Here is a 257,562-nt window from a genome sequence, read left to right as displayed (position 1 = left end):
TTGGGCTTTGAAAGTTGGAGGACAACCTTAGATTGAGATGAGCTACATAACTGTCTACCAGCCCTGCCCCTCAGCTCTTGCATCTTAAGGCCTCAATCCACTAGACAAAACCATGGGATGTATACAGCTCTAATAACTCATTGCCTATTCAGGAACCAAAACAGCCCAAATAAGGCCTCCTGGGGATCAGGGATTGACATGAGACCAACAATGGGCAAAAATGAGAGCACTCCAGAGTTCATCTTTAGGTCCATTCACCTTGGTAAGCCCAGTATCTCTGCAGCATGCCCCAAGTCTTGTTCCATCTGAGCTTACTCTTAATTCACCGTCATTGCTGCTCCACCCAGGGATATTTCTGCCTTTATAAAGAATATTTAAAAGCCTTACCCACACTCAAAGGGGTAGGTCTCTAAGAGTGGGATTTCCGGTGCCCACTATAGACAGGAGAATGGAGGGTATTTTGAGAATGCAGCCTAACCAGTGTGTCTCCTGTCAAACCCTGTAGCATATAAGTCCATACTCCATGTTTCTCTGAAAGTTCTAGAGCCAAGGCCTGTACTGTCCTCTACTCAACACCACAGGCACCCCTGTCAGGAATTGGGAATCAGCTAAAGGAGACTCCGAGGTAGAAAGAAAATTATCCAGGTGCTACCATGAGCTGGTTACCCTCTGCTTCCAGCTTTTCTGGAAGATTCTTTCCCCTAGCTTCCCCCAGACCTCAGATAATGTTCTCCGATAGATTTTGTCCTCTTCTTGCCCTTTTTTTTTTTTTTTTTTTAGCAGCCCTACAGCCTCATAAGTATGGATTAAGAGAGTTCCAGGAATGGCTGTAAGATCATACACTGCTTCAACTGGAGCTCTTTTCCTCTCCTTTTGACACACTTGGTCTCCCCTGGAATTAGTTCTGGAGGCACCAGTGGGGTTCCCATGCATCTTTTTAACCCTTAACTGAGTTCTCTCCAGTGGCAGCCCCAAAGGCTTTAGCTCCCTTTCCCTCATGTTCTTTACTAGCTTCCCTCGACACACGTGCTATCCACCAGCCACTCAAACAACAAAAACAAAAATATCCAGTGTAAGTAAAAATGGTTCTTGCTATGCAAACAGCTTCCTCTGATCATTCCCAAGCTCCTCTGAGACAGAAATTCTGGGAGCTGGTGCTAACCTGGGTGGCTGCACTTTAGGGTATGGCAGCCAAAAGCCTGAGCTGTGACACAAAGCAGCCTCCATCATGGCTGATACTCAACATGTGTCTCTGAAGATATTTTGTAGGTCACACGTTTATGAGTTGTGGTGGGAAAAGTGGTATAGGTGTATGTTAGGTCAGAAGGCAGTGTGGCAACATGAAAAAAGGTTAGAGACAAAGGTCAGCAGGTCTAGGTGTTAGACCCAGCTCTGCCCTTAACAAGCTGTGTGTGTTTGGGCAAGTCATTTCCCTTGCTGGGCTCTTGTTTCCTTAAATGTAATGCAAGAGATGTGAAGTAGAGAAGGGGTTTTTCTGCCTTTTTTTTTTTAGCAGTTAGACGCCTTCCCCCAAGTTTGTTTAAACCTTTCCCGAGTGTCTTTATTTAAAAATCCATAGCCAGAATAATAAATTTACAAGATTGTTCTTCTCCATCAAAACCAGAAGAGTTTAAAATGAGGTTATACTTGAAAACGTTATCCTAAGGTAAAGGAAACCAGTTACAAAAGATCACATGTTGTATGATTCCATTTGTAGTTAATGTCCAAAATAAGCAAATTCAAAGAAAGAGAAACTAGATTAGGGTTTGCCTAGGGCTGTGGGGCTTGAGGGAAATGGTGAGTGACTGCTAATGGGTATGAGGTTTCTTTTTGGGGGGATGAAAATCTTCCAAATTTGTTTGTAGGGATGGTTGTAAAGTTTTGTGAATATACTTAAAACCACTGAATTGTACAGTTTAAATTGGTGACTTATATGTTTGCAAATTATATCTTAATAAAGGTGTTAAAAATAAGGTTATAATTCCAAATCTTCTTTATATAGTCTCCTTTAATTTGCTTTTTAAAAAGCTTCGTGTGTGTGTGTGTGTGTGTGTGTAAATGTGCAAACATTTTAAAAGGTAGAAAGAATAATACAATGAGCCCCTATGTGCCTGTCATCCAGCTTCAACAGTCATCAACACGATCTTGCTTCATCTGTATCCCAGCCCACTTCTCTCCACTACACCTCCTGTACTGGATGATTTTAAAACAAATTTTAGATGTCATATCATTTAATCCATAGACATTTCAGCACTCATCTTTAAAAGAAAAAGACTCTTTGTTAACATAATCACAATACCATTATCACAACTAAAAATAAATAACTCAATATCACCGAGAATCCAGTCATTGTTAAAATTTCCCCAATTGTGTCATACATTGGTTTATTCAAGTCAGAATCTAAACAAGTTTCACACATTGAATTTGGTTGATATGGCTCGTGTCTTTTATTTCATAGGTTCCACCTTCCTCTCTTTTTTCTTACAATTTATTTGTTAAAGAAACTAGGTTGTTTATTCTACAGTGTCTTCCATAGTCTGGATTTTGCTGATCGTATTTCCATAGTGTTGTTTATATGTAGTAAACTCTTTTACAAATTAAGTCTTATGCAGAATCTCTCAATACACACTAAGAAGATGCAAAACCAAACTGCTCTGGATGACTCAGAATGAGGGACTTGGAGTGGGGCTCATTCAAACCACCCCCTTAGGTACCTCCAAGAAAGAAACATTAGAGAATACAGTTTAAAAACCACTAGCCTGTGGAGAGTGAGGGAGAAGGAAGAGAGAGAGAGAGAAAGAGAGAGAGAGAGAGAGAGAGAGAGAGAGAGAGAGAGAGAGAGAGAGAGAGAGAGAGAGAATGAATCACATGTTCAAAGCTCAGGGCTGCCCTATCTTTTTTTGGCTCTGATTACTCTGATAAATTCCTAATCTGGGACAATGACATAATACACAAAGGTGTTCAGGGTGATAGCAAATTCAAATTCTCTCTGACTCCTACTGGAGGATATACAAGCACAGTACTTTCTGTGCCCTAGTGCTCCTTACAAAGAGCTCCCAGGCACCCCGCCACCTGCATCCCCCAAGAGTCTGGGAGGGCCAAGGCCATTCTCCCTGTCCCTTAATGTGACTCAGGTGCTCCACTCCTCAGTCCTAAGCCATAACTTCTCATGATCTCAGAGATCTGTGGCCCTTAGAATTTTGGAACACCTGATCTTTTGAGGGCATTTTTAGCTGGAGCAGCCACTAGAATGCTAACCAAGTTTTTAAAGACCTAGTCTCTGCCTTCAAGGAGTTTACAGCTATGAGGGGAGATAAAGTTAGAGCCTTGTAGGTAATTAAAACTAAGTGTGGTAGCTTCAGGATATTTAGCCAAAGAAAACCAAAACACTAATTCAACAAAATATATGCACCTCTATGTTCACTGTAGCGCTATTTACAATAGCCAAGATATGGAAGTAACCTAGGTGCCCATCAATAGACAATTGGATAAAGAAGTTACAGTACATATATACAATGGAATATTACTCAGCCATAAAGAAAAAAAATCTTATCATTTGTAATGACATGGCTGGACGTAGAGGGTATTATGCTAAGTGAAATAAATCGGACAGAGAAAGACAAATACCATATGATTTCACTTATGTGTGAAGTCTAAAAAAATATAAACAAAAATGAAAACAGACCCATAGATACGGAGAACAAACTGGTGATTGCTAGAAGGGAGGGTATTGAGGGGATAGATGAAAAAGGTGAAGGGACGAAGAAGCACAAATTGGTACTTACGAAATAGTCACAAGGATATGAAGTACAACATAGTGAATATAGTCAGTAATTTTGTAATGGCTATGTATAGTGCCAGACGTGTACCAGACTAATTGGGGGGATAGCTACATAAATTATGTAAATGTTTAACCACTCTTGTGCACCTAAAATTAATATACAATAAAATTAAATAAAAAAACAAACAAAAACAACAGCCCAAGTGCAGTAGCAGTGCTAAGGAGAGAGGGGTCAGATCTGGTTAGTTAATCATGGAAGGCTTATGGAAGATGGTAGTTTCACCTTGGCCTCATTTCTGATACAAAATTGGTTAAGAAAGAGTATGGATGGAGGAGATGCTAAGCATGCCCAGTCGACAGAAACAGAAGATTCGGGGTAGGGGACTGGGGCAGTTTGCTTGAGAACATAATTAGGAAAGGAAATCGAATGCTAAAATATCATAAAATGTACATAAACCTAAAATATAGGCATTTATAGTTTATTAAAGAGAAAACCACAGGCCCAAAATGGCATCACTCATGCCAAAAGCCCATGATACCAAACCTGATCTAATTGCAGTTTCAACCTTTCCCAAAAATGTAATCTTGATCAGTCTGGAATTTTATGGTCAACATCAATGAGGTGATCTGTCCAGCAGGCCTTTTCCATCTCCTCTAGCATAGAAAGAAGAGGCAATTTGCATGATACAAACCCTTTCCGTTCTTCCTCCTTCAAAAAAAAGCTGTCCTGGCCTAAAAATATTCCTTACTTTTCTTTTGTTAATAGCTCTCTTCTCTCACCTTTCTTCCTATAAAACCTTCCATTTTGTACAACCCCTTAAAGAGTCCTAGTTGCTAGAGTGGGTGCTGCCTGATTTATGCATCACTTAATAAAGCCAATTAGATCTCCAAAATTATTAGGCTGATTCTGTTTTTTAACAAGTTTTTAAAAACACATACAAGTACAGCTATATGCTGTTCTTGATTGTCAATGCCCTCCGACCAAAGACCACAAGCAGACCCTGTAGTTAAACAAAATTGGATTTATGGACTCATTTCACCAAGGTGAATACACGCCATGGAAAAACTGCGGGACATCCAGGAGAAGGGTGTTAGAAAGGATTTAGGATTTGGACTTACACTTGCTGATTTGAGGAGAGGTTCAAGGAAGAGAGATTTTGCTCTGGGTTGGATGCTATTAGAAAGCTGGGGAATTCTACAATTGGGTATCTTAATAAATTTGATCTAAAAGGTGGGAGTAACAAAGCAGAATGAAAACTGTAACCGGTAAAGAAGAAGCAGCCACTCATATTAGCTAAGATAGGAGGATGTTTTGTTTTGTTTTGTTTTTTTGAGGCTTGAACAATTTTTTGTTTTTGTATGAGCTTGGGTGTAACTACAGAGGTCTTGTTCTTAATCTACCATGGTCACAAGCAGCCTCGTTTGATGATAGTACTCTGTGAAATTGTTTATGTTCCACGGGATAAAACCGAAGCCTAGCTATGAGTGCCATTTTAGTTTATGGGGCTTTTCTCTTTCTTGTGCTTTTCTTCTACTCCTTTCCTGGGAGCTGGGTGTTGTTACATGAGTTTGCTGAGAAATTAGAAGTAGAAACAAAAGGAAAGAGGAGAATTTTCCAAGAAAACTTCCTGGAGGAAATAGTACTGATCTATGATGCATTACAATGGGATGCTGAAAAGTGGGCCAGAGTGTGGGGAACGTCCTAGGAGAATAGGATAGTGTGGAAGCAAGAGATGGAGGAGATGGAGGCCTGGGAAGAAGTCCCGTAAGAGTGTGTGTGTGTGTGTGTGTGTGTGTGTGTGTGTGTGTGTGTAAGAGAGAGAATTAAGGTATATACAGGAGGAAAAAAGACCCCAAAAAAGCTACTGTAGTTAGACTAAGAATTTGGAAGAAAGTATAGAGATGGCTGAAGGTAGAGCAGGAGGGATAACAGATGGAAGTGATAGTAAAGACAGTGTTCCTGAAAAAGCCTGTGTTCTGATGGCTCCAGCTGAGTTGGGGGTGGGAGTGGGGGGGACAGAGGAGCAGTACATAGCCAAAGGGAGCTCAGTAGCAGCCACACGTGGAGTAGGGGCTTGGAGTACAGGAGATTGGTGAGACCACAGCATGTAGGCCTTCCTGCCTTCTTTTGCCATCACCCAGGGCTTGGTCAAGGTGTCCACTCGCTGGGTGAGTTGTAGGGAGTCCTCGTGCTAGGGGGAATTCTAAGGGAGGAAAGCACCTCAGGCACATGGGAGTGAGCTGGAAAATGGTGTGGGCCACGAGCCAGACCCATTCCCTCTCCAGCTTCCCAAGTCTAGACACTTCCTCATCCTTCCATGCAGCAACTCCCACACCCTCTTCTCCCTTCTTTGTCTTCCTGCTCACCCTTCATTACAGCCTCCCTGGGGAACTTTGTGATTCCACTCTCCTGGGCTCCTCCAGGAAGCCCTTCTTGATCTGGCAAAGATGGACATGAATATAACTCTCCTGTGCCTGCCCCCAAATTTCTTGCCTTCAAAAGTGAGGCAAACCTGTTATGGTAGGAAAACGATTATGAGGAGATTTAGTTTCTCTATTTCTAAATCGCTAAATTAAAAAACAAAGGTAAGAAATGACATACATCATGTCCATCCTCTGCTTAATTCTTCCTACAAGGTCAGGTCCACTTTGAATAAAATCCGACTGCTTATGGTGGCTCACAGAGCCATACATGACTTGCCCTTGATCCCAGGCTGACCTCATCTCCTATGTTCTTCCTTTCCCCCACTGTGCTCCAGTCATATTGAACTTGTTCTGATTCTTCCAATAATGGCTTTCAAACTTTTCAGTCCATAAGTTACAGTCAGAAATACATATTATGTCATAACCCAAAACATATATACACTCACGCTTTATATGCATATACATATACACATGTAAAGTATACTCACACACATATGTTTATACTGAAATTAAAGTTTCCTGAAACATTTGCTTTTACTAAGTACAATGTTCTCTGGTTATACTTAGGGCCTCTTTACTGCTTTCCCTCTCCCAGGAATGCTCTTCTCCCTGATTGTCCCAGGGGGCACTTTTTCATCCCTTAGGTCTCTGGTTATTAAGTGTGATCTGCCCAGAGAGGTCACCTCAGACTAAAGTAGACACCTGATCATTCTCTTTTCTCTGCCACTGGTAACTATGATATTTTTCTGGTTTATGTTTTTTGGTTACCTATTTCTTTGTTGATTGTTCTCCTCCACTCTGATAAGGTGGACAGACTCTGTAGGGGCAGGGCCCTGTCAGTATTGTGCAATGCTTTATCTCAGTGACCTAGAAAGGTGCCTGGAGCACAGCAGGTGCTCAGAAAATGTCAGTAGGCTGAAGGAATGACCCTAAACAAGACGGTCTCTCTTTGGGCCCTAGCATTCTCATCTACAAAATGCAAGGTCAGACTTGCTCTCTGAGAGTCCTTCCAATTCTACCTACAGTCCAGTATCTACCTGCAGTCCAGATACTCCAAACAACCAGAGTCCAGCAGTGAGCATGACAGAGAGGGTCAGATAGTCACCTGTTTACCCACAATTCTGTGTACAGACTGAGGACAGATACTAAAAAAGGACTTGCTTCCAGGCTGGCGAAGGTCAAAGGCATAAACTCAGGCACAGAGCAAATAATGGAAAGGCAGAACTGGAGCCAGCTAGACATAATTAAAACAGCCTTGGTGGTGTGCTTTCTGTGTGCCATGTTCTACTTGCATTGTCTCACTCACTCAGTACTCTGAGGGTAGAAGAGGGGGTACAGAACACATTCTCATTCTGGCTCAGGAGTCAACCGCACCAGGTTCAAAATCTGACTCCGACAGTTCCAGAGGCAGCACAGGTGGAGAACTCAGGCTTGAGCCACACCGCCCAGCCTGATCCTGGCCCTATTGGTTATTAGTTGCATAACCTTGAGCAAATGATTCAACCTCTCACTGAGCTTTCTTATGTCTCAAATTAGGATGGCACTAATTGCATTACCTCATGTTCTTTCTAGCACTTCCTGGGGATTGGGAATCATACGCAAACTGGGAGTCTCCACTGGGGCTCCCATCCCCCCTGACCTCAAGGGGCTCCTGGCCTCCAGTACAACACACAGTCAAAAGCCTTAGCTCTGCATTCATCAGGTCGGGGTCTGAGTCCAGGGCCCATCGCTTTCTAACTTGAGACCTTAGACAAGCCATAATCTTTGTGAACCTCAGTTTCCTCAGCAAGGACTTTGGATTTGCTGAGTCAGGGTTTCCTCTACAGCTGGGACAGTCTTCTGATGGCCAGCCTCAGTCTATCCAGCCCCAGAACTTCCTCTTCCCTGAGGGAGAGAAAATAGAATTGCCACAGAGAGCCCTGAATGCTGGTATTATTAAGAGTCTTTCCTTCCCTCTTCTGGTTTTCTCCAGATTGAATAACCCAAGTCCCTTGTTTGCCATCACAAATCTAATTCTTAACCCTTCCCACATCTCTCCTTTGCCGCCTCCCTTTATCACTGTGTCTTTTGACACTGGTAGCACCAAGTCCAGCTCCTTGAGGTGCAAACGGAGTTGGGAGAAAGAAGGCTGAGAAATCACCCTGCGTCCTGTAGAATTCTCAGGTCCAGAGAATAACAACTCCATTTCTGAGGCCTTCACTACCTGCAGGGCACTGCACTCAGTGCTCTCCTTGCAGTATTTCACTGTTAGTCAAATACTATTTTATTGATGATGCAGCATAAATGTACTCAGTGGGGTTCATCTGGTCCCCCAGCTCTGCCTTGGAATCGGGTGCTATCACAGTGGAACAAGCCAAGAACTGCAAATAGATAGAATTGTCTCTTCCGAAAGGAGGAAAAAATGCCACAATGGGGGAAGTTTCCAGGAGGGAAACAAGAACAATATAAAAAAGATAAAAGACCCAGAGACACATACAGTTCAGAATTGTAATACCATCTACATTCGCCAATGCCGAGGGGATGGGAGAGGTAGAGTGATGAGAGGTGGGTGGGTGGAGTAAGTCTGGGAATTCTTAACAAAAGTAAGGATGTGGGGGGGCGGAGGTTCAGGGGAAAGAAATGCCCCACCCCCATGTCTGTGAAGAACTGAAAGATCAAGAAGGTGATAGTGTGTGAACTGTGTTTATTTTTTTCCAAAGTCTAAAAATACAGCGAAAAGGAAGCGCACGCACACAAACCAACCTAACCAGAAATGAGGAAAAGTGGTCATAGCAATAGCCTGAAGAATCTGGAGGCAGGAATTTCAGGAACTGGGATAACTCCGTGACCGGAGCTTGGAAATTCCACCCTATGACGAGGCCCTTGAAAGTTGCCAGCTTCCGATCATCGGAGCACTTTCCAGCAACCTGGGGTGGGGCAGAGAGGGAAATGGGAGGGTGGGGGTGAATGCCCTCCTACTGAGAGGGCAGACCTGTTGCCGTGAGAGGGTGTAGGTGAGGAATGGATAGGTCCTCCATTTGGCCCTCTCTCATTATAATAATAACTGGAACAACAACCGCTTACTGAGTGCTTGCCAGATACCAGCAATCTTGTGAAATATTATCATCCCCTCTTCACAGATGAGGACTCAGAGGCACAGAAAGGCTAAATAATTTGCCTAAGTTCTCATGGCTGGTAAATAGCAGACCTAGGGACCTTATCGAGATTATAGATTTCTTTTTGTGGATCTGATAAAAGCTATGTACCCAGTACCCAGGGGAAAAGCTCATAATGGATTTATATACAACATTTTCATTCGATTTCAAAGATTTCAGAGTCCCTAACCCTATTCCATGATAAAGCAATTACATAGTAGGGCCAGTGTTGAATTATCTCCCACTCCATCTCTATCCCACAGTCTAGTAAACAAAGCAACCATGTGGCTTACAGCAATTGCCCACCTCCCCTTGAAACTCCTGCTATCCTGGGCCCCAGGATTTGCCTTAGCTGATGTGAGAGGTCTTCCCATTCTGCCCTGGTGTGAGGTGGGGATAGGGGCGGCAGGTGGGAGGGGGCTGGGCTGAGCAAGCTACAATGGGCTCTGCAGAGAAGTAAGAATTGTGCGGTCAGAGGACAATGCTTTTCCCTCAGCCCCTCAGGGTATCCTTTTCGGCTGAGATTTGGAACTGCCCGGACTAGAAGAGATGAAGGCCTCCTCCCTTAATTAAATGCCCAGGGGTTGCTATGGAAACCAGAGCTTCCAAATCCTGGCCAGACAATGGGGAGAGGAGCTGCCTTCAGCCTAGACAAGTGAAGCTTCAGGGGCCTCATTGGGGAAAGGAATGGGAGCCAGAGGGCGAGAAAAAGGGGGTGCCAACTGAAAAGCTTAGCCTTCTCTCTCCCTGGAACTGTGGGAAAGGACCTCTCAGAATAAGGGGTGTGTCTGCGACAGGGGGAGTGATGCTCCTAGAAAGGGAAAGGGAGTGGGGGTGGGGTAGCTGGAGCCAGGCACTGCCCAGAACTGAACACCTCCTTTGTTCCCAGAGGAGAAAGCCAGCTAAGTTGGTAAACAAAGGGAAGAGGCCAGAGGGCAGACAGCTAGGCGATAAGGCCTGCGACCACTAAGAGCTGAGCAGTGGAGCCTGAGCTAGGGAGGGCAATCTCCTGAGTCCACTGACAGGCAGAACTTTTACATGTATTGTCACAGGGACGCACATTCAACAGAGCCACACATGACCCAAATAGACACACACCTCTACAGAAACAATGTGTTCTGAAGTACCTGTCTTTGGGGACACTTGGACCCCCCACTCCTTTGTCTCCTAATTCCCCCCTGGAGCCCCCTTTTTATCTCTATCTTCTGGAATGCCCCTTTGGGAAGGCAGAGAGCAGTTCTCTCTGTAATCAGGTGGGTCACATGTGGGAGAGCTGCATATAGGGTTCAGGGACTTCAGAAGGTCATGGATCCTGTTATTTCATGTCAAAGGAAAAGACTGCATTTTGAAAACGTGACAATACTTAGCGCTCATCAGCACTTATGTGCTAGGCATTGTGCTGAAGGATTATAGTCTCTCTTTAATGCCCCCTCCAACTCTGCAGTAAAAATGATTGTCTTAGTTTCCTAGAGAGAGGAATCAGAGAGAAAGTTAGGTAAAGCCAGCAGGTCTCATCAGCTGATAAATGGCAGAGCTGGGAATTGAACCCAGGTTTGTCCGATTCTAACGCCTGTGTGCCTTACCACTTTGCCTATCTTTGCTACAAAAACTCCTTGGAAACTTTTCTTAGCAAGCCCACTCTGTTCTCATCCCTTCACTCTCCCACTCGGTGTTACCTAAATACTTCTGTAGAAGCAGTTCCCAATTTGTAAGCTGGTTATCTAAAGGGTTTATATATAACTTGGTTGTTTGGAACCCAAATGCATTTTTCTCAGAGAAAAGGTATTAAATGGGTCCAGAAAGGCCACTTGACCCAGAATGCAGCTGACAATGGTACATCTGGTTCAGAACTAGCCTGGGGCCCCAACCATCATTAATAAATAATATTATTTCCTGGAGAAATACATTCCCCAGTTACACTGGTGAAAAAGAAACAGGTTCGTTTTCTTGCTCTCTCCTCCCTTTCCTCCCTCATCCTGCTGGAACTCACTCCAGTTGCCAGAGGAGATTGGGGGGATGATAACAATTCAAAAATCAGACAACATTCTGGGTGCTGACCAAAGGGCATGTTTCTAGAGAAAGAGGACCAGAGTGGAGAAGGCTTAAGGAACTCAGCTTTCCAAAACTGAAAGAACTGTTCAGGTGGCACAGAGAGACTTGAGAGTGGAGGGGGTTAGCATGGTGGCTGACTGCAATTTCTTAAAGAAATATCTCGATTCTCCCCAGAGGGCCAAATGAGGACCAAGAAGTAACAAGGTGTCAGAGTTTTCTTCATTAGAAATAACTTTCTAACTATGAAATCTCTTCAAAAGTGGAATGGGCCTCTTGGTGAATACTCTCTGCCATTGAGAGTATTTAAGAACATAGATGACTGCCTATTGGGCTTAAGGGAGAGGAAAAGAAACACTGGACAAGCAGAAGAATCAGAAATTAAATAAATAAATAAATACAACTGAATATATAATTTTAAGTGATGATAGGTTATAAAGGAAAATAATAGGGGACTATGGTGAACAAATAATGGAAGGATCTAATTCGGAGAGGCCAAGATTCGAAGGATGAGTAGGGGTCAGCCTGGGAAAGGGTAAGGTGTATGTGCAAGCACAGGGGTGCTCAGGGCAGAGGCAACAGCAAATTAAAAAGCCCCAGGGCAGGAAAGAACAATATGACAGAAAATTGTGAATGAGGGGAGTAAGAGATGACACTGACCAGAGAGGAAGTGGCTAGGTCTCATAGACCAGGGTAGGAGTTTCCATTTTACACAGTCCCCTGACCTTATGTCTTAATTAGTTGAGCCTCTCTGGTCCTGGATCCCTAGGCCTTGGTCTCTGGCAGCTCTCCCAGTTGCAAGTCCTCACCATTCCCTGTGGCTCTTCCCACTGCCCTGGGACCTCCCTGCATAGAAGGGCTCCTTTTACTTTATCAGTGTCCCAAGAGGCAGAATGGTAAAATTTGCATCTGTCTTGTGTGAGAGGCCCAGGTTCAAGTCTTAACCCTTGCCTTGCCTCTCAAGAGGTAGCATAGTTTAGTGGTAAAGAGCCCAGACTCTGGAGCCAGCCTGCCTGGGTTCGGATAGTGGCTCCGCCACTTGTTGTTTGATCTTGCCAAGTTACTTGACTGCTCTGTGCCTCATTTGCCCCATGTGAAAAGGAGGAGGATGACCACACCTTGTTCCTAGTAGTATTACAAATTAATATTTGTTAAATGTTTAGGACAGTGCTTGGCATGTAGTAAGTGCTATACGTTTGTTAAATAAAATGAATCACTGGCAAGAAATCATTGTAACATCTACTTCCTTGTCTCATCCCATGCTATCCCAATTCCACCCCTAGGCCCACAGCAGAGATCCGGGGGCCAAGGCCACTGCACTCTTTCCTCCTCTGTTCTTCTAGCTAAAGGCTGCCTCTGGCCACAACTCTGGTACTTAAAAAAGTAGACAGAGCTGAGTTCACTGCAGCCCAGCCTTCCTCACCCCCAACTTTTCCAGTGTAAAAGTTGTTCCTAATGGGAGGCTGCAGTCAAATCAAGGTGCACTGGTGATTTCCCCCACCCACTCCCCCTTCCAGCTGGTTTCAGAGGCTCAGGGTATTCTGGATATCCTGAATGTATCACTGAGCTCCATTTCCTGGGCCCTGGGCCTGATTCCCAAAGACAGTTTAAAGCTCCTCCCACATGCTCCCTCCCATACCATCCTATAATCATCTCCAACGTCAAACTTAGACTTCTACATCATAACCACGGGCTTTCTTGCCTGTGTCCTTGAGGGAAGTAGCTGTCTCCCTGTTCTCTGTTTCCTCCCAAGGTCTACACATGGCACTTACCACTCCCATGTCATTTCTCACCAATCCTCCTCCTGGTATCTCTCAGCCAGCCACACTAGCCTGCCGTCAGCTTCTCAGGCTTGCTGTTCTCTCCCCTCGGGGTCTTTACACGTGCTTTTCTCACTGTCTAAGGTGTTCAAAGTCTTTGCCTGGCCAGCTCTTACTTCTTCTTCAGGTCTCAGTTTACCCATCAATTCCTTCCCTCCATAAGGCCCCTGGTCTTGATAGGTGGGTCTTCCGGCACCTGGACTTCTCCTACTGTATTTATAGCATCTCTTTACTGATCTGTGTATGTCCCACTAGCCTGTCAAGTTCAGGCAGGGCAGGGGTCATGTTTACCTAATTTACTATCATATCCTCAGTGCCCAACATGGGGATGATAATGGACAAGGAGTTTATACCCTGGAACCCATGGACGAGTTATACCTAGGGGTTCATGAGGTTCCTAAAATCATACAAGAATATTCGTAGATTCATAATGTGTTCTTTTTGGAAGATAGTCTGTATTTTTTATCAAAATCTCAAAGGATAGATAACCTTCCTCCCCCACAAAAAGTTAAGAACCACTAACGTTAAAAACCATTAAGAAATGTATTGACGAAAAACCAGGTAAATACTATTTTTGATTGGATGCATCCACTCGTGAATACAATCATTGATATTCAATAAACAGTTATTGAATGGATGACTAAGCCTCCTCCTCAGGGTTAGGGTGTTTTTAATGTTTTCAGCGGATGGAGGAAAACCTCAGAAGAAAGCTTGGCCAGTAAAAGTTAAAGCGCCCCTTGCTTCTGCCCCTGACTCTGTGGCCCTAAATACCCCTCTTCCTCAGTGAGGCCCACAGCTTAAGACCAAAACTTCATAGGCTCTCAGCTTCTGCCAGAACCCATCTCTTGTCCTGAAATCCACCTACTGCGCCTTTGCAGCCTGTCAGCTGAAAATAATCTTAGTGATAGCAAGGGTGGTGGGAGCTGAGGAAGAATGAATCCTGCGGAAGCTTTGAATGAGGGAGACTCTGCCCCCTGCTGGCTGCCCTGATCCGCTTCAGCTCCCCAGCCGAGAGCCAAGTGGCTCAAAGAATGAGGTCAGACCAGGGAAGAGGAGAGCGAGCAAGGCAGTGAGGCCAGGGGAGGGGGCGGCTCCCCAGTGGGCAGTCTTTCCCTTCAAGATTAGACTGTCTCCAAGTAAACCAGGGGCGGTAGCTTCTGCCTTGGAGCCCCCACCGCTTCCCTTCCTAGAGCTCCTACTCCCAAATTAGGAGTTTGGGGAGGGCAGGGGGCGTGGTGGGGGTTGAGGTTCTTCTGGAGTTCGCAGGGGCGGGGGGGGGGGGGGAGGTCCAGTCACTTTGACTTGGCTTTCTCATCGATCTCTTTTCCCGAAGCCTGGTTACTGCCGACACCTTTGGCTCCTTAGCCAATTCTTTGCATCGCCTACACTTGGCATGTGGTGTACCAGTCTTCCCACATCACCATGGAAACAGGAGCCTCTGCATCCATCCCAGAGCTGATTTGTGAAGCTAAGAGAAGAATCTGGATTTCAGGGTGGAGTGCATAGGAAGGGCAAAAGAGAAAACCCTCACAGAAATGAAAGAGAGAGAGAGAGAGAGGTGCGCGCACGTCAGGGTGGGGGAGGGATTGCTTTATAAGGGTAAGTGGAATAACTTGTACCCTGTGAAGACCGGCAGCCTCCTTAACAGGTCAAAAATGTGGTGCTCTCATGAGCCACTGGTCAGTCCAAACTGACAACCCGTTCCCACCACTGTCCCTCAGTAGCTGTATAACCCTGAGTGAGTTACTTAACCCCCTAAGCATCACTTTTTTAAAAAATCTAAAATAAAAATATAGCAGCACTAACTTCACAGTATTATTATAAGAGTCCAATGAGGTAATGCATATAGCACTTAATATCATGCTTAGCACACAGGGAATGCTCAAAAATGTAGTTACTGTTGTACATGCTTATATATCTGTATTATTTGTCTCCTTAAGCTAAATCTCCAGCCCTTCAATAACAGTACCTTATTAATACTTTATAATTTTCAAAGTGCTTTTACACACATTCACTTATTTGTCCCACCATAGAATTGAAAAATAGAGAACTGAAAAATAGAGAAGAAATTACTCTCCCCGCTTGGCAGACAAACATACAGATTCAGAATTTAAACGTGTTCAAAGGCTCATCTCTGACCTGGTGCCAAAACTCCGGGTTTATTAGAGTCTGGGTTCATTGGCCAATTCACTCATCTCTTTTTGGTGCTCCTGTGCCCAGCACAGTGCCACAGACAGCCAACACCCTGTTGTTTGCTGACATTGATCCTGGAGAAGGAGTCTCAGTGAAGAACTAATCCTGAAGTGTGAGCATTGGGTTTGACCATGAAGAAAGCAGAAAACGCTTAATTGAACCTATAATTAAAATCTTTCTACAAAAGGGGCATGATTGCTAATGGTTTAGGGTTTCTTTTGGGGGTGGTGAAAATGTTCTAAAATTGATTATGGTAATGGTTACACAACTCTGTGAATGTGCTAAAAACCATTGAATCATACATTTTAAGTGTGAATTGTATATGGTATGTGAATAATATCTCAATAAAACTCTTTAATATTCTCACAAATCAAATACCAGACCCTGATGTGGCACCATTGAAATCTACCAAACATTTAAGGAAGAAATAATGCCAACTGAACACAAGTTCTTCCAAATAACAGAAAGAAAGGCTATTTTCTCCAACTCATTTTATTAGGCAAGCAAAACCTTTATACCAAACCTGATAAACACATTATAAAAAAAGGAAAATTATGCTCATGATCACAGATGCAAAGTCCTATAAGCAAAGTGCTACATTTGCTTATACTGTAAGCAAATAGTGTCTAGCCATACATAAAAAGATAATATATCATGATTACATTCACCTTAGTCCAAAAATGAAAAGTTATTTTAACATTTGAAAATCAATGTAGGGGGGAGGTAGATAGGGGAAAAATTAATTAAAATCATTTCTTAAATAAAAAATTTTAAGAAGTAAAGTTAATCATTGTAATTCACTATACAAGGCCAAACAAACATGCAAGAAAAATCAAATAATTTTGTCCTCACATGTGGACACTTGATTTGTGGCAAAGGGTGCAGCACAGAGCAATAAATGCAAAAAATATTTGGTAACATTCAATATTTATTCATGATTTAAAACAATCAAATCTAATAAACTAAGAACTAAGCAAAAATTTCTTTAATTTGAAAAAGAATAACTTCAAAATTACTAGAAGCAAACATCACACTTAGTGGTGAAATGTTGAAAGCTTTTTCTCTGAGAACAACAAAATTCCCCTATCATTCTTCTATTCAATATTGTTTAATATTGTCCTAAAGGTCCTAACCAGTGAAGGAAAGCAAAACAAAACAAAACAAAACAAAAGAGGAGGAGGAGGAGGAGGAGGAGGAGGAGGAGGAGGAGGAGGAGGAGAAGGAGAAGAAGAAGAAGAAGAAGAAGAAGAAGAAGAAGAAGAAGAAGAAGAAGAAGAAGAAGAAGAAGAAGAAGAAGAAGAAGAAGAATTGAGGAAAAGAAGAAATAAATTTGCTGTTATTCACAGATGATATAATTGTGATATAGAAAATCTAGAGAAATCTACAAATAAATTATAAGAATTAAGAACTGAATTTATTAATACTATTGCTGGATACAAGATCAATTTTCGAAAATCAATATTTCATATAAATCAGTCAGCAACAAAAAAATGTTTTAAAAGACACCATTTACATTTGAATAAAGAATATCAAATATCTAAGAATAATTCTAACAAAATATGTTTAAGACTTGTAATAGGAAAACCATATAACAGTATCAAGAGAAATGAAAGAAGACCTAAATAAATAGGAGGATATATGTTGTCCATGAATTGGAAAACTCAATTTTATAAAGATGGCAATTCCCCCCAAATGTATCTAGAGAGCCACTGCAATCCCCCATAGATAGGGTTTTTTAATAGAAACTGACAAGCTGATTTACAAATTTATATGAAAATTCAAAAGACCAAGAATAATCAAAATACCCTTCAAGAAAAAGAATAAGATGTGGGTTCTTGGTCTAGCATTAATCAAGACTTATAATAAAGCTGTAATGATTAAGATAGCATGGTATTGTGATAAGGATAAAGAAATGAGCCAATAGACTAAAGTAAAAACCAAAACACAAATCCACCTGTATATGGACACTTGATTTATGGCAATGGGAATAGTGCAGAGCAGTGAGGAAATATCCCCAAGGATAAAATCACAGTATACAAAAATCAACTCCAGGTTGATATAAATGTAAAAGGCAGAACAATGAAGACTAGAAAATAAGGTAGGAACCTATCTTCTTGACCTTAGGGTAGAGAAAGACTCCTTAAACAGTATACAAAAAAGAAACAGTAAGCCTAAAGGACAAGACTGATATATTTGTTAGGTTGGCAGAAGGGATTAAGCAAGATTTATTGTGGCAGAGTGACACCAGTGCTGAGCCGAGGATGGCATCAGCCCAGATTGCAAGGGGACCTGAAACTTATATGGGGCTTGAGGCAGGCTTTTTCCCGTGGGAATATTTTGGGCCAGGAAATTGGTAGGAAAGGAAGGAAGGCCCAGTAAAACAGGAGGTGAGCATGTAGTATTGCCAATCCAGACATTGCAAAGTCCGTTACCACACAAAGGTAAGGGACTCATACTACAGGGTTAGGAATAGGGGGCTCTTTGGACCTAACAACATCTGACTACATTAAATTTCTAAATATTTTTTTGGTTAAAAACAAGCAAAACATCATTTAAAAAGGCGAAAAGGAAAAGGATAAATATAATGGTATATGAATCAATTTTTTTAAGTGCAAATGTAAGCCACAAACTAGGAGAAAAAATTGGGAACGCATATACTGATAAAGGACTTATATCTAGAATATAAAATAAACTACTACAATAAGAGAAAGGCATATAATCTACTATTTTTTAAATGGTCAAGGAATTTGAATTAGTTGCAAAAGAAGATGTTCAAATGACAAACATTGAAAAGGGTATTTGACTTTATTAGTCATCAAGAAAATACTCACCACAAACACTAAAATTAAAAAGTCCAAAAATATCAAGTGTTGGGGAGGATATGAAACAAGAATTCTCATACACTGCTGGTGGGAGTGCAAATTTACACAACCACTTCAGAAAACAGCTCAATCTATATGATAAAGTTTAATACCTGCATAATCTGTGCACCAGAACATGTACACGCCCATAGAAATTGCATGCACTGTACTCCCAAAGAGCATGTGCAAGAATATTCACTGTCTCACTATTCTTAATAGCTCTAAAGTAGAAGCAACCAATATGTTTACTGACAGTAGAACAGAATATACAAATAACATATGCTTGTAATTTCATTTCTATATAGTGGTTAAAAAACAAAATTCAGCTAAGTAAATTTGGAGATCTAATTGGCTTTATTAAGCAATTCAATAATTGGAAAGCATTCCATCTAGCAACTAGAAGGACACTCTGAGGAGCTATTCAAAATGGAAGATTTTTATAGGCAGGAGGAGGGTGGGACCAAGAAGTTAAGAGTGAATTAGTTCGGGCAAAGTCATCTCTTAAGGGAAGGCAGAGGGTCTTATCAGGCAAATTAGCTCACTAGTGTGGATCAGGACATTCCAAACTGATTGGTTTAAAATTACTTTTCTGGAAGAGCCCAAAACTGCAATTAGGTTATATATCTATATATATTCTGTTTCTTTGGAGAACCCTGAGTAATACAAATATTGGTTGGTCCTGGGAGGGGTTCTAAATGAACAGAATTTTAAATATGAATTTTTGGAATTGGTTTTTAGGTTTCTGCAATTGGCCCTGTTCTGCAGATTTGAGGTATGGAAACTTGGGGTACATGGTTCTGGCAGCTGGAAGAATATGCAAGGAGCTGTGACGACATAGCTTTATTCAGGCATAGCAGGACACAGCAAGACACAGGCACAGCACCAGCTCCCCAGCCTGCACAGGTGGGACTGTTCTTCTAAAAAGGTGCACAATAGTGGCTTAAGGTCAGGTACTATAATCAATCACAATCAATCGCAGTGCACATGGCATGCGTTCCACAGGTTGTATAGGACTGTAACTAAGGTCACCTGGGATGCTGTAGCTAAGGGTGCCTGGGAGGAAGCCTGCCTGCTTTCATTGTGTTTGCCAGTTCCCTCACCCAACAGCTCTCTAATCTGAGTAGATTTAAAGATGCTAACAACTCTATTTCTAGTAGAAAATAAAGACTGATAGTCCATGGCATGATTTGGCAATATATATGCAAACTATCACCGTTGGATACTCCTAATCAACTACTTATGAGAAGCAAGGATCTGGTGAATATGTATGTATAGATACTTCCTAACATTTTTGGTAAACTAAAAAAATAAGGAGATGTGCTGTTGCTACTATTGTTACTAGACAAAGCAAGGAAAGAAACGAGCTTAAAAATTCAAATTCTCAGTTCAAGTGCCATATGAATGACTTGAGAGCTTCAATGTGTGCCCTCAGGAAGACTCTTACCACCTGTAGCTGCAGGGTTGAGATTGCTAAAAATCAAACTACAGAATCTCATCCTAATGACTGGTTGAATTACAACCTAAGTTGAACTCCCAGACTCATAGGGAGAGTGTCTACTGTTAAAGTGAGGGCATTGACTGGGAAGGAATGGGATCTTGAAAGTCGGAATGGGGATATGTGGGAAGAGCCTGATGATCCTGGGAACACTGAGTCCATTGTTAAGAAGAAATAACAGACCCAAAATGGACTCAGTTTTGCTAAGCCCCACCAAGACTCAATACCTAACCTATGTGAAGTTTCAGCCTCTCCCAGGAGTAAAATTTTACTTTATGTTATTTTTTAAATTTTTTCATAATTAAAGTTTTTCTTTTATAAACAAAGAGTTAGCATTGTTTCTGCAGTAGATGTCTGGAATGACCCATTCATGGAAGTTCACTTAGCCCAGCTTAATGAAGCCTATATCCTTTGGGTACTGACAGAAACACTGGTGGCACATACTGAGGCCACATTTCCAGATCAGACCGTACCGGTTTGAGCAGACGCAGGGAGAACGAGACCCCTGGCCGAATTTTCTCAGATGGCTTCAGTACAGTTGCTGATGACCCATCTTGCTCTCTTGGAGGCAACGAGGCAAAAGCAGAAGTAAAATTTTTAACCAAGCGGTCTGGAATATCCTGGTCAGCACTAGAGAGGTAATCTGGCTGATAAGACCTCCCGCCATCCCCTAAGGGAAGTTGACCTTGCCTGAAAATCTACTTTTAACTTCCTTGTCCCACCTTCTTTCTTTTCTTTTGTTAATTTTAATTTTAATTTTTTAAATTTATTTGCTTGCTTGTTTGTTTTTACGGTGATGTTGGGTAACAAAATCCAGGAAGTGTCAGGCGTACAATTTAACAGTACCACCTTCTTTCTGATTTAAAAAACTTTCCATTTTGAATAGCTCCTCAAAGTGCCCTTTCCGGTTGCTAGATGGGATGCTGCCTGATTCATGATCGCATAATAAAGCCAATTAGGTCTTCAAACTTACTGGGGTTAATTTCATTCTTTAACACCCTAAATTCTGATGAGTCTTTTTTGCCAGCAAAAAAAGCCCCCCAACCCACATCTGAGGGTATTAACCCTGCATTGTCTGAGGAAACAGTAATGGCCTCCTCTGAGGCAGATGCCATGCAAAACAATGCTGAGTATCCTCTGGAACCACACCTACCACATCTGTTTCTAGACCTATAACTAGACTCAAGTCCCAGCAGGCCCCTAAAGGTGGGGTACAAAGTGTGATCCACGGGGATATACACTATACTCCAAAACACTGTGGACAAAAAAGTTCAATGGAGAATAGCATTGCAGGGTGATCTGCCCTGTCCATTGTTTCTGTGCATTTAGGTTAACATGTTTGAAATGCTTCTTTTCAGACTCCTCCTTCTACAGCATGACCACCCTCAAGAGAGCACATAATCTTATTAATTATAAGATTAATCCAATCCCTGCCTTGCTTTTTCCCACCTTCATGTGATCTTTCTTAAGCTCCCTCCTTAATTCCAAATGCATAAAAGAAGTTGTAAACTGTAATTTTGTAAGCATTTTTCTTAGTCTGTTGAGACCTTGCTTCCAGGTGCATCCTCTATTTGGCTCAAATACATTTTTATAAAAATTCCCTAAGGATTTGGATGTTCTTACATCAACATTACCTACTTGAGTTTTCTAACTGATACAGAAATCCAGAGAATAAGTGTGGGAATAAGAACAGATATTAAGAATATGGGATAATGGTGGAAGGAACATAAAGTTGGATCAGGCCAAATGTATTGATATGGGCCCATTAAGCAGAGATTCTGCATTTAATGTTGCAGCTCAGGATGTTAGAAAAGGTTGTTTGGCTGGTTGGCTGAAACATGGACCAAAAGATGACTTATGGTGAGCAAATGCCAGACTTGCGCTGGTTTAATATGGAAGAAGGGATTCAAAGGCTTAGGGAGATTGAAATGTTCAAGTGGATTTTTCATTTAAGACCTACTCATTCACCCTGGGAGAGTTCAGAAAACATACCTTCCACAATGACTATGAGAAATAAATTTATGAGGAGAGCTCAGCATCTTTGAAGAGCTCTGTGATCACTCTTCTCCGTAGGTCAGACTTTACAGTGAAGACTGCAGTTGCTGAATTGGGAAATCTAAATGAGATGGGAGTAATTATATCCCAGAGTGGCAGGGGCCAAGTGGTGGCACTTGACCACTAAAGGTAAAGTAGACATGGTTACCATAACGGATAGCTGAGTCAAAGCAGAAAGTCTAATTACAAAGCCCCTACAGCATTGGCTAGTTGATCTTGGTGTTTCCAGAAGTTAAATAGATGGAAAGCCTACTAAATTCTTACTTGATATGAATAAGCAGAAAAGTTCTAGGTCAAGTGAACAAAAGTCTGACCTGAATCATAAAAAAATAAAAAAGAGAATCATAACCCCTCAATCAATTCCCAGACTTGAGACAGTTTATAGACCTAGAACATTTTGAATGAAGGAGAGGTTGGTTGGGTTCTCTTGAGGAAGAACTCCAGTACACTTCCCAAATCACATATTGTTGATTTTTCTCCTAGCCTTCCCCAAAAGAATCTATGGCCTTTAACCGGGGAAACTGTGCATTGGGGAAAAGGAAATAAACTTTTCTGGGATTACTGGAAACTAATTGAACTGACACTAATTTCGAGAGACTCAAAATGTCTCCGTGGACCACAGCCACTGTAGGGGCTTATGGAGACCAGATGATCAATGAAGTTTTAGGTCTGTCTCAAAGTAGGCCAGTGGGTCCCTGAACCTATCCTGTGGTTATTTCCCAAGTTCTAGAATACATAAATGAAATAGACATGCACATCGATGTTCATAGCAGCATTATTCACAGTGGCCAGGACATGGAAGCAACTGAAGTGTCCATGATAGATGATTGACTAAAGAAGCTGTGGCACATATATACAATGGAATATTACTCAGCCAGAAGAAGAGATTAAATACTGCCAGTTGCAACAACACGGATAGACCTTGAAATAATCATACTAAGCAAAATAAGCCAGACAGAAAAGGTTGAAAATCACATGATATCACTTATTTGTGGGATATAAACCTAAAAGCAACAAAAGAACAGAAAAAACAACAAAGACTCATGGACATGGACAATGGATTAGAGGTTAGCACAGTGAGGAGGAAGAGGGAAGAGGGAAAATTTTTAAAATGTTAAATAAATAAATAAATAAATAAATAAATAAATAAATAAATAAATGAAATGTTTTTGAAGACTAAAAAATACATTAAAAAAAGAAATAGACATATTCAGCAGCTGGCAAAATCCCCACATTGATTCCCTGACCTGTGAAGTGAGGGCTATTATGGTAGGAAAGGCGAAGAACTATGGTAGGAAGCCACTAGAACTCCTCTACCTGAGAAAAGGGTAAACTAAAAGCAATATCACATTCCCAGAGGGATTGCAGAAATTAGTCCCAGTACCAAGGACTTGAAATATGCAGGTGTTGTGATTCCCGCCACATCCTCATTCAACTCACCTATTTGGCCTGTGCAGAAAACAGGTGGACCTTGGAGAATGACAGCAGATTATTGTAAGCTTATCAAGGTAGTGACTCCAATTGTAGCTGCTGTACTGGATGTGGTTTCATTACTTGAACAAATTAACATGTTCTCTAGTACCTGGTATGCAGCTATTGATCTGTCAAATGCATTTTTCTCTATCCCTGTCCATAAGGACTACCAGAAGCAGTTTTCTTTCCCTTGGCAAGACTAGCAATATACCTTTACCGTCCTACTTCAGGGGGATTTCAACTATGCAGCTTTATGGCATAGTTTAGTTCACAGGGATCTTGATCACCTTTTGTTGGAAAAGGCAGTCTCATACTATTAGTCTTTCCACCCCTGCTCGGCCATGTAAGAATGGACCTTGGGCCTGGAACACTTCCTTAGCAAAAGATAGAGTCCACATAGCCAGTGCTGGGCTTATCACCTTCTGTGGGAATATCTTTCACTATTTCATACTCCTTGTTTTGCTTTAATGTGGACATCAGTAGCCCTCAGGCATGCCCCCAACTATTTCACACTCCATAAGGGAGGCAGAGGGGTCCTTCTATCGCGGCACCAGAGCGGTACGTTAGACGAATTGCCCTGCATCAGATTCCAGGAGGGACCCGCTGGTCATGGGAAACAACACCCACTATTGAATCTGATTCAGCCATATGGTTCAGAGGCTTTCTAGCTCAGTGAAATTTCAAGAGACTAGTGATGTGGGGCATGTCAAGATATCTCTTCTAAAATGAAGTATAAATTGTTGCATCTGGCCTCTCCTACAACCAAAAGAGAGGCACAACACCTTAGGGGGCCTCTTTGGATTTTGGAGACAACATATTCTTCATTTGGATGTGTTATTCTGGCCCATTCAACAAGTGACCTGAAAAGCTACTAATTTTGGGTAGGGCCCAGCACAAGAAAAGGCTCTGTAACAGGTCAGGCTGTTGTGCAAGTTACTCTGCCACCTGGGCCACATGATCCAGCAGATTCGATGGTGCTGGCAGTAGCAGACAGGAATGCTGTTTGGAGCCTCTGGCAGGCCCCTATAGGTGAATCGCGGGGTAGGCTTAGGATTTTGGAGAAAAGCCCTGCCACCCTCCACAGATAACTATAGTATTCTTCTTTTGAGAAACAGCTCTTGGCCTGCTGCTGGGTCTTAACAGAAATTAAGTGCTTAACCAGGGGCCACCAAGTCACTATGTGAGCTGAAATACCCACCAGGAACTGGGTGTTATCTGACTCACCAAGTCACAAAGTTGGGTATGCATGGCAGCACTCCATCATCAAATGGAAGTGATATATACAAGAGGGGGCTGAGTAGGCCCTAAAGACACAGTAAGTTACATGAAGAAGTGGCCCATATGCTCATACCCTTTCTCTCCCAGCCTGAACCTATGGCCTCAGAGGGAGTGTCCTACGACCAGTTGACAGAGGAAGAGAAGCAGGTTTACAAATGGTTCTGCATGATATGCAGGCACCACTCAAAAGTGAACAGTTGCAGTACTACAGCCCTTTTCTGGGACATCTCTGAAGGACGTTGGTAAAAGAAAATTATTCCAAGGCCAACCTGTCTATGGCAAGTGCTGAGTGCTCAAACTGCCAGCAGCAGAGACCAACACTGGGCCCCCACACATGGTACCATTCCCCTGGGTGAACAAAGTGATTACATTGGATCACTTCTATCATGGAAGGGGCAGTGTTTTGTTCTTACTGGAATAAACATTTACTCTGGCTACACATTAACCTTATCTGTACACAATGTTTATACATTTTCTGGATATTTCATATAAATGGAACCTTACAATATGTGGTTTCTCGTGTCTGGCTTTTTTCACTGAGCATGTTTTTGAAGTTCCTACACGTTGTACCATGCATCATAGTTAGATATCTTAGACATATCTATGAGTAAAATGGCTGGATTGCATGGTAAATTTATGTTTAACACTTTAAGAAACTTTTGGAGCAACTCTCTATTTACTAGATGGGAAGCTGCTCAATTCATAAATCATTCAATAAAGCCAATTAGGCGGAACAAAAGGAAGGAAGGAAGGAAGGAAGGAAGGAAGGAAGGAAGGAAGGAAGGAAGGAAGGGGAAGGAAAAGGAAAGAAAAAGAAAGAGAGAGAGAGAAAGAAAAAGAGGAAGGAAGGAAGGAAGGAAGGAAGGAAGGAAGGAAGGAAGGAAGGAAGGAAGGAAGGAAGGAAGGAAGGAAGACACTGCCAAACCGTCTTCCAAATCAGCTGCACCATTTACATTCCTACCAGCAATTTATGAGAGTTCCTGTTTCTTCGTATTCTCTCCAAAATTTGTTATTACCTGCATTTTGTCATATGGCCATTCTATGAAAACCAAACAAAACAGGGTTTTAAAAGGTTCAGTTAGGAGGCTAGGGATTTTAAGAGGTAAAACGACCCTCTCAAAAAAAAACAAACAAAAAATACTGACTGCAGTCCTCCAGTAGGCAGAGGACGCTCCAAGCCAGGGCCTCTCCCCTGAGCCTCTCACAGCGCCATCTTAGCGAGATCCCCGTTGCTAGGAGACGAAAATGCGTCTTTCGGCTTGAGAGCCCTGCCTTCCCGCTATCGCAGGCTCTGTCTTGCCTCAAGACTGATATCTAAGGTCCCACTACCGTCCAAGGGCAGTTCCAGAAGGCCTCTTTCTGGGGCGTTTTCCTCCTACCCCCTCTAGCGCTGGCTGTAGCAGACCGAGGATCCTTGCCCAGATCCAGTCAGTACTCTACCCAGCTATGCCTAAGAAAGGAAAAAAGGCCAAGGCGCCCCTGTCCGATGAGGAGCAGCTGCTTCTATTTCAGCAGAAGATGCTGGCAGAGGAGGAGATGGCCAAGAAGAAGGAGAGGCTCCTAAGCCAGTTCTTGAAGGTGATGGCTTTCTGCATTACTCCTTGCCCAACCCCAACCACCCTATGTGCTGACCCTGTCGCCTTGAACCTGTCATTGAGGCAGCCTCATTTCATGCTGATCTCCTCTCCTCCATAAATCTTGAGACCAAAAGATACTTAGATTTTGGGCAGCATTGTTTGGGAAGAAGGGAAGTTCTCTGTGAAGCATGGAGGGGGATCAGTGGTATAGAGCTTGGCAGTAACAACTGAGCCCCAGAATTGGACAGTAGGTGCTATCAGCTAGCTGTTCCAGCTGTTTGAAATTCTGACATTCTCCCTGAAGATGAGTCATTACAAACAGCATCCTGCTCTGATGCCTCCTTTGAAGGAAATTCACTCTTGCCCTCCTTAAAATGCCATTGGGCTGTTTCTGTATTACTTGAGATGCTCCCAAAACAAGAATAGGAACTCCCTGACTGTTGGCCATGGAGTGCTTTGGTTTCTTAGAAAAGACAAAGGGTAAGGTGTCAGTTGACTAACTGTGATCTTGTTGTACTGTATTAGGCTTTTGGCCCTTACCTCATGGGGGTGTATTTATTCCTTCACACAGGACAAGCTGGCCAAGGAGGAACACAATAGTGCTCTGAACCTTAATAAGATTAACACACAGTGGAGAACTGTACTTCGAGAAATCAAGACCAGAGAGCTTCATAAAGACATTGAGATCCTCAGCCAAACATTTGAACGAGTGGTGGACTGTAAAAACAGTGTCATCAAGGTAGGTGTTCTTCCCAAGGAAACACTTGAATATGGCTCCCTTGATCTCTTCTTTTCATAGAATGAGCTAGAAAATTAATTACTTCATCTTAAATCACTCATGACAAAGACAGGCTATTGGTAATACCAGTTTTCACTGAAGTGAAAAATAGAATATTGGGCTGTCATCCTTCTCTCTCACTTAGAGGAGTCATTCTCCTTAGCTGTCTACTGCCCCGAACTAGTACTATACAATATTAGAGTTATAAGGCTCAGTAGACAGCACCCAAAGACTTGAACTTAGTGCAATATCTTCATTTCAATGTGAGAAGATTCATTCCAGAGGGAGAAACCAGTTTTCCTAAGGTCACACAGCTAGTCAGTGAGAGAGCTGGAACTAGAGTATGGGTTTCTTGATTCCTACCCCAATGTTTTATTCAAATTTTATTTTGCCTCTGATTCAACTTCAGGGGCCCTGAATAAGACAGAGAAGACTTCCATGGGTAAGAGCAGTTCTGGATCTCTGAGCAATTCAATCAGCCATTCTTATGCTCTTGGGAAGTTCTTGAATCCATACTATCTTTTTTTCTAAGGAATTTTGTTGTATCCCTTCTTTCATTCCATTTTTAACCTCTGTTTACTTACTCCTCCTTAGCCGTCTCTTTCTTAATGCAAAAAAAAAAAAAAAAACCCCACAATACCAGCAAAATATACATTGTCAACTGGCATTCCACCTCTAAAAAACACACATCTCTTCTTTACAGCCTAACCCCAGGGGAAAATTTTTCAACAGACCTTGGGCAGCTTCAAGTGATACATAGTACGAGCCCCAAATTTGCAAAACCATTATACCTAGAATTCCTCACTCCACTAGTTATACCATATGGCTTTTTAAATGATATCTTCAGACACTTATTTAGAATTATTAAGTACTTGCTAAGAAAGAGAACCAGCAGTGTTCATTTAAGGATGCTTAGCAGTGACCAGGCTCACCTGTGTAGCTTCTTCCTACATAATAGCTTTGCAGCTAATGATTATATTCCCTGCCTTAAGTAAATCATACATTGCTACTAAGCCCCTTCAGGGTCATTCCTGAACAACCCAAATTACACATGTTAAATGTGCAAATGTTAGTGATCCTCATTTGCTATCTCCACTTCGCTTTCCATTTATCCACATCTGATTTCTACCCTTCTCTAGGAAACTGCTCTTGTAAAGGTCACCAGGCCCGAATCATGGATACTTTTCATCATTTAGTCATCACCTAACCTGATTTCTCTGATACTCACACTCTTGGTCAAGCTTTCCTTTTTGAAACTCCTTTGGTTTCCATGGCAGCATTCTTTCCTGGCTTTTCTCCTGCCTCTGGGATATATACATCTAGTCCCCATTGTGAGTTCATCTTCCTCTCTCCATCCCCTGAACTTTAGCACTTCCCAGTCTAAGTCTGACCATCTCATCATTTAACCTGGTGTCAAGGACTCTAGACCATCTTACTCATTGCCCTGGCTCTAAATACCACATATATTGGTGATTCCTGGGTGTGTAACACTAGCCTGGATTTTTCTCTTGATTTCAAAATCCATATATTCAAGCTTCCTAGATATCGGTTCCTGTTGTACTTTCCTCACAACTGAACTCATGGGCTTCCCCTTCCTTAGCCAACCCCAGTCCCCCACTCCTCATCTGGTCTTCCTTGTGCTATTTGGGTGGCTGGTGCCATTTCATTCACTAAATCACCTAACCCAGAAATCTGGGGATCATCCTAGGTTTTGCCTCCATCCATGACTTCTATTACTAAGTCTTGTGTAAATCTTTTGCTTAAGTATTTTTTCAAAGCCACATCTTGCTCTCTTTTTCCAATGTCCTGCTGTAGTTGAGTCCTGGGCATTATCTTTCATATGGATTATTGCAATAATCTCCTATATTCCAGCCTTCGTGCCCAACCACCTCCAGATGATTGTCTAAAACAAAAATCTGATCCCGTTACTCCACTGCCTATAGCTCCTTAGTGGCTTCCCTCTTCTACAGGAAAAATCCAAACTCCATGGAAAGAACACCAAAGCCCTTCAATCTAGCCTCTACCTGTACTTTTCATAAAGCCAGCCTTGTTTCTTACCTGTGCCTTTGCATACTCTGTTCCCTCTATCTGGAATTTTAATTTCCTCATCTTCCCAGTCTTCCTGGCAAATTCTTGTATCCTTAAGAGTGATACAAATAACATCTCTTATGTGACGCCTTCCCCAGTGCTCTTAGTTATATGAGGCACTCAGTCCTTTATATCCCATTGTCTCTGGTAAATCATTAACCTCATAACAAGTTCCATGTTATAGTGTGATGGTCTATTTATATAACTCTTTTCCTGCTTCAAGACTGCAAGCTCCTTTGAGGGCAGTGAGCATGCCTTTCAATCTCTGGATCCTCAGCATCGAGCACAGTGCTGGTACATAACAGGTTTAGTAAACGGTTGTTGCGTGAGTGAATAGCCTTCCATTATCAGAACGTGTTTCCCAAGATCCTTTTTCATGGGAAACATATTAGGTAAAAGCTAACTCTGCAGAGGCTGTCATAGTTTACAGTGAGTGGACTCAAAGTGTCTGGGTCATATGGAAACTCAGTAAATGCTTTTTGTTTTATTTACTTTAATTTAACTTTTTTGGATAGGTAATATATTCATATAATTTAACATTCAAAAGATAAATTATATAGAGAAAAGTCCCCTCCCACTGGTGTCTTCCAGCCACCCAGTGCCTCACCTCTCCGGATAATTTTAGTTTCATAAGTAAAACTTTTTTTACACAAATGGTAGTATTACATATTGTTCTGCCCCTTGCCTTTTTCTCTTAACAATATGCCTGGAGATTATTCTATATTAGCCCATAAAGAGCTTTTTATTTTGTCTTTTTACAACTGCATAGTATTCGGTATTGTAGTTTAACATGTTACTTTGTCCTCTGGATCTAAAACTTGGGGGTATTGTGTTCTTCCATGATCTCTTTTTGTACTGTTAGCAGCTATTGATTATCCATTAATTCATTGGGGATTACAAAATGCTGATTTTCTAATGTTCTCATTCTTTTTTTATTTATTAGCTTGAATACTTCTTTAAAGTGATATTCCCCATCATTTATCATTCAATTACCCAAAGGTACAGATTATATAAGAAAGGTACAGTCTATATGTCCTTATATATCTATAAAGATAAATGCTTGATTCCTTCTCTTGCCTGACAGGATACCCTAGGTTTAACTTGTTTATTTTTGTCTCAGACCTTAAAGCAGCCATTTCTCCAAGAAACCGTGGCTCCTTTTTGGTAGCCCAGTCACTATAAATGTTTGTTGTCCCTAGGACACTGGCTGGCTACCTGAGGTTCCCTGATGTCACTCTTACTTTACATTCAACAGTGAGAGAACTAGCACTCTTAAAGCCAAAGAACTGGCATTAGGAACTATGGAAAATGTCATTCATATCATCCAGCTAGCCAACTGAATACATTTTTATTTTCTCACACAGAAGCCATCCAGCCAAAATGGTAACTCTCTGTTTCCTACCCAGTCTTTAGCTAAGGACCTGTCAGAAGCTGAGGAGCAGTATGCTCATGCCCTGCGCAGCCACTTGCACAACATTGACCAGCTGTTGGCCCTGCAGAGATGCCGACTCAGCCTCCTAGAGGAAAGTTACAACAGGGAGCTGGAGGCCCTAACCAAAGAGTTTGAGACAGAAAGGTATGGGGGTTTGATTCCAGGGCAGTATCCAGAGTGTCTGTAAGCGAGCGCCCAGCACCCTGGAGCATCCCACCATGATTATGACATTGCCTCCAGTAGGAAATATCCTGAGTTTCTTTAAACTAACTCAAGTTTAAGCTTGTGTCCTTAGCCTCCCTTTGCCCAAGCCAGGTCCCTATCTATAACACCCTCATCACCCACTTTCAATTGTCAAAATCCTATCTATATAACGGGACAGGAATGGGAAGGAGACTTCTCACTGTAATCCTTTGTATTTTGTGATATTTATATCATATGAATATATTACCTATTTAAAAGTTGAAATAAAATAATCTTATTCATTCTTTTTGGCTCTAAAAAGAACAGAGCCTGCCCTCCCTCTGTTCTCCTTCAGTACCTAAGAGTTTGTACCATTTATATAGTTTTATTACATACTGCTTTGAATTGTCATTATTGGTCCATATGCTTTATCCCTCAGAGCAGAGACAATGCCTTATCTTCTATAGGAAGACAATTATTGACCAACATGAAAAAGAGATTCACTACCTACAAGATGTTTTCATGGCCATGGAGCAGAACTATATAGATTCTGAGTATGAAAGCAAGCTGGAGTTTCAGAGCATGTGGGACGATCTCAAAAACAAGGTACAGAGGGAGAGTAGATAAGCAAGAACTGGGAGAGAAGTGAGAGAAAAATGCTCAAGGCCAGTAGAGCTAGAAGAGATCCCCTTAACCAACGTAACCAATAAAATGTCTGTTGCCGTTGTAGGTACCCCTACTGCCTTATGTACTTTTGTGAAATTGGTCAGGAGGGAGGCCCATTCTGAAATGTCAAGGAAATGCATTTTAGAGGTAAAAGCAGCAACAAGGAGATCATCTGACTTCACCTATGATTTGTAAATTAAGAATCTGAGGCCCCAAAAAGTAAAATGAGCCATCAAAGTCATGCCCATGCTGGTTGTGGAACAGTCAGGAGAATCCAGTCTCCTGCTCCTTGGCCCAACGTGCTTTCCAACATCCTAGAGGCTGCAAACTTAGCCAGCCTGCAAACCTAGGTTTGAATAGAAGGTTCCTTGTTTTATTTTGCCCCATAGTTTTGTAAAAATCCAAATTTTCAGCTTCCCTTGAAAATTTTAAAGATCTGGTAATACGGGGCTGTATGTCCAAATGATGGCATTCATGTGGAATTGAGCAGCTGTTTCTTTCCCCCTTGCCCCCTTCCATAGAGCATTTTTTTCTCTGGTTCACCACAGGCCCCATCTAGCCCACAGCACTTATTTATACCATTTGCCTGGTCTATGTAGGGATTTTCATTGGTGACCGTGCATATAAACAGTACAAGAGGGTGAGGTTGCTGGTAATAGTGAAAGGGCACTAATAGGGTAATTCTAAGTGCTAGTTTTTTTGGAGCCACTTCCTAGAATTTAGAAGAGAAGCACTTTCTAAGGCTGCAACTGGAGAATGTAGTAGAAGATCTGTGGAGAAGGTTCCAGGATGCACTCAAGAATTACACTGACGCCACAGAGGATCGAAAGGTTGCCTTTGAGACCCTGAAGGTGAAGGATGAGAAGAGTTCCAAAGAGATTGAAGCACAGATGAAAAAAATACAGAGACTACAGGTTAGTGCAGCCAACCAGAAATATTCATTGCTTTAACTGCTCAGTTATCCCCTGTTCATCTTCCTCCAATTTCCACTGGGCCTCATGACTGGTTGGGAAAAGATGAAATGCTTTGATATCAGTATCCAGACAATCCTTTTACCTCTCACTGAAGACTCTCAGTTTGTCAACTGTTTTCTCTAATCTACTCTGTTACTCCAGGATTCTATAATTATTTTAAAAGGCAAGATCATGGTGCACAGCCGTGAGAGTGAAGAACAGAACCAGTACATTCGTGATGACAAGGAGTTGGTCCATGTACAACTGCGAAAACTTAAGGCCCAAAGAACTCAGGCCCGGGAAATATCACAGGAGAACTTAGTCAAACTCACCCTGGAAAGCAATGCCACCATCAAAGCCTTGAGAAAGATTGTCGATAAGGTAACAAAGGGGAGAGGGTGGTCCAAACAAAACCAAGGAACTTGGCTCCTTGTGAAGTGAAAGGGCTTTGAGATCAATAAAAGAGGCTTCCTCCTGCTTCCTGCCTGGGTGGACACTTGGAATACCTTTTTAATTCCATGTTCCCTGCCCTCTCACGTTTTAAATGAGTTAATATTGAATGAATTGTATAAGACTATAAAGTATTTGGAATAGTGCTTGGTACACAGTAAGCACTCTGTATTAGGTATATATTACTTCTGTCTCCCACCAGTAGTTTCCCTGGTTTAAGCAGGGAAGCCAACTCTGCTATTCCTCTTCCCTATCTCCTTTTCTAATGAAAGGTCTCTTCCTATTTCCAATAGGGTGAAAAGATCCTTAAACTTGCTGAAATATGTAGGAAATTTGAAACAGAAGAAGAAAAAGTGCTACCTTTTTATTCGTCAACATTGACTCCTGAGGAGCAGGAGGAAATAGAGGATATTACCTCAGAGGAGTTTACTGAGGAGCTGGCAAAGGTAAAGTTCCTGGGGATGATGGGGCACTGGGCTATATTCGCTAATGGGCCCCACCACACACTTTGTCCCTTTACTCAATTCCCAGGTGATAGCAGACTACACAGGGTTAGAGAATTTCTGGAAAAGGTACAACAAAGTGAAACTGGAGCAACTGAGCCTTCAACACAGACGTGCTCAGTTGTTAGAAATCAACAGGAAGCTGCGGGAGATGCTCAAGCAGTACTTGGATGGCATCTCAGTGAGTGATGAAGTGCTGAGCCAGCTCAACCCACTTTTCGTCGTCAACCATCGAAGCAACTTACCCCAATCCTTGTCCCTACCCACAACCCAGCCAGGTGACAAAAAACCTCCAACTACTTACAACATCATTGAAGCAGCCCACGTGATCCCCCACATCCTGTGATACAAGCCAAAAAATCTCTTCAACCCCCAGAGAATTTTTCGAGAGACCTGAGTACTTCGCTATTAAAAATTCCCACAGAGGTCATGAGCTCCTTGTATCTTTGCCATATGGGACAGAACAGTCTACTTTGATGACATTAGGAATATAGTGGCCCCAGGGAGTGGAAAGAATAGCTGGGCAACTAGCTGGAGGCTTATTTTTCAATGAAGCATTGTTCCTGAGGTCAAGGCACCATGGGAGCCAAAACCCATACGTTTAGGACCTAGAGATCCAGGGAAAGATTCAAGACCAGGTCCTTGGGGTAATTTAGGACAGGAAGAGGAGGCCAAAGGAAGAGATATCTAAGCCTCCAACCACCCCCATGCCAGGCAACATCCAATTCAGAATGTCTTTTCTCTAGCCCTTTACTTCATTCCCACTTGCAACAGTAGCTTCAGAAAGTATCAGGTGAAGAATGCAAAGAGGTTTTTAAAAATTATTATTTATTATTTCTTTTTGCTCTTGTTTCGTTTCTCCTCCTTGAGCTTCTTTTTGGAGACTTTAGGTCTGTTGGCCTTTTTGTATAGGTGATACCCAATGAGGATCAGGAGGGCTGGCACCATGGCCATGCCTACCAGTGGCAAAATGCCCTTAACCAGCTTTTGCCAGTAGTTGGCTCGGATCAGTGCAATCAGCTCCACATCAAATTGCAGCACTGCATCCGCTGGAGGCAAAGAGGAGGTGAGGGTTAGAATCTCTGTGCAGTTTACCCAGGACTGAATCTGGGTAAACAGGGAAGGCTGTCCACGCCAGAGCAACAACGATGAAACTGGCAAGATTTAAATGTGGGGTTGAGTTCCCTTAGATAAAGGTAGAGATGGGTTATGAGCAGAGTCTAGTGATCGTCACTTTTACCCCAAATATACAAGTGTGGCTTGTGTTCCATGACAGGTCTTTGATAGCACAGGCAAACTTTCTGTGGATCTGAAATATACATACTGTTCTCCATTTATAAGTGAGAGAAATCTTGATACTAACTGTACCCCAAATTGCCACATGGATACAATCTTTGCAGGGCTGAAACTAATAGAATTTAAACTAGACACCAACCAATGAGCACACTCGATGCGATTATTAAAAAAGATAGGTGTTTCATTATTAATAGCTGGAAAAGAAGGATATGCCTTATGAAATAAGGGGTGGCGAAATGAGTGGAGGTGTGGGAAGAGATGTAGAAAGCAGCAGCATTAGAAAGCAGGAGGTAATGGAGCTTTGGGTAAGAGTTTGTTTCTTATTAATCCCCCTATCCTCTTTCCATGTCTCCTTCTAAGCTGGAACTGGGACGAAAACTTTTACCCCAATCTCTGAAATACAACACATTTTAGTTATGAGAACTTCTGTTATAATCAAAAGATACATATCTTGGGGAATCTGTCCAGTCTCAGGCCCTCAAGTGTAGAATATCAGCAGTGCCCTGTGAGAGCTTTTAAAGTTATGGGGTGGGCTTGGCTTTTAAAAGCTGTTTTCCTGTTTCATTTTGTTTTGAATTACTTGACTGTGATCATTTTTACTATTCCTGGTGAAGGAATAGAAAGGAAAAGTGAAAGGAAAGGTGGAAGTACGGTGAGAAGCCATGCCAACTGCACAAATGACATAGTTTGGAATTAATTATATGGAAAAGGCGGGGAAGAAGTCAAAGTTCTGGGAAGGGTGGCAAAGGTGGCAGATCCATGTGGCAGAGGCAGCTGTCTTCTCCCTAAAAAGCTGCTGGCTAACAGAGCAAACCAGGTGGCCTTAACAGGTTCTCTAGACCCTGTGGTAATCTAAAGAGGAAAAAAGTGGCCCTGCAGAAGGAGGAAGCCCCATCCTCTCCTGTTCTTTCCAGCAAACTTAAGTGTAGAACTTCTCAAGCACCAAATTGTGTAGCTCCCTGTAGCCCTTATAGACTAGGTATTCTGATGGTCTGAGAGAGAGGTCTAGTCAGATTACCTGGGATAGATGGTGGAAATCCCCGTTTTCCATAGGCCAAATGAGATGGAATGACTGCCCTTCGCTTCTCTCTGAGGAAAAGAATATAAGTCACAGCCAGAGGTGGGATCAGGTAGGCCAGTAGCTTCAGGCCATCTGAAGCCCCACCAGCAAAATCCTCTGGATATTCACACCCAAACAAGACTTTCCCATCTGAGGCCTAACAGGTTGATCAGCAAAGGTATCCATCCCCCCATGTGCCTCAACTTCTCCAACAAAACCCAGAGCAAGAGAGGTGTAGAGGCTTTGGATACCCTCTCAGGGTCCTAATGACCTGGACTCACCTAGAGCAAAGCCAGAGCCCTTTATCCATGTTCTCCTGTCTCCTCTAGGAGCAGGGATAGCAGAGAAAGCCTCTCTACCCATGCAAAGGGGGTACCCAAGCCCACCCCAACCCAGATACTCACCCCACACACATGTCTAGAAGGCTCTGCTCCAGACCTTGAGGAAGAAGACACAACTGAACAGGAAGCTACCTACATTCTCCAAATCCCAGGAGAGGAAAGCAAAGGCTCCCTCTTGACCCTTAGCTGAGCTCCCCACCTCTCAAAACTCTGGCTTTCAGTAGGGTATAGAGCAAGGGGAGTATAAAAAGTGGGGTATGAAGCTCAGGAGGGCTGGTAGAGACCTGGGGTCTTACTAATTCCCAAGGGCATTTCCAAGGTAGCTTAGGGTTTGAAGAGGTTAAGAAAGCATTTATATTGGAAAGCAAAGGAAAGGGAGGCATATGTCACATACCTGGGATCACCTGCTTTTGGCCAAGTTCTATAACCAGAGGGTCTCTGGTCAAGGAAGTGTCAATAACGCGTCCATCTACCAAGCTGCCCTAGGGGGAGAGAGCATCCAGAGTGTCCACCTAGTACCTTTCCCTCCCAGCTGGAGCAACACGCACCTGGGCCGCTGGGCGGGGCAACCCCCTAGCAGCTGGTGCCTAGCACGCCCCTCAGGGCAGAAAGGAACAGGAAGCCCCAAAGGGCTGGCACTTCTCAGAGATCGCTCCACCTTTCATTTCTCATTGCCCAAAAGGAACTGGAGGAAAAGCGGGGAGGGAAAATAGACAAAGAGGAGCATCTGTCCCTCCTCCCGCACCCCCTGCCACGTGCTCGAAGACCCCAGAGCTCGGAGTTACTTGCGAACCGCTTGCCACGTGTCCGAGCCAAGCCAAAGCTGACGTGTTTCCTCAGAGCACCGCCCCCTCCCAGGTCCCGCCCGATCCCCAGACCCCTCACCGTGTAGTGTACGTGAAGTGTGTCTCCAAAAGCAGAGGGCTCCGCACACGGTTCAGGGGGCTCCACCTATGATGGGACTACAGGAGTCATGGAGAATCCTCCAAAGATTCTGTTCTTGCCCCTAGACCCAGCGCCTCCTAACTCAGTTCCCGCATTTCCTCTCCGCTCTGCTCGCAGGTTCGTTTAGACCCATATTCCCGTACAAGGCCCGGCTCCCACGGACCGGGACAATCTCCTCACCAGGGTCTCCACTTGGAGAGTCCGGACAGGACTTTCAGTTTCGAACCCAGTCTCATCCCGGCACACCATTCCACTGAACAGCAGCAGCACCAGCAGACAGAGTGGGAGTGGTGACGGGTGCAGCGTCATGACTGGACAGGGGACTGGACACAGGGTACCAGGTCAGGCTGCTCGGTGGCAGTGGCTAGGGCAGGCAGCGTTTCCCTCAGCATGCACAGGCCAGACGGGACTGGACGATATGGGGCGTGGTCGTGACACACCAGCTCCTCCTCCTGCAGCCCCTCCTCCACCTTGTCCCCACCTCCTGGAGGGAGGAGGCCGCAAGCAGCCCTTCCTACCCTTTAAAACTGGGAAGCAGCAGATTCTGATTCGCCTGTTGTCCGTTAGCCGTTCTGTCCCACAGCGAGAGGTTGGGTCACATAATAGCACCCATTTATGATTACCTATTAGGTGACAGGTACTTTGTAATCCTCAAAATCACCCTGAAAGGTATGTTTCCATTTTACAGATGAGGAACTGGGTACTCGGGTTAAATAACTTGCCTGAGATCATCTAGCTAGGCGGTGAGAGACAGGATTCAAACCCAGCACTGCCAGAGTCCAGCGTTTTTGCTCTCTGCTCTTGCCTCAAAGATATATGTCTCCTCACATCTATCCTGGCAGTGTCTGGCTGGCCTATCTCACCACAGCAGTTGCCAAAGGCAGCATTCCTCTCCCACCGCTACCTCTTCAGCTTGAATATCTGGAGGTCATATATCCAAAAGGAGGTAGAGAGCTATCCCATCCCCGTCCTTTAAAAGCTAATTGGAAAGCACAAAGGGCTATTTCCCTGTAAGGACAGGGTTATTAATCCCTGATCTTTTCCTGACACTACCATTTTCTTTCTCCTTTCATCGAAAAACCTCTACGAAGGGCAGCTACATATAACCCTTTAATGTTTGTATAAGGACATCAATTTTTAAAAAATGTTTCAAAATCATTTCACATTACCAGTTCCCTTTCTGCATGATTTAAACCCTCAGTGCCCATTCAGGTGTTGGCATCTGGACTTTGCTCCTTTAAAAGTTAACAGTGAGCTCATAGTCACCAAATTCCTGGCCACTTCTTGGTCCCTTGTCCTCCTTAGCATCACTCTGATATTTGATGCCACTGAGCTCTGACTCCTCTCACAGGCTTTAGACAGAACTGCCTACTGGGTATCTTCACCTGGATGTTTAGCCAGCACCTCAAATCAACATACCCAATACTGTACTCATTCCTCTTTCTCCTTCCATCCATCTGCAATAATCTAGACTTCACTCCCAACTTCTTGTTTCTGTTAGTGGCTCTGCTGTCAGCATTCAAACCCAACTCATCTTCCACATCCAATCAATCTCCTTTGGATTCCCCCTCTACAGCCTCTCCAGTTCTTTCTTTCCATTCCCATGGCTACCACTCTAATTAAGCCCTAATTAACTCTCTTTTAGGTTATAAAAAATAAAAAATGCGCAGGAGAGAATTTCTGGGGGGTGACCGAATGCTCAGTATCTTCAAAGGGATGTGGGTTACATAGGTATAAGCATTTGTCAGAACTTTGATCAAACTATGCTTAAGATCTTTACGTTGCATGCATGTATCTCAATTTTTTAAAAAAGGGAAAAACTTTTAAAAATAAACAAAATCTACTTCTAAGTCTCTCTTAAAGTGGAATAAGGCCATTGACTAAGTTTTGGCCAATAAGAGATAAACAGAAGTATTGGAAATATTGTCTCCGACTTCCAGGAAGGCTCCTTAAAGGGAGTTAATTTAGCTAAGAAGTATGTCATTATATGTTCCTCCCACTTTCCCTAATCTTTTTTCTGCTGCCTGGAATGTAGATGAGTGGATTTATCCTCTAGCAGACATATCAGACCATCAGGTGACCATGAGGATGGATGTGAAGTGCCAGGATGGTGAAGTGAAAAGATCAAAGTGAAAGTCCTGATAACTTAATGGTTTCTTAGTATTGCATGGTATATTTGATAAGACAAATTTATATATTTTAAGAGCAACAACAAAAAAAGCAAGAATAGATGTGATGAGCCCCATTATATTTTAACCTCTCTCCAAATATGTATAGTGTGTTTAGAAAAGGAATTAGAAGGATGCAGGGTTGATTACCTTTGGGGATGGGAGAATAGAGGGGAACAGGTTCCACAAGTTGCTTTGTAAATTTGTCTTGTTTGGATCTTTTACAATAAAAATTACTTTGGTTACAAAAATAACTTTAAAATTAAATCATCAACGAATGAACATGATATATAGTCCTGTGCCACATGATATTTCAGTCAAGAACAGACCACATATAAAATGGTGGTTCCATAAGATTAAAATAGAGCTGAAAAATTCCTGTTGCCGAGTGATGTCATAGATGTCATAACTATCCCAACATCATAGCCCAATGTATTACTCATGTTTGTGGTGATGCTGGTATAAATGAACTGACTGCACTGCCAGCCACATAAAAGCATAACACATACAATTATGTACAGTACATAATACTTGATAATAATAAATGACTGTTACTGGTTTGTCTACACTATATTTTTATCATTTTAGAGTGTGCTCTACTTATGAGAGTTTGCTGTTACGCCAGCAGCAGCCTCATACATCTCCTGTTTATTCTCTTGATTTTTCTCTTGATTTAATCTTGTGATGTTTTGTACAGTAACATGCTGTATAGGCTTGTAGCCTAGAAGCAAGAGGCTGTACCATAGAGCCTATGTACCATAAGCAGCATATGGCTGTATAGCAATACAATGGAACGTGCGGGAGCTGCTGAATGAGTTAACAGAGCTAAAGGGGCCAGACGGGAGAAAAAGTCATTGTGATTAGAAATGTCACAGGCAGTTCTGCAGAAGTTAAAAGTGGTTATTATTATTATTTTTTTAAGTGAGAAAAGGGATAAAGGCAGAGGGCCAGATATTTGGGAGAAATTAATGGACTAGTTTGGAATTTAACCAGGAGAGTAGAGAGTAGTTGGGAAGGGAAGAAAGAGTTGGTTGGGGAGATCCTTGAATGTCAGACTGAGACAGTGGGAACCCACTGAAAGTTTCTGAGCAAGGGGCTAACAGTGAGTACTGTACTGATGCATCAGCTGATTGGAATGCTGTAATGAAGGTGTGGAAGACTACTGTCCAGGTCTGAGGCTTTGTTTGGAAATGTCATGGGGAGGGAGAAGTGGGGGTGAAGTGAAGAGGGTGAAAGGGCAATATTACCTACAGGGGGCAGCACGAGCCCACCTGGACCCAGGAAGGACCAGGGAGAAAGGTGCTTGGTTAGTTAGGAGGAAACTGAAGGGCGGAGAAAGGTGAGATGGTTCTGGGAAAGACAGAGAAGCTGGCACACCCCTGAATGGAAGCACGAGTTAATCAGAGGACCACCTTAAAGGTATCTCTGTTGGCAAGTAGAAGAAATTCTATTACAGCCCCTGGCTTCCAAAACTCATGGCACACCCACCATGCCCAGCTTGGTAAAGGACAACGATGTTTATTCATTTAAGGATAAGTGCTTATTATGTGCCACATAGTAAGTAACTGTTCTTTAAATGTTTTAAATGTTTAACAGATTGTTAAAAGCCTATGAGTTAGCATATATAAATCTGGGATCAAAAGCTAATGCCATTATTTTCATACCCTGGCTGACTAGTTTTCTCTTTTAGGTATGGTTATGCATTCATCCAAGAATGAAGTGTTACCTCCCTCCCCGGCTCTTCTAGCCAGGGAGGTATAATCCCATCAATGCAAGATCTGGCATAGGCAAAAACAGAGATTCCCCATTATCTTATACCTAAAGCCAAGAGAGCACTCTTCTTTCCTGATATTCAGAACACCAAAGGAAGCTAGCATACAGATCCCTGTGGTTCAGAGCCTCGAGCTAAGCACTTCCCACCCTTGTACTCAATTCTGTCCTAGGATGACTCTCAACAATGTGTGGGATGGAAGGGTGGAGGTAGAAGGTGGGTGGGAAGTGGGAAGTGGGCAGGATGGGGTGTCAGGTGAACAAGTTCATTCTCGAGTCTCCTGCCTGGTCTGGACTGGACAGACCTTCTCAGAGAGAGCTCTCTTAACACCTGGTTTGGAGGAAGGGTGGTAGGAGGAAGGGTACATGGATAGAACTGTTCAGCTCTGGAAACAGCCAGAGTTCTGGCTTATGTGTCTTCTCTACTTCACCACATTCAGTTCAGAAGCCAGATTTGCTTTAAACTAGAGCTCAGATACTCTCTTTTGCAGCCCATAGCCAAAGTGACACATAAGCACTCACCTTCAAGCCTTGATAGTGAATGGTCCCGATCCAAGTTCTTCACTTCTAGACCTCCAACCACTGCCTTAGGCTTTATTTTTCTATTTATAGTAGAAGTATTAATGGGCATTGTCCTAGCCAACTCCTCACTGGACATTGTACTCCATGACACCTATTATGAAGTAGCGCATTTTCACTATGCTTTTTTCAGTAGTGATATTCAAGGCTTGGATTTCCTCAGACCTAACTCTTCGCTCAGGAACTCCAGGTCACCCACTCTTACCCAACACAGCAATCAAGGCCAGGATACCCAATTAGTATGAAAGACCTGCAGAAGAAGGCAGGCATTTGGATCTTTTCACTCCCTAGTGACCAGTATGATACACCATCCCTCCAGTTACCAAGTTAGAGAGTAGAGAATTGGACTTTGACTCTCCTACATCCACACTCTTCAGAACTGGAAAAGATGCTGTTCTTAGTATTATAACTGCCTAACCAAAGACACCACTCTCTGCACCAAAGAGCAGCAAAAGAAAGGGAACCCCCTACACAATTTTTCCCCAACTGTCACTACCCCACATAGTACACTATGGATATCCCAAAGAATTCCACAGCATCCCAAAAATGGATTCCCAAGTCCCCCCTTCAGTACAGTTGTTTGACTCCATTCTTAGTACAGGTCTAGAAACATAGATACTAAATAATTATCTGCCACTTTTCTGCTCTGTCCAATCTAGGCACTCAAATTGGAATGATGCAGTGATGACTCCCCAGAGACTTCAGACCTTACACCTCTAAGAATTTCATACATATGCACACTCATTCTTCCCATCACTGCCTCCATACTCTGGAATGAAGGGAATGGTTTTGTCCTCCATCCCACCTGGACAAATCCAAGGCCTTCCACTGGTTTTCTCCAAGCTCATTTTGGAAGCTCCCTTGCCCAGATAACCCTGAAGTGGATTCTGGGCCCAGGCCCCCTGACAAGTCATGACTGAAGAGTTATTCATGTTCTGAGAATATGGGGTTGCTGTCTGTCCTAAGTTTTTACCTTCCAGGTTAAGTCTTCCCATTCATCCCACCATGTCCCACAAAAAGAAGATGGATGTTTCAAGCAACTGCCACAAGAGGGCTCCCTCCACCTCCTTCCCGCATCCTAAATGGAGTGCTTAGGGTCAGATGGGACTAGGTCAATCTCTTTCCCAAATTTGTTAAGGGGTCAAAAGATTCCCACTGACCTGCCATGAAGCTGAAGTCCTCTCCATTATCATTATCTTACGAGAGGCTGTAGCTCTAGAAGGCATCTATTTATTAGTATACAAATGAAGGACTTGGGAAAGGAGCTTTTAACTAATCAGTAACCTCAATCACCAAGAAGGACTTTTGAGGAGCCTAGAAGGAAGAAAGTGTCATCTGATTTTGAGGGGTAAGTGGGTAACATTCGAAGTTTATGGGGTTGATAAAGGGATGTCTCGTTGGAGCAGTTTAAGGGTTTCAAAAGAGCAGAAGCACTGGTCCTTGAGGGTAATGGCTTATTTTAATAACAAGAGAGGGGCAACATTCGAAGTTTATGGGGTTGATAAAGGGATGTCTGGTTGGAGCACTTTAAGGGTTTCAAAAGAGCAGAAGCACTGGTCCTTGAGGGTAATGGCTTATTTTAATAACAAGAGAGGGGCTGAGAAGGAAAATTAGAAGGGGAACAGGGAGGTAACTGAATATAAATGATATACTAGTACTTAGGGCTCTCAAACTTATAATATGCCTAATACCTACCCTTTCTCATAGTATCAGAGTGGGAAGACCTCTGTCACCAAAGCTTTAGAAAGAGTCAGGAAGGCCTACCTGGTTGGTTCACTCATCCCAAGGGCAGCACTATCCCCTCCTTTGCCTAGAGCCAGAAAATAGTAGCAGGAGAGGAAGAGAGTAGTGGTGGGCGTGAGATGGGAGGATAGAGGCTTTATGAAAAAGTTATTTTTCCCAGGATATTTGTGGGATCTCTAGATGAGCCAGCATCCTGACAATGGGGAACCACATGCTTGAAGTAGAGGGAATACAAGTCCATCAGTTGTAAGGAGGATCAAGATCATTACACTAACTAGACACGCTTACTCACTGCCAAAGTCTAGAATCAAATGGGTGAAGGGACTCCAATCTATGGATGAAGGGACCCTATTCCAACAAGAAGTACCTGACACACAGGGCTGGGGAGATCTGATAAAGCAGGCAGTAGGGGGCACTCAAAGTTCAGGACCCTCTAGCCACTGAAGACCCTAAAGTCTACCAATAGACGATAAATATAGCTTAGTTCAGGGTTAAACCCATTAGAACTAGAGGAGCAAAGTCATGACACTCTGGTGCACAACTCATTTAGGTGCCCCTCAAGGGTATGAAGGGAAGAAGCAAACAGTGTAGGGATGAGCCTAAGTTCCTCCATAACCTCAATCTCCCCCAGTCAAGTGCCCTTTACCCATCTGTTGAGAGAAGGAACAACTGGAGAAAGGAACCAGAGACAGAACTACCCTCACCATTAAACCACTATCCCATGGCTGCTGCACATCAAGGATGAAAGTCTGCTCCAAAGCTGCATAAAACAAGTTTAATTTCCAACCAGGGTCACAGTCATCGCGTATCCCACATTTTGAGCAAGGAGAGAGAAGGTGAGTTATTAAACATATACAATCTACATTCCAGAGGAGAAAAAAAAAGAGAAAAAAATCAGTTCAGAACTGTAGTTACCACTATTAACACCACAAACTTTGGGGGGGAAAGTGGGGGAATCTCCAGGGAGAAGAAAGGCTGGAACAAAGGAAAGCATAAAATTAGACCTACCAGAGGAGACTAAGGGAGGGAGTGGGCAGAAATGGAATTAAACATCCAATCTCAAAAGAACTTTTAGGTGAATGGGAATGTAGAAAGGGCCACCCCCACCAAGGGCCTAGTAGTCAGGGATACTACCAAGATCACTTACTGCCCCCTGCTGGACAGATCTCGAGCAGCACCAAGGCAACTCCAAGGCAGCTTCCTAACACCTTTAGTCCCAGTAGTCCCTGGAGGCCTCCAAAATGAGGTGGGGGTGGGCATGAAGGAAAACCTATTTGGGACCAATATCAAACTAGGGAGGGTCAGAGAGGGGGTGAGGAAGGAAAAGAGGCAAAGTCCTCACCGACCACAAGGATATATAGAGTGGGGAATCCTAAGTAGGAAAGAAACAAGAAAAGGGGAGACAAACAGGCAACGGCACTGACTGAATTAGAAGGCAAAGAGTTGAGGGAGTGAGGCAGCACGAGCAAAAAACAATCTGAGGAATAGAGACAGAGGCAAAAAAAAAAAAAAAAAGTGTGGCGGGACATATTTGACATATTTGTGGAATCAGAGGAGTGAATACATGTTAAAATGAAATAGAAGCTCCAGCAACTCCCCTCGCCCCACCATACACACACATACACACAAAGGCCTAGAGAGCAAAAAACCTGCACATACCCACTGAAACTTGGGTAAGTAAAACATCACTAAGGAACTGGCACTGAGGGAGACACCCCGAGAACCTCTCTTTCACAGTTCAATCTAGGGTGGGATAAGGGGTATTGATCTGCCTGTTGTAGACAAAAGTGGCAGGAAGCCTGGCCTCATGGGGTGGGGCTTGGGACAGCTCTTCTGCGAAGGGGTCCCTCAGCCATGCTGTGGGGGGCCCTGGGTCCTGACCTTAGCAGAAAGGTATGGGCGGCCATCTTGGAGCTCAGGGCGCAGCCAGCACACACAGGAGCCCACAGAATAGCCACAGCTTCACAGAAACAGCAGAAGTCAGGACCTCAGGGACAAGCGCCCCCTGTAATGAGGGACGCAGTAGCAGCAGCTTTTGAACAACCACATAACAGGAGGAGGGCCCTGAAGACCACTGCATCCCACCAGCACCACCACTTCAGAGTTCTATTTCCTCCACCTCAACCCCCAGATCCATTTATGAGTGGCTGAAGAGGGCAGGGGAAAGCTGTTGGGATGGAGGTGGGAGGGACGGCAGGATGGTCTGAGGGACTGGAAACAGAAAATTGCCATCCTTCAGCACAACCTGAACTTTCTAGAAAAAGAATACTGGAGAATAGAGGAATTGATATTGAGGTCTGCTTATCACCCCCACTGTTCCACTCCCCACTCAACCACCAAGCCTGCTTTGGACAAGCTAGCAGGACTACTAGGGTGAGGAAACTTCTGACGAAGGACAGATGAACCACCCAGCCCCCAAGATCAGAAGATTGGGGTACAGAGGGGATGGGAAGGCAAGAATAGGACTGATCCATGCCTCCCCTTCTGAAAACAAAAGAAGATGAAGATGGAAAACCTGAGGCCCTCCCCCCAGTACTCTGGGTCCCAAACATACACCACAGTCTTGCTATCTCCGCCACCCCCTTAAGCTCCTGAGGAACAGATCTAAAGATGAGTGGGGGGAGAATCATTTGAACACTCTGAGCTGATAAGACTGAATGGGTTCCTCTCTCCTTCCCACTAACAAGGCAGAGCAAAATAGCATCTCCTTGGGAACAGTCATCTAGAAATAAATGCCGCCTCCCTGCCCTAAGCAGGGTGAAGAGAAGGATACAAGGAAGATGGTAGTATAAAATCCATCATCTGTCCTATCATCTAGGAAAACCTACCTGCAGAGAGGAAAAGAACCAGTAGCAAGACTGGGGCAGCTTTCCTTCCACCTTCTTCCCTTTATCTCATCAACAGGGAGGGGCAGATGATAAGCTAGAGTGGGCAGTGTCCTGGCTCCAAGCCCTGAGCTGCATTCCACCCCCTCCACCCTTCTCCCTGGCCCTCACATATATATTTTTCTGTACATGTATATACACGCGCACACATGCACGCACACACAGAGGCCCGTGCAATTTCCATGTAGAACAGGGAGAGGGTGGCAAAGGAAAGGAAGACGATAGGAGAGGGGCCTATAGGGAGAAGGGACTCAGATGCCAAGACCACAGCAATCAGAGCCAAACGAAGCAAATAGAGAGACTACCCCACCCCACCTCCTGAACCTCGGAGTATAAGGGGGGCAACCCATGAAACCATAACAACCTTGTTTTTGTTTTAAATCTGATAAATTGGAATGATTCATCATCAAGACAGCAACTGGGGACTGGTCACAGACAGGAAAAAGGAGGGGAGGCAGGAGAGGCTAGGCTCTTGTTGGGCATGCGGACATGATACCCAGGGTCCTGGCCACACTGGCAACGGGAAGGAAGTGGTAGGGTTGGGACAGGGAGACAGTAGGTATGTCAGGGGTGGCTGGGGCGGCTGGACAGGGCTGCCTGGCTCTCACTTCTTGTTTTTGAGCTGATTGGCCAGCCAGTCCAGGCCTTCATATAGCCCATCCCCGCTGGTGGCACAGGTGGCCTGAATGTACCAGTTGCGATGACGCAGGGAATGCAGGCCCAACTTGTCTGTGATCTCAGCAGCATTCATAGCATTAGGCAAATCCTAGAGTGCAAGGGAAACACACAAAAAGGAGACTCAGGATCTTTCAAAGGCTTCTAGAGCACCCACCTACTAACAAGATGTATACCAGTACCCTCTCTTCTTCCTCCACTGTAAGGACCCAGAACAAAATCCTAAAGAGCCACTTTGGATTTAGTCATCCTAGTACCCCCAATTCAAGGCACTAGAGGTCAATCCATTGGGTTGGTGGAAACCAAATATGGAATTGGTAGAGAAGTGATTCAGATTGGGAAAACAATCTGGTCTGTCTGATGTTAGGAGTGAGGGCAGTTCCATTGAAGCAGACAATAGGGAAGATGAAAGAGGGATTTGAAGTGATGTATCTACCACACCAATCTCTGAGGATAGAATGTTGATAATTGAAGCTGGGAGAGAGGACAAGAAGAGGAGCATAACGATGCCAATAAATCTCCTATTTCCCACACTTCCAAAATTGAGGGCATAGAACTTCCCATTCAGTAAGCTCCATACAATGAGCTCCAAGGCCCCTGATTTCTACAGCCAGGTTGCTCTCTCTCAAATTCAAGGATGGGAGAAGTCTCACCTGTTTGTTTGCAAAGACAAGGAGCACAGCATCCCGGAGCTCATCCTCTGCCAGCATCCTCATCAGCTCCTCCCGGGCTTCATTTACTCGTTCCCGATCATTGCTGTCCACCACAAATATCAACCCTAGGGAGGCACAGCATGGGCTGCACAGAGGTGACAGATGAACTCCCCTCCCCCACCACCAAAAGACAACACCCTCCTTATACCCTATAAATATTTGCTGCCTTTGCTCTTCTTCTCCCACCTCTAAGAGCTGCAGCAGGGTTGGCTGACCATAATCAACAATGACAGACGTACTCTGTTCAGACCCAACTGACCATGCCAGTCTCTGGGCAATTCATATGCCATACCTTGGGTGTTCTGGAAGTAGTGTCTCCAGAGAGGCCGAATCTTGTCCTGGCCACCCACATCCCAAACTGTGAAACTGATGTTCTTATACTCCACTGTCTCCACGTTGAACCCTTTGGGAAAAAAAACAGACAATGGCCACTTGGCTTCAAATATCAGGCCTATAAACGATGCCCCACTGGGTTCATTTGTTTCTCCTACCCTTGGCCATGATCCCAGCAAAGGAAAGTAAGCTCAGGCTTCCTCAGATCTGGCATTCCTTGACTTCAATTACTAAAGGCCAAAAAGAAAAACTAAGAGAAGTGGAAGAGGATGAGGAGGGCGAATCAGGAGGTTCAAAATCGCCTGAGTAATGTGCGTCAACCTTCCCAAGTCATTTTCTCAATCTCTGGCTCTCCCTTCAACAATAAATGATTCAGTTCCACTCCTGTACCACAGACTGTGGCCACCGGAGTCCCAGCTAAGAACTAGGGCCTTCGAGGCAGAGTGAAAAAGGAAGCTATAGTCTGGAGCCCCAAATGCAGAACCACCAATGGGTGATGATCTGGAGTTCCATCTATAAAGCAAATGTTTTCTCTCCCACAGGCAGGTCTTAACCAGGATCAGGGCCACCGAGGATCTAAACTGAAGCAATTCAGGGCCTCTGGCAAGAACATCAAAGCCCTTCACCTGCTTTCCAAACACCACAGAGAACAAACCAGCTCAGTACCTGAGGGCAACTGTTGAGTGCCAGGCTGCAAAAGTTCCCGCATCAGAGAAGGCGAGGGTAGGTGGGCAAACGGCAGCCCCGACACCTGCTAGTAAGCTAAATAACCATCTTTCCCTGAATCCCGCAAATTGCATGGACTTGCCTGTGGCCAGGTGGAGGATCTAGGAATAGGCCCCCTGCCTGGCTCAGCTGTTGGCATGAAAGCCTACATCCAAGCTGTGTCCTTACCAATGGTGGGGATGGTGGTGACGATCTCCCCCAGTTTCAGCTTATATAGGATGGTAGTCTTTCCTGCAGCATCCAGACCCACCATCAGGATGCGCATCTCCTTCTTTCCAATCAGGCTCTTGAGAAGGTTTCCAAAGATATTACCCATGATCACAGCAGCTGTTTTCTGAGGACAGTTGGGCCCAAGCGGGGGCAGTGGCAATCTGGTTTTGGCCTGGTCCCTGGTATGGAGGACTTGGTCCTAGGCAAAGAAATGTAAACTCATTACTCCCATCTTCTTGTCAGGATTTGATGTAAACGGAATTTGTTAAAGCCATAGCTGGAGGACTATGAAGACTGAGGCCCACTCAGACACATCCTGAGCCTTTGGGAGCAGAGACAAAGCAGTAAGCACTCAGGATCCCTGCTCTGCCAGGGATCTACCTGTGTGACTTTGGAAAAGTTACTTCCCCTGTCCATATCTGCACCTGCAAATGGAGGGGTGTTGAACTAGATGATTTCTAAAGTCCTTTCCATTCCAACAATCTATACCTACCTCAAGGTGTTGCAAGATCATTAATACCCCTCCCTCCCCCCAACATTACCCTGGAAAGGGCTGGAAAGGAGGGAGTAGAATGAGGAGTGGCTCTTTGTGACTCCTGACAAGGTTCAGGCTTGCCAGGTTCCCAAGGTTTAAGCTCACTGCTCTAATCAAGAGACTGCTTCTTCCTTTCCCATATTTTTGCAATACCTTCCTTCTACATACCAAAATTAATGTGGAAAAAATAAGAAAGCAACATGCATAAAAGAGGCTGATCCTCTCCACTCTGTGAAATGGTTGCTGAAGTTGTGCCCTGTTCATACAACAGTGCACTGAGAGTTGGGAGGCTACCCCTCATTCCTCAGCCAGGCAAATACTAGGTTTGCCACGACCCATTCAAGGACAGCTGCTCCACATGGTCAACTGTAATGAGGCTTTCTTTCCCTGCTTCTTCCCTAACCCCTTCAGTCTATTTGCCACATAGCAGCCAGACTGATTTTAAAACCAAAATCAAGTCATGTTGCTCCCCTGTTCAAAACCCTCTCTTGGCTTCATGTCTCCCTTTCAATAAAACCCAAAGCTATATCATGGTCTACAAGGTCCTGCACAATTTGCATTTCCCTGCTTATTTCATCAGATCTCCCCTTTGCTTACTCCACTTCGATTCCCCAAATACTTGCCTGCCTCTTAGCATTTGTACTTGCTATTTGCTCTGCCTGGAATGCTTTCTCTTCCACAGACCCTTCCTAGAGTACTCCTGCACTTCCTGCACATGTCTGTTCGAATGTCACCTTATCAAAGAGGCTTTCCAGAACCACCTATACCACACACACACACCTCTCTCTACTCCATTTATCCTATTTTTCTTCATAGCATTTATTACCATGTGACACATTTGTTTCTTGCTGCATTGTTTTTCTCCTCCTACTGTGTCAGCGTCTTACCTATTTTGCTCACTGCTGTGCTGAGTAGTGCCTGGCACAATAGCAGTTGAATAAATGAACTAACTCCCAGGGTCTCTACTGACCTCACTAGCAGCTCACTCACATCAGCCGCTTATGCCTGGTACATAGTAGGCCCTTAATAAACACCTGCTGAAAAAAATGAAAGGAGCAGAAGAACCATTATAAGGTACAAAATGCCCTCCCCAACTAATGGCCCCAACAGACAGGATCATAGAGTCATTCATTCCTGCTCTTCTTCTCCCCCTTCCCTATGGCATAGTACAGCCATATAAATGCATTTTTAAAACAACAATGAAATGGGGGTTCAAAATCTATCATGCCAGCCAGTTCTCCATGCCTGTAGGAGACATGTGTCAGCGGGCAGCTTATTCAGCAATCACCATATGCCAGCTGCTGGCATTCTTTGTAGAGTCTGGGAACCAGAGATACATACACACACCCCAAACCCAGCAGGCAAAAGAACAGGTCAAGACAGAGTGCACCCAAACCCAAGAATGTGAAAAGTAGATGGGGAGGAATCTTATTTGCAAGCTAAAGCATGGGGGTTTGGTGGGAATTTAGTTGTTTTTTCAAAAACTATTTCAGGTTTGTTTGTTTGTTTTTTCCTAATCTCCTCAGTTTGCAGCAAATTCCAGACTAGTACCAAGAGGCCAGATCAACAGCCCCTGGAGACCAAAGTACTAGTTTCTCCAAAAAACAGAAACAATGAGTGCTTATGGAATGTTTCATCTTCAAAGGCCTCCCCCAGACATCCACTAATGAACCAGGCGTGGTGCTCCTGGTAGGTTCCCCAGATGAGCCCTGCCCTTGACCGAGGGCTCACACCTCAGGGGGGAGGACCTGGCTCAACCTTAGGGCCCAATTTCAGCCGAGTCACTCAATAGCCAGTCTCCCTGCCCATCCTGCCTCAACCCACCGAAGCAGAAAGATTCTTGCGGATCCCTGAAGCAGGTGGGGACACCTGGCCAGCCAACAAGGTCAGATCCCACCAACCCTGGCAATCTGCGGTAGTCAGACTGCTGGTTCTGCTACCATCACCTCCAGAAATTTAAACCCTCCCCATGTCTTCCTAGTTTTCATTCTGTCTCCTGTTCAGATAGCCTTTCCTTCAGCTCTAATAGACACTCTGCTATAAAAGTTAGGTAATAAGGCTTTGGCCCAGATTATGAATTACATTTATACCATACATTTATCTTGCTGTCCTTCATGATGGGAACTATTGCTGATTAAATTATTACCAACCATGAGTACAGCAGTGACTGAAAAATACCCCTCGTCCCAGAACATGCATACACTCTGTCCTTTGGTTTGTAAGCTATCATTCTAAAGTCTTGATTCAAAAGCTGATCAGTGTTACATTTATTTCTATTTCCTGGCATGCCACATCAAGGCCCCTGAATGAACCACTCATGTGGTATTTGTCACCTTGTGGAGCTTTTTCCCTTCTTTTATAAGTTTGTACATTGACTGTCTCCCCAATTAACTATGTATTCTCCATGGGAAGGGCTATGCCTTTTATTTATTTTGTACCTGTCCTTACTCCCAGTGCAAAGCCCACTGGAGTTCAATCAAGCACACCGGCAGATTTAAGCCCCATTTGAGGATGTCCTTGTATTTCTTCTGTCCTAGCAGTACCTGGTATCTATGTAATGCACAGATGGTTCCTTAGCTATCCTGTCAATTCTTGGCCATTTTCCACACATATCTGACTCTGGGACTAGTTTGGGAGAAGAACTAGAAATCGAAAATTGGTGGAATTTTTTCTTGCCATTTAATATACAATGAGGCTGATGGATAACTAACTACAATGTATCTCTTGGGACAGCCCAGGACTTTAAAATCAATGGACACTATGATTCCTCTTTAATATCATCAGCAGCTTGATTCAGATGAGCATTCCAAAAGGGGTAGTGGCTTTGTCTTGGCTTTCTCTGTCCCTACCTATTACCAGAGAGCATGCTGCCCCTACTACCAAGATGGTAGTAACTTTCAGCTTTGTGACATGAACACCTATCTTTGGCTATATAGCCGATTCTCACTTTGACCATAAAGCATTCCTATAAAAAGCTCTGGGAAGCAGAATGGCAAAACCAAACAGACCCGGATTGTTTCCTTATGTATTGTATAGCCTATAGTTACTCTTTTACCACAGATGGCACTCCTGTGTGGATAGGGCAAAATGCCAGGGTTCCATGGGTGGGTAGAAACCAGGAATCAGCAGTTTTAACTGAAGGCGAGTAGCTCAAGATGAAAAATGGAATACAGTAATATCTCTTAACTAAAAGAATACCTCAACTTTCTATTTTACAGTCATAAGCTTTATTATCAGTGGTAAAAACAATAATTGCTTTAAAAATGTGTTCCAGTACAATCTGTGTGGGACACTGCATGAGTTTAATCAAGTGCAGTGGCTGATTTAAGCCTCATCTGAGAATGTCCTCACTGAGGACCACTCACTGTCCCCAATCCCCTCACCCAGGAGAGGTAAGCTGTTGCTGTAACTGGCTGCTCAGCCATCTTGGCTTATGTGTGTTGCAGGAACATGCCTGCCTTGCTCTCTAGGTGATTTCGAGAGTAACAGCTCAACTTGCCATGCACATTCCCCCTGCTTGACTCCAGGGACTGGCTCAGGCATGTGTCTTGAGACACCTCTGAGACTCCTGATCTGGCATTGCCTCCTCTTCTCCAGGATGCATGGGTCCAGGGAAAGAAATACCAGTCTCCCAAACTCTCTGCTGCCAGGAAGGGTGCACCAAAAAGAAGCTTTGTTCCCAGATAATTTTCAAATTGAAATATCACTAATAGAGATGCTATTTTTAGCACAGCCAATAGAGCAGACCAATAAAATTTAAGTAAACAAAAGCAGGGCCTGCTTGTATTTAGTTCCCTTAATGCAGCTGGCTTGTGACCTCTATAAGTTTTCTCAGTTTTTAATTCAAGAACACTGTAATTAGCACACAAGAACTCTTAGATTAGTATCTCAATGATTTCAACTGGACTCAAAGATTTCCCAAAGCCAAAGAATAGCTTCTGATGTCAGCTTCTATCCATTCATTAAACATTTATTGAGTATGCTAAACTAGGGATATATAAAGGAAGACAATTTCTGCCTTCATGAAACTCAGTCAATGGGAAAAAAAAAGACTAGTAAACAGAGGACCACAAAACAGTGTGAGGGTAAAAGTGGGGTAAGCATATACTATTATGGGAACAGAAGCCTGGAGCAGTTTATCAAGACTGGGAGGTAAAAGACAATTTTCAGACATGATTCTCAAGTCACACCTGAGCTGACTCCTACAGGAAAAGTAGGAAGTAATCAGACAATAAAGAAGAGGGAATGGGGCAGAAGGAACAGTGTTTACAAAGACATAAAGACTTGAGTTAGAGATAACACGTATTAGCCAAAGCCAGGTGTGACTGGGAAGTAATTTGGATGCTTCGTGGTAAGTAAAAAAAGAAGTGATGAGCCTGGAGAGATAAGCAAGGGCTACATCATGAAGGGCCTTAAAGGCCATACTGAGAAACATGATCAGATATGTGCTTTAGAAACAACATTCTAGTAGCAGTTTAGGGAATAAATTAAAACCGGAAAGACTAGAGGCATAGAGAACACTAAGGAGGTACAGTAATACATATGTGAAATCAGAAATTCTTAACCAGAGGCGGCAAGAGCAGGACAGATTGGCAACATTAAAATAGTAGAAGCCACAGGATTTAACAACTGATTAAAAGTAGGAAGGAATAGAAGAGTCAAGATTCTCAGGTTTCAGGCCTGGATGATTCAGTGGCATTTCTTTAGACAGAAAATAAAAAAAGGAACAGATCTGAGAGTAAAGATGTTTGTTTTTAGATTAAATGTTGATTCTGAGGTGCTACATCATGAAGCACAGCAGGTAAGTCTGGGCTGCATATTTGGGAATCATCTGCACTGATAGTAAATGAAACCATAGAGGAACCAAGATAATCCAAGGTGGCTGTAGTTACTGACTGCCTACCCAACAGCCATTCTTTCCTTTCTGTCTTCTAACAGAACCCCTAATTTTTTCAGATGTTGGGACAGCAGGGTATGATATACCCTTCCCCAGCCCCAGGGTATGAAAACTGATTAGCCTAAAGGATGCGGGCATTCCATTTCCCCTGCCAGTGAAGGAGTCACCAGTGGTCATGTCCTAATTCTAGCCAATAAGATATAAAGAAAGTATGCTTGGAGCATCTGGGAAAGTTTTCCTCAGTCTTAAAAAAGGACATATGGCAATGTTCTCTTGTTCAGCCTTTAGATGTTGATGTAGGAAGATAAGATGCTGGAGTAATCTTAGGACCACGAAGAGACAGACTCTACGATGTCAGAGCAGAAAAATGAAGAAAACGTGGGTCATGAATAACAGTGTCAAGCTGGCAGATTAAAAACAAACAAAAAATCAACAAAAAAAGTGTTCTACCCCTAGATAAATTTGTGTGTGTGCATGGTAAAAATACACATGAAAAAATTTACCATTTTAACCATTTTTAAATGAAAAGTTTAGTGGCATTAAGTACATTCACATTGTTGTGCAACCATCATCGCCATCCATCTCCAGAATTTCTTCATCTTCTCAAACTCAAACTCTCATCCCCCCTCCCCCTGGCAACCTCCATTCTACTTTCTGTCTCTATAAAATTGACTATTCTAGGAACCTGATAAGTGGAACCACATAGTGTGTCCTTTTGTGTCCTCTCCGCCTAGACTTCTTGCTATATGCTATAATAAATCTCCTTATTTTTTGAGTAACAGATATTTTTAGTAACAGATATTTTTTTCTATCTTTTGCCAACTGATACATCCTGATATATATAGGGAGAGTGTGTACAGTGAGACAGGAGAAAAGTCCAAAAGCAGAAACCTGAGAAACATCAACATTTAAAGCAGTGGGCAAAAAATGAGGCCAGGAAAGAGAATAAGAAGCAACTTGAAGGGTAGAAAGGAAATATAGAGAGTAATACATCACAGACACCAATAAGGAAAGAACATTAAAAAAAAAAAAAAGGAAGCCCAAAGGCTATAGAAAGGCCAAATTAATATAAGGCCTGAAAGATACCTATTGATTTAGCTACTAGGCAATCAAGGATGACCTTGTTATAAATTAAAACATACCTAACTAAAATTAGGCTCCATTTAATTTGATTAGCAGTGTTTAGGCTCAAGTCAGAATCTTTATGCCAGTTTCTCCTCTAGTCCAATCTGACTCCAGTACAGGATAACCTGAAGAAGGCCACAAAACAAGCAAAGAAGAATCCTAAATCACCATGTCAACAGAGATCTAGACACTGGGAAGGGTCTGGCTTTTCCCATGGACAACCCTCAGCAAGTGAGTCAGAACACAGCATCAGATCTGTTTCAGAATACATAGCCTAGCCGGATAAAACAGATACCAGATAAAAACTAGACTCATTTGTTTCTCTGGAACATTCTGTGGCACTGCCCTCTAACCAAAGCTTTCAGTATGCTATATTCTTAGAATCTGATCAGTTTACAATTGCTTCATCTCCTATTATTCTATGGCTGCTCTAATGCCCACATCTATAGCCTTGAATACTGAGAACACTATAGTTTCCTAATTACAAAATCACTGAAATTCCATGAGTAGTCAGCCTAAAGCCCTAATAAACCTTTGCCCTCAATCTAACTGTGCAGATCAAGATGGAGCTGCCAGCAAACAGATAAAACAGGAAGCTAGGGTTTGGACAAGACCATTATAGAGCACCTTAACAGTACAGAAGACAGAACTGCCTACCTTGGAGAGTAAAAGTCATTTGTGATCCCTTATCACCTCAAACACACTTCTCTAGGAATTATGACAGTATGTTTTATTCATATTTGTCCCCACTCTCCAGAGCTGGAACTTCCCAAATAATATTCCGTTAATGCATTACAAGACAGCTGGAGATAATGATCCCATCAGCACTGTATGGCTACACAGGGTTTAAGATGGCTAGAGGCCTTGGGCCAGCCATCTTATATTACAAGCGGCTATGTCTGTCTCACTAATACCATTTTCTGTGTATGTCAAGATGGGAAAAAGTTTGGGAAGTACTTCACTAGACTATGAACCTCTTGCCAGCAGGGACTGTGCCTTACTCATGTTTCATGTCCCCAACTTCCAGCACTATAACCTGTAGCTAGATTTGACATGCTTATGGAGAAACACACTACTGATGGAGGCAAAACATTTGTGAGGTTGAGGAAGAGGTTATTCTTTAGGTAATCACCAATCCTTTTCTTGAATCTGACAAAGTAGAGAAGTGGTTTCTATATTCTCAGAGCCCTACGGTTCCTTGAACAGGATTCGGAGGCTGCTTTGGAGAAAGGATAAACCATGAAAGGTTCTAATTATGCTCACCAACTCTCCACCACAACTCTCTTAACACAGAGTGACTCCACTTTTACTCATTTTATATACTAGACTTCAAACAGGATTTTACATAAGGTAAGGTTCGATAACATTTATGCTGGACATTCTGTGTATATGCTCATAAAGGAAGGGTTATGCTAGGCTCTCACCAATAATGGGAGAGCTAAAAAGTATCATGAGATCTGCCACACCTAGTCATCTCACCTTTCTTCAGGAATATGGTGATAATGGTGGATCCTTGAAATCTCAGCCATTTCCTTTTTGGTCCATGTGGTGTAGCAGATCCTTTGCAAAAGTCCATGACAAAGATCTAACACATTTATGGAATCCCTACATCAGTTCTTTCCAAGACTACAATACAGAACCTTCACACGTTTGTGGAACTCTTTCCAAATGTTCCCCATGTCTTTTCAGAATCAAAAAAAGTTTATCAGCAATCCACCGATATTTGTGACAGATGTTAGAAAGGTAGACTTACACAGATATCACAACTCTGAACCTTAATATAGTACATTTTGCAATATACTCAGAGGTAAACTTTTAAAGGAGATATGACTAAATAAAGGAAAGAGAAGATACTGAAAAGTTCATTGGGACCTAAAATAATGGAACCCAGGAATCTAAATCCTGACCTAGGTCAATCAGGGTATGCCTTTATAGAAGAGTTAACCATTATCTCAGAGTCATGCTGACTTTTTAAAACATGAACAGTATTCTTGAGCCCCCACATTCTCACCCTACATTCAATCTGATGGTTCAGGGCCCCTGCCTTGCTTCAGCTTCACCTCCCACTCAGGCAGCAGGAGCTGCCTCTGTGAGGCTGATGCTGAAAAAAGATTGCACTGCTCACAAGCCTACGACCAGCACAGAAAGTCATGGTAACAATCGCCCCTCTAACACAGGCAACTCAGGCGGCAGGTTGTTTTTGGTTTTGTTTGTTTGTTTCTGTTTTGTAAATCTTTAAGGTAGCCCTGAGAGCTCATCTTATTATTACTATTGTAATGATGATTATTAATAGCAGCTAACATTTACTTGGGGGCTTACTATGTGCTTTATGCAATACTAAGTGCTTTGTGTGTATTATCTCATTTAACCCTCATGCCGTTACTATAAACTAGGTATTATCATTATTGTACTCTTTACAGATGAGGAAAATGAAACTAAGAGAATATAAATAATTTCACCAAAATCATACAACTAGTAATAGCAGAGGTGAGATCTGAACCCAGTTTTGTTCGATTCCAAGTCCACACTCTTAATTATTATACCATTTTGCTTCTAAATTCACCTGCAACAAAAATGACAATGAAAGCCAAACAGTTACATGCTTTGCATCTCAGGACCCTCGGCATCCATTTCTAAGGGTATATAGGAAAGCAGATTCCATAATTTCCCTCAGTTATTTACTCAGCTTGAACAAACCTGGTTTTAAAGAAGTTCCTCCTTCTAACCAACAAATCCTGCCCACTGTCCTCTGAGTCCATTTTCCCTTATTATGACTTCAGTGGAAGAGAGCACCAGAGATGAAAACACAATATGACCCTTTGTGCACTTAAGACTTCACTTCCACTCTCTCTAGCCTGCTGTCTGCCTTCTTTTATACTTGCATTCAGTTTAGTAATAGCAGCTACCATTCATTGGCATCAATCCTGTGCCAGGCACCACATACATACACTGGCTCCCTCCTCCATGATCTTTAGGATCCCAATTTGCACACAACACTTTGAAGGACTTGCAGCTCATGGAGAGACTACCCTCTGCCCACAATGGGAAATCAGGAGATCTTGAATTTCAAATAAATAATGACTATGTGTTCTAGTAATATTTTTATTTTGTGGCCTTAGTTTCCATTATCCATGCCTGTTTTGTGCCACTTAGGAAAGTGGAGAGACCCAAGACTTCTTAAATATAAAGGCTAAAGTACTATACACAACCTCACTCAGTTTTCTCCAGGCACTCTTCCTGACCAAGACATCTCTTTCTCTCTCTTTAAACTGTAGTAAGAAAGCTTTGAGTTCTATCCTTTCACATCCTGTATTCATTCATCATGGATGCCTACCATGTGCATATGCATTCTGGAATATGCAAGATGAGTTCAAATTCCTGCACTCAAGAAGTTTAGCCTCTTTAGGAAAGCAAGACATGTACATAAAAATTATGACTACACAAAGTAATAATTCTACACTGGGAGCAGGAGGCAAGTGAATGTGTAACACATGGGGTCCCTTCCCCTCTGAATCCAAGGTCAATGATTCATTCTGCGAAAAGGTGAATTCAATGGATCAGTTCCTTTCTGAGAATGAGCTTTTACAGACATGTTATTCAAACTCCAGTCTAATGTGCAATAACCACTGTTTCACTCCAGTCATAGCAAATGGAGACACCCCAATAGCAAGCTCAAGACAAAATGGCAGCAAATTGGGGACAGGGAAGGAAGTATGCAGAGACTAGATGCTGTCTTCTTGCACTGACCCAAGCAATCAGACTCCTGCAGCAGATCTCCTACCAATAAAACTTTCATGCCACATACCGGGGTGACCCAATCCAACAGCAGCAGAGACAGGTTTTAAGTTACACTTCTCCCTCACCCAGATGACCTCACTATTTCTTCTCACTCCTGACCACATACCACACTCCTCCTGGCCAGGCCAGAGGGAGACTGGCAGTAATTCAACCCAGAAAGAAGGGAACTCCCCCAAAACAGGAGCTACCACTTTGCTAATCAAATGGCCCGTTTAAACAGGGAACTCCACCTCCCCCTCCTTTCCTCAAATATTGGTGTAAGCAATGGCTTCATTTTCTGTTCCGGGAATCCTGGGACTTCCTAAAGAAAAAAAGCGGATTGGAAGGCACAAACTCAGAGGCAGCGACAAGATGCTCCCTCCTCCCGAGACCGCCCCCGCTTCGCCTGGGGGAGGAAGGCAGCACCTCTCTTCTCCAAGCAAGATCAGATCCCCCTCCCCCTTCTGCCTCCTCTCCTCCCTCTCCCCACCTGCTACCCTCTTCTCAACATGCGGTTCCCAAGACCCGAAAGCGCAACCTCCACCAGAATAGTGCCCCTTGGGTACCCCACTAGCCTGCCGTACCGGCTGCTCCCTGAACCCCCTACGTCCCCCTGCCCCACAACAGGGGGAGGGGGTCACCACAGTAAGGTTTCTCTGTGGTCTCCTATTAATAAGGTTGAGGGGAAGATGGGGTAGGAAAAAGCAGCATTCCTTACCCTGCCAACAGGAAAAGGATACAAAACAGTCATCACCGCCCCCGCATCACCTCTCCCTGGACGGCTTTCCTCCCCCTCAACCCTCTACCCCTCGAAAGCCCACCTAATGCAGGCGAGGGGAACCTGACTGCAGCCCAGGTCGCCCCCCTTGTGCGAGATGGGGCGCAAATCCATGTGTGCCCCTCACCCCCACCCCCACCCCAGCTCCGCGTCCTTCAAATGCGGGGGTAGGCTTGAGGCTGGCCCGGCGCCCCCTCTCCTAGCTCTCGGGTGGGAAGGACCACACCGCCCCATGCCTGGCACCAGGCATGGTGGGGGGGTTATCTCCTCAGCCCCCTCCCCAAGCCTCTCCTCTATCAGGACCCGCCTTCCCTCCCCAGCCCCTCACCTGTTCTTGCTCCCAAGCTCTGCCGCTGCGGCCGCCGCCTCCGCAGGTTCCGCTTGGCTCTCGCTCCACTCCCTCCGGCTCCCCCAGCCGATTTCGGCGCGGCTCTTCCCTTGGCCCCGCTCCCTGACTCCCTCCTTCCTTCCTTCTACCTAGCACCGGAAGCCGCGACGGCGACAAGAGCTGTGCCGCGAACCCCCACCCCCAGACTGGGATACTTCCCACCTCCCCGATCGCGCGAGAGCTGAGCGGTAGCGAGCGGCAGTTCTCGCGAGATCTATCACCATGGCAGCGGCTGCAGCAGAGGCCGCTGGGTGTTAGAGCTGAAGTCCCGGTGGGGGCCGAAATGGGGTGGGAGGCAGCGGGGTTCCGAGGTGGGAGTTAGGCAGTGAGGATGAAGCAGTGGAGGCTGAGGTGACAATACAAGCTCTAGGGCTATACCTGAAATTTAAGGACTGGGTCGCGTGCTAGCGACACTGGAGACTGCGGTTGGGCTGAGAGGCAGAGGGGTGAGGGTGTGCTCCTTGGGCAAAGCCAGGTCCTCCAGACCACATCTTTATTTCTTAACCAAGGTTAGCAACATCCCCGAGAGCCGTCTCTACAGCAGTGTTGCTGCTTACCACTCCTAACCTAAGACTAAGTTACTCAGGCGTCTGAATAAAGAGATCCTTTCTTCTAAAGAAGGAAACAGAGAGGGATGAATTTAAAAGAATGAAGGAAACTCAACTCTGGGCCAAGTAGGAAGTTGGAATGTGAAAGACTAAAACGGTTGAAGCCTAATATTCAAAGATGTGCTTTGAGGAAAAGTACCCAGATAATTACGAATTTCAGTATCCCAAGGAATGTGAGAGACTTTGCACCCATAATCCTGCCAACCCCCATTTCGCTCATACTCATTTCTTACTCATTTCTGCACCTGGTCTAGACATGCAAAGCTGCCTTGGAACAGTCATGGCTGTGATAGGAGGGCAGTAGTAATGCCAAGGACAGATGAAGATACTTTTAAGTGCCCTCTCTCTATATATCCACGGTAATATAAGGGAACAGATAGCTCTTCCCTAAGACCTGAACCAAAATTGTTGCTTTTCTGGATTTTTTACCTTGTTTCTTGACTCCTTCTAAGAAGGACTAGGCTGGTTTACATAGCCACATTATGTATGCCTCTTGTCCCCATTAATCTCTGGTATATAAATTCTCCATTCTCTCCCTCTAATCCCAGTCTGTTTTCTCTTGTATTTTAACCTGGAAAATAACATGGAATGTGAAGCCAAGAGGATCCAAATTTAAGATGGTGAGGCATGAAGCGGATAACAAGGAGTATGTTTATAACAGAGTTGTATCTCTCCTAGGCCGATGCCATTAAGGGTCTTTGCCCTGCTAAACTCTGTTTTATTTAAATGGCAGAAGACTCCTCCAGTGTTATTACAGATGTCTAGAGTGGGCCCTATGATACCTCCGCATGATTACTCTTTCCATTTCTTTTCCAAGAATTTTCTAGCAACACCCCACCAGGTTATGCACCCACACTGATCATGAAAATTATACTTTACAACCCCCCTTTCCTAGTACCAACCACACCAACATGCCTTGTGGATAGGAGGCAGGACCTGTAAGTGTTCCTGCCCAAGACATCATTCAGATCCTCTAGCAGTTGGGTTTAGGTGTGCCGAAAGGATGCAAATGGTGTCAGCCTAATATGGTTAGCAGCAAGTACTATGGTATTTGAGTCAGAAGTGATGAATGGGACTGCAGAATCCCAGTCCTCTGTCCTTCAGCCCTCTGGAGTCTTGAGAGAAAAGTGTCTTGCAGCATCACTGGGTGATTACCATGGAGCAAACAAGCAAAGACAGGAGGGGGTGCTGCCCAGCTGGCAATCAGCCAGTTATGACACTCCCCAGCTTCCCAACTACTTGAAAGGCTAAGAGAGAAGGGCTCATCCAGAGCTGAAGGAGGCAAAGAGGCCTAACTTACAGTTCATCAGTCTTTTTCCCTCCCTCTGGCTTCCACTGGAGCTAAGTAAAAGCTGAAATTGTAGCCACCCCACTCTTTGGGTTGCACATTCCCACTCCTGCCACTGACCCCAGGCCTGGGCCTGAGCCCAGCGCGTGTGTGTGCGTGTGCCGGCAGCAGGGGTGGGGAGGGGGGTGTTGGCCTTGCTGACAAAATCCATTTGGAATTTCTCAAGGTTGTGGTTTGGGGCTTAAGTTTGCCACGGAGTGTGTCTGACGAAAGATGAGAGCTAGAAAGAGAGAAGGAGCCAAAGGCAGTACAGAGGAAGGAAACAGGAAAAAGCTGAAATGTTCTTGCTTTGATTCCCTTGGAGAGTCTCCTCGCTCTTCCTGAGTGTGCAAAATTCCCATTCTGGTTATTTCTTATCATTATTCTCTCATATCTTATGTCCATTCTAGTTGTATCCCTCTCTCCCACGCCAGGCTCAGTCAGTGCCTGAAGTAAAGACAAGATGCCTCCCGCCTCCATCAAATTTCCAAAACCAGAATTCTCAAAGCTCAAGTGGAAATTTGGAACATGAAATTTTGCCATAAAGTACTGCCTTAACCCAACACTCCTCAAAATGTCCTTACTACCCTGGTGCTACCATCATTTCACTTGATTTTTAGAGTAATTTGTGTATCAGATGTATCTATTGCCTAGAGGAATCATTCCCTGACCAAGCAGATGACCCGTTAGAGTCAGTATCTTGCAATCCCAAGAAGAGTCACTTGTAAAGTTCTAATTGTGTTGTGCATATCCCTTTTCTAACTGAAAGGTAATGATTTGTTTTCAAATATGTTGGACTAGGAAAAGAAAGATTGGAATAAAAGAAACTCTTCTCTTGTTACAGTTATCTCCTAAAAGAAATAAAGGAATTATTTCACTAAGATTAAATGCAGAAAAGCTCTAAATAAGGAAGGACTAAATCCATATGCAAATAACTCAGTGGGAGAATGTACTACTTTTGCTGGTTTCCAGAGCAAAACAAACAAACAAACAAACAAACAAAAAATCAACTCCCCTTTTGAGCTTAGGAATCCCTTTTATATGTTTCCCATTAGTCTTGTATCTACCAGATACAAGCCAGAGAGAAAAGCACCTGTTCTTTGGGTCCAGATTCAATGTTGAGATAACTTCAGAACTTGAAAACCCAGAACAGAGATGACCTCATAGTGTAGGGCAGGGGTCAACAAACTATAGCCAGAGGACCAAATCTGGTTCTGCAGTTCATTTTTGTAAATTAAATTTTATTGGACATCCAGTTCTTTATGTGTGGTCTGTGGTTACTTTTGATCTACAACAGCAGAGTTGAGAAATTATTGCAGGGTTAAGTAGTTGTGACAAAGCCCCCAAGCCTAATATACTTACTATCAAGACCTTTACAGGGGAAAAGAAAAATTGCCAACCCTTATTCTAGGGCAGTGACCAAGGCAAAATTTGGAGTTGAGGCACATCGAGAATAAATACAGCCTATGTTTGGATCTCTAGCCCTGGTTTTTCACACTAAAAGTTGCCGACTAAATCACTGAGGACCATTACAGATCCTTTGTGGATCCAGGCATGATATACATAAATAAAGTCATTGACTGTAAGAGGGTAGTAGAATTCATCTGGAAAAGAAGCCATAGACTGAGATCCCAAGTGTGGGCAGAAATATCACCACCTGCATCCACCAGTCCAGTAATTTAATTTATTTTAGTTACAAACATGAACCAAGAACAAGTCTCAGTACAATAAATTATCCATTCCCACCCCTCCTCCTGAAGGAAGAAAAAGAGGCTCAGAGAGTCATAGGTAAAACTCTTCCTTTGGAGGATCCCCTTTAACATCTGAATGGAGGGAAGATAGGTTCTCTAAGGGCCTGAACAGATGACTCTAAGACTCAGGGGAGAGCACCCCCTAGCACTCTGTCCCTGCCCTAAGAAAAACCTTTCTACCACTATCTTCCATTACCCCCACAGGATGGGGCACAGGCTAGGTAGAGGAGTTTGGGAATAGCAAATGCAGTAAGTGGTCTCTTTCTGAATACAGGTCTCATGGCTCCACACAGTGCCTGGGGCTAGCCCTCAGAAGAGTGGTCAAACTATAGGGACTCCTCAGCCACAAGAAGTATGAGTCAGAGTTAAAGGGGCCCCAGGGTTGGGGAGAAGGGGGAAATACAGTGTGTTTCATCTTAGTCCATTCAGGTATTTAAGTAGCAGAAGAATGGTGACATCTTCCCTCAAAGGCCCTCCAATTGTAGGGGAGAAGGCCACACATCACAGACTCTACCTGACCCCCACCACCCCCAAAGCTCTTTCAAGGTAGATGCTTTGAGTTGCCAGGGGCCAAAATTGACCTTGGACGGAAATCAGAGCAAAAGGCTGAAAAAGTTCCCCTCCCTTTCCCCAGCCTGCATTGAGGCTGACCCTCACTTACACACATTGACCCACTCTGTGACTTTGCATTCATCACACAGCACATAGCAGCACCAGTGGAAGCGACAATGACAGCGTTCAACTCGTGTCTGCCGGAGCACATTGTGCCCACGGCCACAACACAGGCTGCCACAGCCATCCAGCAGGCGGCTAGTCTTGTTGCAGGCCCGGCCCCGCGTGCCTGGGGAGCCCACAGTGGGGTCTCGCTCACAGAAGTCAGGAGACTTCTCAAAGTAAACCAGCTCTCCTGAAAGGCGACGGGGACGAAGGCGAGGCTGAAAGGCTCCAGAGTTGCGGTTGTGGGTATCAATGAAGATGGCCCGGCCCAGGCGTTCCCTCAGCGCTGCTCCCACTGCCCGGAATTCTGGGGTAGCCCTCCAGCAGGTCTTGAACTGGCAGCTTCCTGATGTGCCATGGCACTTGCATTTCCGCTTCAGGTTTTCAGTTACCACCTAGAGCATCCGAGGGAGGAGAGGTAAAGGAAAGAGCAGCAAATGGGTAGAGCACAGAGGCTCAGGAGAGGGGAGGGAACAGAGAGCACAGGGAGGCGAGGACAACTAAATGACTATGGAATATCCGAAGAGAAAGGGCACCGCAAGGCTGGCTGGCAACCCAACTCCCTCATTTTATGATTGGATAACTGAAGCTAGAGCAGAGGGATTTGCGCATTTTCAATCACTAGCTGGTGATAGACTAACTGATAATTAACTTCTAACAGGACTCAACACCAATAGTCTTAACTCCCAATCCCAATGCTTGTTCCAGAGTGCGTACTGCTAAAATGGGGAGTCTAGCCCAAAGCACTCCTAAATTCTGTAGGAAGGGCAGCTATAATAATAACTGCTATGCAAAGAGCCACTGCCATGGACAGAGGCACTCTGTTCGGAGCTCTATTTTTGGCTCATTCTTAATGACATTGTAAGGTAGGTTTCCTTAGATCCTTTTACAGATGCAAAACTGAGGTTAAGTGACTTGCTAGAGACCACCCAGATGGTGACAATCGCCCACCACATCTCTTCTCACTCTGCTGTTTTCTTAAACTCTAGCCAGGCCTGGAAAGCTTGGGAGACCCAGGACAAGTTGCACACACGTACCTGGCGCCCCACCCTGTTGTTGTGGATTCGCATTCGTGCCTGGATGTCCCGGGGAGCTTCCCTGGAATCCAAGAAATCCCGAGAGAACTTCTCTCCAAAGTCCATGTCATGGTTACAGCCTCCCCATTCCCATGTGTCCTGGGGACTAGGGCTGGGGCCTGAGCCAGGGCCCGGGCTGGGCAGAGAGTGGGGGAAACTCTTGCCCCGGGACAGGGCCTGCAGCTGCAGCAATTTGGCCCTCAGCCGATCCTGCTCACCACTGCCCTTCCAGCCACAGCCGCAGCTCACCAGCTTGCCCAGGCTGCAGGCCGTGGCTACCGCGTGCATGACCCCAGCAGCCAGCATGGAGAAGGAAAAAGCACTCTCACGGAAACCTGGGGATGAAAAGAGTGTGATGGTGGGGGTAAGGTTGATAGGCAGCTGAAAGTAGGGAGGCAGAAGGAAATAAACAGTCACTCTCCAATTCCAGAAATTCCTAACTGAATCCTGACCTTATCATTACTAGCTGAGTAATTTGAGAGAAAGTCACAGGAGAAGGAAGAAACAGTACAGAGCTTCAGTTTCCTCATCTGCAAAGTGAAAAGGTGGGTTGAGACCATATCTGAGGCCTATTCTGGCTCTGGGAGTCTGGGATTTGCAGGTGTGGATGAAAGAGCTGGCCTAGAGGGAAAGACCTCTGGGTTTGGGAGATAACTAAGAGAGAGTCCCTGTAGTCTTTGAAGATCTGTTCACTGAGTTCTACATCTGAAAGCCTTAGAAATTCCCCAGCCCTGCAGGGAGCTTGGTGGGGTGGAAACAGGGCCCTTGGGGTTTTCTTTCTCTCTTTCCTTCTTTCTTTCTTTCTTTCTTTCTTTCTTTCTTTCTTTCTTTCTTTCTTTCTGTCTTTCTGTCTTTCTTTCTTTCTGTCTTTCCTCCCTCCCGCCCTCCTCCTCCTCCTCCTCCTCCTCCTCCTCTTCTTCTTCTTCTTCTTCTTCTTCTTCTTCTTCTTCTTCTTCTTCTTCTTCTTCTTCTTCTTTCTCTTCTTTTTCCTTTTCCACTTCTTCTTCTCCTTCAGGATTATTTTAATCATTCTTGTAACCAACCTACTCTACACCACCCCAAAATCCCCAGAGCACTGGAGCTGTCCTTCCCCTTTCCAGTTTCTAGTTTTATATTTGCCCTTAAGACTGCCCTTTATGTTTATCCTAACCTGCTATTATTCTATAAAACACTGAGAGAGGTGGGGGTGATTTTCCCTGAGGCCCTCTCATAATGTTGGCTCCTTTGTTTTGTATTAGGGGTCATAGAGGCTCAGGATGACAAGTGTTTTCCAGGCTTAGGTAGATGTGCGTCTCATCTGGGCATCAAAGCTTTCCCCTACATTATGAGAAAGATGGGGTTCCTCACTTCTTTTTAGGCAGGGGCTCTCTAGCACCCTGAGAGGATGAGAGACAACACTTCCTTAGGGGCCAGGCCTTTTCCACCCCAGGATGCAGGGCTCCTGGCTCAGCCTCCTGATCCCCCCCAACCTCAACCCTCCAGGAGTGAAGCTGTTTGCACAGGTCTTGGGAATTCCCCTGCAGATGGCAGCTGCCTATTAACCCCATAGTCCCCAGAGTACTGCCCCCACCCTTGAGCTCAGCCCAGCATGAATCTTTATTCCTCCAAAGAGTAAACTTGAGTATGGCCTGGCAAGAGGCAGTTATGCCTCCCGGACCATACGTCCTAGACCAGGCCAGCAGTGACCTGTTATCTATCTCTCCAGCCGTTCTTCACCTGCTCAGATGAGAGCCACCTGGGGCCCCCACAGTATAGAGGAGGGGGCTGCTCCCTTGCTTCAAAGCCATTAGGGTCTTTGTTCCCAGCCTTAGCTCCTGGGAACCCCAGCAATTAGGGGAGTAGGTTTAACCCTTAAACGGTTGGGGGCGGCACCCCACCTCCGCTGAAGCTCTGGGGACACCAGCCTGGGCTTGTCCCTAGGAGAGGGAGGGGGTGAACATGAGAGAGGGAATGGGGGGGGGCGTTTGAAGCTTCCAGGGCTGGGGGCATCTCTTGCTCACAGGTGCAACCCAGATGGAGCAGTGTGGAGGCAGGAAAGGGGGGCCTCAGGGTAGGGGAGCAGGGACCCAGCTGCCTTGCCCGCAGCGAGCAGGTGGAAATCAGAGACGCAGGGTCCCAGACGGGTGGCCAGACCCAGTTCCATGCGGCTCCGGCTCCCGGGGGGAATGCCAGAGTTCCCTCCCTGAGTCGTGAACCCTCCCTTCCCGCCTCCGCTCCCCTCGGCTTGCCCCCAGTTCTCTGCCCCCAGGAGCAAACCCGCCTCGCCAGGCTCACCGCGCTTGAGGATGGCGCTGTGGTGCGGCAGGCGACCGCCGCCCTCGAGCGCCGAGCAGTTCCAGCGCTGGTCGCGCAGCTGGTGCTGACACTCGTGGACAGCGATGTGCAGGCCCTGAAGTGCGGACGCTGTCACGTCGGGGCTGCGCAGGCACAGGCCTAGCTGCCGCTTGCTGAGGCCTGACAGCGTCAAGCACACTGTGTTGGCAGTCAGCGGCGGCTCGCCGGGCAACTTCAGGCCCAGGATCTCATTGCTTAGAGCCCTGGAAACGGAGAAGGTGTCTCAGGGTCTGTGGTCCAGGCCTCGTGCCCCCTCAGACTCCTCTCGCACCAGGGTGTGCTTCTAGCCCAGGCTTTCTCTCGGGGGGGTTGGGTGACAGAGGGAACTGCTCACCGAGTGCACAACGCCAGGAACAGGAGACCCGCGAAACCCCAGGGTGGAAGCCGCGGACCGGGCTCCTCCTGCATGTCGAAGCCCGGGCCCGAAGGCCCCGGTGGGCAAATCGATCAAGGCCTGCGGGACAGGGAGACTTAAGGAGGTCTCTGGAATAGGACTGCTCGCCAACCAAAGGATGCATAAGTTGGGGCTCCTAACTCACCACTGTCACCCAACTGACCCTTCTTATCTCTCCACAAACGAAACAGTAAGAATCACCCCTTGATTCCAAGATTCCCTGGACCCCGGAGGAAGAGCTTGGGCTCATGCGAGCACCTCTGAAGCCAATCCAGCCAGACACAATACCAGGCACAGAGGCACACATTCAAACTCAGAGATAGACTCACAAACACTGCTCTATCACCTCGCCCACCGCTCCCTCTTCCAGGGCCCCACGACCTGCTTCCCCCGCCCAACACAGCTTAACGCCCTCACAGGGTTAGGGGGCGGGATTGGAAGGGGGTTCCCCGCCACCTACGGCCAGGCGGGTGGGGGTGTAGAGAGTTTTGCCTCCAGGTGCCCTCGAGGGCAGGCAACCTCCGTGAGAAGGGTGGAGGAATGGGTTCCCCACCTGCTCTGCTCCATTCCTCCGCAGTAGGAAGAGAGGGGAGGCTCCAGGTGCCGCAAAGACAGAGAGGGGACCTGGTTCCCGCCTGAAAGGGACCTTGGCGCGGGCTGAGTCCTCTTCCTCGCCTGCCACCTTTCCTAAACTACACGTTCTCCGCGTCCCCGCGGGGTCCCCTCTGATCCTCACAGGTCTCAGCCCCTCTCGTCCATTGCCCTCCAGATCTCTGCATCTCTGTGCCCTTGTAGGTGGATGCATGTCTGTCTGTCTGACTACCCCTGTGCCTGCACGTCCCTTTCCTCCCCGCTTTCCCGGTTCCGATTACCTCCAGCTGCTCTGGTGCAGGGTCTGCGACCGGCGGGGTCGGGTCGCCTGGACTCGGGCTGCTCAAACCGTGGGGAGACTGCGTCGGATTCTGCCCCCTCGGCAGAGCCGCATTCTTCCAGGGTAGGGCCACTCCTCTTCGCCTCTTTCCCAGCGCCGCCGCGGCCGCGGAGAAGAAGGGAGGGAGGAAGGGAGGGAGTGATCGAGAAAGCTAGCGAAGAACTGGGGGCTCTGGCTCTACTCGCGCGGAACTCACAGGCGGCTCTGCTGCGGCTGACAGAGCTGCGGCCCCTCCCTGAGCCCGGGGCATCTCCACCCCACTCCTGCACCCTCCGCCTTGACCCAGGGAGCGCAATCACTCCCCCTCCTCCCAGCGTACACACACGCCCTCTCCCCCGACGCCCGGGTTCGGGCTTGGCCCGACTGAAGGAAGAGGTGGCCAGAGTTCCTCTCACCTGCTCTGGAGTCGCCAAGGTTGCAAGGAGGGTACGGTGACCCAGATTAGGGAGCCAAGACTCTGGTGCCAAGTGGTCATTTTTCTTTGCCTCAGTTTCACCCCACAGAGAGCTGGATGGAAGGAGGGTGCCTTTGACAAGATGAAGACCAAGTCGCTGGACAATTGTGTGTAGAGCCCTTGGCAAGAGCCACTGCAGGGCACGGGGAGCCAGTGGGAGAAGCCTCCTTCGGGGTGGCTTGGCTTCTGTCCACCTTTGAGTCTTGTGTTTGCCCCTTGGGAGGGGTCAACTTTGGCCTCAGAGTTGGGCCCTAGTAGACTCGGGGAGCCTCAAAGATCTTCAGCTTCCTTTTGCTTCCTTTGGTTTGCAAGTATTCTTGACGACAGAGGTTGCCTGTCCTTCCAGGGATCCTGGTTCTGCATTTTGAGTGGCCTGTATTCCTGCCCCAGGCTCGCAGACTTACCTCACATGGAATGAGGAAGGCCTCGGGATCCCAAATTGAGCCCAGCCCTAGGATAGCCAGAAAGAACCTGATCTTAGCATGTACGAACCAGGGCAAGCTACCTTAGGAAGCTCTAGTGGCAGTGAAGGGGTTAGGCGGCACTGCACTCTTGCCTGACTCACCCTCCCAGCTCTAACCACTGCGGGCTATTTTTGCCAGAGAGGGGCCCCAGGCTTCCCAGCCACCCCCCCACCCCCTCCCCTGCCAGACCGCAGCCCAAGGCATGGCTGGCCCTGCAAGCCCAAAGCTGGCACATTGACTCAGAGACAGGCCCCCCAGGGAAGCAGAGCCACGGGGCTAAAACCCACAGCCACAGTCATCTCTTCTCTGGTGGTGGCCATGCAGCTCTGCTGGGCAACCAGCCTCCAGTCTGTGCTGCTGCAAGTCCTGCCCTGTGCTGCAGGGGGCACTGTTGTCTAGGGGGCAGAGTGTCTGCGAGAGATCAGTGATTTTCATCTGTTGGGTTACTCATTGACCATCTTTATGTGCCAGACCTTGAGCAGGCTGGGGAGGTAATAATGCCATGGTTCCTATCACTGGACAGCTGTGACCACAAAGGGTTGCTTTTCTCTGTTTTGCCATGCAGGGAGCAAGAGAAGGAGCCCTAGAGCTCTTGTCTCTCCTTGTTTAGCGGCCAAGAATCAAACCAAGTATGGCTTTTGAGGCCACCAGAATCCACAAACCCTGTATCAGTAGCTTTTATCCTTACACCTGGATTTGGGGATTCTTGCCAGTGTCCCAGTCCTCTTTCTGAATGTCAGTCTGGGACTATACCTAGGTTTCTGGAAGAGGGGGATGAGGTTTCCTATAACCCTCTTCTTCCATGGAAACCACTTGGACATTTGTATTTCTCCACGTGTCTCTGGGTCTCTCTTGAATTTTGGATTGTTTCTTATGATTTTACCCTTCTTGGGCTGCAGTATAGTCAAGTGCCAAGGAAAAGTCAGGGTCAAAACCATAGATTCCAACTTCTCAGTGACCCCAGGGCTCCTCAAGCTGTCCTGTCCCAAATCCCAGGACCTATACTCCTGGTCCCTCTCACTGCAGAATCCCAGCTCTGGGGCAGGAGGCCTCAAGCAGGCAGACTGGGTGGCCTGAACTGGCCCCCAGTGCCCTCGACCCGACCGGCTGGCCTGAGCACTGACCCACAGGCAGGCGGCTGGAGGGTGGTGGGGCAGGCGGGGCCTGGAGAGGGCTGCGGATACACACCCATTGCCTAATACCCCAAGCATTCGGCCAGCTCCAAAAAAGGGGAGGGGCGGGAACCAGAGAGACCTCAACAAGGGTTGGGGCCATGACTGGAGGGGAAAGTGAGGGGCTGTCCTTACTTCAGGGAGCAAGTGGGAACAAGCCAGTTCCCCTTCCCCTTGATGAGAAAAGTGGAGGGCTTCTTTCCTATCGTAGGGATGGAGCATGTAGCAGACACAATCTGGAAAGAATACTGGGGCCCTAGAGGGCGGGGGTCAAAGAAAATCATGCGGGCCCCTGGAGATTGGGGGATCAAGCAACTGAGGCGGTGGCTAAAGCTGAGAGCAGCCTCAGGAACCTCCTTCTCCTCCCGCTGTGTTTGCCTTGGCTCAGGGTCCCGGGTGAGTCATCTATTGCTGAGCCGCTGATAGGGGTGGCCAGGCCCAGGGAACCCAAATTATAGGCCCTGGAGGGACGGATGCGCCTGCAGCGGTGAGCTCAGCAGCACTGCCCACCCTCCGCCTTTCATGCTTTCTGTTGCAGCACAATAGGCCACCACCTGGAGGCAGCAAAGGGGTCTGCAGCCCGCCTGCACTAGACTCTCAGGATGCTCCCCACATACAGCAGTTCACCCCAGCAAGTCTGCCAGATTACCATAGAGAGAACTTTGCCCTCTTTGCTACCAGAGGCTGGTGCCTTCCCAGTCCAAGGGAGGCAGTGCCGCCTGCTGGTGTTTCAAAGAAAGATAGGTTCCTCTGCCCATAAACTCAGCCCCGGTCCCCTGCTTCCTCCTCAGACCCCAAGATCAAGGTAAAGTCCCTTTCTCCTCTGACATCTCTCTCCCCTGTTGCCATTCCAGGGGGGTGATTTGCTACAGATTTTCTACCTCAAGGCCTTAAAGTTATTCGTAGTCAAAAGGGAAACAGAGAAAAATGAAGTGGGATAAAGGAGATAAGTAGTGGGATTCCATTTTGTATAGAGGGAGGGAAAAGGAAGTGAGGGAACAAACCCATGGAGATATCTGAGGAAAGGCATTCTGCAAGACAGAAGAGCAAGTGCAAAGGTCCTGAGACAGGAGCTTGCTTGGTATGTTCAAGGAATTAGCAAGAAGGCCAGTGTAGCTGGAGGGAGGAACCCACCAGGGACAGAGTGGCAGGCAATAAGGTTAGAAGACAAGGAAGGAGTAGGGTCAGATCATATAGGATCTTGTAGGCCACTGTAAAGGGTTTGCCTTTTCCTTTGAGTGAGATGGGGAATCACTGGACAATTTTGAGCAGGGGAATTAAATAATCTGACTTTTATTTTAGAAAGAATGACTCTGTTTGCTGTGTGGAGAATAGATTGTAGGGGTAGGGTAAGCATAGAAGAAGGGAGAACTGTGAGGAGCCTATTGCAAGAATACAGGAGAGAAGTGATGTTGGCTCTGACAAATATTGCAGCAGTAGGGTGGCAATAATAGATTATATTCTGAAATATTTTGAAGAAGGATAGGGTGTGTTGATTGATTTGATGGTGCAGTATAAAACAGATAAGTCAAAGATTACTCAAATTCTTTTCTCAAGCAACTAAAGGATGGAGTTGCCATTTACTGAGATGGGCATGACTGATGACAGAGCAGGTTAGGGCAAGGAAACAATTGGGAATTCAGTTTTGGACATGTGCATTTTGAGATGCTTACTCAAGTGTTAAATGTGTAAGTTCAGAGTCCGGGGCCAAAGATATACATTAGGGAGCATATGACTGACTAGTTCATCAAAGGAGTGAGTATAGACTGAGAAGGAGTTCCAGACTGAATTGAGGTACAGTCCCAACTTAGTTTAGAAATCGAGTACATTGGTTACAAAAGGTGGAACCAGGTAAGGAGACTGAGAAGGCAAGTAGCCTAGGAGGTAGAAATGGTGTTCCAGAAAACAAGTGAGAATATTCCAAGAAGGAGGAAGTGTTCAACTCTGCCTGCCATTCCCAAAAGGTTGATTAGGGTGAGCACTGAGAGTTGATTATAGAGCAACATGGAGGTCATGGATGATTTTGATAAGGAGGTATAGTGGGTTCAAAGGTAGGGTTAGGGTGCAAAGATAGAATAAAAAAATAAATTGGTGCTAGTGCTTAAAGCAAACCTTTTGAGTTCTGCAGTAAAAGAGAGCAGACAAATGGGGTAATCTTGGGTGCTAATGTGGAGTCAAATGAAGTTTTGGACGGTTTTAGATAGGAGATATTATAGCATATTTATATGCTGATTGGTGTGATCTGGTAAAGAGGTAAGTTGATGCAGGTAAGAAATAGAAGACAATTGACAGAGTAATGATTTGATCTAAATAGAAATTTGGGCTAGGTCATACATAATGTGACCCAGACCCGGAGCCCTCCCACTCTTTCCCACTACTCCTGGTAGGTGGAATGGTGGAACAAAGGATACTGGCTCCTTCTTCCCTCACCCCACCTCTGCCTTTTACCAATGGGTACAGACAAAGCTTTCCTGTCTTGTGGCCCACCTCTCACCTCCAAGGGGTTTTATCAATCAACCAGACCAAAAGGCTTGACCCAGGCCCCAGTGAGGAACAAGATCTAAGGAACAAAGGACAAGTGGCCCATGGTACACTATTTATTGATCCATCCGTGCTTGGCGCCCTCTGCAAAGACTACTCGCTTTGGACCTGTGGAGGATGCAGGGCCAGTACATATGGTCCCTCGGGGTTGACTCCCTAGAGGAACTGGGTACACTGGGCTGGGCGAAGGGCCTACAAAGGTTTGTTTCCCTCAAAAATAACCTCTATCAAGCTTCATTTGAGTTAATACACATCTCACTTAAAATGCACTTGCCCCAGGAAGATTTTTTAAACTTAGCAGGCGTTTATTCTTTAGAGTGATTTCCCTGCCCTGGAGGGGAGGCCTGGTCATTTATGGGACTTGGAACTCTTTAGGGTCAAGCCTGGGCACATTACTCAGTCAGAATACATCCTAAAGACAAGGGACATGAAAAAGAAAGAATCCAAAAGGGAGGTAGAAAGTTCCTAACAATCATTTTTTTTTTTTTCTGAGAAGGGCCACAGTCTGTTATTACTGCACACTCACAAGCAGCTGGTCAGGTGGAGAGGGCCTGAACCTTGTGTCAAAATGGTCTGGGTTGTAGCCTGGCTCTACGAGTTGGTTTTTCCTCTGTAAAATGGTCAAAGATATAAAGGAGGAGACCCTCCTGCCTTCCAGGGGACATCTGTGTGTGCTGGTGGGGCATAATAACCAGGCTGGCACTGGTAACTATGTCCTACATAGGCAATGACAGCCACTTCTTTAATAAGAGGCCAAGACGACCTTGAAGCTGAGTTGGAGTTCCTGAGAGGGAAGAGAAAAGTGTATAACAGAGGAGATGGTTGCAGGTGCTCTTGGCACTCTGGAGTGGTGAGAGTAGAGAGATTCAGAGTTTGGGGAGAAAGATAGAAACTTGGCAGAAAAATCCAAAAAGAACCAAACATATGGAGGCACAAGTTCCCTATTCCGGGTACAGTTTAGCCAGCGGCCCTTCTCTTCTCAGTCCTCCCCGCCCCCTCCACTATATACACACCTGACATCTACTCCATTGCCCTTCCTATCTGCCTTGTCCTCAGAAATTCAGCCACTCCAGGCCTTGTCTATCTTGATATTACCGTGGTTGCTGGCTCAGCCTCCTCCCCCAGTGGCATGCACAGGTTGACACATGCCACAGGGTGACACATCATAGTATGATGCGAGGCACACAGGGTGAGAGTGACACATATGCATATTTAATCTCCTCCCCACACTCATACACCCACCCCCACATAGTCCTAGACATTCTCTGTCCCTCAGTCAACCAGGTTTATCCTGATAGTAGCTGCCACCTCCTTCCCACACATAGATGATGCACTGCCCCAGGTGGTGACTGTGAAAAGATTCCTTCTGACCTGAACCAAATTCCAAGATTCTTTAGACGTTTCCAACATCCCTCCTTAAAACATGGAATTTCTACACACAAGGATACACATGAGTGTGTACACTCAGAATGAATTCACATATTTTCACATACACTCTCATTTACACTGTCCCACTTATACACACACACTACATAGACACAGCCACTAGTGTGCACCTTCTGTTCCATAAGCGCAAACTGTCGCTTCCTCAGGTTTCTCTTCCTGGCTCAGCTCTGTTTTGGTCAACTCACCCCCCAACCCACCCCCGGGATTTCCCTGACCACAGCCCCGCCTCCACTCCCAGTCTTCCCCTTTTCCGTCCCTATCCAGCCGTCGGGGGTTCCTGAGAGAGAAGGCGTCTCCGGAGTCGCTGCCCAGAACCACAGCTTTCCTTCCTCCACTCAGGATGGGGGAGAGAGGGGACGCTGGAGAGGCCCCTGGGTGACGTCGGGGGGACAGCCTCAAGGCAGGCGGCAAAGCGCCTGGGCTCCTGCGAATTCTCACGAAAAATCCAGAGAGCACATTGTCGCTGCGCCCCCTGGCGGACACTGGTCTCCGACGGGCTCCGGACGCGAAGAAGAGTGAGGCGGGCGCGCGTGGGAGGGCGTCCTAAGGGGAGGGGTCGGCGGCCAGTGCAGGCCCGGAGGCGGGAGCCACTGTGCAGGGGGCGGGGGTGAGCCCCGACGGTCAGCCCGTCATCTTTCGACTCAGACGGGCGGGAGCCACGGCCCGCTCGCTGCCCATTGTCTGCGCCCCTGACCGGTGTGCCCTGGTGCCACAGTGCGGCCCGGCAGGGCAGCCTCCTATCGTCACTTCAGCCAGCGCCGCAACTATAAGAGGCGGTGCCGCCCGCCGTGGCTGCCTCAGCCCACCAGCTGGGACCGCGAGCCATGCAGCCCGCCGCCCGCCCCCAGGGCTGTTAGAGCCAGACTGCGAACTCTCGCCACTGCCGCCACCGCCGCGTCGCGTCCCACCGTCGCGGGCAGCAGCCAAAGCCGCCCGAACTGCAGCACAGAGCGGGCAAGGCCGGGCGGGCCATGGGGCACTGGGCGCTGCTGCCCGGTTGGTTTTCTGCTACGCTGTTGCTGGCGCTGGCCGCTCTGCCTGCAGCCCTGGCCGCCAACAGCAGTGGCCGATGGTGGTAAGTGAGCTGGTGCGGGGTCGCCACTTGTCCCGGGGCGCAGAGCCAGGGGCCAGCCCTATCCAGCTCCCACGCTCTGGGATCCATTCGCAGACAGGCTCCCTCCAGCGCTCAGACTTCCCTCCGAGACACCGAGGGGCGCTCTGGAGCGGAGTTACTCCAGAGAATCCAGCTCCATTGAAGTGGGGTGAATGGTCCGGCTGTGGCAACCCACAATACTCCAGGCAGGGAGCCCACTCCCATCTAGCACCGCCCTTCTTCCTTGAGCCCCAAATCCAGCCTCACGGCGGTAGCCACACCACAGGTTTCCCTGCTTCGGGAAGCGAAGGGCCAGGCATGAGCTTAGAAAGGAGGCAAGAAGAGGGTGGGACCTCCTAAGAATTGCACGCGTTGGGTGGGCATGGACTGCAGGCCAGGATTTCTTCCCCAGGCTGCGGGAAGCAGCCTCTGAGAGCCAAGGTGGACATCTAGTTTCCGAGTTCCCCACGCTTCCCCTGTCTAGTCCCCGGAACTAGGGCACCAAGTGGCCCTAGGACTCCTGGGCACACAAAAGTCCTTTCAAGTGAGCCCAGGAGCCCAGAGTCACTACCTTATTATTGATCTCCTGCCGTTCTTCCGGGGCAAATAGACCTAGGAAGAGAGCAGAATGGGCACGACCTTTCTGGTTAGGGTGCAGGTCCCCTTCCAGAACCTGAGCTATCATGGGTCTCACCAGGGGCATCGTGAACGTAGCCTCCTCCACGAACCTACTGACCGACTCCAAAAGTCTGCAACTGGTGCTCGAACCCAGTCTGCAGCTGCTGAGCCGCAAACAGCGGCGACTAATCCGCCAGAACCCAGGGATCCTGCACAGTGTGAGCGGGGGGCTGCAGAGCGCTGTGCGAGAGTGCAAGTGGCAGTTCCGGAACCGCCGCTGGAACTGCCCCACGGCATCGGGGCCGCACCTCTTCGGCAAGATCGTCAACCGAGGTGGGTACCCAGGAATGTGACGCTTCCGGGACCAAGGGAACGCGGGGTCACCCCCAGGGCATGGGTGGGCGAATGCAGGGAAGATGTCCGAGCTGCTGCAAAATCACACGATCAACCTGCCAAGAGCTTTATGCCCAGCGCCAGTTCTGGAGCAGACTCGGTCTACCAGACGCTTTCAAGCCGTGCACTCTGGGCATGAAGCTTAACTTTTTTGAGCCACTGCCTCATAGAAAGGGAGTTCTGAGTCGTGGGCACTGGCCGACCACCGCTTTTCCCTAGCCCCTCTCAAAGGCGCCTGAGAAGCTGCTCTCTGCAGTAGTGCGTCTTGCCTCCAGCCCCGCAAGACTTGCATCGCAGACAGGGGCCGAGTTTGGGCTTTGGAGAGGTCTTGGCGGTGCAGAGCTGTTCACTTCCCTTCTTTTCAGTTTGTCTCTCTGAGGCTGCCCCACTTCCACCGAGGAACCAAAATGCGCGCAGTCTCGGTAACGCGTGATTACAAGCGTGGACGTGGTTGCGTGCCCATGCAGTGCTTTCCCTAAGAGACCAAGCTTCCCAACACAGCCGGCCGCCTGACTCTCGGGACTCTAGGGGCGGAAATGGGGCGTGGGACTCAAGGCTCCTAAGCCTTCCACTGCGGGTGCTGGCTGCACCCCGCGTGCCCCCTCGTTGATCTTCGTTTCCTTCCCCTACAGGTTGTCGGGAAACAGCATTTATCTTCGCCATCACCTCCGCTGGGGTTACCCATTCGGTGGCGCGCTCCTGTTCGGAGGGCTCCATCGAGTCCTGCACGTGTGATTACCGGCGGCGCGGCCCTGGTGGCCCCGATTGGCACTGGGGGGGCTGCAGCGACAATATCGACTTTGGCCGCCTCTTCGGCCGGGAGTTCGTGGATTCCGGAGAGAAGGGGCGGGACCTGCGCTTCCTCATGAACCTTCACAACAACGAGGCGGGACGCACGGTGAGCGGGTTTGAGAGGCCCATACGCGAAGGCAGAGTATGCGCAGGGGCTAACATCGGACTTGGGAAGTAACGGTCAGTGATAAGGCCAGGGGTTAGGGTAGGGAAACATTAGAGGGCGTCCTGAGGGAGCGGTAGGCTTGGAAGGAAGCCAGAGAATGGAAAAGATAGTGGCTGAGGGCAAAGGGATGCCTGGGCTGAGGGCAGGTAGAACTGAAGAGGTCAGGTAGAACCGAGGAGGTTAGGTAGAACCGAAGAGGTTAGAAGTCATGCAACCCGTAGAACACACTGCTTACAGCGACTCCATCGTACAGATTCAAAAAATAAGGCTGAAAAAAAAGAAAAGAAAAGAAAAGAAAAGAAAAGTCTGAGGGGCCAAGAGAGTGGAGCAGAGTTGGGCCTGGTGTTCAAATCTCTGCGGGATATTTCCTGCCTCCTTTCCCCCTGGGCTCCGCTAGACCTGAATCTTTACTGACGTCCCAGTGGCGTCCAGGAGGGGGCGGTATCTGGGATGGTGGTTCTGGCTCTGGCAGTGCCCTGGGACAACCTTTCTTCTCTCTTCCCTTCAGACCGTGTTTTCCGAGATGCGCCAGGAGTGCAAGTGCCATGGGATGTCGGGCTCCTGCACCGTGCGCACGTGCTGGATGCGGCTACCCACGCTGCGCGCGGTGGGCGACGTGCTGCGCGACCGCTTCGATGGCGCCTCGCGCGTCCTCTACGGCAACCGCGGCAGCAACCGCGCGTCACGCGCGGAGCTGCTGCGCCTCGAGCCTGAAGACCCCGCGCACAAGCCGCCCTCCCCCCACGACCTCGTCTACTTCGAGAAATCGCCCAACTTCTGCACATACAGTGGACGCCTGGGTACAGCGGGCACGGCGGGGCGCGCCTGCAACAGCTCGTCTCCCGCACTGGATGGCTGCGAGCTGCTCTGCTGCGGCCGAGGCCACCGCACGCGCACGCAGCGCGTCACTGAACGCTGCAACTGCACCTTCCACTGGTGCTGCCACGTCAGCTGCCGCAACTGCACGCACACGCGCGTCCTGCACGAGTGCCTGTGAAGCATTGCGCGGACTCGCCCCCATGAGCGTTCTCCTCGAGTTCCCCTCTCCCCGCCCCCAGGCAGATTCGCTGGCACCTGTAATCCTGATATGCGCCCACCCAGTCCGTCCAGCCACACTCTCTGAGATTCATACATATTCGATAATTTCTCCCACCTCCTCCTACCTGGGGACTCCTAAAACCACTTGCCTGGGGCAACACGAACCCTCTTGCCATCCTGATGGACCTGCCCCGACCTACCTCCCTCCCTCTCCGCGGGAGACCCGGTTGCACTGCCCCCTGCTTGGCCAGGAGGTGAGAGAAGGATTCATTCCCTCCCACATGGGGGGTCAGCTCCAGACGGTGTTGCTTAGCCTCCGCCACCGCGCCAGTGACCTCCTTGCTCCTCTCCCTCCCCCTTCTCCTCTGTTTTTTCCAGGTCTCCACATGCCCCTTCCCATTCTCCTGTCAAGGGAACAGAACCTGAACACACACCTGGGCATCAGGGCCTTTCTCTTCCCCACCTACAGCTGAAGCGCGAGGTTCCAGGGTGAAAGGGCAGCTGCAGCTGTGGTGATGTGGAAAATGAGGTTGGGGGACCCAGCAGAAATAACCCCAATCTCCCAGCCTCTGAAGTGGAGCCATTGAACAGCTGTGAGCCATGCCTCCCTCAGCCACCTCCTACCCTTTCCTGTCCTGCCTCCTCATCAGTGTGTAAATAATTTGCACTGCAACGTGGGTACAAAGCCACGAGTTTGGTTGTTGTAAATAAAACTATTTATTGTACTGGGTTCCAGCCTGGTTTGCAGAGACCACTTCCACTCCAACCCAGTCCCTTTCCATTCTTCTCTCCTTTTGCCCTCCAGCTTTTTTTGATCTCTCTTCTCCTCTCCCCAATTTTTCAAAGATGCCTTTGCCTACCAGAATCAGTATTTCCTTCCACTGTAGCTATTAGTGGCTCCTTGCCCCCACCAATGTAGTATCTTCCTCTGCAGAATAAAATCTCTATTTTTATCAATGACTTGATGGCTTTTTCTTGAATTCAGAACACACCAGTGCTTACCTCTCTTAAATAGAATACCTTGTTGGGGGGACTGGTTTCCTGGCCCTGCAATAGGACCCTGAGATTCTGACCCTGGGATGACCCTAATGAGGCCACTGGGGACCTAGGTCTCCAGAAGGACCTGGTCAGGAGCCCAAAGACCCTGCAGTGTTCTTTTTTTTCTATTTACATCAACTGGCTGTGTGATGATACCAGGCAAGTGCATGACTGCATCAGTTTCTTCCCTTGCCAAATGGGGATTAAACAAACTCTGAGCTTGCCTTTCCTATCTGGAAGAGTCAGTGTGAAAATAGCAATTGATAACCATGACTGTGTCCTGAAAAGAAACCAAAGAAAAGAGAAACTCAAGCAGAAAGGGTGCTGCTGCCCCCAGTGTGGCACTATTAGTCCCTGAAACCTATCTGCTTCAGCTGTGGTCAGGGCAGTGGGCAGTGAGAGGACCCCAGTAATCCTAGGCCCAGAAGCTTAGAGATGATGGTGGGAAAGAAAGGGCAGGGGGGCTAGAATCCAAATACAACCTAGACTTAAGCCAACATAACCGAAAGGAAACCCAAGTGTGGCCCATAACCAAATCACGAAGCTAGCCATTCCCATAAAGAGCCCATTGAGAATTCTGTTACTAACAACACTGACATCTCTGTGTGTGCATTTACCAGAGTGTTGGGAGTGCTAATCCTGCCCATAGCCCTATACCTATCTCTAACTCTAATCCTCTGCCCCTCTGTAGGTCTAGGTGTAACCTTAGCCTTAACCTTAACTTCAGACAAACACTAACCCCTTCTTCCTAAACTCTAATATATGTCCCTAATCCTAACACTTCCCCCTAGGGGAGGACCCAAAGGGCAGGGGGAGCTGTGAAGTACCCCACTGCCCAAGGGCAACAACTGATCCCTGGCAACTGGAGAATTTCCCACTCTCCCCAAGACTCTTGTTGCTGCCTCCCACCTCTCTGGGAAGTGTGAACTCTGACCCCAGCTGGCCTCTGGGTTATATGTGGGAATAGGGGAGTGGAACCAGGAGTTGCTCAACTCTGCAATGCCCTCATTTTCCCATTCTCTCTATCTACCAAGGTGGCACCAGCTTAGCTCTAATGGACAGCCAGGAGGAGGAATAGAAATCTTATTGGTCTGGGATTGGAGGCACCCAATAGGCCTTGGGTTTCCAGTAAAGAAACCTCTGCAGAGAATGCCCAATCTATAATTCAATGAGTTATTAGATACCCCAGCTTCTAAAGCAAGAAGCTAATGGGCTGCCAGAGGCCTGAGAGGGTAGTTGGGTTCCTGCTGAAGAACAAGCAGGGTGGGGAGTCAAAATGTTCACAGCTGGCCTCAACCACTCTCACCTAACCCCTTACTCTGAGAACTAAATCAGTATCTGATTTTAGGACAAGGAGCTGGGGTACTCTGGGCTGAGCTGACACCCAGGAGCTGGAAGAAGAGCAAGAAAAAACAATGAATCCTGTTCTGGTCCAAATTAGATTTTCAAAAATCTCTTGCTTTTTCAGCTTCAGTTGCCTTTTCTATTAAACAGGGACAGTTATAAGTACTTAGTTTTCTCCTTCAGGAAGGTGATGAGGTTCAGAGATCTAGTCGTTTGAATACTTGCTGACCTCTTCTGTGCCAGGCACATGCCAAATGTTGGGGATACAGTGATGTACAAGGCATAGTGCCTGCTTGGAGTAGTTTACAGTCTGTCCGGGGAGTTAAGCACATCAACAGATATTGCCAGTATAATGGGGAGAGTCCAATGGAGGCTCAGGGAAGTGCAATGCCTTCTGCACATGCATGAGGTTTAAGGACAGACTCCCACGGTCAAGTCCTCTTCATGGAGGCCCTTCACTTCCAGGGTCTGGGACTTGGAAGGGAGGGTAGGAATGTGCAGAACAAGGAGTGGCCCTCAATGGGCATGCACTAATAAAATGATAAAAGCAAATGAAGGGGCTATAGGATTTGCAAAGCACTATATAGGAGGTAATTATTTTGCGATTATGATCATCTGTGCCATCCTCACACAGAGGAGAAAAGCAACTGTGCCCAGAGAGAAGCCTCACTAAGGTCTCAGAGCTCAGAGTGGCTCAGGGAGGTCGCCATAGGATAGTGCTATCAGGAATGGGCCTGATGCCTCAGCCCTGCCCTATCCACCCAGGCTATCCTCCCACCCACCTCTAATCTTCAGGTGCCAAATGCCACACACCCAGGGGAATCTGAGGCTGCCAGGGACCCCAACACATGGTTGGCCTCGGCAAGCAAAGGAAGTGCTGGTCCTGAAATATCTTGGGGGTAGCGGAAAACCTGAGAGGACTGAGAAGGCAGGCCTGCACTGTCCCTGGGGGGTCAGTAAGACAGCACCACACACACCCTGCCACATGCACCCTGGAAAAACCCTGTCAGTGGGGCTGCAAATACCCCAGGGTCTAGCACCCCCCACACCTCAGGCTGGTTCAGTCCTCCTCTCCAGGCCAGAGGGAGAAAAATAACAAAATGAGGAGAAAATAAGCTGTTTGGCTGTGGTGTGAGCAGGAATATCCATGCAGAGCTGCCCACCACTCACCCTTACTCACTCTTTCCACACCCAGCCGGGGCGCCCAGCATGAGACAGACCACCCCTCTGCCCCCTCCCCCGTCTGGGCTAAAAGCAGACGCTGGTGAGCGAGCAGCAGGTTATAAATATGCCCAGGGAACTGCCGCCAACTCGCTCCCTTGTCATCCCCTGGGAGGGGATAGGGTGGGGTGGCTCCTAGGGAGGAGCCAGGGCTGCCCTGCTCCCTGGGGCCCAGGAGGAAATGGGGCTTCCAAGAGGCTACTGCCTTTCCCCACCCCACCCCCCCTTTTCAAAGGGAAGGAACCACTGCCACTTCATTTTTTCTGGACATTTGCTCATCTGCTCAGAGGTGGGGTCCCTATCCTTCCTGGGCCGTGGCTGGGAGCTCAGACTAAAAGGGCCCAAGGTTACTCACTTTGTGTAATGGTGCAGCCCAGGCCCATTGATTCTCAGCAAAATCAAAGTTTAGTCATTCATTCAACAGGCATTTACCAAGGGCCTGCTGAAGGCCAGTCCCCTGCATAAGTACACCTGAATGCACAAGCATGGGCACATGGGATTGCACACACAGCAGCCTCCACTCCCATGCGTTCACATCAGCTCTAGTCCCTGTTACAGACTCTTTGGCTTTAACCTGGCAGCCTCATCAAGAAGGGTAAAGCTTCATGCTCCTGGTTCTGTCTCAGAGTAAGGGGTGAGGTGGTGGTTGGGGATGGGAGTGGGGGTTGGTGAGAACAGGGACCCTTAAACATTCCTGCTTCCACTACTTCTCTGATAATTAGAGATCCTTTTTTTCCTCCCTGCCCAATCATTTTCCTAACATAGTCGCCATTTGAGGAAGAAAGAGCCACTCCTGGGATGCTGGGGAGGCACCTGTCCAGGCTGCCAGAGCCTCCTGCCTCCCAGCCATTTGCCAAGTAGGTGCCAAACTGGGCAACGGGGGCAGTGCTACCCTGGGAAGTTTCCAGCTCCTCTCCCCCAGGGTTGAACCCCTCCCTTCTCCCTCCTGCCTATTAATCCTCGGAAGTGAGGCCCCTATTGTGGCCCCTCGCCCACCTCCCTCGCTTGGCGTCTAATTAACTCCTCCTGCCCCGGTTTTATGTGCCCCCCCTTACCCCACCTTGTCGGCCCCGCCTCTCCGCTCGGCCCGCTCCCCACCACGGACATTCCAGCCCGGCCGGGCTACTATGCCAGGGCAACCAGGGCCGGACCGAGGCCTAATCCCTCCGCCGCCTGGCCAGGCTGGGGGAGCCCCACTCACCTCCCCGATCTCTGAGGGCTGCCCGGCTCTGCTGTGGCGGAGACACACAATTGGGACAAAGGCGCAGCCCCCAGGGGGCTAACTCAGCCTTCACGCCCAGGTTGTGCGGCATTTGGGGAGTTTAATGAATTGTCCATCACGCCTTTCAGGGCCCGCCCGTCAGCCTGGATTAATCTTCGGAGCCCTGGTGGGGTAGGAGACACTAAGCCTGTATTTATTACTCTCCCATTGTCACTAATTGAGGTAATTATCTGTGACTCTGGCCTGGCCAACAATGCGGCATTCACTCCCGGGACCTCGATGGGCCTGGCTCCCACTCTCAGCACCAACCCTCCCTCCTCTCCCAAACCCACTGAGGGCTAAGTTGGGCCCTGGAGCACGTTGGGAAAGTGGACAATGTCCCACAATGCTTCACGTCCCAACCAGAGTCTTCCACAGCCACCCCTATGGAGCTGCAGCTAAGGAGAGGCCTGGTCCTCCCAAAGTAGATGAGAAAAGAAAGCAGCCTGTCTGGGGACAGGTTTGGCTGGCAGAGCCCTCAGGCCCCAGAGGGGCATGTTTCTGAGGTCTTTGGTTTTCTGAACTCTTCAACTCCTCATCTTTGGACTGATGATGCCAGGGTCTCCCAGGGCCCTTCTGTGGATCCACCCTCATGTCCCTCTAGCCTCCAGAGCTCTAGGGTATTGGGAGGCCCCAACCCAGAACAGGTGTACTCTGGGGAAGTCTCTTAAGCTGGCAGAATGGCTGTAGATATGATGGGGGAGGTTAGGAGAGAGACTAGGAAAGGGGCACATCATGGAGCTCAGGGGAAAGGCAAGAAAGCCATTTAAGAGTGTCCAGGGGTCACACTAATGTGGCCATGCAGTAACCTTAGGGAGAAACTTGGATTTGGAGGGACGAGCAGTTCTGAAGAGTAAATTTCACATGAAGATGACTTCCCAGATGGAGGGGAATGGCCCTGGGGAATTGTGTGTGTAGGACCAGTTGGTGAACTCCTTGAGCAAAAGGCCTGTGTCTTGATCATACCTGGTTTTCTAAGAGCCTAACATTGTACCTAGCACATTAGATACTGTCAAATGAATAGATGCATAGATGAAGCCTGTAGTACTTGTACTGGAGTTGGGAGTCTGTCAGCTCTCCTCTTCCGTAGATATACTCAGGCGTTTCAATCTGTCCCAGAACTTGCTTGAAGGAAATGTCTAGACCATCTGGGGACAGTTCTTGGGGGCACTGCACCAGCTGCAAACGGTAAGGAGTTTGGGAAACTCAGAGCTATAGTTGGAACAGCGCCACCTTGTGGTGATTCTTGGTAGCGCTCTGGAGAGACCCCAGCAAAAAAAGCAGGGTCCTGAGGGATTAGGAATGAGGTCATACCAGGCAGCAGCCACCTATCCTCTTATATATCTGACACTGAATTGCTGTTCCTTCCTCTGTCAGCATTTGCTGAGAGCCTGCTCCAGGCCAAGCTTGTAGGGGATACAGAGTTAAATCAAAGGCACTTCCCTTAAGTACCTCATGGTCCAGTGGGGATTTCCACAAGACAAAAGAGACCAACAAAGGCCATAATCAAGCAGCAGAGAAAACAATGCTATAAGCATTGAGGATGCAATTGGGACTTTTGTAGCTCAGACACTCTCTGCCTCTCATTTCTTCTCCCTCAGCTCTTCTCACTAAAGCTCAAATGTGTGTCCTTGCTTTCCAGAGGCACTTCATGATTTAGCTACCACACATCATTCCAGGGTCCTATCCCTCTGCACCTCTGCATTCTCCAGTGCCTCTGTTTCCTGTGAAAGCTGTGTGCTTCCCCACCTCTCTACCTTTGGCCACACTCTGTAATACACCTCTTCCCCATTTCCCCTTGTCGAAACCCAACTTGAATGTTCCTTTCTCCATGAAGCTCTTCTAATTTCCTTTGACAAAGTGGCCTTGCCTCCTGAAGCAGCTTCTTAGGAGGGATTTCATTAACAGCGTTTACTGGCTGTGGTTATCTGTGTATGTTACTCATTCTCCTATTAGGCTTCTAGCTTCCTGAGGATATGGGCTCTGTGTTTTGTTTATCGTATCATCCCTTGCAGAACTGAGCTAGGCACATCATATACCCTTGTTAACAGAATAAATGGATGGATGAGCGAATAAAGGATGAATGTAAACATGGATAAAACAATGAGTGGATAACAGATGGGTTAGTGGATGGATGAATAAATGGATAGGTGGGATGTATAGATGGATGGATGCATGCATGGATGTATCGATGGATGAACAAATGGATGGATGATTGGGGCAATTGTTCTCTAAAAAGACTCACAAAAGGCTATGTAGTACTAGAGGCTTCCAGGGAGGAAGCCTGCTCATTGCCAAGACGTCTCAGTGACTTCTCTCACAGAAGCCTGGTATTCCTATTTCCCAGAAATCACAGTCTGAGAGCTGCTCCTTCCTTCCTGCTTTCCTGGACCCTCTGGAATGCCTTCATAAACATATGTTATTTTGCACTGCCTGCACTGTAATGACTCTGGGTTTCCTCTTTCACATCCCTTCCCTTATCTCACACAAATCCTAGACTGCAAGCTCCCTGAAGTTAGGAGCTATGTCTGAGTCTCTCGTGTATTCCTAGGGCCAGGTATACATGTTTAGTGGGTGAGTGAACAGATGAATAACTGAGTGAATGCTGACCCTTTTCGCCACAGACATACTTTGCATACTTCCCATGTACTCATGTTTGGCCATCTCTCCTGGTTCACACACATACATACACTCCTGACCCTGAATCCCCTAAAGTCCTAGAGTTATGGTCTGGTTCTTTGTTTCCTTTACTAATTTGTGGCGGATTGAGGGAAGTCCCAGGCTCTTCTGAGCATCCGAAATGGAAAGAGGCTCTCAGCTCCTTGAAAGCCATATTAATTGGGCCCCGTTTGGGACAGAAAGGGGATTCCCTGTGAAGAACCTGGCTGTGGGGAGGGCAGTAGTGTCCCGTGCTAACCTGAGGGCTGCTGCCCCAAACTGATCACACCCTCCTGCATCTGCTGTCCCTACTCCTGACCTATGACGCTGTCCCAAGGTGGGGTAGGTGGGTGTGGCCTCGGGGCTGGCTGGCTGGCAGACACAGCCAGATTTAGAAGTCATTTTCACAGCAGGGAGCCTTCAGCCTCCCACCCACAGGGCCCTGCGGGGCTAGTCTAAGATATGGCTCACCAAGGGCTGGCCACCAGACCTGCAGTCATTCCTTCCTTTCTCTCTCTCTCTCTCTTTCTCCCCAGATCTGTAGAGCTGGTGCTAACTCCACGCTTAGGCAAAGATGGAGGAAGTCCTGGGGGAGGGAGGCATGTTAAGTTGACACTTTAACCACTCAAGTGCTGCCAGTATACCTACCATTTACCTATTCAAGGGGCTGTTTGTCTTCTCCCTCGGGATCCCCTCTCCTCTCTTCTGCCTGTTCTTCCTCTTCCTCTACCTTTACTTCTCTCTTTCCCATCTTCCTGTTCCTATACCCCCAACACTAATGAAATAGCCTCAGAGAGCCTTACTAATCAGAGTTTAACATTTACCACTTACTAGGTACGAGGCACTGTTCTGAGTGCTTTACATATTGAATCACTTAATCCTCCAAGCAAGCCTATGATAAGAGCATTATTGATAATCCAGTTTTATAGCTGAGGACAACAAGGCACAAAGAGGTTGAGTGACTTGCCCAAGGTCACACAGCTAGTATGAGGTAGAGGCGAGATTTAAATCCAGGCTGCTAGGCCTCAGAGTTTATGTTCTAAACACAACACTACCCTAATTCTCTGACAATGGTAGCAATGTGGCTGAGCTCTTAGAAACTGGCTTCCTGGGTGTTCAGCCTCAGACAGCATGGTGGAGACCACTTTAACAGGGTCTGTCCCTCTACTATCACAGGCAGCTCACTTTTTCAATCAGCTCTGGAGCCTTGGGGCCTCTGGGCTATAGCAAAATCCAGGCAGATGTTTTCACTGCTGTCTTGGCTGTCCTCTATCTTCTTGCTAGCCTAACGTCCATCCTCATCTCAAGCCCAGAGGTCCAAGGCACACACTCAGTTGGACCAGGCCCACCTCATCCTGGCCTCAGTTTTCATTCCTGCTTTTATCTTTCACAACTCCCATTAATGTATCCTCAATTCCAGCCAAACCAGACCATTTCCCCCACATCCACATCTCTTGTTTTTGCTGCTCCCTCTTCTTGGAAACCCTTTCCCCAAATCCAGTCTCCCGTATTTGACTCCTTAAAGTACTTAACACTCACTGCTCAATACTATCATTACTTGTGGGTTTTCACCTTCAACCCATTGTCAGGCAGGCCTTACTCATCTCTTTCCTGGAGCCCAGCCCGTGCTTCGTTCCTCTTAGGTGCTTACTAAATGCTCAATAGTTAGAACCCATAGTAGATAGAACTGTAGGTGGAAGGGAGACAGATCTCAAGAAACTTTGATCTCTGTCCAGCAGGAGCTAACTTAAAACCTGGCAGTGTAGGTTTCAGGCAGGTTCTGGGATGGACCTTCCTGGGTAACTCTAACTAATGCTCTCTCCTCAGATTCAGAAGCCGAAAGAGGACCCCTCTTCCCCTCCAACGAACCAAGGTCAGGAGTTCTGGTTTAAGGTCCAGTTCCTCTGTCTCCCAGGCTGCCCAGCCCCCTCCTCGTCCTGCCCAGTCTCTCTGGGTGCGGGTGGAGAGTGACATCGAGATAATTGGAGACCAAAACCATAAGTGGTTTGAGAGCGGGACTGGGGATCTGAACGTTGCGCCTTAGTTGTAGTTGGCGGGACTTGGTGGGGGTGGGAGCGGAGGCGGGGCCGAGGGCTGGGCCAGGACTCTGTGACTGAGTCTGGGTGAAGCCCCCGCGCCCGCCGCCCGCCGAGTAGGCGGCTAAATTTACCCAGGCTGACTCAGCCCTTGCCAGGAATGAGGGGTGGGGGGAGTGCGTCGGGGCGGTGGGAAGAGCCAGAGGGGGTTGGGTGGGGGGCAAAGAAGGGAGAGTCCGAACTGGGGGAGACAGGAGTGGGCCGGGAGTTTCCATCAAAGAAAGGAGTCCCCCATACCGCCCACCGAGCTGGAAAGAGCGGAGGAGACCTGGGAGAGGCACACTGTGGGGAAACGGTCGGTGAAAGGAGTAAGAGGCCAAAGTTGGATAAAGGGAAGCTTAGATTTATTGAGCGCCTACTGTGTGCCAGGCACTGTGCAAGGCGCTTTACATATATTATCGCATTAAATCCTCACAACAACCCTGCGAGGTAGGTGTTTATATACCCCCATTTGACAGATGAGGAAACTGAGGCTCAGGGAGGTGAAGTGATTTGGCCAAGTTCACATGGCTAGTAAATAGAGAGAGGAGGTGTCCAAGATCAGAGAGAGAGAATAAAAAGACTTCAGTGTCTGGGTCTCAAGCCAATTGGCGTGGATGAGGACAAAGAGAGGCTCGGCGCGCTCCAGAGGTCTGGAAGTCCAGAGGCTTGTTCCCGACTTGGAGCGCTTGGAGGCGGCAAGGCGGGAGACCCCCGCGCAGTAACTAGGGATCAATTGATTAATTGACAGTACGGGGGTAGAAGGGACTCGCAGACTAGCTACCGGGGAAATCCGCGACCTGCGCGCGCCCCACAGTGGCTACAGCGAGTATCACACCCCACACCTACGAGCTTTTTGGGACCAACCTCCCTCTTCCTTCCCTGGCCAGTTTCTGGAAGAGGCAGAGATGCAGGAAATTCTCAGTGTTCTTTCACATGGGTGATACCACCTGGGTAGGGCATCATGAAACGATTCAGAGCATCACTAAGAAACGTTGGGGAGGAGGAGGAGGGGAAGGAAGGTCTAAAGAGGTTCCAAGCTGGCTGCCTTCCTTCCCCTGCTGGGACCACCACAGGCCAAGGACAGTGACAAGGCCACCATCCTGCCCTGACTTTGGGAGCTCTTACCTAAACCTGAGAGACTGGGATAGGAGTCGTTGACTATTTATTCAGCTCTTCTGTAAACCCTGGACAGTCTCTTGAACTGAGAATGAGCACAGGTGACAATGAAGCCACCCAGGAACCCTCAGACTCTGTTCACTTATTCCTAATGCCATTTTTTTTTTTTTGGCTTTTGAAGGGGAAGATGAGATAAAAGCTTCCCCCAAGGCTCCAAAGTGTCAGAGATGGACACTAGAACTCCCTCATTTTACATACTAGGAGACCCAAAGAGGGGCAGTGATGTGCCTAAGGTCACCCAGCAAATCAGTGTCAGAGTTGGGATTGGAACCCTAGACTTGTGATATTTGAAATGAGCCCTCTTCCTGCTTTGCTAGTTGCTCTGGACCTCTTCCTTTTCTTACAGGACCTCTCTGTCACCTGGTCACCTCAATCTGAAGCTTCTCGACCACTTTCTCTCTCTTGTGCATTGGTCCTACCCTAAAGTTGCCCTCCCACGACTATACCATTCCTGCCCTCCTGTCTGCTCTCAGCAAGGCCTCTCTGCTCAGTTCTACGCTTTTGCTGAAGACCTTACTGGAGCGCCCTGAATAGAGCAGACATTAAAGTCCTACCTGAAAAAAAAAATCATGAATCTGCAGAGGCTCCTTTTCCTTTCTACTTCAAGTATGGGAACTGGTATAGGTAGGGGTACAAAGAAGTCTGTGAGAAAGAAAGGGGATCAGTGCGGGAGGATAGATGGGTTGGGGAACACAAATTCAAGAAAGGGCCTCTTACTGCCGCTCTTTATTTCCCTGTGGGGCCCCCTTAGTGTCCCCCGCCCTGAAGACAACCTCCTTGGTCCGGCTGATGACATCTGTAATCTCTCGGATACCATCGCTCATTTCTGCTGTCTTCCTGCCTTCCTGGGGCCGGATCCTCTCATTCCGCCAGGAGGCGCCAGAGGCTTCTGTGTCGCTTCCATCAGAAGAGCCGCTATGGACACTGAGCTCCGCAGCCTCGTCCGAGTCCGAGTCCGGAGCGGTGTGACGGCGGATGCGGGACACGGCTTCCCGCAGGGCCCCGGCGTAGGGCCCCGGAGTCCGCGTCCAGCTCCGGTTCGTGGGCCGCGGGGCCGCCGCCACCTCCCTCAAGCCCTTGGCATTGCCCGCGCCTCCCGAAGCTGCTGGGCTTAAGGCTGAGTGCTCTGAGCTAACTGGCTGCGTGGGGGCCTCCTGCAGGTTTACTTCGCCCACTGGGAGCCCCAGGATGCGGGAGGCGCGCTCCTCCAATGAGGAGTCCGCGTGCTTCCCGCCTTCAGCCTCGAACCCGCGCCCCCCACCCGGCTGGTAGGAAAGGCGACTGCTCAACTGCAGCCTTTCGCAAGGAGACGGAAAGACAGCGGCCCCCTCGCCCTCCTCCTTGTTGGGCTTTGGTTGGCCAGGAGCATCCCCCACAACGCGTGGTGCCCCAGCGGGCAAAAACTGCACATGCTGAGTTCGAGGGGTCGGAACATACTGGGACCTTATCACCACACACGTGGCATCAATGACAAAGACGCCTTCTCCACGAACGGCGCCACGAGAACTGCGGGGCAGGGTGTGGGAGCGGCGGGTCGCCTTCCAACCTGCCAAGGTCTCGGTCTCGGCTCCTTCTCTATGACCCAGAGAATCTCTCCATCCTGTGCCTCCTGGAGCCCAGGGTCTGGGGAGGGTCTGGCTAAGTCGGGGTGGCCGCTTTTTAAGGGAGGAAATCCAGCATTTGGGGAGCCAGCTCTGTTCTCTACCTTCTTTCCCTTCCCAGGAGCCCTTGACATGGGGCCTAGACCTAGGAGCCGGACGCGGGGGACTGGGAGTAGCAGCTGCAGACCCCGCTGGAGCTGTCGCTGTGCCTGGACTCCCAGCAGCTTTGGCTTGGGGGTGGACATCGCTATTATTGTTCCGGCCAACATCAGCCACCCCCAGGCTTTTCTCTGTGGCTCTTTTGCGGGGTTCCAGCTTTGGCCTGGCAGTTCCACAGCCTGGGGATCCCCCCAAGAGACCGCGCCCCTGTCGGAGACCCCAAGCCCCAAGGACGTCCCGGTAGATCCGAGGATCCAGCCTCTTCTTTGTGCACCCGACCTCCGTCCTGGCCGGAGGAGGCGCAGGTGCTGAAGAGGCGGGTGCCTGGGAGGGCTCGGGGCCTCTTTTAGTCCCCAAGGTTCTATGGGGACCTTCATAAGAAGGTGGAGCCACGTAGGGTGGTGGCCGGTCCCAGCGGCGTCGCGGGGCGGTCCCAGCAGCGCCTCTCAGCAGCAGGTGAGCCTCGTAGCTGGGGGGCCCTGGCCTGCGACCTCCCCAGGGCCCCGCCCACGCTGCCTCTGGGTCGCTCTGCAGCTGCGCGGATGGACGGGGCGGTCGCCATAGAAGCCCCAGGCGCTCGGGCCGTGACAGAGCTGGTAGCCCTTTAGGCTGGGTCACCCGAGGGGCGTTCCGGACCTCCGCGCAGGGCCGACCCGGGGGGCTCTTTCGGGCCCCTCCAGCCTTGCGCCTTTTTCTCTCGATCTCCTTGGCCTCCCGCTCCTGCGATGCCGCTTTCCTTTTCTCCTGCTCGCGTGCTCTGGCCTCGGCCGGGGGCCCCGCCCGCCAGTTGGTCGCCTCCTGCAGCACCCTGGAGGCCCAGGGTCGGCGGGACGGCGGCTCAGGGGATCCCAGGCGCGGCCCACACCTAGGACAATGATCAGGAACCCAGGTGAGCAGTTTGTGGGGGAAGGGAGCAGAGGGCTGGGGAGCTGGTAGCGCTGCAGGCCACTTGGGGCACCTGTGTGGAGGTGTGTGTGTGTGAGTGTGTATGCGCACGTGAGTATATGTTAGGACCGAAGTCGAAGCGGGACTCCTCATCATTTCTCTATGCACACTTAAACAGCGCCTGCCCCATTTCACCTTCTGCCCTTCCTCACACCTACTCCTGTCCCCCCAAAACAACGGTGGAATAGGTCAGGCCCTAACGCTCTGGAAGGGAGGGGCATGGGAAGGGAAAGGGGTACCAGCAACACTGGCTATTGCCTGCGGGGAGGTCCGGACCCCACTCCACGCCCCACCACTCTCTTCCCCTCACCCCTCCTTCACTCACGTGCGGCTCTGGGGCCCACGGGCCCAGTGGCTGGCCTGGAAGTCCATGGGCTGTCGAGGAGGGGTCCGGTGACTATAATGACAGGAAATAGTCTTCACTTGGATCACCAGCAGCTTGGATTTCTGCACCCAGAGACATCTGCCAGACTCCTCATCCTGGAGCTCCCGGGGGCTGTTAGGCCCCTCGGAGAATAGCTGGCCATCCAGCATCCTGCCCCACCCTACCCCGGCCCCCCACCCTCCCACCCGCCCCGAGAAGCCCCCTCCCAGCCCAGGAATTCGGCGCCCACTGCAGAGCGGCGGGCCCAGCGACTGGGGACTATATATACCCAGGCACACGTGTATGTGTGTGTGTGTGTGCGCGCGCGCGTGTGTGCTTGTCTGTGTGTGTGTGTATGTGCGCTCGAGCGCGCGCACGCCCGCGCGCGATGTCACGGCGCGGACGGCACCGTTCTGCTACCTCCCCCACGTGCACGGCTACCCCCTGGGGCCCGGGATCTGGTGCCCCTTCCCACTGTTCTTGTCCCCCAAGCCTGATGGGACTTGCACGAGTGGGCAGGGGACTTCTTATTCTTGCCAAGCTAACAGTGCCCCTTCCCCCGCCTCCATTTCTTCAACGTTCCTGCCGTTTTAACCCTTCACTTCGCCGCTTGTCAGGGTGCCTGACCACCAGGGTTCTGCCCTTGACTTCTTGACTCAGACTTCAGTGTCTCTTCGACAGGGAGATGATGGAAATGAACTCAGTGTCTCTGCCTGCCACTCTTGCTGGTTTCCATGGGTTTGGGGTGCAGGAGGGGCTGGCCCACGGCTAGGGGGGCTATTTTTAGCGGCAATGGCATTCGGGTGCAGAGAGGAGATGAGTAACCAGCTTCCATGTGGTGGAGGGAGGAGGTGGTGGCTTTCATGCAGCTTTTGTGCGAGCTGGGGGTGGGGGAGGGTAGGAGCTCCCTTCCCCAAGCTCAAGAAGGGTGACCCTCATACCCTTAACTGCTGCCCAAGGCTACTGGTACAACAGGACACAGGAGTCTGTCTTGGCCATAGAAGCTGCCTCACACTCTCATTCTAGATGTTTGTCCTTGGGCACCTATGGTGTGCTCTCTTGGCACCATGTTACCTCCCCCCATCCAAAAGCCAGGATTTGGGGGTCATACTGTTCTGTTCCCACACAGCTTTCCTCAGCCTTATGGAGGACAGACTGGGGTGTTTATGCATTTACACCCTTTCAGAGGGGATGGAGGAGGAATGGTGTGCTCCCTTGGCAAAACCAAGCCCTAGCAACTGAAATGATAAAAGCGGTCCCTGTTTTTCAGCATAGAGCTCCCCATCACCACTACCACAATGCCTAGCTCATTCAGCCCCCACCCGAAGTTGTGCTCAAGATGCTCACCTTTTTAGGCTTATTTTGTCCTGGGGGTTGTTGCTTATATCCACATGATCCCTCCCCCCAAGCTCATACCAGGTGTCCCCTGATTCACCATGGTAATGTTAGTGGCAGCACAGCCTACGCCAACCCTTCCATGCAGAGACTTAGCAACCATGCCTGGCAACCATGGCAGCAGCTCCAATTGAAGGGAGGGGTGTGGGGAGGTGGGGGAAGAGTGTGTATGGCACTGGTTCCTGAGGCAGAAGGGATAATTTGCATCTCTGGAGAGTAATAGGTAAGAATAGCAGGCTATGAGGCTCCCATATATTTTGTTCCTTGTCTTTCTGCTCCATCCTTAGACTCTGAGACTGGTTGGGTTTTAGCAAGGAGAAGCAAGAGATTCCCATTTGTTTACCATGAAAGTACCTGCAGGCCTTTGGGTACAGATGCTTCTTGCTAAGAGGATAGGGCCAGGTTTGTTGCGGGGCAGAGACTTAACGAAGAATGAGAGCAAGAAAACCCAGGCCTCCTGCTCCCTAACATAGGCCTTTAGAGAGACCTCACACATCCTCTACCCCATCCATTGACCGCCTCCCCCCCCCCACCTTTATACCTACCAGCTGCACTGATGGCTCTTTGCTTGAAGATGCCTCCTTCCACCCAGGTCCCACTAGAGTCCTATGGCTTTTTAAAACCCTAACCTCCTCCCTAAATAAACCCCATTTCATGATGGAATGTGACACAAGGAGACATCTGTCTTTTCCTCTATGCATCCACCCCCACACACATAAACATACCCTAATTCTAATAACTTGGAATATCTCCCTCCTTCAAGTCTGGGAATGTGCTGTGAGAGCTGTGAAGAGAAGAATACACAAGTAGGAGCTTCTTCAAAGCCACGATGTAGCACTGAAAGTTGCCTCGATGCTTTCCCTGCATTCCATCAGGAAGTTTGGCTTAGAGGGACCAGTATGGTATGGCTGGGTTTGTCAGAGTTCCTAGGCACAGTGTGAGTAAGGGCAAAGAGTTACTCTGAAATTGCTTCTGGTCTTGGTATCCAAGACAGAAATGGTATCTTACCTGCAAGGCAGCAGTGAAATGGTACCTAGAATTTGGCTCTTATCCAACAGTCTAGGTATCCTTATGCTAGGTGCTGCTTTGGCCCAGACCGTTTCAGCACAGGGAAAGGGTCTGATAGGGTGACCATAAGTCCTGCTGCTCCCCACTCTCCTTCCCTCCAGCTCATTCTCATCTTGGAAGAATCACCAGGGATTTATAGGTTCAAAGACAGTGCCAGTTTCACAAAATCCAACCATGCAGTCCAACCTTCCCTAAGAAAGGCTGATGGTAGCATGTCTCTTTGCTTAAAGGAGACATTCAGTCTGTCTACTCTCTGGAGACCTAACACTGTTATAGGATTTTCCTGGGGTCCCAGCTGTAATCCAGGCAGAGGTGAAAGTGGGGTAATAAGAACGATTGCAGGGATTAAGGTGGGGAATAGTTATGAATGGAAATTTAGAAAGGTAGTAAGTCTAGTGTAGTTGTAAAGAACATGTGCTGTGGAGCTAGACTGTTTGGGTTCAAATCCTAGCTCTACTTTTTACTAGCTGTGTGGCCTTGGGCTTGTTACTTAGCCTCTCTGTGCTGTTTCTTATAAATCTATAAAAGTGGAATAATATCTACTATTGTTCTGAGGATTAAATGAATTAATATGTGTAAAGCAGAGAATGGTGCCTGACACAGTTTTATATAAGTGTGTGTACTATCATTATTATTATTGTTATTAAGCTGAAAAAGCCATATGAAGTAGGAAGGTTGAAGCAGGAATATCTACCAACTACAAAAAGCAAACACAGCAAAACCATGAAGAGGTTCCTGTCATTTTAATTAGGTTTTACATGAAAAGCAATAACCTCAGCTAACCACTCTGCCCTCCTCCTCCACCTAAACCCACCTCCCTTCATACGCACACAGCACAAGAACCCAAAGGCTGTCCTCCCTACTCCTCTTATGAGAAGAAATGTCACTAAATGGACTCAGCCTCCTCCATACAGCATGAAACAGGATGAATAAAAAGATTTTTATGAAGAGTTTTGTTGTGCTATTATCTTAGGCTGCAGTCAGGGACGGACATAGAGGCAAAAGCTGGGTAAAGGCTGGGATCTCTTAGAGACCAGAATTTGCCTGAGGGGCATGGAGTTCATATTTCACACAGAACAGAGGCTGAGTCTAAGAAGACAGGCTAGGATGGGCTGGGCTGGAAGTTTTCCTCAAGTGTATGTGTGAGGATAGGACAGCTAAAAATCCATTCTCCTCTCCCTCCCCACCTTTCCCAGCTCCCAGGTAGAAGGATGGGTGGGTGGGGGGTCCCAACCAGGGAAGAGAGTTACAATTCTCTCAAGGTTCCATCTGTGGTTCCCATAGCTTTGGGAGGGCAGTGAGTGGGCATATCCCTTGTTGCCATCTGACCCTTTCCCCAGCTCAGGGCTTCTCTCCGCCTGTGAGCACCAGGGCCTGCAGGATGTCCGACAGTGATACAATTCCCTTGACCACATCATTTTCATCCACTACTACAAGTCGGTGAACCTGCAGAGAGCAACAAGGGATATTTAGTGCCAGCCTCAGTAAGGGGGAGCCCTACCCTCCTTGCCAAACCCCTCTCTCAAGGCTGCTTCCCCAGTTCCTTTTGTGTCACTGTTCCTCCCTACCTCTGCTTCCACCAGCCTGTTAATGATGGTCTCCAGAGTCTCATGCAGGTAGCACTTGAGGACACCTTCAAAGTAATGTGATCGATGTTGCAAGGCTTTGGTCACAGACACATCTAGGTTGTTGTAGGTCTTTTCTGCTGCTAGATTCTGGGGAGAGAAAGGAAGGTGCTTGCAGGGAAGCAGGGAAGCCAGCCCTCACACCTGGAGCCCACCCAACCTCACCAGAGGAATTTAGGGCAGTTGTTAGCCATGCCCACGAGCCACACCCAGCTCATTCAATTCCTTTTCAAATAGGATTTGAAAGCCAGGAAGCTTCTTAAATCCCCTAGGTCCCAGAGGAGATTCTCTTTTCCCTCTCCACATTCAACAGGCCACCCCTTTCCCTACCTCCCAGTCCCTCCACAATCACTCACGATAACATCAAATTTGGAGTAGATGTCCACCACACGCCCTAGGGGGACAGAGGCAGCTCAGCAAGGAGAATTTGGCATCCGAGGCTCCCCTTGCCCAGAGAATCACCCTTCAGGCTGAGCTGAGAAGCCAGAGCCATCCTGGCTTCCCTGAAGCCCTCCCTCTCCTTTTGCCCAATCTCTTACCTTTCTCATCCACCACAGGCAGGGCTGAGACTCGGTGTTGTACAAAGATGCCCAAAGCCACGTACACAGGGGTGGTAGTGCGGACCATAGCGATGTTGGCGTAGGTGCCAATCTGTAGCTCTTCCAGAGACTTGGACATGAACTCTGGCTTGGGGAACTCAGTGATCTGAGGAAAGAGGTATCAGCTTGATTTTCAAGGTCCCCCCATACCACCCTTGGATACCCTTCCAACCCAGTATATAAGAAGTAAAAACTGGACTGAGGAGCACTTACAAACAATTTGAGGAACTTGAGGATACGCTTGTGGGTGAGGATGTACAAAGTGTTGCCTGATTCTGGGTCAATAACTGGCAGCCTATGGATCTTGTTTCGAATTAATGAAGAGACAGCATCAAACAAGCTGTGGAAAGGTTGGGGATAATGATAAGTACTACAGTGCTGGGCCTGAGGATGGTTAAGTAGCTCCTTAGAGCATGTTTATATACAGGGGAAACTGATAGTTGGGGGAGGGAAGGGTGTGTGTGTGTGTGTGTGTGTGTGTGTGTGTGTGTGTGTGTTTTTCTCTCTTCTGCCCCTGGATCTTTGGGTGTCTAGGGCCTTAGCAATTTTGATGGCAAGGCTCTTCCCCTTTGGATATATGGGTAGCTGGAACTCACCTGGCATTAGGAGAAATGCAGACAAGTGGTTTAAAGGAGTCCTGTAGGTACACCTCTGAAGGGAAAAGGAAGGTTCACAAAATACCACCATGGAAAACCATTTCCCAGGAAACTCTCCCTCCCTTTATCCTTTTACAACTTCCAATTCTCTACATACCTCTCCAAGTTTCTATCTTGTGTTCTTCCAGCTCATAGATCTGTACCTGGAGGCAGAAGCAACAGAACTTGAGACCTGATCTCCCTGCTTCATAAACTTCTTGTGGTTTGCTTGGAAGAAATGAAAATAAGGGACTTTGGGGAGGAGAAATGGTTTTGATCACTGGGCTAATTTAAAGTTCCTTACCAAGGCTGATTTATAGTAGCGGTGCAGGATATTGATGAAATCGGTGATGGTCAGCATGCCTAGAGGCCAAGACAAGAACCCTTAGCACTGCTCAAAGCTTTTCTCCATGCACAGCACAAGATGCCAATAATACTGTGTTCCAGAAATTTTTGCTTACCCACAAAGCTTTGCTTCTTACTATCCCACAAAGGGGCAGCTCGTACACCATTAGTCACCAGAGCAAAGAAAGCTTTTTTCACCTATAGCCAAAAGAACTATATTGACAAAACGGAAATTCACAGGCAGGCAGGACTTTAAAAAAACCTGGGATAGGTATGTTGGGGGAAAACAAGACATTAACCCCATAGAAAATATTACCCTTGGGATGAGTGGCTCTAAGGGGGAAGAAAAAAGGATTTCACCCACCTGCAGGGATGTATCAAATACAACCAATTTGGAGCTTGTGGGAATCAGGTCATAGCAGCGATGAGACTTCATGAAGGAAGTATACACACTATTGTTGGATTCTGGGGTCTCTGCATAGGGTGGGATAGTTAGTAGCTTCCTTCCATGCAACAACCCACAATCAAAAGAGGCAGAAAATAAAAATGCTGTAGTTGCTCAAATATTTAGAGCATGATTTTTAAAATAAGGTCCCCTATATTATTATCTGTATTGTTCCTACTGTACCATTAGGAACAAACCCCTCAGAAACCATTTCATCCAACTTCCATCTCCAGGTAGGACTATACCTATTGGCTCCTTAGGCAAAATATAGGCAATTGAAACAGAAAGTCTATAATATCTCATTAACCTGTTCTAGTCTAAAAGTTTTTTCTCATCTTTAATTCACATTTTCCCTTTCATATATTTAGCACATTTTCACTTGTTCTCTTTGCTCAATTAAGCTTCTTAAATTTTTTCTAAGACCTGCCAATGAGAAAGTCATGGTCCAAGTTGGGCCATTTCAGATCAATAATAAGTTGAAGCCCAATGCACAATCAACCTGGCCCCAAACACCGTGAGAGTCCATCTTGGGCTGACGGTAAGAAATCATCCCACCTATTCCAGACAAATGGGAGACTCTGTCTGTGTTTATCTTCCCAGTCTTCTGATTTTATTTGCTTGCTCTAAACTGGAGCAGCAACCCCCAAAATAATAGTCCAAATGTGCAACCTACTATGCTATGTGTACTTAAAAATACTGTATCATTTAATCCTTACAACAAATCTGTAAGGCAAATAGTGTCCTCATTTTTCAGATGAGAAAAACAGGCAGAAAGCAGGTAAATAAACTGCTCTAGTTCACAACATTAGTAAGTGACAAGAAAGACTCAGACACAGGTCTACCTGATTCCAAAGTTCATGCACTTAAATCTTATGCTAGTTGTCTTTAATTTTTAATTTTTTATCCAAAGTTATACAGGTACATAGTTTAGAGTCAAAAAGTTTTACAAATTTTGTCAAGAAAAATTGCAGTCCCTGGCACCCACTACCCTCTACTATCCCTATACAGAGATGAGAACACTTTTAGCTGATTTTTTGGTACTTATTTCTATGTCTATAAATAACAGGCTTAGATTGCTCTTTCTTGACTTTTTTACTTTTGAATATTATCTATTATGATCCAAGGAAGATGAGAATTTTTAGTCCTCTTTTCTACTGGGATCCCCATCACAAATATACACTACCCATTCCCTCCATCCTCCCAGAAGTTAAAATATAATGTTGGTTACATCAATATTTAAATAATTTTGACTGGATATTCATTATTCAGAGGTAAGCGAAACAGTAAACTGATTTTTTTTTCTTTCACAACTTTGTTTTCCTTGGAGTTAATAACTGTCTTATCTCTTCGTTTGCTTAACTTTCTATGTATAGTATTTATAACTAATTCAACCCCCAAACTCTTCACCGATTGTTTAAATCTCCTTTGAAGAAGTTCAGAAGCATTAAATAGTCTATCAATTTAAACTACCCAAAGAAGCCTTTTGGAGCCTTCTGACCTGCTCAAGTCTGGGCTGGTTTGCCCGGTATACTGCTGTCACCCTGAGATGTTCCCTCATCACCACCGAGGGGGCCGCTTTCACATCTCTCTATTGGCTCTCTTGTGTCCTATATCACGTGTTTTCATCTTTTTGAATACTCTCTTATTTTAGTGGAGCATATCTTCCAGTAGCTTCCTGAGAAAGGGTGCAACGTTTTTGAGGTCTCGCCGCCTGCAGATATCTTTATTTTACCCTCATCTTTGATTTAGAATTTGGCTGAATATAGAAGTCTAGATTGGAATTTATTTTCTATAGGATGTTGAAAGCATTGCTCCATTGTCTTCTAGCTCTGGTATGTTGGGAGTCTGAGGCAATTCTGATTCTTTGTATGTGACTTGTTTTTTTCTCTCTGGAAAGTCAGGATTTTCTTTATTGCCAGTGTTTTGAAATCTCATGATAATTGCACTTTGGGTGGATCAACTTCTTATACTGCGCTGAATAGTCAATGAATTCTTTCAATATGAAAACTAATGTCCTTGTTTCAGGAAATGTTCTTGAACTATTTCCTTGATCTTTTCCTTTGCTGTGTTGTCAGTTTTCTTTTTCTGTAACTCCTATCATTTAGATATTGGACTTCCTAAACTGACCCTTTAAGGTTTTGTTTTCAGTTTTCTTTTGGTGAGTTTTTTTTTTTTAAATTCTATTTCTGAGACATTTCTTCAACTTGATTTCCAAAACTCTTAGTTTAAATTTTTTGCCATTATACTTTAAATGTCAAAGAGCTCCTTTTTTCTCAAACTTAAAAAAATTATCTTGTACTTGTTTCATGGTGTTAATATATTCTTTATCTGAATGTACATTAATGTTAATTTTAAAGGTTTTCTTCTATATGCATTGACTTTTTCCCTCTGTTGTTTTTGCTTTTTCATTTTCATGGTGGGGGCAGTCTGGATCATTTTTTAAAAAAATGGTAGAGGCTTTAGATGTCTTGTAATTAATTCTTGGTTTAAAGGAGGGTTAAAAAAAAAAAAAAAGGAGGGTTCAAACCAGTCTTTAAAGCTGACTGGAAGCTCTAAGTATGTAAGTGAGCCTTGCTGACTGTGAGCCATTTAGATAGGAAATACTCAATAGTTACATTTTTAGGGCTTTTCCCTCAAGGAAATTCTAGAGATCATTCATTCAATGTCATGCTTGGAGGATGAAGTCTTTTCTGTCAGCATTCTGAAAACAACTGGGGTATTGGCATTCAATATAATTCACTTCATGCTCCTGTGTTTGGTATAATACCTCAGCCCTCAACTGGGTCTGAGTCCCTCTCCAGACCTCCAGTCTTTGTCAGAGTTGGAAAGAGAAGCTGCCCAGCTACACTCAATGGAGGAGGCAGTCTTGGGATCTGATTGCTTCTAAGACCTTCAATGCTTCTTGGCTTTCCCCACTGCTAGTTTATAATTCTGTTTTCTCAGGTCTGCTAAGTCATTTACCACTCTTCCATCTGCCTTCCAGCTTCCAAAAGTTCATTGCTATTGCCTCCTCTCTTGTTCTTCCTATTCTGGTGGGTTTACACCTTTTTAAAAAAATTCCTTTATAGTTGTTTTAGTGGCTTTTTGTGAAGGAAGAAAAGTAGACGCATATATTCAATCTACCATCTTTAACTGGAAGCTCACCATTGTTCTTCAAATTTAAAAACCCACAGACTCCCAAGAACATGTCTTTGACACCAGTTTAAGACACATTATGTTAATAGTTAAATACTATCATTTTAGGCTATGGGCCTACAAACATATTTGATTTGGCTTTCCTAATGTTTTAAAAATAAATCAGTTGCCAAATTTTAAAAATCTGGAGATTTACATATAAATCCAAATTTTTAGTTTCTTTTTAAAATCAGAAAATCTGACAAAACTAGGTTTTAAATTCCAGAATAGTAACTGTTGACCAGACCTTGATAGTTGCTGCCTCCTTTTAGATGCAATGCGATCTACAGGTTGTCAAAGTCATATGCAGCCCGTATCACTGCTTGGTTCATGTAGACAATTTGAGTTTCTGACCCTTTATCTTGGTGTTAATGCAAATGTACTCAGAAACATAAAACAGACACTGAAACCATGTGGTAGTACTCAATTATGAAGAGCTATCCAGATAATTCAAACTATCACTACAGTAACTTATTTGGATACCAACAAAATGAAAACAGAACATTAAAAAATTCTCGTGGAGAGCTCATAGACTCTTAATAATATGTCCTAGGATCTCATCCCATATTTCAATGCTCTGAGAAAGTGTTTACTCACTCCTAATGCCATAAATGTGTTTTTGGAAGACCTAAGAGTGTTCCTGGGCAAAATCCTACACCAGAGATGCCCAAAAATTCTGCCTCTTTCTCGACGACTTAGTTGGACCATTCCATTCTAACCAGGTATTTGGGCAGGTGCTGGAATTGCCTGGATTTTAGGGTTTAGTACCTTCATTTCTAGATTAGTTCTAAGGGCTTTCAAGGCCTTTCTATAATTTCTTGTGTACACTTAGTGGCTTTAGTGAGCTTGCTGGATGATAAAATCCTAGTGGCATTATTTCTGGGCTACTCACAAAATGCCAGGAACTTCTAAAACCTGGTTAGCCAGCCCAGAGTTGCCTATGGAAGTTTTCCCTGTACCTCAAAAGTTTTTCTCAAGTGGTTTGAATATTGAAGATATTGATCATCCCCACCCCCCAATATTTATTCCTGAGTGATCTTGACAAATTATTGTTCCTGGTTTGTATGGTTTTCCACATTATCTGGCCCAGCTTTGATTTTACCAAGGGGGACCCTAGGAGAGGTTTAAAAGCATTGCCGAAGACAAGTTAGGGTCAGGCTATTGCTTTCATACCCAGTTTCTTTTGTTTAGTACACTTACCTTGAGGATGTTCATTTTCCACAGCTGGGAAGCTATCTGAAGAAGTTACCTGGAGAGACAAAAGAAACAGAAATTCAGCCTTTCCTAGGCTCCATCCACTTTATCCTAGCATTAGAAGGGCTGGTGAACTAATGACTCCCTTTAAAGCACTATAAAACACTTTTGAAATATTAATTCATTTAATATTCATGACAACTCTGAGGTAAATACTATTATTAGCCTTATTTTCACAGATTAGGAAACTGAGGTTCAAGAAATATTAGGCAACCTGCCCAAGGTCACATGACTGGTAAGGGGTGGAATAGGGATTTGAACACAGATCTATGTGGTTCCAAAGTTCATGTCCTTACATATTACACTGCCTAATGAAACATTAGGTCTTAAAAGCTGAAACTAGAAATCTGGGCTTAGGGCTGGTCCTATAAGAATCTCACAGATCTACCTTATAAAAACACAGAAGCCAAAGACAACTCTGCTTTCACCCAAATACTAAGAATACTTGTGGGCACTGGAATCATAGGCATACCCCTTACCATTGAGAGAAGGCCACGTCTGGGGAAGATCCTAGCAGCTGACTGTCAGAGAGAGAGTTAAAGCTTGAATGGCTGAGGGGTGGATGAGCTGCAAAAATGTTCTGAAACTGGGGACATGAGTCCTCTCAGTACCCTTTTGAGTCGAAGGCTGCCACAGCCCAGAGGATGCTGGTTTTCCAAGTTTCCTTGCCCATGACAGTCTGAGATTAGAGAGTGCTTTGAATACAGAGAAATCTTCAGAAACATCTCTGTGCTCCCTCAAGTGGGGACATTTGGAAATTTCATTGTTATCTAGGAACCCAGGAGGGGTCATGATAATTTTCATCCACTTGAATCAACAGTTTGACTCCAATTGCTTTAGGTTATATCCCTAAACTAACTTAAAGTCATACTTGATCTCCATAGCTGATATAGTAATATAAAATTAAAGGCCTTGGCTTGAATCTGGGAGGCTGGCTGGTAAGCAATTTGGCAAGACAGCCCTAAACTTCCCTCCCCTAATGGGCCAGAGTAGGGGCAAACTATCAACTTGGCCTGGCATTTTGGCAAGGCTATCGGAACAACGGCCTCATCACTTGTAAGTGGAAGGGAGGGCTGTTCATTGGTAAAGATACACACATGACATATGATAGTCTCACAAAAATCTATATACAAAGACACAGAAACAGCTACTTGTATAAATTATTATTTCTACCATATAATACTGACATACCACACTATACTATACTATACTATACTATGCTCCAGTAATTTTTTTCTATCCAAGTAGATTATAAATTCCTGGAAGCCTGGGATTATCTTATACTTTGTAGCCCCCATACCATCCAGCACAGGGTTTTACATATTGTTTTGTTAACTCTCATATTGATAATGATAATGATGTCCACTGAGATGAACAAAGAGACATACGACTAAGTTACAGAGAGAAAAAGGATATATCCAGCTAAATAGAGCTACAGATACCTACAGAGGAGAGTCAGACACAGCTGAATGACTTTATCTTTCTGCCTGTTTCTCCACACAGGAGTGGAGTAATTATGTCCACTCCCCCTCTACTTTTAGTAACATAGGGGACGTGAGAAAGTACCACTGTACTACATAAGTACAAAATATTAGTACAGAGACACAGGTTGGAACTGACACATAGATTCATAATTTCTTTCAAACCACAGATGTTAGAGACTCCTCAAATACTTCAATAAAAAAACAAAACAGCACCTGTCCCTCCAATTGTTTTATTCTTACTGTGGTTCCCATCTTTGTTTTCTGCACTGCTCGCTCCCAGGTGCCTAGAACTATAGACCTGATTCCCCCAAGAATGAGCTATGCCAACATGTCTGCTTGGAAATGCAGAGTAGGGAATGACCTAAGCATGTCCTTAACATCAGCTAAACTGATATGTCTCAAGTCTATGTCTCTCCTTTCCACTTTCACAGATTTAACTTAGGCTTTTACCTTACTTCTGCAACATTCTCTAAACTAGTCTCCTGCCCTAAATCTATCTCTTCTTTAATTTGTCTTTCATGCTGTCACCAAGTTCTCTCACCAAGCATCTCAGGTTTCAAAAGGATTTTCTTTTCCAGCAACCAGGAGCTCATTACTTTCTGAAGTAGATCCATTTACAGAAAGCTGTTAAGAACAGTCTTAAAGCACACACACTGCCTTGCTCATAAATTTTCCACGGGTTCCCTTATTACAAAACAAAGATCAAACTTAGTGAGGTATGCAATACCTCCAACCTGACCTCACCCTACTTTTCCAGTCTTCTTTTTTCTCCCACTGTGACCAAAACCTAAAACTCCAGCAACATTAAGCCACTCTCTCATACCCAATTAATCTCTATATACCTCAATTTCTATGCTCTTGCTCACACTGTTCTCTTAACCTGCAAAGCTCTCTCAGGCTCATAGTAATTTTTTCCCTTCCCTGTGCTTCCAGTCCTTTGTTTGCATCTTGAGTATAGCATTGATTATAGTCTACCTCAAGTAATAGCTGTCACTGGTTTGCCCTCACCCTTACTCATTAGGCTGAGCATTTTCAAAGCAGGGATTTTCCTTTTGCTTCTTTTTAAAACAATTTCTCTCCCAAGAACCTAAAGTACATAAAGTGTGTGGGTTAAATTAGGAAATCAATATAAATTACATTGTAAACCAAAATACATTTACAAGTAAGAACTGTTATGTTATTTTGAATTTATGGAATCAGACCACTTTTTCTTGTTCTAATTCTCTTAATCTGTAACAAGTGACTCCCTGGCCTGGGTGATCAATTGCAAATCAGTCTACCACTTTGGTCTGTCTTCTTTTTTATAATCTGAGGGACATGTTACATCTCCCTGCAGGCAGAGAAAGGATGCAGTAAAATAATTACTCTGGGCAGGTAACTGACCCAAAGAAAGGTGAACCTGCAGCCTATACACAACTACGGAATCAGATGATAAAAACCAAGATAGGAAAGTTACTCTGCTTGAAGAGGCTTCATGATTATAAACTCTTGGAGAAGGAAGTTAATAGAAAGGGTTCGAGTGCTAGAAAAGGCTCCTGTGAGTCCATGTAGCAGAAAGTCTGCAGCATCTCTGGGAGGATGACATGGACCTGCCTCAATTGCTCAATGCCTGCTTACCAAGAATGGGTTATTCCAACATGCCTGCTTAGAATCGCAGAGCAGGGAATAATCTAAACTTGTCCAGGGACTCGAAGGCCTCTAAACGATCTCCTTCCTCTTTCAGGGAAAACCCACTTTTCAGTCTTACTAAGGGAATGTGACCTCACGGGACACTTCGAGACAGTATAAATGTCTTTCAGATGTCCCTCTTTCCAGGGATTGCAGAGATCACACTTAGACAACCAAGACCGGGTGCTACCTGCAAGCAGGGGTCTCTCGGAATCCCCCTGCCACTCACAGGAAAGCTGAATAACAACCCTGCTCTCTCAGGCAAGCCTCTGAGGGGCTTGACGTGCTAAGAGGAAAGAAGTCCCGCGATCCAAGGAGGGAGCTAGCTACTGCCCGCTCCGCTGAGAGTACTGCAGACGGAAGGCAGGCACGGCGCGGCCCATCTCAGTCGATGCACCCGGTGAAAAAACGCAGTGGCAGTGTAAAGGGCAGGTTAGACACCGGCTTCTCGTTTACTGGGTACCAGCGCTAGCCCCTGCCCAGGCCTCCCCGAACCCTATCCGGGGCCTCCGGCTCCACAGCGCCCCCCGCCGCCCTCCATTGCTCCTCACCGTCTCCATTGCAAGACGTGCCTGCTGGCTACGTTCGCTTTAGGAAGCTTGCGGGATGAGGCGGTAGGCCCCGCCCACGTCCGGTACCGCTACGCCACTTCCGCTTACGTTAGAAGAGACGCCAGCTAAAGGCGGAAAAGAGGGAGCTCACCCTTCCGGTGCGGCCTCGCCTGGTAACCGCCCTCCCTTGAGTTCTATCGGACCTCACAGATCTGGCTGACGGCGAGGGTGATGGGACGGAGCCGCTTGTATTTAAAATGTTCTTTTTTTATTTGTCGTTTAAAAACAAACTTGGAAGAAGCAAAATCCAAAACTTGCCCTTTGCCTCTTGCAACATAAATTATGTACAGTTCAGAATGATCGCCAATACAAAACATGCCAAGGACAGGGGCGCTGCGGGTGGAGGGAGACAGGGCGCTTTAAAAAAGGGAATCATTTCATCCGCTGTTACGAAGGACCAACCTTGCTGTACAGGATACACACAACACAAAATAAAGTCTTCACGGGATTCACACTTGTCAGCGATTTATTTTTTAAAAAGGGGGAGGGTCCTGGAGGTGAAGGGAGAAGACTGTAAAGGGGAAAAACTGAAAGTTGAATATGTGCAAGTGTAAACCAACCCAAAATACAAACACGGGGGAGGGGGGAGCGGGGAGGAGGGAATTCTGATGCAATTATACAGGCGGGGTACTTAAAAAAACCAACAACCAAAATTCCAACTTTGTAGCTTGGGTCTGAGTTAGTTTATATAAAAATTAAAAACTGTATAAGGTTTCTTTACTAAATTCTACAGGACTACCGGATACCTAGCATATGCTTAAAAGTCTGCCCCCTCCCCTTTTCCCAGTCTCAGGGCCCAAGCCCCAATCAGAACCTGACTCACAGGAGCCAATCTCCCCCTCCCTGTAGCCTAGACCTTTTGCTTTTGGAAAAGGAACACCCACTGGCTTTGGAGGTAGCAGCCCAGTCTCCCCACTGTCTGATTTAATCACAGCAGTGTCTGAGGGGGGGGGGATGTTATTCTCTTAAACGTTTGCAGCTTGAAACAGTTGAGGAAGCAGCTTAAAAAAAAAAAAATCTCCCTACCCCCATCAATCCACAACCCCCCAAATTCAAAAACAAAAACAAACCTAAAATCACAACAGCGACCGTGCTCCCCCTCCAGCAGGCCTGCCCATCCACTGCCACCAAGCCCACCCCTACACTCCAGACATTTTATTCTTGAAAATATTAATTACAAAATGCCCTTTGCCCACAGCCCCTAGGAGAGAACTGCATATAAGCTTCATCTTCAACCCCACAGCTCCCTATCAGAGAGGGGTCTGGGGCCTCACTCACCCCCTGATCTACCCCTACCCCCAGGAAGAGGTTCAACTGCAGCACAAGCTTGGGCAGAAAGGGGAAGGACAGGGAAGCAGGGAACCAACCCATCACCCTCTGGCTCCCCCTGGGGCTAGCTCACTTTTGTGCGTTACAACGGTAGTCCAACTATACAACAGGGGGCCGGAATTGCCCAGCCTTTTTACCCCCACCTTACAGCAGTCACAGCCAGGGGGTGGGGAGGAGGGGGTGAGGAAAAGGGCGGTAGGTTGGGTAATGGAGGGGGCCCCCCCACAAGGGGAGCTCCAGGTGTCCGCCCCACGCCCCCCTACCATTTATAAACTGGTTTTGTAAAAAGAAAATAGATATATTTATATAGAATATATAAAGCACAAAAATTAGTAGTTTTACATTTGCTCTCCCCGGGGGTGGGGGGAGAGGGGAGGGTTCTCACCTCCAGCCGGCTCCCCCATGCCCCACAAGACTATGTACAATCCCATGTATAAATAGATAAATACCCCCCACCCTCCCCTCGCTGACACTAAGCTCCCCACCCCCACATCACCACCCCTTCCCACCAGACCAGCAGCAGTTTGGTGACTGAGGGAAAGTGGGAGCTCCGGGCCACACCCTGCCTCACTGGGTATGGGCATGCCACTCAGGGATAGCCCACACCCTACCACCCACCCACCCCATCTAGGGGCTGGAGGGCAAATGGGCTCATGATGGGGTTGGGAAAGCAGGAGGGAGATATCCTGGTCCTAGGTTTAGCACACACCTCCTGCCCCCATGTCCAGATGGAGAAGGAAGTCCTAGAGTAACTAGGGAACAGTCATCCCCAATCTTCATCATTAGCCTCAACCGCCATCCCATGCCCAGAATTAAAAACGAAGATGGATTTTTTGTTGTTTTCTTCTTCCTCCTCCTACCCCCCTTCCACCCACTCAGAAGAGGGCAGTGAGGTGGGGGAGAGGGTTGGGGCAGTAGGGGGCTTGGAGAGGGTCTCACATTTCAGAACAGCAAAAAATCCAACACTTAAATGAGGTAGGTGTGGGTGCGGGGTCTCCTTGCCCGGCTTGCCCGGCTTGCCCTCCTGGGCAGCTGGGCGCCTCTTTCTCGTTCATGTTGCATTTGTCAGAGTGGAAAACAAGGAAACACAACCCATAGAGAGACAAACACAGAGAAGAGGGAGACAGAGACAGATTGAGAGGGAAAGGGATGGGGGTGAGGGTGGGGGCAGAACCTGGCAGGCAGGGCCAGGTGTGGGACCCGGCCTTTGGGATTGTCAAGCTTAGTCAAGTCTCTTTGCAGCCTTGAGTTGGGCCAGAGAGGTCGGTGGGAGCAGCAGGGCTGTGATGCCCAGCCACATATCCTCCTCCCCACTCCCTGCTGCCTCCCAGATGCTTCTGGGTAGTTCCCGGCCCATATTCCCCTCAAACCTGAGATGCCCAATGGCTGCTTCTGTCTGGCCCCTCCTGGAGCTGGGGGCAGAAATGCCAGCCTGGGGGCCGGTGGCGGGGAAGAGGGTTGTCCCTGGTCCCCAGGGTGGGCTTGGCCTAGGGCCCTCTGCCCCAGCCTCCCGCTCCAGGGGCTCCGGTCAGCCGGCAGCCCCACCCCTGGGTCCTGGCTCTGGCTGCTACCTCTCTTCCCCCTCATCCCTTTCAGGGAAGAGGTTGGGGGTAGGGGGACTCCCCTGCCTGGTAGCCTCAAAGCTTTTTAGTTCATCCATTTCCGACAATTCCAGGCTCCACAGTGGCAGGGGATCTTGTGCTGATCGTCCTCAAAGTCAAACTGATAGTCATAGGTCAGCTGTTAAGAGAAGAGAGCAGAATCAGTGCCAACCCCCTAGAAAAGATCTGATCTGAAGACAGTGGTCTTGGAACTTGACTTGGGAATGGCAGAGAGAGAGCTGCTTCCTCTCACCTCCTCTCCTTTGGGGATTCGCCGGCTGGAGATGATGATGATTTTATCCTCCTTATCAAATGTCACAACTTCCGCCACACAGTTAGGGGCACAGGAATGGTTAATGTACCTAGGCAGTGGGAAAGCGTCAGGGACACCAAGATAATTAATTTGGGATGGTTTTGGTTCCTTGTTGGCTCATCCCCAGGGTATCGCCCTCAGGGACCCCAAAAGTCCCTCCTTCCTCATTCCTCTCACCTGGCAGGGCCTCCAGTCAACGTAGCATCAATCACATGTTCATTGTTTATCCGGAACATGTAGATGCCTCGATTCTAGAAAAGCAGAAGTTGTAGAAGGGGCAAGACAATGGCCATGGTGTGGTTGTGGGATCAGATAGCAGACTCAGGCAGTGAGCTTCATTTATTTTTCTTTTCTTCCACCTTTCACCTCCTCCTCCCACAACATTCCACACCTCCTCCCCTGGATCCCATCCTGACCCTTGTTCCTTGGCTGAGTATGGACCATGCACCATGATGGCCCCTCTGTCAGCCCATACCTGCTCCTCATATATTTTCTCCCGCCGGTTGGCCACCTCGTTGCGAATGATGGTGCCAATGTACTCGATGACCATTGTGTGCTTTTCTAGGTCCTTGGCTGCATAGAGCCCCAGGCCCTGGATGCGGGAGCGAGCCAGATACACATTGTTCTTCCATTCAGTGCGTAGCCGCCGGTACTGAGACGACTTGGAGTGCACAAACTGCTTGCTGTATGGGGTGTTCGTCTCGCCTGTGAAGGTGCTCTGATATGCCTTGGACATGCTGGTGCTGTTCAGGGTGTGGGGCCTGGGAGGTGACACAATCCATGACAAGACAGCTCTCCCTCAGACCAAGCACACACTGCCCACCTCCTCCCTGGGATGTGCAACATGCCAGTTAGGGGCATGTGCTGCCTTGGGAATGGAGTGGAGGCATCTGGGTCTTGGCTTTGGTGAGGCAACAACTAGCTACAGGGATCCTTCTGACACCCTGGGTGGCACAGAGAGCCGAGGATGTGGGATAGGGAGGTGGAGGGAGGGGAGGCACCAATTCCCCTACACTGAGCCCGCTATCCCAACTCCTCACATCTACCATCCTCCTGCCAAACCGTACTCAAGGCCATGTGCTCCTCTGGGAGGAATTGCTCAAGCAGTCCTGGCCTGGAATTTAAGCTCACGGTTTGCTCAAACATCTTGAGTCCTACCTCCTACATATACTTGAAGCTCTGAAAATGGAGGTCATGTCTACCACATTGGGCTGGATTTGAATTAAAACTGGCTCTGGATTCGCAGCCAAAAAGTGGTATCCTGTCCTTTCTTTAGACTGTCCCCTTCCCTGACATACCATTGGGCTCTGTGCAGATGGCTCAGTGCAGGGGAATGACTGTTGCCTGGCAGGTTGCCTTTTTACCACCCTTGGGCACTAGCCAAATTCTTGCCCATCCCAGAGCAGTGGTTTTCAAACGGTTTGACTCTTTTTTATTTAGCAGAAATCTTTTTATTTCTTTAACAAAATGTTATTGGAACTCCAATACATAAACTAGATAAAAACAGAACTCTTCTGGTAGAATCCAATTTGGGGAAGGGGGAGTTACACATGGGAAGGGCCAAGTTCTACCTGTTAATTTTGTGTGTTCCAAGGTGTTTTGGAATACACATAGTTTGAAAACCACTGTTATAGAATATCAAGGACTAGGGCTGACTGGGGTAGAGTGTGACACTCTACGACAGCCTGAGGAGCAACCAAAGGCCTTTGTGAAAGCCCTGCTACCATGAATTCTGCCTCCCTCTACCCAGGACCAAGGTCGGGCTACTGTGGTACACAGAAGGAACAGTGAACCACAAATCAACAAGTAAGGTTCTGGTCCCAGCTGTGTGACCCTTTATCTAGTCACTTAACCTTTCTCAGCTGTAAAATGGGGGTCCATACCACCTGCCCTACCTACCTCATAAGGTTGTTGTGAGGATCAAATGAGATAATGGATGTGAAAACGCTTTGAAAAAAAAAGTATAAAGTGCTATACAAATTTAAGGTTTTATTATTTTTCTATTATATATCTATTATTTACTTTTGAAACAAACTGAGCCTGGGGAAGGGAAGGTGACCCTAGCACACATGGGACATCTGAGATCTGGGCGAATCACAGGCCCCCTGGAAGCAAAACAGGAGAGGAAGGAGGTGACTGGGTCCCTTATACAGTTCATAGAATTTCAACACTGTCTACCCAGAACCTCCCCAACAACTATTCCCAGGGAGCCCAAGCTAAGTGTGTCCTAGACCCCAGGTCAACCCATGACACCTGAACAGGTTGAGGGGAGGAGGAAAGGGACACCCTAGTGACACCTGCATACCCTCTAATCAGGAGATCTTCAGTGAACCCCAGTCTCTCCAAGGGAACTCTGACCTGTAACCCCAAACCTTCATAATTGGCCGAAAGGTCTCTACCAACCCCCATGCCCACATCCCACGGCCCCAGGCCGACAAGCTCACCGTTTGTAGTGTGTGAGGATTTTAGGCTCCGATCGGGCACAACCAGTGGGGTTGATCATGAGTGGTAGCTCCATTAAGGGGTGGCGTCCATAGCGGAATAAATAGTTTTGACAGCTCTCCACTCCAGGCAGCTGTGGGCACATGTTGTGCTCACCTTAGCCTGAGCACTTCTGGGGCAGGACCAAAGTACTCAGTGCCCACCTGGCCCCCCAGCCCCAGGTCCCTCCTTACGGATTCAGCTATGCGCAGGACAGCATGCACTGTCAGCCCAAAGAGCTCCTCGCCTTTCAGGTACTCAGGGAAGAGCCGCAGCATATCGGCCTCTTTTCTCATGGCAGCCACAGGCTCGATGATACGATTCCACACAGCTAAGAGGCAAGGAAAAAGAGCAGCCCTCAGACGCAACATCTGCTCAGTGACCTCAGCCCTAACCTGAATTGGGAGCTGCGGTTGTTTCCTGTAGCCTGCACGCCTCCCTGTCACAGGGTGTACGGCTCTTCCGGACTCGCCCTTGGCCTCCCAATGTCATTCTCCCTCAGTAAGCCAGGATGCTTCCCACTCCAGAGGGGCATCAGAATGCCTTGTGACACAGAAACATGAACCTAAGGCCCAGGAGACCTGGCACAAGCTATGGACCTTGCTGAGAGCCAGAACAACAGGCACATTTTGGCATTGGGAAAACTTGGGTTCAGGTCTTCATATTGGCCATGGGACCTTAAGACAAAAAGTTAAATCTAAGACTGTTTTAACCTGGGCTTAATAACACTACTTACCTGAGAGGATTATGTAAAAAAGAAAAAAAAAACCTACATAAAGCCCTTAAACTTAATTTGTGGCACATACTACGTGCTCACTAAAAGGTAACTACTCTTATTATTTTCATCATTAACCCTAAAACTGAGATCAAAAGAATTCTGTCCAAGGAAAAGCAACCAAAGAGAATTCATGGTTAGGATGAGTTTGGGTGAGCCAGATGACAGAGTCATGGAACAGTACTGTTGTTTCACTAAGGATGAAAAAAGGAGCCAGTACGAAGTTATTTAGATGAGCAAAATATCATCAATTACAAGGGAATTTAAGGTGAATAAGAGAGGCTAAAATACTTTCTTTGCGGAGTTTCAAGAGACCTCCACATACCCGAGGTGGAATTCATCACTCATAAGGACCCTGCAGATCCCTTCTCAACACTGTAAAGGTGATTCCAGGGGAAACTTGCCCATATTACCATTTCCAGGGCCCAGTGCTCACCCTGAGGAGAGGCATCTGTGAAGACCAGGTCCTCTAGGCCCTGCTCGATGACTTTGATTACAAACTCTGGCCGTCCATTGTTCTCGCTGATGGAACAGCGATAGCAGCAGCGGCGGTTGTTGGTGCGGAGGCTCCAATAGATGCGTGTGGCTTCGTAACCCACAGGATAAAGAGCAGTGGCACTGTGGAAGTCAGCCATCTGGTGAGGGAGCAGCTGTCCGATGGCATGAAACACAAGGCCCCCCACCCGGAACATGTGCAGCCGCTCTCCCCGCTGGATGATGCTGGCAATTTGCTTCACTTCATCCCGCTCAATGTAGACACGCCGGAAGACAGCAAAAGAACTCAGTTCCTGCTCACAGGGCCCCTTGATCTTATGCATTGGACACAGCATGGTCTTGTCCTTGAAGAACATGCACTTGGCGCGAATAGCGCAGGCAAAATGGTAGACATTGGGACACCGCATGCGATTGCAGCTGCTAGTGGCACCAGTGCGCTGGCACAGGGAGCATTTGGTTAGCAGTCCTCGGTGCAAGGCCACCTCCACATTCATCAGCGCCCCACCCTGGGTCTCATAGACCTCCGTGGACCACAGAGCACAGTTGAGGTGCACCCACAGGTCCAGGTCCAGGTTCAGTAAGCGGGCAGGCCCATCAGTGGCCCCATCACCCTCTTCATGACAGAAGCAGCAGCGCCGCATGTCGCGAGGCACCTTGTCAGGTCGCAGGGCTGTGCCAAGCTGTTCCATAAACTCTGCCACTTCCCGCTCATCCTCCTGCTGCCCACCGCCCTTCTGGATGGTCAGCAGCAGCCGTAGCCGCTTCCAACGCACTCCCTTCCACTTCTTGAGCCGAGGAGGTCGGGAATCTTCACCTTCTTCAGGGGGCCGGGCTCGGGGCTTGGGCCGGGCAGATTCAGGGGATGAGGCCAGGGGCAGAGGCGAGGGGACTGGTGGCTCAGCTAAGGGTTCAGCTGGGAATTCAACCAGTGGTTCAGCAGGGGGGCTGGCAGGAGAAGGTGCCAAAGGGGATGGGGGAGGGGAGGGTTCTTCAGGAGGTGGGGCCGAGAGCTGCCGCACATCCAGATTGGAAACGTTGTAGGTATAGCTGTGTTGGGTGGGTAGTTCTGGGATGGGGCTCTCCTATGGGAGGGAGGCAAGAGCCCTGTATGGTTAGTGCCAATTCCTTACTTAACTAGCCTTCTCTCTCCTTCCGCCCAGATTCCACTCTCCCAAAAGCCCTGTCTGCCTTCTTTGTCCTAACCAGATACCCACCTCTTTTTCTCCCCCAGACCCACCTGTTTCAGAAGGCTTAAGATGTCTAGCTGGCTCTTGAGGGTGTAGCCAGGCAACACCGCATCAAACTGCTTCAGCCAGTCAGGGCCACCTTCTGGGCTCTTGCCTCCCAGACCCTTTTCTTTGCCACCTGCAGGAAGGAAGGCATCAGAACCTCCATCGGAATCATTCCCCTCAGGTCCCAAGGAGTTTTCCTGCCACACTCACCAGGGCCCTCAGTTTCCCCCTTCTTAGGCTCAATGCCTGCTCGGGCAGGGCTCTCTGGGAACAGCACCTCGTAGGAGTTGGGGATCTTCATGCTTAGCAGCTCTGCCACTGCCACCATCACACCATTCAGGTTCTACCAGGGCAAGAAAGGGGAGGGGAGAGCCATATCAGCAGAGTGTGTGCAGTGAGTACTACCACTGGCTTGGTGGGGACAAGGACACCTAAAACACAACTCCCCAAGTGGCCAGTCAGTCCTGCCCCTGGGCCATCCTGCTCTTCTCACACACTTGCTTTATAGTGGGCTTTCCCAAACTGCCGTGGTCATTAACAAAAACTCCACAAAAATGGGCCTGTGTCAATTAAGTTTAGGAAGTGATACACACTATTCCATAACTTGGGCGATCCATGATACATATTAGCAAATTACAGCATCTAAGGAGTCTTGCAGTTAAGAACCCTGTTTTGTTGTTTTAACTGAGATGTTTCTATTTTCTTTGACTATAAAATTCTATATTTTTTTAAAAAGTTTCACCAAATATGATGGGGACATGCTGTCTGTAGTATGTGTCACATTATATACACTCTCCTTATTTATTGACTTGATATCTTTATCATAGAACTGTGACCCCCCCCCGCCCAAGGGCAGGACCCACATAAGCTTCATTTACTCTAATTCCATAGCCTCTAGCCCAGGCTTTCACACTCAGTAGGTCTTTGGTACTTAGTTTTGAACAACTGAATTTATTCAAACAAGTTCCAGGGACGGTCCTCTGACCAGCATCCCCTAAGCCTCTGAGGCACCCCCAGGACACACCTTGGCTGCAGCAGCAGAGACTGTCAGCATGACTGACACCTCACTTCCTTTGCCCTTTTCCCAAGTTGTGGCAGGCAGCTTTCCAGGGGCCTGCAGGTCCAGGGCCTCATAAGGTTTGGTGTCTGGGAAGACTAAATGAGAGAGGGACGTGTGTGAGTCCCAGCTGCCTCTCCCCCCCAGCTCTGACAACCCAGCCTGGCCTGGCCTGGCCATGCCCGGGACAGCCCCTACCTGGGATGCTGGCCCGAGGAATGATGGGGATGACGGGGGAGAGAGCTCGGTCTTCCTGCTCCCATCGGCCTGAGCCCAGCTGAGGAAAACGAGGGGCCTCCTCTCCCAGGATGCTCTCAGGAGATGAAGCTGGTACAATGCTATCAGGAGAATCACTATCCTCATCACTCTCCATTCTGTGGGCCAAAAGTAGAGACATTTGTCACTACAACCCTGCAGATCCATACTTCTGAATCTAGAAATTAGTGGATATCAGTCTTACTTGAAATCTGCAATTAACCATAGGAAAAATGAAGCAACCTGTTTCCTACCCCCATCCCTCAACCCCATTTTCATCCCCACCCCCACCTGACATCCTCAGTCTGATTGTGAGGGGGTGTAGGCAAGGCGGCCAGCAGGTCTAGACTCTTCACCTCTGAAGCATCTGAAGAATAGGCAGGAAGAAGAGGAGTCAGGCTGAGGGTAGCCAGATCTGAGGGTGCTTTATCCTCCACATTTTAGGCCTGGCTAGTACAATATCTAGCTTAGCTATCATGACCATTGTCTATCCATCCACCCACCTGCTAGTTTGGGGCAGATGAGCTGTATTTGAGCCTTTCTGATGTGCCAGGCCTTGAGTTTTAGGTACACTTTCTGTTTATAATTTTTTAACAACTCCATTAAGTGAGTATTATACCTGTTTTACAGTGAGGAAACTCAGGCTCAGAAAGGTCAATCAAGTTATGGGGCTGTAGTAACGCAGCTAAATGAACACAGGTGCCAGGATTCAAATCCAGATCTGACTATAGTTTTGTACCAAGGCTGGGTGTTTCTTATAAACAAAAGCTTCACTAACACTCTCCCTATCATCCGCCTCCCCTGCTGCCTTTGCTCTAAACTCCAGAAGCTCAACCTTGCCTCCAACAAATCAGTCCTAAAGAAGCCTTTCCTATCTCACGCACCAGTTGTTTCAGAGTTAACAGGCAACCACTCCTATCTCAAACTACATGGCAGGGTACACTGACTGGCTTGGACCCCAGCCACAAAATTCTACTGAAGGAGGCCCACTCTGTCCTGGACTTACCCCTCAGAGTCCCTTCAGTATCTCGGGCAGAGGTGGCATCCTTGGGGTGTTCCCCCAGTTCTTCAGAGGGAGTGACACCATTGACCATCTTCTGCTGCACCGATGGGGGTGGGGTGGGGGGCAGCGACGAGGGTGGTGTCGGCGGGTTACTCGGGTTATTCTGGGGGTGGGGTGGGGTGTTGTGTGCAAGATGGCACAGGGAGACTCCTGCCCCATACTACAACAGCAACTTCCTGAAGACTTCCTCTCCCACCTCCACCTCCCCAAGAACCTCATCATCCCCAAAAGGTATTGCCATTTTTCTGACCTTGGTAAGCAGCTGGGAATAGTAGTCAGGGCCAGTGGGCAGCGCCCCACTTCCAAAAGCCCCCCTCAGCTGGCACTGCCCATTGATTGGGCAGCCACTGCCAAAGGGAGCAAAGAGGCTAAAATTGGCGGTGATGGTAGGCTCCGTTAGGGGCAGCAGGGACAGCTCCTATGAGGGGCAAGATGACAAAGTTGGAAAACTGCAGCTTGTACATCTCTGTCACTGCACAGCTTGGGGCCAGGGTGCCCCCAATCCTGGGATGGGACCAGGGGACTGGCTCCTGGGGGTCACCTGTTTTAGCTGTTTCAGCAAGGCCTCGCTGGCCCTGACCCCGTCCTCCTTCCGCAGCTTCTTTCGGGAGCTCACCAACCTGTCGCTTGCCTTCTGTACCCTCTTGGGCTTCGGTGTCAAAGGCTTCCTGGCTGCTGTATCCTAAACCAGATAAACCCACAGTGAAGGCTGCTGTCCTCCTCGGAGCCCTCACCTCTTTTGTCTGATCCAGACCTGCTCACTCTGCCCTAGGATCCAGGCCCCACTCTACCTGCTCCACTCTAGCTGGAGTACTCACCTCCTTGTTGCTGGGGCTACCCTGTAGTTTCTGCTCCAGCCCAGCCAACTTGCTGTCAATGTGCCCGTTGATCTCTGCTCGCAGACCCTCGGGCCCCTGCCCAGTGCTGAGTTGCACATTCTTTGCCCGTAGAAGCTTCTGCAAGAGCAGATGCCCGGCTTCTGAGCGGGCGCCTGCCAGCAGGAGGTGGTTGCTGGTACCTGGTGCCCCTATTGGCTCCCCATTGGCCTCCCTCTTCACCACCTGGGCTCCTAGGGCGCACGGCTCTTCCCGAGGTTCCTGCTTGATACTGAGATGGGGTGGCTCAGGCACTGCCTGCCCATTCACCCGCTCCAGATGCCCAGGTACGAGGCTGCTCTGCTCCGGCTTCTGAGCTTCCGCTATATTGTCTGAGGGGTCCCAAGGTCCCAGCCCCTTGCCAAAGAAAGTATCCGCAGCAGCAGGTGAGACCTTCCCAGGAGGCAGCTCCAAGGTTGGCCCCTGGGGTCTTGGGGTCCCTGACCGGGTAGGGGTGAGCTGGGCCTCAGAGGGGAGCTGGGAGGTAGGGGAAGGTAATTGTGAGGAAGGTCTCTTTGGCTCTTGAGGGCTGGATGGTGGAGGTGTGGGATGGACAGGACCAAGAACTGGTCCTGTGGGTAAGGCTCCTTGTGGGGCATGGAGCCGGGGTGGGCCCTGAGGTCGAAGCCCTACCCCTAGCTCCTGGAGTGGGCCTGTCTGGGATCCAGGGAAGCCCCCAAGTGGGGGTTGGCGGCCTAGGAGGCCTTGGAGGGGAGAGGGCTGGGTCCCAGGTTCCTGGTAGGGCGGGGTCTGGCGTACTGCCTGACTCTGCTGTAGCTGCCGCTGCATGAGGAATGCCTGTAGCTGCTGTTGCTGCTGAGGACTCAAGTGCCGCAGCTGTGGGTTTTTGGCCAGGACTCCTTGGAGCTGTGCTCGAAGCTGACCCACTGTCGGCATTACTCCAGCCCCAGGCAGGCCCTGCCCAGATTGGGGGACAGATCCCGGTTTGGCAGGCTGTGGCCCTGTATTATTTTGCATGGGCCGCTCTAGTCCAAGGGGCTGTTGGGGGCCCAGAAGGTTCTGAGTCATGGGCCCAGGCTGCTCCCCTAAGGAAACAGAGGCTTGGGCCAGAAGGTGGGGCACAGAGGCAGCCTCAGATGATCCACTGCCTGGTTGTCCATGGCTTCCCACACCTGCTGTGTGGAGCAAGTTAACTTGCTGCTGCTGTTGTCCTGGGAGCCTCAGAGGTGGCTGCAGAGGCACAGAGTTGGGCTGAGGCTGGGCCTGGGATTGGACAGGGAGTTGTGAATCCCCGGAGAGTGAGGGCTTTACCTCTCCTGGTTCAGCGGCCATTGCCTCAGGTACGGTCCCTATTGCTACCGGCCCTCCCTGATGTGTAGAGGTCCCCTCAGAGACCTCAGGGGGAAGAGCCGTCTCTACAATGCTTTGCTCCTTGCCTGTTAGGAGAAGAGCTGGGCCCAGAGTTCCGGGGCTAGAAAAGTGTTGTAAAGGCTTGGCTGGCATGCTAGGACCAAGTGCCACCTGCTGCTGCTGTTGCTGAGGAGATAGTAAAGTTCGACTCTGGTTTAAGAGGCCCATCTGCTGCTGCTGTTGAAATTGCTGCTGCTGCTGTTGTAGCTGTTGCTGCTGCTGCTGCTGCTGCTGCTGCTGTTGTAGCTGTTGTTGCTGCTGCTGCTGTTGTAGCTGCTGCTGCTGTTGTAGCTGTAGCTGTTGCTGTTGTAGCTGTTGCTGCTGTTGTAGCTGCTGCTGCTGCTGCTGCTGTTGAAGCTGCTGCTGCTGCTGCTGCTGCTGTTGAAGCTGCTGCTGCTGCTGCTGCTGCTGTTGCTGCTGCTGCTGCTGCTGCTGCTGCTGCTGCTGCTGCTGCTGCAAGGAGGCCACTGGCTGAGCACTCAGTTTGGGCTGCCCATTATGTGGCATCAGACCCTGCTGAATATGAGAAAGCCCTGCCATGGCTCCCTGCTGTTGGTGCTGCTGCTGCTGAGCTGTGACCAGCCGGTGTCCCATAAGGCCCTGACTCTGTTGTGCCAGCTGAGGTGAACTTGGTACCCGGGACTGGGTCAGAAGTACCTGTCTGTGAGGGCCCTGGGGACCCAAAGCTCCAGGGTGCTGTTGCTGCAACATTGCCACCTGGGAAGGGCCCAGCATGCCCTGGGGCCCCTGGGGTGGTTGTGGGGACAGCTGCTGGACCAAGAGGCCCTGATGGCTGCTGGGAGGCAGAAGCCCCTGGGGCTTGGGACCCAGAGGCTGGCTGGCCTGGACACCTGGACCCTGTTGCTGTTGCTGCTGGACTGCCACCTGTCCCAAGAGGTGGTGCTGCTGCTGCTGTTGTAGTTTCTGGGCAAGTTGCATGCGCTGCTGCTGTAGCTGCAGCTGCCGCTCCTGTAAAAGCCTTGAATCAGGTCCCAGGCCTCGAAGAGCAAGGTTGCTAGGGAAAAAGCCCCCTGAGGGGCCAGCTAGGGCCCCAGCCCCACCAGAATGTTGCTGTTGTGGCTGTTGGGCCAGGGTTGTGTTGAGGAATGGGCCACCAGTTTGTCCAGGCAATGCCATGCCCCCTGGGGGCAGGCGAAGACCTGTAGTTTGCCCACTGGGTGGCCCCTGTGGTGGTTGCAGCCCATGGCCAGGGAGCAGCTGACCAGGGAGCTTGGTGAGTAGTCGGGGACTCTGGGAAGGGCTAAGGGCCAGCACCGCTGTATGCTGCTGCTGCTGTTGCTGCTGCTGCTGCTGCTGTTGTTGCTGCTGCTGCTGCTGCTGCTTATTCCGATATTCTGCCATGAGATTTGTGTGCTCCTTTTGTTGCTTCCGAACCTAACGGGAGGGTCAGAGATGTCAGCTTTGAGCCTGCCCACCCACACCATCCCTCTTCCTGGGCTCCTAGTTGCTAGGCTGAAGCCTGCTTTTCCAACCTGATCCAGCTGTTTCTGGATTTTGCTCTGCTGCTCTGTGACCAGCTTGAGCTTCTCAGCATCAGCCTCTGGGAACTCTCGGCCAGCCTTTTTGGCAGTGCGCTGCTTGGCACATAGAGCCTTCCGGGACTTGCGGTGCACACCGATCTGCTCCTCTAGCACCTTCAGCTGCATCTGTAGGAGCTGTTGAGTATGGAACAGCCACTCCTCATATTGCCGTTGGTCAGCCTCATCTGGGAAAGGAAGCTAGGTATCAGGACCTGCAAAATGGTGACCCTAATCCCTCTGCCTCAACATACCCCAAGCCACTTTCTTATGCACTCCTCCCCATCCTCATACTCACTGATCACTCCTTGGGCAAAAGTGGGTGGATTAGGACGAGGCTGGGAGGGGTCACTGGCACTCCGCTCCTGTGATGAAAGAGCCTGCTAAAGTGTCACTGTTCTATACCAGGCCCTAAGAAGGGTGGCCTAATGGCATGGGACACAAGTTCTTACTCCCACCTGACCACTTACTTGGCCACTCCCAGCTGCCACATGGTTCTGCAGATCACTGCCAGGCCCCCCTGAGAGCCTCTGGGCTAGCAAGGACACTTGTTGCCTAGAGTCCGCCAAAGTAAATAAGAAGTGTTGGTGACAGGGAAAGTTGAAAAGCAAAGAGGCAGTAAAGTATAAAGGGGTATCAGGAAGGAGAAGGGAAGGAGCCAACACTCCTACTCCCCAAGTCCTACCTGTTCATACCAGGTGCCACTCCAATGCTGCCCTGAGCCATCACCTTCTTGATGCCTTTCAAAGCCACCATCTTGGCCTTTGCAATGGGATCGATGATATCTTCTGCAGCAAATTTGTCCAGGTCTGGACAGGAAAGACCCAAGTGAGCTGGGCATTTGGGTTAATGCTCCTATTCTATGTCTGCTGTTCCTTCCGACACCTGGACCTCTACCAAACCAAGCAAAGCATTGTCATGCATGATGGAAAGACCAGTGGACCAGGAGCCAGACAGCCTGGGTGACTCAGCTGTTATTCACAGGACACATGGCCCTGTTTTAACTTGCACACTGCTAGGAAAAGGTATTCAGTAAATATCTGCTGAGTCAATATATCAATGTTATTTTACCTGAGCCTCCACTATTTGATAGAGATCATAACTCCCTACTTTGCCTACCTCATGGAACTACTGAGATCACCTGACAAAAGTAGAGTTAACCCTTGAACAACACAGGTTTGAACAGCACGAGTCCACTTAAATGCAGACTTTTTTCAATACTGTAAATGTGAATGTATTCAAAAAGTATAAGCTTTTTATTTCTTATGATTTTAAAGACCTTTTTTTCTCTTACATTATTGTAAAAGTAGAGTATAAAATACATAAAACATACAAAACAGGTGTTAACTGACTGTTCATGTTATCAATAAGGCTTCTTCTGATCAATAGGAGACTATTAGTGGTTAATTTTTTTGGAGACGCAAAAGTTATACAGATTTTTGACTACATGGGGGTCAGTACTCCTAACCCTGCACTATTCAAGGGTTAGCTATACACTTTATGACCTAGAAAGCGTTCTTCATGAGTAGTGTTCTTAAGGCAAATAGTGCAGCCCAAGAACCCAAGACATGGGCCCTGTGCTAAAGCCTTAGATGCCAGAGCCGTTTTGGGCCCCACACGTATCACAAACAGCACTCTCTCCTGCCTGTCCAGGATGCTGGGTAGCAAAGAAGAAATAAGCAACCACCAGAAACTTCAATCTTCCTAAAATATTGCACACTGCACATTTCTCCACTGCTCAGAAAACTTAACCGACTCCTCACTTTCTAACTAACCAAACTCCCTCCCTTGATATTCTGAAGCAGTTTAAGACAGGGGGGCCAGGGTTCAAACTCTAGCTCTGTTAGTTGTGTGATCTTGGGCAAGCTACTTAACCTCCATGCCTCAGTTTTTTCTATAATCAATAACAGGAACTGTTTTAATGAGTTTGTTGTGATGGTTATATGATGAATGTAAAGTGCTCAGTATACTGCATGGCAAGTAATAATTACTTAATAAACACTATTACAGTTTGAGGTCTTCAATCTGTCCCTGCTTCTTACCTCTCCAAAATTATGGCAGTACCCACTCACTTCCCTCTGTACAGTCTACACCAACCTAACCGGTTCACTCATAGTCTCCAAGTAGCCCCCACTGGCTTTCCTGCCACTATGGTCTTACTCAAGTCTTTTCACTTACCTGGAGTGCTTTCTCTTACACCACTTCCCTCTAAGCCCTAATCTTGTTTCACCACAGCTACAAAGCCTTTGCTAATCAGGTTCCATGTATTCAACTCATTCACTCCCTTGAACAACTGAATGCCTATTATCTGCCAGTCACTGTTTCTCACTTTTTTAAAAAGCCACAGTGCTTCTGCCTACACCACTAGTATGGTGTTTAGCCAAAACTGTGTGTCCCATCTCCCTTAACTACGGATTATCTTAGGTCTGCAGCCTCAGTGCCCATTTTGCGGTAACAGTTATCACCCAAGTTAACTAATCTAGTACCCCGAGCTGTGGTTACCTGTATCAGGGAAGAAGCTGTTAGCCAGCTGTTGCTGCATCGCCAGCTGTTGGGGTTTCATGCACATGGAAGGTGGCATGGTACCCATGGGCTTCTGGGCCAGCACTGGCTGTGGGCTCTGCTGGGGCACCAAGCCTGCCTGCCCCCCATGCTGCCCACTTAGCATATGCCCTTGGTTGGACACCATGGCCATGGATGGGGCCAGGCGCTGCTGGAGGGAATGAGCTGGTGGTTGAGTGGGCACAAGTGGTTGGGATAAGCCTGGCTGTCGGGGACCTCCAAGTCCCAGAATAAGCTGCTGTTGGGACCCAGCCAAATTGGAAGAGCCTTCATGTGGCAAAGACATGGCTTGAGTAGGGCCTGGTGTGGTTAGTAGAGAATGCTGCTGTTGCTGCTGCTGCACAGGCTGCAGCTGTGCTGAAAGCTGCTGCTTCTTCTGCAGCTCCTTTTTCTCATGTTCCAACAGGTCCTCGATAAGCAGGGGTAACTCACTGGCTACCAGTGAACTCTCCATCTTGTCCAGCTCATCCCCAGATGCTGCATGTCCACTGGGCAAGGTCAGGGCCCCACTCTCTAGCTCAAATTTTTCCAGCAGGGAGGACCCTCCTGGGCCACTCAGTGGGCTGGGGGTCAACAGGTGAGCTGGTGGTGGTCCTCCTGTGGCTCCAAAGGGGCCCTTCTCAGCTGTATGCCCACTGCTAGAAAAGGGCCCTGTGCCCATCCGTGTGTCCCGGCTGCCCATCACACTCTGTCCTGGCTTTAGCCCCAGGCCTAGGGAAGTGGTGGCAGGTGCTGTCTCCACCTTGGGGGTGGTGATGGTGAATTGGCAAGGGGAAGGGTGGCGTCCACCTTCCTCCACCTTGGGTTTCACCTCAGGGAGCACCGGTGCCAGACGGGACTCACAGGTATCAACAGCAGGGGGAGGGCGCTCCTCAGGGCCCAAGGGTCCTGGCTCCACCCCCCGCAGCAGGGCCTCCCGTTCGGCTTTTTCATTGGCTGACTCTACCAGCCTCAGGTGCTCATTGAAGATGTCTTTCTTGTCCCCATTGTCCAACTCAGGGTCAGTATAGGCTAGTAGATCAAACTCATCCCCATTGAGCAAGTCATCAAGGTGGGGGTCATTGGTTTCCAGGTTTTCCAAGGTGCCAAGCTCATCATCTCCTTTGGCCACATCCACACCCAGGCCCAGGTGAGCAAGCTCCTCATCATCCTCTAGGGCTTTGTGGGCATCAAAGTCATCATCCAGTTCAGCGTCCTCACAGGGTAACTTCCCAGTTTCCAGGGCCAGAGGAGGGGGACGGCCAAGTTCAGTGCTTGAGGGGGGCCGGCTAACCAGCTCCAAACCAGTGGGCAAGGTGGGACCCTTCGTGTGGGGCGCTGGATGGAGACTGTTGTTCAGTTCAGGTGCCGGCAGGGCTGAGGGTTTCTGTGGAGGAAGGCCTGATACCGCTAGGCTGCGAAGCCCTTCAGTAGCCAGTCGGTGGGAATCCTCACTTACAGGGTAAAAACGGGGTCTTTGATGGGGGCCTTGACCAGGAAATGGAGACCCCCCAGGTCCTAGTCCTTTCTGTACATTGTGCCGCAACTCAATGAATTGGGCAGGACCAGCTGGACCAGGCACTGGTTCACCAGGGCCAGACAAGCGGGTGGGAAGTCCCACCAAGGGGGAACCTAGGGCTTGGCGGCCAAGTTCAGGCCCAGGAGCTGACGGAAAGCGAGTAGACATGGCAAGTCTCATGGAGGTTGCTGCTGTTGCCTGCTGCTGCTGCTGCTGCTGTTGTTGTTGCTGCTGCTGCTGCTGCTGCTGCTGCTGCCACAAGTGCTGCTGCTGCTGCTGCTGCTGCTGCTGCTGCTGTAAGGGCAGGGACCCAGGATAGGGTGCTCGCTGATAGAAGGCTTGGGAGCCTCCCACCAGTTGCCTGAAAGAATATGAAGTAGTCAGTAAGATAACACCAGGATGAAGAACTAGAACATGAACCAAGGACAGTGGGGAAGGGTGAAGTTAATACAGTGAGGGAGGAGTAGGGAAGAAGAAGAGTAAATGATACTGTAGAAGAACTAGAGAAACAGGTGAATCAGAGGCAGCATACAACAGTGAATCCTCAGGGAACCCCCTTGAGCCTCACCGGCTATTTACATCCATAGAGGAAGGAGTGGCTGGTGGAGGTGGCCGGGAGAGTCGGTCATCACTGGGGAAAGCCCCTGGCCCCAGGATGGGGCCACCCAACTTGCTGGGGGGCAGCCCCACAAGACTGCTCTTGTCCTAGGAAAGATAAAGGTAGATAAAGATAGGGCCACCTTCAATATCCTGGGACCACCACCCCTTGCGACTCTACTTACCTGGGTCCCAGCGAAGGGAGTCTGGCCTCGATTCAGCTGCTCAAAGGCAGGGCTGCTAGACTCAGCACCCCAGCTGCCTGGGGGCCCCACTGCTCCTGCAGCTGCTGCAGCTGTTTCCTTCTCTTGCCGCAGGGTGTTGCGCTGGATCTGCTGCCGAATCAGAAGCTCCCGCAGTCGCTGACGCTATGCAGAGAACAGAGATGAGAAGTCTGTCTGTCTGTCCTACTCCAATCACAGAGCTGGCACAGTAGAGATATAGGGGGCTCAGCTCCACGATGTTGACTCACCTGCCGTTGCTTCTCCAGCTCTGTTTGGCTGAGGGTAGAGATGCCTGGGTCCTGGGTACCTGGAAGTTCGGGTGCTGCCAAAGAGCTGGCCATTCCAGCCCCTGGGTCTTCTCGCTTATCGACTGGAGAGGTGATGCCAGCCCGCTGTGAGGCTCCATGGAGCGGGTAAGGAAGGGATCCATCGGGTGCAGGTGGTGGTAGGACTGACGGGGGTCGTAGTGGGGACAGCCCATAGCCCTCTCCTGTAGACCCGCTGCTGGATCCCAGGGGGCTGCCCGATTGGTGGAAGTTCCCTGTGGCTACTGAGTAGTTTGTGCTTTGAGGCTTGCCCAAATTAGGGCCAGGCCCAAAATGGCTGTTGATCCCATGGGGTGGAGGGAGACCAGGCTGAGGGACAGGGGGCTTTAGGGAAGAAGGCTCCCCTACTGCCTGAGGGAAAGTAAAACGCATAGAAGAAGGGGCACCCACAAATGCACCTGTCCCAGGGGACCGGGCGAAATTTGGGGGCTGCCCACTTGGGACCTTGGCATGAAGCTCACCTGCCGGACCTGAGGGCAGGGCTGCTGGGAAGCCCCCAGCCCCCAGAGGAGTGTGGGCTAGAGGCCCAGCCTTGAAGGCAACTTCAGGGGGCTGGGGTCGGGGTGGCTTATGCAATGGGGCAAACGGGTCACGGGACTGAGGGCGGGAGGGTGGGCGGGAGTAAGGATCAGGGGACTGGAAGCGAGGTGTCACAGGGGATGGGCAGAAAGCCTCAGCAGACAGAGGACGGGGTGTCAATGGGGACTGGGAGCTGGACTGGGACTGGGGACTGGCAGGTACTCGGGAGAAAGGGTCGGAGGGCAGTGAGCGAGGGGGCAGGGCACAGCAGCTCTCAGGGGGTGGGGGTTGTGGCCGAGGGGTCAATGGGGGCTGGGCATAGGGGTCAGGGTAGGGACCAGGGCGAAAGATATCCGAGTGGCTAGGGGGAGAAGGGGCCAAAGCCTGGGCAGGGGGTGGCTCCTGGGGCCTTAGGCCCAAGCCCGGGCTCTGGGGCTCTACCTGAGATGCCCGAGGGGTCAGGGGGGCTTTGAAGACATCAGGTGCCTTTAGCTCCAGGCTGCTCAGGTGGGGGCCTGAGGAGGGTGAGTCAACGAAGCCCAGATTTGGGGGCCCATAGCTAGGAGAGGATGCCCCAAGCTCTTCCTTCTTCACCTCCAGGGCTTTCCGAGACTCCCCAAAAGGCAGGGGTGACTGCAGGGGCTCGGAAGCCTTGCTACCCCCTACCCCTGGGCTCTCAGGTACAGCCAGGTTGTCCAATGAAGGGCAGCGGGGTTTGAGGAAGGGGTCAGGTGTAGAGGGCTGGTGTCGCGGGGTGCCAGGTGGGGTAGTGTGGAATTCCCCTGGCTGGCTAGTCCCAGAACGAGATGAGGCACCCAGCGTCGGGGGCTGCACAGGGGCCCCAGTTGAGCTAGGATAGGGAGGATAGGTTGGTGGTGCTGTGGGAAAGCGGGACTCCAGAGCATAGGCGGGGGCCAGTCCAAAGGGATCCTGCGAAGGCACTTGGGCGGGCACCTGGGGTGGGAGCTTGAGGAAGAGCTCACCGGGCGAGTCGGGGCCGGGCACTGTGCCCGCCGGCGGCTTCAGGAACCCGTCCGCAGAGGTAGACAAGCCGGCGGGGGTAGTGGGGCTGCCAATGAAAATGGTGGGGGCAGCAGCGGGGGGCGGACTGCCCAGTGCCCCTGGCTGGGGGGGAATGCGGAGATGTAGGGCCGGTCGGTCAGTCTTACGGGCCATGTCGCCCACCTTGGTCTGCTTGTTGATCTGGCTCTCAGCCTGCTACGGGAGGAGACCAGGCACAGAGCAATCAGGCTGCTGTGGCAGGCCCTACATCCCCCCACCCTGAGATAGGCCACCAGCTACAGGACTTCAATGGCGCAGACCAGCCTGGCCCCCACTCACCTTTTGCACCTTGTTGATGCGGTGAGCCGCCCGATTATCTTTGGCCTTTTGCTGAGGGATAGAAACATGGCTTTAGGCCTACGGCTTAGTCTAATGCCCAACCCCCATCCCTCATGTCACTCACACTCCCTACCCAAAAGCTGATCCCTTCTGGCCCAGTTGCTTTAGAAGCAAGGAAGGGAAAGAACTAAGGTGAATTTTCCCAAACACCACCCCCTCTCAGTTTCCATGTCGACCCAGGTTTCCTTCTGTCTCACCAGGTAGGGAGCTTTGTCAGTGGCTGGAACTTTTCTCCAGAGCTTCATGATTTGTTTGCAACGGCTAGACCAGTCTGAAGGTAGAGGGATTGCATTAGGAGACCTGGCAGGTTGCACCCCTGCACCCGCCATGTTACCAGGTTGTCATGTCCCTTACCCTTGTCCCACAGGTACCTGGGTAATCTTGCTTGAGATTGGGAAAGTTAATGTTGGCATAGAGCACAGGCGAGATGGTGGAGAGTTGCCCCAACTCCTCGTCCTTCTCCCAGCGCTGAAGACTCCGCTGGTTATAGGAGAGCCCGTCGCCCTCACCCTCTGTGGTGGGTGTGGTGGGTGTGGAGGGCGTGGTGCCCCCTGAGCCTGTCCAGGGGCTGTCTGGCTCACCGGGTTCCGGGCTAAAGAAGCCCCCGCGCTCCCTGGGGCGCAGGGGCAGAGAGTCACAGCGGGCAGGGATGTTATACCCAACCCCAAACAAACTGCCCAGAGGTCCTAGGCCACTGCTCTGCCCCAACCAGAGGAGGGCCACTAACAAAGGGGTGAAGAGGAGCATGGGGAAGTACAGCTACAGCAGTACCCAAGAGTCCAAGGTCCCTCCCTCAGCACTGACCCAGTTCGAGGGAAGGAACAACAGAGATGACCCATGACAGTTAAGCATAGATACCAACCTAGAATCCAGGAATGGGGACTGGCAGAGGCCTGGGTAGGAGTCCATTGGGCTGCTGGAGGGGAGACTGCCCAAAGGGAGTCCACCTATAAGAGGCACAAGATCAGAGAAAGGGAGCAAGTGGCTCCTCTTGAGGACAAGCTTGGCCATATCTGCCTATCGAGTCTTCGAACCACTCCCACCCATATCACCTTGAAGAAAGGGCCTCTGAAGTGGAGTACGGCTGCCATCTAGGCCAGGGGTTCCACAACCCAGATGCTGCTCTCGTTCAGAACCCAGAACATCCTTGAAGAGCTGCTGCAGGTCCTTGGATTCCATCTTGGGCAGCTCTGTGGGGGATTGATGGAGGATGCTGATGAGGCAGACTAGGGAGTTGAGGGGACACCACAGGTCTACAAATGGTCATGGCCAGGGGAGGTGCCCAGGACTCCCCATCGGAAACTATACAAATGAAAGTCCCATAGGCAGGACTTTCTTTTTCCCACAGAGGACCCTGACACTTGAAGAATGCAAGTCACAGACTCACCTTCTGTGGGGATCCTGTCTAAGTCAGAGCTAAGCATCCCTTCTCCTGGGGTGCTTGGCTTCTCAGGGTCACTGGGTGCTGGGGATGCCTTTACACCCCCATCCTCAGGTCCTGCAACGGCCAGGAGAAACCCATCAGCCAAGGCCAGTACGAAAGTACCAGCCTCCAGCTCTGATGGTGCTCAGGGGCAGAATAGGTTGACAGAGGCAAAACCAAGCTAGGACGCAGTCTCCCCTGCAGCCCTCACCTGGTGTATCAGCTTTGCCCTCAGGGACACGGGATTCTTCATCTGCAACATCTGGACCATCATCTCCTACAAGCAATAGTTGCCATTCCAATCAGAGATGCCTTACATCTGAAGCCCAGAATGGGTCCCCAGCTCAACAGACCAGGGTCCTTGGCCCACACTCAACTCCTGGAGACCAACCTATTCCACACTAAATTCCCTTATCAAGTCCTAAGCACAGAGGAAAACTGGGTCCCTTCAGACCAATTCACCCCCACATGACTGACCTTTCTGTGAGGTAGGGAGCTCCTTCCTATCTGAGCCTCCATCCCCTTTAGCTTTTGGGGTTCCTAGTGCAAAGCTTGGCCGGCCCACCCCAACTGCAAAAAGGGCCTTCCGGCTCAGGTCCAGCAACTCCTTCCCAAAGAAGGCTTCCTGTAGGAGGAGGCAGGAAAAAACAGGCTTTTTCAATCCCTGCAAAACAGACAATCCCTTCACCCCTTGAAGCCTAAGACCCACCTGCAGGTAGGCAGGAAACATGTCCTCTAGTTTGCTCTTCTTGCGCCCTCGCCGCTGCTGCTGCTTCTTCTTCTCGTCCCCATCAGCTAAGCTCTGGTCCACAGAGCCCTCTGCAGGTAGGTCAGCAGGCATCACTGGGGACAGAATAGGTGTCAGCTTCTCTGGGGACGCTGAGGATGCTGTCTACCTGTTCTCTCCCCCAACAAAAACTGGGCCCACCACCCTCTTGAACCTTTCAGTAAGCCTTCCCTCAGGGCCTCCCTGGCAGTGCCCTATAGATCCTGTGTCCACCCCCCCTTTCTCCCAGGCCCATTGGAGCCCTCACCCGTCTCACCCTCGTCGGGCTGCCCATCCCCACTCAACACCTCCGCCTGTGCAGCAGGCCCCTTTTTCACACGTGTGTGGGATTTCCGCTGTCGCACCATGAAACCACCAATGCCTGTGAGGAGGCAGAGTTGAGGCTGAGAAGCCACTAGGGAACTTGGTGAGCCTCCCCTCCCCGCCCAACTCCCCATCCCAGGGGCTCACCAGGCCGATAGGGTTTGCGTTTGCGTTTTTTGCTCTCCTCGGTTTCCTCTTTGCCAGGCTCCACATCAGGGCTGACGGGGCCCTCCAGTTTAATTTCACACTCCATGTGCTCCACACCACCTATGTATGGGGACAAAGCAGAGGCATGGGCCCTTTTAACCTTGTCATCCTGCCACCCAAGAACAGAGAGCCAAGTGCCCTGCCACAGTCATTTGGACAAAACCAACAGTAGCTTGAGAGTGACTAGGAGTGGCAATGTTGCTCCCACCCTACATCCAATTCTCACAGGTGTGCTCCCACTACTGTGGCATTCCTTGAGATTCCTCAGCCTGACCTTCACTCTTGAGCAGCTCATCAGTGTCCAGGTCCCCATCCTTCTTGTCATCAGGGCCAAGGGCATCTGAGGGCTCAGAACCCTCCAGCCCAGCCTCACCGGGGAGGCCAAGCCGTCCTCGCCGCTGGCGCCGCTTATGCAGAGGTGACATGGTCAAGTTACGCAGCACAGCCATGCCAGTTTCTGTCAGCCACACACCTTCGAAGCGAAAGTATTGGGGCTCTGCACAAAGGGGAAGAACATGTGACCTTGGATGGAGGCCCCAGGGAAACCAGAACTCCAAGTTTCAGCCTAAGTCATCAGGTGGAACAAAAGCAGTGAGAAAAAGACACACCAGACAAAGTCTAACCTGGGGTCTGAGAGGTGGAGAAGACAGGCCATCACTGGGCACTAGCTGAGGTCCAAGTTCTCCATCAGTGATCCAGAGAAAAATCAAAGACTGCTACTGCAGAAGCCTGACTTTGCGTATGATTAACTCTAGGTTCACTAAACATATGCTGTAGTTGTCTGGGGCTAGGTGGGTCCCTACTTGCTGAATGCCAGCTGAATGCCTCAAATACCAGAAGCAGTGCCTACATCATGATGGAGGAGGAGGTGGCCCCAGCCCCTTCACTGAAGAAACAGAGCAGTGTCCTGTGCTCTCTGGAGATGAGATGCTGACAGTACAAGGCCATGTTGCCTGGCAGAAGGAACTCTGCCTGGGAAACTAGAGGCCTTGGTTGTAGTCATAACTTTGTCACTACCTACTGGGTGACCTTGGGCAGGCCACTCAATCTCCACGGGTAATAGTTTCCTATTCTGAAAATGAGATGAAGTTAGGAGTTTGGAGCTGGACTAGACAGTGTCTAAGTTCTCCTCTGGCTTTGGCATTCGGAATTTCTGTGACTCACCTGGCTCTTTCACCTTCATAGGCACCAACTCTGGAGGTGCAACAGGCGCTGTGAAGAGGAGGACAAACCAAGGCAGCTTGAGGCCCTGTCCTAAAGCAAGGTACCCCAGCCCTGACTTCTCCTCTCCCTCCACCTGGTACTCACCAGCAGGCTTTACCACGTAAGGCTGGCAGGAGACACAGTCAAAGCCCTCATCAGCTGCCTGCTCCACATCATCCTCTGTAAAGAGGCTCTCACAGCTGGCATGCATCCACCTGGGAGAAAGGAGACAGGAAGAAATAAACTCAGAAAATGTGAAGCTGAAAACAGAGAAGAGGGAGCCAATACAAGGGGAAAGGGGCACCCTCACCGTTCACAGTGGCGGCACTGGATTAGTAGATCCTCTTCCACGTATGGGGCATGACAGATAGGGCAGGTCACCAGGCTTGCACAGGGCCCACAGTGTGTATAACTATTCTGCCATTCACAGTGAAAGCCAGGGGAGGCAGCCCCACACTGCATACAAGACACACACCTGGTGGGAGCAGAATAACATATCCTCAGTACCTAACCTACCCAAGGCATCCCAAGGTGGCCTGAGAACCAAATGAACAGCCTGGTCTTCTAAACCCAGTCCCTGTCATACAGTCAACATCACAACTGCTCTGACATCTCAGGCCCAGGCCCCTCTGAAGATCCCGGATTGCCTTACCACTTGCACTTCCAGCCGCCTTTGGGCACGGTGAGCAGTGGGGGATCCAAGCAATACGTGTGGTAGCTAATATCACAGTCATCACAGAGCAGCAGGCGTGAGGGGTCTGAGGCCTGACCACACACCTCACACACGATGCACTCCACACAACGCCAGCCCTTTAGCAGCATCACCTTGGTGATCTGGTGCAAAAGATGGCAATTCCTCAGGGTGTGATGCAGAGGGGAGGACAGAGTTCTTAGGAAAAGGGGGAACTTATGTGCATGGGCCTGGAGGACCCCAGTGCCCAGGCCAGACATCCATTTGAGCATAGGGAGGCTATGCAGAATACCCTCATCCCAAAAACAGTGGCCCTAAACTTAGGCTCCCAGGATCTCAGCTATTTAAGGAAAAACCTCACTGGGCCACTGCCTTATTACGAGAAGAGAATGGCAATCTTTCACTAGCCAAGTTCCTGAAAAGACTATGGGTAGAATTAGCTTGTATTTCCCCTAATTTTTTTTAAACATTTAATACCTGCTACTGTTACAAGTTAGTGAATGTCAGCAGTGAACAAGTTCTAATTTAACATTAATAAAAACCCCAAAACAACTGATCATGCTTGGGTCAAAAACACTATTTTCTCTTTATAGACATTTGCTTATGATTTTGATTTTACATTTTATCTCCAGACTACATCGTGTTTTCTATTAGTAAAGTTCTCATATTTCTATGATAGAATTATACCAGCAAGTCATGGTATACCACCAAAAAACTACAAAGACTGCCACCATTTCCAAAGTACTTTTCCGCAGGATGAATTTGATAAAAACTGGTGACTAATGAGTGACCAATGGCCACTTTAAGAAGTAGTGTGGCCAGGACAGAGGCCTAGGATAAGAAATAAGTGACCCCATCCCCCAGACCATGCCTCTTGGGCCCTGAACTCACCTTGCTGTTGACACAGTAAGGGTGATAGCACTGTGAGCACTGGGAACAGGCAAGGAGATGGCCTTCTGCCCCCCGGCCAAAGCTGCCACATACCACACACATGTCCTGGGGAAACATATAGAAACCCCAATGTCCAACTAGGTCTCTTCGTCTCAGTCAGTCAGTCCCAGCAACTGACTACAACTCTAATTTGAGGGAGTCAGAGAACCAAAAGCTAGCATCAGGACACCGTGACCTATCACAGGACTCCGTTCCTTCCTAACATGCTTTGCTCATCTGATCAGGCAATTTGAATTGAAACAGCCTAACGTGGGTAAAGGTAAGAAGTGAAAGGAAGAGAAGATGAACAAAGACAGGTCAGGCTGAGAGTAACACATATGACAATACTCTGCCAGCTAAGATATTGTTCAGGTGCAAATACACATAAGCTCCCTAGACTATAACCTTCCACAAGGCAGAGATCACTTCTGCCTTTTTCACTGCTGTAAACCCTAGCTCAGGAGACACTCAAGAGAAATCTGATGGATGGACAAACAAATTAACGTGATTCTGATTCACTGTTTTCTAATTAGCTGGGTACCCCCTGAATAGATCCTTGGTTTTCTACATGTCCTCCTACCAAAACACATACACCAAATGTCAGTCTGCCAGGTCTCGCTGGTAAGGATAGGACTACACCAGTCACATATGGTACCTGCATTAGAACAAACTTGTCCGTGTTGGAGAAGAGAACCACAGTATTTTGCATGGTGTCATCATCGTCGTCTTCTTCCTCCTTGCTGGGAGAGCTATCGATATCAGCAACCTTATAGGCAGAGAGTTGTGGAAAGTGAGGTAGCTAAATCTGCCCCAACTAATCTGCTTTCCTCTTTGGTGCTGGGGGAAGGAGGTATGAAGCCCTGGCTAAGATGAAGGCCAGGAGCCAGGACTAAGAAGCAGAACACCCCAGCTCCCAAACTGGGCCTTTGCCTGACAGCAGAGATTTCAGAGAAGCCTGGGGGCCAAGTGGATAGAAGGAGCACAGACACAGCCGGACAGGCCCTAAGCTAGCAGGCAGGCAAGAGAGTGTGCAGGGGACTGGCAGGATTAAAGGGTGTTTAATCTTGAAGGGGCCAGCTGAAGCATGTTTGGGGGATGGGAGGCCTCTCCTTACTACCAGAGTCTCAATGGAAGAAGTGGTTGATTTTAGCCGGGCCCGTCCTCTCCCACGTCCTCCATGTGCTCCTCCACGTGGCCGGCGTCTTCCTGGGAAACTACTGCTGCGACCCTGAGTAAGGGAAGGGGATGATTATAGGGGCAAGTCCAGGGCTATTGTATTGGATCCACAGTCTTGGAGGGATGAGAAGAGACGAACGGACAGAATATGACAACAAATAAAGCCCAGGAATCCCAGGCAGAACAGGGGAAAAGCCAGCTCTCAGCAACAGATAAGATAGCTAGCTCTACTCCCAAGAAGAAAGAGTGACAAACGGGGTATGATGATAAAAAAAGACTGGCTTGAAAGACCTGAGTTTCTAGTCTCAATTATATTACTGAGTAACCATGAAGCAGGGCAAGTCACTTCCTTCTATATGTATTAGTATTCTTCTTAATAAAATAAGAGTGGACTCAAAGGTCTCTAAGAGGCTAGGATTTTAAGCCAGGTAGAAGATATGAGTGACACAAGAGTATACCTCTGACAGTGGCATGATGCTGGACAGCGCCTCACCTGTTTGATGCGAGAACGAGCTGGGGAGCTGCGTCGCCTCCCCTTATCCCCCTCAGTTTTGCCTCCACTGACAGCTGTCCCGGCATCACACAACAGCGAGTCATCAGTCTCTGGCAGAGAGTCAGTACAGAGCCGCAGGGAGCCTTCATCTCGGGCTGGACTAACATCTGTAGATACTCCCAACTCCATAGACAAGGAGCCGCCCCCCTCGGGGTCGGGAGAGCCCAGCAGGGGCTCTGAGCCAGGGAAACTGGCACTGGCATCGCCCTGACTCAGATTGGAGATCTCATTAACGATGTCAGATTTGATGAGAGTAGGTGGGGTAGGGGCGACTGGTGCACGTGGCTCCTCTTGCTCTTCACAGGGTGAGCCCTGTCCTGCCTGCTTGCATTCTGGGCCATAGACCTCCATAGGGGTCACAGGGGCCAGCTCCTCGGGATCTAGGAGCACAGGGGAACCCTTAAGTTCACTAGCCAAACTGCCAGGAGTCTGTCCAGCCTCTGGCTGGGAACCAGGAGTGTCAGTCCCATCCAGAGGAGCTGTGTCTTCCCCCAGGCCAGAGAAGTCATCCAGGGCTGGGGCAGGGCTGGGTGCAGGGCAAGAAAGGCTCCCCATAGGAGAGGGGAGAGGACCAGTAGTGCTGGGCTCCAAGGCTGGGCACTCAGGTTCAGGGACTTTCTCAGTCTCCACCTCGGGTGGCTCAGCCTTATCTGAGACCTCCACTGCCTTCTCCACAGGACTCAGTGGAAAGGGAATGGACAATGGCAGAGCAGGAGGAGAACACTGGGAAGAAGGGGAGTTCTGGGAAGGCAAGGAATGCTGGAGGAGTGGAGAACACCGAGGGGGAAGGGGCTCCATCAGGATAGGAGAAGCCAGCCCCATTGGGGAACCTGGAGATGGAGGAAGGATCATAGGGGGTACAGGTTCAGGGTCAGTGCAGTTAGCTTCTGGTGGAGGGCTGATGGGTGTCTCTAGGATGGGAGCAGCCAATGGCGACTCAGGATCACTGTCCCCTTTGGCACCAAAGGGGTACTCTAACTCCCCCAAAGGAGACAGAGCTGGTGGGGCCACAGCTGTGACAATGGGTGAGAGCGGAGGAGGAAGAGGATCTGAAGGAAAAGAGAAAAAGGGAGGCTGTTAGATTAGCTGTACCATAAAGAATTAAGACTGTTCCAGAACAAAGGGTTACTAATATCCCCTTACCTGGTGGCATTAGCTGAGGTGACATGGAGGGCTTCCCGGGTGGGGACAAGGGCAGCTCCTCAGGCAGAGGGGACAGAGGTGGTTCCCCAGGCTCAGACAGGGCCGGCTCTCCAAGCAAGGGGGATAAAGGTGGCTCCCCAGGTGGGAGGAACAAGGGCAATTCCTCGGGTGCAGGGCATAGGCCTGACTCCTCAGGTGGCTCTTCAGGCTGAGGTGACAGGTGCGACTCCTCAGGCCGTGGGGACAAGTGTGGTTCCTCAAGCATGGGGGACAGGCGCGGCTGGTCAGGCTGGGGGGACAGGCACAGCTCCTCAGGCACGGGAGATGGTTGCAACTCCTCAGCCATGGGGGACTGATGTGGATCTTCAGGCAAAGGGGACAGGTGCAGCTCCTCAGGTGCAGGGGACAGACGTGGCTCCTCAGGCTCGGGGGACGGGTGAAGCTCCTCAGGCCGGGGGGACAGAAGCAGCTCCTCTGGTGCAGGGGACAGGCATGGCTTCTCAGGCCGGGGAAACGAGTGCGACTCCTCAGGTGGAGGGGACAGGCATGGCTCCTCAGTCGTGGGAGATAGGTGCAGCTCCTCAGGCTGAGGGGACAGGCGCAGCTCCTCAGGCCGGGGGCAGAGTCTCGGCTCCTCGGGCAGTGGTGACAGGGGTGACTCCTCCAGTGGTGGGGACATAAGCAAGTCCTCCGGTGGTGGGGAAGCAGGTAAGTCTTCAGGTGGTGGGGATGCGGGTGAGTCCTCAGGTGGTGGGGATAGGCGTGAAGCCTCAGGTGGTGGGGATGTGGGAGACTCCTCAGGTGGTGGGGACAGGGGAGATTCCTCAGGTGGTGGGGACAGGCGTGACACCTCTGGCAAGGGAGACAGGCGTGATACCTCAGGCGGGGGGGACATAGGTGAATCTTCAGGTGGTGGGGACATGGGTGAATCCTCAGGTGGTGGAGATAGCCGTGATGCCTCAGGTGGTGGGGAAAGGGGAGACTCCTCTGGTGGGGGGGACAGGGGTGATTCTTCAAATGGTGGGAACAGACGAGATGCCTCAGGTGGTGGAGACATGGGTGACTCTTCAGGTGGAGGGGACATGGGTGACTCCTCAGGTGGTGGAGACAGGCGAGATGCTTCAGGTGGTGGGGAAGTGGGCAATTCCTCAGGCGGGGGAGATAGAGGAGACTCCTCAAATGGTGGGGACAGAGGTGATGCTTCAGGTGGTGGGGATAGAGGTGTTTCAAGTGGGTGAGATGGGGGAGACTCCTCTGGTGGAGAGAAAGGTGATTCCTCCAGTGGAGAAAAAGGTGATGATTCAGGTGGGGGAGACAGAGGAGACTCCTCAGGCGGTGGAGAGAGGGGTGATTCCTCAGGCGGTGGGGACAGACGCGATGCCTCAGGCGGCGGGGATGTGGGTGATTCCTCAGGTGGTGGGGACAGGGGCGACTCCTCAGGTGGGGGCAGCAGTGGCATCTCCTCATTTAGGGGGGCCTCCAACTGGGGCTCAAGTTGGGCCCCTGCTCTCCCTGTAGACATAACACACTATGCTCCTACCGAGCTCAACTCCACTCCACAGAAAATGCAGGGTCTGGGGCAAAACAGAAACTGTCCCTTGCCACAGAATAGAAAGGGATTACTTTTAGGGTCCCTCAAACTCTACTCACCTAGTGGTTTGGCTTCACATTGCAGGGGCCCCAGTTCCTTGGGTTGCATAGAGGTCACGTGCCCACCCTTTGGCTGCTCTTGGCATGCAACGTAGAGAGCATCGGGCTCATCGGTTGGGGGATCGCCAGGCTCTGAGGGTGAGAATCTGCAGAGGGTACAGGGGAGCAGGCACCGTGGCTCTCATCGGCTACCAACTCCTAGAGAGCACAACACTGAGGCGAGGCATGAATGCTATGGATTGTACCACCCACCTTAGGGCTCTCCTCTCAAAATCACCTTGCTTTAACACGACCCCTACCAATCTCAATATTTTCAATCACGCAGCCCAATCTCTTCCAGTCCACACCATTTACCTGCTACAGACAGCAGGATGCTGCTCAGCAACAGAACTGATAGGTTGTCCTCCCTGGGCTTTGTGACAGCGGTGACAGAGTGAGTAGTTCTCAAACCACTCAGAGCTGGGATTCAGCTCTGCTGAGCCTGCCCCACAGACCCGGCATACCCTGCACGCCTAAAAGAAGAGAGAAAACAAAACAGGTATTGGTCAGAATGCAGAGACTGGAAGGAGCACAGGACTCATTAGAAAAGAGAAATTCCAGATGTTGCAAGAGGCAGAATTAGGGAGAATAAGACAGGATCAAGGACATTCACCTTGCACTTCCAAGAGTGAGGAGGCAGTTCCTCCATAGGTGGTTTTAGGCAGAAGGTATGGTATCCTTTGTCACATGTCTCACAGACCAACATCTTAGAGTCATTCCCAGGTTTCCTGCAGGGGGACAGGGCACACAACAGGGTCCTCCCTGCCCTCATTTTCAATCCTAACCTACGCTTTGTCAAAGGCTTCCCTCCTGCCCTTCCATTCCTACCTGCACGCTTGGCACACTTTGCATTCAGGACACTGCCAGCCAGCACGCTTTCGGGCAGTCAGAGCAGTGTCCAGGCAGGCCCCGTGATAGTGATGGCCACAGCTGGTACAGAAGAACAGGTCACACAATTCCCCCGACCCCTCACATACTGCACAACGAACCTCTTCTGCAGTGAGAAGGTACAGAAAACACAGGTCAGCTATCAATTCCACATAGGATTCAATACAGTACTGTTTATATAACAGGTATTCCATGGACCAGAATGAACAAATAACAAACAGTTACTGAGTGTCTGCCTAATTTATGCCAGGCACTGTTATAGGCATTGCAGACACCATGGTAAACAAGACAGGCAAAGCTCCTGCACTCTCAAAGATTACACCTATTTTAGTGGGACAAAGTGACAGTGTAAAATTATAGATATCAATGAGTGCTCTGCAGAGTACGATACCCCAGGCACACTTGGTCCCTCATTTGTCTGATGTCCAAAGGACAGGACTTCTCACCCAGATGTGTGGCACCCTCACTGTGCTCCGGGCATAGCAGCTGCAGTGTTTTCATGGATAAGAAGGAACCGCTGGCAGTTGCACAGGGGAAGTGGTAAAGCCGTGGACATCCAGGTGAGCGGCAAGGGATGGAGGCACCAAGCCTGGTGCAGTGGGAACAGCGCTGCCAGGATGGAGACAAAGCCTCAGTGCCAGCCAGCTCACTCCAGAGCAACGGGTTGGGCTAGCTCTACCCCAATATACCTGCTACCCTTCACATTCTATCCTGACTCTCAGAAGCCCGCCAGCCCTTTGTCTATGCAATCAATGCCCTGGCTCCAGCCCTACCTGTGAGATCCCTGAGAAGATGGCCTTGTCCACACCACATAGTTTTGGGCCCTCCTGCCCCCATACGCCAGCTGACCACACGGCACACCAATGGTGAGCCCAGCAGGACCCTGTATAGGTGGAAAGAGGTACAACAGAAAAGAAAAAAATAACAAAAAGGTGATCGCTGGCTCAGGACCACCCAGCCCCTGACTTTCCTGCCCGGATCAGTTACCCCACCTCCCCTCACTTACCTCCAGGTTCTCCTAGGTGGGCAGGTGTCAGGCCCTCAGGGAAACCAATCTGTGATAGGTCCTCATTGGGCAGCGTTGCCTCATTGGGCCTTGAGTTCCCCCCAGGGGACACCACTGGACACCGGGGCCAGTCAAATGGCAACTCAAAGCGTCGTAGCTCCCGCTGCCCATGCAGACTAGGCTCCCCGCAGTTACAGAGAGCACAACGCCGCACTGGACCCCCACTGTGAACACAAAAGCATCAGCACCACACCAGGCCTCTGACTACCCGTGATTTAACACATCTATGCTTCCCAAACACTTATTTTCTTAAATAGTCCTCCTCGAAGGCCTCAGACTCTCAAATCATTTGCCTTTATATCCTCATTTTCCCAAACTAGTTACCTGCAGTCCTGGGGAGGCTCCTGAAGTCTGGGACCCCCAGAACTGTGCACAGAGACCTCTGCCACATGTGGGTTGGGAAGGTTTGTTTCAGTGGCACCTGACTCCTCAGAGGCTGCAGGTCCATCAGCTGAGTGAACAAAGAAACATGCATCAGCCACTACGCACTATTTAATACTAGTCCACTCATCAGACCCATGAGATTATCCAAAACCTTGGTGGATCACAGTGATGGTATTCTGATAGAGTCCTTCAATTACCCATCTATCAGACAGACTTAGCTCCTGTCTTTGTGTCAGGACCACAAATCTAAGGTTGCCTGGGAAGAACAGAAAGCTGCCAGCAAACCCAGAATTTGTCCTACTCACCTGCTGGTTCTGAATCTTTATCCTCACCAAGCAGCTTCTGGCTGTCCATCCCTCTCTCCGAATGGGCACGGCCCTCTCGGGGAGACCTGTCAAAGCCAAATGAGATGTCTATATGTCTAGTAAGTCTCTCTACTACACGCTTTCCCCAGAATCCTAGAAGGAAGGCAGCTAATGACCTACAGAAATCAAAGCAAAACCATACCTACAAACTCCTGTACTAATGATAAGGAAAGTCCTTCCTAACCCTATCCCACTGCTTACTTCCTCTCTAGATAAACACATACCCTCTACTCCCACTCTGGATGCTCAGAGAATCCACTCCCCTTTCCCACTTCCCACCTCCTGCTTAAGAGTTCCCAGGGCAACAGCATCCAACTAGAAGCACAACTAGTTTGCATCTAGTACCACCTTTTGCCTCACATCTAAGGTCTGGGCTTCTGATGGGCCTCATCCCTGCCTTTTTCCTCAGGTCTCAAGTCAGCTATCATCCTAGAAGTCTGTCAGTACCAACCCAGAGGTAATCATAACCCAAGAAGTCTGAGTGTAGCCAAAGTCCCTCTCTCTAGGGTCTTGCAAGATGTCGAACACACTACTGGAACTAAAGCCCAGCTATGGATGCATCTCTCCAACTTCCACTGGTTCCAACCAGGACATCCCAAATACAACAGAAGAAACCCCCAAATTTCCACCCACTGCCCATCCAAATCCGGTTCAGGACCACTCCCTGGCCCCTGCAATGACTGAACTCAGGACCTCACCCAGCCTCAAGTCCTCAGGTAGTTGCCCTTAGCAACGCCAACTGCCCTTCCTACTCAGATATCCCTAGTAGTTAACAGAAGTGGGCCTTAAGAGTTACTGAGCATGTGTAGCATGCCTAGTGAAGCTAGGCATGCTGGGAGTTGTAGTCTCAGGAAGCATACTGCCTCTTGGAGGAGTTCTAAACTGGGCAGGACACAGCCGAGCAGAGTAGCTTCCTTCCTCCAGCACAGTAGCTTCCTTCCTCTTCCGTTAAGCAGGGTTTCCACACGCACGGTGGGGGGGGGGGGGGCGCGCGGGGCGGATAACGGTCCCCTCTTCCTCTTCTAAAATATGCTTGCTTATACCAGAGTCAAATGAAATACACTACATTTTTATCTAAGAAGGTTAAGACCCATACCTTTGGGCATATTCTCCTAAACCTCAGAGGGAACTAAGCATGGTCCAAAAAAGATATAATAAGAATTACAGAGATGAGGAAAATGGAAAAAGGGATAGGTGCCAGCAGCTCTTAGTGGGAAGGATAGAGGCTTAAGCAAAGAAAGTAAGTATAGCGTTCCCAGAGAAGAGGGGGGTTCCCTATAACAACTCTAAATAAAAGTCTGAGAAGTTTATCTCTCACCTTTTCTACTCCTTTTGTTTAACCAAAGGGACCACACCAACCTGAGTAAGGACAAATCTGTCTTCCCAAACCAAATAACCTTGTCAGCCACTTGGGGTTGAATGACTGGGGCAGATGAGACAGGGGGAACCCTCGAAGGTACCCAAGATCAATAAATCAATTACATAAGAACCACACTTCCCTGAGCTCACACTCCAGAGATTAATAATGAGCCTCTTGTGACATGTCACAAGAAAGGAAATTTTATTTTACTTCTCCCCAACACCTCACAATATCAGAATCCACAAGATTGGGAAAGTGAAGTATCACCTGATACATGTTACCTCCATTCCCAGATCATCTCTCCAAAACCTACCATATAACCACACCTGAAAGAAAAGCAAGGTGGTCATCTGGACAGCCCACAGAAAAGCTGCTCTGGAACTTCAAGGGTCCCTTAGAAGCCATCTAAGGGAAGACAGGCCCCTCTTCCTATTCAGTCATTCAAGGCTTGACCACATCCAGAAGGCTGCAAAGTTTCCTAAGTGTGTGTATCTTACTACATGTCCCCCAAGATCCTCCACCTGCTCTGCTCTCAAAGCTGAGGCCAAGAGTCACAAACAGCAAGAAATAAAAAGCAACAGTGATAATACAGTGGGTGGGAGGACTGCCTCACACGAGGCCAGAAAGACAAATTCCTCTGCATTTCCCTGAGCGTAGCCCTCTCAAGCTGGTAAGTCTGGCACTACTCAGAGAGGTACAGAAACCACCTTCGTACAGCCTTGGGAGATAAAAAGCATCAACATCCTCCAAAGCCAGAACCTCACTCACAGAGCCATGGAATACAAGATCAAGAAGTGAAGAGCAGAGTGTCCTCTAAGCTGTACCAAAAAGAATCTAGGGGCACCTCCAAGAAGCCTGAGGCCCATTTCTCTAACCCTGCAGTCTAGCACCTGCATCTCAATGTTGAGTCCTAGCTGTCAGGCCCCTGAACACATCTAAACAAATAAAGACCACAGGTTCCCCTGTCCCATCATTCACAGCCGGAAACCACACACACATATACACCAAGGGTTTTTTTTCCCTAGTTCTAAACTGGACTAATGCCTGGCCAGGCTTCCTCCAGGGGACTAGAGATCCCAGAGAAGTACAGATCTAGGGAGTAAAACTGTATTGACTCCCCTGTCTCAGGCCTGAGGGCCAAAACAGCAAGGAAGAAGGCAGGTAGTTATCTCAACCCACTCTCCCTTCCTCCATCCCAGACCAATAGTTTAACTCCATTTTCCCAGCAAAAGGGGAAATGGAGGCTTGGAGAGGTGAAAGGCTTAAGCAGGCCCTTGAGTGAACAGCTCTTCTGTAGGGCTCAAAACTTCCTGGTTCCCAGCCTGAGAGTCAAACCACACCTCTTCCCACCCCCATTTTGGGTCAGCCCTCCAGGAAGAATCCAAGTGGCAACACTTGGCACTATAGACCCTCCTGGATTGTTCCTGGATCATCCTGGGGGTCAGCCACAGCTAAGGAGAGGTCCCTCCTAAGGAAGTTCTTTGGGGACAGACAAAAGGAGGGGCCCTACATAGGATGCAGAGGCAGAGAGCATCAGTGACAGCTAGCCTCACTTTACCAACCTTGTGCAACCTCTCACCTCTGGGTTACCACCCAGAAAGATTTCAAGGGCAAAACTCTTATTTTCTCCTTTCCAAAACCAGGTTCAGAGATCTAGCCTATGTATGTATGTTGCAGAGGGTGGAATGAGGGAACAAAACACACCAGCCAAATCCCTGCTGGGCAGCATGACAGCTGTGAGAAGGGCTGTCCTAGCCCAGGGCCCAGAGGCATGAGGCTCATGCTGTACCCTTCATGCACTCACATGCACACCCCTTTTCCCCAACGCCTCCTGCCAGGGTTGGAAACACTGGCTTCTGCAGAAATAGCTCTGATCGGGTCATTTCTCCTCCAAAGAGGTACAGGATACCTTATTCTGTAGGGATGGGACTGGATCAGTGGGCCAGTTAACTTTCCCTGATCAAAACAGGTTAGAGAGGTCAGGGAGGGGCCTACAGGAATTATGGGCAACCAGCTCTCCACGACAGGCACAGAGAAAGCGGGAGACAAAAGCCATTTTTTGCAGTCCACATTTGCAGGGAGCAAATCTCAATCGCCTCCTCTATAATCCCCTAGAGATTATGTCCATCGTGAAAGGAGGGGAGGCAAAGCAGGCTAAAACAGCACTAGGACTCTCTGGGGTCACTTTGCCAGGGAGGGGTAGTTTAAAGTTGAACAGCAAGGCCAGAGTTGTCCCCAGTCCCAACTCCTTCTTGCCCCGGCTACCCCCTTCATTACACTAGTCAGATTCTACAAACTCTCCCCTTTCCACAGTGAAAAAAGGCCTTGTGAAGGATCTAGGGTTCCTTGAGTCTCCCAGAGACTGCTCTGGATGCCTAGGTAGGCAAAAACAACCTTAAAGTCCAACCTGGCAGTAAGTCTGACCTGGCAGTGGCACTCTAACCCCACCCCCCAAAGTTGTTCTGTTCCCAAGGCCCACAAGGAACCCTGAGGGAGCAGCAGCTGACTGGGATTGGTGCTGGCATCAGGGCCTGGGTCCTAGTTTAGTGGAGCTCCCCCAACACAAAAATAAACAAGCAGAGAGGCGATCTGGCCAGGTTCCCAAACTCCCGTGGTTCCCTGAACCCCCCAGTCTTTAAAGGGGCACACCCCAAGACACCAGGCCTCAGTTCTGCCTCAGCCACTGGCTCAGGTTCCCTTGACAGACCCTGCCAAAGAAACCCTCCTCAGCCCTGGTACACCTTTCTTCAACCTAAAGGCCAGCTCCAGCCAAGAAGAGTCCATCTGGCTATGCCCCCAGTCCAACCCTTTCTGGGCCTTGGCCGGGCGGACTTCACTCACCTCTTCACAGGGCGATCCAGAAATCCTCATCCGAGAACATGGCCAGAGCCCGGGCCGCTCCCCGACCTCCAACCGCCAGAGCGATCACAGCCGCCCCCCGCACGGGGGGGCTTAGGGGGACCAAGAACGGTAAATCCAGGTCGGAGTGGCCACCCTCCTCTCCAAAAAAGACCAAGAAGCCACGGAGGGGTTCTCTGCTTCGGGTTCCAGCAGTTTAGGTTTCCATGGACAGCCCCAGGGCCGCGAATCCCGAACGGACACAAAGAGAGCACCGGTGGCTTTGATCTTGGGCGAGCAGGCTCCGCATCCGCGTCGTCTGGCAGCCTCTCAGTCCCAGGGCTGGGCCAGCGCCCCGGCCGCCCGCGCGGGGCTCGGGCGGAACGTCGAGGCTCTCCAGATGGAACGTCCAAGCGCCTCCCCAGCAGCCCGGAAGGAATGCCGCGCCGCCCCGCGCCGGGCCCGGATGGAACGTGAGACCCTCGCAGGAGTGCCAAGCCCCTCTCCCAGCCCGGGCTGGCGCCCCGGGGCCGCGCGAGCTACGGCGACGCAGAGCCGGTAGGGCCGCGGAGCTGAACCTGACACACACCCAGCGTCGGGCTCCTCGACCCCGAGCGCTCGCCCTCGGCGGCTTCGAGACCCCCACCTTCTGCTCCCCCCGGGGAAGGGAGGAGGGTAGGTGGGCGAGGAAGAGGAAGGGGCGGGCGGTGCGAGCCCTCTGCCCGCTCCCCTCCGGCCGCTCCAGGCCCTGTGCTCGCCTCCCTTCCCCTCTGGCCTCAGGAGCTGCCCCGCCCCCGGCCTGGCCGGCTCTGATCGGCGGCACCCCCTCGACCCCCGGCTGGCTGTAATGTCGGGGGGCCTAGAGGTGCATGGCCCAACCCCGGCTCCCGGCGCCGGGGGGTCAGGAAACTGAGCGGAAAGTGGGGAACGAGGCAGCCATTTGCAACCGGAGAGGAAAGTAGTGCAGCGCGGCGCCGCTCCGCCTCCCCCCCTCCGCCTCCTGTTCGGCCGGTAGGGTGGTTCCTGCGAAGGGGCTATTTCCTGGCCCGAGATCTCGGCAGCGGTCGTGGAGATTCAGGAAGCCTCCGGTGCGAGATCCGGGGGTAGCCTTATGTCTGGGGAACCACACTTGAGAAGAGGAGAAAGGCGAAGACGCGGCCGTATTTTGTGTTGGAGCGGAGCGGCGGAGGGATACAGCCCTCTCGGAGGAAAAGCTGTGACTCTGCAGTTCTACGCACACGCTGCGGAATCCCTCCGCCATGCGTTAACCCCGCGGGTGCCGGGCCGGCCGCTGGGCAGACACGTGGGAATGAAGACCCCATCTACTTCGTCCGGGCGCTCTAACTACCTCCCTAACCTCCTTTCTGGGGAAACTAGGACTCCGGTCACTTTGTCATTTCATTCCCTTGAAGTTATCAGTCCCTAAAACTGCAACTGCCTCCTTGCCATGGCTAGGGGCAGTCTTTCCCGGGAGGGGGATGGAAGAAGAGCCAGGAGATTGGCCGCTGCTCTGCATCCTGGGAACTGGAGTCCGCAAAAGGAGAAAGTGAGGCACCTCGCCTGGCGCTGCAAAGGGTGGGTTCTTAGCACGTTCGGGGGCCCAAAGGAAAACAGAACGAGTCGTTCTTTCACTCTTAAACCCCCTTGTGAGGGAAAAGAACTGTCAGTGTCCCCTCCCGTGCGGCCAGTCACTCCCTCTACCCCCCCACCCCACCCCCGCCCCAATCAAAACAAATGTAGTTTCCCTTCCTTTCCCGGGTGCTCCTACCCGCAGTCTGTCTCTCTGGATCTTCAGGGCCTGTGTTCCTTTTTTTTTTTTTTTTGGTAAACACAGGGGCTTTACCTCAGACTTGCTGCTACCTGGCGGGAGTACTATTAGTCTAGACAAGATCCCAAACACTGCTTGCAGGCACTCTCACCCCACCCCTCACATCCCATAAGTCTGAATGAGGAGTAGAATGCCTTTTCTGCTTTAGCTATACCTAAGAGATGGTCAGGAGGAGACAAATTAACTATATGTTAGTTACTTTATATATTCTCAGTTATTCCTCACCCTCGTTATGAATTATGTGGAATTGTGTCCATATTACAGATTACAAGATTGCGACAAACTGCCCAACAAACATCTAGTGAGGAGAGAGCCATGATCAACCAATGGCCATGTTTTTCCTAAGATTATATATAGATTATTTTTCTTTTTTCAAATGAAGATATGGAGAACGAGGCAGGCAAATCAGGCGCAGGGCTAGTTTTGTGGGAAAAGGTTTACCATACTGTCCAATAGAATTTTCTGCAATGATGGAAATGCACCATAGCTACACTATCTAATATGCACTGTAGCTACACTATCTAATATGGCTTAGCCACATGTAGCTATTGAGGACTTTGAAATATAGGTGGTGCAACTAAGGAACTTTTTATTTGATTTTAATACTAAATTAAACAAACAGCCATATGTGATTTGTGGCTTCCATATTGAATGGTAAAGGAGACCAAATCCCTACTAACCAGAGTCATGAGGAATCAGGACTAGGTGTGTCCTGTGCTAGTCACACACTGACATCATGTTCCCTGAACTGACTGACCACTGAGGTCAATTTCAGCAAAAAAATTCCTTAGTGACCCCATACCTGTCCCGGCTATCATGGAATAAATAAACCAAGAGATAGAAGTTGGAAAATGGAAGGCCCCTCCCTACTTTGTGCACCAAAAGGCAAAGAGATAAACTTTCACCAGAAAGACCTCCAGTAACACAACCACCACCATTTCTTAAGGGTTTGTTATGTATGAGGAACTATGCTAAGTATTTCATATATTACCTCAGTTTAATTCTCACCTGATCCCTATGAATGTTGAACTATACTGCATAAGAGAATCTGAAGCTCAAAGAGGTTAAGTGACTGCACAAGTTTAGAAGCAAAGTGTAACTATTACAATGCAGCCATTCAGTACTATACTGCTATCAGGCCTGGAGATTGCTCCATACACTTCTAGAAAACCTCAGATATGTGCAAGTCTATTCCCAGACTTCACAGAAATGGCAGTAGGGGAGTAGGTACCTGTAATGAGTATTCCAGGTCACATGTGCAAAAGGACCTAATTTTAATGTAAGGAAAGAGGGTGGTAACAACCCTAAAGAGAATCCTAAGCCACTGAGATTGCTTTTTGGAGTCAGCTGCTTCCAGTAGCCCTTTTTTTCTTTTCAGATTCTGAGATAAGAGCTGCAAAAGCAGTTGGCAGGATTTTTGAAAACCAGCATGATAGTCATCCCCAACCGTAAGTCCAACTGTCCTGGAACCAGGCACTGACAAGGTCACAGCTAAAAATCATACCTAGATTTTGTCCATCCTCCCCAACTAAGTGCATTGACAAGAATACCTTAGTCTCCCCCAGCTGGCAGATGTCTATGCCCTCCTTATGAAGGATACCATTCAGGTAAATCCTTGGAGGTATTTGGCCAAGTAGGTCCTAGGGCTAGTGGGAAGTAGGGGCAGGGGTGGGGGGACACAGAAACTAGAGATACATAGGACCAAACTTTCCTAAATGAAATATCTGTGTTCCTACTGAGGTGGGTCAATAAGAGGAAAGAGCCTTACCACCTAAAATGGGAGCACAACTCCAAAGGTGTAAAAAGTAAGAAAAGGTTACCAAAAGTATGAAAAGAACAAGGAAAATCCATTTTAATGAAAGGCATTGCAGACATGGGTATATGGGGGTATTGATATATACCAGAGGCATTATTTCTTACTTTACTCAACTCTCTTAGACAAAATCTTCAAAACAGTTTAGTCCCTGCCTCTACATTCCTCAATTCTTTTATCATTATGAATGAGGGGCTTCCTTCCTCTTCTTCAAATCTTACCCTCTAACTTCCCGCAAATGCCAAGGCCCAGGAAAGAAGCTAGGTCAGCAAGTGGCAACTGGCCACTAGAGGGTGGTGTTTCTGTACTTAAGGGGCTGGTGAGAGGCTACAAACTTGGATAGGAGTGGCAGCCAACAGGTACCTGTATAGGGAGAATCCAGTAGAAAAGAGTTGGGAAAGGCAAGTAAGTATTAAGTCTTAGGGTAATGGTCCTGAATAAGTAAGAGTAAGGAATAGGAATGAGAAAGGAAAAAATAAATTAGCCCACCAAAGACCATTCTCATCACTCCTTGGAAAAGGAAATATCGGCCCTGAGCTCCCCATATACAGAGAAGTCAACGACAAAAAGATTTCTCAGTTTATTTGCATATATACATTCTCACTCCAGGGAGCCAGCTCCACTTGAGTCCCCAACTCCCTTCACCCAGCCAACACCCAAAACCTACATAGCAGACTGGGTCCTGAATAAACAGTGCCCAGGACTCATATCACAATCCTGTAGGTTATAAGAGTTCATTTAGCAAAAACAGAGGGCTGAGGCTAGTGCCGAGGAGACAGCTTGCCCCTTTGTAAACATTGACAACCAGGCCACTGGAGCCTGGGGAAAGTGTGCAAACATGAGGGTACCATATTGTGTCCCCAGAGGTCCAGGAACACAGCTGGCAACCATACCCGTGAAGTCCTGAGGACCTGCCCCCACTGGAGCCTGGCAAGTGCCAGGAGCAGAATCAAGGCAGCTACCTCATGCCTAAGGGCTCACATGAGATGGCAGCGGCGCTCCTGCCCGTAGGAATTCTCCACGCGGGCAATCTCCTGAATAACTTTGGTGAAGATGCCTTGAGTCAACTGCAAGAGACAGAGATTTAGGGGGGAAAAAGTCAGTTCACTGCCAATAATACCACCCAGCTCCGAGGTGAACACCCTACCCTCCCACCATCCCTAACACCAAACAGTGCCATAAGAAAAACACTGCCACCCCCATCATCTTCCTAATCCTCAAGCCTATTACCTGATTCTCTCGAGCAGATGACTCCATAAATGTCGCACCCCAAGATTCTGCTAGCTTCTTTCCTTCAACTGCTTGGACCTCCCTGGAAACAAATTTGGCACATGAAAATGGAAGACAGTAACATTCCATGTTCTCTGCAAAATCTTTATAGACTCTAGACTTGTCCTATCCCAGTTCCAAGGTTCAGAAGGAGAAAATATAGTAAAACAAGCCCAGCACTGAGGCTTGAATTATGAAATTATAGGTTTTGCAATAGAAGGGTTATCTTGTATTTTTAACCTTCAAGTTAGAAATGAAAAGAGGTGAAATGACTTGTCAAGTCAGTGGCAGAGCCAGTACTAGAGTCTGACTGATTCCTAGCCCAGGTCATTTTCCTTCACCTTGAGCTGCAGAGATTTCCATACCTGTTTGGAGAGAGATCTGCCTTGTTCCCCACCAGCACCACTGGCAACCTGTGAGGAAACAACAGTTACTACAGGACCCCAGCCTCCACCACATCAAGGCTGGACAACTGCTCATCACATCAGACAGGATCTGTGTCCCAGCTTCTTCCCTAATTTAGACCAATATTCCACCTCTGCTCTCTCCCACACCCTCGAGTCCACACTATGTCTCTATCTCCCAGGCCTACTTACCGAGTTTTCCCATGGCCTTCATGTAGCTTTTGGTACAGACTCTCAATGACTTGGAAGCTTTAAACACAAGAAAGAGAGCTATAACCTTATTCTGGGACAGCCCTCAGATCTTCAAAAGTCCCCCACTCACAACCTTGGTCACTTACCTATGCAGAGAGGTGACAGAATACACAAGAACATAACCATGGACCCCAATGATGAATGAATAAGGCAGAATGCTGTACTCATCCTGACAAGAAATAGAAACATCAATACCTAGATCCACAACACTCAGATAGCAAAGGTTGGTGGGCTGTATCTTGAGAACCCTCCCTGGGGCACTCCCTACTCAAGTTACTTCTATTCAACATTTACAGAGTAACTCCAATGAGTGCTGTACTCCACTAGATGCTAAAATGCTTTTCTTTTAATATTACTTTACAGATAAGCCAATGAAGCTATCAGGCTTCATCTCCCAGGACTGAACTGTCACATTTAAATACCCCACCCCAAACTAGTACCTGCCCTGCTGTGTCCACCAGGTGTAGGTGAAACTCATCTTTGCCAAGAGTCACTATCTTGCTGTAAGCTGAAAAGAAAAGAAACCTTGACTGTGAGGTGCCTTGTAGAGCTAGCAATGTGTGTCCCCATACATTCTTAACCCTAGGGGTGACATAGATGGACCAGATCCAGGGAACTCTCCAGCAAACTAGAGAGACAATATTAAGGTTCTTATTGTCTACGTCTTGGATTCAATACCTTGCAAAATCCACACCTCTAGCTCCACTCACAGAACAGGACTGTGAGAGAAGAGATTAGATTTAATGTCTAATTAAATCGTCAAATTAAATCATCCACTTGGCATCAGGAAAATCCCAGATTATGAAGTCCAGTGGGGCACCCAAGCCCTCCCTGTCCCACCCCTAGGGAGAAGTCCACTCACTATTCTCCACTGTAGGATCATAACGTTCCAAGAACTTGCCCTCCACAAACTGATGTGCCAAAGATGTCTTCCCTGTGGGAAGCAGTGGTGGTTGTATCCAAATCAGCTATCCATATTCACATCCTCTGTGTTTTTGGGCTGTGGCCCAGAACTAAAGGAGACCCCAAATTAGCACCCTAGCCTGTGAATGCCCCATGCAATGTTTTTCCTTATCCCGCCCTACCTTTTTTTTGCTCTGGGTCTCTGCACCTCGGCCACCGGATGCATTCAGTAGCGCCGCAGGAAGCCTTTCCCGCCGCCTTTCCCTACCCCATCCCTAGGAAGATCCGAGATTCCCTAGAATCAAGTCTGCCCGCACCGATCCGACACCTGCTACTTGCCCCACAGAGACCGCGCCCCTTCCCCTCCCAGAGTAACGCTGTGGACCATTCTGGTGTTCCTGAAGCCAAGTTCATAGCAACCCTTACACGCTCCGGATTCCTGCAGCCCTATACACACTACCACCACTCCAGCCTTTCCTCCTCCATCCTTTCAACCCTTGCTCTACATCCCCATTCTAACGATGCCATCATTCGCGTTCCCGCGGCAGCGCGCCTCCTCTGGCCACAAAGCCGCGGTGCGTCAATGCTCTCCCCAGGGCGGAGACTCACCTACAGAGCGGTATCCGAGGATGACCACCTTCCTATAGCGGACTAGCGGCATGGCAGGAGCCGGCCCCGGAGGGCTTGCAGAACTCAGGCTGAGAGAGCCCTAAAAGGAGGTCAGAGTGTAGACAGGCGCAGCAACCGGCACAGAAAAGTCGCTCACCCGAAGCTGCCAGAGGCAAGCTGGAGAAACCAAAACAAGCGCCGCGCCCGGAGCTGGCCACGTGACCACAACACAGCGAGACTAAAGCCAGGGAGCGGCGTGAGGAGGGAACTACAGTGCCGCGCGGATTCGCGCTCCGCCCCTCAAGCCGCTCACCATTGGGCAATTAGAAAGGATTAGGGCTGGGCCACCAGCAGGAGGGAAGGGTGGGCCTCACGTGGAGCCTGAGACCCAGGAGCAACGCATGCGCAGATTAGAACCGGTTCATTCATAAAGAAACGGAAAGGAACCCGGGGTCCTAGAGGTCTTTGCGCATTTGCAACCTACCAGACGTGGCTGAGAAGGATCGTAGTTGGAAAATACCCATGCGGATGGGCTGGAATTTCTGGTGAAAAGATTCTAGGCTTCCCTTTTGCAAGGTCTCTGGGATCCTCGAAAAGGAAAAGAAAGGTCAAAGTTCTAACATATTCCCTCCGCTTCCCCCAGCCTTCAGCTCCAGATCTTTTATTGTCAGGTTTCCACGGTCTTCCAGGATCTAACTTTGGAACTGCAATTCTTGTTCTTGAGGAAATTGTTAAAATTTGTGGTCAGTTCGCCTGAGGTTTCGTTGCCATCATCATCATAATGAATGCATTTATTTATTCAACAAATAGTTATTAGTTGTACACCATACCATATGTTTCAGACATTGATCTAGTTTTGAGGATAGAACAATGAACATGACTGATAAGGTCCTTGCATTCACCAAGCTTAAAATCTAGTTGGGAAGAAATAAACATATAAACAAGAAAATATTAGATAGTATTAAGTGCTATAAAAGGTTGTGTGATAGGAAATGACAATTTTAAATTAGTGCTACTTCCTCTCAAAGGAAGTACCATTTAAACTCAGGTCTGAATAACAATAAGGAACCAGATAATCTAAGAGTCTGACAGAAGAATCCATAAGTGCTATGGTGCAAAAATGGAAATGCATTTGTTAAATTTCAGGAAAAAGAGAAAGAAATGAGAAAAAGAGAGGCCACTTAGCCTAAAGGAGATGAAGTTTAAGAGGTTGGCAGGGACCATGTAAAGGATTTGGGCTAAATCTAGTATCTAGAAGGCTATTGATGATTAAGGAGGGGCAAGACATGATCTAAATTGTGTTCTCCCTAGCTGTGGAGAATGGATCTGGATTTGAGGAGAACAGGAGCAAGATGGAAAGTAGGGAGATCAGCTAGGAGACTATTACCTGTAGTCCAGGTGAGAGGTGAAAGTGGCTTGGCTTGACTAGAGATGAATGAAATAGAGAATTTGGGATATTTTGAGGGCTGAAGTCAGGCTGACTTGCTGAAGGATTGGCTAGAAGAGGTGAGGGAAGGAAAAAAAGAAAAGAAAACACCTAGATTTAGAGTTCTACTTGGTGCCAGGTGCATTTCATTGTTATCTTATTTAATATTCACAACAGCCCTAAGGTCAATCATTGGTATTACTCATTCATTCATCAACAAATATTTAGCAAACATGTCCCAGGCATCCTTCTAGGTGCAAGCAAAAGAGCAGCAAACAACATAGACATGGCCTTGCTCACAAAGAGCAAGTATTCTTTTGGGAGAAGACCAATAATCTACAAGTGAACAATAAATAAGTTACAACGAAAAAAAAGTAACAACTGCAATGGGGAAAAAAAAAGATATTAATGGACCGAAGAGTAACTTGGAGTGTGGCACTCCTCTTTTTATATATATATATGATGTTTTAGAAAGTCTGAGGAGGTGACATTGGTGCCTGAGACTTGGATTATGGATAGCTATTACCACTTTTATCTTACAGATGTGGAAATTGAGACTTAGTCATAAAGATAGCATGCAGAAGTTATTTCTTCTGGAAGGCCCTGATAAAGTGGATATTTAGGAGTTAAATTATACTGGAGAATAGGCTTTATCAAGCTATAGAACCATCTAATGCTTTTAAAAACCCAGATCTATGAAAATTGTTTCAAAGAGCCACTTCTTAATCTGACCTCAGGGACCCAAATACCTTTTCTACTGGGTAAAGGAAGTTCCTAGCAGATCAGCAATTTTATATTGGATAATTAGGCCTGAGTGAGGTTGGTGGTGATTCCAGATTAAGTGAGTCTTAATCACTATAAGATAGAATAAATAACTGAATTCAATTAAATTCAATATATATTTATTCAGTTACTTTGTGCCAGGCACCCTTACATGTGTTGCACACTAGGGATGTAAAGATAAATAAGAGATGCCTTTTATGCTGTTGTCTTTCTACTCTTTTCCACCCAGATTTGTGTCCAAGAGGAAGACCTTGTCCCCTGAATCCCAGTGGGGTTCCGCCAAAGGGGAGCACACACAGCCGATTAGACGGAGGGAAGAGTGTCTGTGCCCCCCCACAGAAGATGACGACACCTCTCAAGGCACTCCCCCACATGCACACACAGCTCTCATGTTCTGTTTCTGGTAACTCACTCCCTTCACCCCTCAGGCTTATTGTGGTGACAGTCTGATACTCATCCTGGGGTTCTGGTCTACTACCCCTTGTGGTTTCCCTATATTTGCCCATACCTTTGTAAATAGTCTTTTTATTAAATCATCCTCAAATGCTCTTGTTTTCAATCAGAAAGAAAGCCAAAGGGCTAAAACAAAGGGCTTTCTCCTCTCGTGGCCTTTAAATATATACACACAGGAAGAGATCTCACAGAAGATTTTTGGCTACATCTCCTTGAACAAAACTTTAAAATGTTATCACGTGGTTATCTCTAGCTGTGAGGGAGCCTGAAAATTTTAGCATTTTATTTTCTATCCTCTATAGTAAAGGAAGGCAAAAAAAGGGGGGGGGAGATTAGGAATAAATATTTAGTGAACCAATCTACAATCTCAGGACAAAAATATTGTTTATTAAATATCAATCACTTGAAAAAGTAATACCCAGTAGTTACATTTTAAAGATCACAGATATACAAAAATCACCAGTATAAGATAAAATAAAGGAAGCAAATTATCCTAACACCAGGTAAATGGGCTTAAAATAAAATTTCTAGTGACAGCATCATATATTGCTATGTTTCAAACAACTGAAAAAAAAAAGATGAAATGCTCCTAGGAATTTTTTTTTATTATCTTTATGAAAAGTAAATACATTATTCCTATTTTTGCATCAAAGTTATGGGGTCCATTGCACAGGTCTTCTTGGTTTTCAAGGGCTTTGGTGGAGAAACAGTTATGGGTTCACCTTCTTATTGATGTATCAGTTATCTATTGCTGTATAACAAAGTACATCAATACTCGGTGGTTCAAAACAACACCAATATATTATGATTCTGTGGGTTGAATTGGCTATTCTTCTGTCATCTGTCCCGGACCCATTCATGTGGCTACCAGAGGCCACAGACTCTGTTAGCCCTCTCCTTCAACTATAGCTACAGTTATAGCTCTCTCTGGGTTTTTATAAGCCTTTTTTCTCCAAGCCTAGGGATTACCACCTCTTGTGGCTCCCCACTGATGCCAGACTCAGAATGCTTCACCATTCTCATAAGTACTCTTTCACCCTGTCCACATCTTTATGAACAGCCCTTTCACTTTATTCTTCTTAATTCGTCATTCAAGTGTGCAATCTGTTTCCTCCAAGGACTCTGAATTATATACATCTGAATGTTATAGTAAGGAAAATTATCAAATAAAATATTAGAAGACAAAATTATATTAAGTCTCATATCACAGTATAAGTAGCTAGAAGCATAGAGAAAGAAAACGTTCTTCAAAAAAGAGAAAGAAGAAAAGAGGAAAGAAAGGGAAGGAAGGAAATGAAAGAGAAAGAAAGAGAGAAAGAAAAAGAAGAAAGTTGATTGATTCTGTCTGAAATGATCAGAAATTTCATGAGGTGGTTGACAATTGATCTGGGGAATACACTTTGAAAACCACTGATGTAGCACAACTTTTCCAGACTGCAGGCCTTAAAACTTGAGAAGACTCTAGGGGAAAAAGCAAAATGCTAAGGGGAGAGTGAAAACATAGTGCGTCTGGAAATACAGAGTGGACCCCATCTCTTGAGCACTCTGTGCATGGGCTGTGTAGAAATTAAAGCTGGAAATTAGAATGGACTCAGGTCAAAGATAGCTTTGAATTTCATCTTTAAAAGTTTAACCTTTATTTGGTACCCCAAGGGTCTCCAAAATACCACTAGTGGTATACGAGGTGACTTTGGTAATACACAAACTTAAAAAATGTTTAATGAAGTTTTAACATATGATTGGAAAAAACAATAGCTATAATGCCAAAACTACAAGTTCATAAATATTGCTTAGAAGAGGGAAAGCTGGTAGTAAGTCAGTAGAATTTGAGAAAAATGTTAAATAATTATACAATTGGAAAGTGACCAAGGACATAATTGTGGAAATACAAGATTTGGGTAGCAACCCAATGAGCAATGGAACCTTTGCTGTCTCCTTGCTGGGGGTGTTAGAGGGGAGGGCAGTACCATGAGGATAGCTGTGCTTTGTAAAGACCACATTGGTGGCCTTGTACAGGAGGATGTACAGAGAGAGGTTGAAGCTGGAGGAAGGAAGCCTCTTAGGAACCCAATACCCAAGAGGGGAAAGATGAGGCCTGGAGCAATATAGCAGTAGAGGGGATGATGAAGTCTCATACAAAAGGTACTCCAGATAGAAGTTATGAAGTTGATGACCTGACTAAAGGGGACAAAGTGAAGGAAGATGGCAACTTCATTTACGGAATTAGAGAACATGGGAAGAAGAACAGGAAATTTTTAGTAAGGGTATGGAAAGAAAATTGAATTAATTTATTTGTTTTAGACATGTGGGTTTTTGGACACCTCTCAGATGTTCATATGTCAATTGTCCAATTAAGGTATGTGTTTCTAGGCACACCACAGAAAAATAACCAGATACACGTGCGGGAATCTTCCTTACATGTTCTATATGTCTGCTTCTCTCCTTACTCCTACATGTACTCTTGACTTCTGCTAGCATGTGATATGATAAACACCAACCCATTTTAAGAAAATGAGAAGTACTTAGCTCCTCTCAGGGGACCTTGCTCAATCCAGGGACCATAACCAGCAACTTAAAATAATTAAATTATAACCTATTAGAGCTGGAGGGCCTTGGTGATCATCTGGTACAGTTATTCTCAAACTTGAGGATGCATCAGAGTCACCTGCAGGGTTGTTAATGCAAAGATTGCTGAGTCCTACACCAGAGTTTTTGATTCAGTTGGTCTGGGTAGGACCCAAGAATTTGCATTTTAAACAAGTTACCAGGTGATACTAAAATTCCTGATCTGGGGACTACACTTTGAAAACCACTGATGTGCACAACTTTTCCAGACTGCAGGTAGTGGAAAGAAAATGAACTTTGAAGTGAACCGGTTCTGTTTTCAAATCCTGGCTTATTCACTATGTGATCTCAGGCAGGTTACTTAACTACTCTGAGCCTTAGTCTCTCTTCTGTGAAATGGTTATAACAACAAGGTAGATGTTTTCCTTCTTTTTGGCTGCTGGCAGGAAGATGGAGTTCCAGGGTGAACAGTGGCAATGGTGTCAGCAGTGCCCTCCAGCATCCAGTGTCAGGGCATCAGTCTGCAAATTGCAGTATTTACTGGTTAGTGGCAGTTGCTACAGTGCCCCGACTGTCTTGGTTCTGTGATTTGAGACATTGTTTCTGACTTCATAGCCTTAGAACTGAGGCCCCAACCCCTCCTTGTGACTTGCTTTAATCTTTCTAGATTTTGCACAACTGTTATGAAAAGTAAATGAGATCATATATGTAATATCCTTATCACTCCATTAAGAAAGAGTTGGAAAATAAAGAAGAGCTGATTCTTATTAAATTGAAGCATCATAATAATTATCATTACTGGTTTAAAAGTGAATTCACAGTTTGGTTAGGAAGGTATGCCCAGAGAAAGGCAGATGGTCTGGCCCCCTCTCCGGACACCAACTGAGAAGAGCACTCAGTGTAGCCAACTTGGGGAATGGACTTGCTCAGAACACCTCCAAATGCTCATGTGCTAGGGAAGCTTCACCATAATACATGAGTGCCTGATCTGTGTGTCCCACCATCTCAATGCATCCATCACTTTCCCTTCCATCACCCGGGATGCCTGCATCCTCTATCTAGGGATTCCCTTTTCCAGTGAGGTACCAGATTATTGCCTAATGAGCAGAAACTTAGGATAAAAGGAGAAGACTCTCTCTCTGGGGTACTTCAGCCAGGTCATCCAGAGGCCTGAAGAATAATCGTTGCTTGCCCCATCAGTGACCACATTGGTCATCTTCTTCCCCAAGACAATTCTGGGCACACGGTAACAATTCTGATTCACTGAGTTGCCCATCTGCCACATTCCTTTTGGGATTAATAAATTGATATTGGCTGATCAATTATTCTTTCATTTTAGATACATCAGGATCAGGTAGATAAAGCTGAGAGAAATCTTCACTTCTTCCATCAAATCAAACACCAAGTTCTATCAATCCCACATATATAAATATTTCCTGAAACTGTCCTTTCTTTCCATGTCTGTTGATGCCTCTTTATTTTGTCCAATATCATCTCTCATCTGCAGGACTACATTATCCTTTTTGCCTGATCTCTTCCTTGGACTCATTCCCTTATAATTCATTCTTCACTCAGCAGCTGGAGGGATCTTTTTAAAACCCAAATTTGATCAGGCCACTCCTTCAAGCTAAAACCTAATTAATTTAATGTACTTAAGTGACTGCCTGTTTCTCTAGAAAAATACCAAAAATCTTCAGTACAGTACAATGCTTATTAGTACTTGTAGGAGCTTCATAAATATTTGTTGAAGAGAGGGAGTCAAGTCCCTGGACCTGGGAGGAACTACCTTGTCCCTTTATGTATTAATTTGCCTTGTTTAAATCTCAGAGCACCTCCTTATTTCCAACCTTTCAGAAGTTCCTCGTTGTAAACTTTGGCATCTCTTACAAAGTGATTTCTTCAAGGTCACACAGCTGGTGCATAAGCACCAAATAGAATATACAGCCCTATTGTTCTTAACCATAGAATCACAGTTAAGTGAGAAGGAATCACAGTTTAAAAGTGACAAACTAGTATGATGCTTGATCCTCCTGAAACACTCCCACCAAGTTTCCAGGCCTTGGTAAAGTCTTTCAGAGATAAAGGAAATCCAACTCCTCACCCCATCAAAGAAGTGCCTTCATTTTTAGACAATTCTAACAGTTATTGAAAATCAGACGTTTCAAAGAATAATCCACCCCGGCTGGTTTATCAAAGGATAGAGGGAAAAGAGGCTATGTGAGAGAAAAACCGACACTCTCCTTCTTAAGGTGGTCCTGAAGTGCTTTGGGCCAGCTGCCTCCAAGAGAAGAGGAAAATAGGTGACTTTGGCTTCAATTTAGTTCAGGGAGAGATTCATAATATTTAGTCTCAAAGATTCTACGAGATACTATGGAATAGCCAGGGACTAGAACAAGGAAGGGATGTGTGTGGAGGAAAGGGGATTAATCCCAGCTCAAATGTTGGGTGGAATTCCAGCAGCTGCAGCTGCTGAGGGCTTAACCAGCTGTTCCCTGGGCAGCTGCAATGTTCAGCCCTCAGACCTAGCTCTCAGGGTGGCAGCTCTGTCTCAGCTTAGGGCCATCAGCTCCAAGCTAAGCCAAGGCTCTACTGAAAGAATCACTGGAAAGCAAAAGAGAGTAGCAGAAAAATAATCCCCAGTTCCAAGGAGTTTTGTTTGTATACCGTGTGGTTTGAAATTAGACAACTGTTTCTAGGTTATGTGCTCCAAAGGAGAGCAATTGAGAAATTTTTGGGTTTAGGTTTCAGAGAGAAGCAAAGCCAGGGCTGGAGGTATCACGTTGTGGACAGAAAGATGAAGATTCAATGAGAAGTAACCTCACAGAGTGATCTGACTATAAATTTCTAACTAGGCAGGTCATGGTGGGTAGTCATGCTTGAAGCCTACAACTTCTTTAGTGAAAGGTTTTAAAGCAAGTCCTGTCCATTGCTCTTGCGCATCTAGGTTCTCATACCTTTGAAATGCCAGAAGTAATTCCCCTGGAAGACATAATGGGCCTTAAAAGAGCACATAATCTTAGCTATCCTGTAATCCAATCCAGCCTTGCTTCTTCCACCTTCATGTAATCTTCCTTATGTTCCTGCCTTAATTTCAAATGCATAAAAGAAGCTGCAAAACTGTATTCTTCAGTGGATTTGAGATCTTCCAGCATATGTCTTTAGTTTGGCTCAAATAAACTCCTATAAAATAAACATTTATCGTGGAAGACTCCATACCTCAAAAAAAAAAAAAAATTCTTACAGGTTTGGGCATTTCTTAGGTCGACAACCTTTAATTCTGTTCATATCCTCTCCTATCCTGCTCCAATTTCCATACACTGCTTCACATCATCTGCTCCCATAACAAGTTCTGTGTGGGGGATGTGGGCATTTCCCACTTTCAATCAGAACTAGGGACACTCAAATGCTCAGAAGAGGACCAACTTATTTAGGGATAAAGACAACCAACAAAGCCTGCCCAATTGCCAATTTCCTTTTTTAAATGTAAGTTTGATTTTTTTTTTTTTCCTCCTCACCTGCTTCGAATCCTACATTCGCTTTTCATCTTAGGACAAAATTAGAAGTCCTTAGAGTGGATTATATCTCCCTCTCACTATACTGAACTTGTCAGTGCTCTTCAAATTTATCTTACTCTTGCTCCCCAACTCCAGACCTTTGCACATGCTGTTCCCTCTCCTTAAAAAACTCTTACACGTCTTTCATATCTCAGCTTAAATGTCACTTATCTCTTTCACCACACTCAACACCTTCTAACCACTTCTGCTTGTCTTACCAGATGGATTGTAAGAGCCATGCTTGACTTTACTGCTCTGTCCCCATGGTGCAGCGCAATATTTGACACATCATAGACACTCAGTAAAACCTTATTGAAGGTACCCCCTCTGAATGGAGAGGTTAATTCTTATTTGTCAACCAAGCCACATACAGAGACAATAGCAGGAAGAGGAGGGTTTGAATGTGCTAATTGGACACAAAATCCCCCACAGAGAAATATCCTAACCAGCCATAGCCTTCTTCCCATAGACATCTTCTTCGGTCTCCCAGCCAGAGAAGAAAGCTTCCTTCAATGCATTAGAGACCATAAAAGTATAGTCAGGAATAAACATGTCAAGACCCTAGGTCAGAAATGCTCATTATTTAAGGAGAGTTGATTATTTTCACTAAGAAAGACCCTGTCTTTGTACTGGCCTCTCCTTACTTCAAACATTTTTGGGAAGTTTATATTAGTCCACTAGAGCTGCCACAACAAAATAGCATGGACTGGGTGGCTTAGACATCAGACATTTATTTTCTCACAGTTTTGGAGGCCAGGAAACCCAAGATTAAGGTTCTAAGCAATTTGGTGAGAACTCTCTTCCATGCCTTCAGACAGCCACCCTCGTCTCACAGTTGTCCTTGCATGGCCTTTCCTTGGCGTATGCAAAGAGAGAGAAAGCAAGCTTTTCTTATCAAGACACAGATCTGCTCAGATCAAGGCCATACTTGCATAATTTCATTTTACCTTAATTACTTCCTTAGAGGCCCCGTCACCAAATATAGTCACATAGGCATTAGAGCTTCGACATATGAATTTTGGTGAGACACATGCATTCAGTCCATAACAAAATTCAACTCTCTTCTCTTTTAATCCAAAAAGAGCTGAAAGTCTTATGCTTTCTGTGTTGCTGTACCAGCCGGCATGTATTCCTACCAGAAACCTGTACCTATGTATATATTCCCTTAACTGGTAGCTAGGCAGCTTTAATTAGGGAAGCCAGCCATCCAGGCCGAAGGAAGAAGAACCAATGAAAATGAGATAAATAACTGTCAGAAAGCTAGGGCTTACTAGTGGCTCAAGGAAGGAAATAAGGACGAGTGAAAAACAGTTTAAATCCCATAAAATGTGGCCCCATCCTTCAAGGCAGTCTTATTTCTTGTTATTCCTGCTCCAGTTCCCCTACTTCCTGGCTGTGGTAACTTGGGCAAGTGACTTAAATCTCTCTATGCCTCAGTTCCCTTTCTGTGATACAATCTCATTGGGTTATTGTGAGGATTAAATAAGAATGCATATAAAGTGCTAGAACAGGATCTGGCATGTCATAAATTCTCAGGAAACATTTTCTACACATAGTTACACTTCCCCTTCTCCCACTCTAACCAGCTTGCAATTCTTCATCCTAGATTCCAAGCCCTTTCTCATGTTTTTACTTTTGCCTGGAATGCCCTTTCTGGTTTCTTCCACCTGCACATGCTTCAACATCTTATTCAGGCTCTACTTTCTTGACAAGACCTTCTCTGTACTAATATGGCATTACTGCCCATTCAACTCACCCTGATTAAGTAACAATGTTGCTGTGGTAGTTAACCATTTTATACCTTTAGGTCTACTCCTCCAGAGGAAGAGGCTGTTTCTTAATCTTTTGTGTGTTTTTTCAGTGCCTTATACAGTGCTACACTGTAGACATTCAGTAAATCTTAAAGAAAGGGAATGGAAAAAAAGGTCTGGATTCTGGGCAATAAAAAGGTCACCTGAACCTTGAAATGTGGTTCTTAATTCTGTTTTCCAATATAAAGAGGGGTCTTGCCAGGATTATCACAAAAAGCTCTGAAATTCTTGAAATAGGAGTACTTTTAATTATACTTTAGTTCTAAAACAAACCCAAATATGTCACACAGCACTTTCTAAGGAAAGGAGTGTTGTGAAACAATTACAGGGACAACACACCCCCACAAAAGTTTGGGAACCATCGATAATACTTCTGGAAGAGTGGTAAGGAGAGAAGCAGATAGGCAGCAGAAACAACAAAGGCATTGAGAGATGGATGCAGAGCAGAGAAAACATTTACTGAGTGCCTGCTTTGCACTGGGCACATACACACCAATCTTGTCAATAGTCCTGTCATGAGGTATCATTATCTCCAGGTTGGACTGACTTACAAGTCATGCTCTTTCCCCAACTTGCATCGCCTATTTTCTTGCTGAAGGTGTTGCAACTGGAGATGTTTTGTGGCCAAGCGAATATACCCTCCTGACCAGCTTCACGGAGATGATGCTTTTTTGCTGCTTGCAGGAAGGTGATGGATTTATTGTTGTTGCTTTGTTGTTGTTTTGTTTTGTTTTTAGAAAGCTGGGAGGGCCTCCAGAGGACTAGGATAATGAGGGATGGAAGCGGGTATGTGTGTGAGAGGTGAGCCCAGGCTGACAGGATGTAGTTTAAGGGAAACCAATTAGTTCCCCTGGTCTCCAAATATCTTCCTGACCAACTTATTAAGGTGCTAAGAATCAGCGCCATTATGCTTTCATGGTTCAGCAGGCTGTTAAGATATATGCATTACCTGAGAAGGGTAGTAAAAACAAGGAGCACATCAACATAGGAAGACTACTTAGTTTATCAAGCTAGTCATCACCTAAAGTGATGTGACCAGAGGGCATTAGCATCTGATATAGAGTGACTAGGGCAGGTTTAGAAACAAAGTAGGAAAGGTCCACAGCTTGGAGTGCATTTCTGGGATGGCAATAGGCACCAGGTGCGGATTGAGGGAAATAGCAGGTGAAAGGACACTAAAAGTAAACTTAGCCTGCTTTTAAATGTTACCTTTATCAAGCACTACCTGGAACTCTAAGTATACTTTCACCTCCAGACACTGAACTCAAGGGTCACAAAGGTGAAGAAGATGAAGGGCAACTTGGATGCTCCTAGGAGTCTACAGGCTACTACAGGCTACAACTATACCTCCAGCTTCCAGGAGCCACAGAGATAAATCAGCAAGAGAGATGCATAAATGCCACAATTTAGAAAGGTTTTCCTAAAGAGGCAGATGGGCTCCTCGCCAGTTCCTGACACCTGTGGTTCAGCAAGGACAACTTGACAATTCCCACGCACGACCTTTCGAAAGGGTTCTTTGCGCAGTTCCAGTTCACCCATTCCAGTGGTAGAGTAGTAGTTATACGCAGATTGCCGACTTTGGGGCAGGTTGGCGCTCCTAAAGCCAGCGTCGTTCAAGGGTCAATTGTATATAGTTCTTTCCGTTGGTCGAGAAGGGAACAGATTGTGAGGACCACCAGAGGGCGGTATATAGCAAGGACCCGGCAGCTGGGAGAACACAGCCGCTTCAGGGAAGGACGGCCTCTTGATGGTACCACCAACCCCCGACCTTCCCCGTGGCCCTAGACACTCCCCTTCCAGCGTAGTCCAACTTCCTCAGAGCTTCCATTCCTAACTCAGGGGCACCTTCCTGTCTGGATTCCAGGTGTATGCTGTGTTGGAAGCCAAAGGTTCCAGAAACACCCAGGCCAGGGAAGCAGAGCTGGCAATAATGGGAGAGTGGAGAGCGGAATGGTAGAGGCAGCCAGTAGAAACAACAACCAGGACAAGAGATCAGGGAGGGAGGGCACTTGAATTATAATACCTATATGCCCTTGCTTGGAGAGGCTATTTCCCCCCATACACTTGGGCTGAAGCAGTTCTCTGCATACAGCCCTTCAAGAGAGAAAAGTTCCAGCCTCTGTCTAGGTTTTTTCTTGACCGAAAATGTGTGAGGACTATCTAGTTATGACTTAGCTATGGATTGCCACAGTCATCAGTTGGTCCAGTAACATCCACCCCCCAAAAATCATTGGCCCCATCCAGACCCTGACACCAGGGTAGGATGAGGGCTAGGCTGATTCACGGCCTTGAAGGAGGGACTAGGACTGCAAGCTCACAGTAGGGGGCCAGAATTCTTTGAGTAACAGTACCCGCAATGGCCTGAGCCCCACCGGAGCCCCTATGAGCAGAGAAAGGACTGCGTGTGCCCTCTCACACCTTGGACAACCCTGGCCTCTGCAACAGCCAGTATGCATGCAACCATAGAGGCAGAATGCTCTCCTCTATGGTTGAGAAAAGGCATCGGCAGCCTGGAAAAGGGCACTTTTTTGGTTTCTTGTTGATGGATTGGGACAGTCTCTCTGAGGGGAAGAAGCAATGGGGGAAGACCTGCTGGGGAAGAAGAAAGGAGTCGAATGTAAGGTATTAATTCCTGGCTGTGTCCTCTTCCTTCCCACTCTGGAGGTGAATCACCCTCAAAATAGAGATAGTTTCCAATAAGCTCCCAGAAACCTTCCCTTTATTAGCTCACCTGTAGAAAAATGTCAGGCGTCAGATTGGCTGGCTGTGTCAGTGTTAACGCCATGCTAACGCCAGTCTTACCGGGCTGGGCAAGCTGATCATTATATTACGATTTATAAATAGAAAATAAAATAATCGGGTGGGACTGAGGCACTGGGGAAGAAGAGGTGAAATAGTCCTCGTCAAGGAGTACCCACTATCAGCTCCAACTAGACCTAGGACCCCGGAACACCTCCTCTCAGTTGGGGGTTGCCCCTAAACCTGGCAATCCCTTATCACTTCCATTTTTCTCCCTATCCCTCCCGCCCTCCCAATAAGCATCGTCTGCTAACCACATCCCCACATCTCAGCCCCTGGATCCTGTTTCGGCGGGCGCCTCGACATTTCTTTGCCCAGAGCTCTCAGCCCAGCAGCTCTTCTGCCAAGCGATAGAGGAACCGGGAGTACCAATGCATGCCGGTTGGCTGGACTGCCCCGCCGGGAAGCAGCGCCCCCAGCGCGTGCAGCAGGCGCAAAGGAGCAAAGGCGCGGTGCGCCCACTGGTGACTCTCCAGAACCGCGTAGCAGGAAGCCAGGACGTCGTTGACCAGAAGTGTCCCGTGCGCTGTGAGCGGCGCAAACACGCCCACAGCTTCCTCGCGCGCTACGCGGGCCACGCGCGCTGGCCGCAGCGCATCGCCGCCGGGCGCCAGCACCGAGTCCCCCGCGCGCAGCCGGCGCGCGAACACCGGTGCAAAGTCGCCTGGAGCCGGCGCTGGCCCTCGAGCGGCGAATACCAGGTGCCAGGGCGTGAGCAACAGCTTACGCTGGGGCCGCTCGGTCTCCACAGCCACGAAGGAGGCCCGGCGCTGCAAGTCCCGGTCCAGGAAGAGCAGCACAGGCGTTGGCACCACCCGGCCTGCAGCGTCTGCGGCCAGCACCCAGTCTCCGCGATGCAGTTCCCGGAGCCCCTTCCGCTCGCCGCTCCGCAGGCGCACGGTGGCATTTCCCGGAAAGCAGCCGCCTGCCCTGACCGCTAGTGAGTTATCTGCCGGGAACAAGCATAGAGAGGATAGGATGAAGAACAACGTTTTCAGAATGTTAATACAGGTTCTTAAAGATGTGGGTCAAGTCCAGCTCAGATTTCATCAGTTCCGGGACAACTGCAATTTCCCACGGATCTGGCCCCAACCTGGGCAAATATGGAAGGGTAATTTACAAGACTAACGCCCACCTTAGTCTCCCCTAGAGTCGCAACAAGACTGTGCAACCTCAGTTTCCCGGAGTGAGCCCCTTTGGGCAGACCTCACCACCCACCCCCTACTGTACCGGCTTTGACCGACACGTGGACGTGGTTGCGGGACTCGTAGTAGACCCAGTCGAAGCCGGCTTCCACTGCCAGGCGCGCCAGCAACCCATACTTATTGCGGTCGCGATCGGACGTGGTGATATCCAAGGCACGGCCTTCGTAGTGGAGTGAGTCCTGAGCATGGTGGCCGTCCTCGTCCCAGCCCTCGGTCACCCGTAGGCGCACTCCGGGCCACATGTTCATTACCGCAATGGCCAGCGCGTTCACTCGCTCCTTACAACGCTGGCGGGGAATAAAGGAATCAGTCTCCCCACTACCACTACCACCACCATGGGGACAAAAGGCACCTGGATGGGAGGGAGGATTCTTCTGTTTTCCCGTCCCCACTCCACTCCCTCCTTGCTTTGAGTGGACTAAGGAAATAGGAATCTGCATAAGTGTAGTCGCCAGTCTGCACTGCCTTTTCAGAGCATCGTTGGAGAACTGTGGGGTCACCTCTGAGATTGAGACGGGAAGCCTGTACCTAGCTCTTTCCCCATTTTTAATGCCCGCACCTCAACCCTACTTTTTCTGGGACCTAAGCTCAACATGAGAGAGGGCAAGAGTTGAGATGGCTGGTAGAGGCTTGATTAGGGAGGGGTTGAGCAGCCTGGATCCCGGAGAGGAGCCCCAGTTTGAGCCTGGCTCCCGCCCCAAGCCCCGGCTGCCCTCCCTCAGCCTGATTCATCTTTTGTTTCGTTGCCTTCCCTGGCACCGGGCACCGCTTCCTTCCTTCCTTCCTCCTTCTCCTCCTCCTTTCGGCCTTTAGCATTAACCCTTTCATGATGTGAGTGCCCCCCACAGAGGTGCCTAAGCGGAGCCTTGCGGGATCAAGACTGCTGGAAAAAGGGTTGGAGTGGCGGGGGCTGCGCGAAGTACAATGGCCATTCTCCAGGATGACTTAACCGAGCGAGAATCCCGGGCCGAGGCCGGGGACCCGCGGGGAGAAGCGGACTCAGCAGCTCCATCCACAAAGGAGCTTTTCAGCCGCCCCGGCGCAGGGAGAGGAAAGGGCAGAAAGCCGCGCCCCTCATCCTTGCTCGGGCCCGCCGGTCCCCTCCCCCAGCACAGCCAGCCCTCCTAGTTCTACCTCGGGCTCCGCCAACCCCGAGACCCCCATCTCTCCATCTCGGGTCCACATGCAGCCCAGAAAGGCGTGGGAGCAGCACCTGGGAATAACGGAAGCTGTCCTTGCACGGATCTGGGGGGCCCCCTGCAGGGTGGGAGAGGCGAGGAGGAAAAGCAACAGCGGCTGGAAGCCTGCACCCGGGGGAGTGAGACCATGGTTATCTCGCCGCTCCAGTCTGGGAGCCGGAGACCTTGGCGCGCACCATAGTACAGCCACTGCGGGAGGAGGCGCGGAGAGGACAGCTTCCTTTTCATCTTCTCTTCCGACCTCTCACCTAGGACTTGGTTTTCTCCTAACTGCCAGAGGGACAATTTTCCCCTGCCCTTCTTTCTGAGCCCTCTACACCTCTGCGAGGTTGGAGACGAGGGGAGGGGAAAGACAGAAAAAAATGGTAACTCCTTCCAACTTTATGTCGTTTTGTCCCCATAGGAGGCCCTGAGGCCTTGACCTGCGGGGGCAGCAGCCCATTGCAGAACCAACTCAATGGAGGCCTTTTGCAGCCAGGGTGTGGGAGATAAGCAGAACTAAGGGGTTTCCCAGGCCTGCCAGAGCCCCTCCGGGTCCTGTCCACTGTTCTGTCCCTTCTACTACAGGTGTCAAAACCAGAGGAAAGAACCATAATATTCCATGACGAAGGAGAGGAGTGTCCCCTTCCCAATCTCTGGGTAGGAGGAATGGTTCAGGGTAACAGCAAGAAGGAATTCTTTCTCCCCTGGACAGGTTTTCCCAACAAAATAACCTGGAAAACTATGGCAATTAATAAGAGGAAATCCGTACCCCTCCCGCTCCCCCACCTCCCTACTCCATACACAATTAGGTGGTGTAATGGAAAGTGTATAGGACTTAGAATCAGGAGTCCTGAATTCTAGTCCCAGCCATGCCACTAATTAGTTTTAAGACTTTGATTAAATCGCTTTTCCTCCTGGGGCCCAGCTCTCACTGTAAAATGGGGGGTGGGGTGGTGGTGGAAGAATGTGACCTCCAAGTTTCCTTCCAGTTCTGATATTTGAGATCACCAGCCAGAGGTGGTCCTTCTCATCCAAGGCATTGCTCACCTCACCCTAGGTTGGTTAGATTCTGGCCTGCAGCAGATGCATGATAAGTGGTAGTTGAATTCATTTTAATTCTTTAATTCCAAGGAAAGCCCCTGAGCTAAACTAAGCTTGAGGGACATAGTAACCCTTTCGTTCTCAGGTGGACCCATCTGTTCTTCCCACTGAGGACTGCTTTACACTCCCCAAGACAGTCGTTTAGACTCTTGAACAGCCATGCCCTGGCTCTCGGTCGCCTTGCCCATGCCAGAGATGATCTCTTCCCAGACCCTTCCCAGGTAGATGACCTGATGACCTGACCCTTGGCCGCTCTTTCCCAGCTCCCTTCAGTCTCTTTGGCTAGCAGAGCTTTTCTACCATCAGGTCAGGAGCCAGGCTAAGGGCAGAGCTTTCTGTCTGCTGCCTAGCCAGCTCCTGGCCCCCAGCTCACCCCAGCCCTTCCTGCCTGGCTCGGTAGCTGACCCCCGGTCCACGCCTCAGCCATTTCCCGTCTCGCCTGCCGCCATCCCCCTTTCCCCGCCCTCGCTGTCTCTCCCAGCTTCACTCTCACTAATCCCTCCTCCCTCTCCCCATCTCAGCCTCTCCATGTTCGGATCCCTCCTGATCACAGTCTAGCCAGCAGTTTTTCTTTTCTTTTTTTCTTATCCTTTTTTTTTTTTTTTTTTTTGGTGCGTGTGTGGGGGGTGGCGATCTTTAAGGTAAGATTTTTATAGATGGAGCCCGTCTCACCCTCTGAGGTTGCCACAGGAGAGCAGAGTTGGCAGCGCCCTGGCGCAGGTGGGGCGAAGCCCTCCTTACCTCAGTCATCAGGCGGTCTGCGCCACTGTTCTCCTCATCCTTGAAGATGATGTCGGGGTTGTAGTTGGGCACCAGATCCCTGAAGCGCTCCGAGCCCCTTGCCACCCTCCCCTCGGCTGGCCCACTGGCGCCCAGGGTCCGTTCGGGCACGCTGGGCACAAACTGCTTGTAGAGCAGCGGCACCAGCTGCTTGCGCACATAGCGGCGCCGGCCAACCGGCCCCCGGCCCGGCCCACAGCTCTGGGCTGGCAGCGCCAAAAGTACCAAGCAGCACAGGGCCACCAGACTGGCCGGCAGCGCCATGGATGCAGCGGACTCGGGCCAAAAGGGAACGTTCTTGTCCTTACCAGCTCGCCCGTCACTTGGGCATTTCACCGGGGAGCACAGCAGGCAGAGCTGCCCCCAGAGTGCCCTAGAGCTGTTGAAGATCTGAGCACCTGGCTGCCACTAGCTGTGCCTACATGCCCACGGGGGCTCTGGAACCCGCTACTGACGGGCCATCATAGAAGGGAAGGGGGGTCGTGGGTGAGTGCCAGCCCAGCCTGGCTCTGCCGCCCGGTCCGGCGCTGCCACAACGCCCGGGCTCCGCCTTAAGTGGCCCCTAGCCCCGCCCCCTGCCCTTCGCCCAGGACCGGCCCGCCCCCTCCCACCAGGGCGGGGGCTCTAGCTGGTCACCGCCGGTCCAGTTAGTGACTGGAGTGTGTCCCATTCTGGAAACCAGGCAGTCACCTGCCTAGGAAAACCTAGTAGCTTTACAGTTTTCTGTTGCCTGGATAAGCATCCTTCTATCTCCAATTCTAAGCTTGGCACCAAATCACACTCCTCTGATATTTGAATTGGACCTTTGCTCTCCCAAAGGTACCCTGGCAGACCATGTCCTCTGCTACCATCCAGGAAGTATGGGTTCCAGTTTCTGCTCAAGGCCAGTCAAGCTCTTTGGTCATACAACCACAGCCTCCCTTCTCCGTGGTCCTCCCCAAACCTCCACCATTTCCATCTTTCCTCATCAGCAATAACCAGGATGGATGGGAAGGGATAGGTAGGGTGTGTGTGTGTGGGGGGGGGCATTTTCTCTAGTAGCTTTGCAGCCTTCTGCTGGGGGCTTCCCCCAGAATCAGGAACAAAGCTTTGTAGTTAGTCTGGTTTAGGACTTCAAAATCTCGCCTCTCTTTTGTCCCTACCAGACACCCAACAGCTCCTTCTTTTCAAATAACTTGTCAATTGGAAGTTGCTGGAGGGCAGTTAAAGTCCCTAACACGCTAACGATCACTTTCTTTTAGCTCTCACCTAATCACCTCTCTAGCCTTGTCCCTCTGGACACCTTGGGGGCTCTGCTTCCAGCCACTCAGGTCTTGTCTCAGAGGCTTTGAGCCTGAGGACACTTTGTCCACCAATCTAAGGTTTAGAAATCACTTTCTCTAAGAAGCCTTCCCTGATGTCTTGATACTGCCCACCTGTTTTCTTGAGAACCAATAATTTGCCATTTAGTATGGTACGGCATTAGAATTGTGCCACACATAGTAGACAAAGCAATTCTTAAACACACACTTGTTTATCATGTATCCCCATGGCTAAGTGCCTAGCCTATAGTAGGGTGCTCAGTAAGTATTTGTGGCACCTACACTTTTTGTATTCCATATTTACTTCTCACCTCCATGGCTAGCACTCATAGCACTTTTACATTAGAAAAAAGGACCCCTTCATCAAGACACCTGACTGCCATTTGCCAGAAAAATATTCATAGTAACTATACATAAGACTATGGGGTGAATGTTGGCTCTGGAAGTTGTGCAATGCACAATCTGCATAACCCTGAGCAGAAACTTTGCTACTAGCCTCAACATAGCAGGGGGCTTGCATAGTATTTAGGGCACCGAGAGCCTCTGGAAAGATAGAATTAGGTTCTTCTCTGAGGTGGATCACAAACCCTTATCGGCCAGTTCTTTTATTCCACATCCAATAGTCAAGTCAGGGAGGATAGTGCTGAGGGTGTGTGTGTGTGTATACAGAGAAATATTATTCTTATTCCTACACCCATGCCTATCTACCCCCCAAAACCAAGGCTGGGCATGTAAGAAAGAGTCAGGGGACCAGCCAATTTAAGACAAAGCTAAAGGAGAGGAGTTTCCCACTGTATGGTCTAACATCAGATGCAAGTCCCAAAAAACACTAAGAATGCAGATGGAGGGGAAAGCAAAGGATGGTGGGCAGGACCCCTCTGTTTCTCAGTTGGTAGACTCAGGACTTGTGAGAGTAAGGCTATTCAAACAGACACAGAGACAGGTCCTTTAAAAAACAAAAGCAAACCTTGGGATCAACTTTATTGCTGATGGTTGTGGCCTCTTCTTCCCCATGCCCTCGTCTCTCCAGTGGTCCAAAGCCCCTCCAGGATAGCACAGTACTTAGGTTCTTCTGGGCCAGAGGCAAAAAGACAATCTGCCTCCCAAGTCTGCTCCCACTCAGTCCCTCCCCTGCCCCAACCCCACCCTATTGCACATCAAATCATGTAAACATGTAAACATGGCTATGGGCATGGCCCAGAATAGCAGTGAGGCAGATTGATGTGTAAACGGATTTGGGACCAAGAGCCAGACCCAGTTACGCAGCCCCACCCTATGCTGAGGCCCACAGTTAAATCTGGAAAAACAGGGGGGCGTGGTCCCAAACTCTGGCTCAGGTAATGCAACAGTGCAGCTGTGCCCCTCTGCCTCCCACCCTCTCTGATTCAAGTTCCTAAGGTCCACCACTCCCGGGTGCCCCTCCAAGCCTGGGCAGCAGATGGCAGTGTCCAGTTTTCTCCCTCCCACTCCCAGTTGAAGGTCACTGGTGCTGAGCCTTCTTAGATGTCCGGGGGAAACCGGAGACAGGCAATGGCAATCTGTCCAGCCCTGGAGAAGAGGGGAGGTGGACAATCAAAAGTAGAGCATAGGTCCAGTCCTCTGGGATAAGTTAAACAAGCCACAGAATGGGTAGATGAGGGAGGTTACAAACAAAGCAGAGAAAATGCCACCTTCTCTGCCGGGATGACCACTGTTTCAGAGGGCTCCACTTCACGATCACCCCCACCAGCCTGCACCCTCCACTCTCTCTTACCAAAGGCCCGGATCAGCTCTGCCCGCACAGCTGCAGTGAAGGTTTTCACCAGACAAAGAGTGGTGAGGCCCGCGAAGGCTGCATTGTAGAGGAACACGATGTAGAAATTGCCCAGCCAGTTGAAGCGTCCAAAATCACCCAGCAGGTCAAAGCGAGTGAGTCCTTGAAGTACAAAGACCAGGATGGGAGGTGGGCTCCCCAACACCTCTCTGGCTCAGTGCCTAGCTTTCTGCTGCCTCCTGGTGGCCACAGCTCAACACTGCAGCTGATAAATTGACCTTGCCAATGTGTTAATTATTCCTGCCTCCCAAGCTCTGTCTCAGAGGCAGTTCAGGACTGTTGAAGAAAAGTGTCAGCAACTAGGCTTCACTCCAACTTCCCTTCCAAAGTTTGGCATCTTCTCCTCTAATGGGGTCCCCTCTGGCTCCAGGTGTCTTGAGGAACTCCCCAGGCCTGCCACTTGTTCCTCGGTCAGGAACCTATAAGCTGGTCACCAAGTGCTTTTTTAGTAGACAGCCTTGTGGAGGCTTAGAGCTCTGACTCTGATCAGGCTGTTCTAGTTCACATCCAAACTCCACCCCAACTAACTGTGTGACTGAGACAAATTCCTTAAACATGTGTGCCTCGGTTCCCTTAACTATAAAGTAGAGAAAACAGTGGAACTATGAGAATTAAACAAGAGAGCACACATAAAGCACTGTATGTGCCAGGCACTATTCTAACACAAACTGAGCCCTTAATAAAAATAATATCATCATAAATAAAAATTCTGAGGCCTTCCCCATTTAAATATTCCCACCTGCATACAACCTGAAGGAACTAACTGCTTTACCTAGTTTCCTACTAAATCCTCATGGTTTAAGTACAAACATATAGGGGAGAGGATATAAATATAAGAACCAAATACAGGTCATTTAAATTCTAAGCCACTTATGATATATGGATGATGATGCAGTGGAGGGGGAATTACTGCAATTCTCATACTACCTCGGTATGAACTAGTTACACTTTGGAGCATTTTTACCATGTAACTTTAGATTGTAGCTCTAAAAATGGGAGACACCCCTGTGTGTGGAAAAAGCACTCAACTGAGGTTCAGAAGGGAAGGGTTCTAGCCTGACTTGGCCTTGCCTCAAACTAGCTGTATAACTGGGTAAAATCAATTAGCTTCTCTGTTTCTCATCTTTAAAATAAGAGTGTTTATTAGATGATCCAGCCCAAAGAAAGATTTGAGGAAAAGTGTTGCCTTTCCACCAAAAAATGGATGTAAATAGGGGAGGCTGTGAAAGTAGAAAATGGAAAAAGTATAAGCCTTGAAGCAACACTACTTTGAAGCTCAGCATAGGCATTTGAAGCTCAGCAGAGGCATTTTACAGAGCCTCAGTTTCTCCCTCTGTATTATGGGGATAATTCCCTCCTCATAGGTTTTTGTGGAACTTAGGGAGAGCATGTACATAAAATGCTTGCTTAGCACCTGGAGGTACTCAAAAAAAAAAGCCAATTCCTTTACCTTCTTTTGCTACTTACCCAGGGTTCGAGAGAAGACAGGAAGTGCTGAGCTTAAAACGAGGAGACAGACACAGTTCCCGATAAGCTGGGTGGGAATAAGGAAAGAGGAGGTATAGTAGCAGAGGTGCCAGCACCTAGTCCCCACCCGGGCCCCCAGGAAGTTTCCTTTACTCCTGCCCAGCTACCTGAGTCATAGCTGTGTCATGCCATCTGGGCCGCAGGCCCCGGAAGAGTGGAGAGCTGTAGAATCCTACAACTGAGGATACCATCAGATAACTGCCGCTGGGGTTAGGGAAGAACTGGCCAGTTTCCAAGGATTAATGCCTCATCTCAAAGGGAATGGACCCCTCTCCCCCAGTCCTCTTTTCAAAAACAAGTCTTTTCCTTATTTCTGAACTTTGGGTTGGTGAAGACTTGCCCCTCGCCCCCTTCCCATCACTCCCAACACAGCTCTGCCCAGAGTTCCAGAGGAGACAGGTTCAGGAGATAGACAATAGTGGGTTTCCGGAAGGATACAAGATGAGTACAACTTGAATGACGGCACCAAAGGAGCCCAGCTTGGAGAATGAGACCTGGCCCAGGGAGGCATCCTGAGAGATGGAACAATGTCACTGCGGAGCACTCCGTACCATCAGTACCACCCAACACCCAGGCTTCCCTCTGGCCTCAGCTTCTGCCCCCAACCCAGTCTTTCTAGGACTCTCCCTAAAGGACACAGTGGGAGGACAGCCCAGTACCTGAATGCCCCGGGGCATAGCAGCCTCATCAATGAGCAGCTCCAGGATGTGGATGGCCACAATGAGCACGGATAGGCCCTGTGTGAGGCAAGGTCACAGATTCCCATCCCTGCCTCACCCAAAGCTGTATCCAGAGTAGAATGTTGAGAGCGGACACTCTGGTCCAACATTTTCAGTTTCTAATTAGCTGTGTGGGACCTCCTCAAGGCCAGTGCTAGCAACAGAGCACCACTGAAGGTATTATAAGATGCACCCTCTCCAAGTAGAAAGATTACAAAAAGACTAAATAGAAAAATGGACCTCTTCCTCCAGACTGATAAGACCTATTCTAAAGTCCATGTTGTGGCAAGTAGGGGAATAGACTAGATTTCAATCCTTATTTTTGCCCCAGAGCAAACCTTCAGAACTATTCAGTAGCCTTGTGTGACCCTAGGCAAACTCATCTTCTGTTTCTTTATCTACAAAATGAGGGTTGATGTGCTCAGCACAGGGTAGGACACAAAGTAGGCACTCAGTGAAAGGCAAATACTGTTATTGAGGATAACCAGGTCCTTGCATCTCCTCACTCTTCCCTGAGAAGGCCTAAGGTACTCAAGGGCCTACTATGCCCCACCTCCACCAAGGCTGGGATACCCACCGTCAGTACCAGCAAACACAGCATGGCCAGGGGGTAGCCCAGGTTCCGCTGCCAGGCTGAGGCCTTCCGCCGCTTCTCTGTGCAGGGATGGGAAGCTGTTAGCAAGGGCCTAGAACAAGGGGCTACTCTCCTTGGGAAAATCTAGGTATCCTAATCTCTACCAACCCACATACCCAGCAGGACCCTCTGTGTCTGCAGAGCCAGGACCTGTCTGTGTAGCAGCTCCATGTCCAAAGGCAGCCAGCAGGAGGTGGGATCTGAGGACAGAGAAGATGGTGCTGCCCCTGTCCAAGCCACGCCCAGCATCCCAGCTGAGAAGAATTGCAACTCACTGCAAATCCTGCGGGTCAAAGCTGCTTCCTCAAAGGCTGAGCAGTATAGCTGCTCCTCCAGGTCTTCCAGCAACTGGGAGCAGGGGAAAAGGAGAAACTAAATGTTAGAAACTCCCAGACCCCAAGGGTACAGAAGCACATTGTCCTCTCAAGGCTTTATAGCCCCATTCCTTCCCCTACCCTTCATTCACAACCCTGTGGCCAGCAACTTTACCCATCCCGCCCAACTGCCTTGTGTTCTGCTTTGCATATCTGGTAAACGGCTCCAGATGATGGTGAAGGGTACAGAAGCCAACAAAGGCTGTGGCCCTCTGCAAGATGTGCACTATACAACTGCAGGGTTGCTTTGTTGTTTGGCTCTAGCTTTGAAGGAAGCTCATCCCACAGGATCAAGAGGCAATGAGCACTACATACCCGGGGCTTGACCAGCAGCTTCCCAGTGACCGAGAACATGCGGGCGAGACCTAGCGGAGTACACACTGTGGGGACAGGAGCCAGTCAGCTGCCAGACTCTTCTCTCTACCACTTCCCCTACCCACCCCCCCATTCCCTCTCCTTCCACCCTGGTGACTCTGGCTCAAGGACCTTAACCATTCCATCCCAGACTCTGAACACTCACCCAGGAGCAGCAGGACCCCAAGGAAGGAGATGCAGGAATAGAGGTAGGGGAGGTAGTACTCCCAGAAGTCTAAGGGTGAAAAAAGGGGTACAGTAAGCCCATCTCTTTTGGTTTACTGGGGCTGACAGGCCTCAGCAACTAGGCTAGGGACATAATACAAAAGCCTACGGGGGTTAGGTAAGTAATGCAAATCAGGAAAGCTGGCCTGTGTCAGCAGATGAGGAAGTGGCAGGGACTATAGCAAAATGGAGATCCTAAGCTCTATCTAAAGGGTACAACTGCTATTCAGCCCCAGTCACTGGGGACGAATGTGGCCAGATGTCAACCTTGTTAAGCAAAGCCAGATATCTGGATATTAATGTGAAACCTCCCAACTTTAACAAGTCAGCAAATGACACATATTTTTAAATCATTGCATGGGCCTAATGGAACATTTCTGCAGGGTGGATTTGGCCTGAAGTCCATTGTTTTGAAACTTCAGTCTAACGGAGATGATCTCAACCCTCTCCAGCCTTCCCTGGGCCCAAGCAAGAGAACGTCAGCCACCCAAAGAGCCACTCAGCCTGGAGGGTGGGAAGGAAGCTGGTCCTCTCACCATAGAGTGACTCCCTGCTGGCCTTGTTGTTGTCCACAATGGCTGATGCCACCCACACCATGCCCAGCACCAGCAGAGTAAGGAGCATCAACATCACCACCGTCTCGTAGACTCGGCCCAGGACACCCTATGGGAGAAGGTAATTGATGGTGGTGGTGGTGGGAGCAGGGTGGAGAAAGAAGGAAACACTGGAGATGGCAGCCTGGCTAAGAGAACAAGAAGACTGGATTTGGGAGAGAGAGGAGGGCATTTCCCTCTTATTCTGCTAAATCATTCTGTCCTCCTACCCACAATCTGGGGCTGTTCCCCATCCTCAATATTCTTCATTTGCAAACCCCCTCCCCAGATCCCTTTCCTTGTCCTTGTCTTGACCTGAGAGGCTGACCCCTGAAGTCTGCATTATACAAGCTTTTCCCTCTGGTTTCCTGTTCAGCATGCCCAATGGGAAGGACCAGCAGCTCCTCTGTTAGGCAGCCATACCTTCCCAGCTTCACCTATCAGTGAGTTTCGTAAGCTATTTCTTCCCTCTGTTCCCATAGGTCTAGGGATGGTAATGACTTCATGCTGTCACTAGCACCTCAAACTCTTTGTTGGTCCCCTCAACTCTGAGTAAACCTCTGCAAATAATCTCTTCATTAAAATCTCTTCAGTTGAACCATATGAGTGGAACTCTATTTCCTGCCTAGATTGATTGATGTATCCCCCACTCACCTTTCTGGAGCCAGCGAAGCCCTCAGACTCAGTGAAGAAGTACGCAAAGGGCATGAGGAAGATAAGGGACAGGTTGGAGAAGAGAAAAACAAGATTCCAGAGGCCTAGAGCAAAAAAGAAAAGGCAGAGGTGGTCAGGAAAGGGAAGGCCCAACCCAGTGGGGGCTAACCATATGGTCAGGGAGCCAGGGATGGGGTGATTTTGACTGATAAGCCCAAAGCTGTCTGTGCCTGCCAGGAGCCACACACCATGGATGAGGGAGCCGTTGAGCCACTGGATGTAGTAGTTCCGAGGCAGTGAGAGCAGCACCTCGTTGCTGATGATGGAGAAGGGCAGGAGCAGGACAGCACCCAGGGAAACCGCCAGGGTAAAGGTGCAGAGCTCAAGCCTGGGCAAAAAAGGGGAAGCCCTTGCTTAGCTCAGACACTCACTTCTCTGGGCCCAAGAAGCCCCATTCATCCCTGTAGGTATCTGTGGTTTCTCCTGGAACTAGCTGTAGCAGTGACATACCTAGGAAAGTAGCCATCGTCCAGCTGGGGCTCTACCCACTCCCTACCCTCCCTGCTAACCCTTACCTTCAGGGAAGCCTTAGCCCATGGGATGGGCATATCTCAGGCATTCAATGGGAACCTGGTCACTTGCCATGTCGGTTGCTCAGACTGTCCCCAGGAATGTGATACTCCCACACATGCCTGTAGGGTGTACCAGGCATGATGCCAAGCTAAGGGGCCTGGCTTCTCTTCTCTGCTCAGAGATGTGAATTTCTGAGCCTGCCTTCTTCATCCCAGATAAGAGCAGAGTCACCCCATATGGCTGTGACCTGCACAAAGGCACTAAGGCCAAGAGGGAAAAGGGAGCCGAAACCCAGCTCTATAGCCAAGGTTTGTGTGCTGGGCTGTATCAGCTGAAAAGAAGGGACACTTTTATCTACTTGATAAAAGAGGCAGGGGTTGCCTTCTTATAATTTGTTGATCCAGAGGGGTCATCTCTGTATTTCTCTCTATACTGGCTAGTGAATAACAGCAGCCTAGAGTAAGAGACATCTACTTAGAATCAAGCATGCCCTTCCTTCAGGGGTTTCACCTTCCCCATCACCTGTTCTCTTTCCATCAGTCTGCATCCCACCCTACTCTCTTCTCGATGGCTGCTGAGAGGTGAAGCCAAGCTAGAGCCATTTCCGGTGACTCAGGCCCCAGCTAACAGTTCCTGGCCATGAGGACTCCAGAAGCTCCTGGCTTAACCAGGAAGACTGGAAGAGCAGCTTACCTAAGCGTCCCCAGGGTGGGGTTAACCCAGAAGAAGCCAGAAATGGGGTGGAAGCAGAAACTCTCTCTTCACTTTGTGACACCCCGCTCTCCCTGTCCCCACTAGCTCCAAGGCCTCACTAGGTCTCAGCTTCTAAAGGCTACTGGTGCCAGGTGCTCATGCGACACTTACGCAATCTTGTTGACTGTCGCATCTTCATCATCCACTACAAGAGACAGAGGCATGGGGAAGACACAGGACATCAGTAGGTAGCTCTGGAAACAATCTGTGTTGCAGTGTGCCCTCTTGCCCTTTCCCTGCCCCCAGAAAGAAGGGCATGCACCCAGAGGCAGTGCTGGACAGGAGGCTCTGGGAGAGCTCATGCTATGAACTCGACAACCTATTCCCTGGCCAAGGTGGCAGCTTAAAGATCAGTGGTCCCAGGTGGTAAGAGTATGGGCCAGAAACTCCCTCACTTCCCTCCCTCCCCACGATCTCTCCCATTATAGGTTCCTCTTTGTAAGCTCTGTGAGGTTGGTTACATAAATGGCTGGGTGCAGTGAAGGGAAATGCAAGGAGTAGGGGGAGGGGGAGATTCACAGAGAAAGTCCCCAGGAGAATTATACTGAGAAGTAGCTGCTTTCTTGGGTGGAGGCTCATGAAGCTATCCAGAGGGGAGAAAAGGCTAAGGCCAGGACAGGATGATCTGGACAGGTTGGGGGCTAGGAACTGGGGCAAATGTGTTCCCCTGTCACACAATGCCTACAGGAAGGAAAGCTCTAATATTCAGGTTCTCTATAAAGAGAAAAGCTACCATCACCAGGTTGTGGGGCCTCTGTGGTCAAGGAGGTCTCTGGTCCTGAGAGTGAGAACACTAGAAGAGATGACAGAGCTTGTCCAGTTGCCCACTTTAGGTTCACAGAGGGTGGCTTTCACATTAACCATCTCATTTGGTCTACACATTAACAATGGATTAGATAGATTGTTAGGCCCATTTTGCAAAGGGTGAAATTGAGGGTCAGAAAAGTTCCAGGATTTGCCCAGTGGCTTTACTAGTTGTGGACACTTTTATCTAGATTTTCTACTATACCACCATGTCCCTGCCTGTGGAGGTAGGGAGGCAGAAGAGGCAGAGGCTCCAGAACAGCCACCTCTCCTTTCCCAGTGGGCACCATAGGCCCATTCTCCTGAGGCCGGCCCCATGGCAACAAGAACACTGGCAAAGGGCAGGCAGAAGGGAGGGAAGTCACAGGTACCTGTGGTGAACTCAGCAGGCTTCTTGAAGTGGGTCAGGGCGATATGGCAGAGGATGTACAGTGTTGCAAACAGAAGTGTTGAGATCTGTGGCAGAGTGTGAATTGGGATGAGAAGCTCTAATTCCCAGCACATTCCACAACCCCAATGGCCTTTATGTTAATTCCACAGAGTCACTTCCCCAAAACAAGGCTCCATATTTCCAGGGGTTCCATCTTTCTCTCTGGTACTCCCTTCTAGTTAGGGCCTCAGGGGCCTCTAAGAAGCACTAGTCAGGGGCTGTCTCATGCACCTGGGGAAATGGCACCATGTCCAGCCCTACAAGGATTTTCCTGGGAGAAAATAGTTTTAGCAAAACCCTGGTTGGTAAATGGGCAGAGAAAACTAGAGATGCACATGTACACACACCTGAAACAGGCCACAGAACCAGAGGAAATATACTCCTAGCACATCAGTGGAAGGGGAAGAAAGTATGAGGGGAAGAAGTCTGCATTGTCCTGGCATTCCGACCTCATTCCCTCTACTCCTGCTGCTACCTCGACCCAAGCTCCAGAAAAGAATAAGTAGGAATCATGTTTCTAGATAAAGTCAGAATTTCTACTCTGTGTTTATTCAGGGGCACTGAAAAATCAAGTCTGCTCTGGGCCAAACCAGAGCCTCATTTAATCCTCTTCCCCTAAAAATAGGCCTTAGTTGGTGTCCAGCATCTACAAAGTTTCTAGAGTCAGCATGAGCCCCTTTAAAGGCTGTCAATCCCTGATCTCTACCTCAAATGACTTCCTCTACAAAGAGAAAGGTTAGGCCTACTGCAGGGTCAGGTCTCTCAGAGCCTGACCCATGCCCCTGGGTGAGTGGACCTCCAATTTCACAGTTAAGGCAGGACTTGGCCAGGTTACTCTGAACATGCATGCATCCTACCCTACCCCAAGTAAGGGGCTATTGCTCAGGGGAGGAACCACTGCTCAGTTTGGCTCCACAACCAGGGAGTCTTGAGAAGAGACATTATTGCATTTGAAGTAGGCCCAAAAGGTAGGATCCATCCCATGGGTCCTCTAGTCCCCAAGAGGAACTGACCTCAAAAGAAATATGCATACAACTATCTATACAAAGAGGAAAGAAGTCATAGAGACCCCAAGAGAGCCATGGACCTAGGACAAAGTTGTAGCTTTTGACATTAGGGAAGCAAAATAAAATGAGCCACTCCGATTGTAACTAGGATTTTTACAGCTCAGTGCTCTGCCCTGGGCTTGTGTAATAGCCAGGAAGGTGGGAGGGCTCAAAAGGTCAGGCTGGAGTTCCACGCAGTTCCAGCAGAGGCTAGGTCCTTCTCTAGAGCAGGGGATGAGAGCCAGGTGGAGGAGGTACCAGAAGCCTTCAGGCTGCCCTTGACCAGCACTGATGTCCTGAGCTAATGGGGCTAAAGGATAGGGGACACATCTAGGAGGCTGCTTCTCTGTCCAAGGTCTCATCTCTCCCTGTTCTCAAGGACTGGGCGAGTCTCCATGATATGCCCAACCCTGCCATGTGGGACTATCCATTAAGAGATACACAAGGAAGGCTTCCTGAAAGTAGAGCTGACGTTCCATGAACAGACTGATATACTCTCTACTTTTCAGTCCTCACAGATAAGTGCAGACCTAGTTAAGTCATGGCTTACTTTACCCCTCCTTCAATCTGAGGCTGCCCAGGGCAGACTAGAGCTCAGACTGAGAAAAATGAAGGATGACCCCACTCGCTAACATTTCTCTTCCTCCACTTTCCTCTTTTCTTTTCCATTCAGTATACAGAGTTCAAAACAGGCACAAGGAAGATTCAATCTCCTAAGCGCCACTGGGTGCTCCAGCCCAGAAGTAGAGCCCATTGCTGGGACACCTTCAGCTCTTGGTCTAGGTGGCAGTGAGGGAGTAAGGAAGGCAGCCAGATAGAGCCCTGGAAGGAACCACTCACAGGGGAGATCCCTGAATGGCTGGATAGCTAGGACTCACAGCTTGCAGGATTTCTAACAAACACCAATAAGGGGGGTGGGAGGGTCTTACTAGTTCTCCATCTCTACACAGTTGAATCCACCCAGAGAGAGTCTCTTTTTCCAAAGTGGAAGACCAACCAACGTCCCTTGTTCCTTTCTCCTTCGGTAAACATCAGTTGGGTTTGGGGGAGGAAGGATATATGCAAATCATTCCTCTCGGACTATCTGACTAAGATGGGCAGACTCACCAGACTCTTGTACACCCCGAAGACCCATGTCCAGAACACCGCTGGAGGTGGGGAGCAGAACAGTGGGCGGGAGGAGGGGCGTGCAGATGGGAGGAACGGAAATCGACTGGCTTTGTTTATCGCTCAGCTACCCAGTAGATCCAATTTAGGGGTTAGCCGGCTGGGGTACAGGTCCTTCTGTCGGACCGGGGCTCTTCGACTCTCAACCCTGGTCCAGGCAGGGTCTGACAAAGCTCTGAGATTAGGTGGTCACATTCTGACCCTAACTTCTTCCTTTCTCGCTCTACACCGGTGCTTCTCCCCACTTCGGTCCTACCCTTCCCGCCCCGTCCGGCACTCACAATGCACTCGCGGACCCTCTCGTGGAACAGCTGCTCTCGCACAGATAGCACTTCATAGTCAGCTGCTTCCATACTCTGCTCAGCATGACTGGGGCAAGGGTGTCTCCGGGCCCGGGTAGGACTAGCGGGGATGAAGCCACCGCCGCCAAGCACCCGGACCCAGCCGAGGAGCCTCTCTTCGCAGCCTGCGACGGAAACCGGGGTAATCAGCTCAGATTCAGTCGTCCCAACGCTCCGCCCTTAAAGGGGCAGGCACGAGCGCGCCTCGCTTTAAAGTGTCCCTTCCCTCCCCACCCTCTCCCTCCCCTTTAAGGTCGGGCCTCGGTCACGTTTCAACGCAAACACCCGCCACCCGGCTAGCTACGAGGAAGCGACCGTCCCGGTTCTATTTTACTGGAGATCGAGTGACGACACAAGGGATGGGCGTATTCCTTTCAGAGAGCTGAATTCATTGGCTTCTGAGGAGCTGCCGCTCATCGCTAGAGGAACGCTAATAGGCTTGCCCGGCGAAAAGAGGCGGATCTTTGAAGCCAATTGCTGCTCCTTTTAAAACCAACCGTCTCTCTCACTTCCCATAGATGAGAGGTGAGTATATCTGCATTTTAGTAGCGACAAAAATTTTAGTTTGATCGTGGTTAAAGGAACCATTTGGAGCAAGCACGCAGGATCTGAGAGCTCCTTGGGGGTTCTGAAAGGTACCGCTGCCCAGGAACCGAAGGCCCGTAACAGCATTTTCTGAAAGTGTTTATGTTGGAGCGCCCCTTCGCCCCCAGGAGTTTTCACTCAGTCACTTTCGTGGATGGCCAAGTGTGTGCTAGAGCAAATACTAAAGAAAACTGAATAGAACTTCTGAAACTTTGTGATGTAATGCGAAGGGGATCATTGCCGACCGGGGCTGAATCAAACATTAGCTGACCTATGTGACATTCACTTTATAGACTTTATCTGACTTTTACATCATGCGAACGTACAGGGCAACGTGTCGTGAATAGTATTTTAGAGATTTAGAAAAAGATGAGAGGTTGTCCTGTGCCCAAGGTCACAAAATTAGAATACAAGTTACTTTCCTGCGACCATGGTATAAGTACTGTTTGAAAAGTCCTCTAAATTGGAGCAGTGCAGAAAAACTCAACGGAAGGGCTGAGTTTTGTAAAGCCCCCCAATGAAGAATAAGAGGCCAATTCCAAAGGCATTAGACTGCATCCAGTTACTATTTTTGCAAGCGTCAGGGCCAGAATTAACGACTGAATTCTATACCCTTGCTACTCCTCTGGGCAAGTTATTTTTATCTCTTCTGTTTTCCCACTGATTTGTCATAGAACCTTGGGAAATAAAATGCATATTTGTATACATACATACATACATACATACATACATACATACGTACATACATACATGCATATCTGTCTTTGGCAATAGCAAGATTATGAGAGAGCCTGCAGAGCCGATTTCCCTCTCAGCAACCAAACTTGAAAATAAGAACTCAGATGAGGGAGAGTAGATAGACACAGTTACAAAGAGAAGATAGCTGGCTGGGGACTTGGCTCTGCTACAAGGAAATGAGAAGACAGTGGTGGCTTGGGTCTATTGAGTGTTTTGTAGGAATAAATATGAATGGATCAAGGCCTTGCCTGCCCTGGAGGAACTTAAAGCTTGTAAGGGAGAGGAGGTTATGGTGTTTAACACTTCTCAGATATTAATTTCAAGCCTATGTGCTTTAATGATCTTATTAAAACATAAATCAGATCTTGTCTCTGCTCAAATCCCTCAAAAGTGGTCCATTTGCACTTATAAATTCACCTACCTTAAGCCTACAAGGCTTTCAGAGGTTGCAACACAGTGGCTTTTGGGCTACATTAGACATGCTATGTTTTGTTTGGCTCACAGTGTTTTTAACAAATTTCAGCATTTAATGATCAGGAGATGACACTTTGAAAATTCAGATTGCTGCCTCTTAAATAGAAAATGTAGGCAACAAGGACATGTGGCTCTGTAGATGGAACAGGATGTACTACTATACCCTTCCATAGCCCCTGTTACTCAGGCAAGTGCTTATGTCTCACCAATTTTTCCATTCAAATTGTTAACCCAACTGACAACTGAGTTAGTGACCTGTGAGCTGTACACTTATTACTGTTTCAACTAGGTACCATCTTCACTTTGGCCTTTCTCAGGACTACGCATTTACTGTTTTCTTTGCCTGGAACAGCTGTCTCCTTCTCCTCTTTCCCAATTCACTTTTGGCTGGCTCCTGTTTCCTTCAGGTTTGAACTTAAAAGTTATCTGCTCAGAGCAGTCTTGCCCTCGGCCCCCAGTATCTTATTTAAAGCGACCTATTTTTGTCATATTATTTATTCCAAGTTGCCTTAATTTGTTTGCATTTGTTTGTTTGTCCACCCCCAATTAGGCTCTTGAAGGAAAGGAATCATATTTGGTTTTGTTGACATGAGAACATCCAAACCCGTAGAGAATTTTTAGTAGTTTATCTGAGCCAAAACTTATGACAGTTTTAAGGTTTCTTATATGCATTTGAAAATAAGGAGGGAGAAAGCAAGGAAAGAATTGGATTATAGAGACTTAACAAGAATACCTGCTTTCTCAAGGATAGTTAAGCTTACTTCAAAGGTGTGTTAACCTACATGCACAAAAAGGATGGACAGGGCTTGCCTAAGGCAAAGATAAACTTACTAAAAAAGTTATATGCCTGAGGCATGACTACCCATTGTGACCTGCCCATTCAGGAATTTATGATCAGATCATCTTATGAAGTTATGTTCTGTATAACCCCTATATTTGTCCATATCTTGAACATGGTTACTTCCTTAGCCTAGGACCTAATACACATGTATTACAAATGTAGTGAGAAAAGATGGCAGGCATTACTAATAATCAGAAGAGCTGGGTTCTGGTTCTAGCATTATCATCCTGGGCTACACTTGATCTCACTGCAAAACTAGAAGACCCTTCAGATTGCTTCCAGATCTATGAATCTAATGATCATGGTCCTTTGCAGTTCACAAAGTGTTATGACATCATTTGAGTCACAGACTATTGCATCTGATTCTTACAACAACTGGTTAACATAGATTCTGCTTAAAAACTTAGCATCATCCAGAATGTACTGATAGATATAACTGAAGTGAACTTTAAAAGGCAAAATATCTATAAACAAATGAACTTGGAACTGCATAATAGTGTAAGACAATTTCAAGCTCAGAACAGAGAGAAACCATCTAAAAGACTTCCTAAAGAAAAGAGTTTTGAACCCAGCAGCAATCTGATTTATTTGTTCACAAGTTCTTCAGTCCTTGCTTACAAATCCATTGGAAGTACAGTAGCTTTCTTTCCAATGCCTGTTTAGAATTGGTGAAACTTCTCTGTTTACTGAATCACCACTCAGAACTCTGCAAAAAGACTACACAACCTCTTTTTAAACTTACCAAATCTCCCTTTGTCCAAATCTTTTCTACTTCCAAAGCTCAACCCAAATAATGTCTTTTCTTCCATCCTTTCTTGAAGGTATTTCCACCTCTTCTAAATTCTCAAAGCAACATCCAGCTGCATAGTTCAGTGGGCAATGAACAAGTAGGCATATATGCCCTGTTTCATAACATTCGTTATCTTGAGCTGTTATTTAAATTGTTTAGATGGTTTAACTTTACCTCCATTTATGTCTTTTCTCCTTTCCCTTCCTCTTAGAGGGCTAGAAACCTTTATTTGGCTTCTAATTCACCTCTTTCCTTTCAACCCTGATAAAGATGAATGAAGCAAACACAGTCAATTGGGGAAAGTCTATGGGAGGAGCTAGGGCTTATGGAAGTTTTTGCACTGCCTAATTGCAAGAACCCTACAGGAGAGAGAACTCTACGGAAATAACTTTGTTTACAATGAAGGCCTATGGTTTTTACTTTCCCTTCCATCAATTTCCTTTTCTCTTATATAAATGCCCCCCTCATCTTGGTACACAGGCCAGAGTGTGCATCTAGCTCTGGGTTACAACCCTTTCTTTTTCCTGAATAAATCCGGAAACACCTAGTTGATGTTATTTTTCAGTCAACAATCCCAATACTTAACCCAGTGCAGTTTTCACAGCAAACACTCGATGTTTGCGAATTCTATCTGCCCAGGAAATTAGTTACTCATTCTTAGTAGAGAAGGGGCCACTTTGACTGTGGAATAAACTTCAATATTTTCAAGCAACAGAGAAGGAAATAATCCAAATTGAGCCTCCACTAAGTGGTAAATATTAACAGATACTTAATATAGATCAGTATATGCAATGTCACAAGGATCCTACAAAGTAGATCATTTTTTTTAGTAAATGAGGAATCAGTTCAAGGAAATTAAGTAATTTTATCTGAAGGTCTACAATAGTAAGTGGTAGAGCTGGGGTTTGAACTTGGCCTGTCTGGCTCTGAAGCTTCCCTTTTTCCCATTATTCTGCCTCTTAGTAAATATATCTCCCCACTCCTGTATTCCCCTCATTACTAAACTGCTTAGATACTCAGCATAATAGAAATTAAAACTTGAACTTCAATATCCTCAAGAGCTCTGGCATCCTCCACCTATATCTAAAGGGTTCATTGTTCTGCTTCTTCCTGTGAGGCCACCTTTGAGCTTTGAAATGATGATGACTTATGGCTAAATAGTACCTTGAGAAAAGCAGACAGAAAACACTGGGGCACTCACTCCTAGAGGTGACTGGGGCAGGAGAAGGTCAGAAAAGTTGCCTTTTTCTTACAACAAAGATTTCAGAAACATTCCATTCAGATTATGGGTTATTTTCACTTTCTCTTTGCTTACCTACATGTCTTAATTTTTCCACAGAAAACATAATAAATATGGAAAAATTCCTGCTCACTCTAAGACTAGTAACATCAGGGTGGTTTTCTTCCCAGGACTTACTGGGTCATCAGGAAGAACTCATTCAACTCTAAGGTGAAAACACTACAGGCTGTACTATGGACTGAATGTTTGTGTCCCCCCAAAATTTATATGTTAAAACTCTCCCCCCAAGTGTGATGGGGTCTTTGGGAGGTAATTAGGTTTAGGTGAGGTCATGGGGTACAGCCCCCATCATGTGACTAACATTCTTATAAGAACAGAAAGAGACTAGAGCTTTCTCTCTCAACCATATGAGGATACTGCAAGAAGATGAGCCATCTGCAAACCAGAAGAGATGCTCTCATTAGGTACTGAATCTGCCAGCACCTTGATCTCAGATTTCTCAGCCTCCAGAACTGTGAGAAATAAATGTCTATAGTTTAAGCCATCTAGTCTATGGTGTTTTGTTATAACAACCCAAAATAAGACAAACTGTAAACTTTTTCTCTTCTCTCTGAGGAAATTAGGCCAATTCCTAGAAACAGACAAACTTTGGAATTGCCCTCTTGTCTAGAATACTAGGGAAACCAGAGGTTCCCCTTAGTCAAGGCTTCCCTGGATCTGAGAACTTTTGTTGTTGTTGTTGGCGGGGGTGAGGGGAAGGGTTTAAGAAACACGCTTTGAGAGATTCTGTTCCTTTGTCCCTATCTCTGACTTTTCCAAAATATTTGAGAGAATAGTCATAATGAAAGATTGGCTTGAGATAGCAGGAAATTTTGTAAAATCCTAGGCTCTGAGAATGGAGAGTGATCTCAGTTCTACCTGTCTGCCCTTCACAATATGGATGCCACAGTTGTCCCTTGCAGAGGTCCTAGCTAATTATTAGAAAGTGAGCTGCAATGTTCTTCCCCATCTTTTGCTGTGCCTTTTAGGGTTTTGAGGAATGACTCTGCTACCATTTCTGGACAGAAGCTCTTAACTGGATTTCTCTTTTCTAATCTAAACAACCTCAGTTCTCTGAGTTGCTCCACCCAAGACCCCTTACTTACCCACTCCACTCACCCCTTGGAGGAAATTCTCTTGCCTATTCATATCCTTCTTGAGGTACATAGAACTGGATAACAGTTTGCATAGTAGGGTGACCAGAAAGAGGATGGTGGGAACACATACTTACATAGCTGTGTATAGTGTTGTGTAGAAGGAATGTCTATGGTGACATCAGCCTGTTCTGACGACTGGGTCATACTTGTCTTGTGGCACACATTAATTTAGTCAATGTGAGCCAGCAGAAATTCCTACATGTTAGTGTCATGAGATACTAAAGTTGGGCCAGAGAGAGGCTGAAGGATTTCTTCTTGTTTATGAAGAATCTTTAGAACAGAGAAGCAACTTTATCTTTCATTTCCATTTGATGTCACTGTCCACCCTGTAGTGCCTTCTTGAGGCACCTTAGATTTTTCAGCTGGGGAAAGAGGGCGGAATGGGAAGGCAGTGGAGGGGCAGTCTTTGCTAGCTTTCAGAATTAATAGTTTGAATCTTTGCTCTTGCTCAAAATTAATTCTTGAAATATTTATTAAGTGTACTAAGTACTAAGCATTAAGCTAGGCATGGTGATACAATGGTAAGCATAATAAACAAGGAGTTTATAAAATTTGGTGGGTAAATATGTTAAATAATCAAATAAATATATAATTCCAAAATATGATAAATGCTTTGAGAAAAGTAGAAGGCTCTATAAAAATAAGTAATAGAAAATATAATCCAGTTTGATCTAGTCTTCAAGTTTTTGGGATTTTATCATTGAAGGAAGAGTGGGTTAACTGGGCAAAGGGGGTAGAATTAGTTATGGTTGGGAAAGGTATTACGTATAGGCAGAGAGAACAGTGTTTGAAGTCCCCACACTTGATTCCATCACAGTTGGACATAGTAACTTACTGCACGCTCTCAGTTTAGAGATTGGTCGGTTGAAAGATGGGTAGGGTAGAATATTTATTTCAGTTTATGGACAGGATGGCAGAGAACAAGAAGCTGGCCTTCGAAACACAATGGTACCAGTATCTACATTGTTATGTTCACATCATCAGGTGATTATTAACTTTGTATCAAGCTCCTTGTTATTAACTTTGTATCTGGCAACAAGATACTTCATTACTGCATGTTGACCCCAAGGCCATGTTTTTATACCCATCCCACCCTCTGAAGCATCCTAGAGGCAGGCACCGAGGTCATGAGCTTCTTGGGTGTGGGGTTTCCTGTGGCTACCTAATTCACAATGGTCTAGCATGAAGCCCAGCTGCCTCTAGGAATGAACAGAAAAGTGGCAAGCACATGAATGCCAGGGAAAGCAGGTCAATCACTTCCTGTTTGTTGTGTATCTCCAAGGTGGCAGCCAGGACAGAGTTCACAAATCTGAGCTCAGCACTTACGGGTAGAAAACTCCTTGTCAGTGGTGCCATCTGCAGGACATTAAGGAATTTACCAGGAATTTGATGGGATTCATAGAGGAAAATGGAATCTCTCTCCTCTCTCCCTCAAGCCTCTTAATCTGAGCATGTCCCTAAATCACAGCCCTGGTCCTTCATAGAGTTGAAAGACCTTTATTGCCTCTAATCTTGTGGCAAGCAATATTTAAGGTACCTACCTGGTCCTACAAGACAGGACACAGGGCTGTGGTATCACTTCCCTTTTACCCTGACAATGAAATGTCATTTGTAAAAAATGAGGCACTGGGCTTCTTCCATTTTAAGGTCACCTCAAAGAGGTCAAGAATACTGCATTGTGAAGGCATTTAAGCATTCTGGTGTTAAAAGAAAGTGGATTTGTAGTAAATTGAAGGTGTTGATATATTTAAAGTTAATTATTATCATCCTTGGCATCTCTAAGTAAAACTCCCCTTGGGATTTTACTTCTATTTTTTTTGAGTAAATGGCTCATTCTTCCTTGGCAGTGGCTTTGGGGTCCAACTAAGCAGAGATGTCACATCCTGGGGTGCCCTGCCTCTCATCTCCCATGCTTGGACATACAGCTCTAAGCTTAAAAGTCTGTCTAGACTTGATTGTTCTATTTACCAACCCCCTCTGGAAATCTGTATTGCAAAAGACAAAATACACCCAGCAGGTTAAGAGAGCCTGACTAATGACAGAGCAAGAAGTGTCTCTCTGTTCCCTAGGCCTCTTTACCCTGAGACTCACCTTCTCAGGAGGTGCTTAGAGACCTGGGCCTGGAAAGAGGGTGAATATGTTTTATGAAACCCTAGGGTTAAATATTTATATTGAATAGAATACAGACTCTGGCCTAAGAGCAACATAATCATTATTTTTACTTCCCTTGGAGCATTCTGTGGGCCAAAAGCATTACCAGCACTATGTTTGCTTCTGAGGCAGAGATATAGGCAATAAGAGCTGAGTACCCTGCTAAAGGAATGCTTGATTGCATTTCCTAGGTGCTTTAGCATTTCGCTATAGCCATTCCTGCCATGTTTCATACTCGGTATCTCATGTCACCAAAGGCTTTGACTAGTAGTCAGCTATTAGTCATCTTCATAACATATGATTGGGAACGGGGGGGACAGAGGACAACACTGAATGTCAGAAGTTGGATTAATAAACAAATTAGGGTATAAAGGGAGAAAGTATAGTTTAAGAGTGTAGATAGGTGTTCTAAAGGATAGCTTAAACAGCAATCAAAAATACTGAAATTTGGGTTTGAACTGTAGAAAATGAGACTTTTCTCTAAACTACGTTTTCCCCTTTTAAAAAATGAACATTTCAAGCATATAGAAAATAGGATATTATAGTGTTGTTCTATTCAATACAAACATTAAACCTTAGAGTTTTGTATATAATGCCCACTGATTTTTGCCTCCTGTTATTGTATCATTCCCTCCCACAATAAATGACTGATGTATTAACACATAGGATATAGTTAAGATGATAGTTTGACTTCTGAGGTTGTCATAAGACACTGTGCTTTCGAGCTTGCCCCCTCTCGGATCACTTTCTCAGGGAAGCCTGCTGCCAAATTATGAGGACACTCCAGCGGAGATATGGAGAGGTCTGTGATGAACTAAGGTCATCTGCCAACAACCAGCACTCCTAACTCATCAGTAAAACTAACTTGCCAGGCATGTGAGTGAAACACACCTTGCAAGTGAGTCCTCCAGCCCCAGTCAAGCATCAGATGACTAAACCTTATGAGAACCCCAAGACAGAACCATCAGGCCAAGTTTCTGAATTCATCTTCAGAAACTGCATGAATACATGTTTTAAACCAGTTTTGGGGTAATTTGCTATGCAGCAACAGATAAAATTGCAAACACTGAAATATCTACCACCTAAGTTGGTCATCTTAACATTTACTTATGGATCTTTTTTATTTTCTCCAAAAAAAAAGTCTCCCAGCCCCCACCCAAATCATTACACTTGAAACCTTGGCTTCTTTATCTTGTCCCAGCCATGTGCCTCAGAACTCTTAAAAAGCAGGACACCCTTTGCACTTTCTGCTTGCCTGAAAGGCAAGTTCTTTCCTTCGTTTTGCAGAAACAATAGGACCTTTGAGAGGGTCTTCAGATATCTCAAGTTGGTCTTCCATGAGTTGGGTACTAACTCAAAACCTTATTTTCTATTTGGATACTAATCTAGCTTAAAGCCCTGGCATCTGCACTCCCCAGGGGCCTGTGGTGGCTACATTTGTGTTGCTATGCTAGACTGCAGTGCCATTCAACTTTTTCTCAAATGGCTGGTAAATGAGATTGTATTTCGGGAGTTGAGTACTTTTAAGACTTAAGATATGAACACCTCCAACAATTTTTAATGTCCTTATGTGTTCTGAATTTATAACGTACATTTCCTCAGAGGTTAAGTCCTCTATTTACATCCTATTTGCCTATCTCTAGATTCCCTTTATATGTAGCCAAAATACAAACTTGAAAGAATGTAAATTATGCAAAGTGATTATAAGCTCATCCTAACCTTTAGATGTTTATACCTCATCCACTTGCAAAACAGTGCTCTAGCAAGTGTACATGGCTTAATAACAGTAGTCCTATTATCTGCAGATTCAAATCAACTTATATGCACACCTTGGAGGTAGTGGGTTTGGTTCCAGACCACAATAAAGCAAATAATACAATAAAGTGGCTTGTAATTTTTGGTGGAGGGTCTTGCCTCCAATTTGTAAAAAATGCAGTATCTGTGAAGTACAATAAAATAAGGTATGCCTATACTTACTCCTAACTCATCGGTACTTACTCAGTGATTTCAAAAACTAGATTAGCTCTGGATTAAAATGACTTTGAGCACATCATTCTTCCAAGTCTCCTATGACCTGGATTCTAACATTAGTTAAGGTGATTAACAGGTGTCAGAATCTAGCTCTCGTGCTTTTACAGACCAGTCCTTGATATGACCACTCTGTATTGCAGTCTATATCCTCCAAGTGTAGAGAAATCAATATAGAAAAAGTACAGAAGCCAAACTTTTCTCAATGCCTTTACTTTTAGACACGAGGGGAAAATCTTCTAATTACACATGAAAAGAGACAGACATGATTCACAAGTAAAAGCAAAGACAATCTAACCAGAAAGCTTAAAAGCCTATCAGTTGTTGAAGCTATAGTTGAGTATAACATGTTTCAGGAAGAAAGGAATAATTAGTATTCCTCTCCTTCTTCCTCACCCTCTCCTTCAACAGAATCCACACCAACCTCCTCATAATCCTTCTCAAGGGCAGCCATGTCCTCACGAGCCTCAGAAAACTCTCCTTCCTCCATGCCCTCACCCACGTACCAGTGAACAAAGGCACGCTTGGCATACATCAGGTCAAACTTGTGGTCCAGGCGAGCCCAGGCCTCAGCAATAGCTGTAGTGTTGCTCAGCATGCACACAGCTCGCTGTACTTTGGCTAGGTCTCCACCAGGTACCACAGTGGGAGGCTGGTAATTAATGCCAACTTTGAAGCCAGTGGGGCACCAGTCCACAAACTGGATGCTGCGCTTGGTCTTGATGGTGGCAATGGCAGCATTGACATCTTTGGGAACCACGTCCCCACGGTACAACAGGCAGCAAGCCATGTATTTACCGTGGCGAGGGTCACATTTTACCATCTGGTTGGCTGGCTCAAAGCACGCATTAGTGATCTCTGCTACAGAAAGCTGTTCATGGTAGGCTTTCTCAGCAGAGATGACAGGGGCATAGGTGGCCAGAGGGAAGTGGATGCGAGGATAGGGCACCAGGTTGGTCTGGAATTCTGTCAGATCAACATTCAGGGCTCCATCAAATCTCAGGGAAGCAGTGATGGAGGACACAATCTGGCTAATAAGGCGGTTCAGGTTAGTGTAGGTTGGGCGCTCAATATCAAGGTTTCTACGACAGATATCATAGATGGCCTCATTGTCGACCATGAAGGCACAATCAGAGTGCTCTAGGGTGGTGTGGGTGGTGAGGATGGAGTTGTAGGGCTCAACTACAGCTGTGGAAACCTGGGGGGCTGGGTAAATGGAGAACTCCAGCTTGGACTTCTTGCCATAATCGACAGAGAGACGTTCCATCAGCAGGGAGGTGAACCCGGAACCAGTTCCCCCACCAAAGCTATGGAAAACCAAGAAGCCCTGAAGACCTGTGCACTGGTCAGCCTGTAGGAGAAGAAAAGAAAAGATGTAATTCTTCAATACCAGGATGCATTTTCTTACTTATAACTTCTATTAATTTTTTCTTTAAATCACAAACATATCAGATTGATATAAGGACAAGGAGTGGCAAAATAGCCCCATAACCTAGGGATTCCGATTAATATAGTGAGTAGTGTATCTCACAATTTGGTGTGCACTAAAGAATGAATGCTGTAGTTTGGTCTCTCCACTGAACTTGCAGGGAACCCCTCATCATCCCATTTTAAGTATGTTTCAAACTGGTACTCACCAGCTTCCGAATTCGGTCCAAGACAAGGTCGATGATCTCCTTGCCAATGGTGTAGTGTCCGCGAGCATAGTTATTGGCGGCATCTTCCTTGCCTGTGATGAGCTGCTCGGGGTGGAAGAGCTGGCGGTAGGTGCCAGTGCGAACTTCATCTGGACAAGGGAAACAAAGTGGCCATCTATCACCAACAACATGCACAAGCCTGCTCAAACCCCAGGGTAGCAACAGAGGCCCCAGGACACACGTCCTGCCCCAGACCCTTGGGATCTCACTTGGGTTACTGCGGTCAACTCACCAATGACCGTGGGTTCCAGGTCTACAAACACTGCCCTGGGCACGTGCTTGCCAGCGCCTGTCTCGCTGAAGAAGGTGTTGAAGGAGTCGTCTCCCCCCCCAATGGTTTTGTCACTTGGCATCTGGCCATCAGGCTGGATGCCATGTTCCAGGCAGTAGAGCTCCCAGCAGGCATTGCCAATCTGAACACCAGCCTGGCCAACGTGGATGGAGATGCACTCACGCTGTAAAGGAAAAAAAAAAAATCAGGATTAAACTCATCTATCGGCAACTATAAAGCAGAACAAAATATGTATGGAATGTTAATCTTACAAATATCCCTTTAAAAATGCATTAAAATGTGATACTCTTTTCTAAGCATGAACCACTACACCTTTTGATCTACACTTATTTTCCCTATCTAAATTGGGAAGGCCTCTTCCCAAACTAAGCAATCTTACGTCACATTTCCCTCCTTTGAAGGTCTGAGATAGAGACCATACATCTAGGGCTCCGGCTCTATAATCCCATTTCAGACTAGATGGCCAGATTTCCGGGTAGCTTTCAGCTCAGGAAGCACGTGGTCAGAGCAGTGCAGAGGAAATGTCTGGCTCTAGCGATGAGGGGCGGGGCTCTGCGGCACAGGATGAATGAGCAATTCAGAGTGTGCGCGCCCGCCCTGAAGCCAGCGGGACCGCGCAGTTGCAGAGGGACGAAAACAACCATGTTGGCAGAGGCGCAGCCGCGGCCAACCATCCACACTCCGCGCAGGCGTTGGGCTCAGCCCAGCACCTCCACATCTGTCAGGGCACAGCAAGAGATTATCGGCATTCCAGATCTTGACTAAGATCGTATTTCCATTCTCTCAAAATTCCTCACCGCCACCATCTGTTCGCACACGCATTCCTAATGCAGCAGAGGCCACCGAGGAGCAGATGGCCTCTAGGGGTTGTTGGGAACTAACTGTCCTAATGTATTGGCACAGTACAGCACAGCGACAGTCTTCCTCTACATTCATCTTATTCTCATGTATAAAACGACGAAAACTCTGGGCAGAAGACACACCCTCGCGCCACAGAGCCGCAGCGGAGGCTGCAGAGACGGTCTCCCGCCACTCCCTGGCGGGGCGGTAACGGTCGCGCGTGCGCTTTTGTGTCAGGCTCCTTCCCGCCTCCGCTTTTCGCGCCGAGGAGGAAGTGAGGGAGGAGAGAGCCCGCGCGCACCCGCCCAAGGCAGGGGAAAGATAAGGGGAATGGGAACGTGAGGGAAAAGACTGTAGGGTCTTGGGGCGCCGCGCCCAGTATTTAGGGGATAAATAAGAGCCCTCACTAGGGTGGAGGGAGCCGGCGCCCCGCCATCCCCTCTCAGAGTCCAAGATTCAAAGGCGACGGTCTCCTCATTTCCGGGCCCCAGCCATTCTCCACAAGCCGGGGTCGATCTACTCCCACCCTCGCCTCTCTCCTTGCTTTTTGCCCTGCAAATGGAGAGCGCTGGCCGCAGTTCTCTGTAGGTAGAAGCCTTCTGTGAACCCCCGGATTGTTTTTCCCCGTTTTCCCGAGCGACGGCGGCGCCGCGCGAGGCCCACTCACCATATCTACGAGTTAGCAGGAGCAGACGACAGAAGTAGACACCGGGTCCCGGTTACCGTCCCCGACAAGCTAAGAGTCGAGGTAAGTAACGCACTGGGGCGAGGGAGGTGCCAGAGCCGCTTAAGTAGCGGTCCATGGAGGGGTGGGCGGGCACAGGCTGTGTCACGGCTGCGGGCCCCTCCCCTGGCCTGGCGCGCCCACTCGGTGCCCGGCTCCGCCGCCGCAGAGGCGGGCTCCACCGCCGGAGCCCCCTCCCTGCGTCGACCCTGTGGGGCTGGGGCCTCCGCGCCTGCGGGCCTCGAGCTCGGGTGCTGCAGTCTGCGGCGCATGGCTGCCGGGGCCTGGGCTGGGCACGGGCTAGGAAACAAACCATCCTGGGAAGTGACGAGGAAGGAGCTTTGCCTTAATTTGAACGAACCCTAAGACTTAAAAGTCTATACAATTTTAAGGAAGAAGCACCATGAAATGCAGAAACTTCTGTCCCGGATAGCTCAGCAGATTATTTTCATGTTGTCACAGTTTGTCAGTGAGTTTTGCCTTTTCCTTTTCTCAGTTCCTTTAAAGTGTATTCTGTACTTCCTTAATAATATGGAGGACGCGAGGTTTAGAAAATAGACTAGTTTTATTTGATTTACTGTAATGACTTGTGCTTTAAAGGTAGCTAACGTTGGAAGCAAAAAACAACCATTCAAAGAGAGTACCTAAGCATTGAACATCCAACTGTTAAAAGGGCCCCATTTTTAGACCTCAACCAACTTTATGAAACAGCCTTAGGGGCTTCTAAAAAAAAAGATTTAAAGACATTTCAAATTTGGTAGCTGAATTGAGGAAGTGAAGACAGAAACTTGGGTAGGGACAAAACTGACACAAGGATATTAGGAAGCAGGGATTCCTATTATATAGAGTTTTGTAAAACTCTGTAATAAATAACTACTTTATGTTGAACGTCAACTCTAATTGAAAAATTAAAAATTAAAAAAATACTGTTTCTGTTATGTCAAGATAGATCAGTTGATTGATTATAGCTTAGTGCTAGGAGGCCCAGATTATAATTAATAGACTTTTTTCCTCCCCTTTCAGGAGAATCTATTTTAAGACTGTAAACCACATTGGTAACCTTAGGAATTGCATGAGGAGGTTAATTAGGGTTAACGTGTGGCTTTAAATTGGTTCTAACAAATTTATTACTGTTACTAACTACACTATTTAAAATATCCTCCCAGTGATAGGGTATTAGTAACAAAAAAGGTAAACATGAGACAGTAAAAATTCATAGTTCATATTCAGTTATTATCCGATTCAGATTTGGTAAAGCCTTCATTCTTCATACCATAGAAATAACTAATTTATACTGTTAATATGTATATGTAGTTTGTAAGGATATATATTTATATATTATATATGTATTCTCCACTCACATTTACATGAACCTAGAATACAAACAAGATACTCATTTACTTCTAATAAATATTTTCAGTAGTCCTGTTAAAAGGTTTTCGACTCAGATCACAAATTTGCACACATTTCCCAAACTGGGTTATAGGGGACAGGAATATATTCGAATATTGTCTCGCTTATTCTTGACATAAAAATAAATCCTATTAGTTTCAGGTTGTCTCATTTATTCTTTTTTTTTTTTTTGTCTTGTTCTTAAAAGGAGATGGAAATACAGGCATACATTTTATTGTGCTTTGCTTTATTGCGCTTCACAGATACTCCATTTTTTACAAATTGAAGTCAAGACCCTTTTTAACAAAAAGATTATGACTAGTTTTATTGCAGTGGTCTGGAATCAATCCCACAATAACTCAGAGGAATGCTTGTCATTAGTTTGCCTTAACTGGAAGAATGAATGTTAGGGAACCACCCAGCTGAACTCCATTTTGCTCTCTGCTCTGGATGAAAGCCATTTGAAAGCAGCCACCTCCCTCCTCCTAGATCTCTGCAGAACCTTAGAGCTTTCACTGCAGAGATTTGCTCCTGTGGGCTATATGTCTCCCCAGATACCTTCCTAAAAACCATTAGCTTTGCTAGCCTTGTTTTCTGTGAATTCCCATGTTGTAAATGAGGAAATATTTGAGGGTTTCTTTGTGTGTGTGTGTGTGTGTGTGTCCCTGATGATACTCAGGTTTCAGAGAGTAATAGAGCCAAAGGGACCTTTATACCAGATATCTAGTCTGATATCTATTTGCCAGAAAAATATTGAATAATGCTAAGTTAATTGATTTTACTACCTCTTAAGTAATTGAGAGGAAAGGCTGACATTTTTTTTCTTTTTACACATACCAAACTTATGTGAGTCTATTTGTTTATATTATATATGGATGTATACACTTTGTCTATATTTAAAACCTAAATAGTAGTTATCTCTTGCTAGAATATAAACATAGTATTATCCAGTATTTAACATTTTAACTGATTATATAGGTCTTTCTTTTGTTGGATTGTTTCAGGGCCTGTAACTATTTGCTTTGAGTCTTTGATGTAATTGGAGACCCTGTGCTCCTTGAGCCACTCCCATCTTTGCTACTTAATAGCACTGCCATTTGTTACTGTTCTAAGTAACATTTTTTTGATAGTTACGTATTGTGGTTAGACACAAACGGTCACAAAAAGTTTTGTTCATTTAACCTACTCTACAAGGAAACACACAAAAAATAGCAACTTACAAAGCAGCAACTATTTTCAAACATTTGGCCTTTTTAAAATTAGTGTTAGTGTTATAAATTTATATATGCCATTTTTTGTTATTTTTCCACAGATGGTATAGGGGAAAGAAAATGGGCTTTAATTTCAGATAGTACTAGATAAAATTTTATCTTTGTCAGTTAATAGTGGTATGACTTTAGGAAGAGTTTATATTTATTTATTTATTTATTTATTTATTTATTTACTTTGATGTCTACAGCACCTGGTATTTCTAGGTGGTCTCCCATCCAAGTACTGACCAAGCCCAACCCTGCTTAGCTTCCAAGATCAGGCAAGATTGGGCATGTTAAGGGTGGCATGGCCATAGACTGGTATGACTTTAGACTCCTAATTATCTTTCTTGAACTTCATTTATGAATGGGAATCAGTATTAGCTTGGAATCGTCTTTTTCTCACACTGTCACATTTAATCCCATTAGTAAATTCTATCAGCTTTATTTTCAAAATATGCCCATCACTTTTTAAAATCACGTCACCTTATAGTGTTTATAGAATCTGAAATTACCTTGTTCATATATTTATTTACTTATTTAATTTTTTTTTTCTAATTAGAATTCAACTCCATGTCTGATTTTGTGGAAGTCAATCTTGGTTGCCCTTCCAAAAACCACCTTCTTCCATTCTTTGCCAAGAGAATCTCTTTTTGTTTGTTTGTTTGTTTTTTAAAGGGTAGCTATGTGCTCAAACCCAGGGGACAAGTCAAGGAAACCCTTTGCCAGATACTTACTTTCTCAATCTCCTTCATAATTGAATCCAGTCTGGCCAATGGAACATAAAGGGAAGTCTGCTAGGGTATTTCTGGGAATGGTTTTCCTCCCTGATCAAAAGAGATTGTACCCTTGAGCGAAGCCCCTTTGTTTCACTCCTCTCTACTGCTTTTTGCTTTTTGAAATGTTCTGTGAAGGTATGATGCCTGGAGCCAACTTAGCACCTTTAGGTCTTAATGTGAATAGAATCAAAGAAATGCCAACTTAGTGTCTGACACTGTGAAACTGCTGAGCCAATCTTCAATCTACCGATCTCCAGATTTATTATAGCAGGTGCTAAATATGTAATTTGTTGTTGAATGTTGAACTTGGTGACTGATTGGATACACAGTGTGAGGGAAACTAAAGAACAGTGGTTAATTTTCATGTTTTTGGTTTGAATAACTGGTCGAATGACAGTACATTTCACTGAGATTAGAATATTAATGGAAGAAGGGATAGGAACTGAAGAAGGGACACAGGAGAAGCTAATAGTTCAGCTTTTGACACATTTTGAGTTTAAATTTTGTGATACATATATCTAGAGATATCCATTAAGTTATATATGCAGATGTGGAAAGAGAAGAGAAAGATAGATTTGAGAGTCTCTGAGATTTAAGATAATTAAGCCATGGAGATGGATAGACCATTGAGGGGAATGTGTAGAACTTAGGAGAGTGGTGGCCTTAGTAGAGAACCTAGCTTTAGTAGGGAATCTGAAGAATGATCACACTTAAGTAGAGAGAAGGAGTCTATAAAAGAAGCCTGAGAAGGATTGATCAGAGAGGAAAGCTGGGGGGTCTCACAATCCAAGGAAAGGGAAAGTTTCAAGGAGAAGTGGTATGTCAAATGCTGCAGAGAGGTTAGGTAGTATAAAGACTAGAAAGTGTCCATTTTATATAGAAAACAATAAAGCTTCTATTTTTGTTTATTGGATAAATATTTATTGAGAGTCTACCATGTCAAGTATTCCTTTTAAGTGTTAGGTAGATAAAATGACGGACAAATTACATCCTTACCTTCATAGAGTTTATGTTCTAGAGAAGGAGAAAGAAAATGAACATATAGCAAAGAGACATGAAATATAATGTTAGGTATTAATAGGTACTATTTTAGGTAGAGTAATCTAGGAAGGCTTCTCTGAGGAGATAATTTGAACAAAGACCTGAATGAAATGATAAAGTAGGCATTTCAAGCAGCGAAACATCAAGTGCAAAAGCTCTGAGGTTGAGGGTGTATATATATATTTTTAAGCAATATCAATAAGGTCAGTGAGAACAGAGCAGAGTAAGTGATGGGAGGAGTGTTATGAAATGAGATCAGAGAAGTAGCCAATGTCTAGATCATGTAAGGGTCTTTCTTATTAGCCATGGAAAGACTGTGTTTTAGTTTAAAAATCATGAGAATCCTTTACATAGTTCCAAACAAAGATATGACATATTCTATTTTATATTTTTAAAGGATCAGTCTGGTTGCTATAAGAATAAACCATAGAAGGTTAGAAGTGGAATAAGGAATATGAGTTGGAAGGGAATTTCAGTAATGCAGATAAGAGGGGATAGTTGCTTGGACCAGGGTGGACCATTGGTGGAGGTGGTAAAAGTGGTGGGTTTCTGGATGTATATTGAAGGTAGTGCTGATAGAGTTTATTATGGCATTGGATGTAAGGTGAGAAAGAAAGAGGAGTCAATTATGACCCCATGGATTTTGGCCTGAGTAACACAGGGGATACTGAAGGAGGAAAAGGTATAGGGAAAAGGAAGGAATCCGAAGTTCAATTTCGGACATGTTAAGTTTTGAGATGAGGTGTGTTAGGCATTGAAGTGGAACATGTATTCTTTGATAAATATTTAATTAATACAGTAGTCCCCCTATATCTCCATTTTTCTTTCCCTGGCTTTAATTATCTGCTGTCAATACATCACCACAAGAAGAGTGAGTATAGCACAATAAGATATTGCATTGTATGTTCACCATCCATAGTTAGAGTTCTTTCTGTCACCACACATTTGTCCCCTTTTACCTGCCACCGTCTGGTAACCACTAGTCTGTTGTCCATGTCCATGTGTCTGTTTGTCGTGTTTGTTTGTTGCTTTTAGGTTTATATCCCACATATAAGTGATAACATGTGGTTTTCAACTTTTTTGTCCGGCTTATTTTGCTTAGCATGATTATCTCAAGATCCATCCATGTTGTTGCAAATGACAGTATTTCATCAGTTCTTATGGCTGAGTAATATTCCATTGTATTAATTTAAATTTAAATAGTCACATGTAGTGCCCACTATATTGGACAGTGTACATCTAAAAACTTGAGTATTTAAAGTTTTTATACAGAGAAGAAAGGAAGGCTCAATTTCCTCAGGTTAAATGAGAACTTGGTGACAAGGCACTATGAAAGTAATGAAAATAAAATGCTGATACTAACTAAAGAGGACTAAGGAGAAGATTTTAAGTAGAGACTTACCATGATCTGAATTTATGTATTTGAACTATATTCCATGGGAAAGGAGCACAGATTTGGGAAATATTTTTAAAATTGAGAAAATAAGTTTTATAGCAGTTACAAAGGGAAATACTTAATAGGCTGATGTTTATTCTATGAAAAGAAAATGGAAAGCTAATTATTGAATGGTAAGATTTGTGGTAATTTCAAAATTCTTTTTTCTGCTTTTCTATAATTAAAGTTTCTTAAATCCAGATGTATTACTTTTTTATAATAACAATTATTGTAATAAAAAGGTCAATATAAAGTAAAATGGTGGGTTAAGGTTCTAAAAAATACAAGTATTTTTGACCTATACTTACTTTGTAAAAAAAAAAAATAGCAGCTTTAAAATAGCACAGATTATACAATCCACCCTTTTAAAATGTACAACTTTTTTTTTTTAATATAGTCAGAGAGTTGTGCAACCATCACCACTCTCTAATTCAGAACATTTTTATCACCCTAAATGAAAGTTGGTACCCATTAGCAGTCACTCCTCATTCACCCCTCCTCCAAACTCCTGGCAACCACCAATCTACTTTCCGTTTCCCTAGATCTGCCTATTCTGGAGATTTCACATAAACAGAATCATATAATATGTGGCTTCTTTTACTTAGCATGATGTTTTCAAGGTTCATCTATGTTGTAGCATGTCTCAGTACTTCATTTTTTTAAATTGCCAAATAGTATTCTGTAGTATCAATATACATTTTCTTTATCCATTCATCAGTTGATAGACCTTTGGGTTGTATCCACTTTTTGGCTGTAATGAATAATGCTGTTTGAATGTTTATGTACAAGTTGTCATGTGGCCATATGCTTTATTTTTCTTGGCTATATATCTAAGAGTGGAATTTCTGGGTTATATGGTAACTCTATGTTTAACATTTTGAGGAACTATTAAATGATTTTCCAAAGTGGGTGCACCATTTTACATCCCACCAGCAACATATGAATATTCCAATTTTTCCATTTCCTTACTTATAATTGTTATTTTCTTTTTGATTATGGACATCCTATTGGATTTGAGGTGGCATCTCATTGTATGTTAATTTGCATTTCCCTAATGGCTAATAGTGTTAGGCACCTTTTCATATGCTTAGTGGTCATTTGTATATCTTCTTTGGAGAAATGTTTTTTCAAGTCTCTATTCCTACTTAGGATATTCCAAAGATTTTGTAAGCTCTGTGCCAGGAACTGGAAGACAAAGAGCAAATATTTAGTTTTTATTATAGCACAGCCACATAATTTGCATTTACATTTATTCATTTGCATTTCTTATTCCTTTTATTTAGTTTTCTTGATTTACTGGCTGGGACCTTCATTAAAGTGACGAAAGTAGCGGTGGTAATGAGCATTCTTTCCTTGTTTCTCCTCTTAAAGGGAATGGTTTTAATACTTCAATTTTAAGTATATTTGCTGCAGTTTTTCTTATAGATATCTTTTATAAGGTTAAGGTTTCCTTAGTTTGATAAATGTTTTTATCATGAATGAGTGTTCAAGTTTAGCAAATTCTATTTTTGCATCTATTGAGATCCTCTTTTGATTTTTCTTTTACTCTGCTAATGTGGCAATTTATACTGATTTGTTTCCTACAATTAAAACAACCTTGAATTGCTGTGATAAATCAAACTAGGTCACAATGAATCATATTTTAGACTATATTATTAGGTTCAGTTTGCTAATATTTTCATGGATATTTAAATCAATGTTTATGTGGAGAATTGTTCTATAATGTTGATTTTTCATACTTTTTTCTCTCAGATTTTGGTATAAGCGATTGATAGATTCATAAAAGAATGCACCATTTTTTCTATTCTCTGGAAGAGTTGATGTAATATTGGAATTATTTTTTTTCTTGAAATTTGGTGGAACTACTAGTAGAGCAATTGGAGCCTTGATGTTAGTGGTGGTGTTGTTATGAGAAGGTTTTTTTTTTTTTTATTTTACTTCTGATCAATTTCTTTAGTGGTTATATGATTATTCAGATTTTTTCTTTCTTTTTTTTTTTTTTTTGATTTTTATGAGTTTATTTGAGCTAAAACTGATGACAGTTCCTGGGAAGCAATATCTCCCATGCTGCTTTTATTTCTTCTGGAAGTTTTTTTCTCAGTTTGTCTTCATTTATAAATCTATTCGAATTAAATTCTTCATGATATCCTAGTTTATCTTTTCAATGAGTGTGACTTCTGTGGTAATGGCTCCTTTTTCATTTCTGATATTGGTTATTTGTACCAACTGCTTTTTTTTTTAACCAGTTTTATCAGAGATTATCAATTATATTTTCATGGGAGCAACTTTTGGTTTTAATGATATTCTATATAGGTTTATTTTCTATCTTATAAATTCAGCTCTTATCTTGATTATTTTTTTCTAATTTTACAATTTCTTTAGACTTTTCTCCTAATATTTTAAGATGAGCACTGTGAAAAGTTAACATAAGTGGAACCATTTTAAAATAAAGCCAGATATTATCAACAGGACAAGTAATAACAAGTGTGGGAGAGGTTGCAGAGAAAAAGGAACCCTCATAGACTGCTGGTGGAACTGCAAATTGGTACAGCCACTATGGAAAACAGTATGGAGGGTCCTCAAAAAAAGTAAGAATTGATCTACCATATGATCCAGCAATCCCTCTACTGGATATTTACTCCAAAGACTTGAAAACATTTATCTGAAAAGATAAATGCACACTGATGTTTAGAGCTGCATTATTCACAGTGGCCGGGACATGGAAGCAACCGAAGTGCCCTATAATAGATGATTGGTTAAAGAAGATGTGGTACATATATACAATTGAATAATTCTCAGCTATAAGTAGAGGTGAAATACTGCCATTTGTGACAACATGGATGGATCTTGAGATAATCATGCTAAGTGAAATAAGCCAGGCAGAAAATGTTGAAAACCACATAATATCACTTAATATGTGGAATATAAATCTAAAAGCAACAAACAAACATGACAAACAAACAGGGACTCATGGACATGGACAGTAGACTAATGGTTACCAGAGGGTGGGGGGAATGAGGGAAGGTAGATGAGATAAAAAGGGCCAAATATGTGGTGGCAGAAAGAAATCTAACTATGGGCAGTGAATACACAATGCAATATATGTATGTATGTATGTATGTATGTATGTTCGTGTGTGTGTGTGTATGTGTGTGTGTGTGTGTATATATATAAAACTTACTGTTGAATTGTACACTTGAAACTTACTGGATTTCGTTAACCAATGTTACCATAATAAATAAAAAATAAATAAAATATAAAATAAATAAAATATAAAATAAATAAAATAAAATAAAATAAAAGCCAGAACAGTCATTCCAGAGGGTCTGGTTGCATCTAATGTTCCTTAAACTTTTAGAAGGTTTTAACTGGGTGAAATAACCTTTGGGCTGGGCCAAATCAACATTGTCTTACAAGCAATTATTTGTAAAACTAACAGGAAAGCAGACATTCTGACCATAAAGACTGTTGATTATAGGCTCTTTTTCTGAAAATAGAATCAGTAACCAGCCATGTATAAGCTAAAAAGTAATTCAGTTTTGTTAACACCTGTAGAAATTTATTTCTTCTATTCATGTAATTATTTCCCTTCCTTTTCTAATAAAAACCCTTCACCTTCACCTGTAATTGGGATACCATTTGGGTTTCTGTGCCCTTAAATTGCAATTCTGTGACCTCAAATAAATGCTTGTTGCTTCTCACTTTGACTTTTTATTTTTAGGTTAGCAGTACTTAGTTCTTTGTTATTTAGCTTTTTTTCTTTTCTGATATATACAGTTAAGGCTATAATTCCTTATGTGCTTATACACTAAAAATCTATATTATACAATTGTTGAGTACAGCGTTCTCTATATATCCATTAAATCAGATTAGTTCACCGGGATATTCAAATGTTTTATACCTTTACTGTTTTTTGTATGCTTGTTACTGAGATGTGTTTGTGGTAATTTGTTATGGCAATTCCATGAAACTAATACAATCATTTCAATTTTTTATCTCCGTAATTTGTTTTATTATTATTTTTTCTAATCTGCTTGGTCGTCTTTTATCATTTCCTATTTCTTACAGATATATTCAAGTTTGTCTTTTATGTTCTGAAGTATAGTATGCAGAGTTATTTTATAATCTGGATCTGATAATCCAATATCCAAAGCCTTTGCTGACCTGTTTTTGTTCTATGTTGTTTATACTGGTTGATGCCTTATTTCCTTGTGTTACATAACAGGCTTTTTTTTTTTTTTTTTTTTTTTAAACTTTGAAAGCTCATTTTCCTTGGGAAATTAGATTCTGGAAGGGAAATTCCTTAATGCTTAAAATAAAGATTTGTTTTTTCTTCTGCCAGATGCCTGGGAGGCGCTATCAGTCTAGGATGATTTTAAACTAAGCTCATGGTATTAGGACTTTTGGAACACCCAAGTTGCAAATTCATGCATGAGCTGATTGTTTTGAACATTTCTCAGATATTCTTGTTTGGTTGTTTGGTAGTTTTCCCCCTTTTCCTGTTCATATCAAGGCAATTTTCATTGCAATCCTCTGGAAGAGGGGGTTGTGGCAGATTTACTTCTGGTCCACACTTATACTAAAGGTTTAGCTCTTTGGAGTCCTAACTTTTTCTGTGGGTGTTTCTCTGGTCCTTCTCACTTTGGATGGACCCTGAGCTTTATATTTAATCCCAGTACTTTATTTTTTTAAGGCTGTGAAGAATATGGCACCAATGTTCCATTGAACTCTGCTTAAAGATTTCTTACTATCTTATAAGCTTTTTGATGCTTTTAAGAAAATATTTTATCATTTTATATCCATTTTTAGTTTTTATTGGAAGGTGCATCAAAAATCTAGTCCACTATATTATTGAAAACCCAATTTTATCTTTTAAAAATGGATGATAGTATCAAATTACTAAATTTTAAGATTCTGTGAAACAAACAGAAAGATTCCATGAGATGTAACAGAACAGTATGTTTTATTTTAAAATGTCAACATTTACAATATGTTTAAAATTACAGTCTTTTTAATCATTTAAACTTAACTTCAAAAATTTTAGATACCAACTTAAAAATGTCTGAAGAAGTATGTAGTTTTGAAAAGAATTTTAGGTGGAACACAAGCAAACTTGTGAATACCACTGCTCTATAGAAATGGTCACATAATTGTATAAGATGTATATACCCATCTAGTCTCATGGCTTTAAATATTATCTATATATTGGTGTCTCCCACCAAGACCTTTTCTCCATTCCCTGAAGTGTATATCTAGTTGCCTACTCAACATTTATCAGGTCTAAAATGAATTTTTGAATTCCACTACCTCCCCACACTCACAGGCACACAACCTACTTCTTTCCTCTTCTAGTGTTCTTCATCTGAGTAAATGTTACCTCTGATCACCCAGTTGTTCAGGCCAAAAACCTCTGAGTTATCTCTAACTCCTCTCTTTTTAAAATATTTACAATCTAATGCATCAGTAAATCCTGTCAGCTCTGCCAACAAAATATATCCTCAATTGTCTCTCATCTCTCTCCCAGACACAAAAATATTCTACTTACTGCTCTCCCTGCTTCCATTCTTACAGTCTTTTTTTAAAAAAATGATCCTTTAAAAATATATAATATATATTTTAAAATATATAACTTTGATTGTGCCTACTCTGGGGGCTTCTTGTTATTCTTAGAATACTATCCAGATTCTTACAGTGTTCAAAAATGTTCTTCCTGGTCTGGTTCCTGGCTGTTTCTCCAGCTTCATCTTATATTCTTTTCCTCCTCGCTCTTTCTACTTTAGCTGTACTGTCCTTTTTACTGTACCTGGAACACAGTGATTATGCTACTTTGTCTCAAGGCTCTCCACTTGTGGTCCCTTTGCCTAATTTGCTCTTCCCCCAGATATCTACTCTCTAATTTCCTTAGTTTCTCTTTTAATATTATCAACTAAAAGAGGCCTTGACCTTTTATTCTAAAATAATATCCTCCATTCCTTCCATTCCCCCCTTAACCTGCTCCTTTTTCCTCGTAGGACATTTATTATTTGCTTATTTTCTGTCTCCCTACTGGAATATACAATCTTCTCTGTTTTGTTCATTGCCGTAACCCCTTAGTCTTATGTAGTAGGTAGTGAATAAATATGTGTTGAATATGAATCGAATATATAAATATGTATTCTCAAATGCCTACCACAGGGCTATTTATATATTTGGTGTTGAAAAGGCATTAAATGGATGAGTAAATGGATATAGTATCACTCATGTAATTTATTGTTCTCTTTTGTATGGAGAGATTACATTTTGTATAATATAAGGACTGGTTCCTTATACTTTGTTGAGCTTTGACATAGTAACCCAGGTTCCCAGTCGTAATCTTCAGCACCTCAAATGACTTGATAGGGTCTCCATTCTTTAACTTCTAGCAATAGGAGAATGGCTCTCCAGAAAGCCTACCCAATGAAAAAATTTAAAGGTCACATAACAAGTTACCATTCGGATTTTTAGAATTTAAATTTACTTTGTAACATTTTTGATTTTTGTTTGTTGCCTTTTGTTTGTCGAAGTGATTTCATCTTCAGCACAGTTCAGGTTCAAGAACTAATTCTCATGTGTACTTTCAGCCAGTACTTTTTCTGCATGTTAGAGAAAACGAGAAATTTAAAAAAGAAAAAAAAAACAATCAATCAAAACATCAATCAACCTTAGTAATTCAGAAAGAATAGCAATTATGTTGGGTTGGTAGTAAAAGAATGCTGATTTTACCTCTGGTGATTTTGAAGGGAGGACAAGCTATTAAAAATGGATAAGAAGCTAATAATATTGAAGTACTCATTTGAGTTAAATTGCCATGAATAAAAATTTTAAACAATATGTTTTATGTATGAAGGAAGAGAGAATCAATGTTTAGTTCTGTCTGTATAGATTTTTGCGGGGGAGGGACATTATCTAAGAAAGGTTTTTTTTTTAAATTAATGAAATCTATTTCTTCCTGACTGTGTTAGCTTCAATACCCCTAAAAAGTATAAATTGGGAAATATAAAATATGTACAGCTGAAGCCAAGTAAATTATGAATAATGTTGGCATATATTCAATCAACCAATATATGATTTTGTAGGGGAAGCAGTTATTCTGCTTCTATATATATATACAACATTAGGGGGAAAATTATGCTGCATCTAAATTTTCCATCTGCCAGAACTTCAGGTTCAGAATATTAAGTAAGTATTCTTTAAAATTTAACTCTCTCTCTTAAACAAATTAGAAACATACCTTATCCCATTTAACACATTATAGAAGGTGTCTTAATGTTTTCCATTGCAGCTGCAGAATAAGATGTTTTATTTAACAATACAAGGGGGAAAAAAATCTTTGCATCTTATCGCAGATGTAATAATCCATCCCAGGGGAATAAGCACATTGGACCCCCAATGAATATAGAGAATATGTCATATAGCACAATAGTGTCTCTTCAGGGAAGTTAAGACCAAGCAAAAACAAGAAACCCACCTACCATTATGGGATAGGGATTTGGTGGTCCTGAAATGAAAAAAAAAAATATATATATATATATATATACACACACACACACATATATATGTATATATATGTTTGGAGGTGGGGCAGAAAATTAAAACTGAGGACCCACCAAGAATCAAAAAGTTTTTGAGTTTCCGTATGACAAATTTCTCTTCAGAATCTTGAAAAAGAACTGAGAGACCTGAGTTATAATTACTCTTTTTCTAACAATAGATAATATTGCATTTAAAATCATGGAATAACTACAAAACATTGTCGAAAGAAATTAAAGATGATGTAAATAAATGAAAAGATATTTTATGTTTAAGGATTGGAAGACAATATTGTTAAAATGGCAATATTTTCCAAATTGATAATACAACTGCAGCACAATTCCTATCAAAATCCCTAGCTGGCTTCATTGCAGAAATCAACAAACTGATCCTAATATCCATATGAAAATTCAAGGGACCTTGAAGAGCCAGAACAGTCTTGAAAATAACAAATTCAGGGAACTTTCTGACTTAAAATTTTTCTGCAAGGCTACAGTAATCAAGACTGTGTGGAGCTTCCCTATAACCCAGAAAAGGTAGATATAACAGATCAATGGAATAGAATTGAGAGTCCAGAAATAAACTTTCACAGTTATGGTCAATTAATTTTTTGACAAGGGTGCCAAGATAAATCAATGAAGAAAAAATTGTCTTTTCAACATATAGTGATAGGACAAATGGATATCCATATACAAAAGAATGAAGTTGAATTTCTTACTTATACATACATAAAAATTAACTGTAAATGGATCACAGACCTAATGTAATAGGTAAAACTGTAAAACTCTTAGAAGAAAATATAGAAATCTGAATGACTGTGGGTTACGAAAACGCTTCTCAGATGACACCCAAAGCATAAGCAACAAAAGAAAAAAAAATAGGTACACTGGACTTTATCAAAATTTAAAACTTCTTGCGAGACCACCTAGGAATACCAAGTGCTATAGGTATTAAAAATTTTTTTTAAACTTCTGTGCCTTAAAAGACTCTATCAAGAAAGTGAAAAGATAACCCACAGAATGAGAGAAAATATTTGCAAATAATAAATATTATACTCATATCTAGAACATATAAAGAACTCTTACAACTCAATAATCAAAAATAAACAATCTGATTAAAATGGACAAAGACTCTAAATATACATTTCTCCAAAGAAGATGTATGAATGTTTAAAAAGCACATGAAAAGATCCTCAACTTAATTAGCTATCAGGGAAATGCAAATCAAAACCCCAGTGAGATACCACTTTACCCCCATGAGGATGGCTACCATGAAAAAGACAGATAATAACAAGTCTTCATAAGAATGTGGAAAAGTTGAAACCCTCATTCACTACTGGTAGGAATGGAAATGCCGCAACCACTTTGGAAAATAGTTTGAAAATTCCACAAAGTATTAAACATAGAGCTTCCCTATAACCCAGAAATTCCATTTCTAGATATATGAGATGAAAACATATAGCCACGCAAAAACATATACACAAATGTTCATTGCCACTGTGTGTATATGTATAGATATTTTTCCTTCTACCCTTCTAATTTCTTGGCTGGTGCTCTGTAATAAAAGACATTCATAAGAGAAAAAAATAGATTTTTATTATATGTATATCTCATATATACGTGGGAGAAACTCAGTGATAGTACTTCAAAGGTTTGGTTAAAATTTGGGTTTATAACATCTTAGCAAAGGAACAATAAACTTTTAGAGAAGTGACAAGATAAAGGAAAAGGACTGAGTAGTATCTAGGGAAGACAAATTGTGGGAAGGCACAATTTGGGGGACTAATGGAAGACAAGAGCTAGTCAGTAAAGTTTGCTGTGGAGTCCTCTGGTATTGTGTCTGGGCTGATGAAGGTTTGGGTTGTCAATGATTAACTTATGCACAAATCCATGTCCTGTTATTAGGTAAATAGGATGAGAGCAGAGAGGTGATTATTGTTGTTGTTGTTGTAGTTGTTATTTATTTGTTTTTGTACCTGACTTCTTCTCAATTGTCTTCAATTCAAAATAATCCTCATGCCAAAGCAGTAGCATGTTTTGTGGCGGCAAACTCTGCTATCCTTCACAGCATTAATCATAATAGCCAAAAAATGAAACAGCCCAAATGTCCATCAACTGATGAATGGATAAAGAAAATGTTATATATTCATACAATGGAATATTATATGGCAATAAAAATAAATTAAATATTAATATATTCTACAACATAGATGAACCTTAAAAACATTATGCTAAGTGAAAGAAGCCACATATTATAGTCTATGGCCATGTTACCCTGAACAAGCCTGTTCCTGTCTGATCTCGGATGCTAAGTAGGGTTGGGCCTACTTAGTACTTGGATGGGAGACCACCTAGGAAGACCAGGTGCTGTAGGCGTAAAAATTTTAAAAATAAGGAATTGTAAGTTGACAAGGTCCTTGCAATCTATGAGGTCAACCAAGGGTTGCCTCACCTAAAAAAATTAAAAACAAATAAAGCTGTATATCGTATGATTCCATTTACATGGAATGTCCAGAATAGGCAAACCTACAGAGACAGGAAATAGATTAATGTTTGCCATGGGCTAGGGGGTGGATTGAATGGGGAGTGACTGCTAATGGGTAGAGTTTAAGTTATTATTATTATTATTTTTTTTTTTTGTAGAATGATAAAAATGTTCTGAGATTAGATGGTATTGTTTGCACGACCTGGTAAATATACTAAAAACTTAAATTGTACATTAAAATTAAATTGCACACTAAATTGTACACTAATGGATGAATTTTGTGTTTTATGAATTATGTATCAAATAACAATACACAGAAATCTCTGCATTCTAAAATGTTATGCCCTACCGGTGTTTCCTATAACAATCTGGATCACTGAAATGGAACTATTTGCAAAATATATCTAATCTACTTAAGTTGATATTTTAGAAAAGAATAAATAAAGAAACCAGTTACAAATGTCTACATGTTGTATGATTCCATTTATATAAAATGTCTGGAATGGGAAAATATATAGACAAAGTAAAGTAGTGTCTGGAATAGGAAAATATATAGACAGAAAGTAAATTAGTGATTGCCTAGGTTACACAGTTTTTTGGGGAGATGATGAAATGTTTTAAAATTGATTGTGATTATGCTTATATATGCTTATATATGCTCTGTGAATATACTAAATACACCATTGATATGTACACTTTAAATGGGGGAATTGTATAACTTGTGAATTACATTTCAATAAAGTTGTTCTATTAGAAATAAAAGCAAGGGTTAAAGTGTGAGAGGCAGGGTTATCCTTGGGGTAGGAAAAGTAACTATTAGCCTGTCACTCTATACTCTGATTTTAATGGCTTAAAATAGCTACCCAAAATATCATCTGCTTTACCTAAGGTGGTACTTGAAGTTCTTTTCCTGCTGATTCCTTGAAAAGTCAAATTTTTAATTTCTAAAAACTCCTTGTATAAATAACATTACTTTAGGGAAAGATGACATCTTAAGTAATCAACTACCTTTTTTTTACAGATAATAATGGACTATTGGTAGAAATTAAAGCTTGGGTAAAAGAAAAAGAAGGGTATGGGTAAAGATTGAAAGTGGCCAATACCAGAAAGTGAAATGCTGAATAAAGATGTGAGAAGTCACTAAAAGAAAACTTAATCTACATTGGAGTATTCCTAAAGTTGGTCCTATTATTTAAAAACTGCATTGCCTAAATCATACGCTTTTGATAAAATCAAGATTTTTGCTCTTTACAAAAAAAACAAATGGAAAGAATGAGAATTCCTTAGGCGTAATTTATGAACTAACAAAAATCCATTAATAAACGTATTTATAGCTCTCTTTAATTCTCTAAATCATTCTAAGGATTTTGCAGTTAGCCCGAGTCTTGAAATTAAGGGGCTACATTCCAAAATGATACAGATCGTAGCATAACGGTTTGACAAAAAAAGAGAATCTTTCTCTATTTACATGATTTGTTAAGAAAAAGAGAATCTAAAAGTGCAGAGAATAGAAATAGTCAAATTCAATCTTACTTAAGTCCTTCACTTCAGCCTGGTTAGCCAGATAAAAAGGATGTGTATTTAGCTTCCTGATAGTAGATATTGTTACCCTTCAGCTTTCTTATCAAGATAGAGAAAGGCAATTTGTAGCATAATGTCTAAATAAAGTGCCTATATAAGTGATACCTACATAAGCCTTAGAAAGATGAGGAAGCCTGTTCTAGGAGAGCAGATTCCCCAAGCACTTTGTCTTATGATGTCACCACTATTCCCTGTGTTGTATAAAATGATCCACAGGGGCTTTGTTCTTTCTGTGTATATTTTTTTAATCCTCTGGTATAGTGCCATCTATGATATGTGCTCTTCTCAAGTGCATGCTTAGATAGCATATGTGTGTGTGTGCATGCACGCATACACACAGTCCTTTGTGATTTCGAATGGAATTATATTGAACCTACAGATCAACTTGAGAACTGAATTTTTATGAATTTACTATTCTAACATATGGACTAAATATATAATTCCATGTATTTAGATATGGTTTAGTGGTTTTCCAATAAAGTTGCATTAAAATACATCTTGCCCTTTTTTATCCCTATGTCTTGCACAATTTTATCCCTAGGTACTTTACATGTTTTTTGATACTATTATGAATGATGTACTTTTTAAGTTAAATTTTCTATTTTTGGTATATAAAATGCAATTTATTTTTGTATCCAGCAATCTACAATTTTTTTAAGTATTGCTTTTTCTTTTTCTGTTCTCTTTTCTCATCTGGAACTGCTATTAGTTGCATATTAGACCGAAGCCCTGATAAACAGCATGATTGAAGCCCCATGAGAGAGCTTTATCCAGAGGAATCCAACTTGACTGCACTCATATTTCTGACCCGCACTTCATCTCTTCAACTGCTTGCCTGCTCTAGTCTTTCCAGTGTAGCACTGTAACTGATAAACTTTCTTGGCTCTCACCTTGTATTCCTATTTCCCTCATTAAAGATTTCCCCATGAGTTCTAGCATGTAACTCATTTGGTCTACTCTTCCAGAAATTGTCACTGGGCAGGGCCCTTCCTTCTGTGATATGCTGTAGAAAGGATTCCCATGAATGCCATCCAGAATTCTGGGTTTTGGTTCCCTTTCCAGGCTAGACCTTGTATATCTTGGCCTTCAACATCCTGGACACTTGAGGAACATTCAGCTGTTTTTTTTCCAAATAATGCCTAACTTGGGAGCCAGACAGTCTCCCTAGCAGGCTTCAGCTTGGGTCCCTGATGTATTGTTTTTGAACTATTTCCAGGTACCTGGCCTGATTTATTTTAAATTCCTTTTTTCCAGAGTTAGCTTCTCTTTGCCATTTATCTCAGACCTTTCTGTCTCATTACATCTTTTACTGGATTGGAACTGGTGGTCTACAGTCTTGTCATTCTCCTTCCAGCCCTCTACCCTACCGCACCTCATTCACCAGGTGGAAGCCATGCCCTATGTCTCAGTCATTTTGTAAAAAATAATTAATTAAATAATCTAAATTAGTTTCAAGTATATAGTACATTGGTTAGACATCTATATAGTTTGTAAAATGGTCCCCCAATTGCTCCCTTCCTCCCCTGACCCTCCACCGAGCCAACATATTAATGCTAAGTGCATTCCCTATGCCCTACTCCCTATCTCTGTGACCATCCATCAGCTACTAATTTGTACTTCTTTAACCTTTCACCCCATTCTCCCAGCTCCTCAAGCCCCCTTCCCCTCTGTCCATCACCAAATTGTACAATGTATTCGTGATTACTTTATTTGATTTGTTTATTTTTTTTAGCCCTTAGATTCTGCATATAGTGTTTTTCTTTCTCTGTCTGACTTAAATACCTTCTAGGTCCATCAAAGCAATATCTTTTTCCAACCCTTTCCTTTTAGTGTGTGTGTGTCTTTTAATCTCAAGTGAGTCTTTTATATTTTTTCTTCTTAAAGAAGTCCCCCCAACATTTCCTGTAATACTGGCTTGGTGGTGATAAATTCCTTCAACTTATTTTTGTCTGGGAAGCTCTTTATCTGTCCTTCCACTCTAAATGATAGCTTTGCTGGATAAAGTATCCTTGGTTATAGATCCTGGATCTTCATCCTGTCGAAAATTTTTGCCAGGCCCTTCTGTCCTGCATAGTTTCTTTTGAGAAATCAGCTGCCAGTCTTATGGGTGTTCCCTTATAAGTAATTATCTGTTTTTCTCTTGCTGCTTTTAATATTCCTTCTTTGTATTTAACCTTTGGCATTTTAATTATGATGTGTCTTGGTGTGGGCCTCTTTGGATCCCTGAGTTTTGGAATTCTCTGAGCTTCCTGGGGTTTTATGTCCATTTCCTTCACCAGGTTAGGGAAGTTTTCTATCATTATTTCTTCAAACAGCTGTTCATCATATTGATTTTCTTCAGTTACGCCACTCAGACGGATATTTGGACCCTTAATAGTGTCCCATATACTCCTTATTTTATTTTTATAGTCTTGGCATCTTATCTTTTGTCATTCTGATTGCATATCCTAGGCTTTCTGGTCCTCTAAATAGGGCATTTGATGCTTTCCTTTATTCACTTTGTTTATTCCTTTGTTTATTCCATTTAATATGCTTCTCATCTCAGATAATGTGTTCATCATTTTGGACTGTTTTCCTTTTATAATTTCCATTTCCAATTTTATGTTTTTTATCTCTTTGTTGAAGTTCTCACTGAACTTATCTACACTTCTCAAAAGTTCATTGAGCATCTTTATAATCAGTGTTTTGAACTCTGCATCTGTTAGATTCTTGACTCCATTATATCTGGATCTCTGCTCTCTTCTCTCATATGATTTTTGCTTCTTTGTCTTCCCATTTTGGCTGACCCTCCATGTTTGTTTCTATGTACTAAGCAAGCTCCTAAGTCTCCCAGTCTTATTAGTGTGGATTTGTGAAGTAGGTGTCCAGTGGCACAGTCCTGAGAGGGGTTCAGCTGCAGGCCACACTTATCCCAAGCCTCTGCCCTTCCGGGGCCACCTATTAAGATTCAGCAAGCAATTCATAGATGCTGTGCTTATAGTTACCTCAAAAGGCCATACCAGAAACCAAGGCCTGCTACTTCCAGTGTGAGTCTAGATGCTGTTCAGCAAGGAGCACCTGACTCGCTGAGGATATACCTCTGGATGTAGCTTGGGTGGGGCCGTGAGTTGGTGGAGGCAGGGTTTCGGGGAATCCTTTGGACGGAGCGACCTCTGTTACCCAGTTAGATGATGTCAGGCCTATGGTGGCTCTGTGTCCGATGCATTGGGAGGGGTGGTGGAGTCACCAATGAACAGTGACACTTCTGTACAGAGCAAGTCTCCCCTCAGCCCTCATTTCGACAATATCTTTCTATAAGTCCCTGGTATCTCCTGTGCGCAGCCAAATTAGCACTGGTGCTCAGAGCAAGCAGGTCCGTCACTGGGAAAATCCGCTCGCAGACATGGCCTCTCTAAGAGGCGTCTGCCGCTGCTGAGGCCGTAGCCTCTGTCTCACTCAGCTGCAGGAGACCGAGCATCCCCACATCCTCGCCGCATCCTACCTTTAGCCATTTCAGGGTGATTTCTTGCATTTCTCCCTAGTTGTATGGCTTATTTATCTGGATCCCAGGTGAATTTTCCTTGCTGCTGCTCCTTGTTTCCGTCACAACTTTGATTGGTTTGCCAGAGGAATGAACAGAGTCACTATCATCTATGCAATTTTTCCCCTCCCCCTCAGTCATTTTTTATTTAGATTCTACCCAGGTAGGTTCTAACTCAGTTTCAAATTACACTCATTCCCACCATAGCTGAGCTATTTTTGATGATAGTTGAATACATCCAGCTAGTTCATGTATGCAACTACATATTAAACACATTTTATGATGTAGAAATTTGGGTCTACTTTTGTCTATTAATCTGTGTATAATTTGTGGTGTTTATTTTCACTTGTGCATATATATATTTCTTTTGTGAAGAGTTTTGGTCTAGCCCTAAAATACTACCTAAATTTGTTCTACTTTCAGAGCAGAGGAGGGCTGGTCTAATAAGTTTTCTCACTTTTCAGCTTAGGTTGTCAGTCCTATTAAATTGCTAAAGGATATGACCTTTCATTTCATTGCCAAATTCAATAATATCTCTACTCTACTTAGGGCAAAAGATTATAATCTTAAGCACACTACTGTTAATATCTATCAAAAATACTAAAAAAAAAAGAGATTTATGAAGTATAGACGGTTCCCAATTTATGACGGTTCAACTTATGATTTTTCAAATTACGTTGATGTGAAAGTGAGCAGTGAGCCCTTACTTTGAATTTTGATCTTTTCCCAGGCCAGTGATATGTAGTGCGATACTCTCTCATGATGCTGGGCAGAGGCAGTGAGCCACAGCTCTCCCAGTGAGCCATGCAACCACAAGGGTAAACAACTAATACTCTATAGTGTAGCATTAAATGCATTTTATACTTAATGATATTTTCAACTTACGATGGGTTTGTATGATGTAACTTCATTGTAGGTTAATGATATTCTGTATTTTGTAAAGAATTTTCAGTGTGTCATTCCTCTAGGGGTTTTAATAGTTTTGGAGAAGCCAATGAAAAATCTCTCCAAATGTGTGTGTCAGCCTTGTTTCAGCTATCTATTGTTATGTTTCAGACCATCCCAAAACCTAGTAGGTTAAAACAACAATTATTCTCATGATTCCATGGGTTATGGAAAGTTCTTCTGTTCCATGTGGTGTCATCTGGTGCACTCATGTATTTACATTCATCGGGCATCTCAGTTGGGCTGGAATGCCTAGGATAGTTGTACTCACATGTCTGGGGTCTTAGTGCTGGCTGTCGGGTAGGATGCCCTAGTTCTTTTCTACATGACTCCTCTGAATGGAAACAAGCTGCCAGGGCTTCTTAAAAGCTTAGCCTAGATCTGCACAAATTTTCTTCTGTCACATTCTATCAGTCAAAGCAATCACAAAGCCAACTGAAATTTAAGGAGAGAAGAATAGACTCTGCCTCTTGATGGGAAAAGTACCATATAACTTCAGGGATGAGAGAAATGATTAGCGGCTATCTTTGGAGACAACCTTCCATGAGCTAATTCACATAGAATTCTGCATACAACATCGGGAAGTTCACCAATCCATGAGATTCATCAATGGAGTATGCTGTGCTTTCCAGAGCCCTGGGTTAAGGGTCCCTGCTTTAAAATATAAACTAACTGTAGTTTATCCCAGGAATGCAAGGTTGGTTTCATATTCAAAAGGCAATGAATCTGATTCACGATGTTAATAAAGGAAAAAACCCATACGATCATCTCAATAAGTACATGCAAAAAAAAATTTGACAAAATTCAACATCCATTTGTAAAAAGCAAAGAACAACAAACAAACTTCTCAGTTAACAAGGTATGAAGGAAATTTCCTAAATGTAATAAAAAAAAACTAAATATCTGACAGCTAACATTATACTTGATGGTGAAATAGTAAACACTCCTGAAGATTGGAAACAAGACAAGGATATCTGCTTTCACCACCTCTAGTCATCGAGAATGATCTATTGCTTTGATACTCTAAATTCTGTCTCTGAATTAAGCTAGATATTCAAAGGCCTACTTCCCTGTACTGCACTATATAGACTTCTGGAGGAATCACCTTTTTTCTCCCTGGAATGTACTCTGCTGTGGTGCCACAGTCTACATTGAAAAATAATATAAGACTCAGCCATACACTCACATACACTGCTGGTGGAAGTGAAAATTCACATCATCAAATAGAATCTGGCAGCATATTAGAAGAATAATCACTGTGATCAAGTATTTCTTTTTTTACTGGAAATGCAATGATGATTCAACATTAGGAAGGCTTTTAAAATAATTGATCATCATATGTTGAAAGAGAAAAACCATATCAATCTTCAAATATTACTGAAGAGTTAATAAAATTCAAAATCCATTCTGATAAAAATTTTTATATTATTCCATATTATTTATATACAAATATATAAATGTTTGTATACAAATATATAAATAATACATAAATATATAAATAATATAGAAAGTCTTACATTGATATGTATCTTTTTCATACATTGCTAAAAAAAAATTATATGTCTCAAGGCCAAAAGCTACCTTCCAGTTAAAGCTAGAAAAAGGATAGGATGAGCATCATAGTCACTATTACTATTTTTTACTTTTTAATATGAAGGAATTAATACAGGAGAATTGTAAAATTTATGTGATGGTCTCAAGATAAAATATTCCTTTGTTGTCATTTTTATTTCTCACATTTTAGTTATCTCAAGATTCTTATAACCTCATAGATTAAATAGTGGGATAAAAGTGTTTTAATATTAACAAACCAATTTAAAAGTGAGCAAATGATAGATACAGAGAACAGATCAATAGTTGCCAGAGGCAGGAGTGGGGTAGGGGTGGACAAAATGGGTGAGGAGGGTCAAAAGGTATAAATTTGCAGTTATAAAATAAGTCGTTGGGCTATAATGTAGTCTGGTAACTATAGTTAGTAATACTGTGTTGCATATTTGAAAGTTGCTAAGACAGTAAATCTTAAAAAGTTCTCATCATGAGAAAAATATTATAACCATGTATGCTGACAGATGTCAACTAGACTTATTGTGGTGATCATTTTGCAGTCTATACAAATATAGAATCATTGTGTGGCATACCTGAAACTAATGTTATATGTCAATTATACCTTGATAAAAAATATATTATACTAAAAAAATGACCAAAGGACTTCAATAGACATTTCTCCAAAGAAGCTATGCAAATGGCCAATAAGCACAGTATAAAAGCACATTAAAAGATACTGAACATCACTAATCATTAGGAAAATGCAAATCAAAACCACAATGAGATAGCACTTTATACCCATTAAAACGGCTACCATCAGGAAAAAAACAAAACAAAACAGAAAATAACAAGTGTTCCCAAGGATATGGAAGAATTGGAACCCTGTACATTGTTGGTGGGAATGTAAAATGGTGTAGCCTCCATGGAAAACAGTATGGCAGTTCCTCATAAAAATTAAACATAGAATTACCATTTCCAGCAATTCCACTTCTGGGTTTATAACCAAAATAATTGAAAGCAGGGTCTGGAATATTTGTATACCCGTGTTCACAACAGCATTATTCACAATAGTCAAAAGGCAGAAGCAAATTTAATGTCCATAAACAGATCAATGGACAAACAAAATGTGGCATATACATACAATGGAATATTATTCGGCCTTAAAAAGGAAAGAAATTTTGACACATGCTAAAGATAGATGAACCTTAAGGACATTATCCCAAGTGAAATGAGCTAGTCATAGAAAGATAAATACCATCTGATTCTATTATTTGAGGTACCTAGTATAGTCAAAGTCATAGAGACAAAGTAGAATTGTGGTTGCCAGAGGCCAGGGGGAAGGAAGGGATATTTGTACACACAGACCCAGGGGAAAGCCCGAAAATCTACATCCATAAGCAGAGGGCAGGTAAAGACCAAAGAAAGAGGCTGACAACTCTGGTATTACATCAAGGGTTTATTAAGGGAACTTAAATATGAGGTGTGTCTTCAGTGCAGCAAAATGACGTGGATATCCTCCATGCCACATAGCAGGCCCTAAAGAATTATGTAGAACTGGGCAGGATGGATAGGGGTACTGGTTTTTGACCCACCTCAAATAAGGGGAAAACTGTCTTACATATTTGCCCAGGGAAGGGCAATGATCTGTTCCTTGCTGTGGGGCATAGGGGAGGTGTCAATGAGAGAGTTTCTGAGGGAATTTACAGGAAGTGATCACTCTTACAGCCCTGATCTAGCTTGAGGGTCCAGCAGTGTCACATTATGGAACATTCTCTCTCCCACAGGGTATGGGAGCTGTTTAATGGGTTTAGAGTTTTAATTTTCCAAGATGAAAAGATTTCTGGAGATTAGTTGCACAACTATGTGGATGCAAACAGTACTGAACTATAAACCAAAAAATGGTTAAGATGGTAAATTTTGTGTTGTGTATTTTACCATAATTAAAGTAAAATAAATATGTAAACAAAAGTTTTAACACTGTGTAATTCTACTCTTAAAAATCTCTATGTAGATTTATAAAATTTGTTTTAAATCCATTTATAGCACTGCATTTTATGTTGAAAGCAGTTTACATTTGAGAAAATATACCAAAAGGTTTACAGTCTCAGTCTTAGTTTTAGTCTAAAAATTCTAAGTCAACTTCATTCTGCTTATTTATTTAGTATCCATTTATTTGTTCATTTTTTCCCACTTTTTTTTTAGATGTGTTTCATTTTGGATGAAATAAATAATATATGTTATATCTTCAGTTCATTAACCTTTTCTTCAGTGTCTAATCTGTTAATCCCATTCAGTATTTTTTTTTATTTGATTTATTTTTCATCTCTAGGTGAAAATTTTGATTTGGATTATTTCTATACCTCCACTTAAGATTCATCCATGTTTTTGAACATATGTGATCTAATTATAACAAGGTTTTTTATATACTAATAACAACAAATTATTTTATTCTAAGTTTCAAAATAACTATTATTACTATGATTACTGAAGTTTTTCGTTTAGATTTCTTTTTTGTTAGAACACATCTCACTGGATATACAATTGAATTCCTGTGTTTTAAAGTCATATGAAATAATTCCTCACTCTGTAGTTAAGCCATTAACTGGATATTTGGTTTATTGTTTGATTTATTGTTTCATTTTGCTTAATGTTTTAGAGATGTTTTCCCACTGATTTAATTCTTTATTATAATTATGTAATACTTACATGTTTCTATAGCCAAATGATACAACAAATACAAAGTTTGATTAGACCCTGTTCCCTCCCCCTACCAGTAACCATATTTTCAGTTCTTGATTTATGTTTCCATTGTGTTTTTTAAATAGTAAAATATACACGACATGAAATACATTAAATAGGCTATTGATAATAAAAAAATAATTTAATCGCCTTTGGTAATGGTAATGCAAGACAATTTTTTTACTTTTGGGTCCTTAGCCTTTTGGTCAGTTGGACTAACAGGGGAACTCTTTTAAGGAAACCCTTTGTCCAAAACTGTTTCTCTCACTGTGTTGGTGCTGATGTCTGCAACTGCACTATAAGAGTTTTATTCTTTGAAGTTATTGGCCCATAATGAAATAAGAATATCCTCAGATAGTTAAAATTCAGACATATAATTAAAAACATAGAGTGAATAAATTTATCAGCCTTTTCCATTGTCACATCCAGCTGAAAATAAGTCTGGAAAAAAAAGAAAATAACTAGGTCTAACACAGGGGACAATTGTTTGGAGAGCAGATTTCTTCTGAGAACCCAGGGCAGAGGAAGCATGATGGCTCTGGACACATGCCAAGGAAATGAGGGGGCATGAATGTAAGCATGTAAGACCTGATGATGCAGTTAGAATACTCATCATTTTGTTATTTGTATGAGGTTCAGCAGCCAATCAGAACTTTAGCTTTATATTATCAAGTATCCATTCTAAAAATATCATTTTAAGTAACTATTATTTAAGTAACTATTATAATGATGTTAAAAGTATCATTTTAAGTAACTATTATAATTGAGTCAAAACTTAAGAATAGCATGGATGTTATAATAATATATATATATTTCTTAATTTACGAATAAGCTTTATAACATACTAAGGCAATTTAAACTCACTTCATAATATATGCATATACCACAATAAAAAATTCTTTCTTCTCAGTGTACTAAACATGTAAAAATTTTCAGACACCCAAAAAGAAAATACAAGTCTTGAACTCATTTAGGACAGGGAATACTTTATTCAAACCCATCAGAGAAATGGACAGGTTGGGTCTGTAACAAAGCATTGTGTTTTAAAGCATAGGCCAGTAATTGTATATGAGAGTATACACTGCTACATACAAATTAACTGATTAGATCACAACTTTTCAATGTTTAAAACAGAATAAGCTTCCCTGTAAAAGCAGCACCTTTGTGACATTTTAACTTTAGTATTCCTCTCCTTCTTCCTCACCCTCTCCTTCAACAGAATCCACACCAACCTCCTCATAATCCTTCTCAAGGGCAGCCATGTCCTCACGAGCCTCAGAAAACTCTCCTTCCTCCATGCCCTCACCCACGTACCAGTGAACAAAGGCACGCTTGGCATACATCAGGTCAAACTTGTGGTCCAGGCGAGCCCAGGCCTCAGCAATAGCTGTAGTGTTGCTCAGCATGCACACAGCTCGCTGTACTTTGGCTAGGTCTCCACCAGGCACCACAGTGGGAGGCTGGTAATTAATGCCAACTTTGAAGCCAGTGGGGCACCAGTCCACAAACTGGATGGTACGCTTGGTCTTGATGGTGGCAATGGCAGCATTGACATCTTTGGGAACCACGTCCCCACGGTATAACAGGCAGCAAGCCATGTATTTACCGTGGCGAGGGTCACATTTTACCATCTGGTTGGCTGGCTCAAAGCACGCATTAGTAATCTCTGCTACAGAAAGCTGTTCATGGTAGGCTTTCTCAGCAGAGATGACAGGGGCATAGGTGGCCAGAGGGAAGTGGATACGAGGATAGGGCACCAGGTTGGTCTGGAATTCTGTCAGATCAACATTCAAGGCTCCATCAAATCTCAGGGAAGCAGTGATGGAGGATACAATTTGACCTATCAATCTATTCAGGTTAGTGTAGGTTGGGCGCTCGATATCAAGGTTTCTACGACAGATGTCATAGATGGCCTCGTTGTCGACCATGAAGGCACAATCAGAGTGCTCTAGGGTGGTGTGGGTGGTGAGAATGGAGTTGTAGGGCTCAACTACAGCTGTGGAAACCTGGGGAGCTGGGTAAATGGAGAATTCCAGCTTGGACTTCTTGCCATAATCGACAGAGAGACGTTCCATCAGCAGGGAGGTGAACCCGGAACCAGTTCCCCCACCAAAGCTATGGAAAACCAAGAAGCCCTGAAGACCTGTGCACTGGTCAGCCTGTTAAAAAAGAATAGAGAAAACATAGTTATTGCTTTATGTGATATAATCAGTAAATATATTTTCACTTTTCATACAATTCCAAGGATATAGACCTTATTTTGATAAGAAACATTTTAAAAATGTAGGCCTTCTTGGAATTATTCAGTATTTCTTATTAAAAATATTTTCATTAAAATGTAAGAAATGACATGAAATAATTCATATTTTGATTGAACTTTTAAACAAATTATAAAGAAATATTTCATCTTTTTATTATATTTCAATTTTGTGTTTGAAAAAAATAGTATATTTCAAAAGTCTTCCATAGGCTCATTAGGCTTGTTAACTTATTCTTGAGAATAAACATACCAGCTTCCGAATTCGATCTAAGACAAGGTCAATGATCTCCTTGCCAATGGTGTAGTGTCCGCGAGCATAGTTATTGGCGGCATCTTCCTTGCCTGTGATGAGCTGCTCGGGGTGGAAGAGCTGGCGGTAGGTGCCAGTGCGAACTTCATCTGGACAAGGGAAACAAAGTGGCCATCTATCACCAACAACATGCACAAGCCTGCTCAAACCCAGGGCATCAACAGAGGCCCCAGGACACACGTCCTGTCCCAGACCCTTGGGATCTCACTTGGGTTACTGTGGTCAACTCACCAATGACCGTGGGTTCCAGGTCTACAAACACTGCCCTGGGCACGTGCTTGCCAGCGCCTGTCTCGCTGAAGAAGGTGTTGAAGGAGTCGTCTCCCCCACCAATGGTTTTGTCACTTGGCATCTGGCCATCAGGTTGGATGCCATGTTCCAGGCAGTAGAGCTCCCAGCAGGCATTGCCAATCTGAACACCAGCCTGGCCAACGTGGATGGAGATGCACTCACGCTATTAAAAGCAAAAGAGAAAAATTGTAAAATTAGGTTGTATACTTTTTTTGTGTTAGTATTTTGAATCTTCTGATTTCTAAAAATATGTCTAGTAATATATACATACTCTTCAAATTTATTTGAGGTCTTATCCCTAATAGGATAGAAATAATTATGGAAAAGCATCTGCTACAAATCCTGCAGATGGGCGTGGCATGAAAAATAATGTTGCACTGTTTAGCACATGGTGCAAGCCCATTGTTCCCATAGCCATGCTTGAATAGAAGATTTTTCATATTTAAAAAAGTCAAAGCACAGATTTTGTAAAATGAAGTTAAATCCAATCATTAATTAATTTGAATCAATATTACTACCTTCTTCCCCTTTAAATAAAGATGAGTTTCTTCTAAATGGCTTGGTATTTCAACATGGACATCTGTATGGCAGCTGAGGTTAGAAGCCACACCCTTTTGCAGTCTATCTGCAGAATCCATCTGTACTACAGAGTTGGAATCTAAAGAAGGGCTGACTGCTGCATTGCTGTATTTGCTGTGCCTGGTGCTAGCCTGTACTGTCTGCTGCATTATTTAACAGAGCAAGCTCTATTTCCAGAAACTGCCTACATGATCTCATTGTGCCATTCTGCCAGTTTTCCTCCTCTGAGCCAGGCTAGGACCATATGCCTAAATTGAAATGAATTAATGAAGATGTGCTTGAACAAAAGACAGCGGAACAGAGTATAATTCTTCTTTGTCTGCAGCAATTTCATTACTTTTTTAAGTTTCCCCAGAATCTTCTCCACTGTATACTGAAAAAAATTTTGAGTATCTTTAAAAAAAAACAATTCCTAAATTAAAAACAAATGTCATACCAAACAAAGAATAAAACCAAATCAAAGGATAATGAAATATTTATTTAAAACAAACAAAAAAATAGTATGTATTTTCATTTTGAGATTCTCTACCCACTACAGAATGTTCATACTCATCATATTCAATAGATATTTTCTTTATGGTCTTTATGGTTACAGCTTACATGTCTATCCACTGATAATTGGTGAGAGAAAGGGCGTTTCCCGTGGTCCTGGGCGTTAGGGTACTCAGGTTCACAAAACGGTCTTTCTCCCTCACCAAACATGCGGCCAAGACAGACAGACAGACAGACAGACAGACACACACACACACACACACACACACACACTCTCTCTCTCTCTCTCTCTCTCTCTCTCTCTGTCTCTCTCTCCAGTCAGGGCGGGGGGAGGGCGTGTAGCCCCGGACCAGACTTTAGAGGGCTTGTCAAGTGAATATTTCATCTAAATTTTAGCAGTGAATGAAAAACCTTTTTCAATTCCACAGTGGTGAAAGACTTTTAGTAAGTCTTCTGACAGAAGGTTTAGCGAGGGCGAACCCCGCCCAGTGGCTCCAAGGCCAGAGAAGCCAGAAACAAACAACTCCGCCCCAGCGCCGCCCTGACGCCGGCTGCCGCAGGCTCCAACAAAAACTAACCACTTTTTTTTTTCTCCTCCGTTAATATACGGGTATCTTTCTAAAATGCCAAAGAACCGGAGAGGAAACTTTTTCTTTTTTTGCTAACCCAAGGCTTCAATTTATGTCAGTCTTTCTCTCCCCCACTCTTCTCTCCTACATCCACTGACCCCTGGGGTCTTTTGGGGGCGACGCCTCCTTTCCCCGCCCCTGGGGAACAACGCGAGGAAGAAAAGAGCCTCTTCGAATCTCACGAATACAGTGTGCACATACACTGAGGCCGAGCAGGAGACGCCACGATCGTCTTTGCCTGCCCTAGACCCTTTAATCACCGACAGATGGCTGCTTGCGGTTCCGAAAGGCTCAGATAACAAAACCCCCCTCCACGCCGCCTTTGTTCTTCCCCCCACGGTTCTGCCGCGCTCTGGGCGCAGTTCTTGCCTGGCTCTGGCACCCCACACTGAGGCAGCGGCCCGGCTCAAGGATTTGGGACAGACAAAGCTTAACCTCGCCAACAAAGCGTAAGGGCTACCCTTAATCAAAGAAGTTGTAAAGACAAAAGGGACGATTTTCCCACCAGATCGACCCCATCCAACGGCCACAAAAAGGCAGAGAAAACATGTTCTTACCATGGTTGCTGCTTTGCGGCTGCCGAGCGGATGGCTGAGAGGAAGAGGAGAGGTTGTTGCTTCTTACAGCGCGACTCTTAGGCGGTCGATGTAAGAGAACCTGCGGCACATGGGCGGATGCGGCTCCCTATATACAACTCGGTCACCATGGGGATGGGCTGGGGCCTTTTCCTGTTGGTCCAGACCCCTCGATCTGCCTAGAGAAGCCATGACAGAAGAGTGGTGATTGGTGCAAGCGACATGGAATGAGGTAATCTCTCCCCCACCCCCTTTTCCCTAGCATCCATAGACTGTTTGCATCCTTCAGACAAAGAGACCGAGCGAAAAACAGCCGAGCATCCATCATGGGGTGGGGCTGGAAAGGGGGTGCAAAAGGGAAGAAAGAGAACTGAGGTTGGGATGATTTTATATTGCTTAAATCTCAAACTACGACTAAAATCACCAGTGTAAGGTTTTTTCCAAATTACTTAATCGCAGAATTTGTGTTGAGATGACATATTTAATGGAAAATTACCCCAGTTCCTCCCTTAAAGTATACTAAACTCGACCACATTCGATGAGGATTCAACATGTCTAATTAAAAAAATAATAAAGTAGGAGAGAAAATAGGAAGGATGCTCAAATAGCTTGGGTGAGTGTGATTTTCTTTTTTAATTTAAAAAGTTCAATAATAGAGCCATTCCAAATGGTTTTTCAGGTTCAAGTAATAAATTTTCAGACCATCTTTTGCCCTCCTCCCACAAATAGCTAAACAAAAATGGACGATGAAAAGAATAACCACACTAAATATGGAATCACACAAGCAGTTCTAACAGGGCAATAATTAAGATATAACGAACATACTATAGTCAAATAGTTTACTAGAAATAGTCTTTTGTCAGAAGAAGTCTATGTAACATATTTTATGTAGTGTATTGTTCCTTAAAATGAATCACCTTTCCTGATATAGAATTGAGAAAATATAAAGAGAAAGAATTGAGTTCAGAAGCTAGTTCTACCTGTGCATGCAATTATATTCTGCATTGCCTATTTTCTGGAATGAGAAAAATAACAGACACCAAATTAAGAAGGGGAGAACTGTACAATGTAAAAAGAAAAAAGACTTTGTATTGTTGCCTCCATCTGCAGACAACTGTGTGATGTCAGCTCAATAACTGCATTTGTTTTTTATGTAGTACTTATATGAATTTGGTAAATCTCCTCTGAGATTAGGCTTGTAACTGTGGGAATTGCAGCCAGCCTTACACCGTGGCTATTCAACTAGAGACTGGCAGTTGCTCAATTGCTTCTTGGGACAAAAAGGCTTTGCTTTTACCCCCCCTAAAGAAATGGATTGCAGTAACATTCTTTTACTGCTTAGAAAGGCTCCATTATTAACAAGGATGGGCTATGCAGAATAAGACTCTGTACTGGATATCACCTAATTTGCTCATGAAATTTCAGAGGTAAAGAAGTTTGTTATGGCCACAAAGTTGAAATTTTGTATTTTCCCTTCGGTTTTCAGTGACAGATTTCCAGGGTCTGCGCACCATTTACAGTGCTCTGCAGAGCCCATTCATTCCAGCTGGGCTGGCAGGCAGAGCAGGGCATGGGAGGGAGAGACTTGAGGCAGCTGCTACAGGTCGTGGTGTGAATGGTGGCCATGGATTTTTCTAGTTTGCTATCTGCGGCTTTGCTTTACTTGTTTAAATTTGCTGCAGTAGTCTTCCCTAGGAGGGAGGGAGACCCAACACAAATTATTTCATCCACTTCTTGCATATTTCATAGGAACAATAATCTTCAACGTCATCTTTCTTTAGCAAACAAAAGTATATTTCAGTAAAGAAAAAGTAAGGATGACTTGAATGCTTCTTTCTGAACCCAGAAGTACATTTAACAGAATAAGAAATAGCATGGAGCAGTATAAAGATTAATAAATAGCTTATTAAAAATACTTTCAAATTTTTAATAATGAAATCAGACTCTGTTGGGACCATAGTAAAGTGTACAAATCTCCTTTTGGGAATGAGAGAAACGGTCTTGAATTTTATTTTCTTTACAATATAAAAGAAATGTGTCATTTACCCAATAGTCTCAGTTCTTTATGCTAAAGATTAAATAAAAGAGAGGAGGGTTCATGTAGTTGATTCTTCTTTGTAATTCTATCTTCGAGCCATTCTGTTCTTTATGTAAATGAGGATTTTTTTTTCTCCCCTTGGGCATAAGAACAATAAGATCTAGGTCAGAAATAGACTATTTGAGCACTGATTATCTTAAATATATAAATGGGAGAGTGATCTTAGTATATATAACACATCATGACACATAATATACAGATCATTTCACTCCCTGGTTCTTTAGCATTTTAAGTCTTTTTGTTCTTCATCTGATTTAAAAGCATGCAAATTATGGGAGGCAAAAAAATTTCTTATTTTACTGCCAATTTCTTTAACTTACATCAGTGTATATGAATGAATATTCCACTAATGGATTCTTATTCACAGTGATGTTAGCATAAAACATTTTTTTCTTTCATAAAATTATGGAATTTAAAATTATTTATGTGTCTACTTCTCCATTAAAATATGAATCCTAGTTTACAGTAGACATTATATACATGTTGGTTGAATTAAACCAACGGCTTCTGTCTTTGCGTATTTTCATTAACTATTATCATGGTTAGTAATTTAAAGGTATTTAATGAAGTATTTTCCTTTTTTATACAATAAGCATTTACTGAGTGTCTACAATAAGCCCTGGGCCATCCTGTGTACTGTGAGAACTCAGAGGTAGTAAGATGGTCTCTTTTCACCAGACTCTTCTACTCTAATTGAAGAAATAAAACAAATACATGTATGTAGGTTTGAGAATGGCACGTATTTGTGTGTGTGGGGGGGGGGGGAGGAACCTTGTAAAATCCATTGCATGATGCCATGTATCATAACTTATGTAGGAAACAAGAGAGTTGTCTAACACTTTTTTTTCTACTTCATACCTCTTATATATCCCTAAATTCATTTCAACCTGGATTCTGCTCCTACCACTCCTTAAAACCAAATGCCCTCAATTTTTGCTGCTAAATCCACCAGACACATTTTAGTTCTTTTTGACCTTTGAAAGCTTTGCCACAGTTGACTATTATCTTTTTCTTTTTCTCTTTTTTACTTGATAGAAAAATTTCAAATTTTTATTAAGTTTATTGGGGCAACATTGGTTAATAAAATTATATAGGTTTCAAGTGTACAATTCTATAATACATCATCTATATATTGCATTGTGTTCACCTCCCAAAGTCAAATCTCCTTCCATCACCATATATTTGACCCCCTTTACCCCTCTCTACCTCCCCCTCACCATTATCTCTTTCTCGAGACACTTTCATCCCTTGGCCTCAAAAACTTTATATTTTCTGGGTTTCCCTCCTACATTTTTGGGTTTTTTTTTCTCAGTCTCTGCTGGTTCTTTCTTCTCTCCTAATCTTTAAGTGTTGTTGTTTCTCGAGATTCAGTCCTAGACCTTTTCCTCATTTTAGTCTATGTGATCTCATCCACTCCTAGTGGATGCTAAGTACATTCATTCTTAAGGCTGCAGACCCTTTCTTTATGCTAATGGCTTCCTGGCTTCTCTTCTTAGATCCAGATTATATAGTAAACTTTTGATTTCTAGCTATATTTCTCAATTTCTGTGTGAAGATATTGAACTAGTTATCGTCACACAAACATGCACTCCTACGAGGTTCTCTTACTCAGTAAATGGAGCAGCATACACCTTGTTTCCCACATCAGAAATTAGAATTACTCTTGACATCTCCCCCTTTTTTAAAAAAAAAAAATTTATCCCATTTTCTGACCACCATAGAATCAGTCACTAAGTCTAGTGAAGTCTACCTCCTAAACATCTCTCAAATCTTATTCTTTTCTCTCCATTTCAGCTGCCTCCACTCTAGTAAGTACATCATCTCTTATCTAGACAACCTCAGTGCCCTCCTAGATTTCCTCTGGATTTGCTCCTACCCCTGCCCAGTCCAGTCTCCACACAACAGTTATTATGTAACACATCATGTCACATAATATAAATCATTTCACTCTACTGTGTAAATCAGATCAATGGCGCTTGTTAGTTTTAAGATGAAGTTCTCAAATCCTTAATATGGCTCCTTGAATTCTGTAATAGAGATAAATGTTATACTTAAAATTCTCTGAGAGGACATATTGATTTTTAAATTACATTAAAGTTCAGAAAATTTCCTAAGAGTTGATTTTGATAGGGAGAATGGAAGCAAAGGGGTACAAAAAAGCTGAATGTTCACTTAATAATTGTTTGTTATGCTGTAAAGTTGTATTTTATGCATTTTTTATCATAAACATTTTAATAGTATAAACCCATGAGTTTATAAAGATATCTCCACGAAGCAAAAGAAAACTAAAAGGGAGAAAAAGTGAACTAAAAATAATTATCTGATACCATTACACCATTGGAAGTAACTAGGGCATCAGTTTTGTACTCTACATATTGATAATCAAATAGTCAAAAAAATAATTGAGCATTTTTCATGCATTTCCTGTACAAACTGTATTTCAAGGTAACCAAATGACCCTAGCTAAGTACAGAAAATTACTATTTTATAGAATATGTAATTCCACTAGTAAATGTGGAAGTAAAATAGAATTAGAAAAATAACTCATTACATCCTGTAATGAAATAATTTATTCAGGTAAAGATCGTCAGTGGATGCAAACTCAGATAAAATATTGATAGGGATATTTTTAATGGAAGGATTAGGCTACTACCATCTGAACTCACTGATCAATCTTAGCATCACTAAACGTGGAACAACCGAAACTTGTGAACCTATGTATGGTCCAATAGTGAGTACATGGCATCATCTATGAAGCTATTTAGCAGAAACAATTGTGCTGAATCTAATCAAGCCTTTAGAACCTCTTAACTTCCATTTATAGGAAATGCAGAGGATAGAATAACAAATCAGATGACATCGCAAGGTGGCAAATAGACAAATGTAGAGTGCGAGACATTTTACAGGACAAATTATTTTGTTTCTGTAACATATCAGTAGTGGAATGGGGTTAAAAAAGGTGGGAAAGGGGGACTGCTTTAGATTAGAAGATATTTTGGTGACTAGCACCAACTATAACAATGGATGTTGTTGGAATCTGATTCAAACAAAATAAATGTAAAACATTTTGGAGATAGACAAGGAAATTTGAATATGGACTGGTTATTAGATAATGCCAACAATTTGTTGCTATTTTAGTTAACTATGATAATAATGATAGCATGGTTATATAAGAAAAATTTTATAATTTTTAGAGATGCATACAGAAATATGGTGGGTTAGATGAAAAAAGGTATGATATTTGCCTTAAGATACATCAGCAAAGAAAAAAGGGGAAAAACACAATAGATAAAAGATTGTGGCAAATATTTTGAGAATTGTCATGTTTTGATGATGGGTATATGGAGTTTATTATACTGTTTTCTCTATTTTTTAGTATGTTTGAAAATTTCTTAGTAAATTTTTAAAGAAAGAGGAAATTGTGGATACTAAAGATCAGTTTTATCTTCTTCACAATTTATTCTGTACTACCTTGAATAGAAAGAAATTTCAAAGGAAGGAAAAAGCCCTTATATTAAGACATATGGTTTATCATGGAAGCCACCATTCCTAATATTTTGTTATTAGGAATAATAGGAATGGTGGCTTTTGTCTGAATGAGATGGGGGTGGAATGAGAACTTTAAATAGGGAAGATAACATTAGCAAAGAATTGGCTTGATTTGGGCATGCAAAGGAATTGTGGGTGATGTGTTATATGGGGAGAGTAGAGCTAATTAACGAAATGTTTTGAACTCCAGGTTGAAAAAGGAGTTTGGGCTTGAGTCTGTACAGTGTGAAGCCTTTATAATTTTATAAAAAAGAACAAAGGGAAGTAAACAGCATTTTCATAAAATTAATCTGACGGGTAAGTGGAATGGGGAAAGAGACTGGAGATAAGGGGATAAATAAGGAAGTTATTGCAATAATCTAAGCAGAATGTGTCAGACCATAGTAATTACAATAGGAATGGGTAGAAAGAGATAATAGAAGAGACTATCCAAAGGAAGAATCTCGGTGATGATTGGTTGGGCATGAGATAAAAAGGAAAGATTCAAATTAACGCTTAAAGTTTTGAACCTGGAGAACTAAAAGAATGAAATGGTAATGATACTCTTTACAGAAATAGGGACATTGAGATGGGATGCAAATCTGATCAGGAAATGTGTTTGTGTGTGTGTATGTTGTGGGGAGTATGTTGAGGGCAGGGCCAGTCAGTCGATGTGATCTTCCAAGTTGAATGTTATACTGTTTGAGGTGATACAGAGACTGAAATCAGATGCCTTGGAGGCCGCTGGGACTCTGAGATTGGCACTGCTCAGAGAAAGGTCAGGATTAGAGGGTCGAAGATGTATACTTGGACCTAATGACAACAGCATTATAAACTGATGGTATAGTATAAGAATAGAATTCTCTGAGCATAACCCAGAATTTCAAGTTAAGCTGCCAAATGGGACTAGGGAGCAATGAGGCTGGAGGATTATGCAAAGAATCAGTTATGAAAGGACCTTATTCCAAGGACAATTCAGGTATAATTATGTTTACCAAGTGAGAAGCCTTTTTTTCTTTTTTAGTCTTCATTTTGAAAACTTTTTATTGAAAGATAACATACACACATAAATTTTCACCAATCATAAATGTACAACTTGATGATTTTTTGCAAACTTAACATATATTATTAGTGTGACTAGCATGCAGATGAAGAAAAAGAACATTTTCACTCTCTGAGAGGCGCCCTCTTGTTCCCCTATCGGCTCTCAAAGGTAATTCCTACTGAATCCTAGCATAATAGATTCAGTTTGCCTGTTTTTGAACTTTATATGAGTGGATTATACTCTTATATATGGCTTATTTTATTCAATATTATGTTTGTAAATTTCATACCATTGAATGCAATCGTAAATTGTTCTCATTGCTGTAGTACCCCACTCTATGATTATACCATAATTTATCTATTTCCCAATATTAACGGATATTTGCATTGTTTCCAGCATTCTTGTACTTGTGTTTAGGTGATTTAAGGAAGTTGTGATGGAGATGCAAAGAAGTAGACATATTTGGGAAATATATAGAAGGTCGAATCGAGAGGGGCTGCTTACATGTAGGAATAAGGAGATGCAAGGAGTGAAGGATGGGGTTACTAGCTCCAAGAGTCAGGCAAACCGTGGTCAATTCTTTTTGTCACAGTTTATACCAGATTAGAAAGATTGTTGTGGCTTTAAAGAATGGACTAGGAGGCAAGGAGACTATTTAGGAGTCTCTGATGGTCATCCAGGCTTTATGATGAAGGCCTAAAGCTAATAGAAGGAAAGAGATGGATTTAGGGGATATTTAGATTTGGGAACAGACTTACTAAATTAAAGACAATAAAGGATGCAAGAGAAAGAAGTGTCAGAAAAGGAAACAAGGAGTGGCCAAAGAAGGAGGAAGAAAATAGAAGCCATTGATGTTACAGAAACAAAGGAAGGACAGTGTCAGAATAGAGGGCTGAGTAATATCAAATAATGCAGAGGACAGAAGTATGTTCATTGGATTTAACAAAAAGGAAATAAGTATACAGCATGAGCTTGATACAAAAGACAAAACTTATTTCCTGGTCCAAAGGAGTTCAAGGTCCAAGGATGGAAATATTATTAAAGAATATTGTGTCAAGTGCTGTGAGAGTGAGTTCAGTGCAGGAGCTGCTGGACACAAAGAATTGGGTTACATTTCCCAACTTCATCTCACTGTGGTGTTCACTGGCTCCTGTCACATCACTGCCTCTGCATCCTGTGTGAAATGACCATATCAGTCCACCTCACACTGCCTTTCTTGTGCAGGTTTGAGTATAAATTCAAGAAAGTAGGTTTCCCTTAAATTCTCTAGCAAAAACACACCTCAAACTCTAAATTTAAGCAAGGAGATGGAGGCGATTATGCTGAATTTACATTTATCTTTATTTTAAGGTTCAGTATTGATCTATGTATTGAGTGAATTGGCTCTCACTCTGTGTGTCCTTTAAAGACTCTCTGCTGCATTCATGTTGGCCAAAGTGCAACATTAACAATTTAGGTAAGAATGTGACCCCATGTTTGAATTCAGAATTTTGTTTAAAGCTTAACGTTATCTTTCTCAAACTCTGGTCAACGCAATGCAATATTACTAATAATAGTTTTTTGGCTAACGATGGTAAAAATTATCTGTGCTAATTCTGGCAACTGAGTTTCATCTATTTTAGGAAGGACTTTTACGTGTATAATAGAGATAAATATTAGTGAATTTATATTTCAGAATTAAGACATAAGATAACATAATAAACTCCTGTACTCTGCAATTTTAAAAGTAAATCTCTGGTATTATAATAAAATGCTTTGAGGTTACTCATTAATCAATAATTTACCAAACCACTCTTTTAAACAAAATATTTATGTCCTGAGCTACACATTTTAATTTGTAATTTTGCTCTGGTACTTTGGGGAAATGATTTACCTAAGTCTACTGATGAAATCTGACATTTGGAAAAAGGGACAAACTCAAAGAGGCACAAAAGCATCCTGAGAGGAGAAGAAAGAAAAGAAAGTGGAAAAGATGATAGATACTCTTAGTTTTCTGTGAAATACAATTTATAATTTGGTTGCATTTCATTAACCCAAATTACACACACTCACAAGAATGCACACTGAACCACCTCTTCTACCCCTCTCAACATCCCTCCAAAGCAGATGGAAATTAGGTGGCAGACATGGGAAGGTTACCATGGTTCACTGGCTACATGGATTTAATGGTAATCGAAAGAAATTTCAGAGTCCCCTCCCCCAACCATCCCAATTAATGTTTCTCTTTTTTCTCTTAAATGTTTGTCTTAATTAATTCCATGTTGTAGATAAACCAGGGTGAGACTGATTTACTAGTGAACAAAAAAAATGTACTGTCTCCGAAAGTGTTAATAGATGCATTGATATTGTTAGAAGTAAAATACTGAGGAGTTATAACTGGTTCATTTTTATGTAGAACTAGCCACAGAAAAAGTAAGAATTCATTTTTTAAATGTTTTATGCAAAATGCCCCATCTTCAAGACTTATATATTTTTTACTGCTTTTATCTGTAGACATCTCAAATTTAGTATATCCAAATGGAATTAGTTATTCTCCATTACTTTCAGCACTATTCTATATTCTAAATTATTCTGTATTCTCACTATCAGTTCATTGTCACCATCTTTCTAGTCTACCAAGCTAGATTAAAATAATAATAACCTCATATAATATTATGTATCAGGCATTATTCTTAACACTTTATGTATATTAACTCATTTAAATTAATCCCAACTGATCACTAAATCCTGTCAATTATATTTCAAAATAAATATTTGCAGAATAAACAAATGACTAATCTTCTAAAGCTTGACCAATTTTATTAGCCAAAGGGACTAGTTCAAGGAGAGGATGTGGCAGAATATTTAGGACTTGATCTTTGAAGCTTCATCTTTAAGTGTTACACATAAACCCAAGAGCCATAATAGAAGATAACCCTTTGTAGCATATTGAAATCATCCCCTACACCAGTGTTTTTCCTACATGTGCTGACATAACTGCTCGATAAAAATCTTTAAAAATTCTACACTGGAGAGTCTGATTCAGTAGGTCTAATTTTATTAGAAATACTCAGTAGTATTCTCTTAGAATTAATAATTCACCATTTTTGAACTAGAGAGTTTTAATGCTTTTGGGTGGTGTGGTTGACTTATTTCTAAATCCTGGTAACTCCTGGATAAATTGACAGAGAATTATTGTCTAGACAGCTATAATCCTGAAAGACACAACTTCCAATGACACCCAGCAAAAAAAGGTGTTCTAGGAAACATTTGTCCTTTTAGATTTAAAAATCAATTATGCATGTGAAAAAGAGAGAGAAGTCTGCATTTTTCTTCATCTGCTCAGCCTAAAAGATCATTTAGGAAATATTTCTCCCTTTGCCTTAAATGTTGATTAGGTATGTGTTGAAGAGAAAGGATTAGAAAAAGCTATGCTGCTTTTAAGAATAGCAATCTGTTATTCTAGCATACAGATTATAAGAGATGTAGAGGTTTACTCAAGATAGCATGGTCTGAAATAAGTCCCCTCCATGGCAAAGGTGTCTCTGGATTAAGTATATTTTAATAAATAAATCTCACTATTAATTTTTAAAATGATTCTAGTATTTTTATATATGTAAGAGAGACTTTACTCTCACCTCTCGTGTTACTAAGCAACATATCATGCAGTTGCTAGGAGACGGATTCGCAAGGTTGAGTGAGGTTACTTTGGTTTTTCCTTATCACCTTGCATACCACATGACTATACCCTAGAGAGTTTTACAGCCTTAGAGAAAAGAGAGAAAAGTTAATGGTATGTAGAAAAGATGGAAAGAGAGACACAGGGTGGGGAAATAGAATAGGAAAATAGGAAGGTATTTGAGAAGAGTGTGTGAAGTTGGCAGAGGAAGGCTATTATGCAATTTCCTTGACTGAGTCATGGAAAAACGTTAAATTGCCAGTGCTCTATTTCATAGTCAGTATGTCTACCTTTTCTAAAAACAAATTAGAGAGTAAACTTGGAGAGCACAATCTTTCAGATAGTATTCCTGAATATTTTCAGAAGAGTGGAAATCAATTGTAATTCTTACAGAAAACTAGCTATTACAAACATTAAATAAACAAATCATACATTATTTAAAATTCCAAAGTCAGGTATACAACACTATTTCCTTTCACTTCTTCCTCAAAAGAGAAAAAAAGGGACAGTACTAAGAGGGAGGTTAGAATATAAGTGTTCTTCGACGAGTTAGAAGCAAGACAGTCATACAGGATCCTGGGCAGTATATTTCTGTACAAAATTTAAAAAATCTAATAGGAAGGGGAGAAAAAAGAAGCTGTTGTGCTCTACCTGGAGGACTCTGTTGTATCTGAAATAAGAAACCAGGCTCCAGCTTTCATTGTGGGCATGTGAAAGGTTGAGTCTTTGTGTCTCTGTGGTATTTACCGTTGCTGGCAACCAGGAAGCTGCCTAGTGATTGTTGCTACGTCCTCAGTGCCTCTGTTTGCCTGAAACCTTAATCAGTGCCAGAAACACCAGAGATAAAAATCATTGCACAAAATCCAGTGCCCGTTATCCTCAATGGTTCTACTGCAAACAGTCTATCTTGTGTTCAGTGAAAATCAGTATAAAATGGAGACTTCACAACAAAGTGTTCATCCTCAGCTTCCTCTTCATGAATGCCAGTTCTCTCTGCACAGAGCACTGAGAGGACATAAGGTATTAATTAAAATAAGGTTTATATTCTGGTGTCACCAACAGTAACTAAACGCATAATAAAGAGTCTGAAACAAGGAACACAGACAAGAAAAATTTTGTCAAATTTATATGACTTCCAGTTCTGAAGGCAGGAAGGTCCCATCAACATCTGCTGACAGCTCAAGGTCACCTTAGTGACCACAGAAGCCATGATACAAATGATGGTTCCATTTCAAATAGGAGTTCAGAAGATTCTGATAAAAATTCATGTCAGCATCATCCCCTGAAATAACCGACATGATCTCTTGAAATTAAATGTTGATTTATAGATGAACCTCACAAATTGGTACAGCCCACTTAAGCCGTCTTGTACAAATGCAGACTTTAAATTTTGTTTCCTCCATATCTCCTGCTCAGATGTAGATAGTTATAGCTTTGAACTTACCTGGGGACGTCTGAAAATCTGGGCCGGTATTTAGTAAAGATTCATGCTGAGATGACATAAACACCTACTTATTTCAGGCTTCTGAAAGTGGGTCTAAATATTTATTGTTGTGATTATTATTAATTTTTGAGCACCTAAGCAAAGTACTATGTCGTCTAATTTAATCCCCAAAGTAATTCTAAGAAGTAGATAGAATTATATTCACTTTTTTCTTCAGTTGGGAAAACTGGTTCAGAGGTTTAAAGGAGTTAAGTAACATGCCAAGTTCTCTCAGAGCTAGTAAGTGGAAAAATGAAAATTCAAACCTGGTTCTATCTGGCTCCAATGTTTGACTCTGAACAACTACCCTATGTATTCTGTTTAACAGAGAATGCTTTTAATAAGGGAATAAATTGTGTAGTACATCATCATGTCAAGATGAAGAACATAGGCTCTGGAGTCCCTCCGTCCCAATACAGAGTAGTTGAGACTCAGAATGTCTGCCCCCTCTGGGCTAGCTTTGCCATAAAGGCCCTACCAGGACAGTACTTCAGAACCCTGCAATTCCCCATCCTCGCATTTCCCCACATCTAGATTATCCAGTATGTAATAATACTCCATACGGTCTTTAGATGGATGGTTCTGATTGGGCTCTGCAATCCCAGTCCAGTTAACCTGGTACTTATTTTTCAATGTGAGGGAAAGACTTGCCCCCAGGGCCTTCCAGCATTCATCTGATCTCCTCATTTCCTTATCTAATAAGAACAGGAGATCGTTTTTTAGGGACTGTGTGGTCTAAATTCTAATTTAGAAAGGAATGCCTTTTAAAAGAACAATCTGGAGAACTGTAACATTTTACATTATCCAGAGCTTGATTTAGTGCCTTGGAGCCACATTGTCTCAAAATCTTCATTCCAGAATAAAATCTTTTCTCTCCTATTACATAACCAAAAAAGTCTACTGAATTGGTGTTTTCAGAACAAAGAAACATTTGATAATTTAAAAAAATGTTTAAAGCATGTATTCGTTCTTACATACACACTGGGTGGAAAACATGAAATAGTCACATGTAGATAGATGGTGGACTAGGGCCAGCTTCTATGGGCTCATGAGAACTGATTGTATGCACCTCTTCCCAAATTTGTATTCAGCAACATCGCATTGGTAGTTTGAAATTGGTCATGAGGGGAGCATTTACACCGTAGAAATTAGCCAATGCTACAAATCAGAGCCTCCCCCTACATCCTCTCCCCCACCACTCCGAACTAGTTGCTAAACATTTACCAGAAAACCATTAGGAAAGGAGTTCTCAAAGAGCAATCCATCAGCAGTGTAACTTCAGTGAAATATAGTTTGTCCTCATGTCCCTGGGCATCATGTTGCTGGACTTCTCATATTATAGAAATGAAGGAAGTCATCTGCTCAGTGATGTGTACTAATACAAGTTTTATTAAATGAGAGCACATAGCATGTGCCCTCAAGCACAAGACATGGTAGAAATTGTGTTCACCATTTGATGCAGAACAGGCTATTATATGATCCACAACTTCTCAGAACAGTGGGTATGTCTGGGAGTGTCTAAGAGGTACAAAGTAGGTTGCAGGGACAGCATAATTTACTCATAACATCATCTATAGGTGGTTTTTGGATTCTGCGATGATCATCTTTATTGCAATCTATAGATGGCAGGCCTAGTCTCTATGTGTGAGAAGCCTTATGATCTGGCTTAAGATGGTAATTGTTAGAAAAATAGAATTTAAATATCCTAACTTATATGCTAAATGATTTGAGAATATTTATAATAATAGCTAACATTTCTTAATTTATTACTAAATACCAGGCTCTGTTCTAGGTAGTTTGCTTGTTTTCAACTCATTTATTCCAAATTATAACTCTTGGAGATAGGTACTATAATTATCTTTGTTTTATAGATGATGAAATTGTGGCACAAAACTTTTAAGTAAGCTGCTGAAAGTCACCAAGTAAATAATAGAGCCAGAGTCCAAGAAGTCTGAGTTCTAATCCTTTATAGGCCTTCTGGCATAAATATAGATCAAAAGTAACATTTAGGTTGTTTCCAGTAGTTTTCTAATAGATATAGAATACCACTAATTCAGTGTTTTTCCAACCTTTTGACCATTGACCCCTGGTAAAAATTATGTTTTGCGTTCATATTATATACCCAAAACAAAATAGTACTTTTACTATGAATAATACTGATTGATATTTTTAATCCTATTCTATTCTATTTCGCTTCTTAAATACTGGTCACAATTGACTAAATTGATTTCTTGACCTACTAATGAATGGTAAACTGACTATTTGAAATTCACTGCACTAGATTTTTATATATGTGACCCCATGCCATGACTCTATATACTACAGGTATCCTATTTTAAATCAGAATTTACAGTACCCTTATTTCCTTTCCAGTTACCCTACAGTCTAGTGGCAAATTCACCTGAAAATGGATATATGACTTAAAAGGCAAGAGATAATGGCAGTTGGAGCTAGGGTGGTGGCAGTGAAAATGGAAAGGAACAATCCAATGTGAGAGTTTTAGAGGCAGATGTTCGGGATTTGGCAACTGACAAGACATAAGTGTCTAATCTCCCTCTGCAGATAATGCGATTAGTAATGTTCTAAGTGTTCACACTGGGCACAGAGGTGAGATATAAGGTTTGAGTCATAGGGCAAGAGGTGGATACAATAGCCCATCAAGTTTCCAGGCTAGTAGTGCTAAGGTTACCACATTCTAAAGCTGAATTGCTAAATCCAAATGGGCAAAACAAGAAGGGAAGGCAAGACACGAAGCAAGCAAGTTAGAGACCCAAGAGAGCCCCTGCCTACAGAAGTTCTAATGATCTGAGAAGGCAGTAGAAAAATAAATCTTGAGAGAAAAGCAAGAAAATAATTTCTGTCTATGGGTCTGAGTGCCCAGCAACATGATGCCCTGAAAATTTAAGTAAAGGAGAAGATGATAGGTATATGCTGGTCACTATTAGGACTCTAATATATGGCTTCATATTTTTAGGAGCTTGAAGTCTAGTGCAGCATCATATGAGGGAGCATCATTAAGGCAAAGCTTTTATTTTTCCACCACCACACATATCTAGTAATAATGATATTTGTATAGTGCCTTATAGTTCACAGAAAGCTTTCACATCTGTTATATCATTCAATCCATTCAACAACTATGTGGAATTGATATTGTCTTTATTTTATACAACTAAGAAAGCAGAAAGTTAGGTCTTTCTTGAGCTTGAGTATGGCTAAATTTAGGTTTCATTCTCTTTCCTCCATTTCAAAGCCATTTATCAATAATAAACTGTCATCATTAAATGAAATTTACCTGATAAACTCTCCTACCATAGAAGATGTTGGGAAAAATCATAGATGCAAGAAGATTCTATGATTAAAAACAAATGTCTGATACCACATCACACTCACTAGGATGGCCATAATCAAAAACACAGATAATAACAAGTGCTGTTGAAGATGTGGAGAAATTGGAAACCCTCATAATTGTGCTGGTGGGACTGTAAAATGGTGCAGCCACTTTGGAATACAGTTTGTTAAACACGAAGTTGCCATACAACCTAGCAATATACCCAAAAGAAAAGAAAACATAGCCACACAAAAGCTTCATAGCAGCATTATTCATAATAGCCAAAAAGTGGATAAACAACCCAAATGCTATCAACTAATGAGTGAATAAAGACTGGTATAACCTTACAATGGAATATTATTCGACATTAAAAAGGAATGAAGTATATATACATGCTAAAATATAGATGAACTTTGAAAACATTACACTAAGTGAAAGAAGCCAGACATAAAAGGCCACATATTGTACAATTTTATTTATATAAAATGCATAGAACAGACACGAAGTAAATTAGTAGTTGCCTGGGGAAAGGGTATGGGAAGGGATTGGGGAAAGTGAGGAATGACTGCTAATAGATACAGAATTTTTTGTGGGGTGATAAAAATAATCTAAAACTGATTATGATGATGGTTGCACAACTCTGAATATACTTCAAACCATTAAATTGTTTACTTTAAATGGGTGAATGGTATGGTATGTTAATTATATCTAAATAAGGCTTTAAAAAAGATTATAGCCATGAAAAAAATTATTTACTGGTTCTGTTCACTGAATAGGCCTAGAAATAAGGACACCCCAGTAGCAAAGAGCTCCCTTAGCACCAAGATTGTGAGTTTTAAAAACTATCCTCCCCCCAAAAAACTGTTCCCAAATCATTTTAGAGGTCAGAGGATTCCAGGATAGAATGTGATAAAATAATCCAACTCTATTACAAATGTATAAAACAGTCTCCCTGAAGAGGATAGGGAGAAAAAGTGCTGATCTAAGTAACTTTGGAAATGAGCAGAATCTGTAAGACTAAAGGCAAAGGAACTGTATATAAGCACTATACTCTAGTCACTAAAGTTGTTTCCCACGAGCATATAGGATAACAATTCTGAAACCACTATACATGTATACTGGAATTGAACAACTAAGTAAATGGATGGTAGAGGGTGGGAGACAGCTTTCTTTCTTATCGTTGGAGTTGGAGCTTACAGACAAGCAAGTAGAAAAAGCCAAAATGATCCATGTGAGAGTCAAAGACATTACTATAAACTCATGTTTGGCTTAATATAGATAAAATATTACATATAGAATTATTAATAAGTATATATGGGTATGTACATATTTTTAGACTCATATATTTCTTTTCTCTGTCAGCTGAGGGTGCCTAGGAACAATGACACCCCAAAAGCAACAAGTACACCTACTTTTTGTTTCTAATAACATTCTCCAATAAAAGGAACCAGGGCTCCTTGGAGAAATGGATTATGTAGGACTAAATCAAGAAATATACAAGATGATCCTGGAGCATCTTTTAGTGCCAGAAATTAATGAAGTACTCAAAAAAACCTCATGATGATGAGGATATATCAAAGGGACAAAGGAGCCAGCTGAAAGAGCCCAATGGCCAAAGATAGAGCAATTTGAGCAACAAATAATTGAAATAGTATTGGATTAAAACCCACGATGTAAAATAAATATCTATCAGTACACAGTGATATAAAGAAACTGTCATAGCAAAGAAAATCCTGAAGAGACACGGTGTCTAAATGCAATATAGTATTATGGATGGGATCCTGGAACGGGAAGAGACATTAGGTAAAAACTAAGGAAATTTGAATAAAGTACAAACTTTAGTTAATAGGAATGTAGCAATATTGCTTCATGAATTGTGACAAATGTACCATACCAATAGAAGATGCTAAAAATAGGGGAAACTGGGCATGGGATATAAGAGATTTCTCTTACTATTTTTGCAATGTTTTTGTAAATCTAAAACTTCTACAACAAAAAAAATTATTTAAAAAAATAGTTCCTATTTACAAAAATCAGGGCTTCATAGAGAAGTAGCTAATTCCTGGTCTGGGGCACAAAATGTACAAAATAAGCCTGAGCTTGTTTTTCCAGAAAGCAAAGAAGTTCTCAAAAAGAATTAGTGGGATTGTGTCAAAAGGACACAGGAGCTAACATGAATTGGACCCTATTGGTCAAAAACAGAGCACGATCAGCATTCAAAAGAACAATTACTGCAGTTGTTCCAATTGATGGAAACACACTGATCATATCTTTTAAATCCTGATTTCATAATAAGATTTTAAAGAGAAAGGACAAAAAGTATTTGTCACTGTATTCTGAAAATAGGCAACTGAAAGGGAAAGAATTAAACTTTATTCTGTCTTTTCCACATGAATTATGTTTCAGACAACAAAATAGCACTCTTTTACAAAATAACTTGAGCTAATAAATGTAGGGAAAAGTACACAATTAGAAAACCACCACTTTGCAACTCTTACTGTCAAATCATTGATTCGAGCAAAAATCTTCAAAGGATGATACCATTACAAGAAAGATCAATAGGGCATTTTAATATGAAGGGCTCAGGCTGCCACAACTTGAACCACATTCTTAATTTGTTTATTTTTATTTTAATTATTCAACAAGACAATGGCATGGGGATAAAAAAAGAAAAGGAATTGCTTTAGATGAAGAGGTGAGATGTAACCAAAATAATGTGTTCCCTTTGTTTGGATCCTAATTTTAAAAAAATAGTTATAAAAATAATTTTTTAGATAATCAGATAAATCTGAATATGGTACAAGGAATTGTTTATTTATTAGGTATAATAATGGCATTGAGGTTACGTAAGAAAATGTCCATATTTGTTAGAGATGGATATTGATATATCTATCAGTACATAGTGATATAAAGAAATAATTGAATAAATAAATAAGTGGAGGCAAATAGACAAAGTTTCCATGCACAAGAATTTCAAATAATTTATGTAGCTACTCCCCACTTTAGGAGATGGAACATAATTTGCCACTCCTTAAGTGTGAGTTGTGTACAATAACTTCCTTCCAAAGAGTACAGTATGAAAAAGGAAGAGAAAAGTTAGTTTAAAGTGGAAAAATCTGACAGACATTACCTCAACCTGATGATCAAGGTTACCATCATCAGTGATAAGTCATGTTGATAGCATGCACCCCTGATTTAATGTGATGAGAATTGCACTTTATCTCTGTGGTCTTCCTCCCCAAACCCCATAACCCCTAGTCCATCATGAAAAAAAACATCAGACAAGTCCCAGTTGTTGGACAGTCTACAAAATATCTAACAAGAACCCTCAAAACTGTCAAGATCGTCACAAATAAAGAAAATCTGAGAAAATGTCATTTCACAGTGGTGAAATGATATGAAATTTGCTTTTAAATAATAAATCAAAGAAAGAGAAAGGGATACTTGAAGAAAGTGTTGCAAGATCTTGATAATTGTTGTATCTAGATGATAGGTATATAGGGGTTAATTATACTATTCTACTTTTGAATATGTTTGAAAATATTCGCAAAAGTTTTTGAAAAAGCAATTTGTGAAAGACATATTCCATTTTTACAGAATTCAAAGCTAGTGTCATGGGCTCTATGATGCACTGCCCCACCCCCCTTTACTAAGGGCTTGTCTTAGTTGTTAGAAGTACTATTGGCAGATGCCCCCAGCTGTCAGCCCTTTAAAAACGCCTCCACTGCAGAGAGCTTCCTCGTCCAAGGTCATGCCCCTTCCTAAGGTGGCCAGGTCCAATGACTGATTGATGTGGTAATATAAAGCCCTGGCCACCTTGGCCCAACTTGGGACAACTCTTGCTCCAGAGTGCCCTGTGGGGCTGGCTAATGCAGTTATTGAGTCTGCATTGTAACTTGACTGATCCTGCTTCCTTTCCTTCTCTTCCCTAGATGTTGATTCCAAGCACAAGCATTAATAAATGTTATATTTGCCAAACTCCATCTCAGAGTCTGCTTTCCTGGAAACTCTATTTGTGACAGTTTAATGGATAGAATTGTGTCCCCCCTTAAATTCATGTGTTGAAGTCCTAAGCTTTGGTTCCTAAGAATGTGATCTTATCTAGTGACAAAGTCTCTAAGCAGGTAGTCAGGTTAAAGTGAGGGCATTAAGGCGGGCCCTAATCCAATACAACTAGGGAAATTCGGACATAGACACTCTTAAAAGGAAGATGAAGCCAACAGAAACAGGGAGAAGATGTCTGTCTGCAAGCCAAGGAGAAAGGCCTGGAACAGCTTCTTCCCTCACAACCCTCAGAAGGAAACAACCCTGCCAACATCTCCAGAAGTGTGAAACAATAAAGTTCTATTATTTAAGGCACCCAGTTTGTGATACTTTGTTATGACACTCCTAGCAAACTAGTATGGACAGCAAGAAGAGCTAAACAACTTTTGTCCAGGGATACATATAAATGTAGCAAAGCTATGAAGAAAAGCAAGAGAATGAAAAGCACATTCTTCCCTGTGTGGGGGTCAGGGGTGATATACAGGGGAACCACAGGAAGCTTCATCAGTTTGTAATGGTGTGCTTCTAAAGATGCTGATGGGTTCATGGACACTGGTCTTACTATGTTTCAAAATATGTATTATATTACTTGTATTATGTTTATATAAAATTTTTCATAACTTTAAAAGAAGTCATGTAAAAAGTCTGAATTGTGGGAACGTGTGCAAATTCTCCTGCAGAGAGTTTGGCATTACAAAAGAAGGAAGTATAGACAAACACAGAAATCCATTTTCCTTTATAGTGATCTAAGGAGACTTTCTGTAGTAAGTCACTTCTCCTTCTGGGCCTCTCTCATAGTTAGTGAAATGTGCCAGAGGAGGGGGAAATCTCTACTTTTATTTTTAATGCTCCAGAAAGCATGTTGCTCATATGACCTCAATGAAGAATCAGCTGGAATGACTCATTTATATAATTTTGAGAATGGATTTAGCAGATTTCTTTAATCCCAACATCAACTGCAGTAGAAAAATAATATGCTTGACTGCATTCTACATCTCGTTGGAAAATAGGATTAATATTTAACCTCAGAACAGTAATATGAGACTTAATGTTTCACAGGAGGTTTTTGATGAGATGTGTTTAAGAAATCCAACCTCTTTGGGCTGCAACAGAGATCGACTGTTTTCTTGTTTAGCTAAATAGGAACTCTATTTTGTTCTTCCTTTAGTATCAGTCTGGTGCCTGGTACTCCCCCAGAGACCAATAGTCCTGGCCTTCTCACCTTTTGGGGATATTTACTAGAGTTCCTGAAGCCATAGCTAGGTAGGTCACTGCCCTTACCCCTTGTGTGGTATTGCCCAGCTGAAGGGTATGTCTTCCTTGCTGCTCAGGTAATGAGCCTTTCTTCCACAAATAACTTTCTATACACATATCTTAAAGCTGAGCAACTTCAAAAAGGCAATTAACATAAAGTGGGGAAGCAGTCCAGTCTCAGAACCTGGCAACTAAAGAGACTGCAACTCAAATTACACGTCTAAATGTTGGAAGTAGGGAAAACAATGAAAAGGAACAATCGCTTAGTAGACATTTCGAACTATTTTCCTAAAGCAGCAATCGTGGCCCTTTTTTTTTAACCCAAAGTAAAGGACACAGTTGAAGCTCTTCTCAGAAAACAGGTGGGACTGAGGAGACTTTTTTATGACTTACTGGAAGCACAAAGAGCAGCTTTTATTGTTGATAGCTAAGCTGGGTGGATGCCAGGAGACACATCCCAGAGGAGCTGTGCTGCCAAGCACTGACACACAAAGAGAGCTGACCTAGTCCTTTTTCACGCTGACTGCATGCTCAGAAATTATATCAGAGAACGGTACTGAAAGACCCAGTGTGGCTTAGAACAATTATGGAGACTTTAGAGAAATCCTAATTCTAAGGAACCATTTCAAGGGAAATAGAGAGGTGGTATATTCATTAACTTTGTGTGGAACTACTGTTCAGCTCATGTAGAGAAACTGCCCTGGGACGGTTTCATGGCCAGACATTTAGTGTCATCATCATTCCTGTTCCTTTGAAGCTATAAATTTAAATTCAGGCTTTCAGCAAATGACTTCTTGACAGCTTTGGGAGGGGAAAAAATGTAAGGAGCACCTTATCTTTGAAATCAATACTGTTAGGTTTGAGAATATTTTTCAGATTCTGATCTGAAACTCAAAGAGAGAAAGGGACAGAGTCTGCCTGCTAGGGGGGTTTTGGAGGAAGGAAAAGAGGGGAGAGAGATCGATGGGAAATAGTAATCTAAAGTACAGAATAATGCATAGATTTTCTTAGACTCGGCAGAATCAGAACATGTCAGGGCTGGAAAGAGCTTTAGAGATGATTTCTGTGACCCTCATTGGTCATCTTATTAATGAAGAAACTTGGACCAAAAAGGTGGAATGACGTGTTCGAAGAGGCAGAGCCAGGTGGTGGCCAAACTAGTCTGGAAGCCAGATGTACTCACTCTTCCCAGGACACCCCTGGCCTCCCACTCCATTTGCATCTGATTCCCACCTTGTCTGACAGCTATAGCCCCTCATCCATCACTTTAAGAGAACCCTCAGTCAGTGGGATTGTGATGCAGTGCAATTGCCTGCTAGCCTCTGAGTTTTATATCTTTGCATCCGAAAATAAATAATTCCATTTTTCACCCAGCTTTTATTTTTTAATCTTTCATTTGGAAAATATGACACTTAAATGTAAAAGAAGAGGGATAACCCCAAAGAATTTCTTTATAAAGCAATTCACATCCTATGATCTTTTATGGACCCGGCACATCTCCCACAACTATCTATGCAGTATCAGCTGCCGAAGTCTTATATTTCTCCCCCACAACAATAATTTGTTTCCTCCATAATAACCCGAGTCCCAAGGATTTTACCAGGATGCTTCTAGGGACCACATGGGACTCAAGGCGTTGGCTTTTCCAGATAAGCTGGTTGGAGCCATTCAGTTTGTAGAATATTAGGGAGAGAGGTATGCACAGTAATTGGTATAATATAAAAGATAATAATAGTGTGTCTCAGCCTCAGGTCTTTAATTACCTTCTTCTCACCTTTATTATTGTCTTGCACTCTACTAGACATACTGTCGCCTCAACTACCAACAGGCCAATACAATAATTTATGTTTGTTCCTTTGAGGTATATACACGATCAAACACAGAAAGCTATATAAGTGAGGACTCTTTAGTATGGACTCTCATCAGATAACTGGTACTTGGCATCCAGAATACTCCAGGTATCTGAGTTCTCTCTTGCCATCTAATGCTCATTCCCTGTTTCCTCATGAAGGAAGGGAGATTTTCCCTCACCTGGATTCCAGAACCCAGGTGAGGGAAACATGAGGGCAATAATGAGATGCTCCTCAAAATTCGAGAAGTAAAATTGTACTGATAAACACCTAAGAATAATTATTGTCTGTACAAATGTGTACTTTGTGCCTCAACACAGAGTTTCTAATTCTCTTAGGCATCTAAAAAAGATGTATATGCAACCTACTAAATTATCAAAAATAATTTTTTGATATTTACTCAGTGTTAATGATATGCTTAGCAATATGAGGAATAAGAGTAATAACTAATGTTGATTGAGTTTTTACAATGTGCCAGGCATCCACCGGACACCGTACATGTGTTGCCTCATGTAGCTATATAGCCACTCCTATGAGATGATAGGTCATTTTATTATCTCCATTTTAAATATTAGGAACTAAGGCATAGAGAGGGTAAGCCGTTTGCCCAATGTCACATAGGTAGCAAGTTGGAGAGCCAGGATTTGATCTTAAAGAAGTACAAATCATGGTCCCTACCCTCAATAAATTTATAATCTAGTTGGGGAAACATGACTAACACACATTCAAACACAATAAACTATGTTAGATGAGCATATATAATTAAGTGCTAAATTAGATGCTATCAACTATGAATGCTTTAGGAGTTCAGAGGGCATGGACCGGGCATGCAGGATTTCATGAACCTGAACTTTGAATGGTCCCTAAGATATGCATTGGGAAAGGACTTTCCCAGGCAAAGGGGTTGCAAAAGTGCCAGAAGCAAGAGTGAGCAAGACCTGTGCAGAAGGATGAAGCAGCCAGCCTAACCACAACTGGGTGTACCTAATGAGAAAGGCTGGACCAGCTCTGAAAGCCTTTAAGCAGAGTTTGGGCTTGGTGCATTAGCAAGGAGAGAGTCATTACAGGCCCTGGATCAATAAAGTAATATTTAAAAAGGGATGTGTCTGGCAGGACAGAGGATCCATCTTATTAAAATTTCAGATGACATAAAGCTTGGAAAAACATATACTATGAAATTTATCTAAATTGTTACCAATTCTTATTCTCAGGTTCACAATTATGTTTGATCTTTATGATTTATTTTTATATTTATTTCATATAAGCAAATTCTACCAATTCTGTCTCTTTCAACTTTTTTCAGATTCATCCATTTCTCTATACTTCCCTTGCAATTACAGTACTTTAATTTAGTTGCCATCGTATGAGTGAAGAGAGGTGTCAGAGAAGCCTTCCTGGAAGAAATGACATTTTTCCAGGATCCTGAATACTTAGCAAGAGTTAGCCAAGTAGGAAGGAGGAGGTGGGAAGAGGGATGAGAGTGAAGAGGTAGGAAAAAGAGGAGGGGAAGAATAGCTTATTGGGCAGAAGAAAGCAACAAACAAACAAAATAACATACACAGAAACTGGTGCTAGACCTAGGGTGCTGCAATAAGAAAACCTAAAAGTGGCATTAACTTAGTGAAAGGGGTCACTTGTGGGTGGTAAAGACCCAAAGATTTCCAGGCTAGAAGGCTGATGACCTTTGTTACGTGATATCAAGATGTTTGGTCAAAACATCACCTCTTCTACTGTGGAAGGCAGACGACTTCCAGTGTGGTAGAGAAGAAAGACCCTTGAATAGGTGACATTGAGTTAGGCCTTGAGCACACAAATTGGATGTCTCAATGGAGGGAACGATCCTGGCAAAGGCACAGAGTCCAGTGGTGTGACGGACAAGGATCATAAATGCCAGACTAAGGCCTGGAAAGATGAATTGTTGTTGGAGGTACAGGACACTGGGAAATGGACCTAAGTAGGGATCAATATTGAAGGATAAGACCCATTTGAAGACTGTCTATAATTTTGGAGAAATGTTGAAGAATAAAGTAAAAACTTTTGCATTATTTTTCAGAATCCAGTGAGAAGTTAGTGCTAGATTTTTTAAACAACTTTATTGAAATATAATTTATATACCATATAACTCACCTTTTAAATATGCATGAGTCAATGTATTTTAGTATGTTTACAGACTTGTGCAGCCATCATCACAATTAATTTTAGAACATTTTCATCACCCCAAAGAGAAATTCTGTACCCATTTTCACCCCATCACCCAGCTCCTGGTAATTATTTACTCATCTACTTCTATCACTAAGGAATTGCCTGTGCTGGACATTTCATGTAAGCAGAATCATACAATACATGGCCTTTATAACTGGCTTCTTTCATAAATGCTAGATTTTGATATTATGATTTGATGAATAATCAATGGTTAATCTATACATTTTCATATGTATTAGGAAGAAATAATAGTAAAATATTTGGAAAACAGTGGGACACAGTACAAAAGTAAGAATAAAGACCCTGGGCCAAGAATCAAGAAAAATGAGTTCTAGTCTTGATTCTACTTTTAACCAGGTATGTGATCTTGGACTAGCCAGCAACCTTTCTGGACTCCATGTTACCATCTGTGAAATAGGAGGAATGAGTTTAGAACAGTGATTCTCATCTTTTAATGTACAGCAGAATTGCCTGTGAAGCTTTTTGAAAAATATACAATCTGGGACCTCACCTGAAATATTTCAAAAGTTCCTAAGGTGAATTTGTCGCTTACCAGAGGATAGGAATTTCAGGGCTTACATGTTTTTTAGGTTTCCGTGTAGATCTGACATCCTATGAGGTAAATTTATTGACCAATGCATTCTGCCTAGAGCCAGCCACACTTGTGGCTTTTGGTCAAATCCCTCTGTCTGTGGTCAGTAATTATATCAAATGGGAGGACCTTATGATGATGTTCTGGATACAGCAGTGGTCCTGAATGCCTGACTTGAACTCGCTATGACTCACAGTAATAACTAAGAGCAATTTGTCTTCCCTAATATTTCCCACTTTATGGAGGACAGAGATAATTGAAAACAAGGAACAAGCTTTGTGAGTAAATAGTACATATGTGGTGTATTGCTAAGCACTGAAATCCGTATGTGTGTGTGAGAGAGAGAGATAAAGAGAGAGAGACAGAAAGACAGAGAGAGACAGAGAGACAGAGAGAGGAAGGGAGGGAGGGAGGGAAAATGCTTGACATTTTTTTAGCTCACTTCCTCAGGGACAGCTGGTCAAATTCCTAACTTGTGAGGCTGCTTGGAGAGTAGTTGAATTTTGTAACAGAAAGAGGCTTACTGAAAGCTTGAACAAGATGGAAGAGATACAGAACACTCTTTAGGGAAGTCTTGAGTTCCCTATATTCTGTTTACATGAAAAATGTAGACATTTGATCCTTCTCCTTGAGTACTAGCAATTCTTTGCTCTCATATCTTTTTATCTCTCTTCAGCTGCCAAACCCCTTCTTAAAACAGGGGAGAGGGAAGCTAAAATTACAAGCCCGGCCTATACTTAAGAAAAAATAGAGAAAGAAACTTCACGAATGTAAATTAATTAACACTTACTGTTACTTAATATACAGTGTCCAAATTAGCAGGAAGAGGTGCTTGCTTCCTTTAGTTTAGTTACAAAATTAGCCTTCAGTGCATGTTTCTGTGGCTTTTCACAAGTTTTTTTTTTTCACTAGATGTAAAATAAGTTTATTTTATACATCTTAAAACACTTTTCCTCTTGAATTTACTTTATCTAATGATTTTCATGTCTCATTTCCTTCCATCCAACTCCTCTCCATGCACAGTTTTCTATCCCTAAATGTGTTATACTTGGTTGATTCTGAGATATATACTTTTTCACATTTTAACATCTCTGAAACCAGGAAGCACCTTACAACCACTGATATCTAAAATTCAATGAAACACAGTAAGTTCTTTCCGAGTGAGCAGTTTGGCTCCTACCAGTTACTAAGAGGTGTTCTTCCTTCCAACCATTTGGCTTCGATTCATAAATCTTATAAGAAGTCCTCCCTTTTTTGTGTGAAACTATTTGATATTAATATAATTCCAGTATTTCTAGCACACTGATATATATGCTCATAAGAAGTGGCATATAAATCTACTTTATCTTTTTGATGACCGTATGATATTCATTATTTGGATATATCATAATTTTATTAGCCAGTCCCTATTGATGTTATAAATAATGCTCAGATAAACATACTTTGTATACTTATTTAATTTTTTTCCCTATAATATATTTCTAAAAGTAGAGAATGATTAGTAGTATTATTGGTACAGTGCAGCAAGACTACCTAATCCTATGTTTTAATGTATTAACTAAACTATAAGCCTTTATTTCTGGTCTAATAATGAGATTTTTCTTTCTTTTTTTATTTTTTTTGTGGTAAAATATACAACATGAAGTTTACCATTTTAAACATCTTTAACTATATCGTTCAGTGACATTAGCTATATCCACATTGCTGGCAACCATCACCACCATCCATCTCCAGGATGATTTAAGGTTGTAGATACATATTGCCAAATGACCTTATAGACACAAATAATTGCTGTTCCTCACTACTTATTATCTATTAAACACACATTCATTGAATAGTTTCATGTATGAAGTAATGTACTAGATACCCATAAATATTATATCAATTAAGATGGTTTTGTTGCAAATGACAAAAAACCCTATACGAATTGACAAGCAATAGTTTTTTTTGTTTTTGTTTGTTTTTGGTTTGTTTATTAGGTTAGATTTTTTTGTTTTCTTCTGAATTCATGGCTGAATTCAGCTGAATTTCCATCACTAGGGCACTATTTTTCTCTTTCTTTTGCTTGTGTTCTCTTTAAGTATTGCTTTCATTCTCAAACAGGCTTGTCCTTTGTGGTAATCAAAATGACTACAGCAGCCCTGCCCCGATGCCTCTAGGAGAGAGAGAGAGAGAGAGAGAGAGAGAGAGAGAGAGAGAGAGAGAGAGAGAGAGAGAGAATATGAGAATCCCTCTTGCAGTAACTTTGAAGAAAGTCTTGAGATTTACTCTGATTGGGAAGGCTTAAAGCACATGTTCACCTGAGCCAATCAGTGAGGCCACAGGAATGTGACAATAACTAGTTGATTTAGAACTGTGTGTTGTCCTCCACCCTGTGTCCAGGGGTGGGAGGAGCCCTATCTAGATCACAAAGACCAAGACCAACAGCAGAGAATTCTTAAAGAAGATCAGGGCTGTTGCCAGAAGAATGGGAAGAGACACTGGGGTGACAAAAATAATGTCCACTACCATTCAGGAGTAGAGTAGGAATATCATAAGAAACAATATACATATAAAAATTCAATTAAAGAAAAGGAGAAAGGGAGCAAAGTTAAATATATATATATACACACACACACACACACAGGAAAGGCTTCCTAGAATAAGTGACACCTGGGCTGAATCTTGCTGTATAACATGAAGAAAGGTGGAAAGAGACTTTAGCGTAAAGAAAACTTCATGAAATGATTGAAGGGGAATTCCGAATAGTTCAGTACCCAATAACTAACATCTATTGAATGCTACTATATGCTAGACACTTCTCAGCACTTTTTCTATAACATTTCATTTTATTAATATGTTCAGAGAACAGTGCCAAGAATAGCCTGGCATTCTTGAAGGAAGGTTCACAAAAAGAAAAACAAAACAAAAGCAAGCAAATAAACAAACCCAAAAAGATCTGACTGAAAAGAAGCAGGTTGAGATCAGATTATGGAAGGGCTTTAAATACTTATCTCTAATTCAGTAGGTATTGGGAGCTAATGAAAGTTTTAGGGCAAGGGTTTGACATTATCAAGGCCATATTTTATTAAGATTTTCCAGATTGGATACCTGCAAAAATGGTATGGAGTAGAGAGAATTATATGAGAGAGAGCTTGAAGAAATTGCTAAAATACCCCAGCCAGAAGTCAACAGAATCCCCTTCTGCCCTCTTGACTCTCATACACTTCTGACCTTCTGATAAACTCTCTTTACAGTGCCGTCTGGAATTTTTGTTTCACTGTACTGTCTCTATAGTCTTAATCTCTTTACAGAATGCACCCTCCTCCTTGCCTTAACTACCTCTTG

At 45.2% G+C, this 257,562-nt stretch overlaps 13 protein-coding genes and 3 pseudogenes across 22 annotated transcripts; 3 read left to right on the top strand and 13 right to left on the bottom strand.

Annotated features, from left to right (window-relative positions):
* Positions 1 to 18,066: 18,066 nt before the first annotated feature.
* LOC107514230 lies at positions 18,067 to 20,485 on the bottom strand (annotated as a pseudogene).
* Positions 20,486 to 25,710: 5,225 nt separating this feature from the next.
* CCDC65 (coiled-coil domain containing 65) lies at positions 25,711 to 33,621 on the top strand. Its single transcript, XM_016151749.2, has 8 exons — positions 25,711 to 26,141; positions 26,712 to 26,879; positions 30,413 to 30,582; positions 31,089 to 31,227; positions 32,004 to 32,201; positions 32,403 to 32,621; positions 32,984 to 33,136; positions 33,222 to 33,621. The coding sequence occupies exons 1-8, from the start codon at positions 26,010 to 26,012 to the stop codon at positions 33,537 to 33,539; spliced, it is 1,497 nt and encodes a 498-aa protein (XP_016007235.2). The 5' UTR covers positions 25,711 to 26,009; the 3' UTR covers positions 33,540 to 33,621.
* A 379-nt stretch (positions 33,622 to 34,000) lies between these two features.
* On the bottom strand, positions 34,001 to 43,717 carry FKBP11 (FKBP prolyl isomerase 11). Of its 2 annotated transcripts, XM_036236497.1 has the most exons (7): positions 37,354 to 43,717; positions 37,016 to 37,158; positions 36,776 to 36,841; positions 36,285 to 36,372; positions 35,954 to 35,987; positions 35,508 to 35,578; positions 34,001 to 34,242 (listed from the first exon to the last, which is right to left on the bottom strand). In XM_036236497.1, the coding sequence occupies exons 2-7, from the start codon at positions 37,142 to 37,144 to the stop codon at positions 34,025 to 34,027; spliced, it is 606 nt and encodes a 201-aa protein (XP_036092390.1). In that variant the 5' UTR covers positions 37,145 to 37,158; positions 37,354 to 43,717; the 3' UTR covers positions 34,001 to 34,024. The 2 variants fall into 2 exon arrangements, with proteins under 2 accessions (XP_036092390.1, XP_016007236.2); XM_016151750.2 differs by having other exon boundaries at positions 37,016 to 43,717.
* Positions 43,718 to 43,856: 139 nt separating this feature from the next.
* ARF3 (ADP ribosylation factor 3) lies at positions 43,857 to 60,293 on the bottom strand. The gene is made up of 5 exons (XM_016151751.2): positions 60,078 to 60,293; positions 48,596 to 48,836; positions 47,661 to 47,771; positions 47,309 to 47,433; positions 43,857 to 46,746 (listed from the first exon to the last, which is right to left on the bottom strand). Exons 2-5 carry the CDS (start codon positions 48,741 to 48,743, stop codon positions 46,585 to 46,587), a joined length of 546 nt encoding a protein of 181 aa, XP_016007237.1. The 5' UTR covers positions 48,744 to 48,836; positions 60,078 to 60,293; the 3' UTR covers positions 43,857 to 46,584.
* A 3,443-nt stretch (positions 60,294 to 63,736) lies between these two features.
* Positions 63,737 to 70,218, bottom strand: WNT10B (Wnt family member 10B). 2 transcript variants are annotated; one of them, XM_016151856.2, is made up of 6 exons: positions 69,671 to 70,218; positions 69,217 to 69,360; positions 68,285 to 68,404; positions 67,891 to 68,153; positions 65,578 to 65,951; positions 63,737 to 64,935 (listed from the first exon to the last, which is right to left on the bottom strand). In XM_016151856.2, exons 3-6 carry the CDS (start codon positions 68,356 to 68,358, stop codon positions 64,477 to 64,479), a joined length of 1,170 nt encoding a protein of 389 aa, XP_016007342.1. In that variant the 5' UTR covers positions 68,359 to 68,404; positions 69,217 to 69,360; positions 69,671 to 70,218; the 3' UTR covers positions 63,737 to 64,476. The 2 variants fall into 2 exon arrangements, with proteins under 2 accessions (XP_016007342.1, XP_016007341.1); XM_016151855.2 differs by having other exon boundaries at positions 69,217 to 70,218.
* Positions 70,219 to 75,995: 5,777 nt separating this feature from the next.
* Positions 75,996 to 80,412, top strand: WNT1 (Wnt family member 1). Its single transcript, XM_016151858.2, has 4 exons — positions 75,996 to 76,427; positions 77,143 to 77,396; positions 78,089 to 78,354; positions 78,923 to 80,412. Exons 1-4 carry the CDS (start codon positions 76,324 to 76,326, stop codon positions 79,409 to 79,411), a joined length of 1,113 nt encoding a protein of 370 aa, XP_016007344.1. The 5' UTR covers positions 75,996 to 76,323; the 3' UTR covers positions 79,412 to 80,412.
* Positions 80,413 to 89,950: 9,538 nt separating this feature from the next.
* Positions 89,951 to 96,282, bottom strand: DDN (dendrin). 2 transcript variants are annotated; one of them, XM_016151754.2, is made up of 3 exons: positions 95,238 to 96,282; positions 93,259 to 93,330; positions 89,951 to 92,853 (listed from the first exon to the last, which is right to left on the bottom strand). In XM_016151754.2, the coding sequence occupies exons 2-3, from the start codon at positions 93,303 to 93,305 to the stop codon at positions 90,942 to 90,944; spliced, it is 1,959 nt and encodes a 652-aa protein (XP_016007240.2). In that variant the 5' UTR covers positions 93,306 to 93,330; positions 95,238 to 96,282; the 3' UTR covers positions 89,951 to 90,941. The 2 variants fall into 2 exon arrangements, with proteins under 2 accessions (XP_016007240.2, XP_016007238.2); XM_016151752.2 differs by lacking the exon at positions 95,238 to 96,282 and having other exon boundaries at positions 93,259 to 93,471.
* A 202-nt stretch (positions 96,283 to 96,484) lies between these two features.
* PRKAG1 (protein kinase AMP-activated non-catalytic subunit gamma 1) lies at positions 96,485 to 107,677 on the bottom strand. 2 transcript variants are annotated; one of them, XM_016151755.2, is made up of 12 exons: positions 107,541 to 107,677; positions 103,784 to 103,832; positions 99,329 to 99,438; positions 99,081 to 99,162; positions 98,924 to 98,982; positions 98,738 to 98,783; positions 98,581 to 98,635; positions 98,198 to 98,324; positions 97,925 to 98,090; positions 97,742 to 97,779; positions 97,329 to 97,475; positions 96,485 to 97,206 (listed from the first exon to the last, which is right to left on the bottom strand). In XM_016151755.2, the coding sequence occupies exons 1-12, from the start codon at positions 107,547 to 107,549 to the stop codon at positions 97,102 to 97,104; spliced, it is 993 nt and encodes a 330-aa protein (XP_016007241.1). In that variant the 5' UTR covers positions 107,550 to 107,677; the 3' UTR covers positions 96,485 to 97,101. The 2 variants fall into 2 exon arrangements, with proteins under 2 accessions (XP_016007241.1, XP_036092197.1); XM_036236304.1 differs by lacking the exon at positions 107,541 to 107,677 and having other exon boundaries at positions 99,329 to 99,467.
* Positions 107,678 to 107,789: 112 nt separating this feature from the next.
* On the bottom strand, positions 107,790 to 147,469 carry KMT2D (lysine methyltransferase 2D). Its single transcript, XM_016151758.2, has 55 exons — positions 146,122 to 147,469; positions 141,861 to 141,946; positions 141,496 to 141,622; positions 141,112 to 141,335; positions 140,879 to 140,988; positions 140,552 to 140,714; positions 140,046 to 140,211; positions 139,831 to 139,945; positions 139,533 to 139,690; positions 139,179 to 139,324; positions 137,529 to 139,040; positions 136,326 to 137,434; positions 135,771 to 135,884; positions 135,312 to 135,422; positions 134,618 to 134,722; positions 133,688 to 133,869; positions 133,346 to 133,510; positions 133,141 to 133,250; positions 132,997 to 133,044; positions 132,107 to 132,328; positions 131,773 to 131,892; positions 131,579 to 131,683; positions 131,245 to 131,378; positions 131,013 to 131,160; positions 130,747 to 130,812; positions 130,500 to 130,610; positions 130,165 to 130,302; positions 129,975 to 130,059; positions 129,484 to 129,725; positions 129,310 to 129,383; positions 129,053 to 129,103; positions 127,115 to 128,929; positions 126,828 to 127,010; positions 126,614 to 126,750; positions 124,488 to 126,406; positions 122,671 to 122,794; positions 122,456 to 122,540; positions 122,284 to 122,350; positions 121,941 to 122,173; positions 119,020 to 121,842; positions 118,743 to 118,883; positions 118,452 to 118,619; positions 118,145 to 118,304; positions 117,430 to 117,505; positions 117,082 to 117,257; positions 116,851 to 116,981; positions 116,037 to 116,169; positions 115,832 to 115,959; positions 114,536 to 115,676; positions 113,519 to 113,655; positions 113,288 to 113,418; positions 111,319 to 111,604; positions 111,021 to 111,094; positions 110,784 to 110,892; positions 107,790 to 110,669 (listed from the first exon to the last, which is right to left on the bottom strand). Exons 2-55 carry the CDS (start codon positions 141,907 to 141,909, stop codon positions 110,577 to 110,579), a joined length of 16,680 nt encoding a protein of 5,559 aa, XP_016007244.2. The 5' UTR covers positions 141,910 to 141,946; positions 146,122 to 147,469; the 3' UTR covers positions 107,790 to 110,576.
* Positions 147,470 to 149,968: 2,499 nt separating this feature from the next.
* Positions 149,969 to 153,605, bottom strand: RHEBL1 (RHEB like 1). Of its 3 annotated transcripts, none has more exons than XR_001597728.2 (8): positions 153,197 to 153,605; positions 152,547 to 152,697; positions 152,125 to 152,192; positions 151,771 to 151,853; positions 151,625 to 151,681; positions 151,394 to 151,441; positions 150,990 to 151,071; positions 149,969 to 150,826 (listed from the first exon to the last, which is right to left on the bottom strand). XR_001597728.2 is itself a non-coding variant. In XM_016151756.2 (8 exons), exons 1-8 carry the CDS (start codon positions 153,246 to 153,248, stop codon positions 150,737 to 150,739), a joined length of 552 nt encoding a protein of 183 aa, XP_016007242.1. In that variant the 5' UTR covers positions 153,249 to 153,605; the 3' UTR covers positions 150,326 to 150,736. The 3 variants fall into 3 exon arrangements, 2 of the variants coding, with proteins under 2 accessions (XP_016007243.1, XP_016007242.1); XM_016151756.2 differs by having other exon boundaries at positions 150,326 to 150,826; positions 152,547 to 152,618; XM_016151757.2 differs by lacking the exon at positions 152,547 to 152,697.
* Positions 153,606 to 166,478: 12,873 nt separating this feature from the next.
* DHH (desert hedgehog signaling molecule) lies at positions 166,479 to 171,403 on the bottom strand. The gene is made up of 3 exons (XM_016151759.2): positions 170,816 to 171,403; positions 167,818 to 168,079; positions 166,479 to 167,536 (listed from the first exon to the last, which is right to left on the bottom strand). Exons 1-3 carry the CDS (start codon positions 171,116 to 171,118, stop codon positions 166,911 to 166,913), a joined length of 1,191 nt encoding a protein of 396 aa, XP_016007245.1. The 5' UTR covers positions 171,119 to 171,403; the 3' UTR covers positions 166,479 to 166,910.
* A 1,699-nt stretch (positions 171,404 to 173,102) lies between these two features.
* LMBR1L (limb development membrane protein 1 like) lies at positions 173,103 to 184,470 on the bottom strand. 4 transcript variants are annotated; one of them, XM_036236689.1, is made up of 18 exons: positions 184,103 to 184,382; positions 181,550 to 181,634; positions 181,114 to 181,167; positions 180,486 to 180,519; positions 179,297 to 179,436; positions 179,049 to 179,152; positions 178,338 to 178,464; positions 177,743 to 177,811; positions 177,538 to 177,602; positions 177,124 to 177,196; positions 176,965 to 177,048; positions 176,792 to 176,868; positions 176,155 to 176,232; positions 175,934 to 176,007; positions 175,603 to 175,693; positions 175,436 to 175,502; positions 173,909 to 174,070; positions 173,103 to 173,703 (listed from the first exon to the last, which is right to left on the bottom strand). In XM_036236689.1, exons 1-18 carry the CDS (start codon positions 184,172 to 184,174, stop codon positions 173,636 to 173,638), a joined length of 1,524 nt encoding a protein of 507 aa, XP_036092582.1. In that variant the 5' UTR covers positions 184,175 to 184,382; the 3' UTR covers positions 173,103 to 173,635. The 4 variants fall into 4 exon arrangements, with proteins under 4 accessions (XP_036092582.1, XP_016007246.1, XP_036092580.1 ...); XM_016151760.2 differs by lacking the exon at positions 181,114 to 181,167 and having other exon boundaries at positions 184,103 to 184,470; XM_036236687.1 differs by lacking the exon at positions 181,114 to 181,167 and having other exon boundaries at positions 176,965 to 177,196; positions 184,103 to 184,381.
* Positions 184,471 to 194,399: 9,929 nt separating this feature from the next.
* On the bottom strand, positions 194,400 to 197,839 carry LOC107514241 (tubulin alpha-1B chain). Its single transcript, XM_036236690.1, has 4 exons — positions 197,702 to 197,839; positions 196,135 to 196,357; positions 195,843 to 195,991; positions 194,400 to 195,556 (listed from the first exon to the last, which is right to left on the bottom strand). Exons 1-4 carry the CDS (start codon positions 197,702 to 197,704, stop codon positions 194,576 to 194,578), a joined length of 1,356 nt encoding a protein of 451 aa, XP_036092583.1. The 5' UTR covers positions 197,705 to 197,839; the 3' UTR covers positions 194,400 to 194,575.
* Positions 197,840 to 200,600: 2,761 nt separating this feature from the next.
* On the bottom strand, positions 200,601 to 200,719 carry LOC118614605 (annotated as a pseudogene).
* Positions 200,720 to 213,459: 12,740 nt separating this feature from the next.
* On the top strand, positions 213,460 to 213,578 carry LOC118614218 (annotated as a pseudogene).
* Positions 213,579 to 224,983: 11,405 nt separating this feature from the next.
* On the bottom strand, positions 224,984 to 229,273 carry LOC107514242 (tubulin alpha-1A chain). Its single transcript, XM_016151761.2, has 4 exons — positions 229,136 to 229,273; positions 226,819 to 227,041; positions 226,528 to 226,676; positions 224,984 to 226,176 (listed from the first exon to the last, which is right to left on the bottom strand). Exons 1-4 carry the CDS (start codon positions 229,136 to 229,138, stop codon positions 225,196 to 225,198), a joined length of 1,356 nt encoding a protein of 451 aa, XP_016007247.1. The 5' UTR covers positions 229,139 to 229,273; the 3' UTR covers positions 224,984 to 225,195.
* Positions 229,274 to 257,562: the final 28,289 nt, after the last annotated feature.

Source organism: Rousettus aegyptiacus, unplaced genomic scaffold, assembly GCF_014176215.1.
Source record: "Rousettus aegyptiacus isolate mRouAeg1 unplaced genomic scaffold, mRouAeg1.p scaffold_m13_p_2, whole genome shotgun sequence".
In the NCBI taxonomy this organism is placed as follows: domain Eukaryota; kingdom Metazoa; phylum Chordata; class Mammalia; order Chiroptera; family Pteropodidae; genus Rousettus; species Rousettus aegyptiacus.
This window is presented reverse-complemented; position numbering and strand designations above follow the sequence as displayed.

What these genes read in the sequence shown, in the direction of transcription:
- CCDC65 (XM_016151749.2), top strand. Translation starts at nt 26,010, where the DNA reads ATGCCTAAGAAAGGAAAAAAGGCCAAGGCGCCCCTGTCCGATGAGGAG. An exon ending in TCCTAAGCCAGTTCTTGAAG is followed by an intron (nt 26,142 to 26,711) that starts GTGATGGCTTTC and finishes TCCTTCACACAG; the next exon opens with GACAAGCTGGCCAAGGAGGA. An exon ending in TGAGAAAGATTGTCGATAAG is followed by an intron (nt 32,622 to 32,983) that starts GTAACAAAGGGG and finishes TATTTCCAATAG; the next exon opens with GGTGAAAAGATCCTTAAACT.
- FKBP11 (XM_016151750.2), bottom strand. Translation starts at nt 37,144, where the DNA reads ATGACGCTGCACCCGTCACCACTCCCACTCTGTCTGCTGGTGCTGCTG. An exon ending in CACTTCACGTACACTACACG is followed by an intron (nt 36,373 to 36,775) that starts GTGAGGGGTCTG and finishes CTCTCCCCCTAG; the next exon opens with GGCAGCTTGGTAGATGGACG. An exon ending in CCAAAAGCAGGTGATCCCAG is followed by an intron (nt 35,988 to 36,284) that starts GTATGTGACATA and finishes TTCTTCCTCAAG; the next exon opens with GTCTGGAGCAGAGCCTTCTA.
- ARF3 (XM_016151751.2), bottom strand. Translation starts at nt 48,743, where the DNA reads ATGGGTAATATCTTTGGAAACCTTCTCAAGAGCCTGATTGGAAAGAAG. An exon ending in CTACTTCCAGAACACCCAAG is followed by an intron (nt 47,434 to 47,660) that starts GTATGGCATATG and finishes GTGCCTCCCTAG; the next exon opens with GGTTGATATTTGTGGTGGAC. An exon ending in TTGTCTTTGCAAACAAACAG is followed by an intron (nt 46,747 to 47,308) that starts GTGAGACTTCTC and finishes CTTGCACTCTAG; the next exon opens with GATTTGCCTAATGCTATGAA.
- WNT10B (XM_016151855.2), bottom strand. Translation starts at nt 68,358, where the DNA reads ATGCAGGAGGAGCCCGGTCCGCGGCTTCCACCCTGGGGTTTCGCGGGT. An exon ending in TTCCTGGCGTTGTGCACTCG is followed by an intron (nt 68,154 to 68,284) that starts GTGAGCAGTTCC and finishes CTCCGTTTCCAG; the next exon opens with GGCTCTAAGCAATGAGATCC. An exon ending in CAGCGCCATCCTCAAGCGCG is followed by an intron (nt 65,952 to 67,890) that starts GTGAGCCTGGCG and finishes TTTCATCCCCAG; the next exon opens with GTTTCCGTGAGAGTGCTTTT.
- WNT1 (XM_016151858.2), top strand. Translation starts at nt 76,324, where the DNA reads ATGGGGCACTGGGCGCTGCTGCCCGGTTGGTTTTCTGCTACGCTGTTG. An exon ending in CGGCAAGATCGTCAACCGAG is followed by an intron (nt 77,397 to 78,088) that starts GTGGGTACCCAG and finishes CTTCCCCTACAG; the next exon opens with GTTGTCGGGAAACAGCATTT. An exon ending in ACAACGAGGCGGGACGCACG is followed by an intron (nt 78,355 to 78,922) that starts GTGAGCGGGTTT and finishes TCTTCCCTTCAG; the next exon opens with ACCGTGTTTTCCGAGATGCG.
- DDN (XM_016151752.2), bottom strand. Translation starts at nt 93,467, where the DNA reads ATGCTGGATGGCCAGCTATTCTCCGAGGGGCCTAACAGCCCCCGGGAG. An exon ending in CGTGGGCCCCAGAGCCGCAC is followed by an intron (nt 92,854 to 93,258) that starts GTGAGTGAAGGA and finishes TCATTGTCCTAG; the next exon opens with GTGTGGGCCGCGCCTGGGAT.
- PRKAG1 (XM_016151755.2), bottom strand. An exon ending in GCCTGTGGTGGATGAGAAAG is followed by an intron (nt 97,780 to 97,924) that starts GTAAGAGATTGG and finishes CTGTCCCCCTAG; the next exon opens with GGCGTGTGGTGGACATCTAC. An exon ending in ACTCCAAATTTGATGTTATC is followed by an intron (nt 97,476 to 97,741) that starts GTGAGTGATTGT and finishes TTCTCTCCCCAG; the next exon opens with AATCTAGCAGCAGAAAAGAC.
- KMT2D (XM_016151758.2), bottom strand. Translation starts at nt 141,909, where the DNA reads ATGGACAGCCAGAAGCTGCTTGGTGAGGATAAAGATTCAGAACCAGCA. An exon ending in CTTCCATTGAGACTCTGGTA is followed by an intron (nt 135,423 to 135,770) that starts GTAAGGAGAGGC and finishes TCTGCCTATAAG; the next exon opens with GTTGCTGATATCGATAGCTC. An exon ending in TCTTAAGCCTTCTGAAACAG is followed by an intron (nt 115,677 to 115,831) that starts GTGGGTCTGGGG and finishes TCCCTCCCATAG; the next exon opens with GAGAGCCCCATCCCAGAACT.
- RHEBL1 (XM_016151756.2), bottom strand. Translation starts at nt 153,248, where the DNA reads ATGCCGCTAGTCCGCTATAGGAAGGTGGTCATCCTCGGATACCGCTCT. An exon ending in GAAGGCCATGGGAAAACTCG is followed by an intron (nt 151,442 to 151,624) that starts GTAAGTAGGCCT and finishes GTTTCCTCACAG; the next exon opens with GTTGCCAGTGGTGCTGGTGG. An exon ending in CATCTGCTCGAGAGAATCAG is followed by an intron (nt 150,827 to 150,989) that starts GTAATAGGCTTG and finishes TGTCTCTTGCAG; the next exon opens with TTGACTCAAGGCATCTTCAC.
- DHH (XM_016151759.2), bottom strand. Translation starts at nt 171,118, where the DNA reads ATGGCGCTGCCGGCCAGTCTGGTGGCCCTGTGCTGCTTGGTACTTTTG. An exon ending in CAGACCGCCTGATGACTGAG is followed by an intron (nt 168,080 to 170,815) that starts GTAAGGAGGGCT and finishes ATTCCCCGCCAG; the next exon opens with CGTTGTAAGGAGCGAGTGAA. An exon ending in CCACGTGTCGGTCAAAGCCG is followed by an intron (nt 167,537 to 167,817) that starts GTACAGTAGGGG and finishes TGTTCCCGGCAG; the next exon opens with ATAACTCACTAGCGGTCAGG.
- LMBR1L (XM_036236687.1), bottom strand. Translation starts at nt 184,174, where the DNA reads ATGGAAGCAGCTGACTATGAAGTGCTATCTGTGCGAGAGCAGCTGTTC. An exon ending in GACACAGAGGGTCCTGCTGG is followed by an intron (nt 176,869 to 176,964) that starts GTATGTGGGTTG and finishes ATCCCTGCACAG; the next exon opens with AGAAGCGGCGGAAGGCCTCA. An exon ending in ATGACACAGCTATGACTCAG is followed by an intron (nt 175,503 to 175,602) that starts GTAGCTGGGCAG and finishes ATTCCCACCCAG; the next exon opens with CTTATCGGGAACTGTGTCTG.
- LOC107514241 (XM_036236690.1), bottom strand. An exon ending in CCTGGAACCCACGGTCATTG is followed by an intron (nt 195,992 to 196,134) that starts GTGAGTTGACCG and finishes TCCCTTGTCCAG; the next exon opens with ATGAAGTTCGCACTGGCACC. An exon ending in TGGACCGAATTCGGAAGCTG is followed by an intron (nt 195,557 to 195,842) that starts GTGAGTACCAGT and finishes CTTCTCCTACAG; the next exon opens with GCTGACCAGTGCACAGGTCT.
- LOC107514242 (XM_016151761.2), bottom strand. An exon ending in CCTGGAACCCACGGTCATTG is followed by an intron (nt 226,677 to 226,818) that starts GTGAGTTGACCA and finishes TCCCTTGTCCAG; the next exon opens with ATGAAGTTCGCACTGGCACC. An exon ending in TAGATCGAATTCGGAAGCTG is followed by an intron (nt 226,177 to 226,527) that starts GTATGTTTATTC and finishes CTTTTTTAACAG; the next exon opens with GCTGACCAGTGCACAGGTCT.